General features: G+C 36.7%; 37 protein-coding genes, 1 long non-coding RNA gene and 1 other non-coding gene across 51 annotated transcripts; 23 read left to right on the top strand and 16 right to left on the bottom strand.

Annotated features, from left to right (window-relative positions):
- Positions 1-222: 222 nt before the first annotated feature.
- On the bottom strand, positions 223-3,301 carry GV1 (nuclear protein GV1). Its single transcript, XM_088037388.1, has 3 exons — positions 3,109-3,301; positions 649-1,026; positions 223-601 (listed from the first exon to the last, which is right to left on the bottom strand). The coding sequence occupies exons 1-3, from the start codon at positions 3,127-3,129 to the stop codon at positions 368-370; spliced, it is 633 nt and encodes a 210-aa protein (XP_087893514.1). The 5' UTR covers positions 3,130-3,301; the 3' UTR covers positions 223-367.
- Positions 3,302-5,948: 2,647 nt separating this feature from the next.
- Positions 5,949-14,707, bottom strand: LOC148173968 (cuticle protein 8-like). The gene is made up of 4 exons (XM_088036289.1): positions 14,605-14,707; positions 14,468-14,551; positions 11,768-12,134; positions 5,949-6,125 (listed from the first exon to the last, which is right to left on the bottom strand). Exons 1-4 carry the CDS (start codon positions 14,620-14,622, stop codon positions 6,025-6,027), a joined length of 570 nt encoding a protein of 189 aa, XP_087892415.1. The 5' UTR covers positions 14,623-14,707; the 3' UTR covers positions 5,949-6,024.
- A 1,516-nt stretch (positions 14,708-16,223) lies between these two features.
- On the bottom strand, positions 16,224-17,004 carry LOC148173967 (larval cuticle protein A2B-like). Its single transcript, XM_088036588.1, has 3 exons — positions 16,961-17,004; positions 16,635-16,769; positions 16,224-16,587 (listed from the first exon to the last, which is right to left on the bottom strand). The coding sequence occupies exons 1-3, from the start codon at positions 16,973-16,975 to the stop codon at positions 16,324-16,326; spliced, it is 414 nt and encodes a 137-aa protein (XP_087892714.1). The 5' UTR covers positions 16,976-17,004; the 3' UTR covers positions 16,224-16,323.
- A 1,243-nt stretch (positions 17,005-18,247) lies between these two features.
- Positions 18,248-22,113, top strand: LOC148173966 (cuticle protein 6-like). The gene is made up of 3 exons (XM_088036212.1): positions 18,248-18,332; positions 21,653-21,918; positions 21,966-22,113. The coding sequence occupies exons 1-3, from the start codon at positions 18,306-18,308 to the stop codon at positions 22,111-22,113; spliced, it is 441 nt and encodes a 146-aa protein (XP_087892338.1). The 5' UTR covers positions 18,248-18,305.
- A 1,863-nt stretch (positions 22,114-23,976) lies between these two features.
- On the top strand, positions 23,977-24,907 carry LOC148173965 (cuticle protein 19-like). Its single transcript, XM_088036213.1, has 2 exons — positions 23,977-24,518; positions 24,570-24,907. Exons 1-2 carry the CDS (start codon positions 24,405-24,407, stop codon positions 24,825-24,827), a joined length of 372 nt encoding a protein of 123 aa, XP_087892339.1. The 5' UTR covers positions 23,977-24,404; the 3' UTR covers positions 24,828-24,907.
- Positions 24,908-26,105: 1,198 nt separating this feature from the next.
- On the bottom strand, positions 26,106-26,932 carry LOC148173964 (cuticle protein 19-like). The gene has a single exon (XM_088035741.1). It carries the CDS (start codon positions 26,511-26,513, stop codon positions 26,148-26,150), a length of 366 nt encoding a protein of 121 aa, XP_087891867.1. The 5' UTR covers positions 26,514-26,932; the 3' UTR covers positions 26,106-26,147.
- A 2,898-nt stretch (positions 26,933-29,830) lies between these two features.
- sfl (N-deacetylase and N-sulfotransferase sfl) lies at positions 29,831-39,519 on the top strand. Its single transcript, XM_088035740.1, has 9 exons — positions 29,831-30,039; positions 34,472-34,666; positions 34,714-34,966; positions 35,016-35,181; positions 36,810-37,443; positions 37,489-37,651; positions 37,700-37,882; positions 37,932-38,152; positions 38,201-39,519. Exons 1-9 carry the CDS (start codon positions 29,837-29,839, stop codon positions 38,883-38,885), a joined length of 2,703 nt encoding a protein of 900 aa, XP_087891866.1. The 5' UTR covers positions 29,831-29,836; the 3' UTR covers positions 38,886-39,519.
- A 153-nt stretch (positions 39,520-39,672) lies between these two features.
- LOC148173962 (ATP-dependent RNA helicase DDX18-like) lies at positions 39,673-40,929 on the top strand. Its single transcript, XM_088036096.1, has 3 exons — positions 39,673-40,057; positions 40,112-40,207; positions 40,436-40,929. Exons 1-3 carry the CDS (start codon positions 39,949-39,951, stop codon positions 40,840-40,842), a joined length of 612 nt encoding a protein of 203 aa, XP_087892222.1. The 5' UTR covers positions 39,673-39,948; the 3' UTR covers positions 40,843-40,929.
- Positions 40,930-41,047: 118 nt separating this feature from the next.
- On the top strand, positions 41,048-42,389 carry Alg2 (alpha-1,3/1,6-mannosyltransferase Alg2). Its single transcript, XM_088036095.1, has one exon. It carries the CDS (start codon positions 41,127-41,129, stop codon positions 42,363-42,365), a length of 1,239 nt encoding a protein of 412 aa, XP_087892221.1. The 5' UTR covers positions 41,048-41,126; the 3' UTR covers positions 42,366-42,389.
- LOC148173960 (protein FAM32A-like) lies at positions 42,346-42,784 on the bottom strand. Its single transcript, XM_088036097.1, has 2 exons — positions 42,568-42,784; positions 42,346-42,516 (listed from the first exon to the last, which is right to left on the bottom strand). The coding sequence occupies exons 1-2, from the start codon at positions 42,778-42,780 to the stop codon at positions 42,394-42,396; spliced, it is 336 nt and encodes a 111-aa protein (XP_087892223.1). The 5' UTR covers positions 42,781-42,784; the 3' UTR covers positions 42,346-42,393.
- Positions 42,785-42,869: 85 nt separating this feature from the next.
- On the top strand, positions 42,870-44,885 carry park (E3 ubiquitin-protein ligase parkin). 4 transcript variants are annotated; one of them, XM_088036093.1, is made up of 8 exons: positions 42,870-42,950; positions 42,994-43,222; positions 43,272-43,631; positions 43,676-43,824; positions 43,872-44,070; positions 44,297-44,434; positions 44,473-44,677; positions 44,722-44,885. In XM_088036093.1, the coding sequence occupies exons 2-8, from the start codon at positions 43,007-43,009 to the stop codon at positions 44,829-44,831; spliced, it is 1,377 nt and encodes a 458-aa protein (XP_087892219.1). In that variant the 5' UTR covers positions 42,870-42,950; positions 42,994-43,006; the 3' UTR covers positions 44,832-44,885. The 4 variants fall into 4 exon arrangements, with proteins under 4 accessions (XP_087892219.1, XP_087892220.1, XP_087892218.1 ...); XM_088036094.1 differs by having other exon boundaries at positions 42,871-42,950; positions 43,006-43,222; XM_088036092.1 differs by lacking the exon at positions 42,870-42,950 and having other exon boundaries at positions 42,965-43,222; positions 44,725-44,885.
- Positions 44,886-44,931: 46 nt separating this feature from the next.
- On the top strand, positions 44,932-45,546 carry LOC148173958 (sex-determining region Y protein-like). Its single transcript, XM_088036770.1, has 2 exons — positions 44,932-44,953; positions 45,134-45,546. The coding sequence occupies exons 1-2, from the start codon at positions 44,932-44,934 to the stop codon at positions 45,517-45,519; spliced, it is 408 nt and encodes a 135-aa protein (XP_087892896.1). The 3' UTR covers positions 45,520-45,546.
- Positions 45,547-45,599: 53 nt separating this feature from the next.
- LOC148173957 (U5 spliceosomal RNA) lies at positions 45,600-45,724 on the bottom strand. Its single transcript, XR_015770219.1, has one exon. It is a non-coding gene; the product is annotated as a U5 spliceosomal RNA (small nuclear RNA).
- Positions 45,725-49,167: 3,443 nt separating this feature from the next.
- LOC148173956 (uncharacterized) lies at positions 49,168-54,754 on the top strand. Its single transcript, XM_088035529.1, has 6 exons — positions 49,168-49,530; positions 51,420-51,583; positions 53,500-53,670; positions 53,966-54,041; positions 54,218-54,405; positions 54,473-54,754. The coding sequence occupies exons 1-6, from the start codon at positions 49,362-49,364 to the stop codon at positions 54,668-54,670; spliced, it is 966 nt and encodes a 321-aa protein (XP_087891655.1). The 5' UTR covers positions 49,168-49,361; the 3' UTR covers positions 54,671-54,754.
- A 17-nt stretch (positions 54,755-54,771) lies between these two features.
- On the top strand, positions 54,772-56,587 carry LOC148173955 (uncharacterized). Its single transcript, XM_088035532.1, has one exon. The coding sequence runs from the start codon at positions 56,402-56,404 to the stop codon at positions 56,579-56,581; it is 180 nt and encodes a 59-aa protein (XP_087891658.1). The 5' UTR covers positions 54,772-56,401; the 3' UTR covers positions 56,582-56,587.
- Position 56,588: 1 nt separating this feature from the next.
- LOC148173954 (uncharacterized) lies at positions 56,589-57,017 on the top strand. The gene is made up of 2 exons (XM_088035531.1): positions 56,589-56,698; positions 56,750-57,017. The coding sequence occupies exons 1-2, from the start codon at positions 56,687-56,689 to the stop codon at positions 56,984-56,986; spliced, it is 249 nt and encodes an 82-aa protein (XP_087891657.1). The 5' UTR covers positions 56,589-56,686; the 3' UTR covers positions 56,987-57,017.
- LOC148173953 (WD repeat-containing protein 55 homolog) lies at positions 57,008-58,580 on the bottom strand. Its single transcript, XM_088035528.1, has 2 exons — positions 57,648-58,580; positions 57,008-57,534 (listed from the first exon to the last, which is right to left on the bottom strand). The coding sequence occupies exons 1-2, from the start codon at positions 58,364-58,366 to the stop codon at positions 57,036-57,038; spliced, it is 1,218 nt and encodes a 405-aa protein (XP_087891654.1). The 5' UTR covers positions 58,367-58,580; the 3' UTR covers positions 57,008-57,035.
- On the top strand, positions 58,581-59,810 carry Ccm3 (programmed cell death protein 10 Ccm3). The gene is made up of 5 exons (XM_088035530.1): positions 58,581-58,819; positions 58,872-59,049; positions 59,094-59,226; positions 59,277-59,441; positions 59,493-59,810. Exons 1-5 carry the CDS (start codon positions 58,748-58,750, stop codon positions 59,575-59,577), a joined length of 633 nt encoding a protein of 210 aa, XP_087891656.1. The 5' UTR covers positions 58,581-58,747; the 3' UTR covers positions 59,578-59,810.
- A 1,288-nt stretch (positions 59,811-61,098) lies between these two features.
- Positions 61,099-67,452, top strand: tim (timeless). 2 transcript variants are annotated; one of them, XM_088035247.1, is made up of 12 exons: positions 61,099-61,334; positions 63,300-63,405; positions 63,454-64,007; positions 64,058-64,689; positions 64,741-65,098; positions 65,146-65,429; positions 65,603-65,801; positions 65,851-66,391; positions 66,443-66,643; positions 66,706-66,859; positions 66,923-67,006; positions 67,078-67,452. In XM_088035247.1, the coding sequence occupies exons 2-12, from the start codon at positions 63,327-63,329 to the stop codon at positions 67,307-67,309; spliced, it is 3,318 nt and encodes a 1,105-aa protein (XP_087891373.1). In that variant the 5' UTR covers positions 61,099-61,334; positions 63,300-63,326; the 3' UTR covers positions 67,310-67,452. The 2 variants fall into 2 exon arrangements, with proteins under 2 accessions (XP_087891373.1, XP_087891374.1); XM_088035248.1 differs by lacking the exon at positions 66,923-67,006 and having other exon boundaries at positions 61,102-61,334.
- Positions 67,442-71,120, bottom strand: LOC148173950 (uncharacterized). Its single transcript, XM_088035250.1, has 3 exons — positions 70,927-71,120; positions 68,310-69,024; positions 67,442-67,985 (listed from the first exon to the last, which is right to left on the bottom strand). Exons 1-3 carry the CDS (start codon positions 71,008-71,010, stop codon positions 67,864-67,866), a joined length of 921 nt encoding a protein of 306 aa, XP_087891376.1. The 5' UTR covers positions 71,011-71,120; the 3' UTR covers positions 67,442-67,863.
- Positions 71,121-71,142: 22 nt separating this feature from the next.
- On the top strand, positions 71,143-72,175 carry LOC148173949 (uncharacterized). 5 transcript variants are annotated; one of them, XM_088035255.1, is made up of 5 exons: positions 71,143-71,313; positions 71,368-71,442; positions 71,499-71,724; positions 71,773-71,970; positions 72,021-72,175. In XM_088035255.1, the coding sequence occupies exons 1-5, from the start codon at positions 71,246-71,248 to the stop codon at positions 72,120-72,122; spliced, it is 669 nt and encodes a 222-aa protein (XP_087891381.1). In that variant the 5' UTR covers positions 71,143-71,245; the 3' UTR covers positions 72,123-72,175. The 5 variants fall into 5 exon arrangements, with proteins under 5 accessions (XP_087891381.1, XP_087891380.1, XP_087891379.1 ...); XM_088035254.1 differs by having other exon boundaries at positions 71,487-71,724; XM_088035253.1 differs by having other exon boundaries at positions 71,353-71,442.
- Positions 72,176-72,402: 227 nt separating this feature from the next.
- On the top strand, positions 72,403-73,213 carry LOC148173948 (uncharacterized). Its single transcript, XM_088037211.1, has 3 exons — positions 72,403-72,541; positions 72,595-72,801; positions 72,849-73,213. Exons 1-3 carry the CDS (start codon positions 72,487-72,489, stop codon positions 73,148-73,150), a joined length of 564 nt encoding a protein of 187 aa, XP_087893337.1. The 5' UTR covers positions 72,403-72,486; the 3' UTR covers positions 73,151-73,213.
- A 256-nt stretch (positions 73,214-73,469) lies between these two features.
- On the bottom strand, positions 73,470-75,217 carry Arr1 (arrestin 1). The gene is made up of 5 exons (XM_088035738.1): positions 75,041-75,217; positions 74,147-74,801; positions 73,959-74,102; positions 73,781-73,910; positions 73,470-73,732 (listed from the first exon to the last, which is right to left on the bottom strand). Exons 1-5 carry the CDS (start codon positions 75,147-75,149, stop codon positions 73,640-73,642), a joined length of 1,131 nt encoding a protein of 376 aa, XP_087891864.1. The 5' UTR covers positions 75,150-75,217; the 3' UTR covers positions 73,470-73,639.
- A 264-nt stretch (positions 75,218-75,481) lies between these two features.
- Positions 75,482-80,768, bottom strand: dock (SH2/SH3 adaptor protein dock). Of its 4 annotated transcripts, none has more exons than XM_088037747.1 (5): positions 80,616-80,768; positions 80,249-80,458; positions 79,972-80,198; positions 76,904-77,602; positions 75,482-76,849 (listed from the first exon to the last, which is right to left on the bottom strand). In XM_088037747.1, the coding sequence occupies exons 2-5, from the start codon at positions 80,358-80,360 to the stop codon at positions 76,640-76,642; spliced, it is 1,248 nt and encodes a 415-aa protein (XP_087893873.1). In that variant the 5' UTR covers positions 80,361-80,458; positions 80,616-80,768; the 3' UTR covers positions 75,482-76,639. The 4 variants fall into 4 exon arrangements, with proteins under 4 accessions (XP_087893873.1, XP_087893876.1, XP_087893874.1 ...); XM_088037750.1 differs by having other exon boundaries at positions 79,978-80,198; XM_088037748.1 differs by having other exon boundaries at positions 80,249-80,409.
- A 214-nt stretch (positions 80,769-80,982) lies between these two features.
- Kap-alpha3 (karyopherin alpha3) lies at positions 80,983-84,300 on the top strand. The gene is made up of 4 exons (XM_088037746.1): positions 80,983-81,288; positions 81,396-82,094; positions 82,825-83,517; positions 83,567-84,300. Exons 1-4 carry the CDS (start codon positions 81,226-81,228, stop codon positions 83,660-83,662), a joined length of 1,551 nt encoding a protein of 516 aa, XP_087893872.1. The 5' UTR covers positions 80,983-81,225; the 3' UTR covers positions 83,663-84,300.
- Positions 84,266-85,436, bottom strand: LOC148173944 (uncharacterized). Of its 2 annotated transcripts, XM_088037753.1 has the most exons (5): positions 85,213-85,436; positions 84,971-85,167; positions 84,784-84,925; positions 84,393-84,741; positions 84,266-84,336 (listed from the first exon to the last, which is right to left on the bottom strand). In XM_088037753.1, the coding sequence occupies exons 1-4, from the start codon at positions 85,282-85,284 to the stop codon at positions 84,403-84,405; spliced, it is 750 nt and encodes a 249-aa protein (XP_087893879.1). In that variant the 5' UTR covers positions 85,285-85,436; the 3' UTR covers positions 84,266-84,336; positions 84,393-84,402. The 2 variants fall into 2 exon arrangements, with proteins under 2 accessions (XP_087893879.1, XP_087893878.1); XM_088037752.1 differs by lacking the exon at positions 84,266-84,336 and having other exon boundaries at positions 84,377-84,741.
- Positions 85,437-85,458: 22 nt separating this feature from the next.
- Grip91 (gamma-tubulin complex component 3) lies at positions 85,459-88,854 on the top strand. Its single transcript, XM_088037745.1, has 7 exons — positions 85,459-85,708; positions 85,755-85,939; positions 85,988-86,230; positions 86,279-86,357; positions 86,413-87,231; positions 87,308-87,500; positions 87,549-88,854. The coding sequence occupies exons 1-7, from the start codon at positions 85,624-85,626 to the stop codon at positions 88,459-88,461; spliced, it is 2,517 nt and encodes an 838-aa protein (XP_087893871.1). The 5' UTR covers positions 85,459-85,623; the 3' UTR covers positions 88,462-88,854.
- Cbp20 (cap binding protein 20) lies at positions 88,800-89,488 on the bottom strand. The gene is made up of 3 exons (XM_088037754.1): positions 89,397-89,488; positions 89,133-89,350; positions 88,800-89,082 (listed from the first exon to the last, which is right to left on the bottom strand). Exons 1-3 carry the CDS (start codon positions 89,454-89,456, stop codon positions 88,878-88,880), a joined length of 483 nt encoding a protein of 160 aa, XP_087893880.1. The 5' UTR covers positions 89,457-89,488; the 3' UTR covers positions 88,800-88,877.
- Positions 89,489-91,278: 1,790 nt separating this feature from the next.
- Positions 91,279-92,050, top strand: LOC148173941 (uncharacterized). The gene is made up of 2 exons (XM_088036267.1): positions 91,279-91,593; positions 91,647-92,050. Exons 1-2 carry the CDS (start codon positions 91,578-91,580, stop codon positions 91,931-91,933), a joined length of 303 nt encoding a protein of 100 aa, XP_087892393.1. The 5' UTR covers positions 91,279-91,577; the 3' UTR covers positions 91,934-92,050.
- Positions 92,051-92,137: 87 nt separating this feature from the next.
- On the top strand, positions 92,138-93,548 carry LOC148173940 (uncharacterized). Its single transcript, XR_015770130.1, has 2 exons — positions 92,138-92,439; positions 92,649-93,548. It is a non-coding gene; the product is annotated as an uncharacterized LOC148173940 (long non-coding RNA).
- Positions 93,549-94,147: 599 nt separating this feature from the next.
- On the bottom strand, positions 94,148-98,511 carry LOC148173939 (kinesin-like protein subito). Its single transcript, XM_088036266.1, has 5 exons — positions 98,266-98,511; positions 96,630-97,147; positions 95,294-96,576; positions 94,470-95,242; positions 94,148-94,413 (listed from the first exon to the last, which is right to left on the bottom strand). The coding sequence occupies exons 1-4, from the start codon at positions 98,425-98,427 to the stop codon at positions 95,217-95,219; spliced, it is 1,989 nt and encodes a 662-aa protein (XP_087892392.1). The 5' UTR covers positions 98,428-98,511; the 3' UTR covers positions 94,148-94,413; positions 94,470-95,216.
- A 3,356-nt stretch (positions 98,512-101,867) lies between these two features.
- On the top strand, positions 101,868-103,256 carry Paf-AHalpha (Platelet-activating factor acetylhydrolase alpha). Its single transcript, XM_088036166.1, has 3 exons — positions 101,868-102,307; positions 102,354-102,683; positions 102,734-103,256. Exons 1-3 carry the CDS (start codon positions 102,242-102,244, stop codon positions 103,013-103,015), a joined length of 678 nt encoding a protein of 225 aa, XP_087892292.1. The 5' UTR covers positions 101,868-102,241; the 3' UTR covers positions 103,016-103,256.
- Positions 103,257-103,318: 62 nt separating this feature from the next.
- mus201 (rad2 superfamily protein mus201) lies at positions 103,319-107,437 on the bottom strand. Its single transcript, XM_088036165.1, has 5 exons — positions 107,249-107,437; positions 106,972-107,147; positions 104,612-106,375; positions 104,352-104,565; positions 103,319-104,301 (listed from the first exon to the last, which is right to left on the bottom strand). The coding sequence occupies exons 1-5, from the start codon at positions 107,334-107,336 to the stop codon at positions 103,358-103,360; spliced, it is 3,186 nt and encodes a 1,061-aa protein (XP_087892291.1). The 5' UTR covers positions 107,337-107,437; the 3' UTR covers positions 103,319-103,357.
- A 1,890-nt stretch (positions 107,438-109,327) lies between these two features.
- On the top strand, positions 109,328-113,125 carry Su(H) (recombining binding protein suppressor of hairless). The gene is made up of 2 exons (XM_088037225.1): positions 109,328-110,600; positions 111,009-113,125. Exons 1-2 carry the CDS (start codon positions 109,755-109,757, stop codon positions 111,687-111,689), a joined length of 1,527 nt encoding a protein of 508 aa, XP_087893351.1. The 5' UTR covers positions 109,328-109,754; the 3' UTR covers positions 111,690-113,125.
- Positions 113,036-133,501, bottom strand: ck (unconventional myosin-VIIa ck). Its single transcript, XM_088037224.1, has 8 exons — positions 133,316-133,501; positions 126,222-126,260; positions 122,234-122,494; positions 121,460-122,023; positions 119,184-121,412; positions 116,185-119,135; positions 115,864-116,131; positions 113,036-113,672 (listed from the first exon to the last, which is right to left on the bottom strand). The coding sequence occupies exons 2-8, from the start codon at positions 126,237-126,239 to the stop codon at positions 113,466-113,468; spliced, it is 6,498 nt and encodes a 2,165-aa protein (XP_087893350.1). The 5' UTR covers positions 126,240-126,260; positions 133,316-133,501; the 3' UTR covers positions 113,036-113,465.
- A 2,106-nt stretch (positions 133,502-135,607) lies between these two features.
- Positions 135,608-138,374, top strand: slmo (PRELI domain containing slowmo). The gene is made up of 3 exons (XM_088037227.1): positions 135,608-135,771; positions 135,820-135,985; positions 137,636-138,374. The coding sequence occupies exons 1-3, from the start codon at positions 135,740-135,742 to the stop codon at positions 138,107-138,109; spliced, it is 672 nt and encodes a 223-aa protein (XP_087893353.1). The 5' UTR covers positions 135,608-135,739; the 3' UTR covers positions 138,110-138,374.
- A 221-nt stretch (positions 138,375-138,595) lies between these two features.
- mdy (diacylglycerol O-acyltransferase) lies at positions 138,596-141,120 on the top strand. Its single transcript, XM_088037226.1, has 7 exons — positions 138,596-138,901; positions 139,401-139,529; positions 139,576-139,670; positions 139,717-139,769; positions 139,825-139,930; positions 139,981-140,459; positions 140,508-141,120. Exons 1-7 carry the CDS (start codon positions 138,786-138,788, stop codon positions 141,012-141,014), a joined length of 1,485 nt encoding a protein of 494 aa, XP_087893352.1. The 5' UTR covers positions 138,596-138,785; the 3' UTR covers positions 141,015-141,120.
- Positions 141,121-159,465: 18,345 nt separating this feature from the next.
- Positions 159,466-160,608, bottom strand: LOC148173932 (uncharacterized). The gene is made up of 6 exons (XM_088036769.1): positions 160,548-160,608; positions 160,302-160,501; positions 159,975-160,255; positions 159,912-159,933; positions 159,695-159,746; positions 159,466-159,608 (listed from the first exon to the last, which is right to left on the bottom strand). The coding sequence occupies exons 1-6, from the start codon at positions 160,606-160,608 to the stop codon at positions 159,466-159,468; spliced, it is 759 nt and encodes a 252-aa protein (XP_087892895.1).
- A 48,927-nt stretch (positions 160,609-209,535) lies between these two features.
- Positions 209,536-211,432, top strand: LOC148173931 (zinc finger protein SNAI2-like). The gene is made up of 2 exons (XM_088036219.1): positions 209,536-209,670; positions 210,245-211,432. The coding sequence occupies exons 1-2, from the start codon at positions 209,589-209,591 to the stop codon at positions 211,141-211,143; spliced, it is 981 nt and encodes a 326-aa protein (XP_087892345.1). The 5' UTR covers positions 209,536-209,588; the 3' UTR covers positions 211,144-211,432.
- Positions 211,433-243,793: the final 32,361 nt, after the last annotated feature.

Below are 243,793 nucleotides of genomic sequence, written 5' to 3'. Positions count from 1 at the left end.
ACTGCTTTATGTTGCATTTCAACTAGACGATAAAATTATGCAGTTAATACTCATGATTTAAATGCATCTGCAGGTACAGTTCCCTTGTAATTTTAAATTGGCAAGTGCTAAAAATCAATTTACTAGACCATAAAATTAGAGTAAATCTCACGTAAGTGAATTTGTATTAACGATTGTTTTTTATGTTAATTATCTTGAAAAATTGAAAAAAATAACAAACGATTCGTATAACTAAATAAATTTATTAAAATATTATTTACATATTTGGTATCATAAAATTATGACACTTTAAGAATTTTCTTAATTTTAAAATCGACATTTTCGAAAAGAAATTTTTGCATTGGCACTGACTCAATTCCTGCTCCCCTCACTGCTTTCCCCTGTACAAGTACTTCTCGTCCTTGCTGTCATAAACCGAGTTTTCTTGCTCCTCGTCTTGTCTATGATCTCCATAGACAACTTGAGGAACGTAGTATCGCACTCCTGAAGAATAAACAACGCCAATTTGAGGCACCGACTTCTGTTCCTGCTGCCTTTCCTGCTTCTTCTCGTAGTACTGCGGTTTGATGTACATCACCGGCTTTCTCTTCTCTTCAATAACCTGTAAAAGAAAAATGTTAAGCTGCCTGGGCCTCCCCTAGGACAAACCTCGTATTCCTGCCGCTCAAAGATATGAGGTCCTGTGTAACCAATTCCATTAGACCGTCCCTGTTTCTTGTAAATTTCAAACTTAGGAAGCGAAGGCGTGTACTTCTGATCAATGGGAGTACCAAGAATAAGATCTGGTGGTGGTCTTCGGAAGTATATCTTATTGCGGTACTGATGAGGCACCGGTGCTCTGTACACCTCTGGATTTGGCACATCATCGGTAACTTCAGAAACCGGCGCCGGTTCTCTTACATCCACGGTTCTTGGTTCTGGGCGCGGTGTGCGTTCTGTTGGTGGTTCGATGGGTCCTTGGTGAGTACCGAACGTGACCATGATGGGCTTGGCCGTTGCCAAGGTCATCAAGCTCAACAGGAGGATCTGGAATTTTGAGATTTTTTTGTTGGGGGTGGACGACAAATGCGAAAGACTTTCTCTTATGTAAGAAAGTTAATTGTGCGCGGTGTATTATTATAGTGCAACAAGAGATCGTAGCCATTCACTAAATTATCTAACATCAAAATGCAGCGCGGGTTCTTCCTGCTGTGCAACAAGAAGTGACAGTGGCGTACGGGGAAAATAAAAAGAGACAGTTTTGTAAGATCTGTTATGGGAGTTTTTTGCACCGGTGAAGAATGAAAATGGTTTATCTCGCGAACAGCGTCGGCGGCGGAACGAATATGGGATATTGCTTCTAATAATAAAAACTTGTTTCAATAGAGTTCATTGTGGTTACGGCAAATGATCAAAAACGCGTAAATGGTAAAAAGTGGAAGCAACTTAAATCGACTCTGACTTTGACCTGAATGCAATTTTTGTCGTGAAAAGAACTGTAACAACAAATTTAACATAATACAAACATAAGCAAAAAATGACATAAATACTTTTTCGCTGTTTATGTCATTATTTATAATATTTATGATTACTGTTTGCATATTCATACAATCTTCCGTTTAATGTAAGATTTCTCAAGGAGACATTAAAATACTTGTGCTCTGACAGTGAGTTTAATGAAAGGTGTAAGTATCTAATTAATCAAAAAAATTCTTACTGACATGTGTTTTGACATCAACACTTTATCAGAACAGCTTGTCTAAACACTTGCGGAAGATAAAACTTCGATCTGTGGTGGAAATTTCTTGAGTGGTAGATTTAATTCTGAAGAGTCCTACTTTGTCGGTGAAATTAAAGAAAAAAAGAAAAAAAAATTTGGCAGCACGAAGCCGCAAGAGTAAACTATTTGTAGTATAATCATTATCAGCAATTCTTTCAAATTGTTTGTTTATTCGTCGCATAACGTTTCTTCATTTTAATAGTAAATGACAAACCGAACAAAAAAATTAAATGCGAAGAATTTACATTAAAATGGTGTGTAATAGCAAACTGCACTGTCCTTCAGCTTACAGGTGCCAGAAAGTACAATCTTAGATCTATTTGTCATGTCATTGCTTTTCTTTGAAAGCTTGATACCCTTTTGTTTTAACCCCAGTTCTGTTCCATATTGTCCTGATAACTTTATGAGACAAGTAATAGGATATGACAGCAATTCTACGTATTCTCGTAATTAATGTTGCATTCTGAAACAACTCTTAAGTGAATTTTCTTGTCTTCATAAAACCAGTTCCAACCATATTTCTTCACGACCATCATCAACTTTTTGTTTTATTTTTTATTCCGATTTTATCTATAAAAAATTGCCAACATTTGCGTAATTGTTGGGTACCACATTTTTAACATCTTAAGAATTCGGAATTCAACTATAAAATGCAGTTGCGGAAATGTAAAATTTTGGTTTTATTACTTTAATTCCACAGATTTTACGACTAGACCCGCTAAATATTTTGAAATAATTTAAATATTTGCAATGAGGATAAATCTAAACCTGTTGACATTGTACCAAGCTATAAAATTCAAGAGCTTTTAGCAACGACACTTAACCCACCACACCTGAAATTGGGTAACAAAAATCTGTCTCAATGTTATTATGTCAAGTTGTTTGAAACTCGTCAAAATATCAACTACTTGTAAAGTGTATCCAAACAAACACAATTTCCACTGTTATGAAAGTCTGCGTTGCTTCACATTTCCAATATTTGATTGAGCTTGGTGCTGACAATAGCCGAGTGAAAGTGTTTAATTATTTTCTTCAGTTATAATGCCATCCAAAGAAAAATTGATTTTACTGAAATCGGGGCCGTCTGTAGCCTCTAGCAAATTTTCAATAAACTTAAAAAGGTAAAATTTCTCCCTCATGACCCAACAACCAATTACGCAACAAAACTCCAAAAATTTTCGCCTTTTCCAGCCACTTTCGATCTCTTCCGTACTCGCTCACGACCGCGACCTTGAAAGCTGTCGCACATATCTCTTAAAGCTCCAAAAAATGGTAACACATTCACATTTCCCAAAATCTCAAGTAGCACAGGAACTTCACGAGACTTGTTGCACTTTGAAAATTTTTACCGTGGTGGTAGCTCTGGCCATTGTGTTATCACTGAAGTTCAAATCGCGACTCCGGCTTAGCCGATACACATATCACTTTATAGCAGTTTAGAAAAATGCGTGTGCATCGCTGAGAGTTACCAAATAAACTAAACGCGCTCGGATCGCTGCTTCATTATTTCGCAACGATCTTCGTTTGTTGTGGCGTTCAGGTGGGGCCAGCTACTCCTGCACAGCGGCGTGAAGACGCAGGAAAAAACGAGGGGCAGGAATTAACAGCGGCTTGATCCGGCATTGAAGTCTCCGAAATGACATGCAATATTAGAAGTTTTAAGCGCAGTACTGTCAAAATTAGTGGATTTTAAATACATTTAGCTTGAAATAAGCAAACCGTGGCTATCTTTAGGTACATCCGGTAGACTGTAAGCAATTACAGGAATTATGAGGTACTGCTTATTAGAGTTTCTCTAATTGCAGTTAGACTTAATTCGTTAATGTCTAATTAAATATTAATTCTGTTTAACTGGTAGCTATCCACTTTTCTCTTAATGTCGGGCAAAATATTAATCATTTCTGCTTTTCCAATTGTTTTACTCCCATTTATCACTAACAGCGTTCTGTTTTAATGGTTCTATTTAACTCGTTCTTAATTAACTTTACCAAAACAAAACAAAGATATTGTTGACCGTAAAAACGCTCATTTCCAATACGAACAATATACAAAAGTGTTCAATTTTCCCAGGATTAATAACCCGAAAATTTCTCCCAACAACAGTAATTTCCTTTCAACAGCTGTTGGATGAATTCACAAAGAAAGTGAAAAATTACAGACTTTACACACCACAAATCACAAAACACAGAAAACTGTAATCGATCCAATGCATTCCTTTCATTTTCTTGCTGTTTTTCTTCGCCTGACATAATCCTTGATGTTCAATTGATTCTTGTAACGGTTCTCCTGTAGATTGTACTCATTACTATGAATATTTCTTCAAGAATTACGGGAAGCCTCTAGGGCTGTCTTCGTTACGTGCAATAGTTTTAATTTATTTATAATAAGCGGTTAGGTGTAAGTAATCAATGTAAGAGCAATTCTTAGATAATTTTTAGTAATTAAAACTGCCTGTTCTTGCACAATTTATTCACAAATGTATAAATTCACTTTCTACAGAAAAATTTCTCCTAAATGATTACTCTATTGTACGCATATTTGTGAACAAGTCACGTCATATAAATGATCCATAATTGGAGAATCTCAGAATTCAAAATTTGAGAAAAATTACGAACAAAGTCTTTGCAGAACTTTTAACTTTACTATTGAAGGTCAATGACATTGAAACATTGAACACATTTTTTTTTAATAATGATTATGGCGACTATTGTATCAATTTGATTTTACAAGAAAGCCAACTTCAAATTAGCAAATCTAAACAAAGTTATGCTGAATAGATCAATAGATAAAAGATAATAAAATAATTTCAACAATGAGTAAAAAATTCAGGCACTTTCGCTGAAGTTTTATTATTGTCTCTATGTCTAATAAATTTTCTGTTTTATTTCATAGCAGATGTTCGACTCGTGCAAATAAACAAAAATGAATTACCAATAAGTACTTAATTAAGAATTACATCGATTTATTAACACATCAATCTCAACGTAGTTGAATTAGTCTAGCAATTAAACCTTCGATCTGGTGTTTGATAATCTTCAAAATAATTTGACACAGTTTTCAATGCTCTTTTTCTTAATTTATTGATTATTACTTAAGATTAGAGCATCAATTTGGAAGATTCCAAATGTTCCTTCATCGAACTCTCACAAAAAAAAACAAATCTTCAGCACCTTCCTTCTTACATAAAACTTATTATAACTTCATTGCTCCCATTTCTACGACTGCAGTGCTCTTTCATTTGCACTATTTATCAAACTCCAATTACATAATTTGTTGTTTTTGCTGAAATGTAATTTACCACTCTTCTTCCGACACACAGATTGTTTCCTTGTATTGAAATCGTCTCTTCATTAACCACAAATTTCACTATAATGACTCGGGTCTCTTTTTGACAGATCATCTCGAAATAAGAATACTTAAGACACTTTCATTTTCACACAATGCCATTGATTGGACGACAATTAATTCAATTAAATTTTGAGTGAAATCATCGTCATTCTTTCTTTTTCCACTCTGAAAACGTAACTGCATCTTGATGCAAAAACTGACCTGCTTGCATCATGACACCAAAGATGGTCCCATACTTGAATCATCCTTATTTTATCAAGCCCCGGCCCCATAAACTTCAATAATTACAAGTGATAATTAGAAATGTCAAGGGGAGGAGGCAAATAAATAAAATCTAAGAAACACCCGGAGATGTCGGTTTCACAAGTGGTGCTAGTTAAATTACAAGATTTATGTGCTGAGAATGCGATTTTGACCATCTATTGGATTTTCTTCGTTTTACGTACCCAAGTGGGTCGCGTGAGGAAAATGTCAGATCTCTTTATGCAATGAAAATTTGAATAAGTCGCCATCGGCCATCGTCGTCCTTAGCGTCATCGTCGATGCTTCTTTGTTTACGCGTTCGAGGTCGCCATTGGTTAATTACTATTTCGAGCACAAAGCCGCCTAGATTCCGCGCTATCGCTTACAAAACGATTACATCACAATGGAAAGCGAAGAGCATCTTCGTCCCAGACTTTCTTCCAAACGATCCGTCTTTCAATGTCACGTTAATTACCTACGAACTTCCGACTGGTCATCCACCTGTTGATTGGTGAGATTTTGGACAAGTTGCGTAAGTTAACTGCATTGTCACATAACTTTATTGGTAGCGAAAGTGAGTAGAATTGGTGTGGGCGACTTAAAAACTGGCCTTGTTTTATTACTGGTACATTTTTGGCTGTACAAAAATAAAGTATGTTACTTAAATCTAAGGATTAGTAGTGGTGGTCCGGGAGGTCATAAAGAGAATCCAGATCATAGTTGGTATAACCATAAGCGTCGTAATCTCCATAGTAAGGTCCTCTGTAAGCAGAACCTGAAAAAAACGATGATTAATTACACGCTCCATTGGTTTAATAGAGATGTTCAAGGCTGATAATGATGAATCTTGTAGGATTCCAATGATCATCACCAGTTTTTTTAAGAAAAACGAAAAACACCGAAATTGAAATGTCATTGCCAAAAGTATCCATTGATAGCAATCAGCAGCATATTTGCCTCAAATATTTGCAATCGACACATTTGTAATAACATCACTTTATAAATGACCTTAGACAAGATAAATGATCCGATCACATCATCAACATAGTTTCTAAATTATGCGTCTTCTCTCGTAATTCTTCATGTAGAGTTATTCTTATGCATGAGACGTGTCGTTATACGACCGATGTCGACGTTGTAGCAACAATGCAGACGTCAAAAAAGGATATCTACGTATTGAAAGTTTCTTTGCTTCATAAAACAGCTCTCCATATGATTGATTGAGACAAGTAATTATAGTTTGTTGGTACAATTCAAAATACAAATAACAAGTAGTATTGTCGACAAATAGGGTTATTAAAATTCACTAATAAACCAAAAGTGAAATTAATTTCGCGGTCGATTTAAATTCCAACAAAGTTAGTTTTCTGTTCTCAACTTCAAAAGAGACAAAAATCAACACAAAATAATTGGAAATAATTAAAAAATATTTTAAGAAGCTTGAAAATATTTAGTGTTTTGAGATTATAAAAAGAATTACCCATGTTTTTGCAGCTAGATATTAGATGAAGAGAAAATTAATCGTTTCATGGATGATAACACTTCATATTCAAGAATTTGTACTACTTCGAATGGCATTCTTACAGTCAAAATTGATTGAAATGATCATCATAAGAATATTAGTAATATTAACACCTGTAATTACACAGAAGCTTTGAAATTACTGATTTGTAACACGAAAGCTCTCATCATCATCATCATCATCATCGTGTCAGGTTTAGTCTTTTTCTGTCCTCCCGTCAGCTTGATGTTTATTTGAAAAGAAGAAGCTTTTCAGATATCTTTCACTAAAATTCGTAATTTTGGTAATTTTAGTGCTAGAGCTATGAAATTTGGGGAAATTACATTTTTGAGTCGTGCATTAATTCTACTAAAATTCTAGAAGAAAAGAAATATTTGAAACTTTTGTTTTTAAGACGAAGCAAAACTTTTCCACATCCCTCAAAAAAATTCGTAATTTTAGTAATTTTAGTGCTCAAAATACGACTTTTGAAAATGTTACTACTTTTAAGTCGTGTATCAACTCTATTAAATTGCAAAATTGTAGAGCAAAATTCACTAATTTTAGAAATTTTAATTTTTAAAGCAAAACAAAAATGTACGACATCCTTCACTAAAATTCGTAATTTTGTCAATTTTAGAACTGCGGCTATAAAATTTGAGAAAGTTACAATTTTTGAGTCATGTATCAACTCTACCAAATTGTAAAATTATAGAGCAAAAGTCACAAATTTTAGAAATTGTCATTTCTGAGACGAAAAAACATTTTGCACATCCCTCAAAAAAATTCGTAATTTTGGTAATTTGAGTGCTATAGCTATGACATTTGAGGAAATTACTACTTTTAAGTCGTGTATCAACCTTACCAAATTGTAAAATTGTCGAACAAAAGATACAAATTTTAAAAATTTTAAAAATTTGTATCTGAGACAAGGCAAAAAATTTTCACATCTCTCAAAAAAATTTGTAATTTTGATAAATTTACTGCTACAGCTATGAGTTTTGGGGAATTTACTACTTTTAAGTCGTGTATCAACTCTACCAAATTGTAAAATTGTCGAACAAAAGATACAAATTTTAAAAATTTTATTTTTGAGACAAAGCAAAAATTTTACAAATCCCTAAAAAAATCGTAATTTTGGTAATTTGAGTGCTAAAACTATGACTTTTGAGGATGTTACTACTTTTAAGTCGTGTATTAACTCTACCAAATTGCAAAATTGTAGAGGGAACGACACTTATTGTAGAAATTTTAATTTTTAAAGCGAAACAAAAATGTTCGATATCCTTCACAAAAATTCGTAATTCTATCAATTTTAGAGCTGCAGCCATAAAATTTTGAGGAAGTCACTATTTTTAGTAACCAAATTGCAAATTTATAGAGCAAAAAAAACGAATTTACATTTTTAGCCGAAGCAAAAATTTGTAATTTTGGTAATTTTAGTGGTAAAGCTATGAAATTTGAGAAAATTACTTTTTTTGAAAAATGCAATAACTCTACCAAATTGAAAAATTTTATAGCCAATTTTAGAATTCGTAAAAAAACAATCTCATAAGAATTTCAAGAATCGATTTTTAGTTTTTGTAAAAACTTTTTGAAAATTCTTATTTTTTTAATCTTCAAGAATTACACCGCTAGTAGATCAATTGAAAGCATAAGAATAAAAAAATAGTCAAAAAAATAAGAAAAACTGTAATACAAGAAAACGGAAAAGTGAAACAAACACCTGTGGCAGCATATCTGCCAGCGACTAGCGGAACGAAATGTTACAGAGTTTGAAATTAGAGACAATATTATCTTCACAATTTTCTTTCTTTCGCAATATCTTCGATTTCACAACAATTAACTTTAATCTGTTTTATTTTCCAACTTATCGAATTCGAAATCTGTTTTTTTACATCCGTGTTTATTTAAATCCCTCAAGCCCAAAATAAATATTTAGACGCTTTCTTCTACGTTACGTACGGCGTATTTAATAGCTGTTTAAATATTCTTTCGGTTTTCTATTCATAAATCATAATCACAATAACTACAGTTAATAATGTCGCGATTACCTGCTTGAATGTTTTATAGTCCTACAAACCCGACGATTAATTTCTTCTGTATAGATACATAAATGATTCTAGGAATTATGCAATTTTGTTTTCCGCTCGTACTGATCACATTTAAACTACTTAAAGCGCGCCTAAATTACATAGAAGATTTTTTTGATTTTATTCAGATAAATTTCCTGGTATTTCATGGTTGGAAATAAATTTTATAGCATCCATTTAAATTGAATCGTGAATTTTTATCCTTCCTAATGAATGACCTCAACAGAAAAGTCGCGACATTTCACGGCACTGCAGCAGTAAATCTCTAGAATAGAAGATTTACCTACAGGCACAAATTTGATTGTCTTTTTACATAAAATTTTTATTAACACTAAGACATAACAAACACGATTACGATACATAAAAACTGCTTTTTTGCATTGACATTTTGTCACTTGAACTTTAAATGCAGTGAATGCAGTATTCCACTAAATTAATTAAAAATGTCATTTAGAAAATTGGAATGTGTGCTAAAGCAGTTAATGTTTTAAGTTGTACTTTATATCAGTATCAGTGACATAAATTTGTTCTTTTTTTCTTTGCCTAAATTATTATACAAGGTTTAGAAAAAAACTTGTTAATGTATTCGTGAAATTTATGTACGAAATTTTTAGCATAGTCTCGCTTTTTTCGAGTGGAAGTTCTCGTTCAACAAAATGCATGTTTCATGTCACAACTTAAATTTAACATGAGACGGTTTGAGAAACACCTTGCGTCTTTGTCTCCGTTTTCACTTTCATTACTCAATTCCTTTAATGAATTGAAGTTCTCAATCGCTTCAAAAAAAATTTAAATCCCATACACTCAATCACGCAAGCACTAATCCCAAAGGTCACAACTACGTTGACATTTTTAAGATCAAGGAAAACTGTATCAGATTTAGAAAGCCGCACCGAAAATATCTTCACAGTGTCGATTTTCAGAATGTTTCTCTGCGCTGCTGCGCCCAGTTTATTATTTATGAAATTGCACCGATAAAACACTTACTTAGTACATATCGCAATCGCAAATTAGCTCATAAAATTATTAATGGAGCAGCAAGCCGACACGAAGAACTAAATGTCATTACAAGGATCTAAAAGTCTCCATTTTCCGTAAACGGCGAAAAGATTTTTCCTGATCAATTTCTCATAATGACATAAATTTCAGGGGCGCAGATTTATTTCTTTCCTCTGGCGGCAAATTATCGTTTTCACGGTTTTAATTTTGGTCGTTGCGCCCAAACTATGTTAGAAAACAAAGCAATTTTAGATCCAGAGGTTAGCCTTCGAAAAATATCGAATATCAATTTATGGCGGCGACTTTCGTTGCGCAAAAATTATTTAAGACAAGCCTTGCTCTCGGGAAGTCAACATAAACAAGATTTTCGAAATGGTAATGATGGGAAATCGATCCTTATTGTTGGTAATGTGTGGTCACTGGACATTTACCATATGGTTTAAATTGGGTCAATTGAAGATAGTGATGACATGGACTTGCACGTGGTAAAACAGCCATAAATTACGTTTACCATAATTAGAACTGACAAGATTTATTAATTCGTTTATTTAAGAAAACATTTATCATAGGTGATGGTTGTAAAGGCGACGTTTGGATGTACAATTTAATTTTAACAAATTATAGGTTATGAAGATGTTAAATAAGGAACTATTGGCAGTTATTGGTTTATAAGGATATCGCAGTTTATAAATGGTATTTTGTGAACAAACATTGAGAAAATTAGACAACTAAGGTTGCACATTTAAATATGTATATAAATATCATCAAAAACGGAAAAATTTTGTAAAAAAAAGAACCATAGGCGCGGTTACAAATATTTTGATAAAAAAAGTTCGAAATTGTAAACAACCATTTAATTAAAAAGAGAAATTAAAATTCCAAAACAAAGCTAATTGTCCGACTGTATTTTTCCAGTGACTTACATAAGTGTTTAACAATTATTGATATCGTTAACTGAGAGGAAAACTTTCATTTTTAGAAGATTTATTTATGATACCTTTTTTAGACATATCAATGGATCTAGATAAACTGCGCCCGCATTATAATTATGATTATTATTCTTTTCGAAGTTTTCTACTTTACATTTTTTATCTAGTTTTTAGCACACCCTTGTAGAAAAAAATTAGACTAAGGGTTGTTCTTCCAGAACAATTTATGTGGTGATTATCGCTACTTTTGGCACAAAATTGACAATTCAAAGAAATATAACTATTAAAGTTAATCGATGCAAATGGCCCCAAATGGTATTTATTTTCTGGTTTTAACTCTTCTGATGTCACATTTTACGTACGAAATTCGTCAAATTTAACTTTCTAGCTCGACTAGTTTGAAACTAGTTGAACTTCAGATGATACAGTTTAGAAAAAATCTTTAATTTTTTATTCATTCAACATGAGACTAGTGATATGCTTAAATTAATTATATTAATTATTGTAATTATAAATTACAGCATAAATTATTGATCGATTTATTTAAAATTGCCTCCGCACTCGTTTTTCCTAACACGAAAGCCGCCTAATCATACCGGAAAAATCAGAGTCACGTTCGCGCTAAAATTCTCAAAATTCCAACCGACATTCATCCACTGCTTCTTGCAACACCGAACCCCCTGGTACAATATTAATGATGGCCCCAGCTTTATATAACCACCAGGAAATCGCCTTAACAATCGATAAAATCTAAGTTTTCCTCGCAACTACATGACACCTGTAATTTATTCCAAAATGTGGGTCCTTGATATTTAAAAATCGGGCATGGACCGGTTTGACATTTTCGACTGCTCTGATTACTACCGAATTGCCTGAAAACTTCGATTATCCTTACCTATGGAAGAAGTGTATACAGTGTTGACGAGAGGTTGCGCTACTATCGCTTTGTGCAGGATTGGTTTGGTGTAAAGAGGTTTGTAAATGCGTTTAACAACTGGTGCCACCTGTTTGACAATAGCTGGGGCTATCGGCTCGATGTGTTTAACAGGAGGAAGATGAACGTTGGGACCGCTTTTGGAGACGACGGCGTTGAATCCGTTCACTGGATCGGCAACGTAGTCCACTGTACGGATGGAACCGTCGGGTTCGACGAGGGAATATTGGCCTTTGACTATCTCTCCGTCTCTGATCTCCTGCTGGCTCTTCACGTCGCCGGTATGTGGGTCGGAGACTCCGTACTTGAAGGCGTATTTCGGATGAGACTAAAAAGGAGTGAAAATAAGTAAGATGACATTTTTTGGAGTTCTTTCCAATGTTATAAATAGGATTTCGAGTTTCTCAAGTGAACTAAAAAAGTAACTTCTGCTTTTTCCGTCTGTTTAATTCCTAACTTCCAAAAATTGAAACAGGCAATATAAAAAATTTCAATATTTTTTCAGATATATGTATTTTGACACAGACGATTGATCTGAAAACCACTTTCTTGAAAATTGCGAATGCAAGACATACAGTATAAACTACTCGTATTTTGCTATCGATTTCGGAATTGCGTTTCGATGAAATACTGTCTGTCGGTCGGTCGGGGCATTGTAATTCTGTAATTTTTCTTGTACATTCAACTTGTGATTTGTATATTCACTAGTTTTTAAAGACGAATTAATAAAAAAGATTTGAAATGTGTGTTTCTGAAAATGAGCTTTAATCTAACTTTTATTTTTAAATTTGTTCATATAACAAAGGATTAACTGACCCTATGAGAATGTATGATCATAATCTTCTGTTCTTATCATGAAAACTTTCTCTGTGAAAAACCATAAGCTTTTCACACAAAGGAAAATATGCGATAATGTCGTTTTTAAAACTACGTAATTTTCTTACAATACCCAAAAAAATTCTATTTGATAAGATATTTTATAAGGAATGTTCTCTACTTATCTAATAAAAACATCAGATGTTGCATGCAGTTTTGAAAAGATAATTTTGAAATTTTTAAATTTGTTCTTTACGGTTTTGCTATTTTTTTCATTCGAAGCAATCGCACGGCAAAAAGTAATTTATAGGTATTGAATTTTCTCTACAACACACTGAAGAAAAGAAACTTTTCTAGGTAGTTACGAACACTTTTCTAATCACTTTTCCAATTAGCAACACTTTTCCAGCTGGCAACCATATGGTTATGAACACACTTGTTATGGTAACAATAAAATTATACTTACAATGATTTCATCTATTCTCACTTTTTCAAAGCATATGATTAGAAAATGCAAAAATAAAAATTAAGATATTTCTTTTTTCCAGAATTTTGGTCGAAAAAAGATGACATCAACTCAGATTTTTGGTCATTATGACACTCTGTGTATTATATTCCAATTAAAGTGGCTGTTTTGAATAGATCATAGTTTTTGCTCACATTTTTGCGAAAATTATAAATAATCATAAATAATGTGTTTTAGCACATACAAAGTGACTCGCAATTTGGGTATTGATTACAAAAGTGCAATAGTATATAGGGTGTGCCATTTAAAATAAGCAAGTTTACTACTAGTACGGTTTTTCGGAAAGTGTCACAAAATGTGAAAATTAGCATACGATTCATCTTATTTACATACTTCGCGACGTGAAAATTATAAGGTTCTAAGTGATTTTTTGTGAAAATTTAAATTGTCTGTTTTGCGATTTTTTTAAACATTTTCTATCATGTATAAAAAAGAAGTAAGTTAATATTTTATCAAGCCAAAATGATTTTAATAGATCCTGTAATTTTTTTAAATAAATGCTTAATAAATTAAAAAATAAATTAAATTAACGAAATATCACTGATAACGTGAACACTGATCAATTTAATGCAAATGTTAGTTAGAACCTTATAGTTCTCAGGTCGCGACTTTATTGTTTCTCAAAATTTTATATTCATCATTTTTAGATTTTGCAAATGAGCTTATTGTGGCAACTTTTTAATTCAACGTTTTAGAGATGTCAATTCTTTACATTAATGTATTTTTTTTGTCTACATATAAAGCTTGGAAATTATGGTAAATATTTAAAAGTTAGATAGTCAAGAAAGTCGAAGAAGTTCAAACTGAAGATGTTAGAATAGTTTTTGATTAACAGAGAGCTTCACAATCTTAACAAATGGTAATTCATACTATCAAGTTATTATTCTTTTAGAATCATAATCTAAATTTTCCCTTATTAAGTTAAAATACACTGAAAATTTGCAATGAAAGATTGAAAAGTCTGGACTGTTATGACTCACGTTTACATAACTCCGATTTTTATTTACTTGGCCGATCCTGTAATATTGCCTCACAATGGAATAACAATACAATAATGAATGAAAATTTCGTTTTCATCTAATCGAACACTTTCAGTTTTTCACAGTCTATACAAATTCCACATCGACTTACACCTGAGAAGATCACTTCATTTTTTTCCATTTCCCATCATTGTCTGAATTTCCCAAAAGAAAACCGACAATCCCTCATTGCACCACACAATTTTTCCACGCACTCTTTCACACGTGAAACGCTTAGCGGTATCACCCCTGAACGTGCCCTTATTAACTTTCGTCCTACGTCAAACCCACCATACTTACATAGTAATCAACTTCATGATCTCTGTGTCCTACTACTCCTGCAAACACCCTTGGCACAAAAATCCCCACAAATGCTATGAAAAACTGAAAAAATATACAGAAAATTAACACGTTCACTTGTGGTAAAGCCACCCTACCTTGAGGTGGGCCACCATGTTTGAATTTCCCAAGAAAAAATTCTAACTGGAAGTGACTTAACCTACTTGGTATATATAAGAACCTCCCAGTTCACAATGCATATTGTCTCCCCCTCCCTTTGGTGGCGCAACCCGCAAAGAAGGTCGCACCACTTGAAATTTCCAAAATATAAGTCGAACTTTAAAAGCGTTAATTTGTGTAATTAAGTGTCTTCAAAGCATCAATTGTTTTAAAGATGGACATTACAAGTTTAAAGTTACATAAACTATAATTTGACACGTCATATTCTTCCGGTGATTGCTTTTCCGATCTTAACTATTCAAATAAATGAGGAAACTGACTCAGCTACTTAATAAACATTAAAATAAGATAAAAAGTACAAATTCGAACAAAACGATATAATGTTGTTTGTTTTAATAAAATGCGATGAACGCTTGTTGCGTTCAGTTTTCGACATTTTGACCATTGTAATGGTTTCTCTCTCCTCAAGGTCTGTTTCACAATAGATAAGAAAAGAGATTAAAAATCCTATGAATAATGGTCGTGCGATTTTCGCCCATTCATAACACCACTGATCCGCTGATTAATTATGTATTTTATGCGCCACCGTGTCGATTATATCGGCGCTGATTGAGAGGATGTTGTATGCTAAACAGAGTTTGTAAAGCAGGCAATTTTTTTTCTGGGGGGCAGAAAAAAGCAAAATAAGAGATCTTCCAAAATTAAATGAAAGAGATTTTCAAAAATTTTCTTGTGGTTGTGCTAATGTAGAAATTACACTCTCACTCTCACACAGTCATCAATTTTGGAATTACATTACATTACAAATCTTTGTTCTAACAGATTCCCATATCATTCAGCGTTTAGTGGGAAGAAAAAATAAACTATTTGTAACTGTTTTATAAATTATCAAGCTTTTACTAATTAAAATAAAGAACATTGTTTCTTGTATGTATTTTTTTATTAACTTCAATGAATTATTTTAAAGTTTAAAATGGCAACATAACAAAACTTTTTTTTTTAGTTGTTTTTTATAAATAATGTTGAACTTTGTTGCCGGAAAGCTAAAGAATCGCAGAATTTTCTGTGTCACTCCGAATTATAAAAACTGCAGTTTATCTTTCTGTCTAATATTTCACAAACTCGCAAGTGAAAGCTTCCTTTTGATTCCTATCTTTCCTTTAATAATCTTTTTAAAAGTTGCCCAAACCGCGTTATCTGATCTTTAATTACAATAAACTCCAGTCGGTTTAATCCAGAATCGCCTCAATAAATTATCCAAATCTTAGAATTCACGTCTTATCTCGAACACGATGAATAATTTATTAAATAAAATTACACCAATGGAAGAAAGTCAAATGGAAATAATGAATGGTGGCTCGCATTTCGCTCCTCATTTACATTTTAATTCAACAAACGACTTGTCAAATGTTTTACAATTACACGGAATGCGTTTTGGTTTTTAATTGTTATGTCATAATTAATGTTAATAACAAAATGTAGCAACATTCCCGAGCGCTGTGGGAATTATGTCAATTACATGCCAGAGGAGAAAATACTGCCTTGTTCTAGTACTTGCCGACAAAAGTGCAAGGCTAACAAACGGAGATCATCAAATTTGATTTTTTACCTTTTATTATCAAATTACAACGAAATTGTAAAAATACTGTTGTCTGCGATATCACCATTTCTATGTACAAAAAGCGTGGAAATTATTTCTAGTAGTGTCCATGTCCTCCTAGAAAGCCATGTCCTGCACCCCCGATGGGGGCGGCGTGGACCGCCGGACCAATCCGTTTCACTACAGCATTAAAGCCGTTAACATCATCGGCAGCGTAGCTCACTACTCGAATGGTACCATCGGGTTCCGCCACTGAGTATGATCCTTTGACCACATCTCCATCGCGGACCTCATGCTGGGCTTTGTTGTCACCGGTGAGACCGTCAGCGACTCCATAATTGTACGAGTAGCGCGGATGTGCCTAAAATTGATTTTAAGAGGTGGAAGATTGTGATTTATTAAAGTTACGTAGTAATCGACTCCTTCCAATGGGTCGGGGGCGGCGACAACCGCTCCGTGACCCACTCCGAATCCAAGACCATGATGATATCCCGGAACTGGAACTCCAGCGTTGGCTAAAGCCATTAAGGCCAAAAGGGTGATCTGAAAATAGACAACCAAAATTACAAATAGAAATTTTCTATCGTTCGATCAATCAATTTAATTGACGTTGTAGGTATTTGCGTTACCATGAAGAACCGTCCTCATATGGCAATTTCACTATCTCTTCGTGATATATCACCTCGGACGACTCCTCTCACGACGTAACAACTCTATAATAAAAATCTGCTCACCTGCAGTAAAGCCATTTTGTATGGACAGCACTGGAGTGTGGAGTGCAACTGGGGGCTCCTCCCCAACTAACTGTATTTATACCAAAACAATGCTCCTTCACCACAGATCTCAAGGTTTATTCATTTTTTACAAAGTTCAAAAAATCTTATCCCCATTATGGCTTTTGTGCAGCCGTCTATTATGTTACTCCGTAATAAATTTAATAGGTCGTGAACGGAGCCTGAACTTTACTCGCTCTTAATTCCACCGATTGAAAACTGTTATCAGGTGGCAAAACACGACGAAGATTTCTGATAATAAAGTTTTTCACCGATTTACAAACAAAGCGTGGTAATTTAGGGTTGTCTGAAAATAATTACAGTGGAGGCGGAATTTCTGAAAAAGTAAAGAGAGCGTGGCCAAGGTGACTTTTAAGTAGATGTCTTCAGATGGTCAATGTTAAACGCGCAATTGGAATTAACTTTTTTTTTCTTTAGTTTTGGACTTAATTTTTAATTATTTCTCCACAGAATCCGCGGCGAACAAGCTGGTCAAACCCATAAATAATCCCCTACTGTCATATTTCAAACTAACGGCGCTTCCATCACTCTCCCCATTCCACCCACAATTACACCATCACCCACACCGCTCCCAAACAGGCATCCAAAAACGTCGCTATCTTTTTATCTTGAAGCGGAGGTTCTGACGCACGTCATTAAGTTCATTTAACAAATTTCTCAATCACTACGTCGAATTTTCTGCAGAAATTATTCAGTAGCTAAAAAAATTTAGTCGCGTACCATAAAACGCCCACTTTTCCGCCATCGATACCTATTTACGATCCCAAGAAAAATTCTTAATTTTCTAGCGGTATTCGTAATATACGAGCGCAATAAAAGAAGTCCCATGTAGGTTTTCGCCCATGAGTCGTCACTGACCCATCAATAATTTATTGGGTTACATTACTGCAATCGTATTTTCTCAGTGCAGGTGGACACAAACGGCCAAGATTAGATTTTCGCAGGATGGGTCAGTAACCCTGCAAAAATGAGCTTCTGGCGATTTTTTTTATTATGATTAATGCAACGCACGCGATCTTAAAAAATAGTTTTTGTTGTTTGGCGAATTTAATTGGTGCTTCGGTAGTTCAATTTTGTAATTTGTTGATTATTTTGGATGATGGGTGTTATTACAGATGATTATTGGCGGTTGGCGATGTAAATTTTCATGTTCCACCACTACTCGGGTAGGAGTTTATATATTATAAAGTTGGAGTCTTTTTGTAAAGTTCTGGTTTTGTGGAGTTGCTGTGCGGGCATATTGTGTTAATTGTTTGGTGACGTTGATTTGGGGTAATCTGCAAGAATGAGAGTGAGAGTTATTGTGTTTGCGGTGAGTTGGGGTTGAAATTTCTACAATTTCCATTAAAGGGGTTTCAGAAGAATAATAATTTACTGATATGAATTTGAAGGAAAAGTTTAATGACTTTATATTACACTCGATACTGATTTATGTTTAAACAATTTTTAAGACAACTCCCACTTTATCTCCAAAAAGGTGTATGAGACTCTTGTTTATACGCGGATCTAAATTAATCTTGAGAAATGGGCAAATAATACTTCTGTTAATTTTGGAAACAAACGTGTAGGCTTGCTAAGAATTTAATTTAGTCAACAAATTCTGCTAAATCAACGGATAGATAATGCGCGAGTGTCAGTTCAACAAAATTTACAAACAAATGCTTGGGCACTGGGATTTTAGCCCATCGAAGTATGAGTAAAAAGGCTCTTCTTGAGTTTTCTTCACTTTTGGTCTACTCCGGTCCTGTGTATCCTGATCAAACTTCTGAGTTACCACAACCTTCGCCTTTCTCTAATAAAGGTGCTCATAATTCATCTGTTAGGCTTTTTAATAGATATGTAATTTATTATTTCAGTAATTTATCAAATTTGTGGACAAAACTTTAAAAAAAATTTTGTTCTAAAAATTCAACAAAATGTAAAATTTCTAAAAAAAAAGTTAAAGTAAGTATTTCGATTCATTAGGAGAGTTAAGAGAATATTTTCATATTTTCAAAGCATTTAAAGAATAAATAAAGTCTGAATAGTTCTAAAAACCAAAAAAAAAAAATAAGCAAACTAGTACAATCTAATAAAACTACTGAAATATCTAAGAAATCTAACAAATTCGATGATTAAAGAGCCTAACTGTAGAAGAATTTAAAGAGTATCAAAAATGTAAAATTAAGAAATAAAAATAAAGATACAAAAAATTTGAAACATATGGTATATTAAGTATTAAGAACGGTAAATACACTTTACCGATCGAAGACAATTGTTTGGAGGAGAAGCGCAGCGACGACTCCAATTATTGTCTGAGATCGGTATAGTCCTTAACGTTCGTGATGCTTATAATATTTTTTGCACGATAAACAAATTTCGATTATTTTTATAAAACTAAAAATGTTACAAATAATTGACATTAATTGTTCTTCAAAAATTCCTAAAAAGTCAAAATTTCGGTCTGAGAATGGATATAAATTCTTCTTTTTTAATGACTATTTTTAAATTTTTACTTACCGTTTTGTTTATCTTGGTAACCAGTAAACTCAACTTACTGTTCTAACAGCAGGTACGGTAACTAAGCAAAATTGCTCTATCGTGCAAAAAAGGCATTATTATGTTAAAAAATATGTACAATTTAATATTAATATTAATCATTTCATACTTCATGCTTCACAAAAATAACAAATTTAAACAGTCTAATTCATTAATTTCAACTAATTATACATCTAATAAAATTTGAAAATAAAGGAATTTAATCTCTCGACTCTTCTAGACTCCAAGCATTATTTAAATTGCATACACAAATAATTTAGCCTTATCGAAAAAAATTCAAATTCCTATTTTTTTGTTTCTGTAGAAGATAATAATTTAACTTATTATTAAAATAAATAAAAAACAAAAAAGCAAAAAAATGCTGTAAACTTAAAATCACAAAAAAAGTTTAAACTTTTAGAGCTGCTTGACTTAATACAATTTTAATAATTACAACTTAGAATTTGGCCAAAAGCGATTGTTATAAATACCAATAATAAAAAAATTGCGCTTCTCTTCGTCGACCACGAACAGCAAACTGGACGTAATTTCTTTCATTCTCTTTGAATTTTGCTGCGTTTGGGTCAACTTCATTGCCCAAAGCAGTCTTTTTAATTATCCTTTCGTTAATTCATCTTTTACGACCCAATCCAAATCGCACTTCCATAAAAAATCTAATTACGCCCCACAAAATCGTAATTTTTTTTTCTCCACTTCCTTAAAAGTCGTTTGCTCTAATGCTATTTTAATTCTACAACAATTTTCGCAATGTCAGTCATCCGAACAACTCTTGTAATTTGATATTCGCCAACTCCATTAAAACTCGCCGACACGACAATTAAGATGTAATTTTTTCCTCAAGTTCAAGTCAGTTGTGATCGTTTTTTAACTTGTAATTTCGGAGAATTCCTTGGCAATGAATATTCACCGCATTATTAACGGAGAACCCACGTTCCTAATAAATTAAAACTTCACTCAACTCGAGTACTTCATCGCAAGTAAAACGGAGCGATTAATTAGGAAAGTTTAAGTCGATTTATGCTAATCCCAATCGAGTTTCGATCTTCGTAATCCAGATTTTGTCAATAATCGCCTTTTTCAGCAATCGATTATTCTGTTTCAGCCGTAGGTGGTGCGCGTATAAATCAAACCAGCCGCCCCCATCAAATGAAACGTCTAATTATCCGGATTTTTATGAACTAACTGTAACCGTAACAATTACAGTTTAGAAGGACAAAATCCAGAGGCGGATAAAGGCGATGTGGATTTTTCGTGTTTTTTTTTTGTTCTGCTTTTGTGGATTCGGCGATTTATTACGCTGCTTCCTATCATATTTCCATAATAAAGGTGTCAGCGATAATAAAACGTTGGGGCAAAATTTATTACCAATTTGCGATAATCCGAATAAAATTTTTATTGTTTCGTGGGACGAGCTAAATTTAAGATGGTAATAATAATAATCATTTTGGTCGTGAAAATGTCTTATTTTATTAAGTTGTATGAGTCATCGTGATTTTGATATGGACATAAATCCAGCCTTTCAAAGAAGAATGCAAACAATTCTATAAGTAAACTGAAAGAAAAATTGAAGAAAATTAAAGTTAGAATGAAGAAAAAACGAAGAAACATAATTAAGTATTGCCCAAAAATGGTGAAGAAAATCGTGATTAGTAGATAGAAAAAGAAACTTCAAAATTCTGCGCACTTTAAACAAAAATAAATCAATTTAAGAACTAAGAAATCATGATTCGATTAATCCTTGAAACTTTCATTGATCTATTATTAAATTTCCGAATTAAATAAAAATAAAATTGAGTTTAATATTTTAACGAAATTCAGATACAATGTGTATAATATAACGGATTAAATTTTATTTATATAGTTTTGAGTAAATATTTCATTTTAATTAGAATTTAATTAAATTTAATAATAATTCCAATCATCTGATTAGGTTAATCTCGAACTGAACTTTAATGTTTCAATTAATATTTCAATTATGTACTACCCTATACTATTAGTGTTGTAAATGAAGTTAGTTGTTGAATAAAATTGATTTCTTCAACCATTTTTCCATGAAGTAGACCGTTTTTAATTGCCATCGTTTATAAATTCCAGCTGACAGTTCTATCTGCGGTCAATTCCAGCATATCAGCTGTGTCACGCCTCTCATTAGTGGACTGGAATAGTTACAATTACCACGAACCCTCAGGACCCGGAACTTATTCCTTCGGCTACGACATCGACGATGCCGCGACAAATAACGTACAATTTCGAAACGAAGAGCGACACCCAAACGGAACTGTGACGGGAAGCTACGGCTATGTCGAACCTGATGGAAACGTCAGACTCGTTCATTACATCGCCGACCACAATGGTTACAGGTATTAAAAATCATATTTCTAATCAGAAAACTAATTCAACTTTCTAGAGTACGAGAAGAGAACCCTTTAAAGTTGTCCATGCTAAAACCAATCCGGTACCCGGATACTCCGTTCTACATCCCCGGATTTGACGACGTACGGCGAATTGCTGCTACTGGATATCCGCCGTATCGACGCTATTTTCCTCACAAATAATATTATAAGTGACCTATTAATATCTAACTCAATAAAGAGCTAATTTATTTTAGTGGGATGGTTGAAGCCGATTAGCCCTCCTTGGCGCGCTCCGATCGATAAACTGTTGCGCTTAATTGAGAGCGTACAAGGTTTTTATAGGCGCGATTAAAGTAACTACCCTTCATTATGTTTGTGACTAATTTATTACTCAATCACCTGCGCTTGTAGTAATGTTACAGGTCAAACTACGAAATGCTTTATTTTTCTTTTGGAAACGCGGGAGTGTCTCGAGCAAATATCAACACTGCTTACCGTAAAGTGTGCTGTAACAAATTTACTTCGATTTTTATTGGTGCCATAATAAAGGAATGGCGCACTTATTGGATAGGAGATTGATGGAGTTGAACTATGAATGACTCGGAATTACTGTATTATTCATGCACTGTCATTACGACAATGAAATAATCCATATTGCCGATAATCTACTGTCTAAACTCGGTTATTTACGTGATGTCCTGCGGCTGTTGTGTCGTACACAAACTTCCACTAACCCAAAATAATAAAAATCCCGGCATGACCATATCAGTAGATCTAAACCCAAACTTTTGGCATTTCATTTTCTGTTCAAACACAACAAAGCAAACGTTTCTGTCCCCATTTAGTGTAAAACAACTCCACGTTAACTTTGTCTGTTCTTGAGCTGAAATTCTGCAGCGCATAAGTAAGTTAGATGCACCACTTCGCGAACATAAATCGATTAATTATTTATTACAGTATGAAAGGGATTTCGTCCTGTTCTTTGGTGTTTACTGCATGCAGCATGAACAGGATTTAGCTTAAAGTTTGGAACATGTTCCGGCTTGTTTGACGTGGGTCAACGAGGCAACGTCAGGGCGGTATAATCGGAGAACAAATATGAAAAGCCAAATATTTGTTTCAAGTGAGATTTCGTTTGGAGGCTTTATTGGAGCATTTTGAGCTCGGGGGCTTCTATTAAATTAGTTTTTTAATCTAAAACTCTTTCTATAAATGTTTGTGATTGTAATTACCGCGCTTGGCAGGAAAAAAAAATATTATCACAATAATAACAATATTCAAAAGCTAAAAATTAAGTTAGTACTTACTATGCAACCAAGAATACAATGAAATTCTAAACTGCCGAGTTTCAATGCCATTATCTTAACTGACTGAGATTTACTCAAATTAAACTTATAACAGATAACAAAAAACTCTAAATCTAAAGAGGCCAATGGTCATTAAAAATTTGTACTTTTACCAGTTTAGATACATTAGATAATTTTCTTTAAGCTCCTAAATGACAGTTTAGGAAAATGAACACTTAACACTCCGAACATTTCATTGTAATAGTTGATTGTACATAATATTTTCTTTTATCATTCCAATGTCGAACTAATTCAAAGATGCATATCAATTTAATGAAGGCAAAATCCATTATCTACTATTTTCCGAACCCACATACATATTTGAATAAAAACATTGCTGTTGTGTTATTTTTAATGCTTTTCAAATCATTACTCTACAGTATTGTACATAAATTTCTAAAAAAATAAAATAAAAACATTGTTTAAAAAAAATTTGGACAATTAAACATTCATTTCTAAAGTAAAATTGCCTCAATATTGTTCTGTATAACCGAAGAAAACAAAAATTAGACAGTTCCATCATTTTTGTGTGTCTTAGAAACAACTTTTTAAGTTAGACAGTTTATTTTGAACTTTAATACAATGAAGGAAAACAAATCGAAATCCCAATTCACATTTCGTAATTACTTAACATTTCAAGTTTATTAATCAATCAAACTGCACACATTGGAGTTTCCTGTGTTACACTTTCCTATTCCCGCAACGCACCGGAAAATTTCCAATATCATTTTTCAGTTTGCACACATTTTTTCCGTTTACTGAAAGCCGCTACCACGCATCGCTCCAATATGCAAACTTGCCATAAAACTAAAACAATTTACGCAACGGTCCATCCAATATCACTTTCTCGCAGGACCAGATTCCTAGATTCTTGTCGCAGGATCACGTAATCCCGGCTTTCACACTCTGCTCCAAGGACAGGAAGTAGCATGTAAACAAATCGACAACAATGCAAGGACCACCGATAAGAAAACAGCGATAAAACTGCAAAAACTTACGCAACGAGTGTCTCAATTAATATCGCCCAATTTGGAACTGAAAGAAAAATTCTTTGAGTACTAAACGTAAACACTGAGAGGGGAGTACCCACCCTGTCTCTATAAATACGTAAGATTTTCTCTCGATGCGGTAGTGCATCTAAACAAAATGTATAAAGTACGTTTATTTCCTGTGGCTTTGGTGGTACTTTGGGCGAGTTCTTCGTGGTCGTACCCTCTGGAGTATGGTCTCTTGAGTCCAATTGTTAAAGCAGAACCTGTTGTAAGTGTGAGTAGTTGAGTACTACCAGTTTTTAAATTCTAACTTGTGTAGGCTTATCCGAAGTACCACTTCGAATATGGAGTGAAAGATGCTCACACTGGAGACATTAAAGAACAAGCGGAAGAACGCGACGGTGATGTTGTCAAAGGAGAGTATTCACTAGTTGAACCTGATGGTACTATTCGGAAGGTTCAGTACCAAGACGATGGGAAAAGTGGCTTCAATGCGATAGTCACACGAACGGGACATGCCGTGCACCCTCAGACTAGTAAAGTGGTAGTACCAATTTATGAGGGCTACCACCATTAGCCCAGTATTAACTTAAAATAGTTGTAGAACATTATGTAAATGCTAATTCCATCAAATACATTTCCCATGCGTTACATAAATCCTTTGTTTTTTTGAACTGTGATTTCATGCCTCGGATTTTCAAGGATTCTTGTGCTTGTCATCGAAGTGAATATTTTCCGGCGAATGCGTTTAAATTGCCGATACTGTTTTAAAGTCAAATGGTTATACATATATACATTATTGATGGGACGCGTTTCCAATATCCTACACGCTTTAAACATATTGAAAACGTTCGACTCGATGACAAAAAGCGCAAATTTGGTTGGGATTCCATTCTTGTTTATTACCGCTCAAGAAAATAAAGTTGTTAGGCAACCAACAATAACGGCAGGAATACTTTTCGCCGTAAAAAACCTAATTACATTCCACTGATAAAACAAAAATAAAAGTAATTACCTGGCACCAGCATTCTTCTCGGAATTTATTTATTTCGTTGTGGTATGCAAACTTTGGTTTAAGCGACAATTCTTTGAATTTTTCCGGTGAATTACCTACCAATGAAACACTGAAATTTATCTTCCGCTCGTTCCCACGCTTGATGAAAGCAAGCATCGAAGATGTTTGTTATTATTTTTACTGGAAGCAATATTTTACAGTGCCTTTGGCTTTATTCCGGCTTTTTGGCGCCCCCGTAAATCCGCGCCTCTCTCCTCTAAGCAGATGTAGATTACCGATAGAGTCTCGCCTCCGGAACATCTCGCAAATATATTATTGTGTTATGTATTTCCACGTCGCATCTCCTCGGATTCTTCCGGGAGCACACATCCCGCGGAAATCGCGCGTGAAAAGGATAAACGTTAGTCATCATCGCCATTTAGATAACATGAAATTAAATGAAAAAGAAAAAGCGGCAGATATAAACACACATAAAAATTTCTCCACCGCCTATATGGACATAAAACTGCGGCGAGTTGGTCGTGCATATGCATTACTTCCTGCCCTCGTGAATCACACTAGGAGCTATAAACAGTACAGTAAACTCTTATGTAATTCAAAGTTGTGTTTTTTCGCGGGTTGGACGCTTTCCATGTTACAAACTTCGATAAATTTCGCCGGAAGTGACGGGAATTCGAGGAGACGCGGTGAATTTCAATGTGGGATTGGGGGCGGCAACGGTGAACGGTGTTGCTGATAATTGGTTTATTGATCCTGGGATTAAGTTTGCTTATTTTGATTGGAGAGGTTATCGCCCGGAAGTGATGAATATCACCACCGCACAGAGGAAATACAAATAAGTTGCATGACAAAAAACAACAATTTATTAACGATAAAACAGTCTTATACTTTGACGTACTCTACACTCGCTGTGAACCCGCTGGTACCACCTGCAGTGTACCTCACAATTCGCATGAACCCATCGGGTTGTAGTACCTTGTACTCCCCCACGACTTGGTCCCCATTTCTGCTTTCTTTGTGAAGTTGTGATGTTCCAGTTTTGGGGTCTTCCACTCCATATGAGTATAAGTAGTCGGGTTTGGCCACGTAATCCACGACGGGTTGTTGGTGTCTGTACCTTGGTACCGTCACCGTTCTGATGGCACCACTCACAGGTCCTCGAAACTTGTGGTACGAGTAACTTCCGTCGTCTTCTGCAGAAACGAAACTGAGAAGCAAAACGTAAAAACTTAATATTACCACCCTCATGGTGTATTGCAACTAAGTAGACTTGTTAGAGCCACAGTGTCTTTTATATCTAGTTGCATTGTGTAATTTGATGGTCACTGATTTCGTTGCGTTGAAACAGTTGGACTTTTATTTTTTGAAATTTGTCGGTTTGCAAATATGATAAGATTATCTAATTGGCAGCACGGTTCGAATGATTTAATAGGTCAATTGTGGTTGTACGTGAGGTTTGGTACGTGGTAAAAGAAGAGTTTATAGCGTGGAAAATGATGAGACAGTTCGGCTTTGGTACCATTTATCTAGATTACATCACAACACTGCGTAATAAAGTGTGACGAATCTATAACCCGCAGAAGATTACAAAAAGTGAAAACTGTACACATAAGAATTAAATCATTTTTTGTTACAAAGTGCGTGTAATCATTCTTCGTTCCTTTTATTGTAACCATAAAAGTTTCTCACCTGTAAAGTCTACAAACGGTCTTCCCAACTATGCAATCGTCGCGTTTATTTCTTCAGGTGCTCGATGCTAACGACCGGAATATAAAAAAGCTCTTCACATTGAATCATAATCAATCCGGAAGTCCACAAATCAAATCGATTAAATGTACACCGGTCATTACCACCGACATAACTCACACTCATCCTCCTTGAAAGAAGATAAATCGCGCCGTCTTTCTTCCATTAATCGTAAAAGTAGGCCAGCAAAGGGGCACCAACCCAAGGCTAATAAATAAGAAAAAGAAACAATGAGAAAAATACAACCAGTTGCTATACTCTAATTAGTCGCGGCCACTCATTCATTCAAATAAGTCTTGCAGGGAAAATCTGCACAAGCTCCAATCTGAAGAGAGAGATAATTCCGCTTCCATTTACGTCACAAGCATACGTGCAGGCGGAGTGATGCAAGTGGCGTGTAAACAGGCCATTAAGTCGTAACAAAGGCTATGTTGCATCTTGGATTGTATTTGGCCTACTTTAGGGTGGATTTACGTTTTAATTGCTGGAGGGGTGGGAAAAATGCACGTGTGCAGGTGGAGTTGCTGTAGAACTCAATTAAACTAAAACTAGCGAACGTGGACTTGGAGACAGGGTGAAAGGTGCTGCGAGGGTAGTTAGGTGTGGAAATTATGAGGGGCCATCAATAGATGGAAATTGGAATAGGGATCTACTTTAGGTTTATTATTAATGAAATGAACTGTTTAACTTATTTCACGACGGTAAACTAAAGTTTCAAGTTGCCTTATTTTTATTATTGATAGGTTTCGTGACGTGAAAGTTCTGAGCACACTTCGAACTTCGTTTTACCTGCCTGAAGACTTTCCTCTCCTGAGCTAGACGTTTCCGTGTTAATAAGCTCGTAAGCAACCACTTTATGTCTACTTCCTTTCAGCAATACCGACAGAATGTCACTTTGGAAATGTTGATTTTACGATAGAGAAAACGTAAATGATTTTGAAAACTGTGTATCTCTTATGGGGGATAATTGGAGTTGGCTTTTAACAGACTTGACACAATTGAAATATAATTAAAAAGTTTTTCACAACCTCATAATTGAGTTATTTTGAATTAAAATATAGCTGAAGATACCAAAAATGTATTTCGAGATATAAGATCATAACACGCTTTATCAGACTGCAGCAAATATTTACTAACTGTCGGACTAACTAGACTTTTTATGTCATTTTACGATTCTGTTATTATTTTTAGATGAAATGGGGCGACGATTAAGTGAACTCTTCACTTAAAAATGAAACACTAAGGAAAGCAAATAGAATTATTTTAATTTAGATAAATAATTTAATTATTTAAGAAAATATCATTTCTCTTATAAACATTTCAGAAGTTTAGAGTCACTTATAATTTTGTAAACACATCTGTTAATAACAAAAAATAAACTGCTTCGTTGATCTTGACATGGTTTTCCCCACATTTTTAAATTTTATAATATCTACATTTTTTCAGCTTATTTTACATTTTTATTATAAGCATAAACAGCTTTTGAAATTTGAAATTTGTTGGCAGCTCTGTTTATCTCATTGATAAGAAAATTTTCGTGATGTCATTGTAATTTGAAATGAAATCACTCGGTAATTTGAACTTGATGGGAGGTTTTATGGGGTTTGAACTATCAAGAGTGTAATTGTATAATATGCTACTTCGAGAGACCCTCATCCTGAACAGAAATATGAGTTATAATCATTATGAATTATGATAAATTCGTGTTAGTCTCGTAAGAAAAAAAGAATAATAAAACGAACACAAAAAGTGTACCTGTTGAAAAAGCAGCCAAACTAAAGTGGCGCAAACATCAAATAACAAAATCATATCTTTAAAGAATCTTTATATTTCAAAAATGGCGTATCTCGGAAGTACTTCCGGTTTGACAAATTCAACGCGAACTCTGAGGTCACTGGTTTTAACCACAACTGATAAGAAACCGCCAATAATTTAGTTCCTTTGCCTAAAATTTCTTTTCATCTCTGAAATTGCCGTAATAAACCAGATAAAATGAACAAAAAAAACGTTTTTCATACAGAATATTATTTTTTTTGCGCGCGGAGGACCAATCATCGCCAACAATTATCGTAGTGGCCCTTCTTTTTCATACCAACCATTAAAATAAAAATGCGGAAGCGCAAATTAGCCAAGTGCGCATTTTTTATTGTTATAAATAAGCTTGTTATGAATAAATTGCCACCCTGATGGCGCAAACAACAGAATGAGTTATAAGTGATTATGTTAATAAATTATTTTTAATGTAGTGCGTCTGTACAATTTTATTATTGTTCGATGCGCCGTTCACGACGAGAAGTTAGTCGCTTGCAGAGCGTCCTGCGGTTAGTGTGTTCGTAGCTAACTTCGGATGTGATCTGTCGTTCGTCAGTGCGCTGAAAAATGTGAATTGTGGAATAATTAGGTGAGTTTTGAAGTGAATGTGAACATATTGAGGTAGTTTAATACACGAGTAACAGCTGGAGTTGAAAAACATTCAAAGTTGTCACGAAAAGTTTCTAGGTTATATTCCTCTGTAAGTACACCCCCACTGCATTTCACCTTGTTGTTGTTCCAGAAAACCAAGACCGGGAGAGTGATGTATTTGCCATGCGAGGAGCACTTCGACAGTGATTATGCCACCAGTGAAGTGCTTGACAAAAATGGCAAAAGCACATGTGCTGTGTAACTTAGGTATTTGGAAACACAGCAAATGGAGGACTGTTGATAAATTGAGATAACCAAGTTTTTACCGCATCTCTACATTCCAACCCTTAGCATAGTGCCATAATCTTTCACTCCACTACCAAAGCCACATCACATACCTCATATGTAAGCCTGCATCGGTAATGGGAGAAGACAGCAGACCTCTTCTGGGGGTCCCAAAGTTACGAATCCTGCACAGGGTGCTGCGCTGGTTTCGCAAGAAAAACCACTGTGTCTACAAAGCCTCCACATTAAAGAAATGTGTTGTCTTCATTATCTTCATTAGCATACTTTTAATCATCTTCTACTCACAATATGTGGGGCATTCGCCGTCTTATCTTACAGGGTGAGTTATTTGGTGCGTAAACGTTATCTCATTAGACAAAAATTTGTTTAACTTAGAGTAGCAAATGACGCTTAATGTAAATAAATGAATAGAAATATTATCATAAACATACACTTAACTTCCGTTAAGTTTTGAGTGTCTGTGTTTTTTGTAGTGGCGACAAGATTTTTCGCGTTAAAAACATGTAAACTTGTTCCTGGCGTCAATTTTTTACGTCAAATGAATTAATCGATAATTATTTACCAGCAGAAATCGGGTATTAGTCATTATGTTAATAGATTGTTGATTTTAGCGTCAACAAATATAGTAATTATGCATATTATATTCAGTGAAATGGGGCAGTTATGGTCACAAAATGTGGGTAGCTGTAATAACACGCTATTGCATACTAATCAAGAATAATAAATATCATGGAAAAAGAGGCCTTACATTTTAATGCCGCGTTGGTACCCCTGTCATCTATGATATTAACAAGTTTTGATTCAGACAAGTGGATTCGTGATAAATTGAAGATCGCAAAACTTTGTATTTTAGTTTTGAAAGGGATCATAGACTATTTACTTGTTGCCTTTAACAATTTAAAGCTGTTTGATTGGCTAGCATGACGTAAATCGCAAGATAAAACTAGCTTATGTTAGTAGTTTGAGTAATCTTTAGAAAAAACAAGTCTGAGATTATGTAAATTTTGTTGGATCATGGAAATTCTATGAAAGTAACGTAAATAATACAAATTCAATGTTGTTATCAAAAAATGTAACAGATCTTTTTTTTAAATATTATTCGATATTGATATGAATAAGCAAAATCTTTCAATTTTTATTTATTAGTATGGACATTTTTAAAGCATTAATATGTTTGATCCAAAATTCAGTGAACTCGTCTTTATTAATAATTTATTAAATCTGATAATTAATTTTAAATTTAAAATTATAAATAATTTTATTTGTTAATTGACTTTATCAACTTATTAGTTATTACTACTCCACTAAAAGTATTATTTATCCTCTTTAAAAAACAATAGTATGTGATCGAACAAAACCGGACCTTGAAATTTAAAATCGGTTGGTACTCGTGTATTTGACACTTTGAAGTTAAACAAATTTTAAATACCAAAACCTACCTCATTTTTATTGAATATTTCACGAAGACAGAATTTTCAAATCGTTTCAACATTATTTCAAAAATTCTCTTTGGAATTGGCGTCTGAATATTACATTTTGAACTCGCTTTTCTAAAAAATTAACTACAAAATGTTTAAGTTGCTAGTAAAAAATTAAACAAAATTACTGTGTTTATCAGCTCGTTGAACAGCGGATCCATTAATTTTTCCTGAGTGACATTGGCTTTCCCTGACGTCAGTCAAAAGATAAAATTTAGCGTATTAAAATTTTCTATTTGCTTCAGAAAAACCGACCAGCTTTACAACATACACCTTGCAGTTTTACGAGGTTGGCAGTAGAATTTTTTTGCACTAGCGGAATATAAAGAGCTTTTTAAGTTATAAAAGCGAGATTAAAATAGCGTTAAAATAAATTGCAACGGTTAAGTTTCTAATGTTTTGACGTTAAATTGAGTGCGTAATGTGGACGATAAAACACCACGCTACACGAAGTAGCTCATACAGTAAATAAAGCGATGATTTTCGTTAAATTTTTGTTTGTTAAGCAATGGCCACTGAGACTGATTTTTTCATTACCCCACGTAGGATTCAGGGTGTTTTTGTTTCTTTTTCTTCCCCACACACTCCGCAAGCCCTGCAGTATTGTACTTCACCCACGTATTAGAAGCACGCAACGCCATACATACACAATCCTGCTGTAATAACGACTCATACAAATGCATCGTTAACTCCAAGTTATGCTCGTTCAGTAGTATTACATAGTTCCTGCATAAAAACTTTATTACCCATTGTACTATTTATTCGGAATCAAGAAAAACTCCTAAACAAAACTCCAACGAAATGTTTTATTAACAACTCAAATTCCTTTCTCTTCCAATTACAGCGACGACCAGAGCATAAAATTCAATTTTTACCACGAGCGTTTCCGTATACAGGGTGATCAATCAAACGGGGCACTCCCGAAAAAACAAACAAGTTATCCCGATTTTATTTCCCCCATAAATTTAAGAAACGTCGAACTAAATGCTTAATGTAAACGAAAGTTCACGGGAACGCATCATTTTAAACCCACAACATAATAAATTATGTTTTACTATGAATTATATGACTCCAACGATTAACTAACATCGTGAATAAATGAAAACGATTGTCATTTGTCTTGTGCCCGAACCCTATCGTCGTTTTTGGGACTTTGCGGTTTCATCACCGCAGTTAAGCCGCGAAATAAAAATAGACTTTTATTTTTATTAGCGCAAAAATGAAATGCGGTTGGTTATAATGGGCGGAGTTGGCAAAAAGTGCCATTTTCCATGCTCGGTAAATTAGCTGGGACCACTTCGGTTGCTTTTTTCAATCTTGAAAAAAACGCCGTTAGTATTGTGTTCAAAAATTTCAATTAGTGACGTGGTGTTAATGTGGAGACAAAAACATAGTCGTAGTGTTTGAAACAGAATTTCAATGTTTGTTTTATGCAAACCTGTCATTACTAGTGTTAAGTGTTTTGAAACATATAAACACAGAAATTTGTTTCATTTACTGCTTGTTTGTTTATTAGGAAAAATGAATCTAGTCTACATTCTTGAAGTAGTTAAATACTGCGCTTATCGTACAAACGAATACTCCTCAGACTAAAAAAGACTTAATATTTGATCTGCACACGTACTTAACGCATAACGCAGAGTTCCACTCATAAATGTAATCAGAGTAAATAACTTGATTCGTTTCTTTTTATTAGATAATCCGATAAGTTAGTCTGTTTAATTTACGACAGTTATGCAACATGATAAGATTTTAGGATTTACCAAAACAATTAGAACGGAAAGTTTCGATGGCGACCCGTTACGATTTTCGGTCACCACAACTTTGAAACACAAGTTAATACAGGCGGTAAACAATTCGTCACAGTCGGCGTGGTGGAAAAACTGAAAAACGAAAAAACAATTTATATCGGGGTATAATTAAATTCCTACACTTGCAGCTCGGAATGATTCCTATTGTTGCGAATTATTTCAATACTTCCGATATTGTCGCTGTGCGATTACTCAAATTGAAAAACAAAACGCCGCCGGGAACGACGGAATGTCTTTTTATTTTTAAAATGACAAACAGGAGAGTTTCATTAACTTGTCGCGTCGTTATCTGCTTTGCATAGTTCTGTATACAAAGGAAATTAGAATTAACTTTTTTTTTAGAAAATTGTTCGGAAAATTGAATAGTGACGATGAGTCAGGCGATTTCTTAGTTTTGGCATTGATTTTATGATACAGTAGGACTTATCTTTATCGAGACTTCAAGGAGCCATAGAATGTACTTGAGATTTTCGTAACAATCTGGAGACTAACAAAATAGGATTAGTCATTTTAAGTACACAATCGGAATTTTCTCAAGAATTAAAATTATCCACCACGAAAAATTTCCTGACAGTTGCCATCGTCAACTTTATTGCTATTTCATCAAATTGTCGCCAACGCAGAACTAGCAAAGTTCGTTTATTATTGCCAGGTTGAAAATTCTTTTCTTCATTTTAAAGGCGACATGCTTTTAAAACACACACAATGGACGGCTAAACCACTAAGAAAATGTTGTACAAAGAAGGCATTCTAAGAATATGACTACAGGAACTATGTATTGTTGAAATAATTAAAAATAATTCAATATATCCGACCGTGGACGTAATTTTTTTACTATTTGTTTAAAATTGATCACCGCTTATAAACTGGTTTAAACCAAATATTTTATAGTTTTTACCTCAAGTGTACTAAAAGAAATCCATACAAATAAATAAATTTATGGTTATTTGATGACATGATTACTTTTTAATGGAACCTCATAAATTATTGCATTTTTTATCTCTATGTTCTATTGGTACATTTTAATTAATTTCGGTGTAATAAAAAAATCAATGAATTTTCTCTCCTGAAGATGAAATAAGGAGAAACGTTGAAATTATGAATTTGCACATTTTATTGATCTTCGTTCTGTGAAGTACAATTCCATAAGAATGCGAAATGAAAAAAGACCGCGCGTTTCCTGAACCGAACTAATGCTCAAAGAATAAAAATTAAGACGAAATAAGTATCGCAGCTAATTTCCTAACGCATTGTTCTGCCACATTACGAAATCCCCCATTTAATAGAACTGTGCTGTCAACTTTTAAACAATAACTCCGCCGAAGCGACGAAAGATCTGAAAGTCAAAACGCCCCTTGCGCCTCTTGTACGGTCGTAGCAATGCCATTATTATATCCTTGTTTGCGTAATTGCTCCAATGTGTGGAGTTTGTTTGTAAAAGAGCGGAACCGAATGTTTTCAGCTTGATACAAAGAAGCACCCGCCCCGAGCCAAACATACGATGCGGCATCATGAACGGACCCCGGATACCTCAGAATCACGACCACAAAACCGAAGCGAGACTCAGAAGCTACCCCAAAGTTTTAGTATTCGTGGAAACGATGTACTCGAAACTGGGAAGAGACATCGCGGAACTCCTCGTACACACAAGAATCAAGTAAGAGACTTTGTTTGTTTCTGTGAGAAAAAAATCGTTTCTTTCAGATACAAGGTGGAGGTTGCCGGGAAGAGCCTCCCGGTCCTGACGAACCTGGATAAAGGGCGGTATGGTGTCATCGTGTTCGAGAACTTCAACAAGTACCTGCAGATGGATAAATGGAATCGAGAGCTCTTAGATAAATACTGCCGGGAATACTTTGTGGGAATGATCGGGTTTATCACTCCCGAAGAGGAAACTTTCGTCGGGTCGCAGCTCAAAGGGTTCCCACTTTTCATTCACACCAATCTAAAACTGAAGGTGCATTTTAAATCAAACCAAACTCGTTAACTCAATGTTCGGCTTTTAGGATGCGGCTTTAAACGCTGCATCGCAGATTTTGCGACTGACGCGAGCGGGGGAAACTGCTTGGGGGGAATTACCCGGAAGTGATTGGACTGTTTTCCAAGCGAACCACTCCACCTACGAGCCGTTAGAATGGGCACATAGAAACGACGACTACCATCCGACTGAAAGTAAGTAATGTTTTGACGTTGTCGCCAAGTGTTTTGCAGTCGCGAATGTATTTGTCAACATACGGAACAACAACGACCGTATTACGTTTGCTTTAAAATAAATGGAGATAAAGGGTAGTATTGATTTGAACGTACTTGAGTTGATTGAAAATGTAATTAATTCATTGTGTCGATTATATTGGGGACAATTGGACCATCGAATTGTTGAATTAATAAATTGGTATTTTATACAGGGTCCGGCAACACTTGTGTCCACCCCCAAAATCGTCTTTCATTTTAAAGATAAACTTTTGAAAATTTGCACACACTCACAGTTGACAAAGCTCTAGAAGCTGACGCAAAAATTTGTTTTTTATCAATGATAGTTTTGGCGTCGCGACGCCTTAAAAATCTAATTTTTAGGTAATTGTGAGGGTTTGTGATATCAACCCCTAATTTAATTTTTTTCCAATATAAATGTGTTAAAAATATCTCAGTTGTCATTTTAGATTCAATGCAAATTGTCTTTAAAATTTGAGAAAAAAATGCTGTTTAATCAAGTTAGTTTCCAATTTCATTACGTCAAAATTGGGAACTACGTTTACACCCATCTGTCAACAACTTGTGTCACAAATGACATCTATTCATTGGTTCGCTTTAGATTGTAACAAAAGTCTTACTTGGTGAAATTGTCGCTTTGTCGATGTTAATTAACGATTTCTAGTGTCCATAAAGTGCAACATGCCCGAGTTAATCAAAATTGACCTTCATAAGAGTGAATAAAGTGACTTGTGAAATTTTGGTGTAAACGTAGTTTGCCACTGCGCTGTCATAATTTTGAAAACTAACTTGATAAAACAGCGTTTTTTTCGCAAATTTTAAACACAATTTGCATTAGATTTAAAATAAAAACTCAAATATTTACATCACAGTCATGTTGAAAAAAAATTAAATTTGCGAATATTTCCGCAAAAACTCAAAAATCGCTAAAAATTATACTTCTTAGGCGTCGCGACGCCAACCAAACTGTGATAAAAAACGAATTTTTGCGTCAGCTTCTAGAGCTTTGTCAACTGTGAGCGTATGCAAATTTTCAAAATTGTAACTTTAAAATTAAAGACGATTTTGGGGGTGGACACAAGTGTTGCCGGACCCTGTATAATTAATGGACGAAATGTGGGGGCCTTGGGACATTGAGAGAAAGGAAAAACAGTTCGAGTTCGAGCTTTTTATTAATTTGTCCATTGTTTCTACATGTAACCGAATTTGACCAAGTTATGAAAAACTTTTTTATTCGTGAAATTAGCTAATGACTCATGCAACCTTCACGTGTTTAACAATCACATACTTTCTTTGCTAATTTTCCTGTAGAAAAGAATTAATTTCTGTGCACCTAGCAATATATTCCATGAATCAATTATTATGTACGCGATTTTGAGAACTGAAATGCATCTGCATTGTTTACTGCCGCACGATGCGATTTTCCGAATTATTGAATAATAAGGCAACAATATAATCAGCGGAAAATATTGAGTCATGTTTAATGCATACTTCCATGGGTACATGCAGATAAAATACCAGAATAAACATAAATTTGAGTAATGCGATCGAAACATTTGCAGCAACTACAAGCTGTTAATTTTGTACAGGTAACGTGCGCACTCCACTGCCAACAGTAATCCAAGACCACGGTCTCTTCGACAACATCCAGCGCGTGATTTTCGGTTCCGGTTTAAAGTTTTGGCTCCATCGTCTCCTCTTTCTCGACTCTTTAAGTTATCTGAGTCATGGTCAGCTGTCACTCTCCCTCGAAAGAATGTTTCTTGTTGACATCGACGATATCTTCGTCGGTGAAGTGGGCACTCGTCTACGACCAGAAGATGTACGAGCTCTTATAGCTACTCAAACACGCATCCAGGCAATGATTCCGCGGTTTAAATTCAATTTGGGGTTTTCGGGGAAGTATTTCCACCATGGAAATAATGAGGAAGATAAAGGCGACGATTTGATTTTGGAAAATATTGAGAAATTTATGTGGTTTTCTCACATGTGGAATCATCAACAGCCACATTTGTACGATAACTTAACGGTTTTGATGGAGGATATGATTTTGAATAAGAATTTTGCGAAGACGAAAGGGATTCCGGTGGATTCGGGGTATTCCATTGCACCCCACCACTCGGGGGTGTATCCAGTGCACGAACTGCTGTACACCGCTTGGAAGAAGGTGTGGAATATTAGAGTTACATCCACGGAAGAATACCCGCATCTGAGACCAGCGAGGTAAAAAAAGAAAAAGTCGGGGGTTGTTATGATGGTTGTTTTAAGGTTACGAAGGGGTTTCATCCACCGGAATATTATGGTCTTACCAAGGCAAACGTGTGGATTGTTTACTCACACGATGTTCATTGATAAGTATCCAGGAGGGCGGGAGAAATTGGACGAGTCAATTCAAGGCGGCGAACTATTCCAAACAATAGTCTACAACCCCGTATGTAACCAACGGGGGTGCTTATCCCTCCACTAATTTATTTTATAGATCAACATTTTCATGACTCACATGTCAAACTACGGTAACGATAGACTAGGTTTGTATACTTTCGAATCAGTCATCAAATTCATCCAATGTTGGACCAACATTAAACTTAGTTCAGCGCCACCCTTACAGTTGGCAGAAACCTATTTTAAATTATATCCGGGTGAATCTGATCCCGTTTGGGGGGTAAGTCTCAAATTACTCACGTATTAACAAACTAACAGAAAGTTTGCAGAATCCCTGCGATGATAGCAGACATCAAAAGATCTGGTCAAAAAACAAATCGTGTGATTCTCTCCCAAAGTTTCTAGTTATTGGACCACAAAAGACTGGTACTACTGCTCTCTACACGTTTCTTTCATTACATCCGGCTATAGCTAGTAATTTGCCGAGTCCAGATACGTTTGAAGAAATACAGTTCTTCAACGCGCACAACTACCTTCGAGGGTTAGATTGGTACGTCCAAACAAATGACTTATCGGAGAAATTTAACACATTCTGCAGGTACATGAACTTCTTTCCCGTTGAAGCGAACTCCTCCGCCCACTACTATTTCGAGAAAAGTGCCACCTACTTCGACGGTGAGCTCGTTCCCAAGCGCGTGCACGCTTTACTTCCCCACGCTAAGCTCGTCACCATTCTTATATCACCAGCAAAACGCGCGTATTCTTGGTACCAGCATACCAAAGCCCACGGTGACGTTATCGCCAACAATTACAGTTTCCACCAGGTGATCACTGCGAGTGACACGGCTCCCAAACCGCTGCGAGACCTAAGAAATAGGTGCCTTAATCCCGGAAAATATGCACAACATCTCGAACGTTGGTTAACGTTTTTCTCACCTCAGTCGTTGCACATCATCGACGGCGAAGAATTGAAAAGTAGTCCCGTGGAAGTGATGAATGAGATGCAAAAATTTCTGAAGATAACGCCGTTTTTTAATTATACGGATCATTTGAGGTTCGATCCGAAGAAGGGGTTTTACTGCCAAGTGGTAAGCGGGGACCACACCAAGTGTCTGGGGAGGAGTAAAGGGAGGCAATATCCTCCCATGGAAGAAAAATCGCTAAAGTTGTTGCAGAGGTACTATTTGAGCCATAATACGGCGTTAGTGAAGTTGATGAAGAGGATAGGGCTGAGGAATATCCCTAATTGGTTAAAAGATGATCTATCGGATTCGTCCGCGTAGGTTTCTTTTCGGTACTTAGGAAAGGTGTGATATTAGCAAATTGGAACGATAATAAATTGTATTGAAACGACATATCACGTTTGAATTTTAGGCAATATTCTAAAATTGGAATCAATTAAGTACATGAAACTTTATGTCACGACGATAGTTTTTTGAGGCGTTGTCCATTTTTCATGTCAGTAGGAATGTTTACGGTGTCTTAGCTAGAACATGTGCAATAGTTTTTCCTTACGTCCATAATGTGAGCTTAATAGATGTTCTAAAAAAAGTATACCTGCTAGGTTAGTTTGATTCGATTCCTCTTTAAGCATATCCAGCGACTGAATGTATAATAAGCTTCACCGTATCCCATTCTATGTACAGATTTACATGATGGGATGACACTATGGAACTTTGTGTAATAATTGTGTATATATTTTATTTATGACTAATATACGTGCCATTTTTTGTACATATTTCATGTTTATTCACCGTGAAAAGTTCACATCATTGTTAGATATCTTTCATGTCTATTTTATGAGATTGATGTATATTGCATGTAATTTATAACATTTTAAATTCACCATTGATGTAAATATTCACTACTACTTAGCTGTTAAAAGACGTAAAATGACAATAAAATATCATAACATTATTCAGTCTTTCTGTGCACAAATTTCTTATTTAAATCCACATTTTTCAGCTATTAATAAAAAAATCAAAGCGCACAAGAACGATTTCTAAAACGATGCGCCTGTGAGGCTGACAACCAACAATACGCGCTCCTTTAAAACAGGCAATCAACTATACACATGTTTAATCCAAGTTACAGTCGTTTTTCAAATTACCTTAAAATCATCAACCAGTTAAATGGGTCCTAGCAGAGATAACTTAAGATAAGTTATCTCTGGTCCTAGTGACTTTATTCTTCCGTGGTTGGCGTCCGTTTCATAACCTCACTTTTTGCGTCGCGAAAATCAATCGGTTCGTGGTCGCGGTGTGCACGAATCTTTCAAAAATGTCGATTCAAGACAAAGTTTTAATGTGGAAGATCAAAAAGAGGGAAAAATAGAAGTTGAAATTGATGCAGAAGAAAAAACAGTTAAAAGAGTTGAATCAGGACGTGGAAGATGAAGAAAAGTTAACGAAACAGTTGAAGCGACAAAGCGAAGAAACCGAAGCATCGCCGCCTAGTAAGTTGATAATTAAATGATTCGACGTAATTGTTTGATTGTTTTCGATTTTAGAAAGGAAGAGGAGCAAGAAAAAAGTTGAGACCCTGGAGGATGAAGAAGTTGGGGAAGACCCACCGGAAGAAACTCACAGTGACGACTCAACTACACGTGAGTGCCAACATTTTGACCACTTTTCCACTTCTTTCAGTGTGATGAACCCAAGGCGAATACGAGTCTCCTCATTTTGCTTCAACACTGTTTTAAGGGCCCCCAGGTCCTTGCAGCTCTGTTGTTGATTTTCGAGTTGAGGCCCCCATGAATATAAACTTTCTCTGACTCTGAGCGCTCTGTAAACCCCAACACACTTCTACCACAGCTTACTTTTTGTATTTCCAGTTCCTGGGGCCGCCGCAACCCCGAAAATCATAAGCGACTCGAATTTCGACACCCTCAAAACCAAAGTCTGCGAAAACACCAAGGCAATCGTGGATATGGGCTTCAAAAATATGGCCGAAATCCAGGCGAGATCGATTCCGGCACTTCTAGAAGGTCGCGATTTGGTCGGGGCTGCCAAGACAGGCTTCGGGAAGACGTTGGCGTTCCTCGTTCCGGCAGTAGAGTTGATTTACAAATTGAAGTTTATGCCGAGGAATGGTACTGGAGTTATTATCATCTCACCGACGAGGGAGTTATTCATCCAGTCGAAATTTGCAAATTCTCGCTTATTTTTTCGAGTAAACTTGAGTCATTATACATCAGTGTATGCAGAATTTTCTGCAGATTTCAAACTCTCGGAAAGTTGATTTTCGATTTAGGAATTTGACTAAAATCATTGGTGCAGGAGAAGCTGGTTGATATTATAAAATGTGCATTTTGTTAATAAACAAAAATCTACTTATATGAACGCTTTTGTGTCACATTTTACAAAAGCTTTACACAGAATGATTTTTATGAACGCAGCCCTGCGGTTTAAGAGCAATAAGAAAAATTCATAGCAGTCCCAGCGTTTGGGAATCACTGCTTGATTATCTTGTCACCTTTGACACTTCGACAACATAACCTCAAAAAGTAACCTCACTTTTTCAAAATGCCACGACGAAAAGTAGCCTTTGTACACCCGGATCTGGGCATCGGGGGCGCAGAGCGCCTTGTTCTAGACGTGGCAAGTGCCTTAGCAAAACAAGGCGACGAAGTCTTCTTCATTACCAACCACTTCGACCCAAATCACGCCTTTGAAGAACTAAAAAAAGGAGAATTTCCAGTGCAAGTGTACGGCGACTGGTTGCCCAGAAGCCTCTTTGGAAGATTTCAAGCTTTGTGCGCGTACATTCGTATGATTTACTTGACTTTCGTCTACGTGCTTTTTTACAGTAAAGAACAGAAACCAAATGTGTTTTTCGTGGATTTGATTCCAGTGGCAGTGCCTATTTTAAAGTTGTTCAATGAGAGAGTGATTTATTATTGTCATCATCCTGATCTCTTGGCAAGTACTCCTGGGGGTGCCTTCAAGAAGTTTTACCGAAAACCGATTGATTGGGTGGAATTAAAGTCAACAAAACGAGCGGATATTATCTTAGTGAACAGCGAATACACTGCGGAGGTGTTTCGGGAGACTTTTCCGGAAATTACGAAGCCTGTTCAAGTTGTGTACCCCACTGTAGCAGCGTCGTATGTTAAAACAGTAAAAGAAATGAAAAATCCAAGGAAAATCAACGAAATTTTTCCTGAAATTCCCAGTACTGCGAGTTGCACATTTTTATCCATTAATCGTTTCCATCCAGCGAAAAAATTGGACCTTGCTATCCTCGCTATGGATAATTTGCGCAAACTTACAGCCCCTGAAACGTGGGACAAAATATTTCTTATAATGGCTGGAGGATTCGATCCTCAGTCTACTATAAACGCTCGTTACTTTAGCGAACTGCGACAATTAACTGGAGTGCTAAATTTACAAGACAAAATCATTTTTATGAAATCGCCAGCAGACGACGTCAAGACAGAGTTACTGTTATCTTGTGATTGTTTACTTTACACTCCTGTGAAAGAACACTTTGGGATTGTTCCTCTTGAAGCTATGACTGTCTCTAAGCCTGTCATAGCCTGTAACAGCGGAGGCCCCCGTGAGACTGTTGATCACGGCAACACAGGATATTTATGCGAGCCTAATCCAGAGAACATGGCGATGTTCATGCACAGGGTCGTGGAAAGCGACACCAAAGACATGGGGGCGAAAGGAAGAAAGGTCTTGGATCAAAAATTTTCCTATCAAAGCTTTGCCAAAAACTTAAAAAAAATTGTAGATAACATAAATAAAAAAAACACTTAATGTTAACTTAAATTTACAAATAAATCTATTACTTAGTCCAAGAAACTTTAGGTATGTCGAAATGCTCTGTAAGCCCGTCCAAGTGTTGGTTGAACTTTTCCACTCGCTCCTTATGAGTCATGGAGGCTTTTTCCAAAATCCTCTGCGTTTGCTAAAAAAATGGGGGTTATTACATTGATACCAACACTTGCTATTTTCTTACCATCTTCTCTTGTTGTTTTACAAACGCTAACTCCGCTTTTGTTTTAGTTCTTGTAGGTTTTGCTTCTTGTACTTCACTGTCGACCATCTTAATCGCTTGTTCCAGCACTTTCTTATCCTTCTTCTTCTTCTTTTTCTTCTTAACACCGCCGTCATTTTTCAATTGCAACTTTCCACCGCAAACATGTGCATAAGGGTCTTCTTCCTCACCCATTTTCTGCTGTTTTGTTTTCTCGAATGTCAACCTCGAAAAATCTAGACGTCAGCTGTCAATTTCAACTGTCTTCAACCTGACAACGGTAAAATCACCAAAAAGTGAGGTTATGTTTTTTATTTACGTAAATAAATATAGTTTTTCTAATAATAACTCGAGGATTGTGAGAGGTTGATACTCGACAATGAGTTTTATTATTAACGCAATTAAAAGTATTTTACATAGGATGTTGCAATTTTTGTCGCTTAGTAAGAAAACGTTAAGTAATTCCTTGAGTATCTACATAAAAACGAACACTGGAAATACGCTCTCCGTGGACTTGGACCCCAGTTGGGATATAAAAAACGTGAAAAAGTTTGTAGCTCCACAACTAGGACTCGACCCTGGAGAGGTGAAGATTATTTTCGCGGGGAAAGAACTCGGAGATTCAATCACAATATCAGTGAGTTTACCCCCCAAACTGAGCTGTCTCGTCAACTTGAATTTTTCAGGAATGCGACTTGGGTCAACGGAGTACTTTACATGCCATTAAAATTACAAAAAAATCGCCACTAGTTAAATGTGAAAACCCCATTATTGACGAGGGTGATGAAGGCAAACCCCTTTGTGAAACTCTCAGTGACCAAAGTTTCTCCAACGACAACGAAGAGACCGCTGAGTCAACCAAAGTCCACTTTTTTGTTTACTGTGCCACTTGTAAAAGTCTCAAAAACGGGAAATTACGCGTCAGGTGTCATTTCTGCAAATCGGGGGCTTTCACGGTCCACTCAGACCCCCAAAACTGGACTGATGTATTAGAGCCTAAACAAATAACAGGTCTGTGCGAAAACGCCCCCGAGTTGTGTGCAGAGGTAAACCTATCTTGCTGTGAACCCATTTTCTAAATGAATTCTAGATTCTAGATAACAAAGAGCCCACTTTCGCAGAGTTCTACTTTAAATGCTCTGAACACACATCTTTGGGTGAAGACGATGAAGCCGTTCCTTTATATCTGATTCGCCCCAACTTGAAAGAAATTCCTTGTCTTGCTTGCGCTGACGTCAAGTCAGTTGTCTGTTGTTTAGTTTTTGGAACTAAAATTGTTTTTCTAGTGAGACTGTTTTTGTTTTTCCATGTGAAGGGGGCCATGTCACGTGTTTGGACTGTTTCCGACAATACTGCACCACGCGGCTACGCGAGAGGCAATTCTGGCAGCACCCCGAATTTGGGTACACGTTATCGTGTCCTGCGGGTTGTCCAGATTCTTTCATTAGGGAAATCCACCATTTCAGGCTTTTGTCGGAAAATCAGGCGAGTTTGGGGGAAATTAGTACAGTAGGACCTCTCAAGAGCGGACGACAAAGTTTACAGTTTCCTGATGTCCGTTATTGGAGGTCTAACTGTAATAAAACGTGGAAATATGCTTCTTTTATTACAACATTGAAAGAGGAAAAAATAATACAATTATGAGCAAAAAGTCGTGGACACGAATTAACTTTTTTTCGCAATCTTAATTCATCGAAAATTTGACTTCCAGTACGTGCAATACCAGCGTTTCGCCACCGAGGAGTACGTCCTCCGCGCCGGCGGCGTGCTCTGCCCCCAACCAGGCTGTGGAATGGGCATTCTGGCGGAACCAGAATGCACCAAAATAACCTGCATCAGTGGCTGTGGAGTGAGTGTCCCCTAAACTCCCATCTCAACCCCATTTAGTATGTTTTTTGCCGGTTATGTCTGCAAGGCTACCACATAGGCGAATGCCATCCTCCAGAAGTTAGCAGTTCACAAAACTCGGATTGTACGTACAATGTAGATCCTGCTCGAGCTGCAGGTGCTCGCTGGGATGAAGCATCCAGAGTTGCAATAAAGGTGTTAACAAAACCTTGTCCGAAGTGCAGAACACCCACGGAGCGCGATGGTGAGATTCTTTTCCGGAAGATTGAAGAAATAGTTTATTTTCAGGAGGTTGTATGCACATGGTGTGTACTAGAGCGGGCTGTGAATACCATTGGTGCTGGGTCTGCCAGACCGCGTGGACCAGAGAATGCATGGGCAGCCACTGGTTTGGGTGATTTGTTAGTCAAGTCGGTTGTTATTGTTTAAATAAATTGATTTTGCCATGGAAATGAGTTTTTCGTAACAGTCAAAAGTGAAACATTTTTGCGAAAGAGGATGAACTACTGCATCAAAAGAGGTACCCGCCTTTTCCCTGGGAAATTACAGTCTTTTTCATTAGCTTCGTCGCGTTTCGCCTCATTACTTTCTAAATTATTAGAACAAATTGACTTTTTACAATACAAAATACACAAAATATAGCTTCCACTCCATTAAGCTTTTCCTTTTCCCGCGATTTTTTCTTTTTTTTGCTCGTCAGTGCACTCAAGTCCCCGTCTCTTGCTTCAACTAACGACTGCTGAGTTCTTAAAAAGACTATCGCTACACGACTCGCCAGAATTTTTAATCGACTTTTCCTCTCCCCCAGAATTCAGCGATGAAAATAAAGAAAAAGCAAAAATCCCTCGCCCACCTAACGCTTTTATGTTGTACGCGAACGAAAACCGAAAGAAAATGTCGCAATTATACCCGACCGAGTCGAACAAAGACATCAGTAAGCGCTTGGGAAACGGATGGAAATGCTTGGATGAAGAGGAGAGGAGGAAGTTCTTCGACAGGGCGAGAGCTATCGGGTTACAACATAAAAAGGAGTTTCCAGGTGGGTTACGGATAATTTCAGGCGAAACGGGGATGTTTAATATGTGAATCTTTGTGTCAAAAAATGGGAGTTTTACACCAATTCAATGCAGTTGGTTTTACAGGAAATTTTGTTTTGATTTATTTATCGCCCAGCAGGAGAACCTGCCGGGCTTCAAAAAATTCGTCATAGACTCATTTGTATTGTTCCCCTCCACGGAAATCTTTAGTAAAAGGCGAAAGATTTATTCGCTTTGAAGGGAAACCAGAGTGCCGATGCTATCTTCACGCGAGTATATATTCTACCGCTGTCTTCTCAGTGGAGTGAACGATTACACACCGCGCCCTCTTTGATCTACCGGCTAAAGTAATCTACCAGTCGTGTGGTAGGTAAATCGATGAAATTTCAAACGTTTCTTGCATGAGAAAAATTGTTAAAATATGAATTTAATCGGTTTTTGAACTTAAGTAAGTAGTTTCTTTGTTGCAACTGCCGTTACTCATGGAAGGTCAAGGTTGAAAAAAGCAAACGACTTGGGTTTGATTGATTACCACGAGTTTGTCGTGCTTTTGAAGCTGTGAGCAATCATAAATGAAATTACGATGAAAATGACCTTTTATAAAAAATTCAACGTGAATAATGATGCAATTGAACGAGACTTTGAAATTAGAAACTATGTTGGTAACTCTGTTATTTCAAGCTTGAAGTTGGCTCTAAAATGTCAAAGTCGAAAAATTTTAAAAACGAACAGCAACTGTAATAGATTTTTCTTGTTGAGTTGAATTTAGTAGTTTTGTATTTTTTTCCTTCTGGGTGATGAGGTCTTTTTACATAAATAAATTGGAACAGACTTTTCCTTTTTTATCGATCCTGTCTTCTGTAAATTTGCCTTCGCTTCCCGCAAATTTCGCCGAAGACTATATTTAAGTCCTCGTTACAGAAAATGCAATTTTATCTTCTCTCCACGTCATTTTCCTCCAATTTCCACTAAACGCTCTTTAATCTCCTAGCACCTCCCTCCTGGTAAAAATTTTCCGTTGCATCCATCTCCCCGACCTCCACCCCATCGCAAATTGATGCAAATCAATTGAAGCCTTCGAAGTCCATGGAAAACGTTGCCGGTCGAAACCAAAGCGATGTCTAGGCGCAGGTCCGGTGGGAAATTCTAGAAGCCGCGTCTCAAATCCGATTATACGAGGTGATCGTTATGTCGCCCGACTTTTTCTTTCTTTCCTTTTTGCGTCGACGTCACTTGCGAAAATAATCAGCCGACAAACCGGACTAATTTCCTGGCGCCGTCCGTTATGCGCAATTAATAGAAGGGTTTCTTCTCAATCAGGGTGGAGGAAGTTACGCTGAGAAGAGAAAATTAAAGAGGACAGAATGCTGAAACGTGCGTTTTCAGGCGGCGGGATTTTTTCAGTGGAATGTTCCAGTTTTCACGGGGCATGTGTGGATTACCCGGAATCGACCGGTCTCGTATCGAGTAGGTGCCAAGAGAGGGGTTGGAGCACGTGTAGGTCGCAGCAGGAAACGATTTGCAGGATTTCAGCGCTCGGTGGAACGGAGGAATTTTTGCAGGAAGAAAAATACTCAAAACCAACTACGCAATAAAGGCACAGACACAATCAGAAGATTTTTTTGTTATGTGTCGCCTATCTTTGCATGTTTTTTCAAATTTTCAGTTTAAATTCTTCTTGTAATATATGTTTTTTTGACAATCGATTAGTTTTATCATTGATACAGGGCGTTATGAGCAGAGTAAAAAAAGTGCATTTAATGATGTCATCATTTTTTAAAATTACACAAACGATGAAATTGGTGGATGCGCCGGGTAAAATGTAAATTTTCCGGCGCATCCACCAATTCGCTCTTTTCTTGTCTCCAAGATTAAATTTAAGCCCACTTTCTTATTAACGCAACTAAATCAATAAACGCCTTATTTTTTTCTTTTTTGGCGCATTATAGTTGTGATATGATGGTCCATAACCATAATAGTTCCCGTCCGCTTATCAGAAATCGGGCAGAACCCAAACTATGAAATAACTTTTCATGAGTTCCGATAGTCTTCAATAAAATTTCCTATCTAAAGCTATGACAGCTTTATGTACTGCGATAATGCATTTTCTGCCACTCGTTCCGTTTCATCGTGTATTTATCACTTTGAAAAACACGAAAGACGTTTGCCGGCCTTCGCCCAAACAACATCCTCACCGAAAGATTTTCCGTCCGGAATTTTCTGCTTTCGAGTCCGGTTAAACTTGACACCGTCGCTCTTCTATCCGAGCGCGAAATTCCATATCAATCAAAACTCTCCTCTCAACCCTCCATCTTTCAGTTTCATATTTCAGTCGGAAAGTCAATAGTAGAACTGTCCGAATGCACACAAAGCCTTTGAAAGGTCTTCAATCATTTTCCTCCGGTTTTTCCGGGAGAGACGACATCCGTCGTTCCCGACTAAAGGTCAAAGTTCAGTCAAGTACGCAACAGTATTTTCTCTGCATAGTTTACAACCGCTTTAGGGCGCAACCCGTCGTCGCGGGTCGAAGGGTGAGAACGACGCAGACTAAAAACGATTTTTTTTCCGGAATGCCGGAAGCGACGCCAAATTGGATGTCGAAGACCCGGATTGTCCGGTGTGGTGTACGCTCCAACGTATCGAGTTATAATAACTTTGGAGGAGCAACATGTTGCCGCCCGGAATCGAGAGAAAACATCCCCTCTCTGCGCTCTGCGTGCACAAATCTATGAATGAAACATAACACACGGTCGAGGAAGTAAACAAAGCTAAAGAGGACAAAGGACAAAGCATTGTTAAGGTCGGAGCAAGATCAAAACATTTATCAAATTGCAAAAGATATGAATATGGAAGAGGATTTTTTGTAACTATATTCTTATGTTTATTGTTTCGAGACCGGAAGTTGGAAACTCTTCTTATTTTCTCCTGTTGGTCAACTGATAAATAAATCTAAAAATTTTGAAAAATTCTAATCTATTCGTTTTTGCCCCAAATCTCCTGAAATATCTCACTTTTATGATAGATAAAACTTGATATAAACGTATCAGGCAAAGTTCAACTTCATAAATATCACTTTGTAGTTTAATGTCTTGGTTCAAAATTATAAAAAATTGATATAATGAAGTTTTATTATTACATCGACAGTGCGCTCCCTGGGGAAGCTTCCAGCGGCAGTATTTGAAAGAAAAAGGTGAAGTTATTACCATGTAAATTTCTTCTCTAGTGATGTAAGAAACGTACTGTAGAACCCTTTCAAAATCACCTGGCTCGCAAAATTTTATGTGCATAACCTAAACTTTGCCGTAAGTCGCTTTATTATCTCCACCAAACCCCCCCATCATTTTTTATTTCTATTTCCACACGTTTGTGCTAAATTCCCTAAGTCTTTAGGATTTCGTTATCTCTGTTTGTCTATCATGTTCGCTCGCGTGAAGTTCGCGTGCCCATAAATTTGTCATTAATTATAAGTTGAAGACTTTCTCCTTATTTTGTTCTTTTTTATGGAGAGTGTTATCAAGGAGGAGTTTCCCGTTTCTATTTTTGTTTATTATCATAATCCTTGATGATGTAACATTTCTTGGGTCAAACACCTTGAGTCCTCGTATGCGCTCACCCTAGCGATGCACCCAAGCCCCCTCGCGATGCGTGCTGTGACCCACTTGTCCGCTCGCGGCAGCGCCACTGCAGACCAAGGCGCGCCCCCGAGGTGAGGCGTCGCGTTCCCGTATTGATTCAGTCGGCGACGGCGTCCGGCGTCGCTAACTGCGCCGCACTCCGGCTCGTGTGGCAGCTCGGTGCACACCGCAGTTCAGTACGTGTCGATTTTGGCGCGAAACCAGCCGTGATGGCTCTCACCTAGTGCCAAACAAGAAAACTTTCAGAAGACCAGGCATGGATTGCTGCAATTACATGCAGTACAGACACCATCAATATTACGGATCGCAATACTACGAGCCGGCGCCCGCCTACCATGGGGACTTCTACGGCCACCAGCTCTACCAAGACTATTATGGGAATCCCCCTTATTACCAGCAGTGGCCCTGTGCCACGTCCTTCCCAGGTACGGACAGTGCCAAACGCCAAATACCTTTGTTTTGATGTGCTACGCCCCCTTTTACTTGTCAAATTTGCGGAGTTTCGGCGCCCAACATCAAAAATTTTGGCCGACTTCTTTTGCATCAATGTAATGAATAAATATCGTGGACTGGTATCTAAAAAGTTCTTCCTTCATTTATTATTCAAATCTACTTCCACAATCTCAACACCACTACATAAAAGTCTAATTTTTACCCACATTCAATGTTGCCACCTTTCTACCACGATTTTTCCACCTGCATATAACACTTCCGACCTTGCGGCCGATCGATCTGGAATCTAATTAATTATCATCGTGATGAGTGGCCGCTCTTCACCAGTTCCCTACCGTAGTGATAAAATTTTTATAATGTTTATTATTGAGCCAGTCGTTTACTAGCGGGCGGCGAGCTCATGGTGAGTTTTTTTGAGAAAAAATCGTGAAAATAAGTTCCGCAGATTCATTAATTTTTCAACGAAAGAACGGATTCTCCTCAAATATTCCAGTAGAGTAGAGAAATGTTACTCATCCGAGAAGATTGCTTTTGGTCTTTACAAAAAACGAAAGAGACTCATTTTTGCAAACAATCAGAAATTGTAGGATGTTATTGATCTGATCTTGGTTTCGGGGAAATGAAGTCTCTGTTTTGGGGCCAATTCTCAAATTTAAATCTTTTCTTATATTGAAGTAGCTTTAAAGAAACTTAAATAAAAAATTATTATACAATTGCGGTCAATGAATTTCGATCACCCAAATTTTTAGACAGACAAAAATAATGCAAATTTCTATGAATTGACAAATGGTCGATGAACGAAATTCACTGGCCGCAACTGTACTCATAATGACAATAAAAATAAAAAAAAGAATAACATTTCGATGGTTCATCATTTAAAATTTCAAATTTTGCGCTCTAATAGGCCAAATTTCCGATGAAGTAATTATTAAAATTGATTTTATTCTCGTCAATGACGTCAGTAAAACGAAAGTTTTTTACCACTTTAAAATATGTAAATTTTGGTTCATATTTCGTAACACACGTAGAAAAATTTTATTTTATTCTCTAGTGAATAAAGAAATCATATTTAGTCGATTTCTATGACAATATAACGCAGGCTCTTTTCTATTATTTATTTATTTCAGTTTGTTTTTTCCCAAATTCTCTCGTGTTAAAGTTAGGGCAAGTTAGGCAGGGCTACCAACACAATTCAAATTTCAAAGCCTGTTTCTAACAAGTAAAGAAAAAAAAGGAATATGAAAAAAATGACAGATCGCTTTGAATGAGTCCGTTTCTCCGTATGAAATTATTGTTTTTTTTTCTAATTCTTGCAGACTAAAACGAACATTGAAAAAAAACGAAGAAAAACTAGATTGAATTTTTTACCAAATTTATAAAGAAATATAATTATTACTTATTATAAACAAAACAGCAGCTTAAGAAGTGAAATTATGTTAATTCAGTTAATCCCATTGTACCATTGTACCTCATGATCTTCCCAAATCAATGATATATTGAAGTTTTATCTAAATGCGACCCCTTTGGTTATCATTATGACTGTCTCAGTAACTCATCGAGCTCATTAAAACAGAGTGGCGTGAAGTTTAATTAATACAACGAACTCATGGAAGTTTTCAAAGGGCAATAAACCAAGTTCCAAAGAGATCGATCGCAGGCTTTTCAAATAACGACCTCTAATAAAATTGACGCAGCAAGTGGGATAACCAAAACAAACAGACCGTCACATGTTAACCCTCGCTACAAAATTATGAATTTTTGCTTCGTTCATCCTCCGTGAAAATCGCATCTTTCTGTTGTCATCTGATCGATCTTCCCCTTTTTATACTGTTGCTTTCCTATCTTTCTGTGCATATTTCAGATTACGTGTACAACCCGAAGGAGGCGAGGATACGGAAAGCTATGCGCGATGCAACGCGGGAACGTTCGATCGGGACTTCCCCCATGCTCCAGAGGCCGAATGTGCGGAGAATGTCGTCGTCGCACAGCTGGGTACCGCCGTCGCCACACGATGAACTCATGATGGTACGTTTTTGGGGTGCCGCACCCCATCGATCTTACGCTTGTCCTGTCTTCGAGACGCTTTTCTTCTCATAAATAAATCTGGGTTCGGCGTGTGTTGCGTACTCGGCAATCGATAGGGACTGAATAGCCCTTATTTCGACGGTGACAGTCGATAGAAGGGCGAGGGGCGCCGGCGCCGAAAGGTGGAAGTTTGCAACAATGAACGGGCGAAGAAAAAGTTTGGGGAGGTCGTGAGACACGTATGGGGTGTAATGGAAAACAGGGAGAAGTTTGAAACTCTCAAAAAGAAATTTACAAACAAACTAATGGCCTACCAGAAATGCGTACGCGTGCAAATGGGAGTCACTTAAGTTAATTTAATTTATGTAAAATTTGTCTTTTTATTTGTCTTAAAATGATATGATTAAAATCCATATGAAGTGTTGATAAAAAAATATATAAAGTTTATATCTTTTCCAGAGGGTGTTCATCCCTTATGACTTGAATGTTTCCAAACTTCCCGATCAGCTTTTCGAGAGTCAAATGTTTCGACACTTTTGTTCGAAGTCAAATTTTGGTTTTCGGTCTTGCAAACTTCGAACTGTTGGCCCGCAGCGATATGAGACGCTTCTCCACCTCTGGCTTTTGTGCAGAGGCGGCTCAACGAAAATCGATACGGGCCGCGTTTGTCGTCCTCAAAAATCGGCCAGTGAATTATGCATAGTGTGCGGGCTTTAGTTTACCTTTTGGTTATTGATCGTTGTGAAGATAGGAGATGATAACATAGATATTATCACCAGACATTTATTATTTATATCTAGATGCAACATTGGTCCGTACTACCCACCAAGGGCGTCGTAAACAAGCTGAGGCAATTTCCGCGATTATAGGGCAAATTAATTGTTAACCGGATTTGATTGGTTTTGGAGGGGCTGTTAGCAGCGAGGTCGATCCGGTTGCCCCCTTCCGATCACCTGTTTGAGCGACCCGGAACGAGTTTTCCGGGACATGTGGGCGAAATCGAACAAACAATTTCCACCAAAAAAATATTTAGAACTTTTCGATTTCACCAACAGACAATTTAGTCCAGTGTCGTCACTCATCAGCGCAATGTCTGTCGATCCTCCCCCCGACTTAACTCGCTCGATAAAAGTACCAGAAAAAACGCGAGCTTTCTCCGGACCTCGGAGAATTTTTTTCTCTTTTTTTTCAATAATCCCGGTTTTGGCCGTTCCGCCGCCTCCAGTAACCCGCGCGACGCTTTGCCATGGTAACGGAGATTGTCGACGCCTACTCGTTGCTAAGCGACGCACGAGAGCGTCGCGGCGCCTATTGCGTAACCGGCGTCGATACCGAGCCGGGCGCGCGAAAAGCTCGATACGAGAGAGTCGACAGGGGGCTATTTGCATTGTGCCCCCTACCCCCGGTACGGGGGCGGCAAAAAAGCGACCGTTCGGATTAAGTCTTCAGCCCCGATCGCCCTCCTCCGCCCCCGATCGATAATTGCCTTGACACCGCGCTGCCAGTATCGACAAGGATTCGACGGCCGCCCCGAACCGTGTCAGGAGGTCATGCAGGAGATATCGCAGAATTTACTAGTTATACTATAACTTCGCGGATTTTCTCTTTTCCATTCATGATGTTTCTGCGAATTAAACGAAGCGTGGGGCAGGTCAGGGATAGAAGTTTGGGAACCGAAATGGCGAAAAGTTTTACAACACACCAGCGGGAGCGTCATAAAAATTGTTACGACTGACAAGTCGCACAAAGTTTAATTGCTGTTACATGGTTAATTAAAATTGTAACTTCACTTCTCTTTATAAAAAGAAGATTTCAACAGTTGCATTAAGTCCGATTTCCAATCGATTATCAATAAATAAGTTTTTTGTTTGTTGCAAAATGATGAAACGCCCTTTGTGAACTTCCCGCTGTTGCAGTCGCCGATGGGTAGCATGCAGGCGGCGTCCGTGTGCGGCTTCCCGATGGCGTCGTCAGCCGGCAGCCCCCAGCAGTTCATGGGCGCCATGAACGCCTACAACAAACTGGAAGCAGCGCCGCCGCCGCCAATGCCGCCGTCGAGCACTCCGGTGCACACGAACTACATGCAGGTGCGACATCCCGTATCGATTGATTAGAAACTAGCTCTTTAGGAGAAAGTCGTTATTTCCCGCATGCAAAAAGTACGGGCATTTCATCAACCGAAACGAAAAATGCAATCGATCCGTCTTAATAAATAGTGGTCGATGTGTGAAATTTACAATGGGGGCACCGCTCGCAACAAGAAAAATGACCTCGGATTCGCGACGACTTTCTGTTGCGGGCGGCGCAACAAGTGGTTGAAATATGTTTAATTGGAAAACGTGCCGGATTTACGGCGTTGACATACAAAATGTTCGGTTACAGTCGAACCCTCTGGCACAACTACAGCAACATGCGGAGATGTGGCCGGAGTACCAGGCGATGCGGCCTCGCTCTTCCGGTAAGAAATTCCAGAGTTATTGTAGAAAACCATATTTTCCTTCCGTGGCACGTGTTATGTGTTAGTTACCCCAATTTTGGTTCGTCCTTAATATTTGATTCTTCCTTCTATCGCTTCGAGACAATATTCGTCCTGATGACTTTCCCACTCGAATGATCAATAAATTAACGCTGTAGGTAACCCCTTCATGATGGGCGACGTCCCCTCTTTCCCTGGTCAGCCCTCTGAGATGGGTTCCTCTCTGATGATGGAGAAGGAGCCGACGCCTGCAGCGTCCCCTCCCACCAACGACACCGAACCGGACAAGGAACAAGAGCACTTTATCCCCGTCTTCGAATCGTCAGACGAAACCAAAATGAAAAAGGTAAGTGAGCACTCTTACCGAGTGACTACGAGGATGTTCCAAATAATGAACACTGATAATTGTGCAGCCGCCAACGGTGGCCCATGTTCCGGCCGCCGGCAAAAAACCCGCCACCAAACCTCTGCCGGACTTCAACGAAGCTTTCGGTTCGACAGAACGCGGCAGATTCCAAAGTCCGCCCGATCCGCGATTGGCGCCCAACAAGGGTTACCTCGAATACTTCTTCGACAGCGCTCCGATCAAATTCGACGATTATCAAATTTAAATTGATTGTTTCGGCTCAATTTGTCAAAATTGGAATTGTGCCTTTGTTTTCTCAACTTTGGGTTCGTCTTTTTTTCGTTGTTCGTTGGGACCAAAACTGAGTTATTCCAGGCGGTAGGACAGATCTGCCCAATATTCTAGTCAAATGTTTGTATATAAAAAGTTAGCAGTTAATGTCTAATGTACCCATTGTAATCCGTGTTAGAGAGGTTGTAAAAAGCCAAAAACATCATGTTTATGAAAATTGGAAGATATTTGGCGCCAATGCCAATGTAAGATGGATAAATGTACAGAATTGTAAATGTATTTAATGTTATAATAAGGTTGTGCCTTAGTAGATAATTCAAAATTTATCAAAAAAGTTGAGATTTATTAGAGCTTCCCGCGTACACTTGGGGGATTTGTAAATATACGTTTTATTCCAAAGATATGCTTCCCAAAATTTTGAAAATAGCGACATATTCTAAATCTTCCTTTAGTCTTCAAAAATCAAAATCAGTTTCGAATCAAACGCAAAATCAGACCAGGACACTCACGAATTAATCAAAAACCATAAGAATCGTTTCGTACTAGATTAATGTGGTCCATTCTTTATATCTATAATATACTTGTGATCGTCATAGATAGAACATAGATAAAAAATAAAACAACACCAGATTATATTGTACAAATATATTAAAGTTGAATATTCCCATTATATTATATTGTATGGCCAAACAACCAATGAATCGCAAACAACTACGCATTCCGAAAGGTCTCCATTGCCCGGTCGATAATGCCGTAAAAAGTGCCAAAAAATCTAAAGAAAAGTATCGTAATACACGGAAATAATACTATAAAAAAGGAAATACAGGGTTTCGATTAAACGTAACTTTTGACGTAACAAAAACACTTCTCGAAATGACAATACTAGTCGAGTTAGATAGAAAAATATTTGACCCTATGTATTTCAGTCAATTACTTCATATTTCTCCTTATTTGGACGGATAAATGTGATTTTGTGGTCGTTATTTTTGCATATCTGTCCCATTTGTCGCACTGATTTTACATAAAATTTCAGAAATATTTTAAGTATTACTGTGACGCAAGTTAACTTGAAATCAATATTACTACAATTTTTCAGCATTTAGTAAAACATATAAATTTATTAAAAATAAACGCACAAATCCAAAATTATTACAATGAAAAAGAAATTGTTTCATCAAAAATACAATGTTTTGCCATTTTTTTTCTGTTGCAAATGAAATAGATGTGTGCAAAATTAATCACGTGTAGGTCAATAAAAACCCTAGGCAACTAGTGCGGTTTTAAATTAAGCAACAAAAAATGTAATTACTAATATAATAAGCGATCCTACCTTCCAAAAAAAGAAAATTTTTGCGGCATTTTGGACCACCCCGCATGCAACAAGTACAAATCACAATAAAACTCAAAAAGTTGTTTCCGGTTCCTGGTTCGGCGCCACATGTATGTTGTATTAGGATCATTTATAGCGGTCTTAGAGCCTGGGGGCCGCGCCCCCCTTCCACTATTATTACAATGTGTTAAATCCATATCAAAGTGATATCGTTCAATTACAAAATATAATTTAGAGCTGAACGTGTGTTTATAGCCCTCTTCCGGAAACATCCTGCACCTTCCTTTGTCTTCCCAGAGTTTCCGAGCATCCCCTAATCTCTTCAGCAACGATCTCAGTTACCAAAAGAACTACATCTTGGAGTACTTCCAAAGCATGCCTTCAATGACGCTGATGAACGTCACCACTCCTAACGGAACCAGTTTTCCATACGCTACGTATTCCCCGACTAATCTTGTCGAGAATCTCAACAATGAAACGCAAGTTTTTGAAAATGTCAGCGAACCAATTTTTTTTCATACTGATGTGGGATTCGTACCAATGTCGTCCATATAGTTCCGGGTCGAGGCGTGGCGCGTAATTAAAGACAAGTTTTGGTTTAAGGTCGTTTATTTGGTATAAATTCGTGCAAAATGAGATGTTAACCATAAAGAAACGAAAATGTTCAAATTCGTAAGTATATAATTTAATGTCTGAAGTGTCTCTTAAGTTTTTGTTGTGTAGGTTGTTCTTTGCGCTTTTTTCGTCGCCGTCTACGGAGCAGTGGTGCCGTTTGAGAGCCCTCTGGGGGCTACTCTTCTATCCAAAGTCAACGTGGCCCCAACGAGGGTGAACGTGGTCAGACAACCCGTCACAGTTGACCAAACTGAGTATGTGTACAGATCGGTACCAGTCCCAGTGCGCGCGGTCGCTTACACGGCCCCTGCTTTAGCTTATGCTCAACCGTCTCTTATTTTGTAATTTATGTAATAAAATAATAAATTCCGTCCAAGTTTTATTTTTCTTTAATTCAACATAAACCGCTGAAAAAATCCGACGCGTTTTGAACCTTGGACGACGGCAAGTTGTTCTGCATTTCCCTCTTCTTCTCGTGTTTCTTATGTTTATGACTAACTTTCTCAAAATCTTCAAAGTACTTGATATTCCAGAATTTGATATCGTTATTATGACTACAAGACGCTACAAATTCTCCATTGTTGCAAATGTCGACTCTTTCAATTGATAAGTCGTGCTGGCCAACAATTCCCAAATGTCGATGTGGGAACAAATGTGTTGCTCTAAGAAGTCCGTCTTCACAAGCTGTGACAACTATATTTTCAGTGATTGGGATTAAATCATTAATTGCTGATTTAGTTCCTGGGAAAATATCGCTGTGTAAGCCGAACTCGTTCCAATTGTATAGAAAGAGTTTCCCTTTTGATGAACCCGCTAAAAGTTTGCTTTCGGAACGAAAGAGACCGAGGCAAGTGAGTTCTTCCTCGTATTCTTCAGACTGCATGTGGACTTTTCTGAAACGGGAAAAAAATAAAATTTCTTAATTAAAGTTCATATGTAAAAAAATACTATTATCTAAAATCGCGCCTAAAAACATACAATTCTTGTTACATAAACTGCAACAAACCTGTTTTTTAGATCAATAGTTGTAAGTGAGCCATCTCCGCTGGCACATAACAAATAATCCTTCGCATCGTTAGTCGCCATATCACTAATAAAATCTTCATTTTTCTTGGTTTTGTAAATGGGGCCCGGCGTGTTCTGTCGTAAATCCCACAATTTCACACATCCATCGTCGTCCCCCGTCGCGAAAACATTCTCATCAACGACCAAAAGACAATAAAGAGGTACATCATGAGCATCATCATAAAACCTAACTAATTTTCCACTTTCCACATCAGTTAACATAACAGACTTGTCTTTAGACACTGAGAATAACACATTTCCATCACTGCTAAATTCAATATCTCTGCACGATTTTGTATGCACTTCTAAAGTTCTCAAGACAGTGTTCTCTTCATTAGAATACTTATAAAAAATGACATCACCAACAATGCTAGAGATAGCTAATAACTCTTCATGGGGGTGAAACGAAATGTCTGTTATAAAATCTTCGCAGTGGATAATAGGAGGGTGATCACGTTTTGATTCAGCGGCGCCTCGAATAGCTTTGATCACTTCGTCTTCTTCCTCTTCTTCTGCAGGGGAGTCTCGAGCCCCATCACTGTCAACTGTTTCTTCTAATTGAACTGCACCGTCGGAGTCATCAGAGTCGGACATAGAAACGTCCGAGTCGGAATCTGACTCGATTTCATCGTTTTGAGCCCCTTTATTGCGGTTACACATTTTGAAGTTACGCACGTGTCAAGATGTCAGTTTTGAGGTTATCTGTCACTTGTCACCTAAATCTCAAAAAATGTACAATCTTGTACAAATTTGGTGACTAATTTAATCAAACTTGGTGCGTTTGTCTTTTAACTGTTGATTTCCGGTTAAAATAGTGACTCTTTGGAGACCAAATTTTGAATTTCCCAACATTTGTATCTGCGCAGTTGCCGCACCTGTCCTGTCAGCCGCTCCTGTCAAATTACAGTTTTCTGTAGTAACTTTGACAAATGACAGTGAACAAAAACATTCCTCGTCCGTTTGTTAATTTTTTCGTTATCTTATCAGTTTATTCAACGACGGATTCGTTCTTTTTTGTTTTACCACCGTTTCGACAGGATAATGACAATGGGCGATGAAACACCAATCACGTCATTAATTCTTCCCGTGCTGATACGCCCCATTCTGTCCCAGGTAGGTCGTTTTGAATGAAATAGCCCCCACCTTGTTAATCCCTGAATTCCAGCTCGAAAAACAGGACATTTCAGCGTCCCAAACTCTACGCTCAGCACTTACGAAAGCGGAAGCCTCACACCCAGGACTCACCCATGACCTTGTTATAGGAATTCTTAACAAGGGGGACCTCACTGTAAATCTGAATGAAAGTATACTGCGTTTACAGGGGGCTTCGTCAGAGACAGACGGTAATGGAAATTGTGGGGGTGGTTTTAGCTGATTGTTATTTTAGTTGTAGAATATCGGTTAAATCGCTCAGAGGACGCTTTCCAGGAGCTCAATCGCAAGTCAGCGGCGCTCAAACGGATTCTCAGTCGAATTCCTGACGAGATTAACGATAGAAAAACGTTCCTTGAAACGATCAAGTTTGTTGTTAAAACGCGTTGATTTATAGCTAATTTATTTTGATTTTAAGGGAAATAGCGAGTGCCATTAAAAGACTATTGGACGCTGTTAACGAAGTCAACGGGTTTATTCCAGGGAGCGCCGGCAAGCAGGCGCTAGAGCAACGTAAGAGAGAATTTGTCAAATATTCCAAGAGGTTCAGTAATACTTTGAAAGAGTACTTCAAGCAAGGACTGTAAGAATTTTAATTGTAATTTTATCCCGTTTATTTAATTTCGCTTTTCAGAGCCGACGCAGTATTCATTAGTGCTCTCTACCTCATCCATCAAACTAATATGATAATCGCGACTGTTAAACAGAAATGCGAATAATTGGGTGTCTATTTATTAAAGTTGAGTGGGAATGAGAGTACATTAGTTGTCTGATTGTTATTAATCTGTTAGTTACGAGTACGTGTAACATTTCCTCCAGTTATAACTGGCAAGACTATTCCTGTATAAACTACATAGAAAAGAGTGCAAATTGTCAAATGTATTTAATTTAAATAGAGTATTTTAAGAAAATGTCAAATGTATTAATAAAGTAACTATTTTAAGAACAAAAACGTTTTTTCTTCCATTTGGAAAAATCGCATAAAGCGATATTTCCACATGAATTGATTTATGACGACGGAGCATTATAGCGTGTCTAAAAAAACAGTTACGTATTCAATCAACGTAAGAAATTAAACGGAAAAAGCCACAAACAAGTATTGTTTTCAATCATTAGAGAGAAAATTACTTTCATTTGGAAAAAAAGCCTAAGAATGTAACTGAATTTAAATAGCAAGCGATTTGTAAAAGAAAACAGAACTAAATCCAAATGTGTAGGGTATTTTAAATGTCGGCTACTTATCACTTCGATATTAATTATTCTTACATAAATAAAAAGTAACAGATCTCGAACTATATTAGGAATTAGTTACCTAATTTATTTATATCTTGTGTTTTTTATCAGGTTACACAACAGATTTGAAAAAACATTTGGTTACAGATGTATTTATCTCAATTTGTAATTCGTAGCTCTTCGTCGCCTCTTTCTAGAGAGAGAAGTAGTCTAATATGTGTAACTTTTTAACTCAGATTATTATGCCTAGTTTTCTTAGTTGTTTTTCTATTTTCCATGCATAAATTTGCAACAAAAACCGGTATTTCTACAAAATATCAAAAACAACGTTGAATTTGACTCTTTTACCTAATTTTTAACACCTTTTTCTAATTCAGATTTTCTCAAAAACATGAATTTTTAAAAAAAATTAGCCGATGTTCAAGTTTTAATCGTTGAAGTTTGTTGAGTTTGAATAACAATCCATTGCGGTTTTTACAAAAACACACAAAAAAAAAGAAAATGACTTGTTTTTAAACTGATTTAATCTATTGAAATATCAATTTTTTATGAAAACTACCGCTTTTTATTTCTTTAAAAATGTGAGCCAGACGTAATAACTGAAACTGTGGTTTCTGTTGAAAAATAAATGCATAGAAAATAGGAAAACGCCTAGAATTGCTGCGAGAATATGACAAATATTTATCGTCAAAGACAATTTGATATTTTTATCAACGAACAGAATAATTAATACAAATGACTCTCTGATTACAATTTTCTTTCCTATCATTAAACCCTCTCAGGCTGCATTTACTAAAATAATCGTAGAAGAAGAAAATTTGAACAAAAATAACAAAATCCGAAACCATATTATTCTCCTTCCGGGGAAGTTCACAAATTTCCACGCCCTTCTCTTGAACTTCTTTTTCACTTTCTCTTGAATGACTTTCCTGCGTCAACAGGAGCATGGCAGCGCTTGCGCCGCCCCCGACATGAGGGGCACTCGCACATGTTTAATCAACAACAAATTGCCCCCCAGTCGTCTCGACCGACGCTATTAACGTAAAAAGTCACGTTGCAGTTTCACGTGCGCCCGGATGTTCTTCAACCCCCATCAGTTCGATCTTCGTTTATTCCAGTTTTCTAGTCATGTTGTACATCTCGTTAATCGTGTTTTTATTATTTTGGTGAATTTTGGTGTTTTGAGTGTCGCACATTCTTGTATATAACATTGAAGTTGCCGAAATTTGTGTCGCTTTTTTGGGTGAGTTCTAGAAAAACGCATCTTTTTTGTTCAGAGGAATATTGGGATGAATGAGTAAAAGAATTGCAACAAAAATGGAACTGTATAAGCTGAGACTGGGAAAAGCCAGATGTACACGTGTCCTTTCTTTTCACAACATATTGGATTTAATGACACTGTTATTGCGTTACATTTTATGCCGCCCGCTCAATTAATTAACTGTTCATTGTTTAAAATTAGTTTTAAATTACCTTTACTCGTATTAAATAAGTTACTACTTTTATCCTGTTCTTAAACGAATATTCAAAAAAGCAAATATTTCTATTATATAAAAATACACTTTTAACGATTTTGCCTTGTTTTTAAGGTACCTTTTTAAAAAAATCCAAATTTTAAGGATTTTGTACGATTTTTAAGAAATATCAAATTAGATTTTGGCTAAAAAAATTCACCTTCGGAAAACAGTAAAAATTTAGAGATTTTATAATATACCTACAACTCTACACTATTTTTAAAGTATATTAAAAAAAGTTAAAATTCCTGTCTTCGACCTATAAAACCTGTTGTTAAAAATAATGCCGAATCCTTAAAATTTGCACTATTTTAAAAAGGTACCTTCAAAACAAGACAAAATAGTTAAAAATGTTACTTTTTTATACCCTTGAAATATTTGCTTTTTTAAATACAGGTGTCCCAGAACTTGCGCCCCAGAGAGCAAGGGAGAGTGCCGACAGCAATACAGATGGTAAATTTCAAAACAAAAATTGACTAAGTTTAATAGTATTCGAGAACTGATAAAAAGTTAACAACCAATCCCAAAAGCTTATTCGAGAAGTGGAGTAAATGGCCATCCCAATTTCCTAGGCAACGAGAGTCTAATGCTTAACTGACCAATGGATGATAGTATGTGTCCATAGTTACCAATTTTCACATTCTGTTCGGCTTCGGGATTGGCTACAGTTTTTTTGTCTTATCTCGGTTATTTTTTGAGTTAAAAAATTATGGTTTCAAAATTTTGGTTCAGAATTGTTGCCTCCATAAGCCCTTTCTCTCTGGGGCGCGAGTTCTGGGACACCTGTATGTATACCTTTAAAAATAAGGTAAAATCCTTAAAAAAGTGTGTGCTGAACAGGCCCACATAGTAGTTATGTTTACCAAAAACACATATTTTTGCGCACAATTTTACGGGTTTTTAAATAACCAGTAATACTCGAAAGATCGAATTTTTGTGATTTTTAATAATAACAATAATTAATAAATCCTATTCCTATTCACTTTAGCGAGCGATCTATTAAAAATTACGGATCGATTTAATTTTAACCGGATCGCTCTAAAATATTGGAGTTATTCAGGTAGTAAAGCTAGAAATGACTAACCTTTAGAAAAACCAGAAAGAATTAATAAAAACAATTTCGAATTGACATTCTAATATAGATATTAAAACAGACGTAAAACATACAAATAGACATGTTTCACTCTTGTGTCATACACATCATCGCTGTGAGGAAAATCGACCTTTTATTTAGATAGAAAATGTTATAAAATTTGCACGCAAATACGCCCTTACTTAATAACTGATTGTCAAAGCAAATAAAAATTTCCGGTGCCTTAAAAATTGTAAATGCGCAAGATTATTCCTCCAAAGTAGTTGTCTGCATGCTGCATTTCTGAAAAACCTTTATCTAGAACAAGGCCAGTAACCATGCACCCCCCTTGACCGAGACATTAATTCCCACCGACAATAAAAGAACAAGGTGTGTCTAAACACCGTTACAATCTAACTGTAAACATTACACCTATCATAACATAACGGTTCTCATGCAATAGGAAAGTACAATCAAGGCTAAATTCCGCCTAGATGCAGTACTGGCTAATTAATGCACAAATGTATTCAAACGTGTGCTGGACCAAGTCACGTTTCTGTAGAAAGTGAACGTTCAGTTCCTTTAGTGCCATGTAGACAGTTTAGATTTGTATTTTTTTCAGTGTACATCTTTGATGTGAATCCCCCAAATGGCTCACGTCCATAACATGTTTGCAACGATTTGTGTCCGAAACGGAGACGTCGTCAGCCTCGCCAATGACTGTCTTGGTAAACGATTTTCACCTCTCAACTCGGGTTCTAATGAGATGATTTTAGAAAAACTCCATGAAATCTTGAAGGAGCTTTCCTTGGAGGATACCACGTTGAGGACTTATCGAAGAGCTGTGGGTTTCGGGCAAAACATCCAAAAAGATCTAATTCCGTTGTTGACGAACATTAAAGATGACGCGAAGAATAATACGAAGATTATTGATATGGTTGTGAAGATCTTGGTGAATCTGACGATTCCGATCGAGTATTTGTTACCTTTAGAAGCGACTGGCCGGACGGAAGTTGGAAAACACACCATCTTCGAGCTGAATAAACTGTTGACTAGTAGTAAGGAAGCTTTTACTGATAGCAGAAGTACCAAAGTTATCATGGACCACATTAAATTCCTTGTGGAGAGTGATTTAGAGATGGATCTGGAATATTGTGAAAGTATCAACAACTGTCTCCTTCTTCTGAGGAATATTTTGCATGTTCCGGAAGTGAAGAGCCCACAGAGCAGTCCTCTAGCGCATTCGAGTATGCAGAATGAGATCATATGGAATCTCTTTACACAGAGCATCGACAAAGTTATCATTTACCTCATTTCATGCCCGCAAAAAGTAAGTTCAAATCAAAGAAGTTATTGTTACACATTTCCTCGTTTTCTTAGATTTACTTTGGCGTGACTATGGTTCAGCTAATCGCCCTCCTTTACAAAGACCAGCACGTTGGAACTCTCCAAAAACTCCTCAACCTCTGGCTTGAAGCTTCTCTCAGTGAAAGCTCCGAAGACAACGAGAGTAACACGTCACCTCCGGAGCAAGGCAGCGACGACTCCTCTCCTATCATCACTTCGGATCCCACATCCGATTCAAGTGATGGGGGTGGTGGCAAAAGAATTAAACCGAATTCTAACACCATTGAACGCAGCAAAAAAACTCTCTCAGGGATGATGATTCGAGGGAAATCTACAGAGACCGAAACGAGCACAAGTAGTGGAGTGTCCACTGCTCACAATAGTATAGATTCTGTAGACATTCCAAAAGAAAAACCTACAGCGAAAAGTAAAAGAGACTGTTCGTCGCAAAGCGAGGATTTTGGTTACGTGACGCAAGTGGAGAATCAAGAATCCATTTCCACTTCTAGTAATGAAGAAGACCAACCACAGCAAAAACCGGTGCATCAGAAGCCGCATACGTTCCAAAAAAGCAGGTACAGTGGAGGGAAGAGTCGCGCAGCGACGGTGTTGGATAAGAAGGAGCTAAGGAGGAAGAAGTTAGTGAAGAGGAGCAAGACAAACACGTGAGCATATTAGTGCTCATTGTTAATTAACTGCTACTCTTGTTTTCTCAGAATCAACATGAAAGGTCTTTTGCATCATCTCCCAACAGACGAAGATATTGCTAACATCCTGAAGGAATTCACAGTGGATTTCCTCCTGAAAGGCTACGGAAACCTCGTTCAAGACCTCCACTGTCAACTCCTTTCGAACATCCACGTCCAAATCGACTCCTCCCATTTCTTCTGGTTGATAACTTATTTCCTCAAATTCGCGACACAGTTGGAACTCGATTTAGAACACGTCAGCCCTGTTCTCTCCCAAGAAATTTTGGCGTACCTCGTCTTTCAAGCTGTTTGGATATACGAAGAGCTGGAACTGAGCGAAAAAATGGACATAGATTTGAAGCCATGTTTGCGCCGGCTTCATCTGGTACGACTTGGTTGAAGCTTTCGTCTCAGTTTCAATGAATTTTTCAGGTGGTGACCGCCCTGAGAGAGTTCTTGCAAGCTGTTGAAATGTACCAAAAGATGATACACTTAAGCGACGACGATAGACTCGTTTTGGTGAAGTTACAAAACCAAATCATCGAAATGGATGATTTAAAGTCATTATTTTTGTTATTGCTGAGGCAGTACAATCCTGAAATCCAAAGCAGACAGTATCTTCAAGACCTTATTTTGACCAATCACAATTATTTGTTGTTTCTGGAGTCAGCCACCAAAGAACGACATACTTTTAATTTAATGGAACACCTTAAACAGTAAGGATTTTCTCTTCTTCTTGTGCGCGGCGCCATCTTTGTAGGTATAAAAAAAAATAGGGATAAGGGAACTTTGTTGTAAGTAGACCCTCTCACATTATACAGAGCTTCAGCATGCACTTTAAACTAGAAATCTGCGAATTAGAAAATGCTTCTGGTTTAAACACTTTCAGATTCGCGACGGTTGAAATTATGCGCCAATATGGTCTTCTCCTCGAGAGCTTTAAAGAGAATGGAGAATTCGTCAATAATTGCATCTTCACGATGATGCACCACATTGGGGGAGATCTGGAGCACGTGACCACGCTGTTCCAGCCAGGGATTTTGAAAACGTTCTCTCGCATTTGGGAAACGGATTACGAGCTTTGTGACGTAAGTAGCCTGTCGCTACTCTTTCAACTCGTAATTTGTCGTTCTTAAGGACTGGTCGGATCTAATCGAGTACATTATACACAAATTCATCAACACCCCTCGGCAAAATCCCGATTTGAACTCCTCTCCTGAAACCGATAATTTAATCGAAGAAGAGTGGACGGAAGAAGAGAAAGGCAACTTGTTAGGGTACTACAACCAAAGTCGGTACTTCCCCGACACGATAGCCAACATTACCAAAAAATACGTCCGCCAAAAAACACAAATGTCCATAATCCGACAACTTTTCGAACAAAACATTATCAACGAGAGCCAATACAACGATTTCGTCAAAGCTAATCGGCAACCTGACCACCTAAAAGACACTCAAATCATCATGTCGGATGCTCAAAACATTGAGGACTCTTGTGGCATAGACGATGGAATTAGAATCCTGCGAGAGTACCTATGCCGAGACAACAAAAGCAAATTAGTTTCGTGGCTCCAGAAAATTCTCATCGACACGTGTTATGTCAAGTTAGTTCTTGCAAATCCCGATGAATTTAACCACAGCAAAGCTTTGGGGGAGCCAGTCATCTATTATTTCGCCCGTAAGTAATTAATTACTGATATTGAAAGATATGAATGTTGTGCGTTGGCAGTACTGAATTTACCGATTCCTGTAATTCCCTGGACGTCGGAACAAACTGCAATTTTAAAGTACAAGTCGTTTATTTTGCTACTGCACAAACTGGGGTTGTACTTGCCGATCGATACTGGAAAAATTTTTGTGACCATCCCGAATTTTTGGAATGCCGAACATGTTTTCACGATGGCGCAACAGCTGGGGCCCATTGACCAAGGTAGGAAGCTGAATGCAAAAATGGTGGATGCGCCGGGTAAACTCAACAATTTTGTTCTTCAGACAAACTCCACTTCGACATGGCCATCTTCAAGGGCCGCAATAGCTGCGAGACGCTCAAGAAAGAAATAGCTGATATCACAGACTCTTTCCAACGTGGAAAATTCTCCATGAATGACAGCAAACAAACCCCAACGATGGTCAGATACACGCCCTTGTAAGTACTGAACTCCCTTTTCTCCCCAAATTTCAAATTTTGCCACCCCTCCATGGTTTCTAGACCAAATTCAACCGAATGGTTTCAAACCGACAATTTCCAAACCCGAGTACTTCAGATCTCTGAGTTCGAAGTACCGATAAATAGGTAAAATTTGGTGTTGTCATCGTTGTTTTTTCGTTGTTGTTAGTACAAGATTTAATTGTTGTTATGTTTAGCGCGCATCCTCTTTCCATCACCATCCCTGGACTCGAAGAATTCCCCTGCAGTCTACCTCCACCGGAATTGAGCATCGTTGACAATCAAGTGACGCAGAACATGGAATACTCGCCGATTCACGAAGATCATGAGCGCAGTACTTGTGAAACTGCCTCGATTGCGTCAGATTTGACGAGAATGTGCGTGAGTGATGAGGAGGATAAACTAGTTTTGGTTTTAGAACAAAAATAAACTCGTCATGTTTTCTTTAGAACAAGTTTGGTGTATTTTTTGTTGCGGTTGTGTAAAATCAGCTTTAGATGTTGTCTTGTACATTTTTTCTGTACTTACACGTGATATTTGTTGTATGAAAATTAAAGAATATTTTCGGAGTAGCAAGACAACGTACTATACATCCTTTATTGACAATAAAAAACGGATAAAACTGAAAACAGTTGATTTGACAATGATAGGTGATATGTTTTAGGTCAAAACAATATATTGCATCCCACAGGAAATCGTGTAACATATAACTTAAGTACATTATGAATATAATTTAATAATCTTCATAGTATATAAAATGTACAACAATTACATGCACAATAACGCCCTTTAAACTTTATAATACATAATGGCTCCGTTTTGGAAATGTCATTTGCGGAACCGCTCAGGCTGTGATTCGACTACAAAAAGTTACGTACTTTTATACACTTTTGACTTACATGCAGTCAAAATAGTAATTATTACCGTAATATCTTAAAAGCAATTATAATGAAAATTTTCAACTAACTCCTCTGATGGCCACTTTATTGGACCTTTTCGTACTGCTCAACATCTTCCAAATTGAGGATGTCGTACTCGGTGATCTTGTTTCCGGAGAATTGAGCAAACTTGGCTTCGACATGCAAATCTGCGGAACGTTTCACCACTGCAAAGTATTAAAAAAATTAGTGACTCATTCAGACGATAAGCGACCGGTTTTGTGAAAAAAAACGAATGCAATAAAGCAAAAACTCTTATCAGTATTGTGAAACATGAGTCCATAATGATAACCAACTGCATTAGGTATCATCGAACTGCAAATAATGTGAAATAACAGTAAATCTCGTATTTAAAAATTCATTTCTATAAAAAATCAATAATGTTGAATATTTGAAGTATTATCACATTTACAACATAGATAAAGTTATAAATCAAATATTGAACTATTAACATTAAATTCTCAGAGAATGTTTTATAGATTTTAACTCACCTCCTCCCACGTATTTCTCCAACTTGTAAACAGGTCTATGTTCGCATTCCTTTGCTATATAACTCCCGATTCCCTTCAGATCCTTCAATGGAGGCGTAACAACTCTCATCGTTTCCCTAACGACTTGCGTATCAACCTTATAATATCCCTCCCACATCTTATGAATCAAATCAAAGAGAGACCTTGGGGGCAACACATTTCCCCTATTTAATGGCATTACAAAACACCTATTCCCAGTGATATCAATGATCCCTGTCAAATTGGTGTTGAAATCATGAACGAACCTCCCACTTCTCCCATCGCGAAAATCTGGAACATCGATTTTCTCATACTTCTCCCCATCAAGGTCAATCTCAAAATCCTCTCGGAAATAATTGCGAATGATATCGTCGTAGCTGTCTCTGCTCAAGTTGTTGTCATCGTCATCATCGTCACCGCCCAATGTCTTAAATAGATCTGGATGAGGCATGCGTTCTTTCAAGTACAAAGTCTGCCTGTCCTCGGAAGGCATGGGAATTTGAGCATAACCAGTGAAACGACGCATTTGGGCGCTGATGTATTGGTTGTAAAGAATTTTACCGACGAAAATGCCAGTGCTAACCACCAAAAGCGAGGTTAAAATGAGGCAGAGGGTTGTCGCGGTGGAGACACGGCGAGCGCGAGCTTTGAGGAAGACCACGTCGGAAGGCTGACCCTCGACATCTTCAGCTGGTGGCTGGCATGAAATAAAGAGTTTGTTAATAGGAAAAAGTTTTTTGAAGAGCTTAAATAATCAGAAGTTTCATTATTATTCAAAACTTTAAATTAGAAACCATAAAAACACGAAAATTTATACTAGCGGAAATATTAAACGAAGCGTTTTAAAAAAAAAGTTTCATTTTTATGCACTGTTAAGTCATCATGATTTACACAGGCTTGAATTCATTACAACAGACCTTGACTTTATTGTCGTGGTAAAAAATGCAGTAGTAATTTCTTCATTTATCGCTTTGTTAAAAAATTAAATAAATTTATGGATAATAATTTGTAGTTTCCACATAGTAAAATATGTCAGCGATTTTTACTATTTTTTGTTTGGATTATAAATTAACCTACTTTTAATTTTTATTGATGTGTTAAGAAAAATGACGAAATAAAATAACAATAATAATAATAAAAGCATTTTATCGTTGCTCTGACGATAGTGAATTTGGACCGAAATTTCACAAATTAACAGTTTGTACAGTGGGTGCACTTAAAATTTCCATTTTCCATCAAAATAAGTACATATCAGACTTTTTATTACTTTTGGAGTTTCTCTAGGTATATCCTAAATACCGAAAGATCAAATAAAAACTCATCTTCGGTTGGTTTTGAAATTTCAAGTCATGTCTTTGATTGAATGAACAATCTTTTGCTTTTGTCAAGTAATTTGACGTCAAACTGAAAATTTTGTGAAAATTTTAATGAACGATTTAGACAACGCTGTCATGTTTGATTCATATTGCAAAAAGTTCTCTTATGAAAAACTAACTACGACACGTACTCTTGCATTCCCAGTTAGTTTTCATCTTATAACCTCAAAATTGGCAGCTGTCAAAGTGGCAATTAAGGACACGCTTCTCATGCAGAAGATCACAAGGAATTTAAAGTTGTGTCGTTGCTTACAATCGTTGAAATTTCAAAATCAAAATTTTTCTATTTTAAAGACTATCTCATAAATGAGTACTAATATCAATATGGAAGTGTTTGTGCTTTAATATTAATATTCAAGCTTTATTTCAATTTACAACAAATTTTAGTTGCAGGAAAATTTTCCAAATGAATAAACGAGAAATTTTCACTTTCAGAAATGTAGTTTTAAATCGTGCATAGATCAAAATTGAATTTATATTAATGCATTGGCGTTGCGTTTGAACTTTTAACGTACTTGTCAAAATCCAAAAAAATTGAGACTCTAATATCTTAATTAGTTTAAACTCAATCCGCATAAAGTTTGCTTTACCGCACTCAAGATTCAATATCTACCAATGACTCCCTTGAAATTTCGAATATGTATTGCAATTTTTGAGGTCTTGAATTGGAATTCGATATTTTAGATTCCAAAAATTAGCATTCTTTATTGGACTGGCGATTAGAAATACAAAGAAATAGATTTTACACTTTAATATAGGTATACAAATATAGGTCAAAAATATTGATTTTGACATTTGTCAAAACACGATCATGCTAAGAACAGACGTGACTTTTGTTATAACTGCAGTCGATCCGAACAACAAATTTTAAACATTACTTTTAAAGAATTTGGAAAAATTAAGTTGAACAATCGCTGATTATTCGTATTATAAATAACTTGACCACTGATTGAAAAAAAAAACGCCCCCGTAAATGCATTAAATAATTGACCCCATCAACTTTTGCCGATGAACTCGTCCAAAAAAAACCTAAGAATTGTTTGTGAAATGCGATAATTCATTCCAAATTAATAAAATTATGCAAATTCGGTTTGCATTAACCTCATTGATGACACTGCGATTTCGGCAAAGAAAAATCACGATTTACGTCTTAACAAGAACATGAAATAAAGTTGGCCATATTAGCAATGTCAGTCCACATAAAGAAAAAGCAATGGACTTACGGCTGTTGCCAACTGATCATTTTCCACCAAGGGCGCGAGTTTGTCTTTCTTTTCACCAGAAATCGGCTTCTTCAGGATGGTCATTATTACAGAAAATGTTCACAGGATTCAACAAAAACACGTAATTGATCGATTTCCTCACTCACTGCTCCAAAACAAACACTGACAAGATCTGCGCTTGTCCAAAACGTCCACACTATACGTGATTGGTAGAAATGGGTTTGAACAACCAATCATCGCGTAGACTGAAGTTGCAGAGGTTGCAAGTTTGACAGATGAAAAGTTTGATGGATAACCTCATTTAATGTTTTGATCTGAAATGGGGAAATATTCCAGCGACTCGGACAGCGAAAAACGCAAAAGTTATAAGAGCAGGTCGAAGTATAGGTGAGTTGTGAATTCAGCAGAGGCTTTGTATTTTTTTAGATCTCCTTCCTCTAGTTCTTCAGACTCCAGGAGGGCCCATAAAAAGAAAAGCACTAGAAGTAGGAGTCGCGATAAATATTCAAGATCAAGGTATGACAACCGCGAGATAATTTAGAATTGAATATCATTTCTAGGAGGTCACGCAGTAGTAGTTCAACAGCACATAAATCGAAATCACGACGTCGGTCACGATCTAGAGACAAAGCACGGTTTCGGGACCGCCACCATAGGTCTAGATCTAGATCCAAGTATAGACGTTCTAGATCTAGGTCTTATATCCGGGAGTACAGCAGTAGGAGAAGACGTTCAAGTTCCAGCTGTAGCAGTTCAGAACCAAAACATGACAATGTTGAAGAAAATGTTGTAAATGAAGTGAAATTGCAAACTCTTTCCATAATTATATCTAATTCGTTTTTATAGATCAGAAAATCTCCAGAATTGTCTAAAGTTGATGCTAAAGTTCTCACAACACTCAATGAAGATGGTTTTACCCCAAAAGCTTTCACTTCAAGCAAATCTAAAAAAGTTTTAGATAACATAGTTATTGATCTAAGAAAACAGACAATCAAAGTACCAGAAGTGGAACCAGTAGAACCTGATAGTGTTTTTCATCACAATGTAACTGATAAACACATTTTAGAATTCATCTTTAATTGTGAATGTTTTAGCTGTTTTTAAATGAAGAGGCAAGAATGGAAAAGTGGATCAAGGAACTTTATGGGTACAGACAGAGAGCATTACAGCAAGGTTTGAAGGTGGGCGATAAATAACTTATTTTGTATTCAGAACATTCAGAAAAAATAAAGATCTTCATTGTTATTGATTATTAAATATGATTTTAAACCCACATTGTGTCTGAATGTATTGTTTATAAAAAATGAGTTCTATAAGAAGTGTCTTTTAGAGCGTTTATTATGTAACAAATTTAATTGGCCTAAAAACCTTCCAACATTATCTTCTAGTTTTTAACAAAATTCCAAAATATCTAGCCATGCAGTTTCGTAACATTCTGATCAAGTGTGCAACATTTCGTCATTCCTTGGAGATTTATTGATTTTCCTGGACTTCTTATTTTTACAACTTTCAGTGTGAAGTTTTTCGTCTTTCGCCCCTTTTTTGTTGTTTTACTTTAAAATGAAGCCGTTTAAAGTGCCCTTTAACGTTTCGATATTTCTTTTTCTGACAACTGGTAAGTCTGTTATAGTATCCCCGCCGTATCTTTTCAAATAAACGCTTTCGTAGTGGTTTTCTATTCGTATGCAGACAATTTATGCATAGAATGCACCAGCTTCGACAAATGTTTTGAAAGTTCAAACACGACGGGACCATGTGCAAAACTTGTGAAGGATTTGGAACTGGGGCAGGAAGAGAAAAAAATTATGGATAAAATTACAGCAAGTTTTGCTGAGGATGCTGCAGGCGACACCTGTGTTACGGTATTTCTTAAAGGTGAGTCGACAAAAGTGCATGTACAAAACCTACCACAAACATTGTAGATAAAGCGGAATTTAGAGGCTGTGCCCCAGCGAAATTGGGTGAAGATGATTTTTGTGACGCGCTTGTAAAGGCAGAAGCCACTGCAAATTGTTCTGCATGTCCGGCCGCCGAGGCTGCATGCAATACACAACCACCAGCTAAAGTTCCTCAGGATACAGGCACGGTTGTTGACGCCAATAATGGGACATCAAATGCCACAAAAAAAAGTGGTAAAAAGTCAGCAGCACCTGATACAGTCTCTTTAAATGTCACACTTTACTTTTTCATGCTATCTGCCGCTTTATTTAAATTTGCTTTGTAACTGTTTGTAAATTGATCGACTGTTTGTAAATTTGTTGTGAAATATAGGGTAAATTTCAGTGCATATATTGCAGGACTGTCGTCTTTGCGTCCAAGGGTCTAAAATTCATCTTGTGATAAACGGCGTAAAACTCATTTTTACATTAGTAGTTCTTGAAACTTGAATTATTAAATTCAATTGTTGAATACTTTGTTTACGTCCTCAATTACCATGGGTAGACAAAAATTTATACAACAAAACTACTAGTAAGGCCCCTTCAGAACACATCGTGATACAAAAAACGATGTGTTCTGAAGGGGCCTTTACTAGTAGTAACAAATTTTTGCTTAGCTCTATTATTATTAAGGGATGAATATTAAGTAACGAAATATAATCCTACAGAACAGTTATCAGGAAATCTACCACAGTATTACGACCAAAATGCTGCCCTCATTCTCATGAATAAAACATAAATATGGGGATCCATTCAGATTATATATGGCTTAGAATTTATCCATCAATTTCCCCATCAAGAGTATCCTGTCTGAACATTTCAACGTCCGCTTGACTGTCAGCATGTATAACTTTTCCTCTATTGTCAGGCTGCAAAAAAAAGATTGTTTTTCTTATAAACATTCACCGTTTTTCTACCTTTGGGTGCATCAAAATAAACGGTAATTCAGCCGCCAGTTCTCCTCCCAAAGCCCCCAAATACAACTTCACCTTAACTGCATAAGAGACGATAATTCCAAAAGCGTCACGTTGATCGGGGGATGCCAACCTGAAAAACGAATAATGCAAAAACTAAAAAAATTAAATATTTATATACAGCGTGGTAGAAGCCAAATTAGTTTCTTGACGCTTCAACTGTCCATCCAAAGCGATTCCTCGTCGCTCTTTGTTGGAAGAAAGCAGAGGAACTAGGTGGACAATTTTTTGAAGTGTTGATCCTGGTTGAATCGGACACCCTTCTCTATAAAAAAAATAGTTTCAGTGCGACTAATTTTCAGTACTCACTGTGTCTCCATGCTTGCAACAGTAGATCTGTATTGTCCGTTCTGGAATAGCACCACATCAACCCCTTGCTGCACCATGACTTTGATCTTCTTCACCACTTTATTACTGTTATTCCGTATACAAATATTTGCCGCAATCTTCTCCCCATGATAGTACAACTGTTTATCCAACGTCACCTCCAATTCAAGATCCCCAGGACTCAACATAAAGTCCTTACGAACGACGGTACATGGCTGCTTTCCTTGCTTCGACGGTGCGTACTGCACCTTCCTGATTGCCATAGACACAGTACTTCTTTTGTGAGAACGATCAGTTTCGTTCTCACCAACAAACAACTTAACATAATAGTGAACCCCGCAAGGTTGACCTTCCTCTTCTGAGCCGGGCTGAAGGGTGACGGAGGCAGGAGCGTTCGGTGGTAAAGAAAAACTGAACGCGTAAGAGTTCGCTCCCAGTTTTTTCATAAGGCGTTCTTGTAGTTTTGTCGGGTTTTGCTTTTCAGGGGGTGGAAAGATTTGATGGGTGGCTAAGTGAAGATCCTTTTGGAAGTTCAAACCCATGACCTCGTCTTCTTCGCGGCCGTAGCGGAAGCTGCAGATTACTTGGCCGAAGACTTTGCGGTCGCGGTAGTCGGGGTCGAGCACCACGACGCCATCTAAAAACGCCAAAAATAGACAAAGAAAAGAAGTAGAAATTATTTCAACAGTAAATCTTAAAAAAAATTAATAATGCCCGTTCAAGGAACTTTGTTTTTTTCTTGCTCCCGTGGATTACATGGCTCGACATTTAATCAGTTTAAAAAAACATAAATTTTCATTTCATGCATTTAAACATAAAAACATGTGATTTCGCGTATTTACCCTCAAATATTTCCACGGTTGCGTAAACTCTTACCTATCGGCTCAACTCCGGAGATGTGGTCAACAAAGTCGCGTTTCCCCAGATACAGGGTGAGTTTCCCATTTGGGGATTGCTTCTTAAACACACGAAAATTGAACACCATTTTCGTAAAAAGCGCAGTTCCTGGAGAAGTCACACTTTTATACAGCGAATTTAGGGCTTCTTAATGCGATTATATTTAGACGTCGTCAATGATACAAGTCACTAAATTCGATTAAAATATTAACATTCCGCGGATTTGGTCGAGCTAGAATTCTGATTGTTGTAATAATTGTAATGTTATACTCCCGGCGTCGCCGCTAATTTTGCAGTAAACACAATGAAATGCGATAATTGTGACGGAGGCAACGATAAATGTACATGTTGATAAAAATCAAGGCCTGGAAACAGGAAGAAATGAGCGAGTGTTAAATAAAATTGGTTTTATACTCAAACTATGTTTATAATAAGTATATTGAGAAATATCCAAGACTCGTTTGACATACAGGCTCATGTTTATTTACATAATACACACAATTATTCTTTAAAGACAAAATTGTCACAAGCATGGTATTTATTAGCTTAAACTATTCACTAACCGTCTAATGTGGCCGATGACGGAGACAACCCCCGCAATACCGTTCGATTATAATAATTTCATTGTAACCGAACGAATCATTCTCTATATTACGCAATAAATTATGAATGAGTAAATAAATGGTCCTAAGAGACGGTGCTGGAAAGTTCATTCATTTCATAAATATATAAAAAGAAAGAAATATAAACAAGGTACAAAAAAAAGTGTTCACATCCACGCACTTTGTTACTTACGGAGAAAGCTATCTAAGCGCAGTTTTTATGATATGATTCTTTTTACATTTTTAATATTATAAAAAGTAGAAAAATTCTGCTTTACACTCTTATAACCCCAACTTTGTAATAATTTTAACATTCGTATAAGATCCAATTAGTTCCTTGTCAACAATAACGGGTGTGTTTAGATGACTTTCTAGACAACGAAAGATGACGAAAAACCTTGACACTGACTACCTATAATTAATTACGTTCACTATATAATACAATTGGAAACACTTCGAAACTCTTGGCCGTATTAATTACAAAAAATATAATTCCATCCTTAGACTAGCGTAATTTAGCTCCGGATTTTGTCTGATGGCACTGAATTTTCATGTTCAGATCAAACTTCCAAACGGATTTTCCGAGCTGAATTTAGGAAGCAACCAATTTTCTCCTATCAACAATCAACATTCTCTTCACACCTTACATCTACTTTTATTAGAGTATTGACGATATAAAAGCTGCATTTACAAGTTTCTTCAACACAGAATTATCTACGAAGAACTAGTTGTGCTTCAGACTACTGGTAATTGAGACGCGAGCGTCCTCAATCAAGAGAACCGCTTCATTCGGGGGAAATTCAACTTAAAAGTATACGATATTCACAAAAATAAACAACATGACCAGAACACTTGGGATTCTCTCTCATATTTAGAGCCAGGTTGACCAAATAAACCATACAAAGAAACGCAATTTATAAAATATGAATGTCATTTTTCTAAACGAAATTTCGGGGTAGCTAAAATTTCAAGGGGGTTATCCGTTGGTTGGTTTTGGTAATGGACGTACGAGGTACAATTTTTCTCCTTGTTTGTTCGTGTAAATGGGCGCTCTCTGGTAATGGTCGACGAGTTGGTCCAAAGTGTGGAATTTTCGTTGTCCGATGCAATAAAGAGCTCCTTCGACGTGCACGCGGAAGTGCTTGTTGCGACCCGGCGCTTTCAACGACACCGAATAGTCACCAACCTGGAAAAAAAATTGTTTTTTTCACAAAGCAACCGAATGAGTGATAATGCTCACATTGGTTTCACTGTCCCTGATGAGGAAATCGCCATCATGTCCCCTCTGGTTTAGCAGGCTATCACACAACTGTCGCGTGATAGTCCCGTAATACCAAGGTTTGTCTATCAGATGTGGTTTGTCCCCCATTACCACCTGCTGCGACCTCTCCAACTCCTGTTTGTTCCTATCGAAATACGGCTGCGTCAGATACTCGGACAACTCCTGCAGGTAATTCCTGGGCACCAACCCAACCTGCCCTTGGGCATTCCTTGCTTTGTACCATTCGGGATCACTCGGGGGCCTATCTAAAATTTCCAATCTATCGCCTTTCTCAAACGACAATTCTTGATCATTAGTGGACGAGAACGAATAGAGAGCCACAACGATGTCGAGAACATTTTCGGCCATGGCGTATGTGTGGAGGGTATCATCGGCGTCGCCTTCTTCTTGGGTGTAATTCGAAGGGAACCAACCGGCGACGTTACCACTCTGACCACGCCACCATCCATCGTTGCTTTTTTCTAAGATAAGAATGCGAGTTCCTTTGACTAAAGACAGCTCGTCGGGTTGTTGTGCTTGGTAATTGTACTTGACTACGGCGGTGCCGATGGCCTCCGAGGGGTCAGCTGCTTGGCGACGAGCCATGCTTGGGGATTCCACCGTTCTGGAGGGAGAGTTGTTTGAAGGGAGGGTTTTCGAACCACCACTTTTTTTTACCTGGAAACAAAACTCAGATTTATAACAAAAACTACGTTAGTCGAACTACCTCAACAAAGCCAGAATGAAAAGTAACGAATTGCATGTTAACATAAAGAAAAGCGCCACACAGAAATCATGCATTTATCGTATTCGACTGAAGGGATTAGTGTTGCTGCATTAGATCAAACACGGGATAAAATATAGAGTAAATATTGTAAAAACCGATACGAATTTTTCATTATTTTTTTGCGATTAGAAAACTATTCACATTTTTAATGGAACTTTAATGGAAAATAACTACAAAATTGTTGTCGACATAAACGTACTCCTTTTAAAAAATTAGGGCTAGTCAACTAGTTTCATACAAAAAACTCGAAACGGGAACTTTCCTATCAATATTTGAGTGCTGAGAATAGGAATATTATATTAACCTCGACCGAAATAGATCGAATAAAATGGTATCAGTTGGATTCAGAATCAAAATACAGAGTAAATACGGAAATAAAGAAATATCAAAAAAAAACAAGCAGGGCTAAATACTGAAGACATTCACAAACAACATCTAAAGCAAAAAAATTCTTCTTAAGGCCGTCTGACACGGGCCACAATTATGAACAAAAATGTGAACAGAATTTGGGATATATTTCTGATTTAAAAAATGAATAGTATTTTTGAAGATATTTTGTGCACATGTATGACACGGCTTCCAAATTCTGTGCATATTTCTGTTTTTGCGCTTGCGCATTCGAAAATATTTTGACGTTTAACTTAGGGATTTTTTTTCTGCTCAGAAAACGAGTGCATCAATTCCTGAGAATTTAAAACCATAAAAGTGTAGCGCTATATTTTTTTAATTGTTCCATATACAGGCTGTCCCAGAACTCGCGCCCCAGAGAAAAAGGGCTTATGGAGGTAAGAATTCTTAACCAAAATTTCGAAACCATAATTTTTTAACTCAAAAAATAACCGAAATAAAGCAAAAAAACTGTAGCCAATCCTGAAGCTGAACAGAATTTGAAAATTGGTAACTATGGACACATACTATCATCCATTGGTCAGATGAACATTAGACTCTCGTTGCCTAGGAAATTGGGTTGGCCTTTTACTCCACTTCTCGAATAAGCTTTCGGGATTGGTTGTTAACTTTTTATCAGTTCTTGAATACTATTAAACTTGGTCAATTTTTATTTTGAAATTTACCATCTGTATTGCTGTCGGCACCTTCCCTTGCTCTATGGGGAGCGAGTTCTGGGACACCTTGTATAATAAGATATGGACAACGAGTTGTTTTACTCTTCGGTGATTTTAATATCAATTGTGTTAATTTCCCGTGGTTTGCTAAAGTTAAAACAAAAGCGACGACTTTGGTGTAGACGATGGTTACAACGACGTCACCAAGGAAAAGATGTTTTAACTTTATTAAACAAAAAGCTGTTGGTGGAAGATCCGAATCGTACAAAAATTTTCTTCGCTTAACAAACGATCAATTTAAATATCTGCTGAAGTTCATAGAACCTCATATATCAAAGTAAGATACTTCAATGCTGGATGTATACTTTTTGTATACATTCAGAAAATTGGTCCTCAAAGCACCTGTCTTTATTTCTTGGGTGGTAATATTTGGCCGCAATGGTCTTAATGACGCTTGAATTTTTTCAAGTGCTGCCTGCCGAGCATGCAGATTTTTGTACAGCGGCGTCTTTACGGCGAACAAATATGTATGTTTTTGATATTCTTTAATTAAAAGAGTAACTTGATCTCTAGACCACGATATTATTATTTGAGCACAACACAAGTTAGTTGACTTCAAGCGCAATGACTCAACTTCATGCGCAACATTGCCGCGCACTTTCTGTACAGAATTCTGGAAGAATTTAGAACATGTTCTAAAAATTTTTCTTCACACAGAATTATGTACAAAATTGTGTGCAAAGTGTGTATGACACGATGAAGATTTCTGGACATAATTTTTCAGACTAAATTCTGTGCATAATTGTGGACCGTGTCAGACGGCCTTTAGACACAGTGCCAGATTCTGGTTGGTTTCGTTGTCTTGGCCAACATAAAAAAGGTGCTTTTACTTTTGGTCGCAATTTTTACACATTTTCAATTCTTGTGCAATGATAAACAAGATCAATTTAAAGTTAAAAAAACAAATGGATCTCTTTAATTACGCCACGTTTATCAATAAACACAATAGGAGTAATAAAAAACATTTGGCGCATTTCAGGTTTTGTTATCTCCTAAAATCAGCAAAATTACCTCTAAAGCAAACTGTTGAATTCAACAATAAATTCCCTTAAACCTTGACCAAACAGCTCACAACTGGCGATTATCCAAACAAAACTTTTATGGTACTTTAAATGCTCTAAACATTGAACACATACCGTTACCTTTTTCTTGATACTGTCAAACAAAGAAGGCTTCTCCTTCTTGACATAGTTGCTTGGCACATATCCGGCTTGATTTCTGGAATTTTGCACCTTCCACCAGTGCTTGGAATCGTCGAGTAGGAGATACCTCTCATTCTTCCTAAGGTCTAGTTCCTGAGGCCCTTGCGCAGCATAATCGTACTTGGCCACAACATGGCAAATGTCATCTTGACCAGTTTTGCCTACAACACACAAAAAGTGAGCAGAAAGTGATAGGTAACAAGCCACTGACCATGTCTGATATTTGGTGCAGCCATCGAATGGGGTGTCGATTTAGCGGCGAAATTACTCTTAGCTTGCCAAGACGGTTCTGGCATTCCACGAACAGATCGGGTCTCCAACATGACCACAAGCACAACTATCTAGTGCTAGCCGACATTCATGCTTCTACTTCTACAACAATGAAATGCGATGATTTGGTGGAAAACAAATAAACTTCATGCTGAAAGTAAAATGTAATGAATGTTTAGTGAAGAGAATGGCGGGAAAGGAAATGGGCACAGGGTAGTTGGAGGAACTTTGGGGGAGCCTGGAAGTCATCACTTTGGGGGTGGGACCAAAACAATAGAGAATTCCAAATAGGATATAGAGGAACTTACCGATTTTCAAACTGGACATATTCCTTTATTACACATCAGTAGTCGCGTTGAAGCACCATTTACGAGATTTTCACGATAATTACATAGAAAACAGCTCCCACCCTCCACTGTCTTTTCAGAAGACATCACAGGGGAGCTTTCATGTCACGAATTGTCGACAAGAGGGCGCATCGATCTACGACCTTGACAACTGGAGCGGGACATTTGATTTGTCATTTTTTTAATGACGCTCTGACTTTCTTTTTGAGATTATTGGAAGACTTTGAGCACACGTATCGTTAAAAACTGGAGAGAAATCCATTGTGAACACTTAAAAACATTAAAACAAAGTGAATTAAGTGTGTTTTTTGTGATTTTGCAATTTTGGGCTGTCAGGGTCGTTTGTTAGGTTTCCGACCCTGCGTTGCAACTTTGCAACCGATCGTCAGTAGCGATAAAATACCCAAATTACGTTGTTCCAGTCCGAAATTTTGTGATAACTCCTCTCGAATCGTTTTTATTGCCGTTTTTCATGTTGAAATTACCACAGTTTAACACCCGATCACTTTAAAAGCGCTAACCGGCTTTTCCTCGTGTTTCCATCAGCCACTGCATTGTCAAATCAATCAAAATGGCGGATCCAGGTTACAAGAATCGCATTCAAAATTTCAAAAATAAAGGAAAAGACCAAGATGTAAGTATTACAAAGTCTTCTTTGTATACTTTGGCTGTGCTCCTTTCTTTTGTGGTACTTGTAACTCGTCTCGACATTGCGCTCCCTAATTTTCGTGTGGCCCCCAGGAGATGCGACGGCGCCGCAACGAGGTCACGGTCGAACTGCGTAAAAACAAGAGAGAAGAAACTCTTCAAAAGCGGCGAAACGTCTTCCTCGTGGGCTCCACAGATGAAGAAGACATTGAGAGTAGCCTTTCCAGCACAGACTTGGAGGTGCTCGTCGCTCAAGCTGCCACGGTGGACAATCCTGCGCTCCAACTCATGGCAGTGCAAAAAGCACGAAGACTACTTTCCTCCGATAGAAACCCTCCCATTGACGCACTCATCGCCAGCGGAATTCTGCCGATCCTCGTGATGTGCTTGGAGCGATACGATGAACCAACGCTTCAATTTGAATCAGCTTGGGCGTTGACGAACATTGCGTCGGGGACCTCAGCTCAGACCAATAGGGTGGTACAAGCTGGGGCAGTTCCTCTTTTCCTCAAACTGCTGCACTCACCGCAACAGAATGTCTGTGAACAGGCTGTTTGGGCTTTGGGCAACATCATCGGTGACGGGCCGCAATTGAGAGACTATGTTATTGAGCTAGGTGTCGTTAATCCACTCCTGTCTTTTATTAAGCCAGATGTACCCATTACTTTCTTAAGGAATGTCACTTGGGTTATTGTTAATTTGTGTAGGAACAAGGATCCTCCACCGCCCATACAGACAATTAGGGAGTTGTTACCGGCTTTGAACGCGCTTATTCATCATACAGATATCAATGTAAGTATTAAGTTACAAGCTTGCTCAAAGTAAGTATAAAAGAATCTCAATGTTGAGGTTCATTTCTACACCAAAAGATTCTTTTATCATATTTGAACATTAAACAATTTCCTGTTCTATTGGTACAGGCGTTAATAGGAGCAGACAGTTTGAAAAGTGACAGTGAATAAATTTACGCGAAATGCATCAGTATTCAAATTTAACCCACTTTTCATAATTGCTGACCTTACATTTACTATTTATATATTTTTCGTGGCTCATGACTAATTACACTTTTCAGTTGGTATGTCTAAATCACAGAATAAGAGCTAATTTTTTTAAGAATTCCTAGATAATAGTCGGCACTTTTTATGTATCGTGTGATTTATTCAATTTTCATTCGCAGTTGACTTTGAGAAAAAAATGGATGTCGTAACTAACACCACCGCAATAGAATTGACGTATGAAAACAAAATATTTGAGAGATTTGATAGTTTTCGAGCAAGAAGCCGACATGCGTTCAAAATGCATGGCCTGTCTGGAATGTAAATGGAATGATAATGAATCACACGATATTTTGAAATGTTTAAAGATTTTTTAATCGTCAAGATTATCTAAATTGCGAAGAATGTTACAGTGATTCAGTTTAAATATTAGTCATTTTTATTATATTATTATAGTTAATTGGTGTTCGTTCATGTAACAGCGTGTTGAAATTTCACATGTCAAAAACTAGAAACCATTTTTTCAGATCTTAGTGGACACAGTATGGGCATTAAGTTATCTAACCGACGGAGGCAACGAGCAAATCCAAATGGTGATCGACAGCGGGGTGGTCCCCAAACTCATCCCCCTTCTCAGCCACAAAGAAGTCAAAGTTCAAACTGCCGCTCTTCGTGCTGTGGGCAACATCGTCACCGGTACCGACGAACAAACCCAAGTGGTGCTAAACTGCGACGCTCTATCTCATTTCCCTGCCCTTCTTTCGCACCCCAAAGAAAAGATTTGCAAAGAAGCGGTGTGGTTCCTGTCCAACATTACTGCCGGCAATCAAATGCAAGTTCAAGCCGTGATAGAGGCCGGGCTTTTACCGAAAATTATTAACAACTTGAGCAAAGGGGATTTCCAGACGCAAAAAGAGGCAGCATGGGCCATCAGTAATCTCACCATCGGCGGAAATAAAGATCAAGTGGCAACTTTGATCAGAGAAGGGGTCATTCCGCCGTTCTGTGATTTGTTGAATTGCAAAGACGCACAGGTTATTCAAGTTGTTCTTGATGGAATCAACAATATGTTGAAGATGGCAGGCGCGGAAGTGGAGCAATTGTGCACTATGATTGAAGAATGCAACGGCTTGGATAAAATTGAAATGTTGCAGAACCATGACAATATAGAAATTTACAAAATTGCTTACGATATCATCGAGCAATACTTCAGCGGAGAAGTAAGAAATGAAATTTGATTTTATTGGTTGAATTAACTTTGTTTTTCAGGCTGATGATGATCCTAATTTGGCGCCAACTGCGGGTGACACTGGATTCCACTTCGACCCAAATACAAACGTACCGAACGAAGGGTTCAAATTTTGATCTATCGGTTCTATATTGCTCAGAATCACTTTTTTGATCTAGCGCGTTCGCTTCCTTTTCCCTTTTCTTTTTTCTTTTCGAAGTTATGTACGTCCATTTTAATTTTTTGTGTACATATAGAATTTTTTATAAATAATTGCACGTAATTCCTCTAGGATATTTATTTAATTTAAAATGAATTGACGCCAACATTCTGGTTGTTGAAACGTCACAAAATGTGTAACGGTATTTTATTTTTTTATGGATTTAAATTAGGTAAATATCGGCGTAATAGAATCGAAATGGATGTACATAAAGGAAAAATCTGAGCATGATTTTGAAATCAAAATGTAACAAAATTTTAACGGTATCTGTCATGCACAGATTTTTGTAATATATTTTATGATATTAACAACTTTTGGTAAACATCATGGCATATCTACGTCCCTATTAAGTTTCACTTTTCCGTCGCCGGTAGTCATATACATAATGTTTATCGAAAAGGAGGATGAATTTAAGAATACAAGGAAAATTTTAATTGACTGGTCAACTTTAATTAATATTAAATAAGCTATTATAAAAAATTATAGTTTCATGCTTACCATTGTACTATGGTAGTTAATCGTTTTAAGTAAAATATAATTTAAAATAAAAAAGTGGACCTTCTTTTACGCTTTCATTACACTTTTACATAACTGAAAATTACGTTAGAGAAATACCAATGTAAAAAAGCACGAACACAAAAAATTACCTCATTTTACCTAAACTGTCACGCCAGTTATATTTTTGCAGTGACAAACGTTTTGAACCAAAATTTTTTCTTGCTTTTTTTCTTCCAGCTTTACCAGAGTATCGGACGGAAAATTTACCGACAGCTTCAAGCACCCTCTGCTCAAAACAATTCTTTGTGGTTCCGCCGCACTGAATTTCCTCGCCACTTTCTTTTTAACAGCAGATTTTGGTTTGGGTTGCGCTTTTGTTGTCGTTGCAGGTCTTGGCGCATTCACCAAAGTTTCAGTCTTACGAACGGGAACAGATTTGCTTCTAAACCTGGAAATACTCGGTTTTTCAGGCTCCCAAGGAATTCGCTCCTCAGGAATCTAAAAAAATCGTCAGAAGAGTCTTTGATTTTATTTTCGTACTTCAATTTCTAGCGCCGGCTGAGGGGTACAAGCCAGACATTTTGATTTGCGGTTTATTGGACCGGACGGCTTTGGCTCTTCGATGTATAAACTTTCGAATTTTGGCAACTCAACATCATATATTGAAACCCGATTTAAAAAACTAAAAAAAAATGTTCGGATCATCGTTTTCAAGCCTTTTACTTACTTTGGCTGAGGAGTGGTCCATAAATTGTCGACACGACTGGTTCTCATGACGTAGCTAAGTCTTTTCAATAAACTAAAATTATTTTTTTCGATTTCTTCGCACCGCTCTGTTTCTTTCTGTTTCTTCTTCAGTTTGAGTGCTACGTGTTGTCTTGGTAACGGGGGGCGGTTATCGATAGCCGGCCCTGCGGACTGAACCTATTTTTTTTATTACAAATTTATAATTTCTTTTCCGATATTTACCTTCCTTCGATGATTATCATATCTTCGTTGCTGCCACGGCCTCACCAACAGATTATCTCTTCGGGAGATCATTATGCAAGCTTATCTTCACCGCGGTGTATAACTGGTTGCCGCGACAAGTTTTGTAGAGGGCACCACCACCAGTCATTGTGACACTTCAAATTATAAACAATTATTTCAAAATTAAATCAAAGTTTTGTGGATATGCCGTGTTTTTCGATATTTGGACTCTTATTTAGTAGCTTTATTGTATTGCCACATGTTAATTAGTCGTCGCTCTTTGTTAATTAGTTTTTTTTCGGAAAGCCGATTTGCACAGAGGGCGCTGACTCAAATGTCAGTTCATTTAAATTTGACATTTAAACATAACCATAAATTTTCAAAAGAGGCGATTCTTTGAATGGATCGAAAATGAACTCCTCCACAGGCCAGGAATCGTCGAATCAGGCCGATTTGATCGTGCAGTTGTGTAACCACTTTGCAAAAAACAAGCCAGGTATGCATTGTGTTTTTTTGTTGTTGTGTTGGACGATTTTTTGTAGATTCGTCGGCTCAGTTATGCAAGACTGCGTTTGGTTTTTTGACTGGGGCGGAAATAGCATCAAATACGAACATTTCACCGAGCGATGAACAATCTATCGTAACACAAATACGAGATTTTCTGTCGGCGCAGTCAAGAGAAAGTGCTGAACAGTTTGAGCTGCTTTATGCCAATATTTGTAAAAAGGTAAAGTAGTAACATGCAATTTTGATTCATTTCTAGTTCTTTTTGCAGAATGTTCTCCAAAACCGATGTTCTGTGTTGACATTTCTGTTGAGACTCGCTCAGAAATCGGAAAATGTTACCACCTGGAAAAGCATAGAAAGCCTGGACAAGTTTCCTTCAACACTGCGATTAAAATCGCAAATGTCTTTAAGAACGGGAAATTCTCAGGATTTTCCAAGCGACTCGATACGGAGCATTTTCCAAGGACACGCTAATCTTAGGTCAACTCAATCCAGTGCCACTAACATTCCAGTTTGTATTTTAAACTAACAAAAAACAAATCTCAAAGAGATGTTTCAGTCGTCACGTGTGACTACAGCCACCTCCAGCATATGGTCATCAAAAGCCGACTTCGAGACTGCCGCCTCTCAATTCACTTGTTAGTATACTGAGCTGAGAGCACAATTATACTTTAAAATTTTCAATTTTTTTAGCTGATCTCAATTTGGTATCTGAGCGGGACCTCATCCAAGACGTAATTTACTCCTTCCAAGGTATCGAAGGCCGTTACCTTCGCAAAGAAGTGGGTGGTGTGGGTTTTATCGTGGACCCCAAAACGGGTAAAAATTTAGCCCCCGTTCAACGAGGCTTGGTTGAACGCCTCCTTGGTATGAGCTTCCTTCACAACCAAGTAAAGCAGTTTTGTGATGCGAACGACGATCACGGAGGAGTGATCTGCCTAGCTTTGATTGCAACGTTAAGAGACGAACTCTCCGCATATTACCGGACTATTGCGATTTTACAAACGAGCCTAAAGAAAAATCCTTGTGTAGATAACTCTCAAATGACGCTACATAAAGCTTTAGTGTATATCCACGAACACAAAGTACGCTTTGAGTGGCTCGCTTATATCTCTGAACAATGTAATGAAAAGAAAGGGGGCGCTTTGATTACGGCAGTGCACGGGTTCCTGCAGCATGGATCGAAAAGCGCCCAGGAAATCTCTGAGAAAGTTCTAACAGCCGTTTGTAAACCTCTTTACGTAATGTTGTCCCGTTGGTTATTAGATGGTGAAATTAATGATCCTTGCAATGAGTTTTTTATTGAAGCTAGAGACATCACAGCTGCAGAAAGATTATGGCACGATAAGTACCATGTGCGGAAGTCGATGGTACCGAGTTTTATTACAATGGATCAGGCGAACAAAATTCTGGCGACGGGAAAAAGTATTAACTTCTTGAGACAGATTTGCAAGGACAGTGGACAGTTGCCGGAGCGAGAAGCGCTGCAAAAACTTTCTAGGGCCACCTCAGGTAATCCGATATTTTCATTATCTTATGTAACACGTTTGTAAGAATTTCTTCAACACGCTGTTACTATTTTAATTAGCGGAGTCGCTCTTCACCACCGAACAAAGCCTCGAGTTCGATTCCACCTTGGAGAAAGTGTACAAAGCCACTTCTTTACGAGTCCTAGACCTCTTGAAGAACAAATACCGCCTCTTTGAACACCTCCAGTCGTTGCGGCGGTATCTCCTCCTCGGTCAAGGAGATTTCATCCGACACCTTTTGGAACTCTTAGCGTACGTATACCTCCCAACAATTATTTTTTTTACAAGAGGTTATTATAGCCCCGAGCTCAATAAACCAGCTCAAGACATCTACAGTCACACCCTCTCGGCGATTCTAGAGTCAGCAATTCGTGTGACGAACGCCCAATTCGAAGATGAAGACACTCTGCTACGGCTGAATGTAAGTTTCATGGGTCACTCCCAAGGAGACACTGGTTGGGACGTCTTCAGCTTGGTCTATATAGTGGATGGGCCCGTTGGTACTATTTTCCAACCGACCATGACGATATACCAGTGCTTGTTCGGGGCGCTATGGAAAGCGAAACGAATGGAATTCGTTCTTGCAAACATGAGAAAACAACAGATAACGATGGCGAAAACATTCCGCAAAATCAAAGAACTTAAACCTGTGATGCACATTATTCACATTTTAACCAGCGAAATGATCCATTTCTTGCACCAGACGCAGTACTATTTTCTGTTTGAAGTGTTGGAATGTTCTTGGGCTGACATGTTGCGCCGGGTCAATCAAGCCGAATGCTTGGATGATATCATCAACGCCCACAACATTTTCTTAAATTCAGTTCAATGCGGCGTGTTACTCGATGAGAGTTCAAGGCAGCTTTTTTCCCAATTAAGATCAATCTACAATTTTATCCTGACTCTTGAAAGCCACCAGGAGGCTCTAAATGAAGCCGCGACGAAGGAGTATGATGCGTATATGCAACTTAAAAATAAAGCGGAGACTTCAGAAGGATACGGACTGACGTCGCAGGAACAAATTCAAGCGAGAGTGAGAGTGGAGAATTTCCACCACCTCCTTGCGAGTATAAAAACGAAAGTCAAACATTTGGCGCAAACGTATGAACAGTTCGTCAAGCAGTATTTAATTTTATTGTCTTCAAGTTCGAATATGAATCTCCAATTGTTGAGCGTGAGGTTGAGTTTCAATGATTATTACAAGATTATATGACCCAAATCACAATCCAGTAATTATGAAGCTTTGTTTGTAAATATATCGAATTCTGTTGAAAAATTGCCATCTTCCACGGTTACTTCTAGATATGGAAGTGTAGACTCTTTGCTGCGCACAAGAAAAAAGTCCAAACATATCTGATGTTGTATTGGATGAAGGGTGCATGCACCCTTCATCTTGTATTGTAACTATGTATAAAAGTGCAAAAGCTTAATAAACTTGATGTATTTTAAGTTGACTTCTTATGTTATCAACTCAGGCGCTTTAAATAATAAACGCTTCTTTCTGAGTTAAAAGGGTTAGGTTTGTGTAATTTATTAAAATATGTACTAAACTGTTTCGTTACCGAGTTTATACAGAATTACAAAAACCTTAATACAAATTTACATCTCTAGTTTTTTTTTCTACAAAAATTATCTTGAAAAGCCTGCATCATTAGCCCCCATTTTCTGTTGTATAATTTTACCGTAACCCCCGCGTCCTGAGTCAAAATCAGTTCTATACTCATCTCGCACTTGGCCGCCCGTCTTACCACGTCCATATTGTCTTCCTTCTATGAAACCAGCATCCCAGTCAGTTCTAACAATTCTGTCATCTAAACGCGTCCCATTTATGTATCTAAACACACAAAAACTGCTTCACTTGTATAATCAAATTGGAGTTATTACCTAAGACAGTTCTCTGCATCCGCTCTGTTGTAATATTCCACAAAACAGAAGCCACAAGGTGTCTTTTTGTACTTGTCTAAACCCATGACTACGCGTCTAATATCGCCACATTTCGAAAACAATTCCACGATTTGCTCTTCTGTTGTATAAAATGACAAATTACCAACGTATAAAGTGGTGGACAGACGTAGAAGTTTATCTTGTTCGGCTCTTGAGCCCTAGAAAAAGAAAGTAAGGTTTTGGGTTAAAAATTACGGGAATTACTTTAAAGTGCTGGTCCCGGTATGAACTCAGTTCAACAGAAGGTGAAGATATTGTCGACATGTCAATACTGAAGCACAATAATCAGTTTTAACGTGCTTTTTTGTAAAAAATGCCACCGCTGGCAAACGGCTTGTAAACAACAGCTGATTTCTGACAGTTTTGACAAGTGACGTTAACATTTCGTCTTTGACAGAACAGAATCACGTGACTGGAGTTTTCGCTACCCGAAAAATCTAGCAACTGCGATCTAGTCCGAACCATTGCCATAGTTGCCAAATTGTTTGGACAAGGAACGTGGTTTAATGGGTTGCCTATGAAGCCTGCAAGGAGATATATCAATCTCATATGCCGCGCGTCGAAAAACGCGAGTCAGAAATCGTCGCGAGCTTGCCGGGCTCTGCGCGGTAGCGTCTGCGCATCTTCTCTGCTATTGGCTAATGCGCATCACATGGTCAACTCATGACGTGCTCATCTTTGCTGTTTAATAAATTGCAAAAGCAAAGTTTCTGCTGATGGAAATTCTCGAGCCATTTAAACATGCCATTCAATACATTTAAATTTCTTTCATTATGCGTACAAGTCGTGCGCTTTGGGATGGCGAGAGCTGTAGATGCGCAGTAAAAGCGCGCTCACATTTTTTGATTGACGATGAATTCGAAACGTTAAGTTGCGAACGGTGACCGAAGCACAATTCATTACTATTCGGCTGCAACAACTCTCGCCATCCTAAAACGCGTGAACCTCGGTGTAAGCTGTACTTCTGTACACAACAAAAAATAATTAATTAAAAAAATTACCAACATAGTTTTTTATTAATGGCGGAATTAACCATAAAATAATCGGAATATTTAGACAAATATTCACATATAACGTAGATAAAGTGAAGAAACACTTTTCTGTCATTTGGACAGATTCCCTGGTGGGCTTTCGACCGTGAGTGTTCTTATTGGCTCGCTGTGGCGCGCAGTTTTAAAAGCTGCGCAGTAGCTACTTACTGCGCAGCGGCCCATCAGCTCGCGACGCTTTTTGCCACCAATCACATGACCTAGATTACTCTCCTGTTTCCAGGCTTCATAGCTTCTAAAGTCCGTTTTTTTATTAAAAAACCACCAACACCGCACTCTCCCACCACTTTACAACCGGCAACGTCGTCGATGGTGACTTTTTGGTGTTAAAATCAAATAGGTTAGCTGCCTAATTGACAATTTGATTACACAAAACGGCCTTTCAAGCTATGCCGAGTATTTTCACTATTAAATCCTTTGATTTGCAATCCAACAGGCTGTAAAAGAAACGTTTTTAACGGAAACACTGCGTAATTTTCAGAAATGTCAAAAATTTGACAACTATTTTCTCACCAAAAATCTCCCTAGGCAACGTTGCCGGTTGTAATGCAGGGGAAGATTGCGGTGTTGGTGGTTTTAAAAAAAAAAACGGACTTTATGCGTCACGTGCGTTTCTCCTAAAATACACTTATTCACATAATCTTTTTAGCATCTGCAATTCTTAATAATTTATTATACAAAAGATGGAAATAATAAAGATTTCGTAAAAAACATTTTATTATTAGGCATGACAGTAAAGTCACACTTTATCTTGACAAAGAAATAGACGTAATTTTTAGGCAACCCATTATACAGTTATATCTTCAAGATCTAAAATCAACAATCTGCTGCACGGGGATCAGTGACATGTTATAATATACTTATTATTTAGTTAAAGTCAATGTGCCGTCTCTAGCCCATTAATCAAACACTTTAGATGAGAAAGTTCCCCTAAGAGAGCCGGGATTAAATTTGGAAGGTTTGAAACTTTGCTAAAACTTTCCCCCACAATTGTGAGATACCGCTGCGGTCGCTGCAAATGCCACGTGAATGATTCTAATGATTCTGATTGGCCGAACTGGTTGCTAGGAGCATTGAGTCGTTATGGTTGTTACAAACTTACAAACTGCGCAGACAAATGTGTGGTGTTGTCACATTATCATTCTCCAAAACGTTCAAATCAGTTGTAAATCCGAGCCCAAGAATTGATTTAACACTAATTGAAGCCAGAGGACATCAATTTTCTACATTACGTACATCAGGTCCAGGTACCATCATCAGCTATAAAGAATAAACAAACTGAACTGTTTTCATCAGGAATGAACAAGTTCTCTATTAACAAAATATCGAAGATAATATGCCAGGAAAGAAAGGTATACTAAAAATAATGATTCCCTAAACCGAGTTAACACATTCAATTATCTAGGAATAAACAAGAGATTCTCTTGTCCAGATGAACAGACACAAAATGGAAGGATGAACGCTCAAAATAAAGGACAATGTAAAGTTTTGAGATGTGGACTTATACATAGATGGATAGACCAGAGTTCTAGCGAAAAATCGCCAAGAAGAATGAATAACGAAACCGATAATCAATCAACAGGAAGAAACTGGAAAATGTTATCAGTGAATGGATCACACCGTGGGAAAACTAATCGTTTGCAAGATTGGCTGTTCCCAACATACATAAAACTATTCAAGAACATCAGTTAAAGTGCAGTGTACGTACTACTAAGAAATAAAAATTACAACAGCGATTTTTGGGTTATTTGATCTTAAGTGAAACTACAATAAAAATAATAGTAATACTAATCGTAATTCAATTTTAATTCTCCCCACAAACACTTTGGCGCTAGTGTTTTCATTCCGCCTACTACACCGTACTTACTCATCTAAAGTGTTTGATTTATGCTCTAGCCGAACCACTGTCGAAAATGTCAATTGTCACTTTTAGGGGGCAAAAACGCAACTTTACCCCAAATTGCTCTTTCCGAGTTCTAAGTGCAGCTAAAATGGTCTAAAATGTATTCTGTAAAAACGTCTGTTTTAAAACATGTTGCTTTTCTGTTTTGTACCTTGACCGTCGTGTATTTCATCTTCGTTGGTTATAACACACAGGAAAGTGTAATAACTAACAATTTAAACGTACCAACTGCTAAAAAACTGAATGATTATGTGTGGCTCATATTTACTAAAGTCTCGAAAAAGTCGCCACTAAGGTACAAGTTTTATAGATTGTTGGAAAACATTTTGAATATTAGTACAGTCCCGTTAAAGTTCCATATCATTGTTGATAATAGTTCAAAGAATTTGGCAGTTAATGAGATATCACATGTGGTTTCACATTCAGAGAAGTCCATTAATTACATGTTTTATTTATGATGTTGAAGAGTGTGCTAGGAAGATTAATGATATTGTTTTGTTTTAGTTTCTGGCTGTTCTAAAATGATTTGTTTCGCAACGGCAGCGAAGGACAAGACGTGTTGAGATTCATCAAACATTTCTCGAGTTGGACTGATGATGATGATCATGGCAACGTCTTCACCACCTGTAAAAGCTTTTTGGAAAAGCTGAGTCAGTTTTGACTCTCTGAATGGCACCAACTTGTTGTCCCCTTGCTTCTGTGCATTTCGCACACCTGAAATACATCGTCCCAAAACTAACAGCGAGCTATTGATGTTGTTTAATTCTTTCAATCTCTCACCAACATTATGTGTCTTTTTAGTACGTTCTGAACCGACCAGATCACAAAAATGAAAAGAACTTTGATGACCACAGCGTTCTTTTTTCGATTTTTCGAGTAGTTTAATGGTGAAAATCGAATGGGAGCGACTTGAGTGGTCGTTAAGTCTTGTCCTCGCATAACTGAGATTATGGATGCCATGTTGGAGGAGCTGGTAGGCTTCTTGGCCGGTCGTTACGTTAACGTAAGTTAAGTTCTTGATGTAGACTTCATTGTTGCACTAGAATTCTAAAGTAGGGTCTTGGATTGGTTAATTAAACAGTATTATGCCATCTTGCCAAAATTTACAATTCATTCGTTGTTTATGTATTAAAACAAATGTGTCGCTTGTATTATATAAGAATTGAAAAACTACATATTCGCTTTGCTCGAATTGTTGCCATTAATTTTTATATTCATATTAGCGATTAGATTTTTAGTGCAATTGTGTGAGCGCGATACGAAGTGCATTTAAAGATTGTGAATGTTGCTATATACAAGATCTTTTATTATATAACATTTTGTAAATTTTATTTTTTAGTTTAATGTATTGTGATGACAAGTAGATTATTTTGTGTAAAAGCTTATACATTTCATTTTTAAAAATCAGTGCTTTTCTTTCTAATATCTACCTCCACTTTTCAGATAAATTAAACAACAATAATGTGAACTGTATTGAAATTAAATTAAAATTAAATAACCCAACAGGAACAGATTTAAAGAAGTTAAATGGTATTTTCTTCATGGACGTCCGAATCACACATTTTAGAATTGTATGGTCCTAGGAGTTACTTGGGCAGTGGTGTGATAAAAGAATGTTCTAATCATTTTAGAAATCAACAAATCCTCCCATGGAAATGGCAGTTGTCAAATGTAACGTTGACGTTTGACGTAAGGAAGGTATGGGCCCATCAGTGACGGGGGCCAAAGTAAAAATTGGTGAAAAAAAAGTCGAAATCACAACAAAATTATTTTTTCATACGTATTTGTAAATAAATTAATTAAATGAATACTTCTCAGAATCGATTTTGGGCAGAGAAGTCTTCGCTGCCCGTAAATCACTTCTCTGCCTAGACATATTTCCATATAAACGCAAATTATTTCTGACTCATTTATTATTTATTAATTTTGTTACATTAATAAAGAATCAATTTTTTGTTACATCATGGTCACCAAAATTAAATGTAAAACTCTAATGATAACCTGAGATTATAATTCCCTTCGTAGAAAGAGCGGAATTAATGTTTGTAGGTAAAACTAGATCTCTGATAACATTTCACATTCTACAATTTCATAATTTTTTGGAATTTCGCCGAGTATCTCCTTGCTCGCATCCATCTTCATAGCTACAGATTGCTTGACCTAGCTTGCAGCTACAACAGACGAAGACACCCTCCAAGACGCTTCAACGTTTGCTCATCGGCCCAACTTTCGACCAGTAGGGTTGTAGCCGTACGTCTTAAGCAGTGACCTTTGTATAAATGTAGATAATTTAGCAAAATATGCCTCAACTACGTCTTTACTCACCCCCTTTATGTGCTTCTTTAAACGTCATTCGGAAAAACCCTCGTATTCTCTTATGTAGTGGCCGCTTCGGTTACATCCCCGGACACTACCGACTTCTTCACTGCATTCTTCCATAACACAGTTGCAAACATACGTATGGAATGCAACAATAATTCCAAACAACGTAATTTTCGCAATTTTAGGATCTTTCAATTTTTCATTTACTCCTATCTCCCTAACAACCGCACCTTACGATCTGATTACACAATCAAAATTTCAGACCGCTTGAAAAATTTGGTTTGCGTTTTTACCAACTAAAAATTAACAAATAGCCCCACTTATGAAAAAAAATTATGTGTTCACCACGGATGTTCAAGACTTCGCTGACACAATTAAATTTCTTTATAGTAGTAACATTCACAATTTAACGTAAAAAAGAAAAAGCTATATCTTAACGTTCAATAAGAAATTAGGATGCATTTCAACTAAAAACAAAACAAATTCATTTCCTAACAAATTAAAGAGTTGAAATATTCGCAACCGAAACAATAACTTCCACTGAATCAATTTAATGAGAAATATAAAATCCACTGTTTGATTTGTTGTACCCGCAACTAAAATTAGATGTGAATTAATAAATACGCAGATAAGGCCGTGGTTTTGAGGCCGGCTCTACAAATTAAAGCGATCCATTCACAGTACTTTTCTCACATTAATTCTATTAAAATTAAATGAAAAGTACACCCAACAGGAACAGATTAAAAGAAGTTAAATGGTATTTTCTTCATGGAAGTCTGTGAAACAAGACGTTAAAAGGTGCTACTAAAATCTCGTAACGTGCTCACCTGAGTCCTCTTTTTCCTCTGTTAGTTCACGTATGCGGTGCTTGTAGCAAGACAGTTCATTTTCCATTTCCATGAGCACTTTTCTCAGTTCCATGTGATCTTGCTTTAATTGATTATATTTTTCTTCTAGCTGTTTATAATCCTCTATACCCTCACAGAGCATTGAAGCAACAATTTTATTGGCGTTTTCAACCTTTGGCTTATTGGGACTGGGCGACTCTTCGTCGGAACTGTCAATTACTATAACATCACCTCCTTTCAACTCGTTGATTATAGACTGATAGTGTAACTTCAAGTTTTTTATTTGAGTTTCATATCGCAATCGAATTAGATTTTCTTTTTTTTTTAATGTAACTTTGTTCCGTTCTTCTGCCTCTTCCAAAATTTTGTTATACTCTTCCCTTACGTAATCGAGATTCATTTTACTAGTGGATTCGTAGTCGATTTTTTGTACTTCTAACTCTTCTTGTAGTAGCGCGATGTGTTTTTGGTAATCTTCTTCCGTGAAGCGACAGAAGAAGTCATTCGCGGTGCTGCTTGAAGCTACCAACTCAGAGAATCGAGACTGTTTTGTTTTAGTTTCTGGTTGTTCTAAAATGATCTGTTTCGCAACGGCAGCGAAGGACAAGACGTGTTGAGATTCATCAAACATTTCGTGAGTTGGACTGATGGTGACGATCATGGCTACGTCTTCACCACCTGTGAAAGCTTTTTGGAAAAGCTGAGTTAGTTTTGACTCTCTGAACGGCACCAACTTGTCCCTCTGCTTCTGTGCATTTCGCAAAGCTGAAATACATCGTCCCAAAACTAACAGCGAGCTATTGATGTTGTTTGATTCTTTCAATCTCTCACCAACATTATGTGTCTTTTTAGTACGTTCTGAACCTGCCAGATCACAAAAATGAAAAGAACTTTGATAACCACAGCGTTCTTTTTTCGATATTTCGAGTAGTTTAATGGTGAAAATCGAATGGGAGCGACTTGAGTGGTCGTTAAGTCTTGTCCTCGCATAACTGAGATTATGGATGCCATGTTGGAGGAGCTGGTAGGCTTCTTGGCCCGTCGTTACGTTAACGTAAGTTAAGTTTTTGATGTAGACTTCATTGTTGCACATTCCTAGGCGCAATTTAGGTCGTTGCTTTCCTCGAGGAGGATCCAATTGCAATAAATCGTAAATCTGTTCGTTGTAGATTTCCGCAAAAGAAATCCACACTAGGATGGAAATATCCGAGTCCGCTTCCAATTCTGCCACAGGTTCACTGCTTAACCTCTGCTGCATAGCCCTAAGAAAACAACATTGACAAATAATAAAAAAACTAGGAAAATTTAAACGTACAAATATGATTTTGCGTGGTGTGAGCGATCTGCCGAAGAAGTGGAAGCATTCAGCAGGCTTCTACACAACAACTTCTCCTTTTTTCCTTCTTGTTCATTTAACAGCGTTATTTCTCCAGCTGGAGAAGGTTTAGCCATTGGAATTTTTGATAGCTCCGGCAGAGTACGAAAGAGGTATTCTAAAGAACGAGGGACGAGTCCTGGCGCTGTGTCAGTACCAATGACTGTGAATGTTTTCCCAGACCCAGAGGCTCCATAAGTCAGAAGAGTAGAATTGTGACCGTTAAGAAAATCAAGGAGTTTCGGTTTGACCACGCTATCAAAGATCTCTGTTTGGGTCGTTTCAGGCTCGAAGATTTTTGTGAAGCTGTAGGTTTTCTTCATGGTTTCGCCTTCGCGGATGTTGCGAAGGAAATTTGAACCTGGAGGAACCATCGAAGTGAGAGTTTTACCTTCGATTTGGTAGAGATCCTTGAAGTCATAGCCTTTCTTTATGCGGAGGTAGACGCGGATGCCATCCTGCATTAAAAAACACTCATCATGTTGGTGCAAATTAGCTTATTTCGTTAAAAAAGTTTGGACATGCAAGAAAATTAATGGGAAATTGATTCAAACTTGTTACTGTAAACTCAGATGACATACACCTAATAAATTTTATGGCCACATTATGAGAGGACCGGGGAGTACTAATCCTTGCGGTTGGAAACCATAAAAATAGGCGCAGGCCGTGATCGGTCGGTACTTAACAGAGTCGTATTTAAAAGAAAATTGAATCGAATATAATAAAGAAACATATTTACATATACACACTTGACCATTTTGAAATTCAAATCAAACTGTCATCTGTCGTTATTTAAACTTAAGTTCGTTGGGAGAAGTTTATCGAAATGTTGCACGAAATGCGTCCGGGCCTGTTCAACCTTCGGTCTACCCCTCTACCTAGAAATTTATCGGCTGCAGTTTACAACACCCAGTTTTATTTCTAAGGGTGGTTTGACTTAAGCCATAAAATGTTTACTACTCCTCATTTATTTTGAATACCACATTTCAAGGTCATAATTTGTGGAAATTGTGCAGCTCTACGGCAAATTTGAGAAGATTTATCCATTGAATTGAACATAAACGAGTACTGGAACACCCAAAGACCTGTTCGTGATTGTTTTCAATACATAAATCCTCTTAAATTTGTCGTAGAGCTCCACAACTGTCACAAATTTTGACCTTGAAATGCGGTATTCAAAATAAATAAGAAGTAGGTGTATGTCAACTGTGCTTACTATACTCAAATTGAAACAGTAAATTTAAGAATAAAAAGCATTGGGGTGACATGTGGTGTTTGACAAAAACAATCAAACTCTAATAATAATAATTCGGTACCTCAGCAGCATAAGGGTTTATCTCCATAAATCATAGTTTCGAGAAAATCAACAAAAACAGGTATTCTAAAAAAATCAACGTGCTGTTACTAATTTCTTTTCAAATATGCAATTTAAGAGCGGAATGCGAGTTATTGATGACTATTTATTTCAAATTGTGCGTATGGAGATAGACCCTTATGCTTCTGAGGTACCGAATTAAAGGATTGCAGTTACGACCTTGCAATAAAAAATCATGTAATCTCATAAACAAAAACGTACCTCTTCTTCAGCTGATTTTCCGTGCTGTGTAACTTCGCCAAATTCATCTATTAAATTAGCTCTGCATGTGTCTAATTGCTTCGTAACGTTCCTGGTTAATAAACTAGCATCTCGCGCCCTTAGGTATGAGACGTTCCTCAATAAAACACTATCACGTTCCATTTTATAGTACCTGATGAGATCTTAAATTAGACAAGAACCACGTGTAACGGCTTCGAATTTTCAAATATTATTTTGACATTTTAACAGAGCGCACGCGCAGTTGATCTCATTAGCTCCAAAACCCATAAGTTCGATAGACGATGGAGCGAAATTTGAAATGTGGAAAGCTTCGTTTTTTAATCTTTAGAAGTATTTCGTATTTTTTCGCTCTTGGAAATAAACACACAAATTAAGCAAACTACTTTATTGTACAGGGTCCGGCAACACTTGTGTCCACTCCAAAAATCGTCTTTAATTTTAAACATAAAATTTTGAAAATTTGCATCCGCTCACAGTTGACAAAGCTCTAGAAGCCGACGCAAAAATTTGTTTTTTATCACTGATAGTTTTGGCGTCGCGACGCCTTAAAAATGTAATTTTTAATTAATTGTGAGGGTTTGTGATTTCAACCGCTAATTTAATTTTTTTTCAATATAAATGTGTTAAAAATATCTCAGTTGTTATTTTAGATTCAATGGAAATTGTCTTCAAAATTTGAGAAAAAAAATCTGTTTTATCAAGTTAGTTTCCAATTTCATTACGTCAATATTGGGAACTACGTTTACACCCATCTGTCAACATCTTGTGTCACAAATGACATCTATCCTTTGGTTCGCTTTAGATTGTAACAAAAGTCTTACTTGGTGAAATTGTCGCTTTGTCAATGTTAATTAACGATTTCTGGTGTCCATAAAGTGCAACATGCCCGTGTTAATCAAAATTAACCTTTATAAGAGTGAATGAAGTGATTTGTGAAATTTTGGTGTAAACATAGTTTGTCGATGCGCTGCCATAATTTTGAAAACTAACTTGATAAAACAACGTTTTTTTCGCAAATTTTAAACACAATTTGCGTTTGATTTAAAATAAAAACTTAGATATTTGTATCACAGTTATGTTGAAAAAAAAATGGAATTCGCGAATATTTCCGCAAAATTCAAAAATCGCTAAAAATTATACTTTTTAGGCGTCGCGACGCCAACCAAACCGTGATAAAAAACAAATGTTTGCGTCAGCTTCTAAAGCTTTGTCAACTGTGAGCGTATGCTAATTTTCAAAATTGTAACTTTAAAATTAAAGACGATTTTGGGGGTGGACACAAGTGTTGCCGAACCCTGTATATTTCTGCTACATTTTAATAGAATAAGAACGGTGCAATTAGAAACATTTCAAAAATAAACGCGTCAGCTTTTGAACAACCATCTATAAACATGAATTATTTGTGATGAATAGAACTTAAAAGTGCGACACTCTTCACTAAACTTAGAGCTTGTAGGTTTGTCTTGTGATTAAATCAAAATGAGTGAAAAAGAACGTATTAGTTCAGTTGGAACATAATATAAAGAGCCATCGCTAACTTCCATTTTTTTGGATGTTCAATTAGGCAATTAGATTAGGTATAATTTTACAAACTCGCCGTATGTTAAAAATTATGACATTTACCATGCTATGATGATATTGAATGATGAATAATAAAAAACGTAGACACTTTTTTCATGCGTGTTCAAACCCTTGCGCTGACCTTTTTTTCGAATTAATTACATTGCTTTAAAAAAATTGTTTTTTTTAATATTATTTATCGTTGACCTCTTATTAATGTCGATATTAATGAATCAGTTTGTCTGAAAAAGGATGCGTTAATGGGTGTCATTAACGCTCTCTTTTTCATTATGCAGCTCTTTTTGTAATTTTGACATTTTGACATATGCAACTAGAAATACACACAGAAATAAAACAAAAACTACGGCATTATCTTCAACTATGTTTCTATTTCTGAATATGTATTTACTTTTACTCGGTAATAAACTTGAACATGCATCGTTTGCGCTTTGGACCACTGCAGCCGGTAGGGTATTATCACAATTTTCCAGGTCCATAATTACGACTTCAGCAACAACTTTTTCAAAATGGTGACACTTGTTGATAAAATTCGCATGTCATTTTTTTCAATGGTAACTATGTTTTTTTATCATAATGATTTCCGTGAAACTCTTGCCCATTTTGTCACCCAAATAAAGGTATTGTGTGGTCAACGATAAAACGTTGTAATAAACTCGTTTGTTAATGGGCGATTAATGATCTCCACTATTAAAGACACTCACTCGCTTCGCTCGTTCGTGCTTTAAACAGTGTCGATCATTAATCGCCTTCATTAACAAACTAGTTTATTAAATAACTATTAATGATCCGTAAATTTATTACTTTAAAATAGAAATCTTATGGTTATTGATGCTATGAGTGGATTATTTTATTATTTATTTTTTAAATCGAATTAATAATTTTTTATAAGAGGTATTGTTAACTTATGATATTTGCTTAATATGAAGGAACATAGGACGATCTATGTTGGAAGCACCATCAAACGTTTTTCTTCTCGCTTAACACACTTTTAACTCAATCGTAGGTACATATACTTTTATTCTACCTTATTTTGAATTGAGAATGAAATAGCGTATGTTGCCTTACGTATTGAGATAGCGGATGTTGTCAAATTTTCGCGTAGAGCATAAAATGTAGCGAAATTCAAAAAACAGACTCCGACATTCCCTACAAAGAAACAATTCGAAAACAAGCAAAAACAAAAAATCGTCAAAATTGAGATAGAGGCAGTTGCCATTTAGATGACGAAATCGTCGTCTAAGCGACAACATCCGCAACCTCAGTTGTGAAAATATTTTATTACTACTTTTTCTCAGATGAATTTTTCGCGGGAAACTGACTAGTGGAGATTATATTTTGGATTACTGAATAGATCTAACCTTAAGCTAAAATTTGATGTAAAATAGTCATTGAAAAAAATTATTTACACTGACGAAAAAACAGTTTTTTTGCGCTCCCGTATAACTTTGTAAAAATTGAGGTTGCGGTAGTTGCCGCTTAGACGACGAAATAATTACTTCGTGTTTTAAATTTTTAAATCAGTGGCGCATCCACCATTTTTAGTGTTGCAACTTTTACGATAATGGAGAGTCGATCACCTTATTTTATGTCGATTTGAAAGTTTAGATATTCTATTTTATTAATTTTGATTTTAAATCCTCTGTTTAACATCTCAATTTCAGACAGGCTTGAACTGCTTTATGCAAGTCATCAGCTTAACAGACCCATTTCATACATTTTTGTGTGAAAACTCCTTGCCAAAACGATAAAGTCCAAATAACAGATTTCTGATTTGAAAATCAAAAATTTGGCGGCGGACTCGTAGTGAAAATAGAAAGTACCATCAAAGCCCAAATTTTGAATGACAAAATATTAATAACATGTGCGAGGAAAAAGTAAATCATTAATTAGAAAAGCATACATATTTAAGTGAAAAAATTTTTCTTTATCTTTATTTAATAAACCGTCAAATTTCGCGCTTTGCATAAACTATTAATCAATGGCAAGAGCTTGCTTCCCGCTCACAACTCTAGTGGAAACTGACCATCGTACCTGTCACTTGTCAAAAGCGACGTTTCATCTGTCATTACTGTCAAACGTCGCAAGTTTTGGTTATTTTTCAAACAAAATAAACAATTAAGTACAATGCAATTCCATCAATTAAACACGGTGTTATCCCCTCGTTGCTAATTTCGTGTTAATTAAGTTTAATAACCACACAAAAACTCAATAAAACGAAAAAAAGCACTGTCGGTAATGCAGGTGTCACATCTTGTCACACTTGATTGGTTCGGCATTTGACGTTAGAAATGTCATTTTTATAAATTTTTAATAAACGAAGAATTACCGGAATTAGAATAATAACTACGAAATTTCTACAGTTTCTTTCGTAAAAATGAATACTTGTAAAGTTCCCGTAATAGTGGACGACAGCGACGGTGATCACAGATGGATGAGCATCGTAAGTCTTTGACTTGAAATAATATCGAATAAAAACACTATTTTAGCACAAGAGGTTCCTCGCGGAATCTAGAGAAAAAGACGCCGATGTTGTTTTTATCGGAGATTCAATTATACAGGCTCTACAACACACGGAAGTTTGGAACGAGCTTTTTGCCCCTTTACACTGTCTAAATTTCGGTATTCACAGAGACAAGATCGAAAACGTTTTGTGGAGGATTCAAAATGCGGAATTGGACCACGTAAACCCTAAAGTGATAGTTTTGCATGTTGGTACAAACAACCACGCAAACTCGCCTTCAGAAATAACTGAAGGCATTGTTGAAATTATACATTTAATAAGGCAGAAACACCATGAAGTCTACATTGTTGTCCCTGTAAGTTTAAACCCAAGAGGGAGTTTCAGTTGTTAATTTGTTCGTTGCAGACGCTTTTACCGCGAGGGCAGCACCCGAATAAACTGAGGGACAGGATGGCCCAAGTGAATGAACTTCTTAAAAGCCAAATAGTCAATTTACCTAAAGTAGAATTGGTTGTGATTGATAAAGGTTTTGTGCAAACTGATGGTACAATAAGCCATCATGATATGCATGATTATTTGTTACTAACCAATGCTGGGAGTAGGAAGGCGTTTGAGCCTGTTCATGAATTGTTGCTCCAGTTGCTCACTGAAGGAGAACCTGAAAAAGATCTCACACCTTCAGAATAAAACATTTCAAGTTCAAATTCAATGAATGCCTTTTATTCGCTTTATTTGTTGATTTTTTGGATGTAGTACTGAGCTCAGGCTGTTTGCCTTATTTTTTTTAATTTTGTAATTGAATCTCATGTGATAATATGGATAAACTTATGAATTTAATTTCAACATTCCGAATTAATTTAATGTTCCTATCTAGGAATCTCTATTTATTTATGCTAGTTTAAGGTACTTTAAGAAAAATGTTTAGTTGTGATACTGCTACTCTTATTTTTAATTTATATACCTAAGAATTGGAATAAAATTTGCATCAAATTAAACAATAAACAATTTATTTACAAAAACGGTAACATTTTAATCGCTGCTACTTCCTTCTGACAGATAGCTGGCATCTTCTTTGAGCTCTTTCTGAGACTTGCCCCTCTTTTTAACATAACCTGGTCCCTTTTTTGACTTCCGGAAAGTCTCAATCGCTTTCAATTTGTTTTTGAGTATCTCTGACTTGTCCTTCTGTCGTTGCGGAATCACTTCTTTTCTATGCAATCTTTGTAAATCAACCTTTTCTTTCTGTTTAATCTCATCACGAACTTCCTTTTCAATCTCTTCAACTCTCTCCTTAGATCGTGCTTCAGTCTCTTTCAGAATTTCGAGTTCTTCATCTTGCTTACTCTTTTTACCCCTCGGTCCACTCGTTTTCTTCGCTCCACCACTTCTCTTCTTCGGTTTCGGTGCTTCCACTTCATCTTCATCTCCGTTCCCTTTGGCGATTCTATTCACCGCAATCTTAACTCTCTTACTCATCATTTTCTCTGCTTCCCCGTCTCCAATTGCCATCTTTCTCTCCCTCTTAAAATAATCAGTGATAGTTTTTTGGACATGACTATCTTCAAGTCGCCTCAAAATGGGATTGAGAATTTCTTCACTCTTAACTTGGGTCCATCCAAATTTTCTCTTCGCAAAGTCGACCAAACCATGAACGTCGAGTTTTCCCCAACTAAACCGTTCTTTGCTGGTTTCAACTGTTGGTTCTAAATACGCTTGGACGATCTGCGCATTGGGAAAATTATCCGTGAAACTTACATTCTTTAGTTTTCCGCGAAGAGAGGTTCGTCCGGGACCTGGGAGTCTTCCTTTGTGGAACCACGACTTGAATTCTGCTAAACCGGATACTAAATGATTCTTTGGCGGAAAAGCCGCCAAAATCTCTAAAGCTGTTACTGGTCCTACTCCTGTTAGACCCGTGGTGTAGTCGCTTCCAACTAACATAGCGAGAAGAATCATCTGCTCGCGGGTCAATTCTGAAAAATTAGTATTTATCATCGGTTTTATTTTCCGTGATTGTAATTACTGTAATGATGATGGATACTTTCGGACTTGTATTCCATGACAAGTTTATTTTGGTTGAAGAAGTTCTTGTAAACTGTACGTCCTCCAAACAGCCAAATATCACTGTCATCGGTGATGGTACCATCTGTGAGTTCGATCAAGTCGAGAAAGGCACATTGGGCTTCAGCTTCCATGGGGGCTACTAAATAGGGTACCCCAAAAAGCTCCAGAAGTTCCTGACAACAACGATTAACTCACTAATTAGTAATAGAATTTACTTACTTGAGCTTCTTGGCACATCTGATCTGTAATATTCCCAGCAAGTCGCTCCTTTGATGATTTTTCAGCAACTAATTCCGACTGCTCTTTACGAAGATTCTCTTTCATTTCGTTCATTTGCTCCACGGACAACTTCACCGTTTCTTCTTGTTCTTTAGGCTTCGAGTACGTTTGGATCATCTTCTGGATTTTTTCCACAGTTGACTCGCTCGTGGATTTAGAAGAAGACACGGTTGCCTCAACTTTCTCTTCATTCGGGATAGATTCGGTTACCACGTCTTTCCCATTGACATCTCCGTTTTTGCAAGGTCTTTCTTCTGATTCTTCAACACTACTTGAAACGAACTGCATAATACTTTCAATACCTTTTTCTTGAGTGCTAGAAACACTGACTGGAGCTGCGTTCTCTTCATGTTCAAACACGTCTTTGAAAAGATCATCCTCTAGTTCTTCCTCTGGCTTGATGATCACTTCCATTGAATCAACAGTAGCTGTCTCTTTGCTGCCTTCAACATCCAGAAAATCATCACAGTTGCTGGATTCTGAATCGGACATTACTTCTACAGGGTCTTCAGTGGATGTTGTAACTTTATTATCTTCATTTTCTTCGGTAGTTTTCGCCGTTAAGTTAACACTGGTAACCTTATCACCATTTTTTTCAGTAACTTTAGTAACGTTATCATCACTTTTTTCAGTTATATTTATATCTGTAGAAGTCTCCTCCGGTTGAGGTTTAGTAGTCTCATTTTTATCATCCCAACTAATCTTCTTAGAGACCCCACTTTTGCTCTCAATAATCTTGGCAATGGCGTGTGAAGTAAGTCCACTGTACTCCATCATGTACCTCTGAGCTGGAGTTAATTTCGTACGAATTTCTTCTTCTTCACTAGATTCAGATTCATGAAAATCTGCTTCATCAAAGTCATTTAGAAATGATAAAGACAAGCGTTTCTTTCCTTTGCGTCCGATTTTTTTAACAGACGTCGAAGGAGCCTCCTGTTTCGAAGTCGATGGAACCTCTTCCAGAGACAACTCGATGGCTCGCTTGAGGTCATCCTCAAACTCTTTCTCTCCTTTGTTCTTCGCTTGTAGATCTTCATCTTTCGGCTCGTTCCCTTCTTCAATCGTTTCTAAATTCTTCCTTGCCTCTTCCAGTGCGAGTTTGATGTCTTTAATCAGAAGAAATCGAGTGTTTTCATCGGAGGCTATTCTGTTGCCTTTCATGTTAGAAATAACTCCTTGATCCTTCAGAATTGTTTCCAACTCCCCCAAAGATAAGGAGTGTCCTCCCATTTCCTTTTCGACTTCCTCAAGCGCACTCTGCACCGACTGTCTTTTCAAAAGTCTATTCATTTGATAGACAGAAAAATCGTCGCTTTCCACAGGTAACTCGTGAATTCGCCCCCACGATGATTGTTTCCTGGTTTCTTTCAAGTCGGTGAGAATTTCATGTCGAACATCAACAGGTAGAGACTTGAATTCAACACTTTCTGTGTCGATAGAATGCAGATCAAAGTGTCTCGAGGAATGGGCCTCAGATTCCGACTCATCACTAGAAACAGTGGAGTCCAACTGAGAAGGTGGAAGGACGTAAAGATCGTCTTCAGGTTTCGACTTTCGGGGTGAAGTCGACTCCGCTATTGCAGCTTTGGCTTTTTCTGATAAGACTTTACTAATTGCTGTATGTTTGATTAGGGCACTTAGGAGGTTTTTGTGGATTCGGTCGGCGGTAGTGAGGTTTTTCTGTTTTTGTTGGTTGCGCAAGGCCTGGGAAATAAATCGGAGAAGTTAAAAAATAGTTCAGCCGGTTATATTACTAGTGGTTGCGTAAACGTTCAAGTTCTTTTAGTGAATGAATAATGTGCAGTGGTGCGAAGATGGCGAGAAACTAATCAAATCATTTTAGAAATGAACAATAAATTCCTTGGACGTGCTGCAGCTTGGTAAAAAACAATTGTTTAGATGAGTCATCTATTTCTTTAGCTTCTTGGACTGATAGATCTGCCAGGGAAATGACTCAACAAAAGTGAGTTGTATTTTCATAAATATAGAATCAAGAGAACTTTCATTTAGCAGTTACATTACATTACATTACTCGTTGGGAAAACTTCCTGAAGATGGTAAAAAAAAGAACGAAACATTTGAATCTTTTTGTTGAAAGTCGACCCAATCCCAAGAAGAGCAAATAATAAAATAACAAAAACTTCGTATTGAAAATAATTTAAAAACTGTAAAATTTCACATTGCGCCATGTTACGCCACTGGGGGGCAAACAAAAACAAAAGATTGAGGTTATGTTTAGAGTTGCCGCTTTCCTGTGCCCCATAACCATAAATTTAACTGTTTTTGTTACTTTTACTCACTATAGTTTGTCTCTTGAGACTTGGAACACCTCCATCAAAGACAAACACGGGTTTTATTCGGAAATACAAAAGTTTGCAGACCCTGTGATAAATTCCCAGAAGATGTGCATTGGGTACGCTAGCCCCCTTGTTGTCTTGAAATCCTTTAATGATTTGGTGCAACCAAATGGAAACATCTGTCAAATTTCGTTAAGGCTATGCTTTACGTCAAATAAAAAAAATCAATCGATGTCAACATTGACATGTAAAACGTCAATAAAAACAAACAAAAGGATACCGACTGCAAGCACTTTGTTCTCGAGACTCTCTAATGGCACGGGTTTGCCGGAAGGCTCAATGAGCCTCCACAAACCGTGAACTCCCATAATATTTTCTGGTTAATTATGGTTTTAAAGGCGCGAAACGTCGGTAAGAAGTCTACGAACGAAAAAATTCCCACGGTCTGAGGCGGCGATGAACGACCGCGACACGAACGTCAGTTCCCATGATTTAGATGCGAGAATCATCAAATCAGAGGAAAACAGACCTAATCTCGTCCAGCGGTCTGAATTACATCTCTCAGTATCAAATGTTTGAGAATCGCCGAGGCCACCCACTCTTTCCCACACCATGATTTTCCCACGCCCCGACTGTAACCCCACATCCTCCCGGTGGGGGCGGGGCGAGAGGGACGCACGGCGCGAGACCGCTAAAGGCGGGTTTACAGCGGAGATCTGACCAGTCCTCCCAGTGGCGGAGCACAGGGGGGAAGAAAAGCATTTCCAGAATTTCCTCCAGTCATCCATAACTTTCTCGTAACGTCAGTGAGGACGTCTATTATTATTAATATCGAGTTGTGGTTTTACATTATTTGCGTTTTTTTGTTACTTGAATATTTGATTTATTTAATTTGATTTATCTAATTATCTTATTAAGATAATTGAGATTTGAAAATAATTTCGATCCATCATATAAAATATGGGTTAAAGGCCCATGTTCGAAAAAGCACAGTAGATAACGGAAATTAATAACCAGTCCGCAGTCTTCTATGTAGCGTTTTTTTAATAAACATTTCATGTCGTAACTAACACCATCGCAGCACTTTTTACATATGGAAACTAAATATTTGAGAGATTTTACACGTTTTAAACAAGAAGACGACATACAAAATGCATGGCCTGCTTAAATGGCAATTTAATGCATCACACAATAAATTATTTTAAATATAAAAATAAAATAAAAAACATTTTAAATATAAAAAAATCGAAATTTTTCCATTTAAGGTAATTTTAAATTAACAATATAAAATAAAAGACTTCTTTACAAAGAAAAAAAAAACGTTTGCATTATACTTCTCATTTATTTTGAATACCGTATTTTAAGGTCATAATTTGTGAAAATTGTGGAGCTCTACGTTAAACTTAAGGGGATTTATGTATTGAATTGAATCACAAACGGGTGTTTGAGTATTCAATTATTCTTTTATGTTTAATCTAATGCAAAAGTCTCAAATTTGCCATAGAGCTCCACAATTTTCACAAATTATGACCTATCGCGGTTATAAAAAAAAAACATTAAAAAAATTGCTTTGGGTAACCCATTAATCAATTTATTCAAAACCTCAATCAAAATGACAATCATATGGTAATAAATAATAAAGCCTGAACTACATTAACTTTTTATTTGATTGACTGAAATTTAATGTTCAAAAAATTTTATCAGCAACTGTAACATAAAGTCCGTTTTTTTTTTTTTAAACAAAACATCAACGTGCCGACACTTTTCACTATTTAATCCTTTGATTTGCAATCCAGCAGGCTCTCAATGAGACGTTTTTAACGTAAAAACTGGGTAATTTTTAGTAATGTCATTAATTAAACGTTACCGGTTGTAAAGTAGGGGAAGACTGCGGTGTTGGTGTTTTTTTCTTTTTAAAATGTTATTTTTTGGTATTTTAATAATCAAAAGTGTTAAGTGGTTTCTGTCAATTGAAAGATTCATTTTTAGACACTTAAAAGCATCAATCATAAAGACAGTGAAATATGATGATTTACATTTTTTTCTTATATTGGCCTTTGATATATATATTATTATATACAGGCTGTTCCAGAATGCACTTATAAATTTAAATGGTAAATTTTTCGTCAAAATCTGAGAGAATTTTTGTATTGAATGTGCAGAGATTTATAGTTTTTAACTTTTAAACTTATTTTATATCTTGATTTAACTGAAAGTTACTTAAACACTTACCTTCGCACTTTGAGCTTTCTGACCATACTTTTTTTTCTTCGGTAAAGTTTTTGCCCTACGCCACTGTCCTGTCATCGGCCATCGTCAACTACTGTTTACGCAGCGTAAACCCGCCTTAACGCTACCAAAATTACATAATTTTCAGTGAATTCTTTCGTCACATTTCATGCTCTTCTTGCCACAGCAGCGTCTCCAAATTGAAGCAGTACCCTCCCTTACAACCCTTAAATAAATCAAAGTCCTTAAAGTTCGATTTTGATCGAAAAATTAAAACAATGTGTAAACCTAAAAGTTGGCCAGCCTGTCGGAAAATTCTCTCTCCAAACAGGTGTTTTTCGAATGGAATGAGGTAGCGCGGCAAGGGAGGGGGAAGCATGGCATTTGTTCTCACGTATAGCGGTAGCCGTGCGAAGAGTTGGCCGTGATAGCGTGTTCTGTTTACAATTAGTGTAGTGCAGCCACCCTCATTGGTCGAATGCGAACAACTGATCATCGACAAAACAAACGCCAGTGAAAAATAATGCGGCCTATTTGATTCTCGCTTAATTCGGAAAATGCCCCATCAGTACGGTTTACCGGGCATAGCCCACGCACAGTCGCCCCCAACGCCGCCACCGCAACACGGGGCTATGTATTCGCGGTTTTCGGGGGCTGTGGTTCCTGGGGGCTACCGGGGCGAAGATCGAAGACTTACCAGGGAGGCTATGGAGAGGTATTTGAGGGACAGGTCCGATATGGTGATTGTGATTCTTCATGCCAAAGTGGCCCAGAAGTCCTATGGAAACGAAAAAAGGTTCTTTTGTCCACCACCTTGTATTTATCTCTTTGGGGATGGCTGGAGGATGCGTCAGGAACAGATGCTCAGAGAAGGGGAGTCTGAACAGGCTTCACAATTATGTGCTTTTATTGGAATTGGGAATTCTGATCAAGACATGCAGCAGTTGGATCTGAACAACGGGAAACAATATTGTGCCGCAAAAACTTTGTATATTTCGGATTCTGATAAAAGGAAACATTTCATGTTATCAGTGAAGATGTTCTATGGATCCGGACATGACATCGGAGTGTTTCACAGTAAACGCATTAAAGTTATCTCTAAACCATCTAAAAAGAAGCAAAGTTTGAAAAATGCAGATTTGTGTATTGCCAGTGGTACAAAAGTGGCCCTTTTTAATAGACTGAGATCTCAGACTGTCTCCACAAGGTACCTACATGTGGAGAATGGACATTTTCACGCCAGTTCGACACAGTGGGGCGCCTTCACCATACACCTTTTGGACGATAACGAGTCTGAGAGTGAAGAGTTTCAAGTCCGTGATGGGTACATTCATTATGGATCCACAGTGAAATTGGTGTGCTCTGTGACAGGAATGGCCCTCCCAAGGCTCATCATACGCAAAGTAAGTCACAAAATCAAACATTTCTGCCCTGAAAGTGTCAACAAATAGTTGAGGTTATGTCTGGAAATTGCGAGTGCAAGCAAGGTCATTGCAACAAACCCGTTCACGAAATTATTACGAAAATTTTTAAAACCAGTAGCGTCACAGTTTATACCAACATCCTTATATTTTTTATTTTAAAATTCAAATATTTCTTAAATTTTCCCCAAAGTTGCGGCTCGCTCCTATTGGTCATTCTCCGTCACGTGCCACGTTGATCCAATCACATTTATCTTAAAACCCGCGAATTTTAAAATCGCAACATTTAATTAAGAAATCTAGATTTAATATGATTGGGCGCTTTCACGTGTTCTTGGATACCATTGAACTTTCTTTCATTGTCGCGCGCTATTCAAACTCATCTTCCAGGTCGACAAACAACAGGCGCTCCTCGAAGCCGACGACCCCGTTTCTCAACTCCACAAATGCGCCTTTTACATGAAGGACACCGAGCGCATGTACTTGTGCCTCTCTCAAGAGCGAATTATACAGTTCCAAGCCACCCCTTGCCCTAAAGAGCCCAACAAGGAGATGATAAACGATGGTGCTTGTTGGACCATCATCTCCACCGACAAAGCCGAGTATCAATTTTACGAAGGCATGGGTCCTGTACGGTCCCCCGTGACGCCCGTCCCCATCGTCCATAGCCTCCACTTAAACGGAGGCGGCGAAGTAGCAATGTTGGAGTTAACAGGAGACAACTTCTCGCCGTCTCTTCAGGTCTGGTTCGGGGATGTAGAAGCCGAGACGATGTACCGCTGCCAGGAGTCGATGCTGTGCGTCGTTCCTGACATTTCCCAATTCCGGGGAGAGTGGTTGTGGGTGAGACAACCGACGCAAGTCCCTGTTTCTCTGGTAAGGAACGACGGGATCATCTATGCGACGGGATTGACGTTCACTTACACTCCTGAGCCAGGACCTAGACCTCAATGTTTACCCGCTGACGAGATCATGAGACAGGGTCAGAGGAGTGCGGCCATGGCTCAGGCTCAGAGTCAAGCCGCCGTGGCTCAGGAATCCGCGTGGAATTCACATGGGGGCATGCATTAGGGGAGGGTTGGGTACATCCATGCAATAAACTAGAATAAGATACAACGATCTTTTCTCTCTATTTTCGCGTCCAGGGAAATCTCATCTCGAGGAACTTTTTGGGTGAGAGGGCCAAATTAAAAGAACTAGTCAATAATTGCAATGAATGAGAAACCTCGTAGATAACTGGTTTCTGCCAATTAAATACAGGAAATGTTGGTTTGATTAAGAGGTTTTTATCTCTTGCATCATTTATTCTGATTGATGGTTTGCCAATTCCACGCAGAAATTTTACATAAGGAATTTGCTGTTTTGCATGTAGCTCACTATTTCCAAATTGGTCTCTACAAGGTCACGTTTCTTCGAATTAGCTGCAAATTTTGAAGAATTTAATGAAAGAAAATAACACTGAATTGAATCCTTTGTGAATAAGATTGCATGCTGACTGGGAATTGTCATGACTCCGCGGCGCAGTTTCTAGAGAAATTCCAACAACAACTAGACAAACTGTTGGTTAGGTAAATTTGGAAGAAGGAATTGGTCTTAAATAATTTAAAGAAAAAATGGAAAAGTCCATCCTCTTTTATGCAATTTAATATGAAGTTCTAATCTCAATGTTTTTACATGCATTTGATAATTAAACGCCTCTCTAGGAAGAAAATTCTGATTATATAAATTTAGTGTTAGAGTTTATCAAATTATCACGAGACAACAGAAACGTTGCAGGAAATTTGAACTTCCCAGTCACCTTGAATGCGGATGCTTTCAAGAAGTTATAAAAAGGAAATGTTTTCACATTGGGCATATTTTTTATTCTTCTAATTTATTATAGTTCTTTTTTTGTTTGCTTTTTTGAATTTCATTCACACGTAAAATTGTATAATAATTTATTGAAATCGAGTCGAATGAAACTGTGTGAAAGCTTTTACCATAGCATGTAGTTTTGTGTGTAGATTTTAATGTGTTTGGCTTGTGCGTTTTTTTATTTCATTTCTGCGTAGCAAGATTTTTGAGAAAAGTATTGAAAATTTCTCCATGTGCCTTCGTTCTCTTATAGGATTATTAAGAATAATACAATAATCTAATTTTCGTGCCCTCTCGCTCATCATCTTTCTTGTATTATATTGTTTTGTGATATGAATGATTCTATTTGATATATTTATGTAAATGTAAAGATAGTTCTAGCCTTACTCTGAACAAACCAAAGTTAAGTAAGTTTTGAAATCAGTCACTGATCGAATAGTCCGACCGTTTTTACTTAGTATTAAGTAATATGCTCAATTTGCCGGAAGAACAAATAAGTCATTTGAACCTGAGTCACTCCACTGTAACAACGAATTTAAGGGCAAATGTAATGAGTGTAAATATCAATAGCATTAAGATTTATTCTACGTAAAAATCATACATAAACAATCTGTACATTATGCATATTTTGTAGAAATAAAATATTTAAATAATGTCAAGTATTCTTTGAAACCCCTAACAACAATAAAACCGATATCTCATCAAAAAATAAATAGTATTTACAAAAGAGCATTGACGGAGATTCTACGAGTCAGAGAAAAAAAACAAGGAAGGCAAATTTTCACATCCATTCAAGTGAGTTCTCACGACGAAATCTCATTTTCTTTAAAAACATGATTATTCATACATGAATGTGGGAATTTAAGGATAACAATGGTATTATTTTTAATAATTACTTTTCCTACTGTATATTAATTAGTCGGTCCCGTTCCCAGGCCTTCAGTAATTGCAGTGGGAATCCAGATTGAACTCTAGAAAAGGAATTTCGAGTATTTACTTTATTCTTATACTCCGCTGTTTGCTCATATTCGTCAACATCAACGAAATGTAAGAAGTTAAAAGATCATCCATTTTGTATCCCAGTGATGTCTCGCAAAGAAGTTTCGATCCTCTCACCAAATTTCCAATAGTCATATGGAAGTACGTATTCCCTGAAGACCAATTCGATATCCTTGTGAATGGATGCGTCACCAGGATCTCCTATAAGACGCAAATCTTTTAATTAGACTACGTTAATTGCACAAAACCTAATGAATGAACATGCAGCAATAATAACAGGAAATCATATAATCATGAAAATGCTCCTGATGTCTTGTTATAATAACATACGTGAGAACGTGAGTGGCCATTGTTCAAACAGCTCGTTTTATTAATGACTTTTTTATTATCTGATTTGTTGGAATGAGGAAAACGGATTTAAATCACTTAATCTTGGAAAATGAGCCCATCGGCGTGCACAAAAACGGGCCCAATTTCGACGATAAATGCAGCTAGCATGAAAACGAGTGATTAGGTTGAGAAATATTTTTGTTTAATGTAATTTACTGAATTTTCGTTTTATAAATAACTCGATTAAGTTGTTTTATACTGACGGAAAGTAGCTGACATCAGAAATATGAATCAGATTGTTAAGGAAATCTCACAAAAAACATATTATGCAATGATTAATGATGTTTGCAAGGTGTTCGTTTTTCAATGTTTCTTTTGTATTGTCATTTTTTATCATTTTTTCCTGTTGTGCAAATTATCGAATAAATAGACATAATTGCGTTGATTGTTTGGGAGGTGATGAATGGAAAGAAACTGTCCAACTAAGTGGTAGTTGTTTTTTTTTTAATTATATACATGCTGGATTCTCTCATTTCTACCACAAACTTCAATAATTTTCCTTTAATAATTCTTTGAGTTTATAATCTGGAGTATAAAGAAAATTACTTTTTTTGTGTGTTTTCGTGTGAGTGAAATTGCATAAAATTGCACTATGAAACTTGATGAGACCCCATTTTATAAACACACTAATACTATAATAATATTTATTTACAAAGAAATTCATTACTCGTGAACTTTCGTCGATACAGATCTAGAGACAGTATCTTTAGTTGTCTCTATTAAAATTAATGGGGCCCATTATTGCATATTATAATTTTAGTTCTGAAATGAGAAAGTATCTCTCGTTCCTGTAAATAAGCGGTCGTAGTAAATTAATTTTCGATCCGGGAAATGAAAGTTTAAATAGATAGTTTAATCAAAATAGCATGTTTATATGTTTTTAAATGACTCAGTTTTTATCAAAATTTTGTGGAACATAAACATTCCTACACAATTGCAGCAAGCCAGTTTCCTCACATAAACTTTTTTTATCCACAAATAAATATTCTAAGGCTTCAACTTTGATATCTGGGCCATGTAAATTTCTTTGAAAGGTTTGTATTTCTCGGAAGTTTTCTAGTTTTCCAAATTGTTGAAAATCAAGAGATTTGAAAAATCAGATCTTCCACTTTTGACATTCTTAAATTTTTCGATTTCTTAATTCTCTGGAACTCTGGAAATTTTTTGTACGCCTGCAGAAATTGCAATCTTTGAAAACTTTCTTTGAACTTTAAACTATTTCAGATATGTTGTAATATTGGTAAGATTCAGCATTTTATTACACATTTAATTTTCTACCCGTAAATTTTATAAGTCGTTGGAAGCTATTTTGAATCTTTGACGTCTCTACATTATTCGAAATTTTAAAATTTAAATTTAAAATCTTGGAAATGGTTTGAAGTTTTAGAATTATTGCAAATTTCGAAATCTTTAACACGTTTATTTTAAGCTTGGTATGGTTAATTTCGTTTTTAATTGTTGTTTTTGTTTATAGAGGCAAAAAATCTCATGAATTAATTGAAACAATTCTGTTATGCAAAGTTGGAAGACACATTCCTTTTCAAGCACAAATAATTCAGTTGAATAACTTGTGTCTGCATAAAAATGAAACATTGTCATATAACATTATGACCCAATGAAATGATTGAGTAAACTCTTTTTATTTACCTCTTTGGGTTTCTGTTCTCTTATTAGTTTATTAGACTGGTTCTAATTAAATTGACTTTGAACATTTTTTGTATGCGTATTTTCCTATTTATAATTCACTAGAAAATACGATCGATACGTAATACTGAACTTGTTTTTATCACACCCACTCATGGCAAATCCACACCAAATCAAAAAAAGGGATTAATTAATTCATATTGTGTACTCTAATGAAGTAGTTACTTGCGAAAATTCCTACAATAATTTATAATTTTTAAAATTGAGCAGATAGTAGTTATGCTAGGCAACCAATTATACACAACTGTTTTCCCTCTGTTGAAAAATTCAAATATCCATAATTTATCCTTAGTCTTACCTTTGTAGTCGGATGTATCAAACTAACTCCATGTTTATTTATCGCTATGAGCAACATCTCAGGATAATTCGGATCAGTGGTCTGCTTCACCTCGAAGAAGGCAGACCCAAACGTTGGCCACCTATACACAATCTTCAAAAACGTAATCTTAGCATCTTCTGGAGTCATTCCGGCGTCTTGATTATACGCCGCCACGATCGATCGCTTCCAGTCATTCGCACTCTGTACTTTGACTAAATCTGCAGGAATCAACTCCCTCAACATTTGCCTAAAAGTTTAACTCTAAAATACAGAACCGCTCAACGCACTACTTCGACTTACGGAATAGCTTGAAGTTCTTGTTTGCTTTCTCCGAAACGCACTCTGTATACCAACGCCGCCAGTTTCGCAGCTTCTTCTTTTGTACACTTGTGGTACCCTCTAATAAGTTTAGGCAGTTCTTGGTGGAAGTGGAAGATCAAATCGGCGTTTTTGTCCTTCCCTGGGACTGTGTTAGTCCACAGTTTCTTCATGAAGAAGACTTGGTAAGAGAATTGGGGAGTGATGCCATCGCGAGTGGGTCGGGCTTTTCGAATCCAGTCAGTGAGGTGGCGGACAAAATCAAAGAAGAAATCGCCTTCAGGGACGCTGATGACTTTATCAGCAATTTTAACGAACAAACTGAAACCTTCGCTGGATCTCAGACTCAAGCGTTGACTAATGTTCTGGCAAAAGTCTTTCGCTCTGGTGCTGGAATCAACTTCGAAGGCTTCGTCGGTATCGTCGGGGAAGTACACCTTATGGAAGATTTGCGTGGTTTTGTGTTGGATAGCTTCCACTTCGACTTGGTGGGGAGGATACTTTCTTTGACCGTTTCGTAGGGTTTTTTGCAGCCTTTGCAGGGAATCCTGAGAGATAGGATGTCGCCGACTTCGTAAAAAGGTGGTAAGTTCTTTTTGTAAACTTTGAGAACACGTGAAAAGACCAGTGGCTAACCACATCAGCTCCCAACCTCTCTCTTCCGATAGCCGATTCCTATTATCCGTCAGCTGTTTCATAACTTGACAATAAATCTCATCTCTTAAAATCTCATGTTTGAGAGGTCCGTCGAAGATGTGGTCTGTGTACTCGTTCCCTAACCGCGGCCGTTTCGACGGTAGATCACCCATATACTTCAAGATAGCGCTAAAAGCGAAACACGCCTCCTCCGCTAACTCCTCCTTCATCAGCAACTTCTTGAGAAGTGGTTGTTTGATTGGGTCCCGCGAATGTCGCCACAAATCGTCCACACCCCTCCGAGCTGCTGTTAACGTGAGCGCTTTAGACATCGTTCTTTTGGCTGGCGGTCGGAAGTGATCTATCGCGTAATCCACTAATGTATGTGGGCGGTCTCGCGACTCCGTACCATTCACGGAATACTGCTGGCTCAACCTCCGCCCATGCTCCGCCCCTTCGACGGAGAACAATTGGAGGATATCAGTGGGAGGTTTGGACATACACGGGAGCACATAAACAGTTTCTGCCGGAAAATCGCCTTTCTCTTGCGTTCGCTCACACCTTCCCACACACCAACCAGAATTTAAAACGGTCTCCCCCGTGCTGTCCTCCTCCAACACGATAAGATCGCCTTTTAGGAAAGTAAGGAAACTCGATCCTTCTCCGGGAGCTTTGTAGTCCTGTAAAGCAATCACAAATTTGGAACGTTTCTTCAAGCCTTCTAAAAAATACACAACGAGGTCGCGTATGTCTTCAGCGTTGGGGCTCTGGAATGTAAACTCTTCACCACGCACGGTGCTAAGACTGAAAGTCTGCGTGAAGACTTTGTTCGTTTTTTGGCTGGAGACGGTGGTGATTTCGGGGAAAGATAATTCTAGGAGAACTTGCTCCTGGTCATCGACCACGTACACCCCCGTCCAGTTTACAGCGATGATGACGTCGTTCTTGGGGAGGTTGGGACCAGAGTTGCGGTAGGCTTCGTAGAATCGGGAGAAGAGCAAAGGCCATTTAAACTTGGCATAGCTGACGACGTCTTCTTTCACTCTCAAAATCGCGGCTTTTTCTTTTACGTAATAACTCTTTTTGTACGCTTGCACAACCAGAGCCGCCCATCGATCAACAGCTTTTTCAACTCCCGTTAAACAATAGTCAGGGATGTAATTGGGGAGTAAAGTCAGCAACCTCTCCACGTTCATATCCGTGTCAAACTCTATGTAATACTGTTGGGCAGCTATCATCGCTAGATCTTCCTCCTTGTCACATCTGTACTCCCCAAATTTCACCCCCCGGACCACTTGTTGGTAGATTAAGTTAGTGGCGACTTGGTCCTCAGTAGGTTCGTGCCAAGGAGCGAAGATCTCTTTCCGGAAGAAGAGACGCCACGGGGCGTTCCTTTCTTGAGCCCCTTGCTCTTTCGCGTATTGCTCGCATTGGCTGATAGCGTCCATTACGTGGTCACCACCACTCCCCAGTGACGACACTTTATCAAAAAGTGCTATGTATAATGAGAACCCAAATTGATCTTTTAGTCCGATTTTATCAGATAATTGATTGCACAATTCCCGCGCTGTTGTCGCAGAGTCTGCTAACAATGTCTTCGTATTTCCATCCATGAAGGTTATCGGCAACATGATGGGTTTCTTGGATTTGGTGGCTTGCAACTCCAACCAGCTTGGGGGTTGGTTTCTTGTACCATTGTTAAATGTTCGTTTGAGGCGGTCTTCGCAATACGGGGCGTAACCTGGAGGACCTTCCCGAATAAACGCGCGCAAGTAATTTACAAACTTTTCTGACGGAGCGAAGCACCCTACGCATAGCGATAATAAAATCCACCCTCTTGCATGAGAAGACTTCGAAGGGTTATTAGTGAGTTGTTTGCAAATTTGACAGTAGATTTCGTCGCGAAGTTCCGCCCTCAGAATACCATGACCAATAATAAAATGTAACTTCTCTAAGTTAGAAGTAGGGCGAGATTCTAACCATGACTGGTAGCTATCAGCTGTATATTCTTCGTCTTGGAGCTTCCGACGTACGTCTTCGCCTAACTTGTTTTTGCGTTTTAACGTTAAAGAGACTAGTTTATTGCGAATGGAACGAGGTTTCTGCTTCATGAAGGAGTCAGGATCAAGACCCATCATTTGCGCTTCTTGGAACTCTTTGCTTCGGATGAAATTTCGTCCTAAAGTTGCCGTCACTTTCGACATCACGGACGTAGTGTCACGATCCATCGTATGGTAACGTGGCTCAGGAAGATCGCCAGTGAAGCGAAGAATGGTGACCCAGAGGGCTTGCGCAGCCTAAAACAATATTAAAATTTCTGTTTACGTAATTGTACCAAAACTTACCAACTGGTCTCCTTGCGTATGCAGCGGCAGCAACGGGTGCTTCAGCGGCTTCCTCGAGTACTGATGCCCCACGTTTCCTTGAAAATACGTCGCCGCAAACTTCTGGAACTTGAACTCGGACAAGTCTTCCTCATCTTCAGACTGAGTCTGCATGGGGCTTATAATCTCCCCTTCTGAAGGTTGCGACGGAAGATCATTGAAAACAGAAGTTTCTCGTCCGGGAGTCGGAGCCTCGCTTGAGCTATCAGGCAAAAAGTCAAACATCGCCTCCACCAACTTGGAGTCATCAACGGGCTCATCAGCTTTCCGCGCGGCGTCATTAATCAAGTTCTTCTTAACTTCGACCCTTCTTCGCTCCTCAATCTCCAGCTCCATTTCTTTTCTCTCGAGTTCGTACATGCGCTCTCTGTAATTTTGCTCGGCGATTTCTTTCGCTCTTTTGTTACCCGCATCTTTCAACTCTCGTTCCTCTTTCTTTTTGAGTCGCAACGCTTCCACATGCGTCTTCCGTTCAAATTTAATCTTCTTGAACCTCCTTTGTGCAATCATTCGCCGCACATGAGATTGGATCTTGATGATGGCCCACATCTTGTGGCCGTATTCTCGGCGGACCAAGTACCCTCTCGCGTGAGCTTGTAGCCCAACAATGTGTCCTCGTAAGTGTCTAAAGCGGTGAGAAAGCACCCTAGCTCTGATGAGGGCTTGGAGTCTCATGTAGCCCACACGCATTCTGTTGTATCTCTGTCTTTGTATGTACCCTTTCCAGTACTTCTGGATGATCATAGTAGCCGCTCTAAGCCTCAAGAACCGCCGCCGGTACACCCAACCTCTTATCGAGCGTTGTAAAATTAAGATCTTCTTCGTGAGAACTCTATCACGTTCTTGTTCCAAGAACAAATCGTGGGCGTCTTTGAGAAAGACTTTAGTGTGACCAAGTTGGTAATCAGTTCGCCCAAGAACCGCCGCACAAATCTTCGACGTGGCTGATCTACAGTCAGTGCGATGAGCTGGAGGAACCCCAGGAATAAGAAATCGGTATCTTTCGACGAATTCGGGGAAGCTATGTCTGATTGGATAGCCTGCTCTACGGATGCGGATGGTTTCCATCATTCCTGAGTACCTCAGCTGTCGACAACATAAATTCCGATCGAACATCATAGGTTTCTTGAGTTCGTTAGGTTTGATACAACGGATGAAGAAAGGTTGGCAGTTGGACAACGTTCGCATGAGACTGTCTAAACTCTTTTTGAACTGTGTTGAGAGTGTAGGGGTGCGTTTTCGTGTCTCTGATCCCATCCCAATGTCTTCGGCAAAGATCTGTTGCAAGAACTTGTTGTTGGAGATGGCCACCAACTGAAGAAGATCAGCGCTGAAAGTATCTCTATTCTTCTCCAAGAAGCCGCGAGTGTCATAGAACACCACTCCAGCAAAGTGGTTAAGTCCAAAACTGGTGTTGATGTCCGACTTGGGTTTGAGGTAATTGCGATGACTCCCATGTGTCTTGTGAAGTTTTGCTAACAACGTCTGATCTGTACCTTTGGGAAATTTACTTTCTTCATCGATCAACGCCATGATGTTCAATTGCTTGACCGCAATCAAATCTAAAGAGTCTTGATTATCCACGAATTCAATATGCTGCCAGTTGATCCCCTCGTTGTTGTATTCTTCTTGTTCAAGTTTGAAGATGTGCCTCACGAAGAACTGCTGCAAGTTCTCGTTCGCGAAGTTAATGCAGAACTGTTCAAAGCTGTTGTGAGTGAAGTTCTCAAATCCGAAGATATCCAACACTCCGATGGAGCTTCTTTGCCGCTCCCGTGGTCGATATATCGCACTATTTATCTTCTTTACGATGTAAACGAAGAGACGACCATAAATGCCTTTAACGAACGCATCTCTAACGTCGACGCTCTGTTCACGCGATAGCGTCGAGACGACAGTTTCCCCATGAGCAAAGAGCGTCTTTCGCGTCAGAGCGTCGATCAGAGGCTGAGATGGAACTCCAAGAAGATTCGCAACACGGTGGACGTTCGTGGGGTCCGGAATCTCCGTCGCGTCTAAATTATCAACGACGGTGGCTTTATATTTGATGTTGCCGATGTGGAGAAGAGCGGCAAGAAGTTTCATAATGTCCCAGATCTCCGAGTCTGAGAATAAGAGGACTTTCATAGCGCTGCGAATATCGGCGAATTCAGCAGCGTCGTCGCGTCCCTCGCATGTTATACATCCTCCCTGTAAAAAAATGATAAGAACGGGGTTTTGATAAGACTTCGACTTACCCCTGTGAGATATTTAAATTGACTAGCATCACCAAGCTCGAGTTTCTTCTTATCATCGCGTCCCAACCCAGCCAACAAACAATAAAAAACATGATAATTCCTCTCGTCGGGGTTCTGAGACACGATTCTACTCTTCTCGAGCAAATACTGTTCGATTTTGGCACCTTCAATGACTCCACCACTGCTGAAATGGATGTCGATGTATTTCCCAAACCTGGAGCTGTTATCATTCCTGACGGTCTTTGCATTGCCGAAAGCTTCCAGGATTGGGTTCGCTTCGAGGATTTGTTGTTCAATCCAGGAGTGTTTACCACTGATAGCGGCTAGATATTGGAGTATTAATTTCGTACTTTCTGTTTTGCCTGCACCTGATTCGCCGGAGATTACAATGCACTGATCTTGGCGGTACCTCCTCATGTTACCGTAGCAGTTATCACCAATCGCGAAGATGTGTGGGGGGAGCTCCCCGATTTTTCTTTCTTTGTAGAGTTTTATTTGCTCGGCCGTGTAGATGGGGAGGATTTGATAGGGGTTGACAGCCACCAAAATCGAGCCGGTGTAGGTCTAGAAACGACTTGAATTAAAGACGAAAAGTACTCCTTTGTTCGAATGGTGAGTACTTAAATGACCACAATGGCTAATTTAGAGAGAGCAAAGTGTTAAAACACATCATATAACTTAAAATTAATTGAAAAGATATTGAACGGTTGACCTACTTGATGACTTGTCACTGAATAAAATTAACTTTTTATAAAAACTCTGTTTTTGACCTACGTAGATGAGATTTTCGTTGTATCTTATAAGTAGGTTTCTGAGTATTCCGGCCTCGTGTAGATCTCCCAGCCCAATCATGTCTTCGACTCCATTGATGGACGTTGCGTGCATTGCCTTAATTCGGCGATCAGGAGACAGCCAGTGTTCTTCGCCATCGTCGTCCCTAACGGCAATTCTTCGCCCTTCGGCGGAGACGACCTTTGCTCCAATGGCCACGTCGAACTCATTTCCGGAAATCGGCTCAATCCAGATGTAATCACCCTGTAAAACGACAGTTTTTAGACTTTGGAAAAAATTGCGGAGACTTTTTTTGAGAGACTTTGACCCACTGAGCACAATTTGGAATAATAAAAATGACATACATCGGTTTCTTTGGGTTGATTACCGAATTTGCGCTTTTATTTTATTCTTTTACGGTTTATGCAAAGTGTATGGCACGCTCAGTGGAGTGGAAGTATAGTTTACGGTTTAATTCAACAATATAATAGCGTTTCCAATAATGGAGGCTACTTTTCTAAATTGGAGACACTGATATCTTTATAAGCGCAGCGTAAATGTTACACGTGCCGGTTTTCACTCTAATGACCATCTATTTCTCAGACAATAAATCAGCGAATGCAAATTGTCATGAAATCCGTCATTAAGAAACAAAGCTACTTGGCATGGAACAAAATGCTTAAAGTGCAATGAAATAATTTGTAGCTTTCATGGGAAATGGGCAGTTTTATTTCAATCAATTCGTTCAACTTTTAACAATGTCGAATGTGACGTGGTGGTTCTGACGTGGATTCTCCGGTCAAGTATCCAAAATCCATCCAACAATTAATTTCACTAAGAAAAACCTACACGTTCGCATTCCCACATAGCCGCGGCTATTTATCAAAAAACTAATCATTCCATTAAACGCACAACCAATAATTACACGAAAAGAGAAAAAACCTCCCACGGAATCTTCTAGACCTGTAACAAATTGCGTCATTCCATCATTTTTCCGACTCACAGTTAAAATTAGCGAATGTAACATTTAAAAATTTTTGTAATGACAGTACCATGCACTCGTGCAGTACAACCTTCGCTCTAGTGAACCCAAATTACAGCAACAAGAAGCGGAAAAATATTGAGAGTTTTCGTCCAGTTCATTTTTAATATTTGCAAATGGCAAAACGGTTCATCTCTCAAAACGAACGAACGGAACATGCACTCGTGGAAGGATGTCAACACCTGTAGTCTATCTAAATAGGATTATTATCAGGTGACGTTGACCTCTGTGGTGCGTCAGCAAGCATTCATGTGTGCCTTCCTCTGGGTCATGTTCGTTTTTTAAATTTCGTGAATGCGAAAATAATGTGACGCACTTACACTTGTGAAAATATCAGAGATTAGTTAATTTGGGCAATTAAGGATCAAAATGTGGTTAACCAGGCTCTGATTTCTGTTGCTGCTACTTATCACTTCTACATCCATTTTTTTCTGGTTTTAATTGGATGATCGTATCAGATGTTCGTAAATTATTATAGTCTTAGTTTTATTGCGATGCTGCCAACTGAGTTACTGAGCAATTTCTCATTTGAACCTCACAATGGTACTCACAACGTTAGAAATATCTACACCTTATCACATTTACCATTTTATTTAACTCTGAGCTTACAATGTGCTAAGTCATGTTTTGAGCATTCTTTGATTCTTGTTCTTTTATATCAGATCTTTCAGACATAAAAAATTTACCACCTGGAGAGCACGAGTTCTTCTTAGATACTTCGGACCTTCTGTCATTCTCTCAGATTTGTAAAACTAATTTTTATGAGATTCACAAATGAGACTATTCAGTCGGAGATCTTCTGGTCCTGTTTTTAGAGTTTTCTGATTCTTAGATTCCAAAATGTTTCCATTACTCTCCTTAAACCCTATAATGACGTCTTTGATTTTTTTAATAATAAATAAATTTAGATTCGATATACATTTCGTGTTTTTTTTGTGTCTTTTGAATGTTTTGCTTTTATTATTGTAAATTTTGAAGATCTAAAAAAATTGTGAATTTTGTTACTTTTAATGCTATAGTAACGAAATTTGCCACAGTTACTACTTTTAACATGCTTATTAATTGTGCCGAATAACAAACTTCTACAGCAAAAGAAACACGTTTTAGAAATGTATATTTAAAGATCCACCCTTTCTTCATAACAAAATGGAGAGAATGTATTGAAATCGGATTCAAACCAAAAAAAAATCGTGCGATTGGCTGGCATTTTCTTTATCAAACAAGTTTTATAATAAAAACGTACCCGAGCAACCAATTCGAACTTAACTTCATTGGCTGGATATCCAAACTTTATTGGATCAATTTCTTTGCTAATTAAATAATCATGCAGAAAAAAATTTTAATCAAATTTTTAATATTTGAGTGCTTTCGCTTTATGATTTTGAAATTTGGTAGAATTAATACACGACTCAAAAATAGTAACTTCCCCAAATTTCGTAGCTGTAGCTCTAAAATTACTACAATTACAATTTTTTTTGGAGGATGTCTTTGGACTTCAAAATGAACATTTCTAATTACATATTTCGGATTCCAAATTTCAAATTTTAAAAACTATGTACCTATGTAAACCTATTTCGGTCGATTTGCAGAACAAACTGAAGTTATTGGTGCACATTTTACGCAGAATTTCACGCAGAAGCGATTGAAGTTTCGGATAGTGAATTTTTAGTTCTGAAATGTTTAATGCTCAATATCCCTGAAACTAGGACAGATAGAAAGATGCGGTCTTTGCTATCGTTTTTTGGCGCTTTTGTTAATTAGAGTCCATTTTTAGATATCCAAAATTCCAACTCAAACGGTGAAAAATTTTGAAGTTTGTTAGGCGCCATTTTTTTCAGTTTTGTAGATATTTTAGATTTGATTGATCGTTTTTGGTCCTTTATATTTCAAATATAAATATCTGAAATTTTATAAACACAAATTCTGAAATTTGAAAATATAGAAACACAAAAAATTTAAGAAGATAAAAATAAAAAATTAAAATTCAAAGACCCAAAAACTGTAGAAATCTAAAGATATAGGAGAATAATTCTGTGGTTTCCATTTTTAGTCAAATAATACAATCTCTGGCCCAATTTCACAAAAAATCATGCAGACCTACCACGTCATCTAATAAGTAGTGAGTCCAATTTTAATCCACTACAGACCAAATACAGTCAAACGCCGTATTTCAAACCGTTTGATTACCGCTCACGTCCGAACTGTGCCCATTTAATTTGACCGCATTTGGATTAATAGAAACCCACGTTCCATTGAAGCCATTAGCGATAATTTGGAGTTTGCCAAACTCTGGATCCCATAAAAGCTAGAACTAGTTCCAAATTTTGCTTCTAAATTTGGATCCTACATAGACCATGGCCTCGGATCATTGAAAACAAGGTTTCAAGGCCTAGAAGAATCGAAAGTAAGAACAGGCTGCAGTAATTACCTATTCTTCAGTTGAGTGAGCAAGAACTAGTAAAATTGCAATGTCACTACTGTAAACCCCGAAGACAACATTTTGAATAAAATCGCAGCAAATCAAGCTTGGCGTTTAATTAAAGAAACTGCATCGATCAAATCAAAATGGTAACATCAGAAGAGAAATCTGTGCTCAATCTAAGAAGAATCCCGATGGTCACTCTCTCTAAATTATGTAAAGTCTGTAACAATAGCGTCCGTGCAAAGAGAAACGGAAGTTGGTCTTCATGGTTTGTTGGTTGTTTGGTACAGAATGGGAGAAACTATCTCTTTCTCGTTTTGTCTCTTCCGTTTTGACCCTTTCGCATGAGTGTGAAGTGGGCTATCGAAATGAGTGAGGAAATGCCATTGACCATCGGTGCTCTTTTAACGGTACGTCTACAGGGTCGCCAAAAGTCGTACTCGCACTTTCGCCGATTGTGATAAAATCGAATAGAAATGGAGAAACTACTTTACAGTGGTACGCTAATTAATAGGAAAACCACTTACCCGTGTCACTATAACCATGGTGGTGACGCATCAACGTTTCTGAAACAAAAGCACAAAACTAAACATACTTGAAATACTTCACTAAAATTAGGATTATCACTTTTGGAAAGAATATGTTATTATGTGATATGGTTTATGTCAATTCAAGATTAGGAGATATAATATGTTAATATATATAATTGCTGTCAATTTCTTGTAATCAAAAGCTATTTACAAAAAGCAACATTATTGTCTTGTGCTTGGCTGATATCATCGATTTGTTACACTTTGTATTGAATCCTGTTGTAATGTATTGCTTCAGTGGCTATACAAAGAAACGTTGTTTAGAGATTTTATTTAGTGTGTAATGGTCATGACAAGAAAGCTATGTCTATGGGTAACCAGGATCTCAAAATATCTTATTGTTCTATTCAGTTTGCGGTTAGCCAACAAGGCTGTCATGGACAAAAGCGAACGATTAAATAAACGATATTTATAAGAGCTTATCTGAATTCTCTTTTTTGCTCGACGCTCCAGATCAAATACATTTATTTCTAAAGTTTTGTGTTTTTTACAACTAGTCCTTAAGATATTACAAATTATTTAGCTGCTGGTAAGGCTTTTGGCCTTCACAGCAGGCTCCTCCACTTCCAAGTTTTCCATAGGCGCCTTCAATTGGCTTGCTCGTGTTGGTAATTGAATACGAGAAATGGACCCCTCACAATTCAAAATTTTACTAGAAGTGGAGAAGTCCGTTCAAAAACCCTTCAATTTAACAATATATTATGCCTTACACAAAGTTTTTACCCTTCAAATTCCATGAAACTGTAGTTTTTATAGTCATTAAAAGACAATGAAAATTTTCAATTATTTTACTTATCTAAAAAAGTACAAAAACGATTTTACAAAATTTTGACTTGGGACAATAATTTTCTTTTAGTCCACACAATTGATGCAAAAAAGAAAAAAATTAAAAGTGAATTATTTTTGGAGATAAGTTCGTTGCTCATCTAGAATAAGTAGGTTTTTTTTCTTAAAAGTGGGCGCTTCACCCCGTGTCGAGTGTTTGTCGCATCAGTCAAATAAAAAAAATATTAAGAGATCAAAGACATTCTTCATAAGATTTGTGTTTTTATTGACATGACCTTCTTGACAGTTCTGAAACATGAGACATACAGTACCGCTCAAACGTATTTCCACACTTAAAAATATAATTAATTCTTTTGCGATTTCGGGTTTATTTCTGCCGATTCTGTGGAAAGCGATAATCATTGCAAGCGTTTCCACAATTAACTTAGCTTTCTTCACCATTTCTGTACAAAACTGTCACTAATTTTTAGAGAAAAACTTGAAGAACAATTAACTTCCGCAACCACAAATTAAAAAAGTTTTGTTATCAAACACCTTCACGAAATTAAAAAATTTATAGGCTGATAGATTGTGAAAATACAGGGTGATTTTTAAAAAACAGCAGGCGTTTAGAATTTTTATTTATGAACCGATTTCAAAAATTAAGAAAAATAAATAAATGGGTTTTAATTTACTATAAACTGATAAATTTAAAATTTTTCTGAATGTCTTAGTATCTTTTGGGCGATACTCAACTTTCTTTTTTTAAATTGGCACCCATATTTTTTTTTATAATTTGGAAAATATTAATTTTCTTGATTCGGAAATGTGTAATATGTTCGACTTTTTCAAAAAATATTTAAAAAAAAATATCAAAAATGAAAAAAAATTTCTGTTATTTGCTGCTTTTCGACATTACAATGACGGCATTCTTTAATTTGACACCATGCACCTGGATTTTATTAACTTTTATTGCTTATTTTTTTTCAATTTTGATAATTTTTTTAAAAATATTTGTTTGTAAAAGTAGATCATATTACACATTTCTGAATCAAGAAAATTATTATCTACCAAATTATGAAAAAAAAAATATGGGTACCAATTAAAATAAGAAAGTTGAGTATCGCCCAAAACATACTTAGACATTTACGAAAAATTTAAAATCATCAGTTTATAGTAAATTAAAAACCATTTAATTTGTTTTCTAAATTTTTGAAATAGGTTCATAAAGAAAAATTCTACAACGCCTGCCGTTTTTTAAAAATCACCCTGTATGTGACACGATGTCTTTGTCAAAATTTCTAAAAGTACATTAAAAAAATAAAAAAATTGATATTTTCAAAAACATCAAAAAAGAAAAAAAAAGATGTTATCAACAATGAAGTTTATAAACATGAAAACAAAAAACGCGAAACAAAAGCGGAAAAAAATGTGAGCAAATACTTTTGAGCGGTAGTGTACCTACACAGAATGTTTTTTATCACGTCATATATTCTTGTAGTTCCCACATTATTTATCGTACGGTTTCTCTAAGTCGTTTTGGAATTATCTTAAAATTTTAAAATTGCTATTCTAAAAAATATTAACAGTGGAAATATCTCTTAAAAATGTGAACGAATCTTAATTTTAAGTATAAGTGTTAACACTTTTAAGTTTGCTGCATCCCCAAAATGGGCATACATCAACTGATTTAGTCATTGATGCGTCTTCTATCTTGTCAACATGTCAACCCAAGGCTTTGAAGGCCTTCACAACTCATAGTGCCATGCAATTACCACAATTGTGGCTTGTAACGTGTACTCGACCATAATGACAGGTGTTCTATGCAATGACACTAATTTAAAAAAAATGTCGCAAGTATCCATCACAACAATACTTTTCCATACATCTCATCACTTTTTCCATCTCGAAATCGAAAGTATGCAATTGCATATTAGTCCCGAACAATACCAAGATCCTTGGTCATCGAGCCGGTTTTACAAGAGAATAAAAATGTCGTAACATTGAAGCATTCTTAAACAATTTAATTAACTTTCTAGATACAGCCGCCTGAATCACTTGTCACCTGTCGGGGCTTTTCGGCCTTGAAACAACCGGGAAATTTTCTTTCAGTAATGTTTTTCAACACCGGATTCGAATTTCCACCTTGCAAATCGCGCTGACTCACTTCTCAATAGAAACATAGCGTACAATGTCAAGGTTGTCGAGTCTACGACCTTTGATCTAGACGGCTGTGCATCGCGAAAGATCAAGCAAGCCACGCGGCATCTCCACGCCTTCTTTCTACTTTCTATGGGAGATCTGCGGTGATCCACATTCATTGAAACAATTGTGTGGAAATCTTCGCGAATCTACATTGTTTCATTCATGGCACACTAATAAAAGCGCTTGTTTATAAAATGTGTAATGTTTACGTAAGGTTTTTATCTAGAGTAGTGTGCTTCTGTTTCATTAGTCCCGAGCATTGTTATCGGGCGGTTTGTTTGATTAATTTTTTGATAATGTGGGAGATCTTTCTGTGAAAAGAGACAATTTTGGAGGTATTTGGGTCGTCTCTCACCGAAATAAATGTTAGATTATTCTGACCGAGATTAGAGAAATGGCACCATTTAACGGTTTAGGCCGCCACTCTGTATATTATATGCGTAATCAACATATGCTATTCAGGAAAAAATCACAACTAATTTCGAAATAATGATCCAATTTCCATAACATTAAGAAGTAGCTATTTCTATAATTGGGTATTTTTTACCTATTTCAAGATTAGTTGGTAGGATTGATGAAAAACATGACGCCATGACCATGACAACTTGTCTAATTTAATCATCTTAAAGCGGTAATATTTTATTATTAAACGCTTTCAACTTTGAACCGCAATTAAGTTTGACAGGTATCACACAATGACGTGAACATACTTCCATTAAAATGATTAAATATAAAACCAAATATATGATATTGTCACTTTGACAGTTTCAGGTTAACATTAATTAATTTAGAAAGATGTGAATTCCGATGACAACAGGGCTACCAACTCATTTCAAATTCCACAGTCTGCTTTGATGCTGTTTTTCTTTGATAATACGGTACTTAACAAGGTAAAAATGTACTGATATTTCCTTTTAATTAATAAAGGACTTGTTACATTTTTTGCGACAACCATGTATATTCCTATTTTATTTAAAGGTTAAGAGAAATCTTGCATCCATATGAATATGATTAAGCTCTAACTGTCGAATAAACTTCACGTCGATTATTAGCAATGTAAAACATGCTTTCTATATCTACATTTTATTTGTTTTAGGTAGTATTAATAAACCTAGCACACATTTTTATTTTGTTTGCTGAAAATGTCACTTTCATTTTGCAATTTTATAATCTTGTTAATTAAAGGTCACTGAATATCGCTTCATAACCTTTAAGTGACCATAAAATGTTTGTTGATAGGCGATGGATAGTTAATTTTAGTAGCAATGTCCCTATATTATGTGTCACCTTGGTTAAAAATGTTAATATACCCACTGGGGAGTCTCTGCAACTAAATTGATCAGTGTTCACTAAAAATTTATGGAAATGACTAAATTAGAAAATGACTGGCAGTAAGAAATATGACCATTATTATGTTTATGATTATAATGGAGAAAAGTATTAACGTAACCACATTACGTATCTTCAATTCTAGTGTTACCAAGGTCTAACAACACGCAATTAAATTCTAATCATCGGTTAAATTTGATACCAACTAATGTCATTTTGACTAATGGAAAATAGTTTATAGAAAGTAAAACAAAATTTAACACAATCAAATAATTCCCGCAGTTTAAAGAGGCGTTAACTTTCAAAGTGTGTTGGTAGTCCTAGCTATTTTACCTGAATATTTCATATTGCCATATATTGAAAATCGATAGATAACTAAGCTGTCGGTGTCAAATAACTGTATTAAATATTGAAATCAAGTACCATATGATATACATGGAGCCCCAGCAAACTTTCTAACATTATATCAATACTTCAAAACGTCCAGATTCGCACCCTTAAATTTTGATAATCAAAATCTTATTACGTTTCTCTCAGGCGATCTTTTATTTATATTTTAAATTAAATCTCCCCCACAATCAGATCTACACAAAGGCTTTATCACAGTTAGAAATGAATTGTTTTAGCTGAAACAAAGAAACACAACAGCGGGGTGCGGCCCCATTGTTGCATTTTTAAAGTCAGTTTAGGATAACGTGTTACTGTTATTTTTCAGAGCAACAAATTAAATGTAGTGTTTATAAATTAATGTTTATATGCCAATGTTTTGATTAAAGAGCATTAATGTTGATCATTGTCATAAATGCGGTGTTGACAACTTTGTTTGTAAGGTCGACCGTCCTTTGACATGTCGCGGATTTGGAATAACAAGATTTCTTACGAAAATTGAGATTTTCATAAAATTCTACTCTCTATAATATTGCTTTTCTGTTTGCTTAATCGGAATAAAAGTAGCTTGATGCCTTTTCAAAATTCCAGGAGTACAAAGTTTAATCTGCTATGGATTAACCTGATTATGATTAAATCTAATGTTTCAAGTTCGACCTTGCATTTTCACTAATTAATTTCATTGCAGTTAGAACCTTGTCATTCTAAACCCGCAATGTACTCACATATTTAATCCAGTAATACAAGCTAAATTTTCGTCCTCTCAAAATTTTCAAATAATGACTAATAACTTAATAAAACAAATGAACAAATTGATAGTATGGAAGCTTAAATTACATGTCTTAGGAATCCCAGTGCGTCTATTGATATTTTTTTTACTTTTGAATGTTCCGCCATCTTTAATTATTGCCTACTTAATATGAGTAGTTCCGATGACGTTATATTGGTAGCTCAGTAGTTCTTAGCCCGTTCTACAATGACAAAAAAAGTGTACCAGTTACTTTTGGACGTTAGTGTACAACGCTCAATTTTCTTAATTGCAAACTTTAAATTGTTTCCAAAAAGGTTTTAACTTAAGTGCATAATAAAATATGTTGACAATGTAATTTGTGCTTGTCAAATTATTATCGTAACAAGAATTGAAATCAGACATGACTTCGCCATTTCAACGTACACTTTAATGATAAACTATTTTGTTCATTCAATATGCAATACATTCAAACCTTCAAGTCGTTTATATATGTACTTACATGTGTAATTTCTTTATGTTTTGGTCCATTTAGTTCGTCCGCATTCAAACATTTTGGACAGCTTTGAGGCGTTTAAATTTTTCTTTAGATTATTTTAGACTTTCGAAATTTTCTAAATCATATAGTAACTTTTAAGATTACATATTTTACATAAATTTTTGTAAATAAATAATTATACAAATCTTAGTTTTAGATTAGTTTTTTCTTCCTGAGATTGCTTGCACTTATAAAAAAAAAATGTAAATAGTGTCTGATATCATTTTATAGTCTTACTAATGTGTTTACTTACAAAAACATTAAAAGATTGTCATTGTAGGAAAGTAATAAACAGTCAAAGTCAACTAAAATGACAGAAAATGTTTATGGCCAAACTCTGTATTTTCTGCAAAACCCAAAACCACTGTTCCAAATTTGAACATTTTCGACCTTGGGCTGTTATCTCCAAGTACAGATAAACAAATATTTAAAATTTGGTGACATTCCTTTACCTTCAGTTATACAACAAAATAAGACGAACCTCTTATTGTAGAAAACTAGTTTCTGTGAGCAACAAGAATAAATGAAAGCAGTCATTGTAATCGTTCGTGATGGTACTAGTCTGATGATGTCAATAGAAATTACCATAATTAAATAAATGTTCTCTCATGTTTCATTGCGATTTATGCTTAATTTGTATGATCATGCGAGTACCATACTGGTTCTTGGTACACCTACTCGTCTGAAGTTGGTACAACTGTGGGTGTTCCTAAAATCAGCACAAAAATCTTTGTGACCCAAAGCGCACCCCACGTGAGATCTTACCCAACATTTTAATAATCTAAAAATCTGTTTGCAATGATAAAACACCTAGATAACAGTATTTACAGACACTCGCAGCGTCCGCGAGCGGTATAGCGGAATGCGTGTGGACTTAAGCCGTGACTTAAGTCAAAGTACCGGTACCCCGAGGAATGTGCCTTAAGTGAAAAACTGGCACCTTTGCGACCACCATGGATTTTCACTCATTTCTAAATTTTCAAGAGAATGGTGAAGCGTGAAGAAACAAGAAGTACGTGGACGTGGTATGGTTCGAAGAACTACTGTAAGAATTTTTACCTGGATAAACTATAGATATATCCTTGTCATAATGGTAGGTTTTTAGTCGCGAACACACACCAACTCGTGACACTTAACACTTCATTTGAGACGGGTTGTAACGTTCCTCCGCACTCAACAATCACCAAATGGTCAAGTTTCTGTTAACTTTAATTGCTTGCGCTCAGGTAGAGCAGCGCCCCCTGAGACAGGTGAGAGAACCAGTGGGGCTAGGTCAGGTGAGTAGAGAGGGCGCTCCTGCTTGGTAGGTTGCTGGCCTCTTCTATTTGTTTTTCCGCTATGGAGGTGCGGAAAACACCTGTTGGAACGTGAGTCCATTGGGAAATATTTGCGGATCTGCGCATTGGTGAACATGGAAAATCGAAGGTATTTACGCAAATCGTCGGAAAAAAACAGATAAGAACAGAATGAAGCGTATTTATTACCAAACTGACCTAGTTATTCAAGAGGAGCGCAAAGTTACGGGTTGGGAAACTAGGCGGAGTCCAACGCACTCGAATTACCCACACAATTTTTTCTATGAAATACATAAATGATAAGATTTCAAATATGTATTATGTTTATTATAACATATTAAACCAATGGAAGCTAAATTATATAGGTCCCTAGAAAACGATCCAAAATTCTTCTGCGAGCGAAATAGTAATATTTTACTTCATGTAATAAAATTACCTCACAGATATAACGAAATTAGTTCCTTAATTAATAGCACGCAAAAGGATTTAGTATCAAAATAATTTTTAATTGACATTGAAGTTTATATTTATGGACAAATGTTGCAGCTTATATCAATTTGTTTTCTTCGTTATCATTTAAAAAGCATTTTTCTACGTAAACAGCTCACGTGTTCTAAAGTTCTGCATTGCAAAGAATGCTAAATGTAAATTTAACATTTTATCAACAATTATAAAAAAAAAAAACCAAACAACTCAGACTTCGAGAAGAATATTTAAAAAATGACTTTTTTGACTTGTGCACAAATAGAGATCATTTTTACAGCAGCTTTTTAAACTAACTTTATATTCTTGTTTTCTTAAATTACACAGATTAGACTTTGTCTACATTTCTCACCTGCTTTTAGATTTAAATAATGGAAAATCATCACGGAAAATTTGAAATTAATATAATTTAAACCTGTCACTCAAAAAGCATTTATTTTGTTCCTAAATTTGGTGTGTGGTTTTGCTAAAATTTATCATTTCCGCAATTTAAATGACCTCGTTTACATTTCAAATGTGCATAAAAACCAAAATAACATGATCTTGCAAATTGGAACTAGTTTTCTCAACACATCAATTTCACAAACATCAGTTTTTTTGCTGTATTTTTCCTGCATAGCGTATCATTGACATACTACAAAGTTATATTTTCTCAACAAATTGATTTCATTAGCGCTTGTTTGAGCGTTACAAGCAAATTTTACATCAAAAATTAAGCCGGAAACCTGAAGTTTTTAGAAGAACGACATACTTTCAAAATCCGTAAATAGATATGTTTGTTGTAATTTAGAATAAAAAAAGTAAGCAAGGTCAAAGAGATAAAGTTATTACAAGCGTGGTTTGACTAAAAGCGGTGTGTTCTCATAGGTATTTGAATTCTGTTGGTACGCCTGTAAGTGGTATCAAAGAATGGTGACAGTTCTCATATGTCATAATTTATAGTGTGCAAGGTCACCAATTCATTTCAAATTTAAATGTCTGCTTTGACGCTGTTTTTATTTGATCTTATTACTTTCATAAAAATATTCATATTTTGTCCTGATTCCATTTTTATTGAATTCCACCTATCATAATCATCACAGTTCGATTAATAAGAATATGTGAAAACTGTGTCAAAAATATTTCAGTTTTATACTTAAAAATCAGATCAATTTCGATTATCATCTGATTTCTTAATAACAAATAAGATTACACAGCAGTTCTATTTTGTAATAAGAATTAGTTTAAGGTTTTTAGAAAAATAATGAATGCAAAAACAGAAAAATAAAATAATTCTTTATGGTTTTATATCAGTTGTAAATCCATTTAAGCGCTGTCGTTTTCATAGTGTCAGGGTCAACATATTATTTTTCCAATTGTTCCAATTTGAATTTATTTTTGTCTACGATAACTTGCATGTATCGGCGCAAAATGTTCCATTTAACATCGAGAATAATCTTTATTGAACAAAAATAAAGCATATATCTTTACCTTCACCCATTTGTTTTAGCCTGGCAATCTTCCAATAATTCCATTCATATTTTCCCGCCGTGCACGTGTAAATTTTCCATAAGAGGGCGCTCTTTCTAGTAACATTTAACCGGCTTAAGGTGGCAACACGGAATATTCCCTTCACAGCTGTCATCGAGTGAAGAGGCGGTTGTCTCCAGTCCAAAACTTGATCTCCCTTTAGTTTTAAGTTTGCAACAAAACAAGCCACAACACAATGAAGATTTGGACGAGTGAACATGTATTTAAGTGAGTACTTAACTTTTGTAAGTCAATTTTGCTAAAATTGTGTTATAGTCATCCGTGGGAAACCGTGGCCACTGCTGCATGGAGAAAATATCCCAACCCCCATAATCCCGCCGTGATTGGGACAGACGTTGTCGAGCGCCAGGTCGTAAATGGGGTTCTTCACACCCATCGCTTAGTCAGTTCCATTTGGTATTTTCCGAAGTGGGCGCAAGCGGTAAGTTACATAAAGACCCCCATTTATTGCAACATGTGCAGAGGTCGTGCCAAATTTTTTAATTTTGGAAACACGTGCGGTGTTGGCTAAGGTCAAACAGTAGAAATGACGTTTAAGTGACGTTTATAGGGAATCTGTCTGCGAGCTTAAGTCGATCAGACTTAAGTCGTCATGGCTGACGTAAGCGAAAGTGGTCTCTATGCACGAGCGGTTAAGGCGACGGTACAAAGTCGAGTTGATTAATTTGAGTTCATTCCAAATTCTTTCTGTCTTTGTAGGATGACCTTTGAGTCATTACCTCCACGTGAGGTGCATTTGGATTCGACAGCAATTTTTTTCTGAATTTAGGAGACTTAAGTGTGCTTGTGGAGGTCACTTAAATTATTCATAATTGTCTTCTTACTTTATTGATTTCCTATCAATTATGGGTATTCGTGGGATTTGACAGTTGGGGGAAATTACCGTGACCTGGTATTCTGGGAGGTCATGGTGGAGGATAAGCGTAAGGTTAATCACCACTAGGTCAGGAAACTTTGCCATGTCGCGAAAATTCAAAAATTTTCCATTGTAAATCTCTCCGTTATCTTATTATTACTCTTCCTAGCCCTTACGTCGGCTAATCCTTACGAAATGGACGTTTGAATAACTTTCCAAATAAATATTTCAACTATGCGAATTGCGTAATGTTGGATATGCTTTATAAATCCATTTTTTATGCAACTTTCTTTGCTTATGTCATTGGTTATCTTTTGTCTAGCGGGGTGATAACTTTGTGTGTCTTTATTGATTGAGAATTGGTAAAACATTGATGATGGGTCATTTTATAGTGTGACCTTTGTTTTCTAGGTATTGTTTTATTGACTTCATAATGATGGAACTTTCATTGCTGTTTTATGTTGTTTGACGAGAGGAAGAATGTACAGTTGCGGCCACAAAATTTTCGATGACATTTTCCAAAAATATGGGGGTCTCAGCAATTTTAACTTTGTGTTGTATCTATTGTATTATTAATTTTATTCTTATCTAAAAATAATTTCCTCTTCGTAGGTGTCACCTTTTATAGCAATGGAACTATTTTAAGAAGCAACTATGAATCAACCCCATTTAGCCACGTTGTAATCAATCCTTACAAATATTGAATGTAATGTCATCACTGTAATTTGAAAGGTTATTACTAGTATTGAATGAGACAACTTATTTAAAAAGTCGGAACAGTTCGTACACTTTTGTTGAAAGGCACATTGCCTATAAAATACTTTATGTAGGTCGGAGCCAACTATAAAAAATTCGGGAAGTTTCCCAAACTTGTTTATTTTAAAAGGAGATTAATTGCTAACTAAAGGTAAACGGCCAGACGATGTTTTAATCGTATCTTTCATTTAAACAAATATTATTCTTGGATTAACCACAACCAGCAATACACGGAACGTAGTTTTCATTCATAATGAATTTTCTTTCCCGGTAATTGGATTTAATCTGTGTGGAATGTCGTCGTTACTCTTTACGTCGACCTTCACCTCTAATTTCTGCACATTTTTACGCAGAACTTAAAATTAGACCACTGCTGTTGTATAATCTTAACTTGGCCACGCCGCATTTTTCACTTTTTAAATATAGAAATGTAAATAACTGACACTTTACTTTTTGCAGCTGATTGGCAGCGCCAAAGTCTGTTACGCCCGTGAGCACTCAGAAGTTGACCCAAACTCAAAGAAGATGACCCTGAGGACCATAAATCTAACATTTTGTCGGCATATCGCAGTTAATGAAACCCTCGACTATGTACCACATCCCTCAGACCCTAATAAGACACTTCTCAAGCAAGAAGCGGTAGTCACAGTTAAAGGAGTACCTCTCAACCATTATATGGAAGATCTTTTGGCGACGAGAATCTCAAACAACGCTGGAAAGGGTCGTCAAGCCATGGAATGGGTTATAAAAAAGTTGAACGACGAGGTGAAGGACTTGACGAGGAGTACAGACGAGATATTCAATCAAACGAAGAAGTCGATAGATGATATTGCGTCAAGTGCGAAGAAGTCGATGGATGATATCTCACAGAAAGCCAAAAAGAGCTTTGATGATATACAAACGCTACGGTCAGGGAATTATTCTGAATTTTAGTGCAATTTTTATGTTTAGGTTTTTTTACTGATTTTGTTAATGACAAAGTATTAGGCATTTAATTTATTGTTTTTCACGCGTTGATAAATTATTTGTACAGAAACAGTCTGAAGTGCTGTTGGTCGCTTGGAAAGCCCGAGAGGATTGATCAGGAATGAGAAGTGTACAATAATGTATATAAGTTGATCAATTATTTATTGACATTCCTTTACGAATGTTCTAGGATAGTGGATGTATATAATGTTAATAAATTCTAGTGCACTGATACTGGCTTTAAATTACGCCTCATCATGTAATCCAAATTATCGGAAACGAGTGACTCATTCATGTCAGACTGAATTCGGGAAGCTACAATGAACCTTGCTCGCAGTTTATTGATAAGATAAGCGTATCCTAGACAAAGGTCACGTAAAAAAACGAAATTTTGACCCACACCGCACTGCTAAAACTAATCTCCCATCGTGTCAAAATTACTTTCTCTCAAACCAGCTACACATGCCCACGCTGCTTCTCTCTCGTAACTCATAATCTCAATTCATCCTGTCTCTTTTCAATTAATTGTCACGTCACCGCAACCGTGATAACCCCCCTACGACCATGTTAGGTGTGCGTTCGTATTATTTCTTCAGTTATCATCATCACTGATAGACACTAAAAATACTACAAATGAAAAGTGATGACAATGTCCCGTGAACAAGAGGGTCTTAGGCACAGAAGGGCACAAAGTGTCACAAGAGCAGAAGAAATTCAGGCTGTGGAACAAAAACTGAGAAAATTGCAACCAGATAAACCGTAAGTACTCGACCTTCATTACTGTGCGTTTACTCTAATTGTTGACAAAGGTGGAAACATGTTCGATAAGTCTTCGAATTAATTAATTGATTTTATTTGACACCTGTGGTTTGACAACTAGAAGTGAGGTTAGAAGAGAACCTGCTTCAGAATCTGAACTGTGGCTTAACTACAAGATATGAACATTTTTTTTAATTACAAACGACTACACGGCCTTCTTTGAAGTCCATTTTTAGGTATAATTACTATTCATCAAGCCTAGTTGGTCAAGAACGATCAATGTCACCAATTTTGAGGTTAAGGTGCCGGCTTTGGAGGTGTCATTAGTCAAGTCAAGTCATTCGAACATTTTATCCCCAGAATTCCAGAAATTCGAACATTTTGATCACCGTAACAAGATAATGGTGTCCTCCACACCGATTTAACCGCGATAAAATTAAAATAGACCGACCGGTCTAACAGTTGACAATCTTAACTAGGCGCTAAATTCAAATTTCAGTATTCACAAACCCAGAGATTCCCTATTATCATGGAACTCAGGCTTCGAAAATTTCACCGGCTTCGTAAACTGGGCCTTCTTGCTTCTTTCGATCGGAGGGTTACGTCTCTTGCTGGAAAACTTCATAAAGTAAGGGACAACAAGACTGTACCGGAGGCTCATTTTTCATTTCTAGATACGGAATTCGGGTTGACCCGATTCAGTGGTTTTATATTCTAACTGGTCAAGATGAGCAAGGATCAGCACACCCATCCGTTGTTTTAATACTCTGTAAGTTTCTTGTACACAACAACTTTCATGTAGTTTTTTTTTGTAGATTCTGTAGTTCCTGTTATTTTTTGTCTTCTTACTGAAAAAGCTTTAGCTGTTGTAAGTGTGTTTTAAAATCACTTTTTTGGATAATTTGCAGTTCGTTTGATTTCAGGAAATCGTTCCAAGTGCGATTGGTTTGATAATGCACGTCGTTAATCTGTTGGTCCTTATCTTCTTGCCGATGGCAATAATTCACTACAAGGATGGTTTCAGCTTAAGTAATAACAAAGTCAAGATTTTAATTGAAGTTACTAAAATGTTTTTGTAGTTGGTGCTTCCACGGTGACGACCGTTTACAGCGTCCTTTTCTTGAAACTGTGGTCTTACATCCAAGTGAATTTGTGGTGCCGAAGCGCTCGCCAAAATTCAAACAATAAAAGCTTGAGACGCCAATCTCTATCTTACAACAATTTACCCAAAGAAAACGACAATAATTCACATCACAAAGACTCCAAAGATGATCAAAGCAATACTGAAAAACTCCTTGTGCAATACCCCGATAACTTAACATTGAAAGACTTATTTTACTTCCTATTTGCTCCCACTTTATGTTACGAATTAAACTTCCCTCGAACTGAAAGGATCAGAAAAAGATTTCTCTTGCGTCGCTTTTTTGAAGTGTTGGCAGGAACTCAACTCATCCTCTGTATTTTTCAGCAGTACATGATCCCATCAGTTAAAAACTCTCTTATTCCATTTAGCAACATGGACATCACTCTTGCCACTGAAAGACTGTTAAAACTTGCGGTAAAGTGAAATTTTTGATGAGAGCACCCATTGACGTTTTTTTTTTAGATTCCGAACCATTTAGCATGGCTGTGTATGTTTTATATTCTATTCAATTCGTGGTTGAATTTTATGGGCGAAATTTTACACTTCGCTGATCGAAGTTTTTATGCCGATTGGTGGAACGCCGACAATATTGACACTTTTTGGCGGTCTTGGAATCTGCCAGTTCATAGATGGGCAGTGCGACATGTTTATTTACCGTTGGTGGACATGGGATATGGTAAAAACATCGCTGCAATGACTGTATTTTTTATAAGTGCCTTCTTTCACGAGTACATGGTTAGTGTACCTTTGAAGACGTATAAAATTTGGGCTTTTATGGGGATGATGGCCCAAATCCCGTTGGCCAATGTTTCAAAATTTATAGAGAAGCGTTATGGGCCCCGGATGGGTAATATTGTAGTATGGGCGTCCTTAATAATCGGCCAACCAATGTGCATAATGATGTATTACCACGATTACGTAATAACTCATTACGGGCAGTCATTGTTACAAGATTATGGACATGTGTAACGACTGATTAGTTGTAAGTTTTGTATTGTTCGTTTGCATTGGTTATATGTGCATTTATTACTTTTGTTATGTAACTTGAAAGTTTAATAAAAAATGAAATCAGTAATTTTTTTAATTAGTTGTGTAATGTGAGTGCTGAGTATAGTTTTTACGATTTTTCCCAGGCAATCATCCAGTCACGGTTCACTTGTTCACTCATTCAAGTAAATAATTCCGCAGAGCCTGAAAGAGAGAAAAACTCCTTTTTTCTAGTCGGGAGATATGATATTGATGTTAATTAACATTCCATTATATACGCAGTTATGCACTCAACAAATCAACCTGCCATAAACTAATGTTTAATTTAACTCTCACTTACTTTATCTCGCCGATTTTTGCGATTAATTTAACTCCAAGACACGAATCAATCAAGTATAATATCCACCTACTGCAAAAAAGATCGTTAATTGAACTTTGCCGCAACGATATTAAATTTTCATTGTTTAAATGGAAACCTTTCAGTTCTCAAGAAACGAGGTAGGTCCCGTTTTTTTTTTCTGCAGCGGCGAGTATCTACCGTCAAGGATACACATAAACTAATATTTTGCACCAAATGAGTCTGCTTTACGAGACGTTCTTTTTCTTGTGCAGCGGTTCTGATTTTTGTGCAGCGACCAAGCCGATCTATAAATTATCGAGATAAATTAAAATCCATTTGATAAATGATGGCGCTTACTGGCATGCATGGTCGAGCGTAATAAACTAAAGTAAACTCGCAACTTGCATACTTTGCTGTGTGGGTACATACTAGGAATATCCCTGAGACAGAAAAAATTTCAGCCATTGTAAACTTACTTTGCATAACTTGTTACGATATTGCAATTAGAAGTAATTAATTCCTGAAGAATTCAACTTCTAGGAATCGAGTCGAAGGCGAGATTGATTGTATTTAAATTATGGTTGAACTTCTGCAATTCTTGTTTATTGGTAATGATAGAGTCGCAGCAAGAGACTTTTAATTTCGAAAAATAGGTAACTGCTCGACATGAATGTGTTTTGCAGCGTAGCCAATTTCCTGTCGGTGGAGGTTTTTGTTTGGAGATATTACCATCGTGGTAAGTAATAATTAGTAGTTATTGCTCCTTGTAGGTACTTGAATTCAACGAAAAACTAAAGTCATATTGCTCAGCAAAAAAAGACTCTTCATTACGCAAACGTATCATTAAAAATGTGTTTGTTGTGATTATGAAATTTTACCATTTCTTTAGCACAATTGATGAGTAGATTATACAACCAACAATACACGCTCTTTCTAAATTGGCTTCGTGCCATTTGTATTATCATCAATGGGATCATGGTGAGGCTACAACAGGAATGTCTTTAGATTTTTGGTCTTCATGTACAATGTGTAAATCCTTGTAATTTTCTTCCTACTTTTGTGAAAGTCTTCTGTATACAACTTTTCTTCTCGGTATATCTCAAGTTCCAATAAAAACAGTTCTTTCTTTTGTTCATTGTGCAAAATTACTTGCCTCAATACGTTCGCAACTGGACCGTGACTGGGTGATTAGATGGGAAATAAACTCCAGTTTTCTCAATACTCATATTATGTAGTAAAACAACAAATAATGTATAATTTTTGTTAGATTATTGAATTATGTAAGAACTAATAAATACACTCCTCATAATGAGGCACTTAAAAGATAATAAAAATTAAAATAATTATTAATAATTGTAGGGGAACTATCTGCGCCCACAGTCCTTCAAATGTTAATGTACTTATTTCGTAATGTTGAAAAAATTAAATTAAACATTGAACCCACAATCATTTATTTCATACCGGTGATGTCAGGAAGTATTGAAACCTTTATTTATGTTTTCTATTCTTTCCAAATAAGTAAAATTTTTTCTGCAACTAACAATACTTTTAGACTACCGTAAAAACTTCGATTAATAAACAAAAAAAGTTGCAAGAGTAAATAAACAAAACTGAATAAACTACAGATCTTAGTTTGTCTAAGATTTCAAATCCTCCATATAAAGTGTATCTCTGAGCCTTCGTGAAGAGCTCACAAGTACGCACTCTTGTCGCCCCGCAGAAAAAGCTTAATTAATGACTTGTAGATCCGTCACCCGTTGAATGCAATATTCTCGTCTTAACAAGCTGAAAACCGGCAATTTGAGGCGGTAAAAGCCCTCGAACATTTCACCTTAATTAAGAGCGTCGATTGACATTAGTGGATATCAATCAACGTGTGAAATAATAATTCCCGCGGTGGTAATTTTCCGCGTCGTTTTAGACAAGTGCAACAATTCCTGCTATCTCGGAAGATCGGGATGTAAGAAGTCGACAGGCGTGGTGTATGAATGTAATAGTATAGCTGCCATTGTCAAACAGGTCCCTGTTCATATCCATACATGCTCGTGTACATCTCATACATATTTATCACAAGGTTAATGTATGTAGATTTAACCGGTACCTCCGGCTCTGCCTAAGCCAGTGCAAAGTGCAAAGTTGCTCAAGACCCACCCAAAACACGTTGCATCAATCTAAGGAAAACGGAATCAATTATCATAGAAATCGATTCGGAGGTGACAATTCAGATCAGACATTAAAAAAATTATTGTGTTTGTGTCTTAGACGAATGGTCCAATTTACAACAGACTTAATCCGGCAAATGTATTCGAATCGTTAATGGGGCAATAAATAAACTTCCCACTAGCGTCCAAAGGCGAACTGTTCGAGATTTTACCACTAGCTTTTCGAGGGACATTCTGTATATCATTCGGAGCCCAGGAGCGATGATTAATTGACGCCTGCGACTAAAATATTGCCGCAACATTCAAACCACCGCAGAAGTGATCCGTGGCATTTTCGGACAAAAGAGGAGAAAGTGTTAAGATAAACAATGTTACAAAGAATTTTATTGGCAAACAAATTGATAGCAACTGGCCAGGAGACTTTAAAGTTATTTATGATAATTGCTTAGAAAAATATCATACATCAATCTTAATCTAAATTGAACTCTGTTATACTGTTGAATTGTTGAGAATATTAGATCATTTTCATATTCTATTGCGGGAACAAGTTGTTACAAAATCAAATTAATTGCACTGAGATTTATTTTGTAACTAATATTTCTGTCTTGCAATTTATCATCATGATCACACAATTTTTTATTGTCTGCCAATTTCATACTTGTTATTTGATTTTCATACATAAATTAAGACTATTTTATCCACTTTGTTTTAGTAGATAATTTTTACCTATTTTTACTTACTTACGTACTTACGTCATTTACCGAGTTACAAATGAGCAATTTTAAATCAGCAGGATTTGAAAGGGATAAGTTAGATACCTGTAATGGATAGATGCCAATTTTGGTTAATAGATGGTCTTTAAGCAACTGTCAATTTTTTACACTGAAAATAACAAAAACAACTTTATTCTTAGTATTAGTGATGCTTCTACAATTTGGTGATTTTGACAAATATGACAGTTCTTCTTTGCCATCTCGCAGGAATTGCAGGAGTTTTAAATTACCGAAAATTCTCTGTAGGAAAAATGATGTTAGTTTATATGTAATGTGAGACGATTATTAAACCCATTTTTAATTTTAATACCGCTTTTGGTATACAATGCGATATACAGGGTGATGCTGAATAGTCAAACCTACAACTTTTGTTGTAAAAATCTTTGTTTGCTAGACGCTGACAAAACCTACACCGAATAAAGCGGCAGAGTTTCTCTATTTATGATACATAGCCTCATTAAAACGTAGACAAACACAAGTAAAAACTGTAGAATTACGATATCTCGCTTTGTAAATGTCAGTTAAAAACGAATAAATGGGTTAGCACAACTTTAATGCCAGATATGGCGCTAACAATAGTTAACATTGCTCTTTTACTCGTGAAAAAGACAAATTGCCATTTATTAGAAATCACAATTTATGACTCCATTCATTCAAAGGACAATTAATTTCGTGTTATAGACTTGCGTCACGTAGGTGGGAGAATGCGCCGGCGCATCCACCATTTTCGCGTCGCGACGCAAGTGTATTTGTGCAGGCGCCAAGAAACGGACAGAGCTACCAAAAAGAAGTGCGCCACGCCCGTGGCGCCGCCGAACCCAACAGGTGGGTACACTCAGCGTCTACGTCGACCTGCCCAGACCGCAGACATTAGACAAGTTGTATGTCTTTATTGCCCGTCTCATATAGCACGCGAGCCTCGTGTTCGCATTGTCCACTTGTATTTTTATCTCGCGATCTTACGTAACGACATTTCTAATCCAATAATCCGAGTATCTAATTCGACGAAAAGCTCGAAATTTACAACATAATAATGCAGAATTTATGCGACCCCGCCCTCCCCGACGTGTACGTGTACTTGATTGGAATATTTTTCCTCGAGAGCTGTTACTACCACTTAATGTATTCATTCATATTTATTTGAATGTTAAATTTCCGGGAACTTATGCGCGCCGAGACGGAATACATGAATTCTAATTGATTCAAATGATGAATGAACCGTGGCATAATTTGGCGACGGCGCCAACGCAGCCTTTTTAAATGTCCACGAATCGTGGAAGTTCCTACATTATGACTGAAAGACAAGGTCCACAAGGCCTTACCTTATTTCGCGCAAACTTGTGATTCATTACGCATTGTTGTGGCTCGCGAGATGGATGTTTATTTCGTTATGCTAATGTGCACGGGGGTGGCGTTTCACTGCTCTTGACTCAAGTGCTTGACCTGGAAAGCTGCTTCAGGTTCATTGCATTCCGACTAAACTTCTAAAAGGGATCATCAGGCTCTTCTTTTTACAACGTCGTGGTACACTGAAAATAATTGTGCGAATTTACAAAAATTTTTACAATTTGTAACCAGTAATAAATACATGAAAATTACATGTCGCTGGGAATTTTACATAACCTCTGTAATTTTACTATGCATTTTACAAGCGGTCTCATACTGTAAATTTACCTAAACTCTTGTATATTTATTATTTAATATTACATAAAGTGTGAATGTCTCTTGTGTATTATTACACAAAATCTGCATATTGGCCATGTAGAATTACTATGCGATTTTACATAATTACTATGTAAAATTCCAAAAAAAATAATAAAAGGAATGAATGAATAAGTAGCGCATATACAGTTTGTCCCCGGATTGAGTTCACAAGAGGAAAAAAAACGTTATTTTTCATTTTACAGAAAAATGACAAAGAAATAATATTTTTTGCTTAATTTAAAATAAATAAATCTTTAAGTAAAACTTTAATATTATCAAACTGTGTTCTGGAAATCAAAAAAAAAACAAAAATTAACGAAGAACTTTTTTATTTTAATTTAGCAAAAAATGTCAAAGGAATGAAATTTGTTCCTTAACTCAAACCAATTTCTACTCTTTGATTGACCCATTACCTGTTTTAGCACCTAGTTCAATTCTAACTCGTAATTCTTTCGACTGTTTCGAATTTTCTCAATTATTGTTAAGGATGCAATTGCATTTTTTTCCAATTTTTTAATACTTACACATTATTAGGTAAATTTTTCTTTAATCTTTAACGCACTATTTGATTTTGTGAAGCCACAGCCTGCTATTATTTGAATACGATTACAAAATTTAATAAATAAAATAAATGAAAAAATTAATTTTAAGAGTACAAACTAATAATTTTGAAATTTTAATTGCAGATTTATATGTTTTGAAATAAGCAAAAAATGTTATTCCTTTGTCATTTTTTTGTAAAATGGAAAACAAACTTTTTTTCCCCCTTGTGAACTCAATTCGGGGACATACTGTAGGTATATGACAATGACATATTTATTTAACACAAAAATATACAAAAAAACGCACTACAATGGTATACAAAATAAATTTAATTCTAATAATAATTGAAACATTTTTAATTAACGGGCGCCATCTATTAGAAAACTTAAATTATAAATCACGATGTTTTGTCATGAGACCAATCACTTTTTTTTAGATGAACTTATTTTTTTGACCTCCTACCGCTGTCCGGGTAAATTTTTAAAAATTACCTTTGTAAGAATTCTAATGTGGAAATCTGCCTCGGATATTGAAGGTTAAAGTTAAAATATAACCGCAGGCAACAGCTTATTGCTCTAAGAACTCTAAGAACTTCCATTTGCTCCATCAAGGAATAGTAGAAGTACTCAATGAACTAAATAAGATCCAATAGGTATGGGTTTAACAGTAATTCGAAATTAAAGTTGTACAGCAATAAATCTAACCGCAATGTAAAACGAATGGTACCTTCGATATTTCTGGACATGTTCTGTTGGAAAAATTAGATAAATAATAAACAATAACAAATAAGTGATTCGCTTTCGTTTTTGTAATTATATAGATCGAACATTTATGGAGAAATTTTGACAATCTATGCTGTTTTAATGTTGTAAAAATTGATTGTTTTTAAATTTATATTACCTATACACTTAGAACACTTAAATATTGTAACAAGTGTCTCCTTATTGTCTAAACAAAACGTATTAACTATAAAAAAAAAACTAATAAAAGAGAACAGGGGTGCGATTTTCGAAATCACATTAAAAGGTTAGTGCACTAAATTTTTAGTACGAGAAAATCAGTGTGGTATCAAGAATAGTGTATTCTCCATCATCAAACTAAAAATTGCACTAATATTTTAGTGCGGTCTAAATATTATCTTGGCAACATCGCAAAAACAGTTTGTCAGGTTGACTGATCTCAAAAAATTAACCTTTCCAGTCAAATGTTCAACAAAAATAAATGCAGCATTAAAGTTCCCCACAAGAAATCACAGCAAAATGAACAAATTTTATAGTTTTTGCTACTTTTTGATACGATTTTTGACTCGTGAAACCATAATCTTATGAGAATATCTCATCGTGGATCCAAACTTTTAGCGCAGGGTAAAAAGTATAACATGCGTGTTATTGAGAAGCAAAAGAAATCATCTAAACTTTCAGAACAACTTTTGGTTCTTCTACAAGACAAGGTTTATGTCTATCTTTACATGAAAAAATGCCCAATAACTTTGGAGAAAGAAAAAACATAAAAATACATCAGGCGTGTCAAAACTTTGCTCAAAATTTAAAATAAGGCATAATTAAACACCAACAGACAACAGAACGAAATGATCCAGTCAAACAGAATGTGTTAGATTTTAAAGAAATAGTATTTTTCCAATCAGTGGCGTTGTAGAAGGAAAATATCATGATAACACTAAAACCACCGCAATTTTTGGAGTAGGATTTGCATGGTCTTGAAATTAAATGTGTCTTCAGTAAATCGAAAAGTTTGACGGAGTTTTCTATCTTCCACATTTTTAAGGAATTTTCTATATATTTTGGTTTCATGTAAATTTGCTGCTACTACATCTAAGTTAAGACCTTCGTCTAGATTCTTCTTCTAATTTCATTGCTTTATCAAAAATGTTGCCAATCTAAATAAAGTAGCATGCAATTTAGTCTACTATCGATCACACTAATAATTTCATACTGAAAGTTCAGTACACTAAATGTTCACAGAACGTCGAGAATACACTTTTTCAATTTTCACTAAATATGAAATTTTCGCAATAAATTTGATGTAAAAAAAATTGACATTAAATTTGATGGAATAATTACTATGATAAGTAATGTAATAGCAATGTGAATTTACCTCAATTTTCAGAAGTAGAAAGTTCCTCTTGTCACACACTTAAAAGGCAAATAAAAATATTCCCAAAACCCAAAGAGTGGGTGTTGTAGCACTTATTGTATTCACTCAGATAATGGAAGTCAACAATTTCTGATGCTCGAAAAGTGACGCGCAAAACGAAAAAAGCTCCTCCAGAACTCCACTTGAACTGAATTATTGGCACCTTCTACAAATTCAAAACTTTCACTGTGAAATTTGTTACCCAGCAATGGAAGAATGCTAGATCAACACAAAAACTCACCGGAATAATAAACAATCTTTGTGCAGAAGAATGACGCCGAAAACGAGCAAAACGTCCCCTCCCAATTTCGGCGTTCTTTTTTTCGTCCGCCGCATTTTTTCGCGAATATTTATTGCGATTACCGCCCTTCGATCTGCAAGATGGCCATCAGTATCTCATGACTTTTGACCTTGGAGCAGGTCGGACATTTTGGAAATATAGTGACGAGTATTTAAGTCGTTATCTCTCGATCGCAAATGGACTCTTTCATCGAACCGGGTTTTAAATTAGGTGCTCGATAATTTTTAATTATAGTATTGGTTTAAGGGTGGACGAGATACCAAATAACGAATTGCTTATTGAATTGGCGTAATTATTCATCGGGAATTTCACCGTTACGCTGGTGGAGTTGCGCGATGGATTTTTGTGCAGAATTCTGCGGATTTTTGGCGGTTATCTATAATAGAATCGATTTGGAAATTAGAGGTGGGCGTTCCTCATTTCAATGTACATGGCCTGACGGCGTACTTCATTACGGGATTTGGGTCTGTTGACTTACGTTAATTGATTTTTTGTGATGGGATAGGGCGATAAAGACGCGCAAGTAATTCTATTAGCAGCGCATCTTTACACGCCTAACGTTAATCATTTAAAGCAATTCCCAAAACGAAATGAAAGTAGACAAAACAGGTTGAACAGTTTGGACACTCTTGAGTAACACACCCTTTGGTTTTTACGCGGATCCGGAGATAATGGAAGAATATAATTTGTCCATTTAATTAATAATCAACATCAAACGCCACGGAGCGGTCTATAACGGACATGACATGGTGTTTTTCAAATTAATTACATTGGCGATATCGACCAGATATCATCACATATCACCTGTCTCAACACATTAACATTGAACCAGATACAAGGCAAGAACAAAAAACGACGAAAAATAACTGTAGAAGAATTAGATGAAAGAACGAAGAAACGAGATAAACATCGTTCGAGTTCGAGAAATGAGAGGATTTACTCTTGGACGTGTCTGTCACAACAAGAAGACCACGAGGAGTACACGAAGAGCGAACTAAGCGACAAATGTCTTTTCGATGTTGCTTGGATCGACATGATTCGGCCACAGTGTTTTTACCTAAAAGGGTGTGGTGGAACTTTGCGAAGTGTGGAGCCTCGTTTTTTGGTCTGGATTGGAAAACTAGGCGCTTTGTTGCCATACTTTGAATTTATTCATGTATCACGGCAAAGTACAAAAAACAAACCGAAATTTTGACTGACATTTGGACAAAGAGTGCACTGTGGTGCAGATCGTTCTTTCATTGCTGAAAAAATATCGCATTTTCGTCGGATTAGTCCACTTCAAACACAATAACCCGTTTCATTCTCGCAACAATGAACCGTTGCTTCATGCCGTATCATGTTTTGTAAAAGTGCATAATTGAGACATTACTTATAAAAAGGCAGAGTGTGAAATCGGCGCATTGTCCGTTGATGTTCGAACAAGTTAATCGAAAAAAGACAGAAACAAAACGGCCTAACGAACTAGAAAGCAATCGAGGTTATGATAACGTTGGTCAAGTTGTTTTTTTAATTGCACAATTCGACAAGAGCGCGAAGATCGTCCGGAACAACGATCGTGTTCCAGTCCTCCACTTCATATTTTATTGTTGACTGGTTACGTGGTTTACTCGAGATTTATCACCGATTATAATTGACGTTTTCAGTGCATATTATTTATATTTATGGTCGGGATTAACAGGTCGATTTACAGTTTATTTCGAATTTTTGTTGTTAGAACTTGCAGAACGGGATGTTAGTTCGTACAGTCAAAAATATCGTTTAAAGCTCCTTTTTTTCGGTAATTGAAAGACAAAGGCGTGTGGGTGTTGCCCAATCTACTATAGCCTCTGGTCTTTTCGGTAATTGCTAGATTGGTTGTGACCCCAGGCGAAATGTCTCCTTTTTTCTATTTCAAATCGAATGATTGCACGTGTCAGCGCTTTAGTTTTAAATGCCCCGAGAAAGCTGCGTGTGATGTGTATTTAATGGTATCGTTGGTGTCTAAACAGAAGGCGATGACTCGACTTTTCTTCTAAATTGATGGTTAGAACGCATATTTCCGAAGCAGGTGTGAAATCGTTCATGATTTTTCAGTTCTTATTTAATTGCGGGGTATAAATTACAGACGCAAACACCGATTTCGAATGGTTAGCGTAATAAACGGAACCGATTCGATTGCTGTGATTAGGCGATAGCTACTTTTGAGCGGCCACTGAAGAAATCTGACCCACATTCTCCAGCCACCAGAAAAAAATCAAAAACGGATTTAGACAGAATCTCCTATAACATCCTTTTTTGGCCTAGCATATTTTTCCGTTATACAGTGCGGAAAAGCTGCAGCAGTGTGGCAAAAAAATCAAGTCGAGTTGCTTCGTTATTTACCTAACATACACTACCGCTCAAAAGTATTTGCCCACCAACATTTTTTTAAGTAACTCCAAAATAATTTCTTTCTTCCGTTTTTGGCGTTTTTTGTCTTCAGGTTTATAAACTTTATTGTTGCTAACAGCAATTTTTTTCTTTTTTTTATGTTTTTGAAAATATCAATTTTTTTATTTTTTTAATATAGTTTTGGAAATTTTAACAAAGATATCGGCTGATATGCATAAAAATCCAGCATTTGCTTCAAGTGTTAAGTAAAAGCAAATGCTTGACATTATAAGTAAGTATACTTTTGTTACAAGCAAATGCTTGACGCGATATCCATAAAACCAAGAATAATCTTATAAGAATTTACTCAATTTTATTAGTAAATACTTAACTTCTGATGGCAGTGAATACGTGATAAACAGGTATCTTTTCCACGGAGATGTGACTTTTTGACCTGTTATGTTACTTATTCGGCCACATTTCATCATTTGCATATAAAAATAACAAAATTCAGTTTAGAAGTTTGGATTCGAGCAGCGATTAGCAACAACATCAAAATACTCAAGAAGCTTTTGTAGCCATTCTAAGCCAGTACAAAATACTCATTAATAAATTGCAGCTGCCGTTATTTAAAGAAAAAAAAAATTAAAAGGCAGTTGAATTGCTACCAAAACCCGGTGATGTCTTAACGCCGCAGCAAATACATATAAAAAATATATATAGGGTGTTTTTGAAATGCATGTACAATAGAAGTATTAAGAATAATAAAAAAACAATTTTTAAATAAAAAACTGACAAGGTAAAATTAACCCCAATTCACGTACTTTCTACACCACTGGCAAAGAGCGCACCTGGAATGACTTGTTTCCTAAGCAACAAACAACTCGAATTTTTGTTCACTTTTAAATCAGTGGCGCGGAAGCAGATTTATTAAATTTTTTGTGTAATTTTATCTCTAAAACAAAAAGACTTTTACTAAAACTGTTTTCTCTTACTAGGCTCAAGTTGTGACAAGGAATTACCTCACTCTTTTTCTATATGATTTCAAAAACACCCTGTATATGAAATCAAAACTAAACTAAACGATATAAAGTTTTGTAAACGTCATTGGAACAAGTACGTGTTGGTTTATAGTGTTTTATCTTTCTGATATTCATGAAAACAACCATTTTCACCACACACAATTTAATACAAGTTCCCAAAAAGCAGCTTGTAAAATTTTAAGTAAGTACTTATGGGCTAAAGGAAATACTAGCTTTTATGCATTTACTGTCTACATTAAGTAAACACTTAGTAAAGAATGCTTACTTAGGTAGCAGTTACTTAAAAAGAATAAAGTATCTATTTAAACATTATTCATATGAACGCAAGTATATACTTTAAATTTTCAAGCAAAAGCATTTATTTCTTATTATGCTTATCAGCCAAAATTTTACATATTTTCATAATCCATTGGCCTATAAATGCAAAAACGAAAGTGTTGATAGAAGTTTACCGTTTTTTTTAATATCGTGAAGGTATTTGACAACAAAACTTTTTTAATTTGTGGTTGCGGATGTTTATTGTTTTTCAAGTTCTTCTATAACAATTAAGTGACAGTTTTGTACAGAAATGGTGAAGAAAGCTAAGTGTGGAAACGCTTGCAATTATTATCGTTTACCACAGAATCAGCAGAAATAACCGCGAAATCGCAAAAGAATTAATTATATTTTGAAGTAGGCAAATACTCTTAAGCGGTAGTAAACTTTTCCACCTTAAAACTCAAAATAAAAAATAATTTTATTCGTGGCGCCATCTATTAGAAGACCAACATTTTCATTCAGTTTTAAATGGTTGATTGGCCAAAAAGCTTTTTGAAAATTTCGCACTATAAAGATTTTACACCTCTCCAGCAAATGCCGCCTGTGCGGCAAACATTGGTGTCGGGCCGTAAAATTGATACTTCCAGTTGCTCGAATGTAAAAATTATTTTCAGCCTGAAGAGCCAAGGCAATTCTGTCTTCCTCCAAGCTCTGGTTTTTCAGCTTTTTGTCGGCAGGTAAGCCTTCGCGGTGTTGCTCATTTCCTCATCACCTACCTACCCGTGGGAATCTCGAGCACTAGGAAATGCACCGTCGTCAAGAATCTCATCCGCAGCACGCACCGTTCGACAGTGCTGCCACTTGAAAGTAATTATCGGTTGTAAATGATATCAGCGGGTGGTGAAGTTGACGGATGGCAGTACTGGAAGAACGGCCGTTTTGTAGCGTAGGTGGCGTAATATAGGAGCTTGCCGCGACTTCCACCGGTTACCAGAGCACTTATCGGATTTTTACCCGTGTCATTCTCGTATTTTACGGCTGAGAGCAAAAAGGGCTGAACACTTGTGATCATTTGTATGGATTTCTCGGATCAAAATGGCTGGCGCTATTAGCGAATGACAAGTAACGGAACAAATGCCAATCGCGCTAATGGGGATTTTTTGCAGATTAGACATGCATGGGTGGACAAGAGGTGAGATTTGTCTGAGAGCGCGTTTTGGATTTCGGGGAGTAACATATTTATATCTCCGAGACGAATCGTCGATTATCGGTTATTGATGTTGTCACGTGTCCAAGATGGCCGGATCGATCGATCGCGCGATAAATCGATGTATTGGCCGCCCGGAACCGTATAATTAACGCCCTGCTAATATATAACGCGAAATATAATCATCGCTGACCCTTAAAAGTAACCCTGATGTTATCGATAAAAGCAGTTATGTGAATCGGGATTTATTCGGCAATAACGCGCCCAGAGATCCCAGCCGTCGATTGTTTCAACAGCACGTGGTAATAGTTTTAAAACATCAATTTAACGGTTATGGATTTTTTGTAATTTTTTTCGATGAATCGGAGTTTCGAGACAAAGCCCTCGCAATTTTCACCTGTCTATTGATTGTGGCTAATTTCGGTCTTTTATCTTCCATCTAGCTGCTTATTAGGATTGATTGGTGCTAGGTGTGAACCTTCGTAATAGATCTCGACACTTTTGCAGGCGAATTATCATATTGATGGGTTGGGTCTATTAAGGCCGCGTTCGGATCAGATCCTAATTTTTTTACGATGCTTTGGGCTCGTAAAGTGTCACTGTGATTACCAAATCTAATTAAGGTACGATAAGATCGCCGTACTAATTGGGCTCGACAATGGACACTTGCGAATGGAAATGTACATGCATTAAAATCTCTTTGTCGGGGCTCTCTGGGTGTTATCTCTGCTTAATTAATTATTCATTTAATGCACAGTTCATTAGCTTTGTGTTTGCGACATTACAATTACAAAGAGAAACACTTGGACTGATTTATTGGAAAGACTAATCAAAAGATGGCTTGCGCTAATTTATTACGCTTTAATAGACAAGAAATTTATTCAAATGAAAGGCTTTATAACCGTTCCTGTCTCTTATCTCAAGTTTTATTCGCTTGGTAGAATATATTTCGCTTTGCATAATACAACTACGAGGAGCAAATCTGATCTCAGCTCAAAATGGAGAAATTGCCTAGACATCTTTAGCGAAAAAATTGTCTAATCTGTTCATCTAAATATGTGCATAACCATATATAAATACAAAAAGAACCTCCCCAAACGAGTTTTTATTACAACACACGCTATTTAGCTAAACTACGCTCTCTTAAGATTAAAATAAAAATTTAATTGTCATGCACGAAATTAGAACGTATTTTTTATTACAGATGTAACTGGTTGAGTAAGTAAAGGTAGGTAGACATATTAGTACAAACTGATTCGAAAATGACAATAAAAAAAATCTAAAAATTTTTAAAAATTTTCGACTTCCGGAAAATCTAAGAACAAATTCCTAGCAAACAAAATGCGAGAAAAACGATGGTAAAAAACACACCTCTCTATCTGTCTCAGTTTCCGAGATATTGACTAACGATATTTCCCAATTTTCAAAAATTTGGCTCTCTGGCAATTATCTAAAAAATTAATCAGCCATAACTCAGTTATTTGTTGACGTACGGAGAAAAGCAGGACAGTTTTGGATTCAACGTGAGATTCTGCGTTAAATGAGGATAAATATCTTAGGTGTACTTTAAATAAACAAAGCATTGACCAAAAACTGTTTTCAAGAGATCTTTTCCAAGATTTTTTTTGGGCAAGGACGTTAAATACTTTTGAGTTATACATCAATTGAAAGAGCAGCTCGAGATCTATCAACTGGCAAAATCTCACATCGGTTTTTTTCTCACAAGTTTTTTTTTTCTCGAAAAAATCGACTATCGAATTTTGCATATTTGAGAGCAAACTCTGAAGGAATAAAGCGCGAGAAAAGCGATGACTAAGACCTTTCTATCTGTCGTAGTTTCGAAGATATTGAGCATTAAAAATTTCGGAATTAAAAATTCAGTATCCGAAAATTGAAAGAACCATAACTTATTAGTTATTTGTTGTCGCACATGTATGAGCAAGGATTTAGAATTTGCGTGAAATTTTGCGTCTAATGAGCCCTAGTATCGTAACTTTGCTCAAAAAATAAGCGTAAAATTAACCACAGAAGGTTTACCTAGTTTTAGTCATAATTTTTTTTTCCGAAGAATCTAATTTTTGACTTCCAACTTCCACAATATTTCTATTTTACAACTTGTTGCAAAAATAACTAATTAAAAATAAAAGACAGAGTGAATAAAAAGGATAGTGTTAAAATAGTGGTTAAGATCTCAAGAAATTGAAGGATAAGTGAAAATATAGGGAAAAACAAAAAAAAACATAAAAACGAAATATTTAGATACAAAGAATAAAAAGATTGAATTCGAAAGGATTTAGAATCTTTACGGGATCTTTGTTGACTTCAATATGACTTCTTTAGAATGTCGGGCAACTTCATCTTCATGCAAACGAATGACAAACAAGCAAAAGGTCAGTTATGGTTAAATGAATATTGGACGAATAGGAAAATTAATTCGTTGTAGCCCGAAGGGGTCTGTTTTTACTACAGTAATAACTTGAAGGAAAATACATAGTTATGAATCATATGAAGTGTTAATGAATAAAGATAAAACAGATGTTCATGGCAGGAATTCATAATTGGGGTAACCGGCAGCTGTAATCTTTAATTTGATGTAAAATATACTGAAATTATTGTAAAATAGCTAGAAGTAAAAGCAAACAAGCGTTGAACAAGAAATCACAATTATCGTTGAACATATTTCAAATTAATTAAAACTCTTCAAGAAATTCCAACATTTCCCTAGCTTTGTTAATTTGGCGACCTCGAGACCACCACGCACGAAATGCTTTCCCCGTCTCATCAATCCTCCAGTCGGCGCCTTTTGCCAAAATCTGTCAAGCATCACCATGAAATTTCGATTCTAAATGATGCTTTTAATGCGTCGCGATTTTTCGATTTATTCATCAAGGGTTGAAATTAAGTCATCCGTCTGGGAAGAGGGCGCCATCTTTCTTAACCCTGTTGGAAGTCCATCGGTCACGGTGTTAAAGATAAGTGGAAGGCAAGCATTTCGAAACCACATGTAACGTATCATTATTTTGGAAATCGCCATTAGTTATTTAAGACAGTTCGGTAACTATATTGGCCAAGTGCGAACTATTTTGGCGGCTCGTTAATCGTAGTGGCAACCCTTTATTTCCGATAATTGTTTAATTGCATGCTACTGAAGACCAGGGCGGTATTTATGAAGAGTGCTGGAGGAGCCTGAAGGAGCGAGTTATGCGTTTGAGTAAAATTAAATTAGTGATTTTGAGGATTTATGATTGAAAGTGAGAAGAATTTTAGTATTTGAAAGTCTCGTTATCATTGTTGAGACACCGCCAACAAAGAATACATTATAAATTCCAATCCAATTAATCAAAATGTGTCGTATCTGTTTCCAAGCATCAATTTACCACCCATTTGTTTAACCCCGAGCTGCCGATTGAAACCCCCCTTCACCCTATAATTTAATCAAAATTCCTAATGGTAGTCCTAATAGAATTCATGATATTTTTTGTGCCTTACTGAAATTAGATATTAATTCGAAACTATGTAGGAGGGCCGAAACGTAATTGTGGCCAGCTGGTGGTTTTTATAAGGAGAGCCATCGGCCACCAAAAAGGGTCGAACCAACGCGCCCGTGCCATTATTACCATCGAAATTTATGACGAAATAACGAGGAGGTGCGATATTATGGTTTGTTGGCTAACACACGCTCATTATTTACACATTCGTAAAAAGTGGATGATTATTGTTTTCGACTGGAACTTTACGAGTTTTTTACTGTTACCAGGAATTTCCGTGGCTATGAAGACATTACTTTGTCTGAAGTTAGCTCATTAGTGGGTGCAGGTTGGCAAAGTTGATGCTTGATTTATAGCCACAGGAACTGCTGGAAATTTTTCGTACGAAACAAAGGGCATAATTTTAAAGTTTCCTGCTGTTGATTTAGCCTATTGATTCCTTATCGTCTTGTTTATCTCTTCAGTGCTGTTATGACGAAATCACCTGGTCTTTCCATTTGCTTTTTGGTCTCCACAGTAGTTTGTTTCATTTTCGCCCTTCTTTATTCATTTTTTCAGGTTTCTTCTTTTTTTTGCTTTCCTATTTTGTACATTTATTCTTTTACGATCCTATTTTCATCTTCTTTGTTCTACACCTTTTCAGTTTGGTTGATTTGCTTGATTTGAGTCCCATTGAGCGCATTTGGGGCCACTTAATACCGTTTGCATATCTGATCGATTTTTCTGGTGGCTGTGTAATTCAGCACCCCCCAATCATCCCACCCCATAAGTCACAAATTAAACAATCGAGCATACGCTCAGTACTCACAATATGGTGTTTGTCTACGCCAACTAGATCAGGTTCCCATGTCAGTTTAAAACGCATTCATCACATCCACCCCTATTGCATCATCCCCAATTTGCACTTTCTCATGTTCGGTCCTAAAAACCACAAAAATCATGTTCCTTTGTCAAGTAACAGCAAACAAGTGATTGTGCTATATGTGGTCACGATCCAAGTAGCCGCTGGCCGCTGCCTGCTAGATAGTGCAAGGCGTTTTTCCGGGAATCGATTGGTTTTCGATGGAAAATCACATCGGAGATTGATGGTTTTTACTGTTTTTAATGGAACTGGTTAGGTGTGTTTGTGTGGTGTACGAACGTGATCTGGACTCACCCACACTCGGCTACTACTACATAGATGATTTAATCTACACGTTGGCCAACTATGATATATTATAAAATATAATTAATGGAGGAATTACGCGCAACAAACGGAACGATTAAGAAAGCGCGCTGAGACGGCGTAATTGCTAATTTCTTAATTCGGTCATGTCAAATATTAGACGCTAAAACGTGATAAATGTCGCGAGATGGAGCAATCATGAGCTCGATTCTATTGCTGGAGGGACGGCCGAACCTAAAAGAGACGCGACCCCTGTCACTCAAAACGAGAAATGTTTCTGCAACAATTACATTGTTGTTTTTTTAAAGTTGCAAATCGTGAGATAGCAGCTGCTGGAAAAATTGCACCACGAGGTGTTTCCATTCTGTACGATTTCAACTAGGAAATTTCGGATTTAATCTCTTCAATAATGAGGATATTCCGAGTTCCAAGTGCGCTCACCGCTTTACCGCGTCGCATACCAATTGAAATATTCGCATTTTATTCATTATTAGGAACTATTTGTTATGGAATTTATATTTTGTATTTGACATTTAAAATATGCAAATCGTTCGCGTTCTCGATATCATTCCAAGCCAGCGAACACAAATCTGGCAGATAACGCGTACCGTTGCATTCTTTCTTCTCCATTTAATTTTTTTTCTTTGGAAAATCAGCCGCCTTGAACTTGGTCCGTCTGTACAATACGTCTGTCGAAATTAATCGAAACAACTGGATTAAGGTGCGTTCTCAGGCGCCTGCTTCAGTCTCATTTGAATAAGGCCCTCGAGCGACGTGCGCTTCAACTATGATGTATCAACATATTTTAATATTTAAGAACGTAATGAGCTATAATTTTATGTTTTGCTTGAAAGTGAGTGTGGAATTATTGTAATTATGATTAATGGTCCTTAACTTTTCACACATTCTCTTTGATCACGCTTAATCTGCCGAAGATATTAATTTAAACTGATTTTATCGACGTGCGATGTTTTAAAATACCGGGAAAGATCCAAAAAACGTGAACGAACGGCTGAGATTTATGGGCAGGCGGAGCACAAGCGGAAAAAATTTCGGGAAATTTACCGTCCTGGTTCACACCAAAACCTGCGTCCAATGTAAATTATGTAAAATTTTAGTATCTGTCTCAATAAATAATCAAAAGTTTGATTATAAATAATTTTGATACCTACTTAATAAAATTTGTCTTTCTCGCCAACGCTGATTAATATTTATTGGAGGAGTCTAAACATTGGCCAGCACATTTTTTTTAATTATTGCTATTTGGTAAGCTTACAAGACAATTAGAAGTAAAAAAATTGTTTTTAAAACAATTATGAAAGGAAAAATAAAATAAAAATAATTTCAATAAATGCAGCGAAGAAAATATTAAAAATGCTCCTATTTTACCTTTTCAGTCTTAATTTCAGATCTTCCAAAAACAAAATAAATTCAAATCAAGTCCCTTATTGCTCTCCCATTCGAGCATCGAAATTCCTATACATCAACACTTCATAAGATTCTGCGCGGTCTTCTTTCCCATTATTATTAAACATAAAATACGCCCTTCCCATCCAAAACGAGTTGATTTTCCCCACTTTCGTACCACCTGAAAAATTAATTTTTCCAATGTTCATATAACCGTACGCATCTTCGTGGCCTCCAATTACCGCAACCTGGTCATTAATTTGCAGATGAAGTTGAGTAAAGTTGCTTGGCATCCAGTAGAAGTCATCCGGGTACCCGCAAAGGATCTAGGGCTATTTATAATGGAGGTAAATACAGTCGTTTTGCGAGTACCTTAATATATTTGTCAATTTTGTGAACTCCTCCGATGGTGGCGTAAACTTCTTTGACTCCTGGAGTAATTTGTACCACTACAAGACCACAGTTCTTGACGTAAGCTTGGCCGATGTGCACATTGGTACCGTCGATGTTTTTCCCTGCTATTACAGCATCTATAGGGGCGTCGCCAAAGTACTCTTGCCAGTAGTAATTAGCTTCAGTTTTTGATTAATTGACTGCTTGATATATGATTGTTCTTACCTTTTATATGATAGAAGTTAGAAGTTATAAATAAAAACACAGTTAAGTATTTAAAGGTCATGTTTGTTTTAGCGTAATGAGTATGATTAGCTTCTAAGTTATGAAGAAATTTTATTTTCACGGTCACGTAGGTGCGATTGTTATAATTGGCATTTTATAAACTTCATGTTTGCCTTAGTATCATGTTATCATAAATTTCAAGACATCAGAGATTAAGCTCAAATCCGGCTTTTATAATGCCTCCAAGCCAAGACTTAATGTATTCAATCAGAAACAGTAGATATCTTTAATAACGTAAATCGTGTTCCTGGTGATAATTTAATGAGATTTACAACGAACCGAGCAGCTCTAAAGCAATTCAATTGGTCCCAAATCCGTATTATAAAGAAAACAATAAAGTTTTCATCTGGTATGCGCCCATCCCAAACAGTAGCTCCTTACGCAATCCAAATCGGATTATTCTAATAAGACCATCATTGTCAAAGCCCCTCCTCTCCTCCCTCGCATCACCACCAACAACGTGACAACACGACTATCGACGATTCTGATAACGCAAACAATGCCAACTCCTCTGGAAACCAATTAGTTTTTTGTTTTGTTGGAGCAGGTTGCTGTCCTCACCCACCATCGAGATCACTGCAACATCGTCGATAAAACGAATCACCAGTAATTTATAACATTTTTTTCAAAAGCGTTTACGATAATCAAGTACCGTCCTACGAGAATCCATTAATTCACTTTTCATTTATATCATTTTCTGGCTCCAACACATTAATTTGTACATAATTTAGTGAACGTATTCGGCCCACAAACTGAGCATGTTTTGTAATTTAATAGAGTGAGTGTTTTTTATGACTGAGGCCGTTGGTGGTCTGAGGAAGCGACAAGTGCGGCGCGAGGAAAAAATAGCCGCAGTGATTAATTTAGTCGGATTGAATGTCTTCGTGCCAAATAAAACACCAATCAGGAAAATTAGGCTGTTTGGACTAGGAATATTATTAGATATTATTTTCGCCGCGGGGGCGGAGAGTGGAGACCTGTCGCACTGACCACACCTTTCCCTAAAAGTCCACCGTCACTAATCTCTGAATATAAATCACCTTTACACCGATTTTCCCAACATAACTTAAAATTTTCAAAAAAAGGGCCAATTAAAGGCCGACGCCGTAACTTTTCCATCGACGCTTGTTATTTCAAGCAAATTGCGCGCAAAACGACGATAAAATACACCGATTCGCGGCTAATTGCCAGCTTGGGTTTGTTTATAACTCGTAAATATGACTAAGAGAAAAGTGAGAGCTTAACAGACAAAAAAAGGCGAGACATTGGTCTAGAGACAAGATTCCATTTCAATGAAATCGAAGTTGAAGATATAATAAAGACAATACGATGTACATCTGTTGTAAAAGCTGAAATGGCTATTGTAAGGTTGTAAGATAAGATGAACTGTAAAAACAAACATACGACAGGGAAAATAAAAGTCATTTTTGAGAAGAATGCTTCATGGTTATTTAGAGAATGCTGGTAGGTATTAAAAATTAAGTTGTTTGAACTTTCATTTTCTTCTATTTGGCAATCTACGAAGTTGATAAATGTATTTTGTCTCTTGAAACACAAATAAGGATGTAGAATTACAAAATTCATAATCCTATCTAATAGTCAGTTCATTTGAAATTTGATACGAGAATGTTCAAGTTTTTTTAGGCTCAGAATTATCCACCAGTTTCAAAACTGAATCAGGCAAATTCTAAGAAAATTTTGTTAACAGAGGAGGTCGCCAAATTTTTATTTCCAATAGTTTGATTTGACGTCTTATTTTTGTATACTTATTATGTTTAAACAATTAAACAAAAATAGTGTGGAAATAGTTTATTTTTTTAAGGGAAATCAAAGAAAAAGTCCGCAAAAATGTCTTCGGATAGATTTTGTGTTTTGAGAGTGTTGTTCTTTAAATTGTTTTTATTTCGAGATCTTCTTTATTTATTTTTTTTATGCTTAAGACGATTACATATTTTGGATCTTTCGATATTTTTTTTTAGATTTTTGCATACCTACTTTGATTTTTGCATTTTAAAGTTTTTTTGAATTTGATTGATTTTTGTATATTCGTATTCTCCATTAATTAGGATGAGCAAATTTTTTAATTAAATTAATTATGTGCTCATACATATTTTCACTAATCGCATCTTTCTTAAATCTTTTGGAAAATTCTTATCGTGGACTTTATACTTATTAGCAATATTTTTGAGTAATTCAAAATTTTTAGTTTTCTGGTTTGTCTTTTTTTTTGATACTTACTTTATTACACATTCTTAAGATTTTTTTTTACAAATTCTTGGTTGTTGCAAATTTCAATTTCAACTTTTCTTGCTTTAAATTGTTTAGATTCAATGCAAAAATTCTTTTTTAGGCGACTTAAAATGAAAATGAAATTTTTAGGCCTTAAAAGCGGCCTAAAAGTGAGTCTTTTCTGGTCGCAAACATTTTCGGCCGATCTATGGTGGCGCCATCTATCCATAGTTTTGCATATTACGTCAAGATACCGATATTACCCTCAATTTTATAATTATTTAGGTAAAATCAAATCGACAAACTGCTGTAAAGTGCAACAAAGACGTGTTGAATTATTGAAAATGAACATGTCTAGCAGTGCTCCTGCAACAACATTAAAAAACACATTAAACCTAATTCATACAAATTGTGAAGCTACACGTGCTGAAACTGCAAATGTAAGGAAAATATGAACTTTTCTGAAGGATTCATAAATATTTACAATTATTCAGTTGTTATAATTGATTAAATCAATAAATCATAAATAAAAATTAATTAACTTGTAAATTTAATGATGTCGCCCAAAAATCTTGTGTGTAACACGGCCAAAAGGTGACATTTTGCCCTCGCCTTCTTTCTAAAAAAATTAAATTAAAAAAAGACTCGGCCAAAAAAGAACCACTTTTTGGCCTTGGTACACAAATAGCTATTAATAGCCACTTTGTATGTTTTTTTCTGGATTTATTTATACTTTAAATTCTTCATCTTTTCTAGATTCAGATTCTCTAAAACGATATTTCAAATTTTTTGTATTCGTGTGATTCTTTTAGATCCTTTTAGACGTTTTTGAATTCGACAGGTTTTCTAGAATCTTTTTACATATTTTCAAGGTCTGGTTTTGTGTCGTTGCCATTTTTCCACATTACAATTTAATAACATTTGCATAAAATGACGGATTATTATTTTGACACTTATAAAGACAGGATTATGACACAAGTCTACTACAAATTTAAATATGTATACATAAAAGGATCAAGTCGATTCCTTTCGAGCGTAATTCTTCTCAGCGTCCTTTGGTATGAAAAATTCCGTCCTAAGTGGGCACCTGTCGTGAGCTCGCCCATCGATGCAACCGATACCGGCGAAATCGTGACCGAGAGGACGTTAGTGCCCATCTAGCTACCTCTGGAACAAGAACCTCGGACGTGACTGGAACCACAGTGTCGTGAAAGCCAGCACAGGTGCCTCGGTCGGTACTAATACTCTAATTAGTACCAGGAATCGGAATCTCAGCGAACAATCGCAAATTGGTAGTGTTTTGTTCTGGTTCCGTCGTTGATGGGAAAGCGATATCTTGATAATGGAAGCAGCTGCAAATAGATTTCTTATCGGTACTGTTTGTTTTCGCTCCGAGAGCGAGCAGCTCGCTGCTACTACAAATTGACTCTCCGACAGCCATTAGCTGAGATCTTCGCTGTGTCTCAGACGAGATAATCGACGTTAATTGTATGAGGAAAGTAGTACCGACGGATCATTTGGATGTTTCCTATAATCTTCTGATTGTTGGTCGTGCGTCATGATTATGAGAATGAATAAGGGAAAGTAAACGGTATCACGGAAATGTGAAAGCAGGTTCGCTTATCGGACTTATCAAAATTAGTACCGATAGAAGTGGAGTACCACTGAAAAGCAATTGCCCAATCATGGGAAAAATCACGCTATCTCACAGCAATAAAATTATCTATGGTACTTACAGTGAAAGATGAATGGAATATGAAGAGTCAGAACTTTGGAACAGACAGAATACGATGATAGTTGTGCCATAAAATCCGCTATAAAATTTAAATGTGGGCAAAGGGATGTGGACTTTATGGCCTATTAAAGTCGAAGTCAATATCTACAAAGTCATTTTCATAAAATCGTTACTTCAATAGTTATAAATATTTTGACAAACGATAAATAGTTTTGGAGGTAATAAGACGTATAAAATAAAGACGTTGCAACTTTGTTGCATGTTAAGTAGCAAGTCACGTCCTCATAAAGAAGCCTGTGAAATCAAAAAGTCGATTTCAATATTACATTATCTTACAGATGATTAATTGCGGTTTTTATTAATTAGTTTCATGTCGTTTCTGACTTGAGCTTAGGACTTGTTTTTTTTTGTGTTTGTAAAAATCTCACTTCTCATCTAATCTAACCTAAATGTAAAACTAACATTTTTCGGATTAGAGTGCGCAGTGATCATTTTTCTTTCTTTTATCTGATTTTTTATTTTCTCCACTTCGTCTTTGTCTTTATCGACTCATATTTAGACCTTTCTAAACTAAGGATCCTTTAGAACAGTTTAGAAACGTCAGTGATATTTTGTAATTTTTTAGAATATTCAGGGATTTTTTATTTTTCTAAAACTTCCTTTAGGATTCCATAAAATCCTGCAATAATGTTATGTCAAAACTCCAAAAATATTTAAGAATGTTCTAGGATTTAGCACAGTCAAACATTAAGTTGAATGTAGTAAAACTGCAAATATTACTGTTTTGAGATCAAAATTGCTAAAGTTTTTGGTTCCTTTTCAAAATAAAAATTTCTAAAAATTTTCTTTTTATTCTATAATTTTGGAATTTAGTACAGTTGATAATCTCGCAAAAAGTGGCAAAACCGGCAAGTTTTGGGATTAAAAATGTCCAAATGACGGCAGTTCTTAGAAAATTGTGAAAAGTTTTGATTCGCTTTAAAGTAAAAATTTCAAAAAAAAACTGTTTCTTAGTAACAAATTTTTATTAAAAATTGCCAAAGTTATTGAATAAAAAGAAGTAGAAATTATGGTCCGTTTTTAATTTTTGAAATGTAACTGTTAATAAATAAGGGTAAAATGTAGGAAAACCTGCAAATCTCACTGTATTTTATGATTAAAACTTTTAAAAATACAGAAATTTAGAGTAAAAAATGAAAAAGTTTTGGTTCGATTAAAGTCTTTCCAAAATTTGTAATTTAGCTAATTTTGTATACAAGTGTTAATTTAATAGAAATGATAAAGTTTTTATTGTAAAATTTATGTAATCTTAAAATTAAACTAAAAAACTTTTTAGGTTTGTTTTGAATATAAAAGAATTTAATTGGATCAATTCTTGAGGCGTTTCGATAGCAATGCTACCATCATCAGAGCGATGATTAAATGATTAAAAGCTCTGATGATGGTAGCATTGCTATCGAAACGCGCGTCAGCATTTTTTGACAAAATTTGGTGTTTGGGAATAAATTGTCTTTTGATAATTGAATATAAAAGTTTTCAAAAATTGTGTTTCTTTTTTCCAAATTTTGTTAATAGTAATAAAATATCCAAGTTTTGCTGGTTAACGATTGAATCTGCCGAAGTTACGGAATTTAAAAGCAAGTAAGTGGTAGAATTTTGTGGTTCGTTTTGAAAACGGAAATTTCTAAATATTCTGTCTCTTGCTCAAAAATTTTGGAATTTAGCACAGTCGATAAACAAGTCGAAAGTTATAAAGCCCCCAAATATCTGTTTAAAGACTTAAATTTCCAAAGGTACAGAAAATAATATAAAGTGGTGGAAATTTCGCCCTAAACTTAAAAATGTATACAAAATTTTTAGATCAGCTACAAAACTGTCTAACATTTTGTTAAATTTTCTAAAATTTTGCAGGTTTTTTACGACTCTCTAGGTTGTCTGGAAACAGCTATAGATCGTTTAAAAGTATTTTCTTAAAGCAGAATTGCAGTTCTTTAAAAATTGAGAGCTTTAGCATTAAATAACGCAAATTTTGTTCTTAAAATCGTTACCTTACGATTAGATGGCGATAACTGAAAACTGTGTCAGGTGTTAAATGTTCAAGACGTAACGATTCAATTAAGCTCTCCATAATCGAAGTTATCGTTTCAACGCAATAGAGCGCAATATAAAAAAGACCCCGTAGTGAGAAATCTGCATGAGCGCAACACAATTTTTCAGAACACGTATCAAGATTCCAGTGTCTATTTTCCTGTTAGCTCAATGATGAAACGATAATGTCCATATCTTCCACGGTAACCATATAAGCCCATTCCTCTGGGCGTTTCACAGCACCGCATGATTACTCATTAGCGATTAACTGATTAGAATTTAGTACTACTGCCGCAGATCCATATACCAAACCGCTCCCGGCATAGTCCACTCATATATTGGGCAACCATCTTTTTTCCTTCGTGATTGTACGTTATAAATTATGATCAACACCGACAAAAGAAAGTTGGCGGTGTATCCGGGTACGAGAGTTAATAGCGATCAGCGAACAAGTGCAACTAATTTTTTAATTATGTAAATTAAACGATCGCTAATTTATTGTTTAATTCGCGGGAAAGAGGTTCACTGGCCTCGGCCTTGCACTTTGCGCTAGATTACCGACGAGGAAGTCCTCACGATTCAGATGATCATTCTAATTATCGCACTTTTACATCGGTTTACGACAGAAAAATAACGAGGATTTCAGAGATTGGTACCGTTATTCTGACTTCAAACGGGTCTTCCGTGTAAACATAAATAATAAATTGCTGATTAATAGATTTAATTAAATTTTCAATTACCAGCAGAAGCTACGGAGGTTTTATGGTTGGAGGAGCCCCGCTGGTAATTTAATGTAGTCTAAACTCGAGGTGGAAGCAATTAAAGACAATTACATCTGACCCGTGAATGATCAGAAGTAGGTAAAACGAACGATGTTTTATTGATCAAGCTCATAACTTGAACCTAAAAGCTAGTGGAGCTTTTTATTTTGGTAAAAGTTTTTCCTGGAGAAAAAGTCCTCCAAAAAAGCGCTCCATATCTCATAAAGAGAAAGTGGAAATTATTAAAAAATAATTGACCAGTTTTTTATCGTGTAAATGTCTTTTCCTCTTTCCAATAAATCTTTCAGGATTGACAGCTCCAAAAGGTCTCGAAATAATTAAAAATGTGTCCATAATTACACGTTACGTTCAAAGCAAAGTGGAACCTTATTGACTAATTCTTCCTGCAACTTGACCATGATGTAGATGTTTTCGTTGCCCCGCAGTGTTAACTTTAAATCCACATGTAAACCAGTAGATACGGTTTATAGATAGCGAAACGGTAATTATAATATTATAATTTATATGTTCGAGTTGATTTTTAAACAAGCCAAGCGTATATTTCTCTCAACGTTCGGTTCTGTTGACCTTTACACATGAACACGAAGAAAAATGCCAAGTGTAAATATTTCCTTCGACGAAGAAAAAATTCGACACATCCGTCACTAATTAGTTCCACTTTAACGTCTAAATTAAGCGGGTAAATGAAGGCATAAATCAACCGAAACAATATCAATTAAAAGCGAATTAAAGCCAAGGTTTATAAATCACGACCCGAAAACTGATTTTAATTAATGTCAATTGGCACTTCTTTGGATGTGGCGTGGAGAGAACCGAAGGTTCCGGCCCTCCCTCGCCTTGAAACAAAAGCAAAATAAACGATGCCGGTGTGTTATATCCTAGTAGGTGTCCATGGCCTCCTAGGTTATATAATACGAGAAAATTGCCTTTTGAATAATTATTATTGCAAAAGAAATTTACGAGCGCATTGGTGCTGAGGGCGCCGAGATTCTACTAAAGAAATGCCTTATAAAGTGATTATAAATTTTCGGTTTTTCTGCAAAATAATGAATACTCGCAAAAGAGATAACAAAGTGACATGGGAAGAAATAAGACAATAGCCACAACAGTAGAATCATCGAACTAGAACTAGAACTGTTAATCGGAAATAGTCTTTAGATAAATCTTCCAGACAATCAGTTCTTCGCAGTTTTTAAATTTGCCGCCATTTTTGTTAATTTCTTCAACGCATTACTAAATTTCCAATTAAGTTTAATTTCTATTTCCAGAATTTCCACTTAATTTTCAAATTGGTACTTTAATTAATTATTTTAATTTTTGAATTGGACTGTTTTAACGTTCAAAAATTCTAGAATTCTTCAAAATTCTTAGTATTTTGTTTTCGTTTTTTAAGTTTTTCTGGGATTCTTCAAAAGTCTTAAGGATTCTATAAAGGTTTCTGAGATTTTCTAAAGTTCTTCAAGGCTCTGATTTTCTGAAATTTAGAAAATCTTCGTTTTTATTATTTTTTTGAGTTCTTACGTTTCTCTAGAAACTCTAGGAGCTTAGTAGATTTTTCACAATGCTCTGGAGTTCTTTGATATTTCTCAGGATTCTTTATAGGATTCGTTGTCTACAGAATTTTTTGAATTATGTATTAAGTTACAATTTTTACATCACATACTTTGATTATTTTAATTTTTAGGATTCTTGAAGAATTCTGAGGTTTTCTTCGTTTGTTAATGCCTAAAATTTCTCGCATTTCCGGATTTTTTAAGATTCTCCAAAAGCCTAAGAAGTGTCTTAGATTCTCTGGATTTATTCAGTTCATTAGGTTAAGTTGTTTCATTTTTTTCAATTTTCCCCGATTCTCAAAAATTTCTCAAAATTTTTCTCATCTCTTTAAAATTATCTTAAATTTTCTGGTCTCTCGAAATTTTTTAAATTCTACGCGACTCTTTATCTGGAAATGTAAATTTAGATAGTTCAAAAGCGCTTTTTATTTTTTTACGTATCTTCTGAATTATTGCGATTCTAAATTGGCTCTTTAAAATTAATTCAAAGTTATTAGAACTTTTTTAGTTAATTATTGAGACACATCGAATTTATCTATGATTCTGTCCACTTTTAAGAGAATAAGATTTGAAGATCGCTGGAATCTGAAACTGGAAAACTCGATTAAACGATGGATCTGAAGAATTTGAATACTGAGTATGAAGAATCTGACAAGTATAGAAAATAGTGGAGAGTTAAAGCCAAAGTTCAACTTTCAACTGTTTTCCGCCCTCATATGTCCTCGTCCTTTTCTCCGTCGACAGACGCTTATCGGTTATCTTTTAGTCTTATTAATCTCTCGGCGTCGCTTTCCACATTCTTTATCCGTGATTTATGGCGTTTCGCGAAAGACTCCGGCAAGTCGCCGTGTAAAATATCGTATCAAAGTATAAATCAAGCGAGGGCAGTACAACACTACCGTCCTATTAACTGTAATTGTTATTTTACCATTGCCGTAACGCCACTAATGACAGTTATTAACAATAAAAGCACAACACTTTCCTCCATTATGCCACTCTGCCGTCTCTCGCAGTCACGACGTTTCATAAACAAGACTTTACTGAATTTATCAACTTCACCGTTTCTGGCGCAAACGTTCGCAAATTGGTCGCCTCTCCGCAATTACCGCCGAAGACGCAACATGTTGCACAAACTCTGATTTTTCTCAGAGAAAAAGAAACGTGCGACTCCCACGTGGCGCCGATACGAGAATAATTATAACTTGAGTTATCCTTTTGTCCTTAATGTGCTCCGACGTCTTTGTAGACTACTCCTTTTCTTTGTTAATTAATACAAGCAGAACATGCGACCACCATCATAGAGCTCATAATTTATGCAAAACACAAGCAGAGCATTACCGGTCGGACTCGTACTGTCTGTATTTCATAATTTATTGGTCCGAAAACATTGTTAATAGACGAAGGCGGGGGCATAAATCCTCCGGCGCACTGTTTTTTCCTGCTGCTGATCTTCCGTTTCCTCCTGCGAAGAGGCGGCTGTTAACAGATCGCCAGCCATCGATAAACGCTTTTAATTGATTACAATGCAGGAATGCGATTTGTATCACCTCGACGAGAGCGGCCACGTGTTCGGTGCTAACTGTACACGAAATGACTGATTAACGCGGAGATTTCGATGACGAGGACGAACGGCAACCGTCATTTCTAATACCAGAAAAACGCGCAAATTCCTCGGAGTCTTAACGCCAACCAACAAAGGAAGCTAATCTAATACCAATAATGTTTTTTGATGGGAACTGAATCGAAGTTCCACAGGACCGTAACAGCGAAGCATTGATCACATTGAAACCACTTATAAAATTCCGCGAGGCCTGTAAACTGGAGATTACACACCTGTAGTGAACCTGTACGAGCAAATCAAGTATTGTTTATATAACTGTAACTTCTTTGCCATTCTAATGGCATCGTATCCTTGCTCGAAAACTCTCCGGCTTCCGGAGCCATTAATCCCCGTCATCTCAGATTGATTCTTATTTAATTGAACAAATCGATCCGATCTCTCGTTAAAGCTCCAAATTGCGTTCGTATTGATCGAAATGAATCGCTCCCAATTAGCGTGAAAAGATCGATATTAATTTTTCGATCGGTAATTTTGATAATAGCGGATATGTCGGAGGTCCTTCCTGATTAAGATTACGAGAGACGGGGTCAGAAGGAAGCAGGTCGAGCCATCGCCTCATTGTCGATATCAATCAGGCACGCCCTCAACTGTCACAAGAACTCGGCATTGTTCAAGTTAATGGTCTGTGGAATATCGCTGGTAAAGATGCAGACTTCTCTAACACCGGTGACATACTAAACGAACGATCATCGATTGCGCGCGACATGACAGTAGACATGATGGTGACACTTTTACGTTGGCACGTGGTGATCATATACAGGGTGACTTCGAAAATTCGGAAAGTGCAACGATGCGTCAGAGCGTCGCCACGAGTGCTTCTTAAAAAGCTCTTTAGTTAAATGGGCAAAAACCATAAACATATAGCACGTCGACAATTATTTTCAAGGATAATGACGTATAATGTAGATGGGATTTTGCTAAATTGCTATGAGCGGTGTTGGCCATTACGAGCACTTTATATTTTTGCAAGAGTGACGTTTAGGCGTACTACAATGACGCAACATTTCTGCCGAGATGTAATCTTAATCTGTTTTACGGCGACGACGAAACGATAGCTAACCCCGTTAGCACTGCAAGTTCTAGGCAAACTAGAAGTATTATTCGTGCTATTAATTAATTCCAGGATGAGCCCTGGTTGCATCCGGCCGCTGTGGTGGAAAGTCTGCAGCAGCCACCCCCAAACAATAAAACATATCAAATACCACCAACAATATGCTAGCTTAGCTAATACAATTACAAAAACGTGCCATCCCCTGTTCCACTTTACCCGTGGGAATATGTGACTCGCGTCCCTGGGGATGCTGTAATTTTGTTGTTAAAACAGTGCCCGAATCGCCCCTCACCCCAATTCGGCATATTGCATTTATTAAATTTAATCGTTGCATGATTAAGCGAATTGATGGATTCCTCCGGGAGTGTTTATTTTTATCACGTTGATGGTCCATCAAGTGGAGGGTGGCATTGTGCAAGGGTGGCAAGTCGGTTTTGAGGGTGGCTCGTGGGAACGCGAGAAGTAACAACGACACAAGTGCAGTTACTTGTTGTGTAATGGGGTGGTCATTGTTTGCGCTAACTGGGGGCTGCTTGGACCAGGAAGCAGGAAGATATATTGTGCTAATTCGTAATGAATAGATGGGTGGGAAATGGAGTGGATGCGTGGGAAATGAGGGGACAAAGAAGAAGAACCAGAAGCTAGAAGAGTGAATTTTGGTTGGTTCACTGGTTCCTCAAACTGTATCATGATCCTCCTGTTTTTTATGAAACGCGAGGGTGTACTTCCTTACCTTTTTTCCCTTTGTCCCCACGTGCGCCCTGGTTAATCGATTGGCCCCCCGGATGCTGCTCATGACTCAGATGAGAATCCATCAGGTGTCATAAATGCTCATCATTTTTGTCTAGTAATGGAAAATTCATTACGTTGATGGATCGACAAAGCATCTGTAGGGTATGGAATTGGTCTCGGTGATGTCATCACAAGTGGGTGGTACCGATCCGTGTAATTTATGGTTATCTTCAGGCTGAAAAGAGCGATTTTTAATAAATTACAACTTTATTGTCGAATCAGGACGATTTATCAAAATGTTAAGGAGTGTGCTCGGTGTTTTTCGAGTGAAATTAGCAACTGGCGACCTACGCCCATCTGAAGCTTTCTTGTAACACCGTGGAACCTTGATGGTAGCAGGGCTGTGATTTATGGGATATGGCAACATCTCTATTTGATATTTAAATGGTGATCGAATAACTTTAGCGAATTTCTCTTTTCAACGGGCTTGCTTTTTGGATTATTTAAATGTGGCGGGTTTATCGACCACACGGTATTGTTGGGCCTACTTCGGGGTCAGGTTACGTAAAAATTCGGTGATATATGGTGCTAACATCAGGAAGTGGAATTATATTATGAAAATGGCCGTAAACAACTGTAATAATCATAAATTCTCGGAGAGGAGGCGAGAGATTTTACACCTTCCACCTCGAAGGAAGACGAAAAATCGGATGCACAACTAGTTTTCTAGCATATTGGTCCAACAGCAGTCACTTTTAATCAACTTCTTTGGCTTAGCTCCTGTTCTAATGAGCAATAACGGACCCAATAAGGACAAATCGAATTAAATTTCTTCAAAGACGTACTGATCATCTCCATTAAAGCTTTAGCAAAAACATCGGAAGTTAATCAAGAATTCATTTAAAAGTAGCTGAAGGTGATAAAATATGATTATTTGAAAGTGGAAAATGTTAAGTTTTATTGCCCATAATATCGTAGCCATAATTATTCAAATTTGATTGAAACGCAGAAATCAGGTGGAATTTATTCCTGTTTGAAATTTGTGTCGGACAAGGTGCGTTCCAAGCCCACCCTTGTCCGGCGTTGTCTGCATATCCATCAGAGAGCTTTTCTTCGTTTTTCCTTAGCAAGGTGTCGAGGTGCCACCGTCCCGGTCAGTAAAATAAATTCCTTCTTCAGTAGGTGGCTTCCTAGGGCGCCGATGTGGTGCAGGGTGCGGTCGCTTTATAGATCGAGTCGATTTCTTCTCAAGACCACATCGATTATCGCAAACACATCTATCGCGTCTAGCACAAGAACGGCAAAAGCGCTGATCATGCGAGAGGTGTGTTTGTGCATAATTAAACGCCATTGACAAATAATATCATTGCAAAACACACACTGAACTTGCAGACAATGTGGCCAACTTTTCCATCTCAAAACAAACAATCGCGCCAGAGTTCGAATATTTGCTGTGTAATGTGTAATTAACGGCACAAAAGGAGCCGATTCAATAGAAGGTCTGTTTTAATTGATTTGGAACGGCATAAACATGAGGAAGATGAGAAAAATGGGCCGGATTTGTGCAAGAGATGTAATTTCGTTGCGAAATGTCGAGAGAAACTGGATCGTTAATGAAATGACGTTTAACATTTGACCCATCCGAGTGGAAATTAACATTTGAGCCGACCCTGATATTAAATTAACCACATATGGGACGAGGCGCACTCCTTTGCCGCGATCGTAAATCACAAAAATTAATTGAAACTAATTTAATTACAGTTTAGCTTTTACTTGATTGACTTCGTGAGATAATGGCATTATCACAATCGCGAAAGATATCTATCTTCTTTATATATATTTCTCATTAGAAAATATGGACCGGTTTCCTCCAAGATCAAACTGATTAGACGGCACATCCCTAAGGAATGAAGCACCTATCTGTCTTTTACTGCTATAAGTTAATGGCAAAGCTTTCATTGCTTTATTTTTAGTAGCAGCATAAAAGGAGGTTAATTGTGACTACACTTCATATAATATTAGCTCGCTGCTTCACCAGCTCAAATTCTAGTTAGCACATAGTTTGCAGTAGTTTTAACATCATTGTCAATATGATAATTCGTTTAATGATTTATCGAACAATAAAAGCGAAGTAGGTAAGTACATAAATTGCACCGGTCGTCTGCATTCAGACATTTTTCTTGAACTTTAAAGTTTCCGCATAACTCAAACATGCATAATCGGTCAAAATTTTTCTAAAATAATAGGAATAAACTTTTAGTAATAAGATAAAATTAATTAGAATATTTTGGGTTCTTTTGAAAATATAATTTTTAAACGCCTCTTACCTGTATCTATCGATATTTACTTTGTGAACTAAACGTAAGTTATTGGTACTCATTTTTACGCCAAATTTCACGTATAATTCAAAACTGTTGTAATTTTTTCCCTACGTCAACAAATAACTGAATTAGGCGATTGAATCTTAGGAAAATTCATTTTAAGATCCGTTTTTTTTGTTTCGTATCTCTGAAACTACGACAGATAGAAGATAGATATTTTGATTGTTATAATACTTACCTTCTTCCTTATCCCAAATTCGAAGGTTGTATCTTTTTCGAAAAAAAAAATGTTCGACTCAAATGATGGAAAAAAATTAATTTTTTATTGTTTGACTGCCTATCGTAAACTACTTGCTCTAGTGCATTGAAATTTGGCCATAGGATAGACTTTGAGTTGCTCTTTCGATTGATATCTAAGTCAAAGACATTAAACGTCGTTTTCCCCTGACAAAATTTCTTAAGAAACACCCGAAAAAGATTGCCTAAAAACCGATTTCGGTCAATATCTCGTTTATTTGTGAAGCAAACTTAAGGTATTGGCGCTCATTTAACGCAGAATTTTACGCAAAGTCTAAAGCTCTGTTAATTTTTTCCGTATCTCAACAAATAACTGCGTTGCTGACAATTAAAATTTTGGGTTGTTGCCAGAGAGTCAAAATTTTGAATTTCGAAAACTACGACAGACATTGAGATGCGGTTCTGGTCATCGTTTTTCTCGCATTTTATTTGCTAAGAATTCGGTTTTACATTTTTAGGTAAGTATCTGAAAACTTTTTTGGAAAAAAAATCTCGAATAAAACTATGTGAATTTACTTCGGTCGATAATTTGCTTATTTTTGGAGCAAACTTAAGTCATAAGATACTCATTTTACGCACAATTTCACGCAGATTCTAAATCTTCGCTCAAAATTCATATACGACAACAATTAACTCAGTTATAACAATTTCAGACTGCTTGGTTTTTCTTTGCGAAATTTTTAATGCTCAATATTTCCAAAACTACGACAGAAAGAAAGATGCTCAGAATCCGCTCTTGAATATCTAACAATTTCATTGTCAATTTTTAATCAAAAAAATAGTAATAGAGAATTAAACCGAAAAATTATAAATCAGTTACAAGTGTGTTGCCATCAGTCCACATTCCTTAGATGCCTAAAACTTTAAGAAAATCGAATATTTGCATATGAAGCCACGATGTTTCATTGTGTCATTTGCAGAACTCTTATTTCTTTACAGAACAGTTAAATAAATTTGCCGAGTTTCTGTTTGGTAAACAGTATGTAGTCTTCAATATTAATTTTAATTTTTTTATGTTATGTTTCCCACTCTCATATCGCAATTGAATTGATTTTATCCCGTATTGTACCAAAAGTCCTCGCCACAGTCAAGTGAGTCACCGTTGCAGTATTTTCTAATCATCTCCTATGAACTTGATCCTCTAGAAAATCTGCTTTGGTCTTTTCGCATGTTGCGAGCCACATCTGCAATAAATCTGTCATTTACACCAAGTCCAGCTTTTATTACTCGGGATCTAAACAAATAAGGTTGTCAGCGACAGTGCACTGTCCGCTGTATATTGACACGAGGTAATTGGTTATAAAAGCTCGTGCGAGCGCATTTAACGAAAGACGCGTGCTCGTTGCGTGCCATGTGTGGGCGATCATGGACAGGTGAGAACACGCACTTTTTCCCTCGTTGGTTGGAATGAACACGTGTTTTAAATTACGGGATGCGGGGTGGTCCGAGCGAAAAACGGGAGCTGGAAGTAGCATCTGGTGAAATATTTGGGTCGGACGATGAACAGTTCTCATTAATTCAAAGCACTATCCGCCTATCGGTGCATGATAATTATGAAAAGGAGCAGTGTTCAAATGGATGTTTCGTGTCGAATCTGCAAGTAACGGTGCCGAAAAGTAAATCTTTTCGTTTGACAAAAAAGTGTCGTACAGAGAAAGTATGAAAATGCGAATTATGAATCGGCTTCGGTGTAGACATGCATGTCAGTGGTGCAGGCATTACCATAAAATCCCATGGACCGCCGAAAGTAGGTTCACGAACAATGGTATAATGTAACCGCAATGTCCCAACCGTCCAAATCGGAATTATAAATATTATCAGCACGATTAAGCTGAAATGACTTGACACAGAGACAAACGATGTGTGCGGTTTTAAAATCAATTTAAAGGAGACAAATGGAGCTTCGCCTGACACTTGAATGACTCGAAACAACGAACCGTGAACTTGCACGATAACATTTTTCTCATTGCAGTTGGAAAAAAAACAACGAACGAAATGACCCAGAGGTATTCTTTCACAACAGAGCTCAAGAAGCACGTTATTAGCGCGTTAGCGCTGGACTGTTTCCACTTGATCAATCCGTAAAGAAAACAATCTGATTTATAACTAACAATTTTATCTGCAGTAGATACCCGTCTATAAAGTTTCGAAAGGCTTTAATAATTGAAGATTTATGATTAACTACGTACTAAATCCGAGATATAAAGCAGCAGGTTGTTCTGGTCCGTACCATAATAAGATTCCAACACACCTACATTCATTTCCTTTGATATATCGCGTCGCATTCGATGACATCTTAACTTGGAACGTTGGGCTTGAAAATTCTTCGCTCCGGTCCTGTCGCGCGCTAAAAATCCGAAATTTATCACCCACGACTTGGGAAAGTCGCTTGACCGACGTCCGAATCTAACGAACCGTTTTGTTTCGATCTTTTTATTTTCTCTCGACTCTAATTTATTGGATTGCGTAAAATCCAATTGTGCTATTGCACACTGTGCTCTCGAACCCATTATTTAATTGCTTGATAATTATATACTTTGGATTTTTAGCGATGTCCATTGTTATGGCATTTAATTACGATTAGGTAACGATGGTCGAATCGAAATTGGTCTATTTAGCGCGTCTTCGTTACCCAATTCATGACGAAATCGATCCAATTAAGAATTAATTTGTCCCGGTAATCATTTCAGCCGAAATATCGGACGCACCACCCACTAGGTTGCGTAAATTAAACTCTTTCTTATGGCTCTTTGCCAATTACGCAATGCGCACAGTTCGCACTGAAAGAAATTAACTAAGTTTCACTCTTAAAACCCATTTTCAAAATTTTGTTTCGCACGCAAACCGTATCAGAGTAAAAACTAAAACTTTTTTGAAGTATTGACATCACCTGATTACATACTCTATCGCTGGATTTTTGCTTTCGAACGAATAAACGAACGCACCTTGGATTTATTTATGTGTTTATCCTTCGTAAATGGAATCTCGAATGATATGTTATGCTAATCTTGAAAATTTATCTCACTTGTCTCTGTGATCGATTTTGATCGACTTTCTACGAAATGCAGGAAAACTTGCAGCTCCAGCCAATTTTGAAATAAATTCTCGCAGTCGCACTTACCACATTGAAACCACTGAAATTTAATTTTTAAACAATACGTGTATAAGTTATCAAACATGTTTACTTTGTTGTATTTAGTTACTAATTTTTTACTTTTGTTAAAATCGTACAATTTCATCGATTTATGGTTGTATTCGTACTGACAATAATAGATAATGGAAATTGGAACGCGTATTATTTACGTCAAAAACATCTCTCAGATCATTATTTTATTTTACCATTTAACACTTACGATAATGGTCTGAAGCAATTTGACGGTAGAATCAATTTTCAATGCATTATTGTCAATAATTTTCTCACCTGTACCTACAAAATCTGACAGGTGTCAAATCGCTTTATTAATTTTTATACCGTGAAGTCATCGACAGCAAGTTGGGATTTAATCCAGAATGGCTAAAATATAGTTTTACAAGTTGGGCGAGTTAATATACCTACCTAATCTGCCTATCTTAGTTTATTTGTATTTATTTAACATTCTCGTTTAGTATAATGTGATTTTAATTGAAACGAGTGGCGTTATAAACGAGATAAAATGTAAATACTTTAGAAGCAGATGTCAAATTACCATCAGCAGCGTTGTAAAAATGAAAGTTTATTGCACTAAATCCGTCAATATTCAAACGGATCTTACACATTTCGCGATTTTATAATTCATTATCCATTACCTTGAACATAAAAGTGGCAATCACTCGCTAAAACCGTCCTAATAAAGTTGTAAAACACGACTATCCTTCAAATTGACACTAAACCAATTTCAAAACCGCCGACGAAATCCCAATAAGTACGCTATTGTTGTAGCATCCCATTTATAAACAAACGTTAGGAAAGAAAACCGCACCAGCAACGAGATCATTAGCGCTGTTCTAACAATAATTAATGTCCGAATCGTTTTAAAGAACCCACGATTTTGCAATTAAGATAAAAGCGACGTTACAAGGAAAAAATCCTTTCAAAACATACAGCTCAATTAGTGGCCAATTAAAGCTGAAAATGAGTGCATTAGTATCTTGAGCAAACACTGAAATTGCAAAGCGCCAACTATAAATTAAGTTGAAGAAAAATGCGATTATATAGGAGGAATGGTAAATTAGTAGCTGTGGGTTTGCGGCGACTGGACCAATGACGGAGACGAGAGGCTTTTTCAGGAAGAAAAATTGCACGAAATGTGCCAAGGAGATTTCGACGGTAGGTTGGAAGAGATGAACAGGGGCAGCCTTCGGAATAATTAGAGCTAAATGCTATATTTATCCAAAAGCGTCTAATAATGTGCACTATTACATACTAATTTAAAATAGATTACACTAGTGCAAATTGAAATGTCAGGATTCTTTTACCCCCAAGAACGCTAACATAGCTTTCTATAATAAATAATTTTAGTTTTAGATAAAATCTTGTATTATATTCTTCTATAACCAATTTTTTCTAAAGAATTTTAATAATGTAAAGCTGCAGACAATATTATGAGGTAGCTTTTTTTAACTCTCATATTTATTATAAGTAGGTATTTGTACTTGTTAGTGCTTCTTTATATGGCGTAACTTTTATTGGATGATGTGGCATTCAGAAGATGACAAAATCAGCAAGTGAATGTAAAACGTTGAGTAAAATATACAAAAGCAATCGTATTTTATTTCCTAAGAACTGTAAATTTAATAACAATAAAATATGAGCAAATGTTTCATTTTTGAATTTAATAAAAGCGAATCAATCTCTTATAAATTTGGACTTGAAAGATCAATAATCTTATATTCTTCTAAGTTTTAAAGAAGCCGGTAAAAGTAAAATGAAATCAGTAATTTGTAAAATTATTTTAATACTTGTTACTTCTTCAAAAAATTGTTGGAATCGACACGCCAACTTTGGAGATAAGCTCTGGCTAGGCAATCAACTTGAAGATAGAAAAACTGTTTGATTTCTCTTTGGAGAATTGACAGAATCTATTAGCTAATCAATCCGTTCTGTCAGTAAAAAGTGTTGATATTTGCAGGGCAGAACATTAGAGGAATTGGAGAATGAAATAAGACTCATTTATGTAGGCGAATTTGTAGAACAAGTAGAGCATATAACTTACAATAAAAATATAAAAAAATCGAATATTGAAACTTTCAACTTGAAAGAATTTCCGATAGAAGTGTTATTAAACTAAGATTAACAGAAGTAAACTGTCGAGAAGATATCGAAATAAAAAGTAACGGAATTATGAAAAACTATTCAAATTACTGATGAATTGTTATCTTCATTAAAACTAAAGATTGTTAACGAAAAATGAGGAAACAAAGAACAAATATAGACAATAGTTGACACATGTAAGGGCGCATTTTCTGAACAAAGCATTCGAAGAATCGAAACATTTTAGATATTTAGGGGTGATAATAGCTCAGAAGGGTAACCAGGAATAGCCAAAGCTATAGCCAGGAATAGGAATAGGAATATATAACAAAGGAATAGCCATATTTTTTTCGATTACCGAACGCGTTGAAGGAAAAGTGTAAAAAACGCTCCAGACGACAGATCTAGATGTCATATTTACCCAAAGTTAATGAAGAACATTTTCCGATAATGAAAAAGCCGACAATTATTGAAAATCAAAATGAAGGTCCCCAGATCCTGTTTTTTTGTTGTCTCCACTCCTTGGTTGCGACAGTTTCCTCTTCCATGAAAATAATACCCATGTCGTTTCATGGGAAAATAAAAGTCGGATTTTCTAAGCTACACCTTTCACGGATTTGCGAAAAAACGCTCATTAATCACTGCTCCTTTGAATGCTAATAAATTACCGATTATGCTGAACCTGTTGCAATTATTGTTATTTAAATAATTGCGGTAATTGCGGCGTGTTTAAGGAAGCATGTACAGTGTTCGTTTTCAATTTGTGTGCGTAAGTTTAACGTGTTTGTCATTATTCATTGGTTTGTTTGACGGCGAACGTGCGCAAATGAACAAATCTTTGAAGAGACATTGGAAAATGATTAAAAATTGAGGTTTATCGTCAAAGAAGCGAGAGGATTTTGGGTTATGAAGCAGAACAAGATTGAAGAATCCCGCGATCTCGACTCTGCAGTAAAACTGCGGTGAAATAACTCAATTAATTTTTACGAGTTCGCTTGCATCGCAAGCTCGACTGGTTTCCTCATTATTCCCATCAACATCTTCATTAGTTTTTCCCGTCACCGGCGATCGTGTCGATTTTTCAGCTTTTAATTAATCGTAAGCGAACTTTACTACATTTCACAATAATTCCCGCTCCGGAATCGGCCGGCATTGTCACTGCTGTGATAAATCGAAATAATCTCTTTACGCAACACAAAGCGGCGCATTTTTCGCGAAACTCACCTGCCCGTTAGTGAAATTGCTTCATTTCGTGTTATTGTAAACTGCAATTCTCTTCACACTGACTGATTTTATTATCCTGGCGCACATTTTTCCTGCCACTTCCTCATTGTAACCGAAGTGCTCAGTTGAGCTGATAAACAGCTTCTAATTTATTAAGTACGATTCGGTTTTATCTGGAAACATTAGCCAACTTCCATAACTAGTTTATTGCCGGTTTGCCAGCGTTCGCTCGTTTCGACGCGTTTTCTTCGCGAAATGCTCACATGGGCGTAGGCGGGTTTTGTTCGGCGTTTTCATGCATTTTCTGCATTTCTGGGCACCGTGTTGGAAAGCTGATTTATCGCCAACGTGCGGACAAATAACCGACCAGCAACATGCATAATATTACATCTACCGTATAATTGATTATAATTTATAACATGGCGGTGAAACGCCGCGGGATGCGAACAGAACGCACAAAAATACACGGGCTGACCTCTTAAAAGGAGAGACATGTACTGGAGAAATTCGAGCAAGAAAATTTATCTAGTTTGCCGCGTTTCTTAAACCATTTTTCTGGAGGAGCTTCCACTTTATTTTGTTTTTACTTTCTAAAACTATATTTCTGGCTACAAGTCCTTTCTCATAATCTATCTTAATTTACGTGCTTTTTTACTATTGTTCTTTACTTTTTTATAGCATCTTCTAGAACATGATTATACGCATAGTTGCGTACACAGTTTTGCTTTCCCAAGAAGTTTATTGCATTCCTTAAGTAAAGGCTCATAAATTGACCACTTATTTGGGTTCTATGTTGCAATTACAATTTTCTAGTAGGTAGAGGGAAATAAAAAAAGACAATTTGGGCCGTAAAGTAAAGTATTTATGACTTTTTGAATATTTATGCGAGTTTTCTGTGATTTATTATTACTACTGCCTCTTTTTCTACCATTAATTTAATTTTCTTCTCTATTTTCTTTCTAAAGTAGTTTTCTTGGTCTTTTTGTTTTGTTTAAAGCAGGAGAATTGTTTTGAAGCATTCAAGGAATGCAAGCAACAAATGAGAAGTATGCATAATTTGATAAATCTAGATAACTTCACTACTAATCTTAAAAGGAGCAAAAGATTCAGAAAAATTAAAAAATGTTCTGGAGAGTGGAAAAATTGCAATAGAAAAGCTCTACCTAGAAAATATTTGAATGGTTTGAAAAATATCTACAGAGAACTTGGTTAAAAAAATAAAAACTATTGGATGAAAGAGTTTTGTTATTTGAAAAATCCAAAGAATGAAAGGATAAAAATGTAGCGAATCGAAGAATTAAAACTAATTTAACAAAATTTGGCAATATAAAAGGAAACAATCAAAAGTGAAATTGATAAATTGATTAGAAAGAAGTACGAATATGATAAAGAAATGAAACTGAAAAACCTTTAAGAAGACTGCAGTCACAAAGTGTGGACTTAATTAAGGCAAAATTTTAAATAGTTTTAGGAAAACAAAGGATTTTGGACCGAAATCCATAGTTTTGCAGAAAAGCTATTTTTATTGAGAATATTTTAACTGGTTGCCTAATCTAGGGAGTACTGACTGAAACAAAACTTTTTTTGTACGACCATAACCTAAAATGCCATTTTTGACACCCCTTACTAACGTCAAAAGTATGGCTTTTTGGAGGAACCATATAAATTTTTTTTTTCATGGCGTGATAAACAAACTTGAACAATAAATTTGAACATGTTGTTGAAAATAATTCAAGCTGCAATTAACAATTTAACCATTTTTAATAAGATTTTATTCAACATTCAAGTACAAATATTTAAAATTCTTAATAAAAAACATAAAAGCTTGTTAACGAAAAGTAATGTGGATTGTACTATTTTGAACATTATTAATGTTTATTCCTGGAAGTAAATCATTTGCTTCTTGTTTAATTTCAGGAGGAGTACAAGAAAAATCAGTTTCGCTATCACTCATCGTGTTTTGTGCACGTTTTGTGTTGCAAATTTAGGTTGTTGACAATTTTTCTTTAGTAACACCAACAATGACGACTGGATTAAATTCAGGAAATTTTGATCAAAAATTCCTGTCCGTTTTCAGAAAGATGCCGACATGGAGGACCATTCTTCGCATCCAGAAAAAGCTTTGGATACGAGATTCTTTATTTTTATTTAAAGTAGCTTACGTTCCATTCATAGTTTGTAAATTAATCTGACTTAAATAAAAATAATTAGATTTCTTAAGAAGTATTATGTTAAATTATGGTCGTACAAAAAGTATTGTATACAACACGTGGCTAAATAGTGCTTTTTTTTACTTGTGGGCTTTATAGCACTCGCCTTCGGCTCGTGCATATAAATGGCCCACGCGTAAAAAAAGCACTATTTTAGCCACTTGTTGTATAAAATACTATATTCTACAAATCAGACTATAATTATGTTGGTTTTTCTTCTTAATATTCTTAAAAAATTAAATAATAATTTTAAGTTGGGGCTTATACTAATTCAAGTGTGCTACCGATGAAATAAATTTATGAAAATTTTATATGTAGGTATAATGCTTAAATTTAAAAAATGGATACGAAAGCTATAAAATATTTGATTAGCTTGAAAATGAGAAATTTTTTCAAATCGATCGATTTGAAGTGATAAAAAAGAAGAAAAGAAAGCACCGAGAGAGTCTATTTGAAAATACGAAAAAATGTACAAAGGTTAAAATAGACAAATAAAATAAAAAACAAACGCAGGATTCTAAGCAAATGGAAAATTCGAATTGATTTAATAACAAAATTTGTAAATTTAAAATAAAAACAAACATATAAAAATTTAAATTAATAAAAGGCTGATTGGGGGGGGGGGGGGAAGCATACACAAGGTAGACGAAATTAAACTGAAAAATCTGTGAGAAGATTGCAAAAATAAGAACTGAAATGGCACAAAAACTTAAAATAGTTATAAGAAAATAAGAGATTGGGTGGAATTAGACACCAAAATCTAATCGAAAATAAAGAGAATATTGTAGAAAACCAACCAAATAGGGGCTTAACATAGAGCTAAACAAACTGCATAGAAAACACTGGAAAACAACATAAATATGTAGTACAAAAAAAAAAACACGAAATTTATTTTGCTAAAATGCTGTTTTATAAAATACAAAGAACAAATATACATCTTTTACTCAAAAGGACCACTTTAACTGGTTGCCTAACATAGCTTATTCTTCCCTGAAGTTGGCTTAACAATAAAACTACAGAATAGCGAAAATGACGAAATCAAATAAGGAAAACTTCAACGATTATTTTCTTAAAAATATGTAAATAATTCAGAGTTTTTTTAGGCACTGAAACAGAACTTCTATTCTTCAAATCTTAGCATAATAATGTTGATAATTAGAAATGATCTTCAACAAATTAAATTAGAATAATAATAATTAATCAAAAATGTAAAGTTGGGGCCTGTAGTAATTCCAGTGCGCTACCGTTGGAATAAATTTATGAACATTTTTGTCCTAAAATGTTGTTTGATCGACTGTTGGCCGAAAGTCCCATTGTTGGTCCGCAGGTAGGACCCATCAGCAGATGCACCGGTAGCGCACCTTTCAAATTAAAACATGTACGCGATGAAATATGGTCGGTAACCCCGGCCCATTTTAGGAAGAATGCATTGTTTGCCCCCTCAAAATGCACTTACTCTAAGAAATTCGTTATCGACTGCACTATCGTCTGTGCTTTTATTTATAGATAAGTGTCTAAATATAAACACGTCGGGGATGAGTCGAATCGTTTGGGTGATAAATCGCCTTCTTGGAGTTTGAGGAACAAATACAATTTTCCGATTTCCTTCTTATCAATGTCCAAATAGGATGAACGAAGCCTCAAATCAAACACGTATCATTCTCACCTGTCAATAGAAGACACAGAGGGTTCTCTGTCAGTTTTACACTTAATACATCTGCTATCTTGAGTCGGTACATCTGTCATTGGAATAAAGGGGTTATCAGGACGAAAAATGAATAACCGATTGTGTTTAGTGCCAGTGCAAGACATGATTAATCTTGCACCGCCGTTAAACAATGCGAAAGAGGCAGGAGGAACTCCACCCCCTTCCTCTTCGGACACGTGTGCGTGCAAGAATACGCGTGGCTACACGTGTGTGTGATGACGCCTTCAAGAGCACGCACATCTGCCATTATTGGAAAAGCTGAAGAAAATTACTACGAAAACCAACAAACTTCTTCAGGTACGCGTACTTAGAACTGCAACTACTCACTTTAATTTTTCCACAAGATAAGTGGATGCCTGTCTTGATTCTCCTCCACTTCAAATCTATCCTCCGTAATTAAGACTTCGTCTTATTCGCCATTAAAGTTACATTAGCAACGTGCCGCTTCGCTGAAACGAATCTTTTAATTTGGTTATTAACGGTATCGCGTACAGCCTCTGGTTCTTACACAGGTGTTAAACAGAGATTTTCTTTTATTCGAGCCTCGTAAAACCATTCCAACTTAAACGATATTGTGTTGGAGAAATAGAGACTTTAACGACTGCTACTCTTAACGTTGACCAAACTGTATATTAACACGCGAATTAAATTCTGCGTGATTTAAGATTATACTCGCGCCAGCAAGCTCGTAAATTGTCAATATAACCACCCTGTTGAGTCTGGAACGTGCTGGAAGCGAAGATGGGAGATAGTGGAGAATTACACATGTTAAATCTAACAATAAATGCAACAACACTTTCCTTTTTTTATTTCTTTCATGATGAGCGAACAAATTTTTGTCAAATTTTTGTGTGAAAAAAAAAATTCTTTGGACAAAAATTTAGGTAAATTTGATTGTTCAGATTTCTGGAATTTTTAGATTATACATTTTTGGCTTATCTAAATTTTCTGATTCTCGTGGCTCGTTTATTCTTTACTTGACTTAATTTCTTTTATTTTCTTTTGCTCTACCTATTTTTTATATTTTTGAGATCCTGAAGTTTTTTCAAATCTTGTACATTTTTTAGATTCTTGGAATTTTTCAGATTCTGTTGATTTAGTTGGCTCAGAATTCTGCATATTCTCTGAATTTTCTGACACCTCAAGACTCCAGATGTTTCGGATTCTCCCGATTTATTAATTCGGTTTAAATTTCCCAAAAAACTCTGATTTTTTGTTAGAACCAGTTAGTTGAAAAAAATGTTTCGGAAACCGGAAATACAAAAATAAGGACCTTAAACGTGAGATCTCAGAAATACGAAACTTAGCCAACCTGCTAGTCATTCGCATTTCTCAACATGTGTTTTGAGATTACGAAATATTAAGAAGAATTAGAACACCTATTGAAAGTGGCTCTTTAATTAAACGACCTGCAATTTTACTAAATTTTAGTGAAATGAAGGTAAATAACAAACAGACTAATTGACAAAGCACCCGATTTCGCTTTGGATTCTCTCTAGGTAAAGGAACTAGGAAGGGCCCCAGACATGTGTACCATATATCACACATCTGTCGTTTCGGCACATGCCTTGGGTCTCCAGCAGGTAATTCCGTCTGAATTGAAATAACGTCAAGACCATTGTGCAATAGTTGGAAGTTAGTCCTTAAGGAACGCGAACACCTTGAGAGGGACGGGACGTCTTAGAAAAAAAATGATTCCAAGAATTGCATTGAGGGGTGTCCATTTAGATCCACGCCAAGAAAAAAGAAATTTTTAATTTGTGAAGAATTTAGGTCAAATACAGGTCTCATGATTCATCACCGCCTTCGTGTAAAACCATGAAGATTAGTTAGATATGTTCGAATCTAAAAATTCCAATTAGCATCTAGTCGCAGCTTCAGCGCAACGAATATTCGTATGCATAATGAATAAACGTAATATTTTATGTCCTATTGTCTTTGTCCCAATTTCTTCAGTTTCATAACGATGTAGTAGGTGTCTCATTTAAATCAGTTTCGGAGAAATGAGGCGGGAATTCTTCTAATTTTTTTCGCGAGATGTCTAGTCATCTTCCACACTTCGTTGTTGATATTTGTTGTTGAAAATCCCGACCCTTCGGCCCTTGATCCAGGCGGCAGCTGGGACAGGTGATGCGTATTTAGACGGACCTGCACACATAATGCACGCGGTTATGTCAAAAAGGGCATGTGCTCGCCCTGTAACGGACTTTTCGATGGGACACCTTTCCTCCGATGGTTGCAGACTCTAGATTTAATTTGCGGGTACCTGTGATGCTATCAAAAAGTTCGTTGCGGAAGAGGAAATTTTAACTTTGTTCTGAAAGAACGTCTCTGGTTCATTACTTTGGTCGAGCAGAGCGAATACCTGTGCACATACAAAAAGTTCCAACAATGGACTTTACCTACCTGTCGTTCTGATTTGCCAAGTCGAAAATATATTTCACGTCGATAATCACTGTCGAGAATTGAAAGCAGAGCTCGTTTTTGTCCGAGATGAATTCTTAAGATGCTAAAGAGATAAAGTATCGTCGTTTTGCACTGGGAAAAAAGGAAAAAGTGGGTTTGATGTGAGAACGGAGGATTTTAATGGGACGGTATTGTGGCGAAATCGTAAAAAATTGCGTAACTTAATCCGGAGGATCGAATTATGACTTCCGTCTTGGTGAGATTGTCAGGAGTTTTTTAGTGTGTTTTGGTACTGGTGGGTGAGATGAGGGGTTCTAATTTAAGCAGGCGACAAAAAGGAGCACATGTGGAGCTTTGAATATCGCCAACATAACGGTTTACACCACCTGCCAACGAGGAGAGATTTGCTCTGATTCAACTGGGGTGGCTCCGACGGTAGCGGCTTTATATCATCTGTTTGAGGAGTCTATCATCTGTTCGCACAGAATTTCCTGAGCTACATTAAACCACAGGTCCTTATTAACCAAATAAGATTGAAAAAACTTTAGATTTTGACAACAAAATCAAACATATTTTTTTTCGCTCAAAAGTTTTCTTTGTTTAAAAACTGGTCCACAATTTTTTTCGCAGTGAAAAAAATATTTTACGGAAGCAAAGAAGCGGTAGCTCGGCTAGCATTCCTCCAGCGCCGCTTATCTTGTGCCACCGCGTAAAAACTGTTGGCACTCTCTTCACTCAGCCTCTTGTCCAATTCTGGCCTCAAGGGTTGACGACCGAGAACATGCATGCATATCGAACCTGTATTTGTTCGTGTTTATCAGATTTGGTCAGTTCTTGGTCTAGTTCCAGTCATGTGTCAACAGGAATGTGATCGCGGGGGGCGGCGGGGGCCGACTCGGCACATGTGAGCCAGCTGTGTAGGAGCTAATCGATTGACGCGTGGCCCTCGGCAAGACCTCAGTTTCGCTCAAAGCCGATCCGGTAAGCCACCCGCAGGTGTGCGCCGAACCAGGACCGGACTCAAAGACTCACTTCTTTCAAGGAGGCCCAGATTTCTAAACAAAGCGGGAAAGCTCATGAGCTTTCGCAGTTCCGTATCCCCGGCAAAAAATCCGGGGTTCCGCAAGACTCCGTACTTGACCCGATTCTATTTTTATTTGGAGTTTAATGGTATTTCGCGCGATTGGTGTGTGGTCAACCAGGAGCCCTCGTTTCGGGCGTCACCTTCAGCATTCCGCTACCGCTCTTTCAGAATTTTTGAAACTTTCCCTCGTGATAAAATTTGGCCCCGGAGCGCGGAATCCGTGCAAGGCTAACCTGACGTCGTCGAAACAAGTGAAGTGAAGGCGGTCGGTCACGATGCGATATTGTTTCAATGACGATACGATTTCGTCATATCGATTCCGATATTGTTCGGTGAAATTTACAGTAGAACAAAAGTGAATTATGTCATTGTATTGAGCCGCACGTAACCGCGCTGATCGTTCGACGTTGTTGGAATTTCGCAACGGTAGAAGCTTGAGTTATTTGTTTGTAGATGTGCTATTGTCTGACAAGATGGCGGCCGGAAGCAAGGCACGTGTGGAGGGTGATTGTCAAGAGCGTCTGGATTGAGTTACAGGGACTATTTCCGGAAAGATTGTTGATTTGGGGGTAGGACAATGAGGGATAATTTAGCAAAAGTGTTTGTTCTCTTCTCGAGTTCATAATTTGCGGCGTAATCTTGGAAAGTTTGTCACGTGGCCTACGCAATGCTAGCAAGTTGGCATGTCGAGATAAAAGCTGCTATGGATTTATCCAACCATACACAATTAAGCTTGAAATATCTTCCATAAATTGTAATCCATTTCATATTTCGGTCAAGATAACGGAGATCTAGCGAAATCTCTATTAGCTCTGAGCCGTAAAGTTGTAGCTACCATATCAATAAAACCAATGGAAGGTCCCATTTGCACCGAAGATATTGACAATAAACGTTACTGCTGCCAATGTAGAAAACATTAGCAACGTAAACATTCTCCGCGCCCCAGGGTTCAACTTTCCGCCCTGTTCTCTTTGCACCTATAGCTACTATCAAACCGGCCGTTGATTAATCACCAAATCAAGGTGTCGGTTTTGAATAGAGCCACTCTGTATACATCCCACGTCCACATCGCTATTATGTCAACGTTGAAAGTTCGCTCGCGCCAGATCCCACCTGCTCCCTCGCACAAAGCGAACGCCATCCCTTTGCAACTCCTCGTGTGAGGGCACCTATGGTCCTTATTACCTTCTCCATAAGGGTGGAACGTAAAGTGCGTCGGCACGCGTCCCAAATGACCGTTACAGGATCCATATGGGACAATGGCGCATCTGCACGTGGCTTAGAAGAATTTGGCGAATGGAACTGTAAGCTGGATGGCGGCGGGGGCGGCGGATTTTAGAAGCAAGTGGAACAAGTGTACCGTTAGACACCCACCGGTATTGTTTAGATCTGATTTCTAATTAAGCGCTGGTAGTCTATGGTAGTAGATGGTAAAAGTGTGATTGTTTCGGATTGATTAGCCCAAAATTATCTGAGGCTTGGTTGGAGATTCGGGCAGTTTTTAATTGTATAACTGTGCAGAATGGGGTCATAAATAAATAAGCGGAGATTTATGCTCTCGAAGGCGCTAACAGTGTGTTGTTTCTGACAGATAGTTGTAAAGTGCTTGGTTAATAAATTAGCGATGTGGTTATATAAAAAAAGAGTTTCGTTTCATTTTTGTCAAGTAGGTACGTTTCAAAATAGTGCAAAAAAAGAATATGCAAAATGAAATCAATTCAATTTTGGGGTCAAAATAAAAATCTTTCATTGGCATGCTGATATTCTTTTAAATAATCAGTTTTGTGTTGAAAAAATTTGTAAAAAATGCCAAATAAACGCAGGAAAAAAATTTTACAAGACTACATCAGAAATTGGATTCGATTTTAATTTTTTTTTGTTTGCATAACGCTAAAATTTCGCCAAAAGTCTCTAACTTCGATACTTTTGCCGGCGCCAGGCATTCAATTTCTCACCCTGTGCTCAAATTCCTTCGGAATTCAGCCCTGAACCGTCATTCTGAGCTTCATCCAGGAACAAAAACACATAACCTGTGCCATTCAAACCGAACAATACGCGATTTCGTATGAAAGAACCAAGAAAGCGGTATCTACAGGACACCTTATATTGTGTTTAAGGTTGGTTTTCCTTTCAAAAACATCAGTGCATTCATTCACCCCGAAATCGTTCATTCAGCATCGCTTTTTGCAGACAAGCAAATCGTAAATTATTGCAACTGACGTGTAGCTTTTTACAGGACCGGCCGAGGGGTGAATTAAAACAAAGGAAGGTGTTGACGAATTTGTTTTGTCTGGTGTGGATGTTGTGTCTCCGGAAGGTAACGCGGATTCCTGTGTTGGTACGGCCTAAATTCCGGAGGCTGAGATAACCTATTTGTAAGATAAAGAACAAAAAATCTTTATCGGGGATTTATGTCTCCAATTAAGGTAAAAGTGTCTCCACTTTGCGTTTATCGATTTAGTCTGCAGTTCCCACACATACCTTTATTTGTTTAAATATGAGACGACTGCACTTTCCCAATAAACAAGATTAATATTTCACTATATCTATAGAGTCTGGTGCCTCCAGCGGAGAGGTAATTATTTCATGATATTTGTTTGAGAGATATTTATTAAAGAAAAATTCAACAATATCTCTAACCGTGATAATCTACAACTACCATTGATCGCCGGCGGCTGCGACCTATTACCCGGCAAATTGCCCATAATGGTACTCGACCAAAAAATCGTATAATTTACAAGGCAACTCGCATTTTATCTTAATAAAACTTCTCACGGTGGGGACGATAATTCAGCACAATATTTAGATTTATTAATTTCACACTGTGAGATTAGAACCCTTAACGAAGTTAGGTGCAAAAAACAGGAATTATGCGGGTCTTTGTCCTTTGATTCGATGCAGATCATGGGATGTGGGATTAAAATGTTGTAAATTGTTCGTCGTTAAAAGGGGTGCACGGATTTGCATTAGACTGGCACAAAAAAGAACCACGCTGAGATACATACCACGACAAGGAAGTTCAGGTTGTAAATCAGAAAAAGAAGTGGCTTAGGAGCGGAATAATGCGATTTTGTTGAAGGATGCAAAAAGTGGACCTCCTGGGCGCAATTTGACAAAAAATTAGCGTGATCTGAAAGAAATTCGGTCCAAATCGCCACAAGCGGCTAGCTATAAACTGAAGTGGTAATAACTCAGAAATTGTAATTTTGATTTAGTTTTTAATTAATTGCCGTGGTAATGTTTAAATGTAAATATCACATTCACAAAGAGCAAATTACTACGTCGGTAAACAGTAAATTAACACAGACCGCCGTAAACAAGCATTTGCAATGGAAAATTAACGTATCACTTCACGTCTTAAGCACTAATCGTAATGCAGAATCTCTGCGAATTAATTTACGACCTTCTTGCTTGGTTATTTATGTTGAGTAGTTAAAAGTTTTTCTTTCAAACCCCCGTAGCCGAGCCTCATTCTCATTAAATTCGGAACGAGAGAAATGCGAAAACTCCACTTAGTGCTTTCTTTAGAATCGCGACTTTGAAAAAGACAGTAAATCAGCGGACAATTTACAGCCTCCTACTAGCCAGACACCTCCGGCCAAAAATCACTTACAACTAATTAGCTTTTAAATCGTCCACTAAAAGAGATTTACGTTAGAGCCCCCACGGGTTGAGCTCCGGAAAAGTTCAATACTCCAATAAATAAAAAATCCGTTCAGAAACAGGTGTTTCGAGCGTCGTCAAAAAATGACAATGCGATTGAGTCAATTAGTCGCGAATGTTGGCGATGTCTTCTTCCCATAAATAATTCCGCCAACATGGTGCCACTAGTCTGTTTATATCCACAGGATCACATTAAAGTCGAATTTCGGCTCCACAAGAATTTATTTTTGCAATAATCTTTATGCAAATCGTGTTGAAAAAACAAACAGCACTTGTTCCGCTAGATTATAATGTTGTATTTATGCAAATGAGTTTTTTGTTTGTTAGGAACGAAATGGAAAGAAAAAGTTCACAATTAGCAGTGCTTTCATGTGATAAAGAGTCTGTGTTCTCACCTAATCCAAGTTCCGGAATCCTGTTTCTGTATTGGCCTTCTAGTAAACGAGATTTTTAATTGAATTCAAATAGCACTGTAACCTTAATATATTATCACATTAGAATGATTGTTTGCGTTCGATGTATATAATTTGTTCGTAATTTGTACCTAATATGAGTCGGAAAGAGACTGGCAGAACCAATCATAATTGTTAACAGCAAAAGGACGTTGTGTTTATGACTAGTGCTGAAGTTTCGAGGTAAGCTCCTTCGCGGAATCTGTCCCATTTACAAAATGATAAAAAACGGAATTTTATCTCCGTTCAAAAATTCGTGACCGCTGAATATAAATAAAATTTTGCTCCAGACAAAACATCCGTTGCGCTTGGAAATATTGCACAAAAATCGGGCGTGGAGGAAACCGATTTCAGATATGGGCATGGAATTAAACGCCGAAATTTTTCAGATACCTTGAACTTCTTTCTATCGAGCGCAGATTAAAAAAAATGAATCTAATGGCGTTCCAATGAAATTTTTTGGACGGTTGACCAGGAATTCGATTATACGAGATGACATTCTTTCAATTTAAAATAATAATTAGAATTCGTTTTGGTGACCTTAGATTTAATTTCCACGTGAAACTTAATTTTAGTATTTTTTTTTAGTTTTTGTTTTTTTTTAATTAAATTGAAAATAGGCACCTAATAAAATTTGAATTGAAAATGTTAGAACAGACAAATATTCAAATAAACTACGAAAAATAAAATTATAAGTATTTTTAATACACACTACGAAATTTTAGAGATTTGATTTACCGTTTTAAAGCCACCGAGTTAGGAAAAAGTGCACGTCCAGTCCTGAAAAAAGTATTTTTTGTACATAGGTACATAAATGTTGGTACTTCTGCTAAATAGAAAAAAAAAGAAAAAAATTGCGTTCCTATTAGCGATTCACGTTCGGTAGAAGTAACTAACTTTGTGTCGTTACGTTGAATTTTCAAATGTAACTAGAAATTTGTCATTCAAATTTGACAATATAACGAGATGGAATCAACTATTACAAGACAAGCAGTTTCAAAAGGAAGAAAACAGGATCGGAAGAAACAAAGTCAGAAATTTATGGATAAAATCAAACAACTGAAAAAACTTTGTTTCACACTGCCAAAGATATTAATTAGGCAAGGCTGGACAGCACTCATGGGAGACGCAGCTGTAGACAATATTCCACCAGTAACTGTAATAACACTAACAAAGTCTGATTCAGAAGATGAAATCGAGGAACTAGTTGAATCTGATTCGGAGCTTTTCTTTTTCGTTTGGAAAATAAATTGCGACGTGAGAATTATAAGGTTCTAAGTGATTTTTTGTGAAAATTTAAATTGTCTGTTTTGCGATTTTTTTAAACATTTTCTATCATGTATAAAAAAGAAGTGAGTTAATATTTTAACAAGCCAAAATGACTTAAATAGATCCTGCCATTTTTTTAAATAAATGCTTAATAAATTAAAAAGATATCACTGATAACGTGAACACTGATCAATTTAATGCAAATGTTAGTTAGAACCTTATAGTTCTTAGGTCACGAAATATTTACCTTTATTGACAAACCAAAAACTGTCATTTGGATGACATCTGTTTTACAATACATTACACTAGAAAAATTATAACTTTAGTTACAAAGCTCAAAAATAAAAGTTACTAAATTTAGTTACTTCTACCGAACGTGAATCTTTAATACAACCTAAAACTTATTAGCGTTTCTAAACTTTTAATTTTAATCAGAATCAAGAAAAATTAGACTTTCTAGGGCTTTGTTATATTTACCAAAATATAAGAAAAGTCTTTTTTTTCTAAATATTTATAAATTTGAGCACAAAAATCTGTTGGCAGCGCTGTCGAAAATATGTCAAACCACCTCTTTGTCAGTTTGAGGTTAAACAATGTAATTGATGCAAACATGTCATTCTTGACGGAGCAGAAATGTCAAACTTGACATCCAACAGAGCTACCAACCTCAAGTTCGCCGCCTTTTTTAAAACCACTCATTTCGTGAATGATTAGAAGTTATCCTTTGACATAGAAATACTTCACGAGATCGTAGATGAAACGATCAGATAATGCAGGATCGATAAAGAAAGCAACTTTCCTTTATCAAACAATGATTAGTTAATTCGTGCAACTTTCTCGTAAATTTCGCAAATTACCAAATGTCAATGTTTTTGCGCGTGAGATCGCAATTAGCAGACAATTAGAGCTAATAAAACCGCTCTAGGATGATGGATGATCGAGATGATAGAAAGATAAACGCGTCAGTCGATGTCTTGTTGGTTTTTTCCCTGTGGTTATGTGTTGGTTGCGGTTTAGTTGATTGTGTTAGTTGCGGCTAATGTGTGGCCGCTTTAAATTAGACCTCGTCGACCAGGCATGAAGTGAAACGGTATTGTTTTCCACAGTCTGCTCGTACCACCGACTTCTAAATAGCTAAACTATTGTTTTATTATCGAAATTTATTGTATTAAACGATACATTGTGTTTCGATTAATGGCTTTCAATTGGATATTAAATATTTATAAGCGTGGGTTTACGTTTAGTATTATATAATTGTGTTGATGGCTGACGCATATATTATGGTCCTGGCGCGGCGTGGCGTGTCTATTGTCCTTGCACATTGAAAATTGTGTTGTGTTGTTGCACCAAACCACACTTCTTCTTGTCCAATTTAAATGGAAAACAAACTCTTGAAGCCGAGGAATTTAGTATGAACAAGCAAATCTAAGATCTTAGAATGGGCACAATTCAGAAGGCCTTCACCAAAAAATTCTTATTTTGTCGTGCTCGAGGAATTAAGCTGAAGAGGAAATGAAGGTGTGAACTTACTTTTTAAAATTTCAATCCATTTTTCGCACAAATGAATCAGGAAGGTTACAAGTCAAAAAAATGACAGACACCAGTTATCACTCGCACTCAATCTCTAAATTGTCCAAAAAATAAGTAATAAACTGTTTAAATAAATAAATGACGAATGGCGTATAACAATGCGTTCGTCAAAATCCTGCAGGATCAGATAACCGGGCTGTAACTTGTCCAAACATTTAAGTCCCTCAAAATAAGATGTTTGCGATTCCGTCTTAAAATCAAGATTAAGCACGACTCGGCAGCAAGGTGTCTCCTAACTACCTGACATTTTCCTATCGACGTCTCGATCTCGATAGAGCTTTCACAGTTTCGACAAATCCTTCTTCGATCGCGCAAATAAATAACGAAATTTCCACACTGCGATGATAAATAGTATTGTTTCCTCGTTCCATAATAATCACCTTTCTCCACACGCACGTGCGGGAGTGTTGGTAACACGACAAAAATCACTGTAGTTTCGGGCAATATCGAACTCGAACAAGGTTGCAAGAATTTTTACGAATTCTTCCGTTGCGCAACAATACAACAATTAATTACGTTCTAAAGAGGCGATTTTGCCTTGAGCCATTCGAAATGAAATAAATAAGGACTACCTGGAGGATATTTTCAAATATCAGTACAACCTTTGACTGTTATTTATAACAACTCAATAATTCTCCGATTCGAGCGTGGCGAAAACCGACGCCGGCCAATGTTACATATTCACTTCTTTTTTTTGTTGCTCAAGACGGGTACCGTTTTATTTATGTTAATGAGGACGGAGCTTGTTAATAAGGAGCGTGGCCGGGCATAAGGTGACCTAATGGGCTTTGCGACCCACCAGATGGGTACCTTGTTTACGCCGGAAGTGGCCCTTGGACAAATCGACTCAAATCAAGCTTCCGGTGCATAAGCAGCGGTCAATGCAAATACGAGATGTTCATTGAGACGGATTCTTGGTCGTGGCTTGTAATTCTAGATGCCTCGCCAGTCAATCACAGAATTGTTCATTTTCACATTGAAACCACTGAATTTAAGAAATCCGCTTTGTCCACTTGCGGCAGCAGTAATTCCAAATTTCTTCGTATTTTAGAGTTCATAATTTTTGGCTAAAGAAAGTCTCTAATTTAATTATTTCATTAATTTCGACTATTGCAGAATGAAAAAAAATCCATGAATGGTGAAGTTTTAAAATTTCAAATTTTTCGTGTTGCGAATTTTGAATTTTTGAAGTGGCTAGAACTTCGAATCTTTACATACTTTATTTCGTTATCAGTTTCAGAAAATTTGCAGTTAAAATATCCAAATTCCCATTTTTTTTTAAATGAAGACAAACAATTTCATAGCAATTTCCACTGAGATTTGTTATCATCAATCACTTCCTCAAAATCACAGTTTTCCTCTGACCTCTTATCAGGAAATCCCGAAATCGATCCACGACCACAGATTTCCAGAAACCGTAGCTGTTTACCTTACCTTTAGTATCATCTCTTCAGACCACTTTTGCTTTCTTCGTGCCAGATGCGACCCCCTAAGAAGTCTTCGCGGGGCGCCCATACCTGTCCATCTGGCTCTTTTTCGGTTTGAGCCACTAATTAAGCGAAACAATCCTATTATTGTGAGTCGCATGGATTTTAAATAAGTGGTCGGCACAAGACGTTGCGTGATCGCGAGCGAAAAATTTATAGGCGACGACATTGTTTTCTAATCGCGGGTGTGCCACCTGGCGGGAGTTATTGTTATTACATAATCGCAGTAGTTTCTTAATGTGGTCGTATCTCTTCATAGGAGCAGATTTTAATGTATTGGTTTTATTGAAGTTGTTAAGTTGGCACACGTGGCTAATTTTTGGAGAAGTTTACGATGTTGGAAAAGCGCAAAAAAGTTTATGCTTTTCGTGACTTCTATTCGCTATAAACTTTATCTGGATTTTTTTAACACTTTCATCTAAAGAGGCACTTTAGCCTGTATAATAATAACCGAACAATAAACGTTCACTTGGCACAATTACAGGCAATTTTCTGTAATTTGTTGTTAAGTATGAGCCTGTGACAGTTTGTAAGGTCGTTATTGTACAATTAATTTTGATAAACGACATGTTCCCCAGCACCACGAACAGCGCAAATTGCACTCCACCTATTTGCACCAGAACCGTACTAGCTCGCTTATCCCGCTTCTCGAAATTATTTATTCACCGGCCCACAAGCTCCAAGAAGTAATACTCGCGGCGCGTTTGTTTATCCTTGAAACCGGCGCCGCCTGCTTGATCTATAATTGATTTCACGTATTGTCCGAGACGAGAAAACCGATCACCTGCTATCGACGTTAATTAATTTTTACGTCCACTTGTATGTGAAAGTAATTAGTTTTTTTCTTGGGGCGAGGCTTTTTTCTCACGTCGTGGTCTTTGAGTCGAGAGAGTTTTACAACAAAAGCATTCTTTGCGGCTGAGACGATATTTTTTAAGCATGGTAGAATTTCCATAGATTTAATCACGTATGAGCGACGAGGGCAATGTTTTGTGGAGATTTGGGTGCGTGATCGCGCATGTCGGGTTTGATTCAAAGACAGGATGAGCTTTCAAGCCTCTTCCGTCGCGTTTTTCATCGGGACTGAAAGAGTGCACGTGAAAGAGGCCGCGAGAAAGTGACCGGAACAATGTAGTACCCATAAATATTTAAAAATGATTGAGTAGAAGTACACACATGAAAATCTAAAGGAAACAAAAAATGAAGACTACAAAGTTCATAGTTTTTTTGACAGTTTATTAATTAAGTTTTTAAACTACAAAACTGCATATTTTGTTTTATAACTATTTTATTAGGATTCTTTTATATACTTTAATAAATTTCAAATAAATTTCACAGCTGGGGGTCTGTGACAGAACATTTAAAACTAACCACATTATTAGCGTCACTTTTCTCACAGTTTCAACTTTTGGAATTTTATGTAGGAGGTGTAAAGTCAAAAATTTGTTAGCGGTTTTCTGAGGTTGTTGGGTTAGTCACTTTTTAACGATTCGCATAGCGCAAATTATTTATATTGCTTCCAGATTTGATTACTCAAAATGCTCATTTAATGTCCGAAAAATCAAGCGTTTCTAAATAAATTTTTATTCTGGATGTTTAAAGTTTCATTAAAATGCTAGTAAAGCGATAAAATCTTACAACTTAAAAAAAAGAAAACATACAAAAAACACAATAAATAATAAACAATGAATGGTAAATTTATTAGTTATGTATTGATGAATTAGAAGATGTGATTGGTTATGTATTGATGAATTAGAAAATGTGAGGAGCTCATAGAATCTGAAAAAATGGAAATCTAAAGAAAACATGACTGAAAAGTAATATTTTTTTTATATTTAACATTTAATTCTGTTAAATTTTTTAGAAGCTTGGAACCACATAAAAAATCATTTGTTGACAAAAACAACAGATTTTTTGATTGTCACTGAGTTAAATAAAATGACTAAATTTGTTTCTTTTTTGTTCTGCCATTTATGTATACTTTCCTAAATGAGCATTTTTTCATTTTCATTCAATAAGCAAAAGCCCGTGAAAATGTCATGCAACCAAATCAGAACTCAATTTCTTTTATTTTGTGAATTTTTGTCATCAATCCAATGAATTGTTTCGTTTTTGTGTATGACTCAATTAGCTTAAAAACTTGTCCAATCATCAACAGTTGTGGGCATTCTAGCCAACGAATGACAAATTACGATAGACTTGATTGTTTGGATAGGTTTTTTGTTATAAGAATCATTTTGATAAAAACAATAGAGCCAATAAAACGGATTCTTTTTTGAGTTTTAATCCAAATTCAAAAACTTTTTCCATTTTATTATAAAAAAATTCTAAAATGTTTTTCTTCTTTTGCATAAAACTGCTGAACTCTTAACTAAATAGGTAGCTCCAAGCCGCTGAGGTTTAAAGCCCCCATAATTTACACGATTAGTACACATTTAGAACATTTACATCCTTAAAAAGCAATTTATCTAAAAGATATGTCTGAATAACATTCTTCAGATTTAGATATTTACAAGGTGGTTTATTACATTCTAATTAATCTACCTGCTTTGAAAAATGTCGTCCCTCTTAAGAAAGCTAATAACCGGCGCCTTGGCATCCGTATTGCTAACACCATAACATAAACGTCTCTAATTAATATCGCATTGACACCGCAGTGGTTAGCCGTGTCTCAGTGTAAGCCGAAGCACTGGATCGGAACCATGCGTGGGCCGAATTTTTATAATAGCACCTGTTCCCTATGATATAATGGAATACTTATGTTGGTTCAGCGGCTGTCCGCTCGTTAAACTCTCTTACACTTTAAGTGAAAATAATAAATATGGCCGATAATACGGAATACCTTTCCTATTGCGAGCACGCCACTCAATTCGGTATTCCTAAGCCGACTTGATCGTAAATAACGTTGCGCAATCATCATTAAAATCATAAACGCTACTTTTATTATACCGGTAGGGGAAAAAAGCGTTTTTACAGACAAGAAGAATGGCAATGATATTTGAATAATCGCGGATTCGTGGAATGCGGCGTTATTTATGGAGTGTGGCTACCGCCTTGTTCTTGCACGGAAAAACTCAAACACCTCGATAATAATGATTCATCAAGTGTAATGACGAGAAAAAGAAAATACCGCGAGATGATGTTTACTTCAATCGTTATGGTTTCGTCTTCTCGGAGCCGCGCTGTCTATAACAAAAAAAATCTTCAAATTTTTAATGAACAATTAATTTATCAGGTGCTAAGTTAGATAAAGAGACTCGCTACAAGAATTGTGTTGAAACTTCGGTTTTTTCGTGATGCACGTGAAATTATCACTTGTTTGGGTTTGTCAGGTTAGTATTTGATTTTGATAAGAGTATTTATCCCAGTGTGTGTGGTTGGCAACTTTCGGAATTTTCTTCTACTATTTAGATAACCTTGAATCAGTTGTGACAGTTTATAATTTGGTATCTCGTTTTTAATAGAAATTGCGTAAATAACTTTGCAAATATTACATTAGGGACAATGTTAGATAAACCTACAATTTAAATTTTAAATGTCGGTTAATAGATTACGGACAGCCTTTCAAACACAGATAAAAATGAAAAATATTCAAATGGGGTCATATTTATTATTGACTTGTATTTTGGCAGTTTATCTAACTCGTTTTATTCTCTTCTATTTATTTATTATACCTTACAATTTTTCTGAGTTTTCTCTTCAGCGAGCCATTTGCCATTTTTTTTTAAATCTACGTTATCATCTTCTAAAAAGGTTTTTTGAATTTTGTGTTTTATTTTAATCTATCAAAGAAAATACAAAATAAAAGTTGAAATGCTGAACATAAAATAACTGGCGAATACAACACGGAAAATAATAATTATGAATAATTATTAAGAAGCGGAAAGTCAAACATGAAGTACAATTTACATAGTATGCATGTATGTACATACTTCTAAAATAAGATAAAAAAGAGAAACAATAAAAAATATTGAATAGGGAAATATAGTACAATTAATTTATTATTTCGCACAAAATTTAACCAAATTTAAAACAAACAATATTTTTATAAAAATTTAAAATTTGGTAATAGTTATTTACGGGACAAGTACCGAAAAACATTATAGCGAAACGAGCGGTATTCGGAGAGCAACATGTGAGCGAGCTTTCGCCATGAGCTTTTCGCGAGAATACATAATTTTTTGTGTTTCTTTCTATAATTATTTGGTTCTTATTTAAAAAATAATTTTGTAATGTTTTCAAATGCATGTTGATATTATCTTTGTCACTAAGCGCTAGATAGAAAAATTCTGTCAAAGCTGAAAAAGAATCAGTTGAACTTTTAATTTATTATGTGACATGTCAAACTTCTGAGTTGCAGAGGTGCCAACTCAAACTAATTCCGTAAATATTTCCTAATATGTAAGCCAAAACTTACACAAAAGCGCATTTTTAAAATGTTAAACAAAAAAAATCCATGGTTTGAGAAATATGATGGTTTTATATCAATAATTAATTTTGACGTGTTTACGTAATTTATTTTATTAAATTATCTATTTTAGACATATTTTTATATTATTTATTATACCTATACAGGGTGATTCACGAAGTAAGGTAAATATTTAAACCAGTAATAGTCCCTAATATGGGGAGGCCTAAAAAAATAAAAAAATAAAATTACTGAAGAAAAGGACCCAAGATATAACGCTTCAAATTTTTTTTTTGGTGCCAAGTAAATGTATTTAACGTATACAATCCCTAGTTTAAATATTTACCTCACTTCGTGAATCACCCTGTAGGTATATCAATTCTATGCACTTTAAGTTTTTTTCCATTTCTTGAATTAGTCAGATTATCTATTTCTTTACGCTGTGATGATGAATTTATTTACAAAATCCTATAAATCATGAAGATTTGTGAATTTTTTATTTCGATTGTTAATATCCATTCACAAAACATAAAATGTGACAGATGGCGAGAGTGGTAACTAAATGGGCAATTCTAATGTCAAAAGTTCAATTTCAAAGTTTCAAATTCGACTTGAATTTTACTTTGTGCGAGAAAAATTAAAGAAATTGATAATTTCTACGTTAAGAGGGATCATTTGAATCTTTAACACATCCCTAACATCAAATAATCGATCTGACATTAACAACAAATTTCAAAGAACAGTCCCATAGAGAGTTCGATTTATGCAGCTCGCCAAGTACACTCTGATTTACCAAAAATCTAAAGTTGATTTTTATGTTTTGTGAATAATATACGCTTTCAAAATTTAATAAAATTTCTATTTTTTTGAAGCAGTTTTTAAAATCTTTATGTTGATTGCACCTTTTCTAATTATAATCTCTTGAATTCACAGTTTACATTTATAGGTGGAAGTCTCAATTTTGGAAATTTGTAGAATTTCGTTTCTTTTTAAGATCATTGGGTCTAATATGATTTAACAATAATAATTTTCAAGACAAATTTAGTTAATGGGCGCATTTCATGAAACCGCGAAATTAAATGACACAATTCTGGTAAACATAACATGTCATTTAATCTAGAACCAATAATTACAATAACATTTTTTAATCTTCAAGGAAATGCAGCGAAAAAAATCCCCAAAAATCCACATCATTATCAAGCAAATATTTTTCGTATCCAAACAATTTGCCAATTAAAAAAAAACTCAAAATTTGGACAGCTGAGTCTTTGCTTATTGATATCCCCAAATTAAAAAACTTGAGTCAATTCTGGAAAGACCACGAGCCAACCCATGGTTTTCCCCATCACCCTCCATCTGCTTGCGCACACGTGCGTAGGTGTGTCTTAAAGCGTGCGTCGAGATGTTTACTTTTGTTTCGCCGCCCCTAAAGTGGCCAAATATAGCAACGAGGATCGTTTGTTCGGGGGTTAAAGTGTCATCTTGAAACGGACATCTGCCGTGCTTTCGCTAAGAAGTAGATAAGATATCATGATGAGGTTTGAGTCAACAAGAGCACCTAGTTTCTTCTTCGATAAAGGATCACGATTTGTTCTTATCGGTGACTCATGGCTTTACTGGGGTCGGGAAGAATAACAAAAATGCAATGATAATGTCGTTAAATGTTATTTTTTCTCAGGTAGATTGAGTCATTTTGAGTACAGTCACGAAATGCGGTTTAGGGAACTGATAAAGGTATGACGGTTATGATTGGGTAAAAAAAAATGTAAATACGAAGTTTGTTTGAATATTGGAAGGTACAAAGTTTCATTTTGACCCAATTTTTTCGCATTGACTTGAGTTATGGAGCCCGATATCTTTATCCTTTTGTGGTCTATTTGTGCAAAGTTATTTGAAGCGGTTAATCCTTTTCCATTCTGGGCAATTTCTTGAAAGCTTAGTTTCACTTTTAAAAGGGTTGGGAGCCACTTGTCCTGGAAATATTCGCAAGAAACGGCAGGTGCATTCTAAAAATCTCTGGCACTTTATCTGTCGCCAAGCCATGGTCTTTGGTATTTGGGTATGTCGTCCATGCATGTAGTAAATATGCAGCCTCTTCATCCAACCATCGTGCGTCGTTGGTCGCTTGCAATCCTCAGCTTCTTTTGTGGACGAAATCGTTAGGAAGAAAAACACGTCGCACGTAATAAAGATATTACCAAAGTGAAAGTATTAAAATAATAATAAAGCTGTATTAACATTTCGTTTATAATGAACAATGAACCATTAATTCGTGCGATGGAAGGCATGTTATTAAGTAAATTAAATCAAATTATATAAATCAATTACGGCCCACGTTGCGCTTACAAAACCCCAAATTAATTTATAATGTCAAGATTATAATTGCTGTACTTTTTTCGAAGCGGATTAACTCTACAATGCGCTTTTTGAAACGTTTTGTTCTTGGAGAATAACTGGATTTGAAATTTTCTGATTCAGACAGCGACGTGACCTGTATTAATTGCTTCCATCAGGTTCAAAACTCTTTGTTGGTTTAACCGACATTTGAAGACGTGACGACTTTGTGTAGGAGCGCTATTTTATAACGGAAATTAAATAGATCTGATAAAATAAAAAAAAGCTGTACGGTAGATTTTCAATGACCGACGCGCGCCCGTGGAAAGTCCTTCATTACTAGTGTGGGAGTCCATAAAGTAATATTTTTCAGACTTTTGATTTACGACATAGAGTAAACAATTATCGATTATTGAAATTAGCTACGCTAATGGAACCCAATGAATGTTATCTTGATGCGGAACCCGTACCCGAACGTCGCCAATAAAAGAAAATTGATCCATTTTTAGTGAGTTTGTTTTTTTTTTAATTAATTTAGGTAATGCAGAAATGATGTTGCTTCTAAGACGTGGTACTGTTTCTACTGCTAATGTTTATTTTTTGCCACAAAATATTAGCCTGGGTATTTGTTTTATGGGTTCAATCGACAAATATACAACTGTTGCAGTCAGTCAGATCACACCTTCAGTATCAATATTTTTTCATGATATTCCCTAATCTGGTAATAATTTAAGTAATTTCAAATATAAATTTTATAGCTACAAAAGTAAAGTAAGTAACTAATAGGTAAGTAGTTTTTAATTCAGAATTTCAGTCTAACTGAAAGGGTAAATTGTGAGAAATTTTCGGTGTTTTTGTCCACTTCTTGGAATTACTATCTGGTGACCTAAAATTCGCTAGTCTAAATTTATATTTGCGAGATTCAGTTATCTGTATTTACCTATATCTAAACTGTTGAGGATGAAATAAATATGCGCGACCGTTATGCCAGGTTCTGTCCGGAGCGTATTTTACCTGTCTCCCTGAAACCTGAAAAATCGAAAATCTTCCCGTCACTGGTTAAATTATGCAAACCCTTGTACCTAACATAAAAATTATTGCCGTATTTGACGTTATGAATGTTGGTCTGGGCAAAACAGCCTCTTTGAATAAAATAAAAATACAATTACGTATGCAAAAAACCCGTTTGGAATGAATGGGAGCAACATTACTCCTTTTTTCTAACCTGCTCCAGCCAAACGTGATGGACCATTTGAGATGAGCATGGACCGGAACAGACATCCGGTTATGACGCACACCTCTACTTACCACTCCTTAAGATGGCGGATTAAAATTATTATAGGCAAAACACGTGCATTACGCGGTTATTGTACTACTTGTTATGCTCGAAGGGCGCATTCAAAAGGACAATTTACATTTACAAGTTGAAACGAAGGCGATTCGCCGTTGATGGCGTCGTAACTTACCGAAATTGACCACTGGGTTAGTGCAAATTGGAAACGAATGGAAAAGGGAGTGATGTGCATAAAGATTAATTCGAGGAAGTTCGAACCCAGCGCTCAACGCCTCGTTATCCATAAACAATCGACCATAGATGAGTCATGGTAATTAATACTAATAAATACTCCGAAAACACCTTCGCGCAGACACATGCTCAACAAAGAACAGATGGCTTGGGTTTTCACCCTTGAACTCTGGAAATTGAGAGTCGACGAAACATTCAACAAAAACACGGAAGATTGCAACATATTACAGATTTTCAGAAATTTTATTCAATTCTGGAACGATTTTAAACTTCGAATTGCATTGTTAAGGAAAATTATGTGGCCCAAAATTTCTAAATTATGTTGGTATTTTGATAGAATTTCCTCCTGATTCTGAATCCGTAACCGCTTGATTTGTTTCATCAGGCCAAAACTAAAAAAAAAATGTGAAATAAGTTTTTTTTAAGTGGTACACCACTTTACTTTTGTGTTTTTCAGTTTTACTTAATAACTTGCAAAATGAGGAAACTATAATACATCATTCAAAAGGTAATTAAATAAGCTTCCTAACGAATTATAGAAGGCGCCGGGAGACTTAAGATATTTCAGAAAAACTAAAAAAAAATTCAGTTTTTAAAATCTTTTTGATGTTTTTTTTGCATGATTTTTCAGCGTAATAGGTACGTCATAATAAAGGTTAAAATTTTTGCATTCTAAGACGATGTCAAACACGTTATTCTCTTGTCATTTAGAAGTTACATGACAAAATATGAAGTAATTTTAAGAAAAAAAAAACATTTTCCTAACTTTCGAAGATTTATTAAAAAATTTAATTTGAATGCCTACAAAATTGTATTTTTTCAATAAATCTCGCGGTTCTAACTGTTAAAAAAGTTGTTGATCGCATTTTTATATGTATTATTTTAAATAAATTTAAAGATGTTTTATGATTTATGATGTCTTTATCGGTTGCTGTCACCAGTTTCTCCGGAAAATAATGATGCAAAAAATAAATTTTTAGTGACATCCATCTCCGCATTTTATACTGACTTTCTGACAGATTGGTAGGTATTTGTGTGTAATAATTACCTATTGTGTTTCAAATAAAATTTGGAAAAATTCTTTTCAAAGATTTTCATCCTATAATATTGACCCTATATAACAGGGAGGAATTTGCAATTTGCTGAAAGACCGAAATCCAAAATCAGTTTTCCAATATTTGTTGACTCGTGTTATCATCATGATAGTTGGCTAACAAGGTTACCAACAAAGCAGAAAATTTCAAAGCTCCTCAAACTAATTTTTCGCTAATCGTAACGTTGTAGGTATTATAAATTTTTACAGAAAATTACTCATTTTCCGCTATTCGCGGCCAGTAGCGTTACTGCTGGCAATTGCTTTTTCCTCTCAACAAACAATTACGGCGCTTTTATTGTCTCGTTTACAGGAGCACACCTCCAAGCAGATTTAATTTAGCATTTTCCGTAATTGGATTGAAAGTAGTAAAGTTTTTGCTCGTGAAAGTTGGCTGAATCTGCACTTATTAATTGGTTAGCGCCCTTTTGGTTGTAAATTCGGGTCATTTTATCGGAACGACCCGATCCTAGCCGCGATTTATAATTTATACAAAAAAATAAAGGGTGTAAGGGGTCCGTGGTTTATTTTTATGTAGAGCACCTGGCAGCGAAACCAGGTCGGCAAGTTAGAGCACACCTGGTTGAATTGCCGACTCCAGGCACCCTTGATTTAATAAGTAGTTTTTTATTCGCCGAGACGCTGGTTTGGAATAGTGTTTGCGATATAAGAATTTGTCGCGGTTGACCTTTTTTGCTATTATTTTAGGTGACGTTTTCGGTTTGTTTGATAAATAAACGCCTTAATGGTGCCAAGCGCAAAAATACAATAAACGTTTTAAATGCAGATCACGATTGATTTCCAGCGGGGTGAAAGACAGTTCCATTAGTAACGAGTTGAAGGAGATTATTGTCTCGTTCCGCTGAACCGATAATGTCGAGATTGACATTTGCTGCGGCGTAATTGTTTTAATATTTGAAGTGTACGAGCGGGAAACAATAATAAATAATTTTATCGCTAATGGCGGGAATTGAGAACGAATGAGTAATTGGCGCACGTACACATATTAACGGCGGAATTTGCATAACGTGGAAAAGACAGCTCCAGAAAAAGAAGAAATTGCATAAGTTAAGACCACATTTTTTCACGAACTATTCTGAGCCGCTACTACTTATGTCCTACATCAGATTAGTGGTCATTAATTTGTCCCAGCCAGCAATCGGATCGGATTTTTCAGCTGACTACCACCGGCATTTTCGTCAAAATCGTCATGTGAATTTCGCGGCAACGCTTTGGCTTGTTGCTCCCTGCTCCCAATTTGTTCCCACTTATTATTCTCGGATTCTTATCGAAAGATTATGAACGTTAGCACACGTAACTTGGCCTATGCATTAACCTTTCAAATATAGCTTTCATTTCATTATTACCATCATTTATTCCTTTTAGGCTATAATTATCCAGCATCTGATTTTCCGCGTTAAACACCGACTATCGTATGTCACGAGGGGTGTCGAAACTTCGAACACCTTTACCGACAGATGCCATTTTTCGAACAATTATATCAGTTATATTTTCCCAGGTTACATCTGGTCGCCAGCACTCGACCACACCGTACCTGAATTTTCAATTTTTCACGACTTTTGCACAGAACGTGACGATAGAATGCCGCATCCATGCAACACATGGCAATTTTATAGTGTTAAAAGCACGCCAATTCCGCAAGTGAATAAACAAATGTAAATTTTACTGTTGGAATTTCCGGAAAGCGCCCCTAAAAATATTCGCACCTGGAGGATGAAATTCCCACAAGAATGAAAATATCTCCCATACGAAAATCTCGAATTTATTCCGACTTGGACATCTGGTAAAGGGGGCGGGAATCATTCTCACGACAAGCGACATCGTTAATTATTTCGACCAGTTTAATGACACTGTAATTATGCTTGGGTGTGATTTAAATTTCTAATAAAATGACTGCAATTAGTAACACGTCGAATTAATAGGGGATTAACGGAGTGGAATACTCGGAATTAATTTAAAACTTTATAGTTGACAAATAAAGGAGAACGCCTGTTTCCAGTAAGTATTATCTAATGAAAATCCCGCGCTTTTACGGAAGTACTCGAGATTTTGTTGTTATTTGATTTCAATGTTGGGTTTTTTGCGTTATATTATCACTTGCTCTACTGACAGGTAAAAGATAAAATTTGGCACATTTACCCAAAAGAAATTATTAATGAGACTCTTGTGTAACTTAAAAATTATTTGGATGCGCCGATGAAATTTTTACTGTAAAACGTAAACCATCTTTGGTGTTTCAATGTTTCGCAATTGCATGGCTCCCAATTCTGAGAATTCCCCTCTCAAAGATTCCCACAAACGACTCCGTATCAACAAATTGCATAAAGAGCCCTTTATTATTTAAACAAACAAAGGGTGCTCAATTGACACAAGAACGGAAACTTATCCAAAGACTCGCAAGGTGTGTTATTTATTTAAATTCGATTAAACCTGCCATCGATAAAGCATGCAAGTGCCCCACTTGTCTTACCGCGCCAAAAAAACGGTAAAGCACGCGCCAGCGACCGTTAAACACCCCCAACCACCCTCCTCACTTCCCGTTGAAATCACCATTCCTGACGCAATTGCCCTTGCGAAATCGCGAGTGGCGAAACACGATTTTGTTAAAAAACACAAATCCAGCGGCGGCGAGAAATCGCTCCGGTTAACAATACGGTTTCAGAATTCGGTAGCACACCTGCTTCTCCCCTCTCGAAAACAAGTGAGTGTCGATTGGGTGCTCGGATGGTTGTGGATTGTGATTGGTCCAACGGCACGTGCAAGCGAGAGTGGGGAGACGGTTATTAGTGTGGAAGACCGCAGGATCGCAGCAGAACTGTTCGAGCTTTAGCGAGAGAGTGTCGTTCATGTGTTTGTGGGTGTTGTGAGATGTTGGATATGACCATGGCCAAGAATTACGCACATTGCCCGCTGAAGAAGAGACCAGTGCAGATTTTAGATGATATACCAGGTAAATTGCAGATCTGAGGTGTACACGTAATGCTTGCATAAAGTGCCTAAATAAAAGGACCAAAATTTCATTGCAGATTTCGATCTTTTTCAAAATAACTTGATTCTAACAATAAGTTTAAACTGTTTTTTTAAAATGTTCTTATGAACAAAAATTTGGAAAAAAAATTGTACCTAAATGTGTACTTACCTACCTCAAATTTTATAAATTTTGTTCAATTGTTTCGTCTACATTTAAACTTTTTTAAAAGTTCTTACTTCATGTTTATTATTTCTTGTTGCCAAATTTGTTAACCAATAAAAAATTATTGAGGAGCAGTAAATACATAACTTGGAGTAATTTAAAATTGAAAATCCTAAATTAATTCTTATAAATTTTCTCTGGCTTAAACATCAATTGATTTTTATTCATTTCCGATTATTTCAGGAAAAAAAAAGACAGGAAATCAGTTCCTATCTTCTAATCTAGAAATATTGTATTTCGATTAATATCATATCTAGATACTCAAATTTATGAGGCTTATTTTTGTATTACACTTAATAACAAAATAACTAATAATATTTTTTCTTTGCAGATGAGCCTGAAAACCTGAGCACGAAACCTGAAGACCTTCGCCGCACCGGTCGCCTGGCTTCAGTTTCGCCATCCTCCTTGTCCCCAGTGTCCCCTCATTCATCTGTGAAAACATCTCCACCTCCGTCACCCCCAGTCCGTTCCCCATCGCCTCATTTCTACCCAAAATCAGAGTTGCCATACCCAGCCCCCATCAGCCCGGAATATGCCCCTCAAACGTGGCACCGGAGCGTCGCACCACTCTACCCCCCAGTCTACCCTTTTGTTCATGAATGGGGAATGAGTCCGACCTCCCCGTACAGCGACAGCTCGTTGTCGCCGCCGCACCACCAGCAACCGATTCAACCTTTGGCTCTACGTCCTGTGTACCCTATGGAACCAGCATGGTCCGCCTCGCCGCCTCCGACCACCGCGCCTGAAGATTTATCGGAAAAGCGCCGCCAAGCCCGCCACCAGTGCCCTGACTGCGGAAAGAGTTACTCCACGTTTTCGGGGTTGTCCAAACACCGCCAGTTCCATTGTGCCGCTGGTGAAGGCCCGAAGAAGTCGTTCAGTTGCAAGTTCTGCGAGAAGGTGTATGTTTCCTTGGGAGCGCTGAAGATGCACATTCGCACGCACACACTTCCGTGCAAGTGCACAATCTGTGGAAAAGCGTTTTCGCGGCCTTGGTTGCTTCAAGGACACATTCGTACTCACACTGGAGAGAAACCGTTTTCGTGCTCGTACTGTAACCGCGCTTTTGCGGACCGGTCGAATTTACGGGCGCATCTGCAGACGCACTCTGATGTGAAGAAGTACTCGTGTCCATCCTGCAGCAAAACCTTCTCGCGGATGTCACTGCTGACCAAACACGCCGAAGGTGGATGCGGTGGAGCACCACATTCGGAGAAGATGTACTAGAGCCGTTTCCTCGGTCAGACATTCCTGTTCCTCACAGTATTTGGTTGTTTGGTAAATTGTGCCTTTGCGAAGACTGACACGACGGAAATGTACAAATATTCCTACCAGCTGTAAATAGTAGATTAAGAGAAGTTAATATATTTTTGTAAATACACAGGCTGAATCAGTCTTGTTTTCTAGTCAATACGTTATTTTTATGCCATTGTATAGTGCCTTACTTAGTCTTATTGAACGTATATTGCAGATTTTATACTATTATTTAATAAAACAAGTCACAAAACTTTCCAAATGTGTTTTATTGAAAGTTGGGATTTGAAAAGTTCGAGGAAAGGTAGGTAAAATTTTCTTTGGTTTATTAAATTAATAAATAAATATTTATTAGTTTGATTAAACTTGCAATTAATTAGCTTAGTAAGATAAAATTTAAGAAAAAATAGAACTCTTATTAGATATCATGACATATCTGATAAATTTATTAAAGGAAATTCTAAAAATAACTTGCGGATATTGAAAATAAATACACATAAAACCGGCTTGGAGAATCTTGCAATTAATTTTGAAATACAATTAAATTTGACGTTATGACCTGTAAAGTAAATGCCAGATATTAATTTAATAATCTAATTCACGATCAGTTTAATTAGCGATTTCTAAGCTTGTTACGTAATTGATCCTTCATAAGTTTTATTATTAATTTGTTTAATTATTATATATTAATAATAATTATTAATGTTTAATTATTTGCTTTGTTTTTTCAGTTTATGTTCAGTAAAATAAGCAATAAAATTTAAGGATCAGTTCTTGTTTACCTTGCTAATAATTTGGATACCTAACCAACAATTTTAGACAAATCCAAAAATAATTACAGTGTTTGGTAAACATCGCCAAAAGCTTAAATCCCGTATTTCGACATATTTTGAGTAAACAGATTAAAATTCTTTTGGTACCTAGAAGACACAATTTTTGCTTATGCGGCCGATTAGGAAATGTACCTGAGTTCTATTCTTTTGGCAGACGGAACTACAACGAGGCCATCGATCCGCGATAAAACCCACACGAAAGAAAACTAATTATAAAATTCATCGTTTGTCTACAAAAATTCCGTTTGTTCACCGATCTGGACCATCTCGAACAAGCGCGTCCTCCAAGTCTGAATTCGCGAAATTACCATTTTAATGTGCTCGACCTGTCAACTCTACCCTGTACCACCCATAACTCTTCTCTAATCGTGAAAGCAAGTCGATTGTCTAAAAAGTAGAACTCCAATTTGCTCATTACCATTTTTCACCTGAATAAGGTCGAAGTTTCCCATAAAATTTTTCGTCCCGTAAGCCACCGTTACGTAATAGCAAAACAGTCCAATTAGCAGGTGGCCAGAAATCCCGCAAATACATATATAGTAAATCCTCGTTTGCATTAACGACTCTGCCAACATTAAGGATGATAGTATGGCCGGAATAATGACTGGCATGACTCACGTTAGTCCATTATAACTCCGCACCGTCTACTACACCGATGTTTATGTGATTATATTTGAATATATAAATTGATTTAGACTTGTATGGGCAGTGTGACCAATTATAAATATGATACGAGTTATCCGCCGGTAGAGCCTTGTTCCGGCGTCAATATTATGAAGCGAGTCGGCCATAAAGTTTTTGTGTCGCCGCCGTATACAGAGTGGCAGAAAAAAGGAGATTTTAACAAATGACCGACACTGCGTGAAACCACGTTTATGGTCATTTTGACGCCTCAGATGTACGGAAGAAAATGTGAAATGATGCTGTTGACCAAGAGGCGCAATTTTCATTTGCTTATCTGGATTTTATTCATTTTGAGCTTTTAAGCTCTTGTTTGCGCCCAAATATGTACATAAATGTGTTTACCTATTAGGGGAGTTAAACACTCATTTGCAAGATTTGTTATTGAAGTCACAACAGCTTTAAAAATTTGGACACGTTTCGTGCGCAGGTGATTTGAATAATTGCACACTTATTTCCGATGATTATTCCGATTAAGGTGTTCCCACGATGTCAAACACGTCCGAAAAGTTGTGAAAATCCACCTGCGAAGCCCACAATGCAAATCTCATGAGTCATCCTAATCAATCCTTTTGGTTGCATTATTCATGTAAAGATTTTTCCTGAATCGTCGGCAAGTGTCTTCGACACAACACAACACGCCTGAAGTCTTCATTTGCACAGAAGGATGGCGGGTCAGGGTTGCGACACCCTTTTACTCGAATCAAAAGCGGCCGTTTCGGGCAACATAACTAGCGTAGTTTTGAACAAATTGTTAGCTAACTACTAACAATGAGTGCACAGATCATTAATAAAACATTCGCCACACACGAGGTCACGAACTCCTAACCACACAATACGAGCCTTTATCTTTATTCACTTATTACAAAAACAGACCAATTAACGAGCTTAAATTACGAGGAGGAAGAAAAAACGGCGTGGGAGGTGACGTGGCGCAATCCGAAAAAATATCCGCCAACAAAAATTGGCAGGTATTTGCTGAATCAGCGCATCGAGGAAGTCGAGACAATGGCCAACTTCTCCGGAGGATTTTTTCCATTTTTCCCGATTAACCCACACGAAATATGAATTGATGTTTCTATCCGACGATAAAACCGGACAGCCTCCACAAAACAGATCGATGCGGCTGTAAATCTTCAACTTCTGGACTTTTTACGCGCTGGACGTTTATGGCGAGGTGCACATGCCATGAGATATGCTGCCCTCGAAGCCGGTAATTGATGGCTTTTCGGGGATCTTAAATCTGAAGACCATCCTCAAATCGCGCTCTTCATTCGATGAAAATTGAGACATTAACCGGAATTCTAGAGTTCTAACGAGCAGTGATGCCTATCGTCCTCACGAGTTTGCCCAAATTCACACTCGGGCCTAAAAATCGTCTAAATACATTCCAAAGATCCTCGCCTCAACTGTAAATTTTAAGAAACCTCGATCGCATATTCAGTCCGAGATTTGCACATAAAAAAGGTCAATTATGAATAATGCAAAATGCAAAAACTGATTGCAATGACTCACATGAGGTCAGTTTTGTAGGCAGGTGGACTGCTTGTTTAAAAATCGCAAGTAAAAACTAGGATTAGCTATCCCTGCGCGAAAAATTCGATTCCGTCGATATCTCACAGTCATCCTTGTAAATGAACTCTTGATACACCTATATGGAACAATAACAACAATGCTCAATTGTGTATGCTTTCAAGTCGTTCGAAAAACACTGAATTAATTAGTTCAATACGGAAGAAACGAAACAAAAGGCAGGTTTTTGTGGCGGTTTTTTTAACGATAGTAGACCATTGTGTGGCAGAGAGGCTAAAGTGAATGGTGTAAATTTTCAAAAATGATCGGGAGAGATGATGAGAAGGTGCAAATTATAGTTTTCGTTTTTATTCGAGCAAACAGGAAATCCAAAACTAGACTAACGCTCAAGTCTTGCGCTTTCCTCATTTTTGTATTCCGTTTTGGACAACTAGAAATTACATGTTTTTTGAAAAGCCAACATGTTTTTAGGTCCTAAATTAGGCAAAAATTTCAAGCCATAAACTTACCTACAACTTCTTTAAATAAAATTCTTATCTTTGTTAGTTTTAGGTTATCATGTTATCAATCACAATAAAATTTGGGGAGGTTACTACTTCTAGAGTTCATTATCAGTACCAAAGTGCGAAATTTTAGAACATGAAATAGAGATTTTAGAAAATTTAGTTTTAAACCGAATCAAATAGGAGAACATATTTTCAATTTTTTTTTTAAATTCGCATCTTTGTTAGTTTGTAAGTTATTACAATAAAATTTGGGCAAAATACTATATCTAAAGTGCTTATTAACTGTACTAAAGTGCAAAATTTTAGAACAAGAAATAGAGATTTTGGAAAATTTCGTTTTAAACTGATTCAAATATTTTCAACTTTTTTATTAAAATTCGTATCTTTCATAGTTTTTAAGTTATGACAATGAAATTTGAAGAGGTTACTATTTCTAAAGTTTTCATTCACTGTTCCAAAATATTACATCTTTTAACAATCAATAGAGATTTTAAAAAAATTCATTTTAAGACGAACCAAAAACTTTCAACTTCTTTAAATAAAATTATTTTTTTTTTTAATTTTTAAGTCAAGATAAAAAAGTTCTGGAAAATTAGCATTTTAAAAGTGTTTATTAACTGTGCCAAAGTGCAAAATTTAAGAACATAAAATAGAGATTTTAGAAAATTTCGTTTTAGTTAGACTGAACCAAATATTTTCAACTTTTTAAAAAATTCGTATCTTTGTTAGTTTTTAAGTTATTACAATAAAATTTAAGGAGAATACTACATCTAAAGTGCTTATTAACTGTATTAAAGTGCAAAATTTTAGAACGAGAAATAAGATTTTAGAAAGTTTCACTTTAAAGCGAAATAAAAGTTTCCAACTTTTTTTAATTAAAATTCATGTCTTTGTTAGTTTTTTAATTATGACAATGAAATTTTAGGAAGTTACTACCTTTAAATTGTTCATTTACTCTACAAAAGTACCTACACAATTTTAGACCAAAAAATAAAGACTTTAGAAAATTTTATTATAAGACGAGAAATTTTTTTTAAAATTTTTCTTATTAAAAATTGTATATTTGGTAATTTTTAAGTTATGACGATAAAATTTGAGGAGATTACTATTTTAGAAGTAAAGTATAAGCAGCACTTGAAAAAGGTAGTTTTGACTTGAGACTTATTGATAAATTTTCGTCTTGTTGAATGCTGTTTAATGTTTAATATTTATCATAGTTTTATAAAAGAGTGCAAAATTTTTGTACGAAAGTGTGCTTTACGGCGATTATCTACCTCACAAGTAAAAAACTGGTCTGTAGTTGTTGAAGCAATAATTGTTTTGTAGGCGACTATTACCATAATGTCTTTGCAACAAATTGATCAATGATCATAATCCATGGCATTAGTGTCATTAGCTAGGTCGTAAAGAACGAGACCTTGCCATTCGCAGCAAAACCAGAAAACACAGCGGCGATTTCCACATTATCTTCTCTACCATCAAAGTTATTTACGTAGAAAAATTGTTCAAACAGCTCTACTTTTGGGTTTTCTTGGCTTCTAGTACCAAGGTTACGTGTAAATTTCTATCTAATCTAATTTAAATAGGAACTGTGTATTTTATTTTCTGCGCCTTTGAAGGGAAACAATTTTATTGACATTGTCCATCAAAATGTAAACTAATTGAAGGTGATTTTTAAAGATCCTACTTTTTCGCAATATACTTATTTCGTTTTAGGAGCAACAAACTATATCAGGTCATTGCTAACTAATATGTGTACCCACACGTCACTTTTGATCATTTAATCTAAAATAAATTGACACTGCATTAAAATTAAGTTGGCCCATGTTTCTGGTTCCTTCTTCACTTTCCTTCCCGCACGATCTTTTCACAGAAACGTCAAAGTCCTTGATCAATCGGCGCCGTGCAGCTAACAATAAATTGCATTTTTATTGACTCAAATGACCGTCTCACGAGCAAACATTTGTCCTTAGTCGGAAGTCTTATGAAAAAGGCGAGCCCTTGATCGACCCTGAACCTCAAACGATTGATCAAACATACAATCTTGATTAAATAAAAAATATCAGACCGTAACATCCTCTAGACTTGTATTTGTATTTTTTCATATCAAATACTGTGTGTCGATTCAAGTTTAATAACCTTTTCCAGAATTCGAGGTTGAGATAAAATTCGCTATGTAAATAGTTGCGTGACCATTCATATTTTGGCTAAAAGTACGATGGAGATAAGACAGGGGGACGTGAACGGGACAATGAGGATCGCGAAGGATGGAGCTTTCATATTGTAATTGAAAGCTCAGAGGATGCCGGTGCGTAGATTTGAATCGGATTCGTGGGGTGAATTTTGATTCCTGTTTATAATCAGCGATTGGAAGTGAGAGACTGTTGAATGCAGGACAGTTTTATTTATGATGATTGGCAAAGATTTTGATGTTATCTTCGGCGAGATCAAGCAATAGTAGAAGGACACAAAAGCACGAGTGTTTATGCATTTTTTTGTCCTGAAGCAAATGTAACTATACATAAATCTCCAACTGTTTATTGTGATTATGGTTCACTGTATTAATGAAGATTAATTAATGCAATTTACTGTGCAAACTTTAGTTAACCTTTGACCCTGCAACGTTGGCTAACATTTAAGGCATATTCGGCCTAGATTTGATGCAGTTGCTCAATGTTTGCTTTGAATTTGGCGAGAATTTGACCATTTTAGGTCAACATTTGAAATCACGTTTCGTTTATGAAGAGGAATAAATTGATATTTGCAAAAATCTGCAGGAGAAGATGCGTCCTGTTCCAGTTTGCGCGTCCATCAATCAGCAGTCAGGAGCCATCAGCAAGTGATAATTAATTGAACGGGACCGCGTCCGATGGACGTGAAAATTAATGGTAAGCCTTTAAAAGACAATACATCAGTCCGATAGTATCTAATAGCGTATATTTGAATTTATGCACAATTCATGATTTTTTTCGAGTATGGGAACCGACGAATCTATCCATTAGAATTGTTAATGGGAACAACTGTTAGGTGATGTACGTTTAGTCTGGCCCATCGGGGTCAATGGTACCCGATATTCCACAAAAGGCCGTTTTCGCCTCGACTCCATAAGTCAAAAGCTCGAACCCAATAAATCGGAACGCTCTTCTAAACGCGCAAATCGCAACATCTACATAAGTCAGAATAACTCCGCAACATTCCTATACATATTAATGAGCCGATTGGATCGATGAAGTTGTAATCATATGCAGATATCTTCCGACGCCGCGCAGTGTTTATATCACCCCGGATCAAAGACAGCGCAACATCGAGGACTCATTTCTTTCTTGTGTTCGTTTTGCGTCCACCTGCGACGTGGGGTCATGCGGCTCTGCGCGACCTTTATTGTGTCACAGCCTTATTTTGGGGGAAGTATGAAAATATTGATGCAATTCCATTGTATGTAAATGGGCATCGCGCACCCATCCGATAGTCATCGACCACGATATGCACCAAAGGGGCACTTCGACGTAGGTGCAGCGAACGCGCACAAATGCCTTAATGATGTCACACGATTTAAGGTCACTAAACCATTTTGCCAGAGCGAGGACGCGTGATCGACACCTATCTGATATCACACATCCAAGGACGAACCAAAAAAAAAAGTCAATATTTGGTGATTCTATTCAAAAAACGAAAAAAGTGATTTGTGAACTTGAATGTTTAATACATAAGTACATTCCAACCTGTTTAATCTGAACCTTTATATTCTAAACCTCCATGGTCTCTGTAATAGAAAGGCTATCAAAATTTTATCAAAATTAAATCTAAAGAATATTCTCCTTTATCAAACGCCCCAAAAATAAATAAAATCGTTTGATAAATAAACAAATTACGATCAGGAGAATAATTATTAAAAATTCCAATTTTAAACCGCTTCCAAATCCAAAATTTAAAAAATACGCATGATTCTATGTAATCAGTTTACACACTATATTAGTGTAAATTAAAAAAAAAAAAAAGTTTATACTTAAAAATAATTTTCTGAATTTTAAGTTTTTTGACTGCATGAATAGTTTGGTTGTCTTCTCGTGTCAGAAAAACAAAATTAAAAGCTTAATAGTACGAAGGCATTTAAAATTAATCGGATTCAAATTCTTGCCGTCCAAAAAATTATTTATTGCCATTTCATTAACTCTTTGAAAACGTGAGGGGCTAAACTTTGGAATAAAACAAAAAAAGCTTCTAATTTACCTCTAGTCGCAGCCTAGATTTACCGATTTACATTATGACAACTAAATAATTTGAAACCGAATAAAAATTTAAATTTTTGTAATTTAAAATTTCAAAAAAAAATTCTTCAAAAATTTTATAAGTCACTTATTAAGCGTATCCAAGACCGTAAGATTTTCAAATTTCGGTCTTTTAATAAACACACTGGTATAGTTACAGGATGGAACGAAAAAATTTGGGGATTTTTAGTATGCCTTAAATATAAAAATTAAAAAAAAATCGTACTTGTTCAAATGTTCAGTGATTTGTCACAATCTATGGGAGTAGGTATGTAGGAAAGCAAAATATCTAAACTTCAGTCTTTTGATGTTAAAACAGAAAGAATTATACAAAGCAACACTAAATTTGGAGATTTTTTAATTTGTCGTAAAAATAAAATTTTTTAGGCGACTTAAACTGAAAATAAAATTTTTAGCTCTCAAAAGCGGCCTAAAAGTAAGTCTTTTCTGGCCGCAAACATTTTTGGCCGATCTATGGTGGCACCATCTATGCATAATTTTGCATATTACATCAATATACCGATATTACCCTTAATTTTATAATTATTTAGGTAAAATCAGACGACAAACTGCTGTAAAAAGCAACTAAGACGTGTTGAATTATTGAATTATGAACTTGTCTAGCAGTGCCGCGGCAACAACATCAAAAAGCACATCAAACCTAATTCATACAAATTGTGAAGCTATACATGCCGAAACTGCAAATGTAAATAAAGAAAAGATGAACTTTTCAGAAGGATTCATAAATATTTACAATTATTCAGATATAAATGATTAAATCAATAAATCATAAATAAAAATTAATTAACTTGTAAAATTAATGATGTCGCCTAAAAAATCTTGTGCCATGTACCAACACTTTCTGGCCTTGGTACACAAATAACTATTCTAGAATGTTTCTCTCTGGTCCGATGATTTTATAATTTAACTAGTACAATTACTTAGCGCATTAAAGATCGCAAAAACTTCAAATTTTCTTCTGATATTAAAACTGCTTGTGTTGTAGAATTTATTTAAACATTTTTGAAAACATGTCTAAAACTTCTTCTGTTTCTTAGAAATTTGTATGACGTGGTCCTAACAACATTATATAAAATGCAGAACCTCCAAAGTTCGAACGTGAGAATTACTGAATCAATAATTAATTTTTTTGAATTAGTTTAAAATTTTCTTAAATGTTCTCTGACTGCAACAATTGCAATTACTATATTTTCAATATTTTTGGATTCTTTGTCATTGCCACCAAACTTAGCTCTTAATGTAGAATCATCCATTTACATATTGACTAACCGCAAATTGTACAATTGAACAAGATTTTGAACCTCATTTATCACTCACTGCTTGAAATCCCGCAGGAAATCAAAAGAAAATTGACTTCTCTAGGGAATAAACTGCTTTTGGTTATTTCTTAAACATGATTAATTTCGCATTATGCATTATGCATGATAAATGGACTGGAACTGGATATTTTGCTCAAACTTGGTCTACACTGCAACATACCTGGTGATTATACATAATTCCATCCGAGATGTTTTAATATTTGGTAGCTTCTCTATTTACTCACTCGGTATGCGCGCCATCCCATTCCTGAAACGATGCAACTGTCGATAACCCTTCACCCACGACCCCGCAACTGTTTTTTTCCTTCTTCCAGTTTGCTGCCTCCCAGCCTCCAAAGCCCCCATTTTTCCGCCCCCGCTTTCTCCGAGCACCTCTTGGTGACCACCACGCAGAAAAGCGCCAATTAATAAAGCGCGTCGCCGAACAGGTGTTTACATCTGTTAACCTCGTTGTTAGCAACAATGATGGCGCGATGGGAACAGCGAAAACGGAATAGAATTTCAATATCATCCTGAGGCGCTCTTCGAATAACTCAGCTAAATAAAGACTTTGCATCAACCTGATCTGAATGAAAAGGCGCCATTTTTGCTGGTGGAAGACAAGGTCGTCGTTGCACCTGTTCTCATCCTTAATTAAATTGGCCCGACTTTTCCTTTCGGTCCAGTTTCGGAGGTGATGTTCAATTAAAAAAACGAAGAAGAAGAGACGCCGTGAAATCTGAAGAGATCGCAGGCGCGCCATATGGCGAAGGGTCACAGAGCTGGAGATAGAGGAAGGGAATAGTTACATAGTTACCATAACAAACAAAACACTAAATAAAATAAAAAATCTGATAATACGTAGGTTTCGCGACTTGGCGTCACTTGTCGTAGGAGAAAACCATCCAATTCTTGAACATAATTTTTCTATTGTGTTTCTACAGATTGCCATCAGTGTCGACTCTAAAAGGTTAAATTCGTTATTTATTTTGCAAACAATCTTATCTAATTAATATTTACGCTCACTTAATTAGAAAAAATATGCTTTCTTCAACGGAGTAGGCTGTGATTGCTATCAACTGACAGTAGGTGACTTGATTTGTTAGTAGGTTAAATATTTTATTGTTAAAAATGAGGTTCCAGAGTTTTTTCAGGCAAAAATGCTCTCACGAATCCATTGTAACCTTCTTTCAGCTGAAAAAATTATAAACTAGAATCTAAATTGTTGATTGACAGTTCCAACTTTACTTTGAAAGTGTCGATCGTAATTGTAAATAATAGCTAGTAAACCCACACTACCACTAACTTACCTATCAGTCAATAACAGTTATTTAGCTAACGAGCTGCAAGCGAAGATGGTAAAGCGTTTAAATGCTTTACTTTTCTCCTCTTACCTTTTAAACTGCAAAAAGAGGAATAAAGGAACACGAAGAAACGCAAATATGGAACAACCGGAAGCTCTTGCAATTTGCCAGAAAAAAATAGAACTGCCTCGTTTTTTCCCCTAGACATTGAACTTGATCTTAGCCGTCCCCGACCTTCTCTGGGTGTGCCCTGCTTAACCCAATTCCCCGCAGGTGTCTAACCCGTCATGTGCTCTGCGTACGCCCTCTCCTTAGACCGGTGTAAATTTGCGATTCTCCACGCAACATGCCAAGATTAACGGCAGCGAAAACCCTCCCAAACCTCGTATTTATGGCTCGCTAATCGCTTTATTCCCGGCTTTTCTTCTCGCTGCCACCTACAGAGCATTATTTCGCATTTAACGCCGCCGTCCCGAAAACTAGCCGCATCGTGCGTCTGACGGAGATGACGGCCGCCGACGTGGAGCACTACATCGCAATAATCGTGCCGTATTTTGCGAGATGAAGAGAATTAATGGTAGCTAAGTAATTCTTTTACGAGCCAACGGCAATCACGAGTGCATTGGCGTTCATTAAACTTAATATCTAATTCATTCAAAATACTGTAATTTCAGAGCGTAAAATTACGCAGGCTATCCTAGATTTCGATTCGTTTAAATTAAGCATTTTGTTGCGGAGGTATTTCGAGAGGTTCGTTAAGGTTGGGCTTTAATCACTGAGACCGTGAATCGATTTAATTATGAAATTTGCTCCGATGCTGAAAGATGCCTCGAGCTACAAGAAAAAAGACGCAGATTATGCCTTAAAGCGTCGTTGGAGTTATTTGCGACGATTTGTAATTTGTAATGAACTTGTAATTGGACCTTCATTTCGAGGAATGGGAGAGGTGAGCTCTATAGTGCACGTTTAAGAAATTACCGAGGTGTAAAAGACAGGGTCCCGTTCAGCGACCTGAGGTGCCAACTAACAAATTGGCTCCTTTTTTAACTTCATTCTTCCTAACAATTTTAGAATAATCGCACTTCAAGTCTAACGCCATTAAACGCCGTTTTTGGTAAATGATGATTTGAAAACTTTAGACATTAATGAAATGCTCGGAATTAGAAGAGGTGTAACAGCAATAAATCCTTTGATCCCAACATCTGCAGGCAACGCTTGAGAAGGGAATCCAAAGATAAAGGCAAATGTTTTGATTACAAATCGTAATTCCAGAAGGTTTCAATCTTGGTTTTCACCCTTTTTGATCCTCCATGGAACTGCAGAGTTCATTAGAATCACTAATCAACAAAGTAACAGGATGATATATAGAGAAATCTCCACTAAATAAAATTAGTTGCAAGGAGAGCCTCAGGAGGAGTTCCCGTTGATTGATTCGCAAATATGTTCTGCAAGTCTGAACGCATGAAAGTCATAACACGAACCTGGGGGCAAAGAGCAATTAGAGTATACCTATCCTTCCAAATCCTTCCAAATCCTCCAAAACCCATTTCTAATTTAACAGTCCTGAAGTGGCCTCTGCATCCTTCTGTTTCCATCAGTTGTTGACCCAGGTCGTCCGGTGGGATGCAATTCTTCCTGTCTAACTAATTGATGATCCAGCATTAGCTCAGCGCACTGGTTTTGTCTCTTCTAAATGAGAGCGCGTCTCATTGCGACATGCAAGCGTGCATTTGGGCCATCGCGACTATTAATCAGGTGTATGGCGCAGTTCTGCACTCGTCTACCCATGTTACACGTGATCGATGGACCCATTACCAGGGACAAGACTCTTCATGCCGACATTATCACGCCGCCGACTCGATTTAACGCCATATTTGCGCGACGCTAATCGCAGGACGTGGGAACTTTTCGCCAAAATTTGCGCTTATTATCGGCGCAGACATCTTCGCCGTGGGCGCTTTTCAAAATCCAGATCTAATGCGAGACAATTACGCTAACAATGGGAAGATATCGACGAGGAAAGCGAGACTTTGAATATAAAGCTTTGAGAGATTTTTGGCCAATTTGTGTGGAAAAAGTTTGATGATATTTTTTGCGCATTAATCAAGCTTGTGCCATTTCGTTCTCCTCTCGTGTTCAGAATTCGAAAAAAAGAAAAATCGAGAAAGTCGTCAGCGATTTCGCTAAGATATACAGTCGCCAGTGCCATAATTCTTCAAAAACCCGACGATAATTTATATCGGTTTTTGCTAACCGTTGGCTGTAAATTTTTCCCATTTAAATCGTGCATCTCGGGGTCAGAACATCTTGACCCCTATTGTCCCCCGCAAAACATTCAATTTCCAGTACCGTAATTCACGAAAAACGTACCCAGATACCCTGTTGCACCGGTCGTTAACTCTTACCCGGTGATCCATATTGCGAAATAGTGGGAGGATCAAGGCGGCTGGCAACCTGTACACAGCCATATGGTCGAGGTGGGCAAAGGGGCAATGATCGGGGAAAATGACAGAGGAAGATCTGTGCAGTCAGAGCCCACACATCCGCGAAATGGTCACCTGTGCTTCGGCGTTTTTCCTGTAAAAATTCAAATCAAATCCAAGCAATTACGTTAACAATGGCAAGAGGTGTGCACACCAAGTGATATTTAGACAAGTGGCGCCTACTAGATCTCAATCTTTCCATCCGTGATTGAATCGCCACCAACACGCACCATTTCACGTGGGTCTTGCTAATTGGTCCGACAGCAATAAAAGAAAAGAATTAATTTTTTTGGAGCGAGAGGGCACTCTCTTCGAATTCCTAGCGGCAGGTTGTCGTCTCCAACCCAGTCGCATATTAAACAAGCTAAAATATACGTTTTGTTTTGGCATAAGAAATAAATAATGGAGAGAATTCACCTGCTAGAAATTCCTATCGGACGTGTGACCTTGCGACAGGTGCATGTGCTTAATGTTGGTAGCCCTGCAGGTGCTCGCTTTTTACACTTGCGAGCGAGAACGGTTTACGGTTTCGACACGAAAAGGGTCGCGCGGAATTTTTCGCGAGACACGAAACCACTTTTTAACCCACGGTCCAAGCCGAGTAATATGTCACTGCAGTCAACTTAATGTTCCCAAATGTCCCGTTTTTTGCTTTTCAGAATGTGGTGAACTTTTTACTCTTTATTCCTGCCGATAAAACTTCAGACAGTAATTGTATATTTGAGCTAGACTAAAAGCAGTTCTCTAGAAAGTGTTGACCACTAAAGAAAGTACTTTCCAACCCGTAACGAACCTCTTGCGTCACTTTTCTTGACATTTCGGCACAAGATTTTTTCCTGTAAAACTCCATCGAATGACGTTACGGTTCTTGGAACGAAAGTGCCTAGGGTGCCTTACGTAAGCGCAAAGAACGATCCTATTGTAGATGGAAATGTAACAACGAAATCTCTCAACGGTGGACAAGCTGAATTTATTTTCGACATTTTTATCATGTCCAGATAAAAAATAGGCACACGACGATTATTTGTCACGGTGATACACATATTAACATCGCCGAAATGTCATAGTTTCAATGGAACATGACCAAGTAGTTTTAAACTTAAATGTCACCCACAATTTTTACAAGTTTCCTAACGGTCTTCCTTTCACCGGTTTCGGGATTGTTTGGGACCGAATCAGATCAGTTATGCAAGGTAATAAATGTGTGGAATTTTGATATGGATTGCTTGGGGCGCAACTGGACAATGGAAATTGCTGCAAATAAAATCATACTTAACGCTTGGGGGATTTTCCGGCGCAGGTTGGTACTCCATAAATTATTTAATTTCTCTTATTTTTCTCTTTGATAAAGTTTGAGTTACTTATTCATTTAGTTTAGTACGCTTTGAAAATTTATTGACATTTGCTTGTTTTGACAGTACAGGTCGAGTACCAACATAAAAAAAATACAAAACCCTTCTTCGATCATATTTTGGTCCTCAACTGCAAATGACATCAAGCAGAAAATGAATTCATGACTATGATAACTCTCGCAGTGCCTCTAAAAAGGGGTCGTTACATTTTTTGCCTTTATTTTCTTGCAATAATTAGTTCTCTCTCATCAACTCCATTCAACCCTTCTCCAACTGTACAATTTGGCATTTAATGAGCACATACTTCTAAGGGTTGTTCGCCGCCACCCATCTGTAAATATCAAGTTGCACTAGACAAAAAATTCGCTTAGAAAACTATTTGTTACAGCACACAATAGCGAACTCCATACGAAAGTCATTTACAAGATGTAATCGAAGCAACCCCCAGGGCTTCTTGCGCAACGGCTCTGTGAATACGAGTTGTTCCGAGCGACTACAGAAAAGAAAGAAATTAAACCAATAGAACGACATAATGAATTGCTTAATTAAATTTCTGTTGTGTTAGATAGAGAGTGACTTGCTGTTTGATGGTAGACGTCTCCCCTAAGCAGGTGATAATATCCGGTCCGTGCGAAGACTTTCTCTAGAGATCCAGAGGCGGTTGGATTCAGGCAGGTTGAGAATCTGGAGCAGGTACTGATCTAGGGAGGCTGGGGTCAGGGCGTGACCGGAACCATGGGAAGTAGGGTGGTCTCATGGGAATCGGAAATAACCGGCGATGCTATGGTCAACAGTTTTTAGGAAGAAAAACACAAAAAATCCGAGGTAAACAGATCTTTCCTCGTCGACATAAACACTTAAAAACTCGGTTTTGTCATTTATGAGTTTATTCGGTTTTGACTTTTTTGGGTGACCCCGGCACCTCCGCCCTTTATTTCCCCCCATTGTTAGGCAAATCTTCGAAAACTATTGTAGCTGTCGGTTTCCGAACACCTACTTTGCATCATAAAACACCGAAACCTCATCCGTGCCGTGACTATCATAACCTAAAATCGAAAATAATCGAGAACAAAAAAACGTGGGAAAACACGCATTAGTCTATAGAGTTCTCGCAGCCGTACTTCATTCTTCTCTTCAAACACAAGACGCATAAATCCATGAATGGAGAGGTCAAACGATTGCTTAACCAGGTGACATTCGAGTCACTTCCGCCTGACCGAACTACAATGCGCCACCACCGGAAGTACCTTTAGACTTTTGCGCATTGATCAGAGGGTCTCTGTGCGATACCGCGTAATTACAAGTCTGACGCAGCGCTAATGGCGTTGCTTTTGATTGACGGTATCGGCCTCGATCACAATAGCCCATAAAACCGAAGCTCGCACATTGAAAACATTTTGACAAGTGTAGGGAAAATACCACAGAGCTTTGAGTTGTGGTCGCGCTTTATTAACCTGATTCGATAATGTGCGTCTTGTCAAATTCTTGTACGAAACGTGCATCAACAAGTGAAAATTGCCGGCTTGTTGGACGGACAACGCTCAAGGTCATGATTTAATGACGGAGAAGACGCACGAGCGTTTTTTACGCTTTGATCTTTCTATTTGGTCTAATTTATTTGTTAAAGTGTAGAATAATAGCTTTTGATGGAGATTAGAGGGCAGCGTGATGGTGAAACCGTGCCGAAAAGAAACGTCCGGGTCATCGAAGGTTTACACGTTCTGATAGCTTTTTGGAATTCTAACCGGAAAGTTCAAATATAACTAATTTCTTGCTTTCTACTGTTATTAGTAAAAAGATATGTCCATCAGATTGGTATAACCGAGTCCTAATTTTTAAAGGCTTGCCTAAAAGCAATAATTTTCGAAGGGTTCAAGAGGGATGAGGGCTTGGGCACGAGCGGAAGCTTTCATAGAGAGGTGCTCTATAAATACGGTGTCATTTGATTAGCATAAAGACATATTTATTTGCTTTGAATTTTGAGGTGCACAGTTAAAAAACTTGCAAAAATAAACAACTGGTTTATTTTATTATGATTTCTAAAGCCTCTAAAACGACCGGTCTATCATAACTTTTATTTGAAGTAGTTCAAAAAAGGTATAAATAAAATTACCGCACTCTAACACCGAAAAAGGCCGTTTGAAGCGGTGATTTCAACGAGCGGTCAGGTCGTGAACTCTACCAGGTGCAAAAAACGCCACAGGTATAAGAAAGATTGGGTTTCAACAAGCGATTTATTTCCCGAGAACCTGTGCACTTCCTTCCCCTGGAAGCAACAATTTCACCCTTAAATCCACGTATGTTGCATTATTCGTTTCTACCTGTCCGACAAAAGAGCATGGGAAGCGCTACCAATACTCGGTTACACACCCTTTTCGGTGACAGATTTGGAAAAGTGGCCGAATTGAGTATTATACTTGTGACAGGTGAAGCACACCTTAATTAGATCCATTGAGATCGCGAGCTTGAAGAAATCCTCCAACACCAAGACGTTCGTTTTTTGCCCTCGTCTAATTAAATACATTCTATTTGCTTAATAATTAAGGCACCCCGTGGTGCTCCAGCGGAAACGGCTGCGAACGCACTTTTTGCCACTTGTTCTCCTCGAAATCACAGCAGCCCAAATCGAAAACCCGTCTGGTCCACCCTCTTCACTAAATACATAATGACAGGCTTGAGATATCCGGAAAAGAGTATCAGATTTCCTTTGGGATTTTTTCGCGCTGCTTCTGGAGGTAGACACAGCAGAAAGATCGATTGTAAAAATATTTTAATGCGTCATTACAAGGTGCTTGATATTCACGATGGTGTTGAAAGATTGTAATGAATCCATTACGGGGTCCCAAACCGTGGGCAGATGTAACACGGTGATCTCAAAAAGAACCGAAATTTAAAGAGGCGGTGCTTGCGTTTGTAATTCAACGATTCAATTCAATGCATAAGTTGATACTTTGATATTAAGTGCCGACGATGGAGATCAGTGCAATCAACGTCGTTTAAATTATTATAACAATAGGCGAAGATAATTAGGGGAGAGGCGAATCATGCGGAAGAGAAAAGGCGGACATGACAAAAAATGATTTGTTTTGGCAGACGCTAAAACAGAAAACGTTCATCTCTTCAAATCGGGTCAATTAGACATCGTTGCGCAAGCACCTTGACCTTGGCGTCATTTCAATTAAAAATCCGTCGATGGCAAGCTTTTCTCCTCTGGTTCACGTTTCGCCGCGAGTATAAATTTAATGCAGTGCACCCTGAGGTCAAGCATCTTCTACATAAAGCAGTTGAAAAGCATAAGAAATACAAAGCTGGCAGCCTTGTCTGATCGTAGTGGCGGGCCTGGGGGCCGATCGGTGGTGCGATAACTAGACCCATCAGCCGGTGTCACCGGTTGAGATGACCCCCGAACCCATCGCGCACCGCCCGTCGATGGTACCGTTACCACGGAATCTACGCTGAAGACACCCGCGAATTCCCAGACTCCAAAAAATAAACGAAAACAAGGTAATTGATTGTAGGAACGCGGAGATCTCCCTACCTACATAGATGCATCAGGAAGAAAAACAAATGGACGGTCGGTAATGTAGGCAGTCATGGTAAAACTTCTGTCACGTAATTAATTCAGTTCATTTGTCTCCATAATTAAAACTCGTCGAGATAAATGTCACGATTAATTAAAATTGTTTGTGAACTCATCCGAAAACAGCAATTGACATTGGAAACGATTTTTTGCAATCTTGACATTTAGTAAAACATGAAAATCAATATTGGTAACCACTTACAAGACTAATCTTGTTTATTTACACCAACAAACAAAAACTAAATGATTGTAATGCTTAGACTTAACGTTTTTTATTATGTTTATCTCGATGTTTATTTTGCGGCACTGTAAACATCCGAATTTTTGAGATAAAGCTTTGTTAAAAAAAATCGCAAATCATCTTCTCCTTTCGGGAAAATGATTCTTTTCGAAGACAGATGGTGATTGTTTCATTGCGAACCACATTTTCAATAGCGTGTAAGTTATCTGGCACTTGTTATTCCCGTGTTCCTCGGGAGTCTGCTTTCTGTTCGATATCATCGACCCATGTTGCTGCTGCTGGAATATATTTCACAAGTCGAGCGCTAAAATCGTACGTTACCGACACGGACGCGATTTATTTTTACTTACAAGAGATACCAGCAGCCACACAAATCTCAACACCTGAATTATTCAATATTGGCAGTCTTATCGCCACTTTCCCTTATGACAAAGAAAACAGAAATAAACCTCGCAGGCTTCGCGGAATTCTTCACTTGGTGCAACGTTTCGCTACTGGACACCAAAAATTTAACATTTTCGCCAAAAACCCAGCTCTGGAAGAAAACCAAACGTAGCACTTTCTATTTCGCGACGGCTCAGTTTCACATCTTCGGAACTGGGTTACACCCACGCCGTCACGGAATTCATCTTCTGCGAGCTTTCTTCGTTTCGTCGCCGTGTTTTGAAAAGCTCGTTAGAATAATGAAATTCAAAAGCACATGCCTACGCTCTCGATGATTTAAAGCTTTGCTTAATTCAGTTGTTGTCTTACAAGACGAAGCAATTACATTCGTTCTCTGTTTGAATACATAATGAATATCTTCATTCTTAATTTTAATAACCATTTAAATTACTGACGGAGCCAGACTGTGTCTTGCGAGTATACACAAAGAAAGTGCACTGCTCAGATGCGGACACTAGACAAGGAGTGGTCTCCCTATTCATCAGGTCCGGATTATTTCCTCATTCTTTGAGAAGTAATTACTCGTACTTTTCGACGCGGACCACCAGTGACTTTTGCACGATTGCCATAATATTTTTTCCGAAAACAAAAAGGGGTTATTAATCAATTTTGTCGGTCATAGTTCTGCTTCTCTGCAGGAAACGAAATGCAGTTAAATTCGGACATATTTTTAAGGTGTCATCGCTGGTGTAATTAAGAAAACCATTTTGTGGGAAAACAAATTGGTAGACTTCCCATTGCGCCGGGCAGTCTTTCGAATTTTTCTTCTCGCGCGTTTCCGCGCCGGCAAACAAATCACGGCTTTAATGAGGCAACTCCTGCAGCTGTAGACCTCATATAAATGCAAACCACAATACTAATAGAGTCATTAAGCAGAGAAAAACTACTTAAAATAAGTAATTCTCTAGTTAACAAGTATGCAAACCGGCCGTTTGATATCCATAATATTATCGAGAACTGATTATATTAACCTTAATCTTTCCGGCAGAAATTCTATTAGTACCTTTGGCCGACAGCCGCGCATTCATTACACACTTTGTGTCTCCCAATTATAGGTAATAATACGTTCGATAAATCCGACGTAACCTTTGGGAACTACCGGGAAAAATCGACAGGTGCAAGGACAATCGATTTTCTAGCGAACTGTACAGTTATACCGTGCGAATTCTACTTCAAATTTAATCGTGCGTCAAATATTAATAACTGGAACAGACGAAGAAAAACATAAATTTATGTAACAGGTCCGAAGAACGTGATCGGAGCAGATAGAATCCAAAAAATCCCGTTTCGGTGCTTTATCAGCTCATGGGAACCAAAAGGAAGTTTTTACTTTCCAACCACAAACATTTGCATATATTCAAAATTGTTATCTAACTGTTATCTAACATTATGGCTTCATCTGGAGAGCGGTGCCAGAGGTCAATCACAATTAGTGTGCAGAACGCTGTTTTCATCACTTCCCGTTTTATTCCCAAAAACCGACTTAACATCTGCTGAAAATTCCAAAATCTCTTCATCCAGTGATAATGAGTGCAAAACATTGTCCATTGGCAAACAAATAAATCTGGCGACACGATTTCGTCCGAAAAGGGGACGTGAACAAATTGTCTCCGAAAATAAAGTAAAAGTCCACGTGTTGTTAACTCAATCATTTGCGTTGTTTGTCTGTACCAAAATCTCTTGTAGTCTTCGCGTGCATTGTTAATGACCATTCGTCCGGCAATTTAATTTATTTTCATCGAAATTTACATATTGTTTTAATCGTTGGATAACTGTATTGTGGTTAAAATGTTTCATTAAAAATATGTTGGGTGTCAACCAGGGCCGGGTTAATTAATTGTCGAAATGAGGATGTACAGCTGCGGGCCCCCCAAGACATTTTAATCGGAGAGATTACACGCGATTAATTGAATTCGCCAGTTTCGTGGCGGAGAATGCTAAAATAAGGTTTTGTTGGTGTACCGAGATAGCCCGAATTGAGATTACATTTCAGTTGATAAAGCTGCAGCAGAAACTTTCGAGCTTTCCGCATACCAAAATAAATCGTACGTTCGAAATTTTAGACGAACCTAAAATCAACACCTGAGACAATCATCAGCAGGTCGTTTTTTCCACACAAAAACTCCATTCAACAGCTTTCCTATCCTTCTGGTACTCTTTTTCGGTACCGCCTCGCGCACGAGTAAGGCCTCTGCACAAAGGAATATTTGCAATTTAACGAAAACGCTTCAATCTCGTCCTTTATGCAAACACACAAGGCCGGAAATCTCGTCTGAGATTTAAAGGACGCAACAGGTCGAAATAGTAGAGCAGGTTATGTGCCCGTCAATCATCCTGTCTCCGTTTCCGGTGTCTCATCTGTATCAGCTGTGGAAGATTCGGCAAGTTCTTTATGGACCCCAGCTCCGGGTGTTATGAAGATTTGAATTTTCGTCGTGAAATTTAGATTACTGCCGACCTTTGCTCGACAGTTTAATTAAAAAATCTCATTCCTGTCAACGCGTCTCAACCAAAATTCTATTTCTTCATCTTTCGGATTAATTGTTATATAAACAATCATCGCGATCATCCCCCGACTTTCACCGTCGGAATTCCGCAAAGAACAAAGAGAAGAAATGTTTACGGGAATGTCCGATTTATAACCGTATTAAGCAGCATTTTACGACCTGCGGCCTTTGCGACCTTTCGACCTCTGCTTTGAATTATATGTTTAATCCGTTCTTTTATTTATTGCGTTTTGCCTTTTGCGTAGGTTGTTTTTATTGTTCAAATTGACCCGAAAAACTCAAACAAATGGTCCTACCTGGTGCTGTTGAAAGGTTACAACTGCCAAATTGGAGAGGTCTTACCCACTTTCGAGATGGTCCGCGACGAACGACCTCGTCCTTGACGACACACATTACTCGACGCCGTTTTAGTCCACATTCACCTTATCAGATACCAATGTGGCCATTTCGCCGCCACTGGAGAAAACGGAATTCTAAACGCATTTCAAAGCATCTCTTTACAACGGTGAATAATTCAAAATAAACCGATTATTCGCCTCGTGCTTTCGTTATATCTAGTTTAAATGAGACCTGTAGCGCGATTAAAATAAGCCTTTGCACGAGAAATGTGAAATATTCACGGATAAACCGATTCTAATGTGCAGGATGCGGCGAAATATGCGCAGCTTCTGCCGTCGTGACACGTGAAAAATGATAAAGCATCGTGCGGCATTAGGACTCCGGAAAAATCGCGGAGGTGAGAAATTTCAATGCGCCTGGAAAAGTTCAAATACGTTGGTAGCACTGCCTGTTTGAGTCAATCAAAAATTAATTCGAAACTTATATAGGTCGATGATTTATTTAGGTCAGTTGTGTTGGCAGTATCATGACTCTTTACTTGTCAAAATTAGCAGAGACCAACATGCAATTTATTAATTTAATTAATTAATTTTATTACTATAATTGTAGTAATTTCTAATTATATTTGTGCAGGCCAACTTATTTTGAATTAAATGTTTTTCCGGTAACAAGAAAGTCGTGAGTCATAAACCGCTTTCCTAATTAAGTTCTCAGTTAATGCCTAAGTAATAATTAACTTTTTATTGCAATTTTTAGAGAAATCAGGTTTTCCTGAAATCTGTTATTAAACCAGTTAATTGGTAACAGGTTAAAGCTTCATGCAACATTCTACACTTCCAGTGCGGCAGTTAACACCTCAAGGTGGTGCTGGAGGACAATGCCTGAGATTTTTTTCTGGTTATTGTCAGTTTTAGATGCGGGTGAATCAGAATCTTTTGTGTGTAAATTTCAATGATCACAATCAGTTAAAAAAGTAAGAGAAGACGTTAAATGACCCATCAAAACTAATCAAAAATTAGTGCCACATTTTAAACCTGTGGCGTTTCTCGTGTCTTTGAAAAACCTGGAAACGAATTCCAGACAATGGAAAGCAAATACATCCGAAAACCGTGCGTCCACGATTAATTCTTTCCCCACGACCAGCAGAGTCCGGTCATGTCATTGAAAAAAATGTTTCTTTCAGCGTGACAAACCTCGAATCCTTTCAGCCTGAGCACGAAAACAAAGATTGCTATATTTGGTAAAATTACGTACAAAACATAAAATTTCACACACCTGCAGCCTCGAAAACAGGCTCTGTGAGATGCGACAAAAAAACGCAATCAGCCCCGTGTCGTGCGTTTTTTGGACTTCGGCTTTGTCTAATTACCGGCTTATATGGCTTTCAACGCGCTCGATTTAACCGGAATAATATAAAAGGAGTTCAGGTGTGTACGCAGCAAAGGTAAAGTAGCCTTATTTGCAAGTGGGCGTTTTAGGAAACAGGTTGCTGCAGTACCATATGTGTGCGCGCAATTAATACGAAACTGAAGAAAAATCCAAACATGTTTTATTCACGGCGAAACTGACTCACAACCTGCCCACGTTTCGGGCACATCCATCGCATCGTCAGGGAATACTGGGGAAATTAGAGCAGGGCTGTCTACTTTTTGATTTATTCGAGCGTGTAAACAGCCGCCAGCGTACGAAATAATTATCGACACGTTGATACACTGAATTATATCATGACTAATTGGAAAATTTGCACGGCAATTATTCATCAAGAAATTTTACAAGTACCCGCATTATTTATTGGCGGATGGCAATTAGCGGGTTTTTGGGGGCGGCGCCGCAGGACCTGCGACGGTTACCGAGAATGGGGCTATTAATCTGATGCCAAACGAACAATAACAATAGCAATAACCAGAATGACTGGGTTAAAGACAGCTATATGTGCCGATATGACATCAGTCGAGCGAATCGGAGGCAGAAACACATTTTAAAGATTTTTTTCTTCTCTGGCTTAAGAAGGTTAAGACTTCCAAATCGGATCCGACAAGAAACGTTATCAGATTTGTATCTGGAGCATTATCGTTTGTCAGATCAGAAATCATCAAATCCCAAAACCAATATAAAAAAATCTGTGTTTTCGAAAATGGCGTGGCCTCGAATATAAATAAATATTTACATCACACGTGCCAAAACTGACAAACTTTACACGAGAGGGAATGTAGATGCACGAGACGCCAGCCAAGAGTACAAGAAAGAGAAGTCAAAAGTGGTCTTATAGATCTATTTGCGCCAGTCAAATTACAAGTAAATGATATAAATATGCTTATACAATTCATATATTTACTCTTTATTTGACTTTTACTTTCGTAAATAAGCGTACGAAAACATCAATTTTTTATGTAGGTACGTGTAGGTACGTTTCCAAAAATAGCTATTTTACGGACTCATTTAAGTATCTACTTACTAAAAAGTTTTTGCGAACTTATCTGCTATTCCGAGCTCGGCCAACTCTCGTCCGCAAAAGCTGTATTTTAGATACTTGTAACAAAAATAGCTTTTTCGTATGGGGTCGAAGAGAACTGATTTCTGTCGCGATTTTTGGATCGCCCTGTATATCCTCCGCATCACTTGTCAAAATATTGAAACGATAAGACATCTCGTTCTGGTATTTACGGATAATTAGATTGTCCGTCTGAGCAATCGGGACGAAATTCTATTGTAAACCGGTAGATTTCTAATCTGGTTAAACCAGACTCTTAAAGTTAATTGAATAGATTTAAATAGTCAGAACACCAATTTAAACCGTTGATATTATCGGCACGAGATAATGTTTACAAGCAACAAATTTCAGACGCTATCTGATCTCTCTCTGCTATTTATTAGCGTAGTTCCTTGCGCGGTTGTTCCGGGTTTCTTCGTTTTCCCAAACCACCACTTCCGCCATCGTAATCAAAATTGGAACACTTCGCTTCATTCGCGTCAATCCACGAATTTAATTCCTTCTATAACCCAATTCGTCAATGTCTTCGTGCACATCGGCTTTGCATAAAATGTTAATCGCTCATTGTTACGTGAAACTCGAGGTCAACGAAAATCAAGGAAGAGGAAGCTCTGATTTTTTGTGGCAGATGGAGGAATATGAATGTTTCCTGCGGATCTGAAAAAATCGAGGGACTGGGGTGGTTAGGAAGGTGCCGGAAGAGACGGTGGCGCACACGTGCGCTCTTTTCGCGAAGTATTTCTTCTTAGCTGTCATTTACCGCAAAGCCGGCCCACTCTTACGATACGCTCATTACGTCCTACATTGTAGACTATAAGAAGATTATAAGGTGATTTGAAGATGGAAGACGGAAGAGCAATTCTTAGTAGGTGATGTGGGACACAAATCAGCCGAGAAATACGGAAAAAACAATGAAGAATAAGTGGAGGAGAGGCGTGTGGCTTGGCTGTTTGGATAATTTTAAACCAAAGTCTATTATTAGCCTAGTTTCGCACTAGAAACCATCTAATTGAAAAGACAAAGTACAAATTTTTTCGTTGTCTGAATTATTCTAAAAATTCCGAAATCAAACAATTTAATTTTTTTTTTAATATTTTGTAATTAGAAAAATCTTTGGCTTCTTTATCTAAAAGAAATATTTCACTAAGCTCTGGATCCCTTTTCCAGAAAACTGTACAACGCTGAAGCTTTTTTGATTCCGAGTAGTTAGTAAGGATTCTGCTAGTTGTTTTCATATTTTGTCTAGAATCTCTTCTGTTATCAGGCTTTGGTTCATCTAGATCAGTGATTTACAAAGTTAGCGCCACCAAGTTAGTGATGGTCACACGTGCTTTTGGGGCGATAAAAGCATAATAGAAAAAAAGAGAAGATTTAGAAAAATTTTGGTCTGTTTTGTCCAAAGAAAATTATAGGATCAATTCCTGGTGTTGACAAAAATTATAAAAAATACAATTTATTCCCAAACACCAAATTTTGTCAAAAATGCTGACGCCCGTTTCGATAGCAATGCAATTAAACCTAGCTTAATTATCGCTCTGATGATGTAGCATTGCTATCGAAACGCGCGGCAGCATATTTTGACGAAATTTCGTGTTTAGGAATAAATTGTATTTGTGATAATTTCTGTTTTATGTCTGAGCAATTCAGTAATCGCTTGTAATGTACACTTTTGTTTACTTATTTTGCAAAAAAAATAAAAATAATTTCCAGGGGGCGCAAAGTAAAATTTTTTCTACAAAGGGGGAATAAGTTTGGGACCCTGTGATCTAGATCAATGCTAGCATCTTTGAGTTTTTGTCCTAATTTGCCTTTCCCGCCATCCCAGTGATCTGGTGTGTTCTTTCTTCAATTTTCTTCATTGCTTTATAAAACTTGTACTTTGATCTTCCTAATCTCTTAATTTTTGTCTGTCGACAGTTTTGTGAAGGATTTTTGCACCAAACCTCGTCTTCTTAGCTGTTTCTCTTTCCATGGTAGTTTGGTCTTTTTTCTTTGAGCATACTGGTGGTAGCTAGGGTGTGACTTTTTGCGTCTTCAGGTAACAATGTAAAATGTTCAGTTTTTTTCTGACTGTCTTTATTTTTGGCTTTGCTTGTTTTGCTCTCCTATTTTCAGACATTGAGAACAGAATGCATCTTACTATGGAAGACATCTCCTCGTAGTCGAACCACTCAAACCCAGTAACTTGCATCTCTATGGTTTTTGTGGCGCAGAAAGCGATCGACTCCGATTATGCCTACACTTCTTTCGTGATAGCGGAGGAACGGATAAGACAGGATACGAGACCCACGTAAATTCCGCAGTGGGTGTTGTGTGTGATTTAAACAAATCGGATTGAGGAGGTGTGGGTCTCCACCTGACCGCATCCTTACCTTCAGATCAACGGCCGACCGCCCGTCGATGGTACTGCCGCTGCTTCTTGCTGGTACGCCGGCTACTCTCTCTACCTGTCAACTCCAACACTACGATCTCATTAGCAATAGTTCACCGTGGAAAGATCCGATCGACCGTATACGGTTAATAATGTATATACAGGGTGAGCGATTATCTTGTAGTTTTCGGTACTATCGGAATGATTCATGTGGACGAAGGCCCATTCCTCATACTTAACACTTTTTTCTATCATCTCCAGCCTGGAATCAATAACCCGAATCGTCATTGGTGATTTAAATTCAATTCTTCTTAGAGGTAGGTGTAAATTTACGATCTGGTGATCGCATCCGCTTGCGAAAGTGCTAGGTAAAAGTCGTCGTCGCCCCTCATCACCGCCACCCTGGAAGAGTCTCTGTTGTCGGGAGATGGTGAGTGATTGCCCATTGTGGCGCCCACACGCGTACCAACTTGACCCGACCTGCCCTCTTGGCAGGTGAACGCATCTACATATATAATCAAGACTAAAGGTGAAAGACACCGCGCCACCAAAACAAGCGATTTGATTAACTTTCACAGAGAGCAAAAGTGGCGCCGCGTCTAAACAGATTTTCGAAAAGTCGTCGGAGAAAATGGAAATGTCGCTGATTTTGGGCAGCGTGTCCGGTGTCACTGGACGACGTCGTAAATCAAAGGTAACATGTCGTCTTTGGTTCATTCAGTCAGCACAGGTTGGATGGGACACGAGGCCATGAACTTATGTAAATGCGACTCTATTCATGAAATATAGAAATTTGAATCTAAAAAAGGAAACACGAATACAAAAGAATTAATAATACTGTAAACTTACGTTCTAACATATTTATGTTCACACGTAGGCTTTGCAGACGATCAAAATCACACGTTCACATTAAATTTTGCTTCTTGGCAATAAATCCGCTCACGAAGAATTATAAATATTTATGTGTTTCTAATTCTTACAATTAGTGAAAGCTTACGCTGTTTACATCACACTTCCTGCAATAATATTTATAGTTCTATAATTTTAATTTCAATAAAATCGAGCTTACCTATTTTTTGAGAGTTGGAGTTGACAGTTTCAAAAAATAATCAAATTACCAAGACTGCAAACATACATCGTAATATTATTAAAAATTTTAAATCGCACTCCTTTTGTTTTCGGTTTTGAAGTCGAGATTTGTTTACATTAGTGCCGACTCTCAATTGCCTCTCCCTATCTCAAATATAAAGTGGTGCAGTTCCATTTTCAACTGGAAAGCTTCGTTTATCACGGGAAGACCAAAACGCCCTTTAACCGAAAAGGTATTTTCGAAAGAGCATATCGAAAAGATCAGATAAAGAACCGTCCAGGAAGAGATGCGCAGAGAGCTGAAAATTTAGTATTTTTATTCCAGTTTTTAGCGTCCACTATTTTTGGTCATCTTAGAAAATTTGTAGTTTTGTTAATTCTATGATTATTTCAATAAATCATCGTTTCTATGTCCAAATGGGTTAAATGTGCGAGAAAAACAACTATTTTTTTAGATTTGAAGCTTGAAAACCAAAATTGCAATTTTTTGTTCAAAATCCACACTTTTTAGCGTCCGCCATTTTCAGTAATTTTTGAAAATTCCTAGTTTTGTTAATTCTGTGGTTATTTCAATAATTCCTCGTAAATAGGTTCGAGAAAATCGACTTATTTTTTAGATTCAAAGCTTGAGAACTAAAATTGAAATTTTTCATTCAAAATCGACACTTTTTTGTGTTCTCCATTTTCGGTCATTTTTGAAAATGCGTAGTTTTGTTAATCCTGAGGTTATTTATTAATTCCTTGTTTCTACAATCAAATGGGTCAAATGAACGAAAAATCGACTATTTTTTTAGATTCGAAGCTTGAGAACTAAAATTGAAATTTTTCATTCAAAATCGACACTTTTTTGTGTTCTCCATTTTCGGTCATTTTTGAAAACTCGTAGTTTTGTTAATTCTGAGGTTATTTTATGAATTCCTTGTTTCTACAATCAAATGGATCAAATAAACGAATAAATCGACTAATTTTTTAGATTCGAAGCTTGAGATCCAAAATTGCATTTTTTTTTGTGTTCGCCATTTTCGGTCATTTTTTGAATTTCGTAGTTTTGTTAATTCTGTGATTATTTTAATAATTCCTCGTTTCTACGTTCAAATGGGTTAAATGTATGAGAAAAACAATTTATTTTTTAGATTCAAAGTTTGAAAACCATAACTGATTTTTTTTTTTTAAATCAACACTTTTTAGCGTTCGCTATTTTCGGTCATTTTTGAAAATGCGTAGTTTTGTTAGTCCTGAGGTTATTTATGAATTCCTTGTTTCTACAATCAAATGGGTCAAATGAACTAAAAAATCGACAATTTTTTTAGATTCGAAGCTTAAAAGCCAAAATTGGAATTTTTTATTGAAAATCGACACTTTTTAGCGTTCATTATTTTCGGTCTTTACAGTAATTAATATAATTCTTATTTTGTTGCATTATTTAAATTTTTTCCTCTCTTTTTTTTGCCCTTGCCAGACCAAACAGTCATTCGACCCAAACTGCCATGACCTCTGAATATAAACCAAATGTCACAAAAATTATCCAAATGAAATTCAAAACGCTCTAATTTATTGCACCTTACATGTTGTTTTGTTTCTTGTTGAATTTTGTTTTTGGGTTGATAACCTTAAAGAATTGATGTTAATAAAATCGTGCAAGCATTATGTTTGGCAAGTCATAAATATCAATGCGATCAATAGAAAATGATCGAATTGATTTCTGTGTTTGCGTTGCACAATGTTGGTTCCCAGAAGTTCCTGTTTAGACATCTGCCTAATAAAGCCATCAAGCTCCTTTCTATCGAAACTGAAAAGAAATAGTTAAATTGTTAGCCTCTTTTTGGAAATCACACGCACCTCCTGGTCCTCAATTAGAAAGTCGAAATTCCAAAGGCTGTTATTACAATTTCTCAACTATCATGTCTTAATTAGGCCATAATCTGACAACAATTAACGTACCGAATTTCAGAGATGTGCTTATTGGCAATTTACGTATTCTAATTGGCATAATAGTAAGCTGTCGGACATTAATGACAGCTTTTCAGCATTCGATTTACCACAACTCTCACTTTACAGCTATTTTATCTCCCATTGTCTGTCGATAATTAGCGAAGTAAATGTTGCAAAACTCTCATTATTCATTGACAAGAAACAGACCATTTTTATATCGGTGGAAATAAGAAGGGACCGTGCGTAGCCCACTGCGGTATGCACGTTTCGAAGGCGGAAAAATTTACGGTCTCCCGGCCGACATTGAATATTAAAAAATTGCTGTAAACATTTAAACCACACCATAAACAAGTCATGTTTTAGTGTCAAAACGCCACCCACAAGCCGAGAAAAAACCGATTTGCATAAGTGCGTTGTCGTGGTCAGTTTAAAAATCGTTAATTATTCGATGATCCATCAATCACAAGTGGAAGTTCGAAGATGATTGTTGTCTAACGGCGCACTCCCACCGGACCAAATCTGGACGGTAAGGTGTCACTATATGACAACATAATAGGCTGTTTCGATAAATAATTCATAGCAATGATGAGAAATCGTTAACGCGGCGAAAAATTTCTTGAATAAATAGCATTGGCACGGTATTGTACGCCAATTGAATTAAACGAGAGTCGTAATTAATGCAGAAAATTATTAACAATTTACATAGTCGGAATGAGTAATGTGTGGCGAGATAAAAGAACTCGGAAAATGCCGTGAATCGTTTCTAATTGCATAAAATAGCCATTTTGTGAATTGATTGCTCATAATAAGCGCTATTTCGTAATTCGGATACTAAAGATCTTGACTAATGGACCAGAGTTTTATCGCAGTACGACATCATTAATATACACGCGAATGGAAGCTAGAACCAAAACACGAGAGAGACGAAGAGCACTTAATGGTACTTAAAAAACCATTTTTTTCTCTCCCGCAGATTCAGCTCCATTCCTAAAATATAGTTAAAAAGTTAAGAATGTCAGGATTCTGCTAAATTAAGTCCTCCCCCAGACCTTCCAGAACCCACATGCAGAATTTTGGATTCCAATTTCCATTAATTCCATCCGTGACTGTGCCATAAGCGGTCGCGTTTAACAACAAAGTGTTGAAATTGCATCACTTAGATCTAAATAACAATAATCCAGAGTATATTACAACCTCACTTTCTATGTCAGTATAATAGAAGCGGCTGTCTGTTACTAATTATTGCAAAATTAAAACAGTCCCGGCCGCTCAAAAAGGTCTCAATAATTACTATGAATTATCCACACAATTGCCGTGAGCTCACATCACAGTAGGCCATTTATTAACGCGCATTCCTGCTCGGATCATCAGCAGCGGCGGCGCTATGTGTGCTCAAGGGAGCGCAAATCGGACGAGGATAAGTGAAGCCTATTTAGAGAATTTTTATTTCTTTTATAATATCGACAAGTTGTTTCAGGATTTTAGATTCTCAAAATCCGTTTCATTTTTATTTTCCTTAAAATTTAAATGATTCTAGAATCGCAGGTTTTCAATTTACAGGGTTTTTGAATCTTTGGCCTAAGATTCTTTTAAATCTTTGGCCTAAGATTCAAAAATCTAATTTTATTAGAAAATATGAAAATTCAAAACTTCCAGAAACTGATACGTTAAATTATTTAGACGGCTAACTTCAGTAAAACTAAAAAAATACATATATCTGAAGATATTAGAGTGTTTTAAAGGGTCTAAAGTGCGCAAAAGATTAAAAATGCTAATAAAAATCTATCCATATTTGAAGATAGGGCGTTTCAATGTAAAAGTTCGTACAAAATTGCACGAAAACGAAAAGAGCTATTTAGATGCGGTTTTTTGCGTCTGAAAGAGCACAAAAAGTTGTAGTGACGTTACCCTATGAGATTTATATCTTGGTTTCATATTTTTTTTTTTTTTCGATTTTAGAACGTTATATTTTTCTTTATTATAATTTGACTTAGTAACAACGCTACACATTTTCAAAACCAACCGATTGGCGCAAGAAAAAAATCAATTTATTAATTAGGGCGGCTGTAGTTTTGGTTAATCTTTTGAAATTTTAGCGATTTCGGAATGGTGTCTGTCTTTTTCTTTCGCCTCAGGCAAAGACGACCCTCAGTGTAAAACTCTCAATAAACGTTATTGCTACGTAATTATTTTCTTTTGTGTGCCGATTTGTTAATTTACAACATAGTTATGGTCAACTTTTAACTAACTTTATTAATGAATGCAGTTCAATTTCCGGGCGAAGGCGGGTGCATTATCAAATTAAAAATCAAGAAAATCATTGCCACTCTTGATCCATTCTTGATTCCAAATTTGATAACAAAAGTGGTCAGTTTTCGACCCGTCGGCGTGGATAAAAAACTATAATTCTACCTTTTTGGGTATTAAAAGGATTAAATTTTGAGGATAAGAAGATGAAATTTTTAAATGACTTGCGGAAAGCACCGGAAAAAGTTTTAAATATTTCATTGGCCACAACGGATCAAAGAAACAGTGTTTTGTGGCACTGTAAACGATAACAAAGACTGACGGCTAGTAATTTTGGTAGAATTTGTAAACTGCGACCAAGTACAAGTAGAGCGAAGGTGGCAGCAGGAATAATAGAAATCAAATTTTCGCGTAACAAATACACGTTTTGAGGCATTGAAAACAAACCCAAAGCTGTGGCCTGCGCGTATAAGTTAATAGAAGAAAAGGAGAAAGGATGTTGTCCAGAACAACTAAAAAATATGAACCTGAACATTTACTGTAGAGATTCACCCCCACATGAACCAAAATTTCTCCCGAGTGGACTCTTCATATGTCAGAACAATCCATTTTTGACAGCTTCACCAGATGGCCTGATATAGGCGACGATAGGCTCGAAAATTTGACACCGCAGGAAACAATTGTTGCAAAAAAATAAAATTTTGTTTGATCACTGGAGCAAACACGATTTCACTAAACAAAAACCATCAGTATTTTTATCAAGCCCAAAGACAATTGCTAGTTACGAGAAGAAAATATTGTTTTTTCTTAGTTTGGACTCCAAAGGGGTGTTTATATGATATTATTTTCAAGGATGAAGAATTTTTTGATGCAATGTTAATCAAACTAAAAGACTTTTATATGTCATGTATGTTACCCGAAATGGTAAAGAAATGCCTTTAGTGGGCTTTTCACATATTTTTTGTTTTTTTGTTTGAGTAAACATTTCTTGTTTTTTCTGCATATTTTTATTTTTTTCTTTGTATTTTGTTTTTGTTTTAGTAGATTTTTTTTGTTTTTGCAGTTTTTTATTTTTGAGACGAGTGAGACCGATGCATAGTTGC

Source organism: Gnatocerus cornutus, chromosome 5 (genome assembly GCF_029298725.1).
Source record: "Gnatocerus cornutus isolate USDA-ARS CGAHR chromosome 5, icGnaCorn1.1, whole genome shotgun sequence".
Taxonomy (NCBI): domain Eukaryota; kingdom Metazoa; phylum Arthropoda; class Insecta; order Coleoptera; family Tenebrionidae; genus Gnatocerus; species Gnatocerus cornutus.
Note: the sequence above shows the minus strand (reverse complement) of the source record. Positions and strands in the feature narration are given on the sequence as shown.

Coding starts and splice junctions, on each gene's coding strand:
- GV1 (XM_088037388.1), bottom strand. CDS start 3,129: ATGGCCAGAGCTACCACCACG. Junction 1,027..3,108: donor TGGCCAGAGCTACCACCACG/GTAAAAATTTTC, acceptor TCAAAATTCCAG/ATCCTCCTGTTGAGCTTGAT. Junction 602..648: donor TTGAGCGGCAGGAATACGAG/GTTTGTCCTAGG, acceptor TTTCTTTTACAG/GTTATTGAAGAGAAGAGAAA.
- LOC148173968 (XM_088036289.1), bottom strand. Junction 12,135..14,467: donor ATCATGAAGTTGATTACTAT/GTAAGTATGGTG, acceptor ACTCCTTTTTAG/TCTCATCCGAAATACGCCTT. Junction 6,126..11,767: donor TGTATACACTTCTTCCATAG/GTAAGGATAATC, acceptor CGTTTTTTTCAG/GTTCTGCTTACAGAGGACCT.
- LOC148173967 (XM_088036588.1), bottom strand. Junction 16,588..16,634: donor TGGAAGGAGTCGATTACTAC/GTAACTTTAATA, acceptor AATCAATTTTAG/GCACATCCGCGCTACTCGTA.
- LOC148173966 (XM_088036212.1), top strand. CDS start 18,306: ATGAGAGTGAGAGTTATTGTGTTTGCG. Junction 18,333..21,652: donor TGAGAGTTATTGTGTTTGCG/GTGAGTTGGGGT, acceptor TATAAATTCCAG/CTGACAGTTCTATCTGCGGT. Junction 21,919..21,965: donor GCCGACCACAATGGTTACAG/GTATTAAAAATC, acceptor TCAACTTTCTAG/AGTACGAGAAGAGAACCCTT.
- LOC148173965 (XM_088036213.1), top strand. CDS start 24,405: ATGTATAAAGTACGTTTATTTCCTGTGGCTTTGGTGGTACTTTGGGCG. Junction 24,519..24,569: donor TTGTTAAAGCAGAACCTGTT/GTAAGTGTGAGT, acceptor TAACTTGTGTAG/GCTTATCCGAAGTACCACTT.
- LOC148173964 (XM_088035741.1), bottom strand. CDS start 26,513: ATGAGGGTGGTAATATTAAGTTTTTACGTTTTGCTTCTCAGTTTCGTT.
- sfl (XM_088035740.1), top strand. CDS start 29,837: ATGGGAGAAGACAGCAGACCTCTTCTGGGGGTCCCAAAGTTACGAATC. Junction 37,444..37,488: donor CCGCATCTGAGACCAGCGAG/GTAAAAAAAGAA, acceptor GGTTGTTTTAAG/GTTACGAAGGGGTTTCATCC. Junction 38,153..38,200: donor TACCTTCGAGGGTTAGATTG/GTACGTCCAAAC, acceptor CACATTCTGCAG/GTACATGAACTTCTTTCCCG.
- LOC148173962 (XM_088036096.1), top strand. CDS start 39,949: ATGCAGAAGAAAAAACAGTTAAAAGAGTTGAATCAGGACGTGGAAGAT. Junction 40,058..40,111: donor AACCGAAGCATCGCCGCCTA/GTAAGTTGATAA, acceptor TTTCGATTTTAG/AAAGGAAGAGGAGCAAGAAA. Junction 40,208..40,435: donor CAGTGACGACTCAACTACAC/GTGAGTGCCAAC, acceptor TTGTATTTCCAG/TTCCTGGGGCCGCCGCAACC.
- Alg2 (XM_088036095.1), top strand. CDS start 41,127: ATGCCACGACGAAAAGTAGCCTTTGTACACCCGGATCTGGGCATCGGG.
- LOC148173960 (XM_088036097.1), bottom strand. CDS start 42,780: ATGGGTGAGGAAGAAGACCCTTATGCACATGTTTGCGGTGGAAAGTTG. Junction 42,517..42,567: donor TAAAACAACAAGAGAAGATG/GTAAGAAAATAG, acceptor CCATTTTTTTAG/CAAACGCAGAGGATTTTGGA.
- park (XM_088036091.1), top strand. CDS start 42,965: ATGAGTTTTATTATTAACGCAATTAAAAGTATTTTACATAGGATGTTG. Junction 43,223..43,271: donor GAGATTCAATCACAATATCA/GTGAGTTTACCC, acceptor TGAATTTTTCAG/GAATGCGACTTGGGTCAACG. Junction 44,435..44,472: donor CCTGCATCAGTGGCTGTGGA/GTGAGTGTCCCC, acceptor AACCCCATTTAG/TATGTTTTTTGCCGGTTATG.
- LOC148173958 (XM_088036770.1), top strand. CDS start 44,932: ATGAACTACTGCATCAAAAGAG. Junction 44,954..45,133: donor GAACTACTGCATCAAAAGAG/GTACCCGCCTTT, acceptor TTTGCTCGTCAG/TGCACTCAAGTCCCCGTCTC.
- LOC148173956 (XM_088035529.1), top strand. CDS start 49,362: ATGGATTGCTGCAATTACATGCAGTACAGACACCATCAATATTACGGA. Junction 49,531..51,419: donor CTGTGCCACGTCCTTCCCAG/GTACGGACAGTG, acceptor TGCATATTTCAG/ATTACGTGTACAACCCGAAG. Junction 53,671..53,965: donor TGCACACGAACTACATGCAG/GTGCGACATCCC, acceptor GTTCGGTTACAG/TCGAACCCTCTGGCACAACT.
- LOC148173955 (XM_088035532.1), top strand. CDS start 56,402: ATGCCTTCAATGACGCTGATGAACGTCACCACTCCTAACGGAACCAGT.
- LOC148173953 (XM_088035528.1), bottom strand. CDS start 58,366: ATGTGTAACCGCAATAAAGGGGCTCAAAACGATGAAATCGAGTCAGAT. Junction 57,535..57,647: donor ACTATTGATCTAAAAAACAG/GTTTGTTGCAGT, acceptor TTCCCGTTTCAG/AAAAGTCCACATGCAGTCTG.
- Ccm3 (XM_088035530.1), top strand. CDS start 58,748: ATGACAATGGGCGATGAAACACCAATCACGTCATTAATTCTTCCCGTG. Junction 58,820..58,871: donor TACGCCCCATTCTGTCCCAG/GTAGGTCGTTTT, acceptor CCTGAATTCCAG/CTCGAAAAACAGGACATTTC. Junction 59,227..59,276: donor ACGTTCCTTGAAACGATCAA/GTTTGTTGTTAA, acceptor TTTGATTTTAAG/GGAAATAGCGAGTGCCATTA.
- tim (XM_088035247.1), top strand. CDS start 63,327: ATGGCTCACGTCCATAACATGTTTGCAACGATTTGTGTCCGAAACGGA. Junction 64,008..64,057: donor TCATTTCATGCCCGCAAAAA/GTAAGTTCAAAT, acceptor TCGTTTTCTTAG/ATTTACTTTGGCGTGACTAT. Junction 64,690..64,740: donor AAGAGGAGCAAGACAAACAC/GTGAGCATATTA, acceptor TTGTTTTCTCAG/AATCAACATGAAAGGTCTTT.
- LOC148173950 (XM_088035250.1), bottom strand. CDS start 71,010: ATGACCATCCTGAAGAAGCCGATTTCTGGTGAAAAGAAAGACAAACTC. Junction 69,025..70,926: donor ATGATCAGTTGGCAACAGCC/GTAAGTCCATTG, acceptor ATTTCATGCCAG/CCACCAGCTGAAGATGTCGA. Junction 67,986..68,309: donor GGAGAAATACGTGGGAGGAG/GTGAGTTAAAAT, acceptor AATACTTTGCAG/TGGTGAAACGTTCCGCAGAT.
- LOC148173949 (XM_088035251.1), top strand. CDS start 71,246: ATGGGGAAATATTCCAGCGACTCGGACAGCGAAAAACGCAAAAGTTAT. Junction 71,314..71,352: donor AAGAGCAGGTCGAAGTATAG/GTGAGTTGTGAA, acceptor GTATTTTTTTAG/ATCTCCTTCCTCTAGTTCTT. Junction 71,971..72,020: donor ATAGTGTTTTTCATCACAAT/GTAACTGATAAA, acceptor TGAATGTTTTAG/CTGTTTTTAAATGAAGAGGC.
- LOC148173948 (XM_088037211.1), top strand. CDS start 72,487: ATGAAGCCGTTTAAAGTGCCCTTTAACGTTTCGATATTTCTTTTTCTG. Junction 72,542..72,594: donor ATTTCTTTTTCTGACAACTG/GTAAGTCTGTTA, acceptor ACGCTTTCGTAG/TGGTTTTCTATTCGTATGCA. Junction 72,802..72,848: donor TGTTACGGTATTTCTTAAAG/GTGAGTCGACAA, acceptor CAAACATTGTAG/ATAAAGCGGAATTTAGAGGC.
- Arr1 (XM_088035738.1), bottom strand. CDS start 75,149: ATGGTGTTCAATTTTCGTGTGTTTAAGAAGCAATCCCCAAATGGGAAA. Junction 74,103..74,146: donor GTTGCAAGCATGGAGACACA/GTGAGTACTGAA, acceptor TTTTTTTTATAG/AGAAGGGTGTCCGATTCAAC. Junction 73,733..73,780: donor TTATTTTGATGCACCCAAAG/GTAGAAAAACGG, acceptor TTTTTTTTGCAG/CCTGACAATAGAGGAAAAGT.
- dock (XM_088037747.1), bottom strand. CDS start 80,360: ATGTTGGAGACCCGATCTGTTCGTGGAATGCCAGAACCGTCTTGGCAA. Junction 80,199..80,248: donor TGCACCAAATATCAGACATG/GTCAGTGGCTTG, acceptor TGTGTGTTGTAG/GCAAAACTGGTCAAGATGAC. Junction 76,850..76,903: donor TCAGGGACAGTGAAACCAAT/GTGAGCATTATC, acceptor TTTTTTTTCCAG/GTTGGTGACTATTCGGTGTC.
- Kap-alpha3 (XM_088037746.1), top strand. CDS start 81,226: ATGGCGGATCCAGGTTACAAGAATCGCATTCAAAATTTCAAAAATAAA. Junction 81,289..81,395: donor ATAAAGGAAAAGACCAAGAT/GTAAGTATTACA, acceptor TGTGGCCCCCAG/GAGATGCGACGGCGCCGCAA. Junction 82,095..82,824: donor TTCATCATACAGATATCAAT/GTAAGTATTAAG, acceptor CCATTTTTTCAG/ATCTTAGTGGACACAGTATG.
- LOC148173944 (XM_088037753.1), bottom strand. CDS start 85,284: ATGATCTCCCGAAGAGATAATCTGTTGGTGAGGCCGTGGCAGCAACGA. Junction 85,168..85,212: donor ATGATAATCATCGAAGGAAG/GTAAATATCGGA, acceptor TAAAAAAAATAG/GTTCAGTCCGCAGGGCCGGC. Junction 84,926..84,970: donor TGGACCACTCCTCAGCCAAA/GTAAGTAAAAGG, acceptor ATTTTTTTTTAG/TTTTTTAAATCGGGTTTCAA.
- Grip91 (XM_088037745.1), top strand. CDS start 85,624: ATGAACTCCTCCACAGGCCAGGAATCGTCGAATCAGGCCGATTTGATC. Junction 85,940..85,987: donor ATGCCAATATTTGTAAAAAG/GTAAAGTAGTAA, acceptor TTCTTTTTGCAG/AATGTTCTCCAAAACCGATG. Junction 87,232..87,307: donor ACTTTCTAGGGCCACCTCAG/GTAATCCGATAT, acceptor TATTTTAATTAG/CGGAGTCGCTCTTCACCACC.
- Cbp20 (XM_088037754.1), bottom strand. CDS start 89,456: ATGTCGACAATATCTTCACCTTCTGTTGAACTGAGTTCATACCGGGAC. Junction 89,351..89,396: donor ACCGGGACCAGCACTTTAAA/GTAATTCCCGTA, acceptor TTCTTTTTCTAG/GGCTCAAGAGCCGAACAAGA. Junction 89,083..89,132: donor GATGCAGAGAACTGTCTTAG/GTAATAACTCCA, acceptor TTGTGTGTTTAG/ATACATAAATGGGACGCGTT.
- LOC148173939 (XM_088036266.1), bottom strand. CDS start 98,427: ATGGAACGTGATAGTGTTTTATTGAGGAACGTCTCATACCTAAGGGCG. Junction 97,148..98,265: donor GAAAATCAGCTGAAGAAGAG/GTACGTTTTTGT, acceptor TTTTTAATGCAG/GATGGCATCCGCGTCTACCT. Junction 95,243..95,293: donor AGAGGAAAAAGAGGACTCAG/GTGAGCACGTTA, acceptor CTTGTTTCACAG/ACTTCCATGAAGAAAATACC.
- Paf-AHalpha (XM_088036166.1), top strand. CDS start 102,242: ATGAATACTTGTAAAGTTCCCGTAATAGTGGACGACAGCGACGGTGAT. Junction 102,308..102,353: donor ATCACAGATGGATGAGCATC/GTAAGTCTTTGA, acceptor ACACTATTTTAG/CACAAGAGGTTCCTCGCGGA. Junction 102,684..102,733: donor AAGTCTACATTGTTGTCCCT/GTAAGTTTAAAC, acceptor TGTTCGTTGCAG/ACGCTTTTACCGCGAGGGCA.
- mus201 (XM_088036165.1), bottom strand. CDS start 107,336: ATGGGAGTTCACGGTTTGTGGAGGCTCATTGAGCCTTCCGGCAAACCC. Junction 107,148..107,248: donor GAACAAAGTGCTTGCAGTCG/GTATCCTTTTGT, acceptor GAAATTTGACAG/ATGTTTCCATTTGGTTGCAC. Junction 104,302..104,351: donor AAGTATCCATCATCATTACA/GTAATTACAATC, acceptor CTAATTTTTCAG/AATTGACCCGCGAGCAGATG.
- ck (XM_088037224.1), bottom strand. Junction 122,024..122,233: donor ACAACGAAAATCTCATCTAC/GTAGGTCAAAAA, acceptor AGTCGTTTCTAG/ACCTACACCGGCTCGATTTT. Junction 119,136..119,183: donor ATACGCAAGGAGACCAGTTG/GTAAGTTTTGGT, acceptor ATATTGTTTTAG/GCTGCGCAAGCCCTCTGGGT.
- slmo (XM_088037227.1), top strand. CDS start 135,740: ATGAAGATTTGGACGAGTGAACATGTATTTAA. Junction 135,772..135,819: donor ACGAGTGAACATGTATTTAA/GTGAGTACTTAA, acceptor ATTGTGTTATAG/TCATCCGTGGGAAACCGTGG. Junction 135,986..137,635: donor TTCCGAAGTGGGCGCAAGCG/GTAAGTTACATA, acceptor TACTTTTTGCAG/CTGATTGGCAGCGCCAAAGT.
- mdy (XM_088037226.1), top strand. CDS start 138,786: ATGACAATGTCCCGTGAACAAGAGGGTCTTAGGCACAGAAGGGCACAA. Junction 138,902..139,400: donor AAATTGCAACCAGATAAACC/GTAAGTACTCGA, acceptor TTCAAATTTCAG/TATTCACAAACCCAGAGATT. Junction 139,931..139,980: donor CAAGGATGGTTTCAGCTTAA/GTAATAACAAAG, acceptor ATGTTTTTGTAG/TTGGTGCTTCCACGGTGACG.
- LOC148173932 (XM_088036769.1), bottom strand. CDS start 160,608: ATGACCTTTAAATACTTAACTGTGTTTTTATTTATAACTTCTAACTTC. Junction 159,934..159,974: donor TTCGATGCTCGAATGGGAGA/GCAATAAGGGAC, acceptor TGTTTTTGGAAG/ATCTGAAATTAAGACTGAAA. Junction 159,609..159,694: donor AGAAAGACAAATTTTATTAA/GTAGGTATCAAA, acceptor CATTGGACGCAG/GTTTTGGTGTGAACCAGGAC.
- LOC148173931 (XM_088036219.1), top strand. CDS start 209,589: ATGTTGGATATGACCATGGCCAAGAATTACGCACATTGCCCGCTGAAG. Junction 209,671..210,244: donor GATTTTAGATGATATACCAG/GTAAATTGCAGA, acceptor TTTTCTTTGCAG/ATGAGCCTGAAAACCTGAGC.